This window comes from Salmo salar, chromosome ssa25, assembly GCF_905237065.1.
Source record: "Salmo salar chromosome ssa25, Ssal_v3.1, whole genome shotgun sequence".
Taxonomy (NCBI): domain Eukaryota; kingdom Metazoa; phylum Chordata; class Actinopteri; order Salmoniformes; family Salmonidae; genus Salmo; species Salmo salar.
The window spans coordinates 21,641,697-21,891,548 of record NC_059466.1 but is presented as its reverse complement, the minus strand read 5'-3'; the positions used below and the strand labels follow the sequence as shown (position 1 = coordinate 21,891,548).

General features: G+C 43.2%; 3 protein-coding genes across 13 annotated transcripts; all 3 read right to left on the bottom strand.

The window, feature by feature from the left end:
* Window positions 1-2,283: 2,283 nt before the first annotated feature.
* Window positions 2,284-14,612, bottom strand: rbm44 (RNA binding motif protein 44). 4 transcript variants are annotated; one of them, XM_014173612.2, is made up of 18 exons: window positions 13,778-13,933; window positions 13,268-13,430; window positions 11,741-11,789; window positions 11,352-11,458; window positions 11,054-11,128; window positions 9,369-9,432; window positions 9,112-9,239; window positions 7,505-8,847; window positions 7,355-7,416; window positions 7,039-7,218; window positions 5,208-5,373; window positions 5,083-5,117; window positions 4,752-5,005; window positions 4,401-4,586; window positions 4,169-4,236; window positions 3,856-3,929; window positions 3,401-3,662; window positions 2,285-3,238 (listed from the first exon to the last, which is right to left on the bottom strand). In XM_014173612.2, the coding sequence occupies exons 2-18, from the start codon at window positions 13,425-13,427 to the stop codon at window positions 2,981-2,983; spliced, it is 3,471 nt and encodes a 1,156-aa protein (XP_014029087.2). In that variant the 5' UTR covers window positions 13,428-13,430; window positions 13,778-13,933; the 3' UTR covers window positions 2,285-2,980. The 4 variants fall into 4 exon arrangements, with proteins under 4 accessions (XP_045563256.1, XP_045563257.1, XP_045563258.1 ...); XM_045707300.1 differs by having other exon boundaries at window positions 2,284-3,238; window positions 5,083-5,373; XM_045707301.1 differs by having other exon boundaries at window positions 2,284-3,238; window positions 5,083-5,373; window positions 7,505-8,778.
* Window positions 14,613-17,864: 3,252 nt separating this feature from the next.
* Window positions 17,865-34,280, bottom strand: etv5a (ETS variant transcription factor 5a). Of its 6 annotated transcripts, none has more exons than XM_014173607.2 (13): window positions 34,124-34,280; window positions 32,376-32,509; window positions 31,858-31,951; window positions 31,723-31,782; window positions 30,894-30,944; window positions 28,280-28,403; window positions 27,868-28,170; window positions 25,656-25,948; window positions 22,445-22,507; window positions 21,871-21,936; window positions 21,361-21,530; window positions 21,016-21,123; window positions 17,865-20,800 (listed from the first exon to the last, which is right to left on the bottom strand). In XM_014173607.2, exons 2-13 carry the CDS (start codon window positions 32,421-32,423, stop codon window positions 20,564-20,566), a joined length of 1,617 nt encoding a protein of 538 aa, XP_014029082.1. In that variant the 5' UTR covers window positions 32,424-32,509; window positions 34,124-34,280; the 3' UTR covers window positions 17,865-20,563. The 6 variants fall into 6 exon arrangements, with proteins under 6 accessions (XP_014029082.1, XP_045563322.1, XP_014029084.1 ...); XM_045707366.1 differs by having other exon boundaries at window positions 21,022-21,123; XM_014173609.2 differs by having other exon boundaries at window positions 31,735-31,782.
* Window positions 34,281-41,235: 6,955 nt separating this feature from the next.
* On the bottom strand, window positions 41,236-205,765 carry dgkg (diacylglycerol kinase, gamma). Of its 3 annotated transcripts, XM_014173603.2 has the most exons (27): window positions 205,104-205,765; window positions 172,829-173,282; window positions 154,752-154,828; window positions 144,706-144,726; window positions 143,434-143,584; window positions 139,831-139,893; window positions 139,079-139,342; window positions 137,390-137,530; window positions 135,966-136,015; window positions 130,803-130,877; window positions 130,505-130,624; window positions 129,962-130,079; window positions 129,521-129,609; window positions 128,546-128,662; window positions 126,962-127,060; window positions 126,465-126,572; window positions 126,257-126,330; window positions 117,445-117,519; window positions 101,767-101,852; window positions 101,581-101,670; window positions 99,319-99,479; window positions 92,098-92,162; window positions 68,025-68,115; window positions 64,562-64,763; window positions 48,451-48,571; window positions 47,622-47,682; window positions 41,236-46,899 (listed from the first exon to the last, which is right to left on the bottom strand). In XM_014173603.2, the coding sequence occupies exons 2-27, from the start codon at window positions 172,902-172,904 to the stop codon at window positions 46,795-46,797; spliced, it is 2,700 nt and encodes an 899-aa protein (XP_014029078.1). In that variant the 5' UTR covers window positions 172,905-173,282; window positions 205,104-205,765; the 3' UTR covers window positions 41,236-46,794. The 3 variants fall into 3 exon arrangements, with proteins under 3 accessions (XP_014029078.1, XP_014029080.1, XP_014029079.1); XM_014173605.2 differs by lacking the exon at window positions 139,831-139,893 and having other exon boundaries at window positions 41,237-46,899; XM_014173604.2 differs by lacking the exon at window positions 144,706-144,726 and having other exon boundaries at window positions 41,237-46,899.
* Between the last annotated feature and the right edge of the window lie 44,087 nt (window positions 205,766-249,852).

Genomic DNA, 249,852 nt, shown 5'->3' with positions numbered 1-249,852 from the left:
CGTTGGTAACCAGTTTATAATAGCAATAAGGAACCTCAGGGTTTGTGGTATACGGCCAATATACCACGGCTAAGGGCTGTGTCCAGGCACTCCGCGATGCGTCGTACGTAATAACAGCCCTCCGCCTGGTTGCCATAGCATAATAGGTCACAATTTAGGGTTTACTTGACTGCCATGAGAATAGGCTAATTGAGGATATTCAAAAAGGTTATTGGCCCTGTCTAAAAATGTATTATCCCAGCAAGTATACAGCTAATATATTGATGGAAATATGAGCAGAAAGCTAAACAGTATAGTTTCTTCCACAACAACTGTCTATGCTTTGTCAATGTAATCTAATCGCCTGTTGAGCACATTCACGTGTCTCTGTTAAATTATGTTACCACCCGTTAGATACAATGGAGCTTGTGTAGGGTCTAGGTGAGCGGAAAGGCACTGGAGCAACGAACTGCCCTTGGCTGTCTCTGCCTGGCCAGTTCCCCTCTCTCCACTGGGATTCTCTGCCTCAAACGCTATTACAGGGGCTGAGTCACTGGCTTACTGGTGCTCTTCCATGCCATCCCTAGGAGGGGTGCGTGACTTGAGTGGGTTGAGTCACTGACGTGATCTTCCTGTCCGGGTTGGCGCCCCCACTTAGGTTGTGCCTTGGGGGAGATCTTCGTGAGTTATACTCGGCCTTGTCTCAGGATGGTAAGTTGGTGGTTGGAGATATCCCTCTAGTGGTGTGGGGGCTGTGCCTTGGCAAAGTGGGTGGGGTTATATCCTGCCTGTTTGGCCCTGTCCGGGAGTATCGTCGGACGGGGCCACAGTGTCTCCCAACCCCTCCTGTCTCAGCCTCCAGTATTTATGCTGCAATAGTTTGTGTCAGGGGGCTAGAGTCAGTCTGTTATATCTGGAGTATTTCTCCTGTCTTACCCAGTGTCCTGTGTGAATTTAAGTATGCTCTCTCTAATTCTCTTTCTCAGAGGACCTGAGCCCTAGGACCATGCCTCAGGACTACCTGCCCTGAGGTCTCCTTGCTGTCTCCAGTCCACCTGGTTCTGCTGCTGCGCCAGTTTCAACTGTTCTGCCTGCGGCTATGAAATCCCTGACCTGTTCACCGAACGTGCTACCTGTCCCAGACCTGCTGTCTCGAGACAGGAGCGGTAAAGATACTCTGAATGATCGGCTATGAAAAGCCAACTGACATTTACTCCTGAGATGCTGACCGGTTGCACCCTTGACAACCACTGATTATTTGACCCTGCTGGTCATCTATGAACATCTTGGCCATGTTCTGCTATAATCTCCACCCGGCACAGCCAGAAGAGGACTGGCCACCCCTCACAGCCTGGTTCCTCTAGGTTTCTTCCTAGGTTCTGGCCTTTCTAGGGAGTTTTTCCCTAGCCACCGTGCTTCTATACCTGCATTGCTTGCCGTTTTAGGCTGAGTTTCTGTACAGCACTTTGTGACATCAGCTGATGTAAGGACTTTATCAATACATTTGATTCATTACTAATGATCGGGGAGCTCACGTAATCAGCACCGCTTTAACATGTGCAGTAATATCCTATGGTTTACACCACACTGGTCTGGCTCAGTAGATTATTCAGTCTAGTATTCAGCAATCAACAAAACCTGGAAGCTTGCACCACCTGCTGGCCATTAACAGAAACATGAGAATTTGCATAATAAAGAGAGATGTATGCCTATGCATGTTATACAAGCACATCAAGGCCAGCTGGGGCTGAGAGAGAAACTCAAAATTCACAACAACCCACACAACATCCCAAACTAAAGTATTTTATTAAAGCAACAATATTCAAACTGAAATTTTACATCCAACAGGCAGACACCAGCTAAGTACAGTGCCGGATGAGTCATGTTATGGGTATGCTTGTAATCGTAAAGGACTGGGGAGTATATAAAAAAAAAAAAAAAAAAAACAGAATGGCGTTAGGCACAGGCAAAATCCTAGAGGAAAACCTGGTTGTCTGCTTTCCACCAGACACGGAGATCAATTCACCTTTCAGCAGGACAATAACCTCAAACAAATCTACACTGGAATTCCTTACCAAGACAGTGAATGTTCCTGAGTGGCCGAGTTACAGCTTGAAAATCTATGGCAAAACCTGAAAAAGGTTGTAACAAAGATCAACAACCAATTTTGAAAATAATAAAATGGGCAAATGTTGTACAATCCAGGTGTGCAAAGCTCTTAGACTTACCCAGAAAGACTCACAGCTGTAATCACTGCCAAAGGAGCTTCTACAAATTATTGACTCAGGGGTGTGAACACTTATGTAAATGAGAGTTCTGCATTTCATTTTCAATACATTTGAAAAAAATAAAAAAAATCTAAAAACATACTTTGTCATTATGGGGTATTGTGTGTAGATCTATTTAATCCATTTTGAATTCAGTCTAACAAAATGTGGAATAAGTCAAGGGGTATGAATACTTTCTGAAGGCACTGTAGCTTTGTCAAATAACAGTATTCTAAAACTGAAAGGGTGGACAAAGGGGAAAATGGTAGAATCTGGAAGGATACGTGAACTACACTTCCAGACATAATTATGCAAATTGTCCTGTTGAGAACAAAACAAATGTATTTTTAAAAACAACCTCCCTGATATCCAAGAACAACATTTCAGGTTTTCAGATTTATTTAACTGAAACAGAACATAAAACATTCTTCAAAACTCCTTTGCAATTCTACCGTGATTTGAATTAACTTAACAAGGAAAATGTAATTTAACAGTTTGCAAACAAAAAAAAAAATATTACTATTTGCACTTTTCAGGTTCAAAAGTAGATAAAACAATTCACTAAGTATTGTAGCAAAAGAGTAGAGTAATAACATTCCCTATGTGAGGAACAAACAAAACAGTGGATAAGTTGTTTACTACATTCAAGTAAATCAAAAGCCTGGCTTTGGGCAAACCTGTAACCTGTGTTTCAACAAAGGCAAATATCAACAATAGAATAGGAAGTGGAGTCCTTATCGTGTCAGCAGATCAGAGGTCATGTTCACAATGGTCTTGAGAGGCAGGCCGCTGAGGAACCCCTGGTGTTTGGCCCTCAGCTCCAGTAGGGCGTCAACAATCCTTTGCCTCCCCACCTCTGGGTGGCGCACTGACAAACGGGCCATCAGTGTATCGAAGCTACCCATGGTGGCGTAGTGCTGGGGCACACAGGTACCCGACGCCGTGGGGGAGTCACACACGGTGGTCCTCTTCTGGAGGCTGAGCTGCAGGGGCTGGAGAGAGACACCAGACGAGAACAGAGACCAAAGACATGAGAAGCAATCATTATTGACCAATTAATTTGGGAGCAATCCACGCATTGCAACAGATTGAAAACAAATAATATTCCCATCTACAATCCCTGACTACAAAACAAAAACTGTAGAGAACCTAACCATCAGTGGGGTGGTGATATGGGTGTTTTTCCTCTTGGAGTCTTGGGGGCATGGGGTGTCTCCAGAGGGCCCTGCCTTGGTGCTGGCTGAGGGACCTTGCTGCTGCTGGGTTTGCCCCCCCTGACCCTGGCTCTGGCTACCAGTGTGGCTTGGGCTGCAGATGTGCACCACATGCACCATGTGTCCATGCATACTGCACCCGTCCATCTCATTCACTGCACTGTCAGCCATCTTTGGACCACTCAGTGTCACTATGGCAACTCTGCATGGAACAGAGAGAGAAGGTGTTAACATTGACATGTACTCCATTGCTTCATGTGAGGGGACAATATCTTTATTCAAAGGTCTGTTGATGTTATTATATTGAAATCTTGATGTAACAGTTAAGTTGCCTTGGAATGCTTATACATCCGTTAACTTAGTTTCATTCTACAGGGTCACTGGTTTTATTTTACCGGAGGTTGTTGCTGAAGGTGGAAATGCTCACTTCAGATGCCTGATACTTCTCAAACCAGAGCATAACTTCTCTCTACGAAGACAGACAGGAGACTTATTAGGGTCTGTTGCCCCCTGGTGGCCAAATCACTCCAACTTTCCCATTTTTATCCCAGATTCCTCACATCCAATCTCCTTGCATCCTTTCAAACAGCATTGGAGAAGAAGGTCCAAGGGAAGGGACCTTGGACCTTCTCCAAATCGTTTGACGCACCGGATGCAAGGAATTGAAGAAAAATGGAGTTAGAGACATTGTAACATGCTGAGGCTTACCTCGGTTACATCACTGGGTAGGTCTGTGACGCACAGGAAGGAGCGCTGATCCTTCTCCCCAACGACTCCTAAATAAATATGAATTAATGTTTATGAACACTGCTTATGAACTTGTTAGGTGTGGTTTATGAAATCCTTATGTACCGGTAGGTTGTGTTAACGAAATATCAAATTCAGCAAGATTCAATCAAATTATGAACAACGCACATTGAAACATTTGAAACTCAAATACCCGTGAACGAAAAATCTTTAGGGGTATGTCTGTCATGCGGATTTTTCCCCTCAACCCTATTCTTGCCAATTCCTTTCTCCACCAGGACCTCAGCCAGACCTCCTTCCTTCAGCTCTACACCATCAGGCTCAAGGTCCTCCTCTGCATCGAACCACGCGTCGCTGGAGTTGTGGTCTTTGGTTCCACCTGTTGAGTGTGAGAGTTCGGAAATCTAGGTGGATCGGAACCAGCTTTGAGAACACTGTAGTGCAACGCATTGTATGTTTATAGCTTCAAATGAGCCAATGTGTTTGTATCGATCCCTCCCTCATCAAATAAACCATTGACGAATGAATAAACAGGTCTCATTACCTGGCCTGGGCCTCCGGTTGACCTCAGGCTGTTGGGGGAGGAGGATGACCGCCTTCACAGACCTGCAGTCCTCAGCCTTGGGGTTACCAACGGGCCCTTCTGCCTTGATCCTGCCAACCATCCCATCATCCTGTCCAAGGACTGATAAAACAGACTGGGACACCAGTCTGTTTAACGCTCCATCACCACCTACACTGACATCCTCGACACAGGCATCCTCTACCTGCAACTGCTGGGAGCTCCTACCTGAGGCACTGAAGGATATTAAAAACTTAAAAACAGCCAACTTCATTCATTCACTCAATCATTATTCAATTCGTCAAATACATACTCAGACAGAGCATTTCCCAAAGACTCGTCAATTATCTGAAAAGGGGAAAAACAACCATGAGATCCACCCTGCATAATACAAACAAAATGTACTGAGAGGAAGGAAGGGCACCAGAGGGAATTTACATGTTGGGGGACGTAGCTGGTCCCTGAGATGATCTTCTGGGAGTCTACAGACAGGGGTCTGAGCTGGTCCAGGGGTATACCTGACAGGACCTGTCTCCTCATCTCTCTGTAGTCTACCTCCAGGACCTGCAGCACCTTCACCAGGCTCTCAGGAGGGCCCTCAGTCCTACAGGGCAGGGGGGAGGGGATATAAACTCAGCAAAAAAGAAACATCCTCTCACTGTCAACTGTGTTAATTTTCAGCAAACTTAACAGGGGTAAATATTTGTATGAACATAACAAGATTAAACAACTGAGACAAACTGAACAAGTTCCACAGACATGTGACTAACAGAAATGGAATAACGTGTCCCTGAACAAAGGGAGGGGTCAAAATTAAAAGTAACAGTCAGTATCTGGTGTGGCCACCAGCTGCATTAAGTAATGCAGTGCATCTCCTCCTCATGGACTGCACCAGATTTGCCAGTTCTTGCTGTGAGATGTTACCCCACTCTTCCACCAAGGCACCTGCAAGTTCCCAGACATTTCTGGGTGGAATGGCCCTAGCCCTCACCCTCCGATCCAACAGATCCCAGACGTGCTCAATGGGATTGAGATCCGGGCTCTTCGCTGGCCATGGCAGAACACTGACATTCCTGTCTTGCAGGAAATCACTCACAGAACGAGCAGTATGGCTGGTGCATTGTCATGCTGGAGGGTCATGTCAGGATGAGCCTGCAGGAAGTGTACCACGTGAGTGAGGAGGATGTCTTCCCTGTAACGCACAGCGTTGAGATTGCCTGCAATGACAACAAGCTCAGTCCGATGATGCTGCGACACACCGCCCCAGAACATGACGGACCCTCCACCTCCAAATCAATCCCGCTCCAGAGTACAGGCCTCGGTGTAACGCTCATTCCTTCGATGATAAACACGAATTCGACCATCACCCCTGGTGATACAAAACAGCGACTTTTTGCCAGTCCTGTCTGGTCCAGCGACGGTGGGTTTGTGCCCATAGGCGACGATGTTGCCGGTGATGTCTGGTGAGGACCTGCCTTACAACAGGCCTACAAGCCCTCAGCCCAGCCTCTCTCAGCCTATTGCAGACAGTCTGATTGCCCTGGCCACATCTGCAGTCCTCATGCCTCCTTGCAGCATGCCTAAGGCACATTCACGCAGATGAGCAGGGACCCTGGGCATAGTTCTTTTCTTCTTTTGGTGTTTTTCAGAGTCAGTAGAAAGACCTCTTTAGTGTCCTAAGTTTTCATAACTGTGACCTTAATTGCCTTCCATCTGTTAGTGTCTTAACGACCGTTCCACAGGTACATGTTCATTGTTTATGGTTCATTGAAGAAGCATGGGAAACAGTGTTTAAACCCTTTACAATGAAGATCTGTGAAGTAATTTGTATTTTTACAAATTATCTTTTAAAGACAGGGTGCTGAAAAAGGGACGTTTCTTTTTTGGCTGAGTTTACATACTGGAATGTCAACATAGGAATAATATAGTGTTGGTTTCCTGGATCCAGATGAAGCCTTTCCTGGACTAAAAACAAATTTTCAATTAAGAGGCTTTTTAGAGCTGCCATAACAGGGCAGGTGTATTCAACAGCTACAAGACCATTATAGTGGCTAAGTGAATGATAAGCAGGAGAGATGCACGATCAGATAGACATAATACTAACAGATACATGTCCAATGATCTTTTAAACTCATTGAATAAATCAATGAGTTTAATTGTGAGGTGCCCTGCTATCTCCTGTCCCTTACCCTGGACATAAATTATTTATGACAGTTCTGCACAACTTTGTAAGGTCCCAAGCTGTCATATCTCCTGTCCTGTCCCTTACCCCTGGACCAGACGGTCTCCCTCAGGTGAGGTGTAGTAGCATCTCCAGCAGTGCCGTTGGCACATCCCATACTGCAGGGCCAGCAGGCTCAGCTCTGCCCGCGTGGCACGCTGGCCACAGTCACATTCACCACGGTCCGCATTGTCGCAGCCTCTTCCATCTCTCATACCGCCTGCAGAGCTGATACAGGCAGCAACAGACATAGCCATGGTCAGCACCTCAGCAGATAGAAGAAAAGAACCATGGAGATTTTCACAATCTCAAAAAAACATCTGAAATGGAGGTATAACATAACAGAATAAAGTGTCTAAAATACCTTGCCATTTGCTCTTTCAGCTCTTTCAGTTCCTCTTGAGAAAATTTCAGCTTGATGAATTCCTTAGACATTTAGATATTCAAGAAACGCATTTCAGTAAAAAGGAAATCTGAATGACTATAAATATTACAGGAGGAGCGTTAACTGTACCTCAGTGAGATACTCCAGGTCTGCCATGTGGACTTCAGTGATGACAGACTTGTCAGTTGTGGCTGTGCCCTGAGTTTGTGTGTTCTGGTTGCAGCCTGTTAGACTGTGGTCAATACCAACCAACACATCATGTTTAGCGACGGCAGGCCAAGTATTTGTTGAATGGTCGGCTGTGCTCAGTCTGGCTTCTGTGACCCGTGAAGGCGAGAGATCAAAAGTCTGGTTCAGATTGACTAGAGAGAACGCAGATATACTGTTCTCATGCTGTGTGGTGGTCATGACGGCCGCCTCTGCCCCACCAGGGCTTATTGACACGAAGGATTCCTCATAGATGGACAGCTCCTCTTTCTTCAGGGTTTGGGGTGCACTGAGACTCTCTCTAGACCAACTGGACTGGTCCATCTTGGTTTGGCCTTGTGGGGGTGTCACGTTTAAGTCAGGTGTCCCCTCATTACTTGCTTTATACATGAGAATACTCCCATCCTCTTTCATGAGGCTCCGGTAGTCAACACCGTTATTCTCTAGCTCGCATCTTGAGGCCTCTTCCTCATTTGCTAGGTTGCCGTGGCAGTTGTCATAGGTCCAATCACAGTACTCACTGCGGTCTCCAGCGCAGGAAGACACCATACTGCCTTCAGGTGGCTCCACCTCCACTGCTCCGCTAGGCTGCTCAGTGCTCCCCATGGTGGCCATGAGTGATAGTGAGTCGTTGTGGTCCGGCTCCGCTAACTGGCTGGTGTTGATGCTGGTGTCATTCCACTCTGTGCAGTTGAAGCTGTAGTACTCTGGAGGAGTCTCCCGGTCCAACGTGGGGAAGTCTGCCATCTGGTCATGCATGGACATGGAGTTGGCCATGGACTCACCCTCCTGGCTTTCGATGGCAGACTGGCTCCTGTTAATTCCTCTCTGGCTTTGCATCTCCAGCTCCATATCCAGAGAGAAGCTAGTCTGGGCAGACGGATCCTTATATACCATCACACGACTGCAGTTGTTGCCATCCTGCCACCGCCCTTCCTCCCACAGCTGAGAGAGCAGCTGGACCTCGGAGAAGTGCGCCTCCTGTTGGCCTGGAGAATCCTCTGTGGCTCCAATATGGCTGCCACTGGTATCGCCACAGGCTGACTGGAAGCTATCCTGAAGGTTGACCAGACAGCCCACTGTTGTGGATGGGAAGGGAGTAGTAGTAAAGGACTGAGGCTGACATCCCCTGAACTGCTGCACTGCTCCTGCTTCCTCCTGGTGGTGGACTTGGACTGACTGGACTCCTCCATGCCCTGAACAGTTGAACAGATTTAGCTCCTCCTTCACGTTGTTGGGAAGAAGACCTAACTCTTTCTCCTCTTCTATGAGGAAGACAACAATATGGTTGTATCAAAATAAAGAAACAGAGCTAAAGCCAAACAACTTATGCTGTGGTGATGAAATCAATGTAACTTTGTGGGATTCATAAAGTACTATTAACTGCTAGCGTGGAATGAGAGACATTTAATATTACCCATTGACTGTGCACAACTGACTATGAATGGGCATGTTCCTTCCAAGATAACAAATCTGTCCACACAATGCAAATATAACAGTCTGTTTTGAATTATGATTTTAAACCACACCTGACTGGCATGCCGGGATCTCCTTCTGGATAGGTGTGCTACAGCGTCGGCATATCTTAGCTCCTGAAGAACAACTGGTTCCACAGTTGGGACACTGAATCACACCATAGAATGTGGGCCTTCTGGATCTGAGAACAGCAGAAAGCATGCTAAATTTATGACAATTGTTATTTTTCCTCTAGTCAACTAATGGTTGTAGAATCACACCTGGTGACCAACAAATGTAGTTATCTGAATTGACAGGAGAGAACACATACTTGTTTAGGTTTGACGACATTGTCTGCGTAACAGCAGGAGGTTTCCAGCAACCTCTCACCTGTTCTGTACACAAAAGAAAAATGTTACATTATCAAATATAAAAAGGCATAAAAGTATAATACATCTATTAATTGAGTAAAATATAGAGTAAAGACAGTTTACAGGTATATGTAATTATGATATGTAGGCTATTCTTTCTCTGGGACAATGGTGTCCCGCAGTTTCACAAGGCCCCCTGCAAGGTTTAACTTCTTATGGGTACCTGGGAAGGTAGCTTCCCACCTGGCCAACGTCCAGTGAAATTGCAGAGCACGAAATAAAAAAAAATACTAAATTCCAATATTTAACATTCTTGAAAATATATGTTATACATAAAAATAAAGCTTAACTTGTTGTTAATCCAGACACCGTGTCAGATTTCAAAAAGGCTTTACGGCGAAAGCAAACCATGCGTTTATCTGAGGACAGCGCCCCGCATACAAAAGCATGAAAATCATATTTCAACTAGGCAGGTGCGACAAGTCAGAAATAACGATAGAAAAATACCTTACCTTTGATGACCTTCGTATGGTTGCACTCACAAGACTCCCAGTTACACAATAAATGTTCATTTTGTTCGAAAAAGTCCCTCTTTATATCCAAAAACCTCAGTTTTGTTGGCGCGTTTTGTTCAGTAATCCAATGGCTCAAAGGCTGTCACAACAGGCAGACGAAAAATCCAAATAGTATCCGTAAAGTTCATAGAAACATGTCAAACGATGTTATTAATCAATCCTCAGGTTGTTTTTAACCTAAATAATCTATAATATTTCAACCGGACAATAGCATCGTCAATATAAAAGACAAACAAGAAAGGAGCGCTCTCGGTCGCGCCCAGGAAACAGGTCTGGCGACTTCCCAGGGTCCACTCAGTCAGTCATCTTACTCCCTTATTTTTCAGAATACAGGCCTGAAATAATTTCTAAAGACTGTTGGCTTCTAGTGGAAGCCATAGGAAGTGCAATTTGAGTACTAAGTCAATGGCTACTGTAATGGCATTCAATAGAAAACGACAAACATTCAAAAAATCCCACTTCCTGGACGGATTTCTCAGGTTTTCGCCTGCCATATCAGTTCTGTTATACTCACAGACATTATTTTAAGTTTTGGAAGCTTTTGAGTTTTCTATCCAAATCTACCAATTATATGCATGTCCAAGCTTCTGGGTCTGAGTAGCAGGCAGTTTACTTTGGGCACGCTTTTCATCCGGAGATGAAAATTGTGCCCCCTACCCTAGTGAGTTTAAGGGGCCATGTTCTCAGAAAAATTTATTGTAATTCTACATATTTTGCCATGAGACAGAAAGAAACAGTTGCCGTTTTAAAGCACATTTCCTGCAATTCTACACATTTTGCCATGGGGCAGAGAGGAAAAATTTACATTTTTGTAACTAATCTCATGATATTCTACACATCGTCATGAGGCTGAAAGAAAAGTTTGCTGTTTTAAAAGCAAATTTCCTGCTAATCTACACATTTTGCCATGAGGCTGAGAGAGAATTTTGCAGTTTTAAAGCTAATTTAAAGTAATTCTAAACATTTTGACATGGCTTATGATGTGTTTATATGCTATGAGCATTGCTACGCCAGATAATTCAACCAGGGTTACAACAGAAAACAGTTAGTCAAGCAGAGCCATAACTCACGTTTCACATAAACCAGTTGTCTGGCTACGTTCAGAGCCGGATGCCTCTGCAGAAACCGATGGAGTCCTCCTTCCTCTGCGGAACAGAAAGTTGAAAGGTTAAGACAATGAATCCGTGGCTCAGTTTTCACTGAGACTACAGAAAGTAGGCTGTCAATAGCATTAATATTTCACAGTCAATTGGTGGCCCTGAATAGGGATTCTATACAACTGTTTTCTAATTTGACAGCAAAACAATAAGGACACTATTGGGAGTTTTTGTTTGTCTATTATACAACCTTCCCTGGTCCCTACTGTACCTTGTATGAGCTTCCTGTCCTCCACAGGCAGAGATAAGTACCAACCCAGCAGCTTGGGATCTGTCAGCTCCAGGAAATGGGTGACTTTCACCAGGTCAAACACAGACCTGTAACATGCAGAGTTAGACCTAGGTTGCTTCCCGATACTCCAAACCTCTCCCAAAGTATGCACTTGCACACTCCTATTCTTGAATTTAAAAGCATTGGATTGGTGTAAGTGTTGGCTGGACAGAATGTCCACCATTATTAAATCCATGACAGGGCGTGTGTGCAAGTGCACACTTCAGCAGAAGGGTTGAGAAATGGGATGCACAATAGACTATTTCATGTTCATGAGTCGCTCATTACAGCATAAAGAATGCGCTGGGACTAATAGACATGATCTATACCTGTTGAGAAGGAATTTCCTGCAGTCCTCTATCGACAAAGACGGAGGGTCTGTATTGAGGTAAAGGCACATTATTAATGCATGTCATTTCCCAAGGCAATGAGAGAGAACACAAATGGTTTGGACATAATTATTTTGTAATGAATTTGGAAAGCTCAAGTTAAAAAGTGAAAGTGCATTCCATTGGTTATGAGTTTTGTGTTGCAAGAGGAAGCATCCCTCTTGTGCTTAATTTTTAAATAATTTAACAACATTTTCTCCCCAATTTCATGATATCCACTTGGTAGTTACGATCTTGTCTCATTGCTGCTACTCCCCAATGGGCTCGGGAGAGAAGGTCGAAACATGACCGGACAAGCCGCGCTGCTTTAAAAAGAAAACACTGCTCGCTTAACCCATAAGCCAGCCGCACCAATATGTCAAAGGAAACCGCTTTCAACTGACTACCGGAAGTCAGCTTGCAGGTGCCCGGCCCGCCACAAAGAGTCGTTAGAGTGTGATAAGCCAAGGAAAGCCCTCGGGCAAACCCTCCCTTAACCTCGATGGTGCTGAGCCAATTCTGCGCCACCCTATGGGGCTCCTGGTCACAGACAGCTGTGTGACAGCCTAGGATCGAACCCCAGGCTGTAGATAAAGTGCCATAAGGCGTCAGCATACTTCAGTTCAGCTGGCACCTAGCTGAACTAGGTTAGGCGAACCGAACGAGTGCACTTGCATACTCTCTTAAAAGACCTTCACTTAAAAAAAACAGCAATAGTACTGTTTGTCCATTTTGAGACACCATAGCCAGTATACATTTCCTCAAAATAGTCAACTAATCTAAGATGACTCAAGAAATCTAAGTCGCGCAATTTTACATCTAACTTAGATGTTTGATGCAGTATTTCTCAATGAAAACATTTGCATGAAAACAAGTCTCTCGTTGAATGACAAATACTTTGAAGAATACCTACTGTTGACCAACCACCAACTCGTTTCATGCAAATTTTTCCATTGAGAAATACTGCATCAAACATCTTAGTTGTAAAATTGTAAAAGTCCCAAACAAACAATAACATAAAATAATATATGCACAAACCCTTCCGAACTGTTCTGGCTGGGAAGCATGGAACAAACACCTTTAGACCGCTGCATCACTGGGATGGGGTTTTAAACAGTGGTTTTAAAGCTGCAATTTGTCATTTTTTGGTGACCTGACCAAACGCATATAGACATGTGAGTTATAAATGGAAGAAAGTCTACGTGAGAGATCTGTTCTATGTGCGCTATTTCTGTACTTCGCATTCTTAACTTTCATTTTTGCATATTTTATATTTTCGGTTTTGTACACCAGTTTCAAACAGCTGAAAATACAATCTTTTTGGTTTAATTAAAATATATTTCACAGCAGTTTAGAGGGTACAATGATTATCCAATACTTGTTTAGTCACAAACGAAGTTAAGCGAACTATTAGATTTTTTTGCAACCAGAAAATGGCGGCGCGATTTCTGCATACTGCATCTTTAAAAGCATTTCCCTCTGACTTACCAGCCAACCCGTTCATTGCATTTTGAAAGAAACGTTGGTCACAAGGTACCATATGCATCTGAATCATCCCTGATCCATAGGGCGTTTGAGAAATATCTGATGGACGCTGTGGCTCCGGCGACAGAGACAACGGCATGAGCATTGGGAAGGGATACCACATGTTCTGAAAAACATACAACCATATCAGATGGAGCTGATGGCCATAAATTAATAGATGCGGTTTGAATATATATGGACATGACTAGTCATTTAGCTATTAATAACTAGCATTTAACTGAGTAACTTATATTTATTTGAATATGAACCAATTAAACTAGATATCGAAGCCTATTTATAACATCCCCATGACATTACTAAATATAGCCTAACGCAGCTAAAAAATATTTTTACAGGTGTTTGCAATACATGAAAAGCTGCGACATTCTTTATAGCGCTAACTAACATCACTGGAACGAAGAATATCAACTAGTTTGTCGATAAATATTGACAAATTATGCTGTGTCAGTTTACCTTGGTCGAAGTGGGAATATGTTGTGAAGCGATGATTTAATACATTGCACGTGCACGCCACCTGTCGATTGATTTTGACAGCCAATCAGGTTCTTCGACGCCGAAACGTAATTAGAGGCTCAGGCTTTGGAACTGGTTTGCTACTTTTGTTGTACAACAACAAGTGAGGTGTGCTATGAATCAGAGACGGATGAGGAAGCAAGACACCTCACTAGCTGGGTCTGGTCTACTTAGTCAATTAACTAAGTAAACCAGACCCAGCTGCTATTACATTGGTGTCTATATGAGACACACTCAGTTAAGGAGACCGGAACTGACCCTTTTTTTCAATGGTAGACGGCCTGTGTGAACCATCTTAATTTATCCATCATCTTTGTTATGAATTTCATGAGCAAAAACATGTATGGAAATGGTAAGAACTGGAAAAAGGAAGCACATTCACTTTTTAAAGTGGCTAGCTAGCTGGAGGTTTCTTTGACAGACATATTAATTCATTTTTTACCACGATTTTTATGATCCTAGCTAATAACTAGCTAATCAAATGCAGCTAGTTGGCTGGTTTATGTTTGTCCTTACGGTTAAAATAATGAACTGGTAAACATTTAGCAAGCTAGCTAACGTTAGCTAGCTGTTAGCTAACACTGTCTGTTACTCACGTGATGGTGTTGATTTTAGCACTGAGATCTGCACAATGAAACAGCCACATTTCCAATTACAGTGCTGAGTATTAATTGTATAATACAGATTTGAATTACCTAAATTACCTAATAGATCATCATTCAATCACGATTTTCTTATTTGTCAGCTCGCACGTGTTGCTGCCCACAGCCCTGTTTGTAGATGTAGTAACATCGCTTTTCCACTGGAGGGCTGTCATGGTTCAAGGAAGCGGTAGTACAATATATTCTCCCTCGCAAGGTGTGTGTGTGTGTGTGTGTGTGTGTGTGTGTGTGTGTGTGTGTGTGTGTGTGTGTGTGTGTGTGTGTGTGTGTGTGTGTCCACTAGGTGAAGTCTGTGTAATACAGAGGATCAAGGGCAGTGTGACAGCCCCTTGAGAGAGATCAGGATTGGGTCTAATCGGGTGAACGTGAGGATGGACACCTTTCGCTATATCTTTTCCAGTATCCTACTCACTGGTATTTTAATTGACCTTAATAGACCACATTTCATCATTAGTTGTATTTCATGAAATAATAATCTGTAGATAACCCAAAGAAAATATCTGTGTTGTCCCAAATGCTTTTAAGTAATCTATTTTAATCTCAAAAAGAGAAATTGTCTGTTAGTGTTACATCATATTCATAACATTGTCTAAATGTTCCTATCAAACATTCCTCTTCTTCACAAACCAGGAACCACTGTGAGTTAGGGTGTCTCCTACCGCTCGTACTGCATGAAAGCAACAAACTACAGTGAGTCTTGTCCCTGTGGTGCTGGACTAAAACCTCTATATGCATTAGTTGTCTGTCTGCCACATCTTGTTTCTTAGAGAGGGGATCAATAAGTCTTTTTTGATGCAGTAATTAGCTGTCTGTATGGTCAAATGTATGTTGATGTTTTAAATTATTTCAAATACTATTTGAACCCAGGTCTGCTTTCTGGCCTGCACTATTATTTCCAGGGAGGATTGAAGTGGGCGGGCTGAAGGTTAAGTGGCTTTCTAAGACTGGACATTTCCACAGTGATGTGACATCTGATCAGCCTCAATCTGATCATTGCGTCCTTGGTAAGTGGCTCAAGCCCATCAAATAGGGATCAGTGCTAAAACCTGATTGAGCGACAGAGAGGGTGTGAGGGGGAGGGAAGATTATTAGAGACAGACAGAGAGAGAGAGATAGCTGGAAGGTACATTGATAAGACTTTGGTCTGACATTTCTGAAAATAAACTAGATTGTATTTATTTACTGTGTAGAATAAACAGAATTTGTGGTGTCATCTTTTGAGTAGGCCTACCACTGCACTGATTATAGTCAACTACCTTCACAAGCAGGTTTTCCAAGAAAGTTCCAAAACAATCCCCCCTACTCATCTATTTTACATACACAAGTGCAACTGTTCTTCTGATGTAGTTCACAAACAGAGAGTACTATAGTTTAGGACCATTTAGCAAACCTGTACATTTCATACATTAATACATTAAAACAAAAAGGTTTTTTATCTTGTATTGTTTTACCTCACACTGGAGAATTGTTTTTGTGAAGGAATTACAAGCTACATATGAAATAGGCCTGGTCTCCTTTTGCGAGTCCCTATAGTGGCTTAGAGATGTAGGCTAGTGTACCGGAATGTAGCGTATGTTATATAGATCGTCGGTACTCTCCTTCTCTCCTTTAAAACTGTGAAAATGAATAATTGAAACTCGACGGCTTGATAACCTAACATCTGTGCAGTGTCTAGATTTTGAATTCATTCAGAAACATACAGTGGGGCGAGCACCTACAGTGTAGCAGAGTTGATTAAATAAACATCAGTTAATGGCTAAGTGATGCTCCATACCATCAGGGCAGGCAGACTCTGTGCCATTTGGGATGCAGACACAATGGGCTCTTCAGCGAACCCCACTAGCTGTCTAGATGCAGTTGATCGAAGGGCCATGCGAGTCCCTCTGGGACCCCCAAAGGGCCTTTAACAGCAATGAGAAGCACTCTTCTCTCTTTTCTATGCTCTTCCAATCGATGGGGGGAGATAGATGGAGAGAGTGATGAGCCAGACAAGTAATGGAGGGCAAACCCCTCTCTGGCCCTGACACACTCTGAGCTTTTAAAGAGCCCTTGATTAACAAAGAATAAAGAGCTGGGCACAGTTTGTGCTTGGTCTCTGTTGGGAACATAGGATCTACGTTTCCCTGTTTTAGTATGAGTAAAATGACCACTATCTGTAAGTTGCTCCTCTGTCCTAAACAGGTTCCTGTAATCCTAGATTATGAATTATTTATTAATACACAGGTTGCTTTTTTTGTTGCATAATTTGTCAGGCTTATGTGTTTCCTGCGTCATGTTTCTTTGCGTACTTCCCTACGTAAAATGTACAAATATGATATGAATATGCTAGTACTGTACTTAAAAATATGGTATTTTCAAGACTACTGTATTGTAAACCAACTCATGAAAATGCATAATCGCTGAAAAGCAGCTATTGTTTGTCCTTGCACAGGCTAAGGGAATGTCTTCCTACGCAGAGTTAAAACTAGCCTGCTTGAGGAAAAAATAAAATGACCACTTCCAACTTTCAAGAATTCTTCTGACATGTCGTCATGCCAGCCTAAAAAAGGGCCAAACAAACTCACTGCCCTTATTCATTTTACTTATTTAACCAGTAACAATTGCCACTGCTTTCCACAGAGTCCTGGTATATTCTTTCTTCAGTGTTGCTCAACCAGTTGCAATGGGAGTCGAGGGTAATCTTTAACAAAGGAAATATCAAACAGAGAAAAGGCATGTGACTTGTCAGTAATTAGCAAAGCCGAGCACAGTGACCTTCAGTGCAGAACATCAGCTGACTGTGGCTTGAGTCCCAAATGGCCCCTTATTTCCTATATAGTTCACTACTTTTGACCGTGGTTCAGGAAAAAGTAGTGCACTATATAGGAAGTAGGGGGCCATTTTGGTATGCAGTCTGGCAGTGATGAGGGAACAGGCAGGGGCGTCATGCACCCCAAAAATCTGAGGGGGCACATTGTGTGTGTGTGGGGGGGGGACAACTACACCCCCTGTCCATCGAGAGGCATAATCATTATGCAAAACACATTTGCTGAACATTAAGCATCTCTTCAGCTGTCTATCCTCCTGACTGGTGGTTATTTTGAAGAAACAAAATATGCTTCTCTGCTAAAATCTGGATAAAAGATTGAAAGGAAGGTGTCTTATTCAGTACATTGTTATTGCTTGAGTTTCAAAAGTCTACCAACCTTGCCAGCAGGCATGGCAGCTAATATAGTAAGACAAGCTAGCAAATCTAACTAGATTGATAGTGTCCCCAAAAAAATATTTACAGGACAAATGAGGGGCCACATGCCCCTGTCCCCCGATAGACATGATGCCTCTGGGAACAGGAAAGGGAATGAGGACACAGACCAGACCACAGGAAGTGAAGCAGAAAGGACATTTTATTGTACCCAGTACAGATCATTATAAACTCAGTGTAAGGTACACGTTGTGAAGAGGGAGAGAAGGTGAAGCCTATACAAGTGCAGACAACCCTTGGTCAGGGAAAAGACTATAGGTAGATACACACATCTCTTCAACTGAAATGACACCCTTTTCATTATACACTGAATGTACAAAACATTATGAATACCTCATGACAGACTGACCAGGTGAAAGCTATGATCGCTTATTGATATCACTTGTTAAATCCACTTCAAATCAGTGTAGATTTTATTTTTAACCTTTAACTAAGCAAGTAAGTTAAGAACAATTTCTTATTTTCAATGACAGCCTAGGAACAGTGGGTTAACTGCCTTTTTCAGAGGCAGAACGACAGGTTTTTAACTTGTCAGCTCGGGGATTCGATCTTGCAACCTTCCGGTTACTAGTCCAACGCTTGAACCACTAGGCTACCTGCGGCCTCAGTGAAGGGGAGAGACGGCTTAAAAATCCTTCTTTAACCAATTGAGACATGGATTGTGTATGTGCCATTCAGTGGGTGAATGGGCAAGACAAAATATGCCTATAGCCCGTTCAAAGTGCCTTTGAACGGGGTATAGTAGGTGCCAGGCGCACCAGTTTGTGCAGCGTTAGTTATTTTTCACAATGAACAGTTTCCCGTGTGTATCAAGAATGGTTCACCACCCAAAGGACATCCAGACAACTTGATACAGCTGTGGGAAGCATTGGAGTCAACATGGGCCAGCATTCCTATGGAACACTTGACACCTTGTGTGGGGGGGTGTTAATATTAGGAAGGTGTTAATGTTTTGTAAACTCAATGTATATAGTAAACTACTTTTGACCAGGGCCAATAGGGCTCCGGTCAAAAAGTAGTTCACTATATAGGTAGTAGGGTGTCATTTGGGATGCAGACACTGTATGAACCCCAGCCATATTACCCCTTTATAACTAAGACAATATTCTTGTTCTTCACCCTTTCATTCACCAAAAACGGCCTCTAAAGCAAACTGTCTGCAGTAATAGTCGAGTCACAGGGATCCTGATTTTTTTTTAAAAGATGCATACGTTGTTATAGGCAGAACTATACAGGCTTATACAATAAAATCAAAACAGTTGCAGACTTAGCAAAAATATATATTTATATAAGTTTGTATTTTTCCCCATTTAAGAAACAAAACATGAACAAAATGCAGAGGAGTTTCACAATCTGCTTCTTTGTCCAGAGTAGAGTAAAGCGATATGTTAGTGGACAGTTTATTTGTTTGAATACACCGTCATGCAAAGAGAAGCAGAGGTCTCTTGTTGACAACCTGTGATTGGCAGAAAGGAGTCCAGGGAACGGTGTAGAATTTCACCCCTTCGCATGCAAAGTCCTGAACAATGCCATCCAAGTGCATCTGAGAAATATAGTACACTCACTGCTGAGGAAACGTCAAGCACCCAATAAAATAAAAAATAAATAAGATTTGTCCTTTTTTTAATAACTTTCGGCATGTATAAATTCAAAATCTCTAGGAAAAATATTGACTGAGGTGTCCCTTTTGGAAAAGAAAAAGGATTCCTGCAGGGCCTAGTTTTTTTTATTTTAAGGAGGAGGAGTGCTGATTAGTCAGTCAGTTACAACTGAGGCAATATAAGGAGTGAGTTTGAGGGGGAAAAAAATGGTGTGGAGTGTCACTATAAAGGAGAATGTCTGGTGGCCTAGAGTCCGCAAACAACATTCACCCCATTTCCTTTATACTGCTCTTCTTTTGACCATAGACTGGTGGGCTTTGTAAAGTAGTGCTCTATATATAGTGAATGGTGTTTCAGATGTAGCCACAGCTCTGAGAGCCTGGAGCTTTACGCTAGTAGGGCACTCACACGTAACCCAGCAGAACAGAACAAACAATTACACTGGATAAAAACACAGCCGGGCCGGCATTAAACAAACAAAACGTAGGCCTCTGGTTGGAGGAATCCATCCATCTAATATGAAACCATAGAATGCCCAAGTGGGTTAGAGCACTACTAGGTCAATCTTTAACCAACTGTAGAAAAGCCAGCATACTAACACATTTCTACACTAACGTTTAAGCCTACAGAAACAAATAGGTCTGTAGGTTTGGAGTTTTTGCAAATTAAAGTCCTTGCTTACACAGATCTTATTGTTCGTATGTGGCAGAAAATATAGAATTATGGGGGACGAAAAAGGCAACTATAGAATAGTGCTGCATTTATATATTTTGTCAGAATTTACTTTTAAGATGCTTATTATACTCTTTTAGAAAAAGCAGATTGTCAATCAGAATTGTTACAATTCTTGCAGTCTGCGCAGAGAGACCTATCTGACAGTCCTCCGGGCATGTTGTCATCATAACGCAGCCCCTGGCCCTCCATCACGTCCTCTTGGTCTCCATTGCAACAATGCCACCTCGCCTTAAGTCGGCGGAACCACTGGAGTCCATTCCGCACTTCCATGGCCCCCCTCTCTCGGTACAGTAGATGATGCCAGAGAAGGTGGTTGGTGCAGGTTTCTCCTCAGTCGTTTTCAGGGGGAGGGAGGGTTAAATTAATCTGTAAGATCGGAGGAGTAATTTAGCGGTAAGAGGAGAGGGAGGTTTTGGGTTTGATAGTTTCTTGCTCAGCCTCAGCCGTTTGATCTCTGGGTCGGGTTTAGTAGTAGGGGAAGTGCGTGTCAGTAGCCGTAGCCGTCAGGGAAGGGTAGGCCTCCTACACACTGCTCCCCAGAGTCCACCAGGTAAGGGGTGTTCTTGTCGTAGTGGGTGAGAGGCAGGGTGTCGTCGTCCACCTGACCGCAGGGCAGGCTGTCTGGGTCGGCCTTCAGGTTGGGCCTCTGGTTGTCAGGGAAGGCCATGGAGAACAGGGCCTCAGGGTCACACACAAACTTGTACACGTACCTCTCACCAGCAACCTGCAATAGACCAATCAGAGGAGAACAAGTTAGTTTGACCCACAGAATTAAATAGAACACAATAGTTAACATATTATACATAATTATGGTTAGACCTTGGACTGCAGCATCATCCCCCAAGGTTTATTCAAGTAAGCCAATAGCTAGCTTGCTCCGAAGGCAGCTTAATGCTGTTGCTAAGTAGAAATGGGGAAGGATAGAAAGGGTGAACCTGCCTTTACCTTCTGCATGATGCCCTTCTCGTAGTAGTAGCGCAGAGAACGACTCAGCTTGTCATAGTTCATGGCTGGTCTGTTCTTCTGGATGCCCCAGCGGCGAGCCACCTGAAGAGACGAGACAGAGAAAATACTGTCAGTCACAACGCCTGATTGAACATCTTAACAAAAAAAGTTTGAATGAGTACACTAGCTTTCAATAGTCTGAACTATTACTAGGACCAGGGCACAGACCTGACCTCTTAAGTGTTGTAGAAGATTAGCTCTCAAAATCCCCAAATCGGTCATGTTTAACGATGTAAAATTACAATAAAAACCGATTAACAAAACATCTTCCCAACGGACCTCTTCTGGCTCTATGAGTTTGAACTCCATGCCCCGGCCTGTCCAGGCGATGAAGTGACCGTTGGCCGGGTCGTCCAATAGGGTGACCAGGAACTGCCAGAGCTGCAGAGAGCCGCGACGCTGGTATGGAGGGCAGTCACGGTACACTGAGGGCTCCTGCTTGACCTTTCCTGTGAAGAGGGGAAGAGAACGAGAAATATGCATCTGTGAGAACTGTACTCCACCAGTCAGCTACAGGGTGGTGAGACAGTGACTGAAGTGGAGCAGGCTGCTCATTTTACAACCGCCTGCCATCTCGGCTGCTCAAAGGAGACTTTCTCCAGTTCTCTTTTAGTTAGTGATGCAACAGACATCCTAATAATCCCGTCCTTTCAAATGCTGCCAGGAGTGGAACAAAGAGTCCTCCATGTGCTGCTTGTAAAGCCCCCCCAGGGTGGAATGAAGCTCATGCTGCGCAAAAGGATCTCGCCCAAGGACAGGATCCAGGGATGTGAAAGTCTTTTTTCTTACCTTCAAGTCTGTCAGGAACCACACAGGTATCGTCGTAGTACAGGTGAAGCTCTCTGAAGGAGAAACCTGTAATATGAGAGGGCGACGTTAGCTAGGGCGTGGGAATACGGCCTCCATTTTGCTGCGGAGGCCAGCTACTAATGTTCTAGGGGGACTAAACTGCTCACAAAGCAATATAGCCGGGCAGCCTCCCAAGAGTGGAAAATTCTGTTGAGCTAATATCATGCAGTGCTGCGGAGCTGTGTTGAAATGCTCACATAGTGAAAACCTAAACAGGACTCGTTGATAGATGCAACATCCCAAGAGACGTCATTCTAATGTTGAGCTCTACCATCCGGCCTGCCCTATTACCCAACCATGCAGCACTTTTCAACAGGGAAATATGTCCCAACAGGGTCAATGGCTACCAAGGCTTTGAGAGTTTCCCTTGTTTTATTAGCTGCTATTCTCTCTCACACACACACACCTAGTAATGTTTTTATTGCAAGTGCTCTAATAAATAAGATTTCCAATGCTTTTATCACATGTCAAATAAACTTGAAACCCTCTGCTAAGACAGGAAAACAGTACTTACTTTCATGGTTGTTTTGGTAGAAGGTCCCTGCTCTTCCAAATGTAGACTGACAGATAGGCACTTCTGTAACAGAGGGGAGAAGACAGGTTACACTGACTGCCTCTTTCACACACACACGCACACAGCCCTAGTAAAGAGAGATTGTACATATTTACTAGTAAAGGGAGCTCTTATATACAAGCAGTATCCATTTACTGTATGTGTGTCGCTGGGATATGTTTGGTTTCTGTTCGAATTGCGTGGCGCAAACTATTCAAGTTGCATTTGTGGTCCCACCCATTCACGTGGTTGGTGACACGAGGATGAACAGTGTGGAACAAAAAGCTTTACTTTAGTACTGTTCTACCTGCTGCAGCACTTCCTCCTCTTACACAACTGCCTTTTACCTAGCAACCAAACAGCTGGGCTGTAACGTCCACTAGCTACCCCACCACATCTGTTGGAGCGGGCTAAGCCCTGATCAGAGCACACTACGCAGCGCGCAACAGGCCTCGCATGTCCACTGAGCCCCCAAATAGGATTACCCATCGGCATTAGGATGGGTTGGGCTTTCAGATATTAAATCACAACAATCAAGTTACGCCTCTATCGCCCATGGGATCAAGCCCCGCCCCCTTTAACTTCTGTGTCACTGTGGCGGAAGTGAAGTGTCCCCACCCACCCTAAATTTACTGTCCTCTGCTGAGGAGCAGATCTTTATTACACTTCAGGGCCATTTCTACAAAGCGTTTAATCTAGTACTGTCAACTCAAGTTTGAGCCTGTTACAGCATAATATGTGGAGAGTGTGCAAGGCAAGATGGGTTTTAACTAACTCTTCCATATATACATATATACATATATACACATACATATATACATATATATATATAATGCACCAATTTTGACCAGAACCCAAAAGTCATGCACTAAGTTGAGAATACGGTGCAATTTCAGACATGCATTATCTGGTGAGTTGTCCCAACCAGGAGAGCCCTATGATGGTGGCTATGCCCATATATTGAGAGCAATGAGATGGGTACATGTAGTTCCAGAAAATAGATTTATTTATCATTTACAAAATGACCAAGTAGGTGACCTGGAAGGCAACAAATCAAATGACATTCATGTAAGAAATATCTGCTATCTAACTCTTGGTTCAGACCTCTAGGAGACATGGTACACAGTGAATGCAATACAATTCTCTTCTCAATAATAGATTATCAGTATATTCCCCCCCCCCCCTCCCAGGAGTCTTAACATGTCCGATACCAATGTTGTGACGAGCTGATGTGACGAGCCTCCATGAAATACGCAGCCACAGGGTTCCTCAAGGTCATGACTCCTGATATTACTCCTGTGTTCTGCTATTCTAGTTTTCAAAGCTCGTTTCATTTTTCCTACAAAGCATAGACCACAGATACACCTGATCAGGTGTATCACATTTGTGGAACACGTAATGATGCCCTTAATCTTAATGGCCTTGCCCATAATAGGGTGATTGAACAATTGTTGGTAAAGTTCCACTGGGTACATCCACCACATCTATAGTTATCATCTGGCACATTGTCTAGAAAAGGTACTACGTAGTGCTGGTGGAAGATCAGCCCTCACCCCCATGTGACTGATGTTGGGGGCGCGTCTGAAGACTACCCACGGGGGCTCTTTAAATGTCTTTTCCAGTTGTGGATCAGTGCTCGAAGTCCTAGTGTATTTTAATGATGTGGTCGAACTGTTTACCAAGTGGGGTGTACTGAAGGGCGGGGAGGTTTGGGTGTGAGGCTGTCATCCTGGGTCATATTTTCATAATGTTCCCTTGCGTCATGCAGCCATTCCTCTGGGTAACCCCGCTGTCTGAAACGTTCATCCAGATAGTCGGCTTGTTTGCCATGGTCACTGTACTACAAATCTTCCGTATGCAACTTTTGGCTGATGGAGGCTTTTTTTTTGTAATTGGGAGGGGGGGGGCTCCACATAACTGTGAATTCCAGTTATCTACAAAAGCAGGACTATTTTCAGTCAATGGAGGCCACAATAGGTCTCCCTGGTGGCTTATCCATTTTTTTTCCCCACCCGCCATGTGTCAGGTCCGTAATGGGGTGAGGTGAAATGTGTATATTTTGGGATGTAGACACTGTTTTGACCTGACGAAGATCCGTTTTGGATCATTGTCAAAAGCAGTGAATTGGGAGCTTTAACAGTGTACGGGCCTTCTTGTTCTTTACTAGTATTCTTTATTAGCCCAGCACCTATGTTTAAGTACGTGCGTATGGGCTATGCCCATATAAACAAATCCATCCAGCGAGAGCGAGAGGGAGACCGAGGCTGGGCCAGTGAGCCTTTATGTTGATGTACGTATTTCTAGGCTGTAAGAAGCTTAGCATTACGTCACTGGCCTCTCAATCAAAGCTGAAAGGGAGAATGAGAGGGGGACAGTGCAAAGCTAGCCTGGGCAGAGGGAAGGAAGGAGAGGTGGGGGTTGGTGGCAGAAGAGGGACAACAGCTGGGGTTCTTGGGGGGGGGGGGTACACAGAATTGTTCTTATTTTGCCACCTTACCTATAGGTAAATAGTGTTGGATTGTGTAGCTAAGACTTTTGGGATGGGAGACAACTGCATCTGGCAAGTCAATCTGCATACGTCTATTGAGTTAATTTCAATGTAATGGTAGTAAAGTTCATACTTGCATACTAGCTCCCTCTGTAAACACAGCGTAGTGGCCCAAATCTATCCTAGGTAGCCCTATACTAGTGAAGTAGGTTTCCTTGAACCTGGCCGGGATGACGGCCCGATTTACCTTTTGGCAGAGCCTTAAGCCAGGCTCAGAGATTCATGTTTACTGGCCTGAGGGTCAGAGAGCAGAGTGATTTAAGAGCCACGTGGTCGTGAGTGTTGACACAGCACTGTGCAAGGCAAGAGGGGTTTTAACTAACCCTCCCAGGACAGCAACCATAAGAGAGCCCCAAGGTTGTGTCCGGCTTACCCATCCTCCTTTCCTAAATACGCACGTCCTTTAATGGAAGGAAAGGACTGGTGGAAGAAATAGGGTGGAAGCTTGTGCTTACACCAACCTAATACATTGAGAGGAGTGCACACTTGAGAAGGGTAGATAATTGGAAGTCAAGACTCACACGCTCAACCCAACGAGAACCCTGTGGGTCAGCTACAACTCATGACCCAAGCCGCCTTGGGTCAGACCAATCCAGAGCAGCCCGGAGGTAGCCAGCCACTCACCAGAGTCGAAGCAGAAGTCCCGGGGCTCCTGCTTGATGGCCATGGGGTGGAAGGCAGCCTGAGAGCCCATGGAGGGGACACCCTCCTCGGTGTAGCGGGGGTCCAGCAGCTCTTGCTTGAAGCCATGTAGACCAGGGACCAGGGGCTCAGACATCTGGCGGTGGTAGGGGGGCCTCCCATCCCTGGGCAGGGTGCTGTGGCTGGGGGCCTGCTGCTGGGCCAGGAACTGGGGGCGAGCCTGGCTCTCAGAGGGAGGGAAGGGAAGACACGGCTCCGACATCTGCCTCTGGAACCTGGGGTGGAGGAAGACATGGGAGAGGGTGGGTGGATGGCGATTATTAATGAAAGCCTTTTTTAAATGAACAGAGATTGAATCAAAGTTAAAATATTCTAATTAACTACTCATGGTTATTGATAAACCATTGCTTAAAACAGATTTAGAGTGAATGAAAACTGTTGGTGATAAACTGTTTAACACAGTGTAAGAGAGTGAGTCTCTTGAACTATCGATGAACTGTTGAGAATCTAGCTTTAGACCAAGACGCAGGACACACAAGCCTCTCAGGAGCCAAATTGGCTCACTTATTGCAATCAAGCCAGCGAATACACGCTGTAAATGAGATGTTGGGGGCAGGTGTCACTAGCTAGCAGATATAAAAAGATTCTCCAGTGACAGTAAGACTCCCTTTTCTAGACGGAGCTCACTGGTTTGGACACCACAGAGACAAGGCCAATGGCTTCTGGCTGCACATTACTGGCTGGTGATGACATGCCCTGCATTCCAACACATCCGACCTGGAGTCCTGTCACAGGTGGGGGGGTGTAAGGGGACGTGGGTCATTCTCACAGGGGTCTGGTTTAGACCATCTCCAAAAAGAGGAGTCTGTCACGCTACCAGTGACCTGCCACCCGTGGACCTTGCTCAACATCATAAGTGCACTTCTCCACCCCTAAAGTCAGCATTAGTGAAAGGTCACAAGGCCTGACACTCCACTGGGCTTGGTGTTTAAATGGCACGTTGTGTCTCACAGGGCAATGGAAACATGTGAGCTCATGTCTCCTTGAGATAAAGATGGGTGTGTACATTTAGAGCAGTCAACCTAGGGTCAGGAGATAGAGATACACACACACACGCTCATTAGTTTACATGTTAGTAAACACATGGATGGAGTCCTTCACCAGGTGGTCAATGCTGGATGTTTAATCTCCATATTCGGAATATTTACCAGTGGCAATAAATCACCTTTCTCCAGGGAACCCGGTATTTCCCAACAAAACCAGAAGTGTCATTCAAAAGCATATCAAATTTTGTGTCATGCGACAGGTGTAGACCTTACTGTGAAATGCTTACTTACAAGCCCTTAACCAATAATGCAGTTCAAGAAATAGATTTAAGAATATTTGCTAAATAAAAAGTAACAATAAGATTACATAATAACACGGCTATATACAGGCCCGGTTTGGGATGTGTTGGACCGCAGAGTGCAGGAAAAGCAGCCAACAAGTGCTCGGTATGTGGGAACGCCAAGGCTGTTGGAAAAGCATTCCAGGTGAAGCTGGTTGAGAGAATGCCAAGACTGTGCAAAGCTGTCATCACAGCAAAGGGTGGCTACTTTGAAGAATCTAAAATATTTATTTGTTTAACACTTTTGGTTACTGCATGATTCCATGTGTGTCATTTCATAGTTTTGATGTCTTCACTATTACAACGTAGAAAATAGTAAAAATAAAGAAAAACCATTGAATGAGGTGTCCAAACTTATGACTGGTACAGTACATCTTTACAATTAAAAAAGTGACCCAAAAGCCAGATGGGGATGTGTAAATTAGACGCGTAGTCAGTCTTTATATTACTGTAGCATAGAATATGCTGCAGCAAATGTAGGTCTACCCGTTACAAGAAAAACATTTACCATGAGATAAGTCTACATGCATTGAACTGCGCTCCATACTGAGATGGGCGGTCTGTCCCGACCCTGAACGTTGATGATTCATCATGCAGAGGCAGTAGAGAAGACAGATTTAGACATCATATAATTTAACAGTTCCGTTTCACACCATGATGTTCATATAAATCATTTATTATAATTTACTGGTTTCAGTCATTTATCCTGGGAAAAGGGAGTGGTTTTGGGCAGTGAAGCCCAGTAACCGGGTTCCTGCGACTCAACCCTAGTGAGTTGTTGCAGCGCAGCGAGACAGGACCACTCACCTGTGCTCAGGGCTGTAGGTGCCATCCTGACTGAGGTGTGAGGGTGGGCAGGGCACTGCGAAGGGCGGGCTCTGGCTGTGGAGGGAGAGCGGCCTCTGCTGGCTGTGGGCGGAGCTGACTGCTTGGTTGCCAGGCTGCAGTGGATGTGGCCCAAGCACCTGGTTCTGATTGGGTATTTGAGGGGGAGGAGTCTGCTCACTGAGTGGGTGTGTCCCTGGGGTGTTGGTAGAGCTGCACAGTGACACAGGTGTAGAGGGAGGGGTCAATGGCTTGTAGCCCAAACTGGGTTTCCTCTCATAGGCACTGTGGAGGGAAGGAGATACAGACAAATACAGAGGGCTTGGGTCAGCATGGTGATAATACTGGGCTCTTGTCTTGGTGTGGTGAAAGGCTATATATAAATGGTCCACACCTGTAGCTGTAAAGGCACTTCTCTCCGTACGGCATGAGACTCCTGTCCTGGCTACAAGGAGAAAGCTCTTTGGAAGGACTCAGTTCCCGTTTAATCTTGGTTTGTGGGGGGCCATGAAACATCACTGAGGAGAGAAAGAGGACGAGGGGCAACACGTCAAACACTGCTATAGCTAATTCAACCCATAAACAGTGAAGATAATCGTTGATCATTGTACAGCGTCTTGTCTTCTCCCCTCAACCAGCACTGTGAGCCACTTAACCATTTGTCACATGTTAATGACAGCTGAGCCCACATAAAAAACTACTATGGTACAAAAATGTGTATTCACTAGTGTTTTTGCAGACTGAGTGAACTGTAGTATTTACAGTTTACTATAGTATAAATACTGAACTATACACTATAGTAAGGAATGTAGTGTTTTTGTTTTATCATCTTTGACATGGAAGTGGAGAATTTCTCCTTCAGGAAACCTACTGAAGAAAGACTAAAAGAACACATTTTCCATAACCTGTAAGTAAGTAGGACTGGGGTCTGAATGGATAGTACAGCGCTTCTGCTCTTTCTATAACCTGTAGGGAACACAATATTTGGTTTATACTTGGCATGTAGGTTTCTCACTTATGGGTGGCACAAACTGATATGGAAGAGGGGAATGGGCAGGGTATATGTAAATTATATACTGTAGTATTTCCTTGCGGATAATACTGTAGTATTCTACAACATTCTATAGTAAGGACTACAAAGGGACACGTGTTGTATAGTATTCTACAGTTTACTACATACTTTTCTAGTAAGAACTGTAGTATTCAAAATAAACTAGTTTTTCATGTGGGTCAGCCAAATAAAACCTCCATCAGTATCATACTATCAGCACTGTCTGCACATGACATCTAAAATCTCCCCTTTGATTTCCATTAAGGACCTAGACTTTGTCCCAAATGGCACCCTATTCCCTATTTAGTGCACTACATTTGACCAGGGCCCATAGAGCCATTTGGGATGCAGTCCCAGTCAATACCCATGAATCAGTGTGGCCGTAACTCAATGATTTTCCTCCCCTCACTGTAACCATTAGCCCACTAGATCTCCAGTCTCACATCGGCTCCCATTTCCGGCGCCACATAATGGGGTAGTGAAACTGGATACCCGGGCGAGGGGAGTATCAGGAGCTGGGTATATCACCCTAAACCTGGGTCTGATGGACCAGGGAGGGACAGGAGCAAGGGAAACAATACGCACATGAGCCCAACTCCCTGCATATGTATGCTATAGAAGCCCAGAGCAGGGCAACATGCAGTAATGCTTCAGGAGAGAAAGACTGTATAATGGATGGAAAATGGGAGATTATTAGGGCACTCCCTCCCCCCCACTTCTAGACAGGGGTCGAGATGATGAGAGGGCAAGGCTCAGTACAGTACAATGCAGGAGGAATGTGTGCGTGTGTGCAGCGCATTGGCTGCCATGTGACGGCCGGATGATTGCAGGCACGGCAGGGGCCACATGGAGCTGGTGAATAGAGGGCCTGTGAGAGTCTGGCCCCCTGCCTGGCTAAAGGGGTTGCTGCCAATCACATACGCACACACATTATCCCGCACGCACACACATTATCCTGCACGCTTACAAACGCACAGCTATGTCAAGAACTATACTGCAGAAACCACAGCGAACAAACTGTCGTCCTACAGTCTACTACACACACCCTAGCATGGGCCTCACCATCTAAACACATGCGATGTGACGGCATCAACCTCAATAATATTGCAACATTTCAGCTTAGCGGTCATTACATTAGAACACGCTAGGCTACCATGCAGATCAGGATCCATACACTAACAAAGACTGAGCGACCACGTCCCGTCTCTGCTGCCACAGACAAAAACAAACTGTAAAATACACTCCATTGAACATAACTCAAATATTTCCCTTGGCTGCCATATAAAGGCTCTGTACACTGCAGACAAATGGGGGAAAGTGGAGCTGTACAGAAACTCTAGGAGAGGAGGTGGGAGAAAGACTGGACAGACTCTTTTGGATAGAGGTGGGTAGACCCATTCCAGAAGCTGAGTGAGTGCATGAAAGTGTGAAATCAGATGAGCTTGGCTCATGTGATGCCCCATGCCAATCGCCTGATAACACCCCCCAAAAAAATAGGAGGGGGGGGAGTCTATTCCCAGAGGAAAAGGGGTTGTTTGAGGGAAAGAATGAAGTCAGGACCTGGCAGAATGAAAGCAAGAAAGGAAAGGCAAGCAAGATCTTGTCAGGGGTTGTGAGCTTAAAGATGCACCCAGTCAATGGAGCAGAGTAAAGACTTCAAGAGCAAACTGAGTAAAATGTGAGGGCAAATGGCTCGTTCAGTGAAGCAGTTTAATCCTGCAGGCCTAGGTTGTCAAGCACAGCAATAGTCCCAAGATCAGATCTAGCTACATTGTGTGCTTGGGGGCACTTGACACGGTCTCTGACGTCTGCAGAATACTCAAAAACGTTTGACAAAGTTGGCTGGGATTCAAAACAGCATGGATACCTAGATCCAGAAGACACACACACGGCTCTGGCTGGATCCCACCGGTCCCACATCCCAGCCTGGTATAAATAATACATCTTAGGTACTCACAGCTATCCGACTGGAAATCTGGGACAAACTGTTCGTCATCAGGTACCTGGGCTGTGGAGGGAGAGAGAGGAGAGTTAAACAAGTGTATACTAACTGGGCCCCTGCTGGGTGAACAACATTGGAACTGTCAATCTCATCTTAGTGTCTTGATTCAAAAAGAGCCAAAGCTATTTTGTTCAACCCACCGGGGGGGGGGGGGACAACGACGACTAAGTTGGGCGTTACTTGAGCACTTTAAAAACAGGGACTATAGTTGTCGCAATCTCAAAACAATGGACTAGTCCCTAATGAATTCACCTTTGTATTACTGGTGTTGTGGACCAAAGAGGGAAACTGTCTAAGAAATTGAATAACGACAATTAAAAGGTGAGTTTAAAGAAGTGTTGTTATAAGTCTAGAACAATTATTGCTTTCTCTTAGTCAGCAAAGTTGCTCATTTATGGGACTTTGCTCTAATTGAGTGCACAGAAAGAAAACCGTAATATTTAAAGTGATCAGCTTAGGTTAATCGGTAATCTGCCCAATTGCTTGATGCATCTTAACCATCTGTTGGGAATATAATTAAACCACTCAAGACATTTGACCAATAATCTCACACTTAGCCATTTCTTCTAAATAGTAGCCTTATTATTCTGCATGCACAGAAGGCAGCTACTTCAAGGGGAATTGTAATACTTGTCCAAAGGCGTCAGATATGGATAGTTTTTCATTAACATAACCAATGTCTACCAGAGGGCAAATGTTAGGTGATGCTGAGAGCAACAGAATACATCAAAATAGATTCAGCAGAAAAGGGAAACATTCAGCATCAACTCTGTGGCATACGTACAAGATAACTCACCTTCTGCAATCCAAATCTCCTGTAACTGGCTGAGGTCTTGGAAGAGGTCTGAAACAGAGATAAAATAAAAAATGATGATATGCTGTGACAAGGTCACAAAGGGGAATTAACTTGTCCAATTACCTTCCGTGTCCTGGGCGAGTTCTGTGTCTACAAACTTCCTTTTCCTGTTGTCGATGACTGGTCTGCTGTATGGTTCCTCCACATGAGATTTCTGCTGCAATGATGAAAACACAACCAACATGTCAGTGCTGTCTGTGTCAGTGCTGTCTGTGTCAGTGCTGTCTGTGTCAGTCAGAGCCATTTATGTATGTAAATGGCTCTGGTGTGACTCATGATTGAGACTGAACGCCACGTCCCATCCAATCCACTTCTAGCTGGAAAGTTGACAAGCCTAAATCTATGGCTCTCTTCCAATATCCACATTAGAATACCATTTATAATACATGGCCCATACATTCTGCATTCCAAGTAGTATGGACGTGTAGATATTGAATTGGAGCGCATGATGATGTCCATGCTTAGGATTGATAAAGAGAACCATAGAAATAGAATAAGTAGAACCAGCATCACCATTCAAAATCAATGGTTCTAGTAATTCTATTTCTATGAAGATCACCAGACATGAGGAGCATTCTTACATTGGGTGGGACCATAAATGGGACTTGCTGGTCGTAGAATCGGTCCATGTTATCTGGGTCTCCAAAGGTTCCCAGAAAAAGGTATTCGCTTTAAAGCGATAGCGCGAGGGTCACTTTATGTACTAGCTGTTCAACTGTGGACGAAACATAGAAACATGTTTAGATCACAACTCTTGAGTTCTTTGGGAGTCACCTAGTTTATTGTTCACTCATATAGACAGACCTGTAAGCAAGCTGAAACCTTACTACCGAGCTTTCATCAGCACCCATACAATAACCTCCATTCCTCTTGCTTTTAAGTGTACATGCTGGTTAAGAGCATACACAATGTAAATACGCTGTAGTTGTGTGACTTATGTAACTCTTACATAAGGCAAAGCCAACCATCTGTGCAGGCGATTACGAGACTGCAATAATAATCATCTAAGACTGAGCTGGGAAAACTTTCAAGGATGGGTCTTAGCCCTATACTTATTTGAGGATACTGCACTGGGTGACCATGTGTTGTATGAAGCACAGATGAGTGTCACTGTACAGTATTTTACCCCAAAACCACTTCAGACAGTGGAGAACAGTATTAGACAAGACATAAAAACAGTCTATAAATAAAGTCCAATGGAAACAGCTCTTTACTATGTCACCATTCTGGGGCAAAATACTTGTAGTAGATACTGCCCTTTAAATATACAAATGTAGCACAGCTGTCGTGTCCCCTGGGTATTGTGCGCTAAAGCACGTTACAGTGAAAAAAGATAAAGTCTGGGAATAGAAAACAGTAACATTAGCGTACATGTCCTTCCATTCCACACGGATACTTCTCGCGCTCTAAACCTCCTCAAGAGTGATACGAGTCAGTCACTAGACTTTAACCCCCGTTGATTCGGACGAATAAAGGCATAGCTGGCCAATCTTTAAACACATAGTAGCAACCCATTGAAAAGATGCATTTACTAATGCATACAATGTGCCAGTCCAATAGTGTACACCATGGGGCACATTTTGACAAGTTGTGAAAACAGTGGCATTAGGTAATGGCCCATATCTATTCCAAAATAGGTGACCACAATTTAGAATAATAGCCTAATAAAATTACTATTTAAATGGTATTCACGCCTCCGATCATATAACTTCTGTAAAAGCGCTGGAGTGGGACATTGTCGCCGATCAAAAAAAGCAAGACAAATCACTTGATAATTATACTATAACCTAGAAAAACTAACGACATTAAAACGCTTTTGGTTTCAAATAGTTACTGAAAAAAAAACAATCCTACTAAAAATCTTAGCTATTTTATCAAAGCAGATTGCAGCTAATAGAAGATGAATAACATCCTACCCAACACCCCTAGCACCCCCTTCTCTCTTCACGGAACCCTTGTTTTTGTCAATGAAGTGAAACTCGATCCGTGTGGAACAGAGAAAAAAACCTGACCTCTCCATTCATAAAATCACAAACAGCCTATCGACCTCGGAGATAAGAAAACCAATATGCAGACTCAGATAAAGGTACACGCAAATACACGGCACAATTTAAAAACAGGAATATAGTGCATGGCACAACTTAATACAAAGCGAAAGAAAATGGTTGCTAAAGTAAACGCTTTCTTGGAGAAGATGGCGATCCGTTTAAGCCCATGGCAGAGATCTAAATTTGCTGTTGCATGCACTCGTAAACTTATGGATATAATAGATCGCTACAGAGGCCTATCCAGGCAAAATTAAAATAGAAAGCATTAATATATTACTCACCCTGTGCGTGTTTCAATTCCGTTACAGTATGGAAAGAATGCAATAAAAAAAGAAATCCACAAAAGACACTAACGTCGTCTCTCCGCTTAGTGATCAATTTATGCGGTCCGTCCGACTCCCAAAACTTGACTGAGCCTATAGTTAATGGACGGTTAGTTTTCCCTGGGGCTCGAGTAGGCTATACAGAGAGGCACACGCTTATTGGCTCATTGGCATTGTCCTTCAAGTAAGTAACCAATGGGCATCTTAAAGTCATTAATTATGCATGAAGTGCTCAAGGACCAAACGTAGCGCAGGTCCGTCCTATATTTGTGAATGGCTGGGTTTCATTCATTGTTGTTCAGTCAAAACCGCTGAGGGACAGCTATATAATAAAAAATATAAAATATGTTTTGGTCACGTACACATATTTAGCAGATGTTATTGCGGGTGTAGTGAAATGCTTGTGTTCCTAGCTCCAACAGTGCATTAGTATCTAACAGTGCAGTAGTATCTAAAAATGATTCACAATAATACACCCGAATCTAAAAGTAAAAGAATGGAATTAAGAAATATATAAATATTTGATGGAGCAATGTTGGATTGGCATTGACTAAAATACAGTAGAATATAATACAGTATATGCATATGAGATGAGTAAAGCAGATGTAAACATTATTTAAACATTATTAAAGTGTTCCATTATTAAAGTGGCCAGTGATTCCAAGTCTATGTATATCGGGCAGCAGCCTCTAAGGTGCAGGGTTGCGTAACCGGGTGGAAGCCGGGTAGTGATGGCTATTTACCAGTCTGATGGCTTTAAGATAGAAGCTGTTTTTCAGTCTCTCGGTCTGAGCTTTGATGTACCTGTACTGACCGCGCCTTCTGGATGATAGCGGGGTGAACAGGCCATGGCTCGGGCGGTTGATGTCAAGGACGATGATTTTTTGGGCCTTCCTGTGACATTGGGTGCTGTAGGTGTCATGGAGGGCAGGTAGTTTGCCCCCGTTGATGCGTTGAGCAGAACGCATCACCCTCTGGAGAGCCCTGCGGTTGCGGGCGGTGTAGTTGCCGTACCAGGCGGTAATACAGCCCGACAGAATGCTCTCAATTATGCACCTGTAAAAGTTTGTGAGGGTTTTAGGGCCAAGACACATTTCTTCAGCCTCCTGAGGTTGAAGAGGTGCTGTTGCGCCTTCTTCACCACACTGTCTGTGTGGGTGGGCCATTTCAGATTGTCAGTGATGTGTACGCTGAGGAACTTGAAGCTTTCCACCATCTCCACTGCGGTCCCGTCGATGTGGATAGGGGCGTACCCCCTCTGCTGTTTCCTGAAGTCCACGATCAGCTCCTTTGTGTTGTTGACATTGAGTGAGAGGTTATTTTCCTGGCACCACTCTCCCAGGGCCCTCACCTCCTCCCTGTAGGCTGTCTCGTCATTATTGGTAATCCGGCCTACTGCTGTTGTGTCGTCTTGATGATTGAGTTGGAGGCGTGTGTGGCCACGCAGTCATGGGTGAACAGGGAGTACAGGCGGGGGCTGAGAACGCACCCTTGTGGGGCCCCTGTGTTGAGGATCAGCGAAGTGGAGGTGTTGTTTCCTACCTTCACCACTTGGGGAGCGGCCCGTCAGGAAGTCCAGGACCGAGTTGCACAGGCCGGGATTCAGACCCAGGACCGCAAGCTTAATGGTGAGCTTGGAGGGTACTATGGTGTTGAATGCTGAGCTATGGTCAATGAACAGCATTCTTATATAGTTATTCCACTTGTCCAGAGGGATAGAGCGGTGTGCAGTGCGATGGCGACTGCATCAACTGTGGATCTATTGGGGCGGTAAGCAAATTGAAGTGGGTCTAGGGTGTCAGGTAAGGTAGCGGTGATATGATCCTTAACTAGCCTCTCAAAGCACTTCATGATGACAGAAGTGAGTGCTACAGGCGATAGTCATTTAGTTCAGTTACCTTTGCTTTCTTGGGAACAGGAACAATGGTGGACATCTTGAAGCAAGTGGGGACAGCAGACTGGGATAGGGAGAGATTCAATATGTCCGTAAACACTCTAGCCAGCTGGTCTGCGCATGCTCTGAGGACGCGGCAAGGGATGCCTTGTGAGGGTTAACACGCTTAAATGTCTTACTCATGTCTGCCACAGAGGAGAGCCCACAGTCCTTGGTAGAGGGCCACATCAGTGGCACTGTGCTATCCTTAAAGTGGGCGAAGAAGGTGTTTAGCTTGTCCGGAGCAAGACGTCGATGTCGTGGCTGGTTTTCTTTTTGTAGTCCTTGATTGTCTGTAGACCCTGCCACATACGTCTCGTGTCTGAGCCATTGAATTGCGTCTCCACTTTGTCTCTCTACTGACGTGTTGCCTGTTTGATTGCCTTATGGAGGGAATAACAACATTGTTTGTATTAACCTGGCAATGGACAGTGGAAATATACAAACCCATGGTTGCGGTTTCCCTTCAACAAAGTGTTTGTTTGTATGTTTTTGCCAATGACAGATAATCATTGGGATAGTTTAAACCAGGTAAAATGATCGAACATGGCGCAGTTTATGCACAGCTGCTATCCTACTCGATTTTTGCCTTCACAAAATTAAACAACACTGTTCTGTCAAGCCTTTATAAAATGACAAACGGAGAGTGGCCTGTGTATCTTGCCTGATTTCATTTAGGCCATATGGCACATTACGCACTGCAGCGGAGAAGTGCATTCCATGTCAGGACATACATTGCAACATTGAAACATTTGATCGTGTCACGACTTCCCCCGAAGTCGGTCCCTCTCCTTGTTTGGGCGGCGTTCTGCGGTCGACGTCACTGGCCTTCTAGCCATCGCCGTTCCACTTTTCATTTTCCATTTGTTTTGTCTTTGTTTTACACACCTGGTTTCAATTCCCCAATTACATGTTCATTATTTAACCCTCTGCTTTCCCCATGGTTTTTGTGCGTGATTGTTTTATGTATGTTCGGCCCGTTATTGTGGGCTCGGTATTACGACATGTTATTGGAATATTTGAGTAAAGTTACTTGTGTTACTCATCTCTACTGTCCTGACTCCTCTGCACCAGCTACACCCAGACCACTACAGATCGTGTGGCCCATTGTCTCATGGCAGCTTTGATGTCAGCAACTGGCAAAGTGAACAAAACTTTCAGTAGTTGGAAAAAGTAATGTGCAGTACATGCGAAGTGGAAGTTTTTATTGTGGCTTTCCCCAGTCTTAGTTTGCATGTTTGTTCCTAAAAGCAAGTCAATGTTTTTTAAATGTCAGCAAGTCCATATTTTTCAAATGCCACTTATGTTTAAGTTGTGCATGCTACTTGAAATAAGCCTATAACCTTAATCTAGCGAACATAAATCAGGCCTTGTGCTCCAGTTTGTCTGTACCGAAAACATAATCAACCACAAAACCACCCAGGTTTCAATTAATTAATTTGTCTTCAATCAATCTTATACAACCTTACCAAATGACTAGGCTACAATGTAAATGACAGAGGTACTATTATTACTGTAGATTGTATGTTACAATCTTATATAAATCCAGAAGGGATCCACATGTAGGCTACCCTGTGTGATGTCCAGGAACGAGTATGGCTGTCCGGACTGACTGTGGCAAAAAAATAATGTTGGTGACCAAATAGAAGCCTTCACATAAACTCAGCATAAATGAAAGTGTGAATTCTGATTTAAAATTCAGGTAAATAAAGGAAATCAATGGAGACAAACTTCCTTGACATCCTTTCACTAGAGCTCTCCACAGCTCGCTTGTGTAAGCGGAGCCAAGGAAACGAAATGAGATACATTCAATAGAGCAGTCGAAAAGTTCACAAGCTTATTATGAGTTAATGTAATGTAATCATGTTTCAATTTATCAATTGGATTTTGAATATCTGTATTGAATATCGATGTTTGCAGGCTGACTTTATTCATGTGTGCCTTTGTCCCACAAACAAAGGTACAAACATAAGTTGAGTTATTCATGATGTCTTGTTTTAGGAGGGGGAAGTAGGGGCTGGGAGTGGGGAGAGAGGTGGGTGGGGGGAGGTAGAGGGGAGATGGGACAGACAGGACAATTATTGACTTCTTATTTCATTAACTTATTTATTTTTGGTTTGTTTGGTGTTTTATCCTTTTTTTTTACTGTTTTTTAATTCTTTATCTATATACTTTTTGAATATTATTGCCTGTCTGTGATCTGAACCCAACACAGAAAAAAAAAGAAAGATTTAAAGGTTGGTCACAAAAAAAGTAGTAAACCATTCTCATTATCATCTGTATATAAACCTAAACCCTCTCTTTAAAAACGCCAATGAGAAATATATGGGGAAAATCCAACAGCTGTTATGTAAAACAGAATCCCTAAAAGCCAATAGCTGTGAGGTATGTAAAACAGAATCCCTAAAAGCCAATAGCTGTGATGTAGCACTTATAAGATTGGAGGATGGACATGAATAGTAGGAATAGATAAATATACTGGATGTATAGTGGAGTCTTTGTTGCCTGGCCCTAAGGTCTGGGGAGTAGAGGTTGACTTACAGTAGAGGATCTTTTTATTATTGGCCTGTATGTCCCTCTCTGTTGGGGCGGATGTGGTGTGTGTGTGTGTGTGGGGGGGAGCTAGCGGGGGCATTGTTCGAGAGCGAGCATAATGTATTTGTATTCCAATTCTTTCCTTAAATAAATGCGACACACACAGTGACACATGCCACATTGGCTGTGTTTACACAAGTAGACCAATTATAATATTTTTTTCACTAATTGGCCTTTTGTCCAATCCGATCAGCTCTGAAAAATAATTGGGCTGACTGTGTAAAAGCAGCCAAAGACTGCTGCGTGTGTACAAGTACAACCCTCTCCTGAAGGACCTCTGTGTCCGAGAGCGTCCATCTTGAGAAGGCCTACAGTGAGCAGCATTATTCCCTGTCCCAACCTTATTTGTGCCAGCAGGGACTGGGTCAGTGTGACACAGATCTCTGCTCCTTATGCTATGTGAGCTAATCCAGCTCTTCTTCTTCCCACACACACAGACACAAAGTGATGTCCCAGTAACTCCTGCTGGTATAACAGGGATCTGTCTGTTCGATTGATTGTTTATTAGGACCTCCTTTAGCCCACAATGGGACAAAATATAGGTACAGTAACATTCATAACATACAGTATTGAAAGTATGGAAGCTGCTCTTGAGCAATAGCCTTCATTAAAGCCTCAAATCTGGGACTCAGTTTTTCCTTCAGGGTCCCTTGTTAGGCCCATCTCTCATTCCTCACTTCAGCTAACTAGGTCCCCTCACAGCTGGATCATTGTACTGTAGTATTAAATAAGTGGATCACTCTCAAATCTTAATAATTGAATGTCTTCATGGCAGTTATACCAAAGGGAATGTCTGACTGTCAATGTGCTATTTCCAAGATAATAAAAAACGAGAAAAATCAGTGTCGAGGTCAAATGATGCTCTCCGCGACACCAGACAAGATGTGACTTGTCTTGCCTTGCTATTAATAGCTTCACAAAGTCTGCATCCCAAATGGCACCCTATTTGCGATGTAGTGAACTACCTTTGACCAGGGTCCATGACCGAGAGCCCTATAGTGCACTAAAGGGAATAGGGTGCCCTTTGGGACGCTTCACAGAGAGATAATTCCTGCCTTATTATCGCAGCTTGTGTGGCGAAGAGAAGACTCCCAGCCAGAGGCTCCTCTGTCTCTGTGGGGCTTACAGTTGTATAAGTACAGTATACATTTCAAATGGCACTCTATTCCCTATGTAGTGCACTACTTTTAACCAGGGCCCATATATAAGGAATAGGGTGCCATTTGGGACGTAACCAGAGAGAGATCTTCTCTCCTTGCTCTTGCTTTCTGCTCAAACGCCTATCTCTGTGTCTCTGCTGGAGAAGAGTAATTAAACAATTACACACCGGCGAGAGGAGAAAGCTCTCCATATGTTAATGCATACACTCCTCACAGTTAGAAGACCTTGAAAAAGGAGGCGAGAGGAAAAAGCACTCCACTTAGCACTCCAAATAGCCTAGCATTCTTTATGTTATATTCATTAGATAGTTTGGGGTTGTCAGTGCAAATGGCTGTATTTTAGATATTAAATGAATGTGAGGGCACAGTATGGGGTTACTTAAGAGGTTAAGAGTACACATTTAGGCTTCATAACTCCTTCGAAGACTGTAAGGGGAAGTAAACATTTTGGTAATTTTGGTTCTAGTCTTACTTGCTTTAAAATCATCAAAGTTGGAAACAATCACCTCAGTTATAGGAAAAACAAAGCTGCATTTTATGGTGGGCTAGGACGAGAACAACCTGTGTGTGTATGCATGGGCCCGAGGTCTTGAGAGGGGAAGGAGCATGGCTAGAGGGGGTGGGTGAAGGAGCAGTGTGTCATGGGTGTGGTGGGGGATATGGGTCTTCTGCAGTTTGGTCATTCAATCACATTAGTCATTGGCCGTGTTCGAGAGCATCAAAACGGTGATGTATCACGGGTAAATTGTGACTGACTGACTGATCTACAAATAAGATTGAGTAGTTATTTATGATGCAAGGTGATTTGTAGATCAGTCAATCTCGACTCACCTTTAAAGTTGGCTGCAATGTCGAACGCTCCCATTGTCTCTTCACTCTGTTTGACAGTGATATGGGTGTGTTCCTTAGTGTGCATTTCACTAATTCGGTATAGATATATCAATATAGATACAGTCATTTTAGCAGTATCTCTGCTTCACAACAGTCTAAAACAGAAGCAAGTTATAACAGTTTGACATTAATTTGTGCACCTCTGTTCACAATAAGGATACAGAATATGTCTCTATGATCATGTCATGATGAGTGCCCTGCGTTGAAATCTTAGCATTTCTCCTGCCACACTAAGTGGTCCTTATCATCAACATAACAGCTCTACAATATCTGATTACATTTAAATCCAATACATTTAAGTAGAAGACAGAGCCAGGTGTGTGTGTGTGTGTGTGTGTGTGTGTGTGTGTGTGTGTGTGTGTGTGTGTGTGTGTGTGTGTGTGTGTGTGTGTGTGTGTGTGTGTGTGTGTGTGTGTGTGTGTGTGTGTGTGTGTGTGTGTGTGTGTGTGTGTGTGTGTGTGTGGAAATGTTGTAGAGAATAGAACAAACATCTCATTGGACCATATCACCAAAACAAAACCCAACAGAGTGCATAGCATATTCAACCTCTGTTTATTTGATAAATCTTTTGTCCATCAAAATGGAGGATGCCAACATACAGCTAACAAACATACCAGCGAGGAAGAATGACAGACAGTAGACGCAGCTAGGGCACAAGATGAGAATATTGATTCACGGTCCTCTTTTTGTCCAATCACAGAGAGGGAGTGGGTGGGTGGGGGGGCTACTGTCACTGTCTGCCCTTGATCCTCATTGGGTGCTACAGGCGTATGGATAGCTACATACCACACTGACCCTGAGGGGGTAAACACCACAGAACTAGAAGAAGTAGAACGGGCCTCCCCATTCAAGTCAATGATGCAATAATGGGAGGACTGGCAGCCATTTTGAGTGTACCCATGAATTTAGCAGTCAAATTTCTATTATCAAATGTTCCAAGCCCTTTCTATTAATTATATTTCTATGGTAAACACAACAGGCCTATGGGTTTATACATACATGTAGAACATCACACTCAGGAATGAAATGGACTGTATGCATGGCTCTACTGCATGTGTCCTGGCCACTAGTGTCACTCAATACTGTTAGTTAATCTGCCCATGCCTAAGAATAGGATTGCACCAACGACAGTGACAGTACGATAAACCTCACTGCCTATGTGAGTCTCTGAAGGTGGAAATAAAACAAGGTCGGAAGCGGGAGTGACAGTGGAGACAAGGGGATAATAGTTACACATGGGGAGGATGGTGACGAAGACTGTCTTTGGCTCCATTCCAATAATCCCAACTGAAATACTACTTAAAATGCAGCAACGTATTGGCCATATTCTAAATGGTATGCTTGTGTGGATATGGGAGCCTTTTTTGTGCCCGGTTGTCTCAATTCAGTGGAAGAATGTAGATATTAGTGATTAATTAACTACACGATCCTAATTGTAATAGACTGTGTATACTATCATCATAATTGGTTTATTTGATACACCACAAACACCACCACAAACACCCCCTTTAACCACCACTCAAACTCCCTCCTCTAGGTCACCTCAGAGGCAGCCTCTGCCGAGTTCCCAACAACAGGATGTTCTGGTTTTCAGTGGAAATGAAAAAGAGAACCTGTGACGCGATTTCCGCTTTTGGACGTTAGCAAGGCGACACTCCGTCTTAACTCCTCCTCCACATTTACTGGATTGGTTGAACAGTGCAGAAGAGAACCTCCCCTGACAGTTTTTTTCTTCTTCTTGTCAAGACCAGTATGTACGGCATCTAGTTTCAGGCCTTTCTTTTACACCTCCTACATTAGGTTACCTCAGAGGCAGCGTGGTTTCAACAAGTCACATCACATCATGTACATCAACAAAGACAGTGGCCACGGCCACACGCTATGGCTATGTTTATAACAGTGGATGCGGTGCAGTACATAGAAATCCCTGCTGCATCACGGTGGACAACTTACTGGTGTTGTCCCAAACAGCAGCCTATTCCATATACTGTACATTACTTTTGACCAGGACCCGCCAAGGGACACTCTGTCAACAAGAAAACGGATGTCCTCACACCGGCCCTCCTACTTTTTAAAATGATGAGAGGCCACATTCTACAGACGTCGTTGACAACCTGGGCTAAACCAAATCCTCTTAGAAGTGGATGTAGTTGGAAGTGGAAGTGGACCAACACCATAGGCAGTGATGGTACAGACCAGGCGGGTAGTTGGTGATGGCAGTGAGTTATTGCAACACAGGGTAAGAGGAGATAGTCACCATCATTCTTTGACTTGTTTCTATATATTGTTTTACTCCTTCTAAGTCAGTGGCTTGTATTGCAATTGTGCTGTTGTTGTGTCCTGGCAGAGAAAGCACGAGAGAGCCGCTCCTTTTGTTTGTTAGTTAAGGCTATTGATCATTTCTGATGACCAGAATTGGAGATGAGTGGTGACTGGTGAATAACACAAACATTGAGGATTGATATAGCGTCTGATAGGATTAAGTTCTGTGGTTGTGATGTCATGTCGGCGTCTCTCTTCCATCTCCAGATGATGAATCACAAAATGGCCGCTTGGCAATGGTGTACATTTCTCCTGGAAAGTCTCTATATTTGACCAAGACAAGCCATCACTGTCCTTTTCTAGCACAGAAGTATCAACATGCTATGCTAGCTACCAACAGGGAAAGACAAAGTAAATACACAAGGTCATGGGTTTTTAAGCAAAGGATTGGTTGGGGGGTTGAATAGCTAATATGACCCGACAGCAGGACAGGTCCTAGCTTGAGGGAGGGGGTTGCAACAATCAGCGTGGTCTCTCCTCAAGCAGACAGACATTTCTTTCTGTCTCCTTTGTTTCAGCAGGCATGCGGTGGTGAGATAAAATATATAATCAAATATCTATTTACACATAATTATAACTGTTTAAATTTAAAATCATCCTTTCCCATTAATGAAAAGTAAACTGTAAACATGCACACTTTTTACTGAGTCGCCTCGATCCAGGCTCCGTAAGGACTACACACAAAAAATGTGTCCAATGACCGTCGACCAATGATGCTATGTTAGGATTGTAGAGGTGATGTGGTCATTGAAATGTTTCCCATACGTACTGGTTAGAGGTGTTGCAGGGTCAGAACCTGTGGTCCACAGAGATAAAGGCTTTGTCCCAAATGGCACCCTATTCCGTATATAGTGCACTACTTTTGATAGGGTTTTGGTCAAAAGCAGTACACTATATTAGGATTAGGGTGCCTTGGGACTAAACCACTGTTTTACCTCTACCCCATGGTCATTGGACATGTGTCTCTGTTTTAGTGGGGCCTGGACACGAGAGTCTCGGCTCAGTGTGGTTTTAAAGGGAACTCGGGGCGAAGACATCAAAGCCTCGCCCCGTGAGTGGTGCTCTGGTGAGTCCTAATGGCACCATATTCACTACCCAGTGCACTACATTTGACCTGGGCCCAAAGGGAATAGGGTGCCATTTGGGACAAAAACTCAGTGTACCATGGAAGCTTACTCTGCCCTCACCCCCCTGGGCCCTGCACCCTAACCCCTACATCCTAGGGTATGAGGGTGCTCGACACCAAAGGGAATGTGTTGTGAACCAGCCCCAGACACTGAAGAACACTGATCTGTATGTACTCTTCTATACTATCCCACTGGGCACAGATGTCAATTCAATGTCTATTCTACTTTGGTTCAACGTGGAATAGACGTGGAAACAACATTGATTCAATCAGTGTTTGCTCAGTGCGATGCCTCAAAGCTCTACACTAATAATATATTATTAAAAACACAAAAACTAAATCTGTCGTTCTGCCCCTGAACAAGGCAGTTAACCCACTGTTCCTAGGCCGTCATTGTAAATAAGAATTTGTTCTTAACTGACTTGCCTAGTTAAATAAAGGTTAAATAAAATAAAATAAAAATATATGTGTAATACACCATCTTCCAGAATATACAAATACTGTATCTGCACATATATAGTTGGCCACTATTGTTGGGACAGTAATATTTTCATACGGGTAGTGGTATATCGTAGTAGATGGATACCACATTCTGCCACACGGGTGTCTTGCCTGTTCAGCTTTTGCCGTTAGGTTTGACTCCTATGTGTGATTTTCAGTTCAGCCCATTTCAATTGATAACATATCTTCCTGTTGCTTCAATGGTCCCATCCAGCAACAAACATGATTGGAATAACACCCACCATTTTACAGCCAGCGAGCCCTCATCCCTGGCCTCCTAGTTTTGCACTCTTGGACACTTCACATTGCGAGCTGATGTTTTTACACTGTAATTAGGAATAGTGTTTCACAGGATAGATCCTCCCAAAATAGCAGGTTAAATTTAGTTCCTGTCCACGTTATGGTAAATCAGACCCCTAAGACCTGGGGCAGTCAGGGCAGGCTGTTATATACCAGCACGAGGTAGCTGAATCCATTTCAATCTCTCAAAGTCTTCTGGAATATCTGTAGCTGGATGAGGCTTGTTGATTCAACCTATGGATGAGGCTTGTTGATTCAACCTATAGATATCCTGCTAGGCAGCAGGCACTACTGCTTATTCAACCTAAAGCTATCCTAGTGGGCACTTCTGATCGGGACTTCTCTCATCTCTACGGTGATACATGTAACATTACAGTAAGGGCCTACCCAACCTCCTTCAGTCTCCTCTCCCTCTACACTGAACTCTGCTCTTATAGAGGTCCTACTGGGCTCTTCTGATTGGGCAATGGACTCATCTCACATTCTCTACAGTGATATATATCTAGTCCACTCCTCACCCCAAACTCCTTTGGTCTTCTCTACACTGGGTTTCTTTCTTCAACCTATAGCTGATCCTACTGGGCACTTCTGAGGGGGACATGGGACTCCTCTCTCATCTCACGTCGCTACAGTGATACATATAAGTAAGGTCCACGTCTCTCTCCAACCTCTTTTGGTCTCCCCTGTACACTGGGCTCTGTTCCACTGGTCTGGCTCGAAGGACCAATGGCCTTGCCATTTGGAGGAGAACAATAAAACCAGTCTAAGTTGATGGCCTGTGTGACTGAGTCTCAGAGGGGTTTATACACTTACTAAGATGGTGTGGTGACCTGTCTACAGTATGTGAATAAGCCACATGAAGATAGACAAACCTCCAGTCCCTGCCATCTGTTTGACCTGACACCAGATCAGCTATTGATATTCTACAAAACTAGGCTAAAGATGGTTGTTGTGAGCAAATATGCTGGGGGGCAAAAATCCCTGCATGTTAGTTTGAGTTTCCCATGCTTCCCAGGCCATTGTTACTGTGTGTTTTGCCCTGCTGCCACCGTCAAGCGTAAACGAAGCAGTCAATAATAGATGATCTCTTTCCGTTTCATCTCTCAGGCAGTGCAGTGTTCTGTGCCGTGGAGAGACACTGGAGTGAATACTCTACAAGCTCTGATCCATTATTCAACGGGCTCCTCAAAGAGAAAGGAGAACTTGCACGCACGCACGCACGCACGCACGCACGCACGCACGCACGCACGCACGCACGCACGCACACACACACACACACACACACACACACACACACACACACACTACTTTCATATGCTGTTTGTCAATCATCCCATTCCTTGCTCTCTCTCTTTTGCACTCTTTCTTTTCTTCCCATTTCCCCTTCGGCTGCTTCTCTCTTTGTCTCTCTCTCTCTTTATGTGTTTCCTTATCACTCCATCTATCTATCCCTCCATTTGAGAACCAAGGCAGTATCCTAGATGAACCTATATGCTGCTGGCACTGTGTTTTGCCAAGGCAGTGTGGCATTACTGATGGGTCTGGGCTGAAGCTGAGTCTGGAGCTGGGGTTGACTGAGCTAGTGTGCCAGTGACAGGGTCAGAGTTCAGAGTTCACAGGAAGTTCTAGAAGCTAGAACATGGATACACAGGAAGTGGTCATTACACTGAGAGGAAGTCAGTTCATTCTGAAGTGGTACTGTAGGTCCAAGGGGCAATGACTTGGTCTGTGGGACCTATTGAGTTGTCCCAAGAGGTTGGTGAATGTGTTTGTGAAGAGGGGGGAGTTTGAAGTGTCCTCCTCACTCATAGTCCCGACTTCTGTTGCGTCTCTTGAAGAACAAGAAGGGGGTCTTCTGAGGAGGGCCCAGTAGCATGGGAACCTGGTTCTTATGTGTGATCTTGATCTGTAAGGGGAGGAGGGACAAGATGAAACGATATTCAGCAACTCTTGTAGGACAATGGAAGTTTGCTTCATAAACCAATGTGCCTTCATCTGTAGGAGGGAGGGACAAGAGAACATTTGACCAGGAAGTGTCCAGAAGTCTGGTCCTTCTTTTCTACTTCTAAATCCTTCACATATAAGATACACAATGGTATTTTACCATAATTTCCTGCTAAAGAAATAGCCAGCTTTTCATGCTACCCCACAGATAGAAGATTCACTTTTCAGAGCAACTATCTGACCTTGAAATCCAAATAACCAAGGAAGTACAGAACACAGAACACTGTGCCTCAGCTCAGCCTGACATCCCCGCAGGTTCAACTGCATAAAGGAGGATGGGGTGCTGGGGTTTAGGGTGACACACTTCTTTTCTCAACACTATTTCAACTGAATTGTTCTATATATAGCAGAGGGCATTTTGCTGTTGCTACGTGATGTGTGAATGGATTCCAGCGAGCATTTCCTCCTCCTCTAATGACATAACCAGTCAGTGGTCCGCTGTGACAAAACACTGTTTCAATTAACACAGCTGTCACAGTGAAGGTGGGGAGTGTGATGGAGAGGGATGGAGGGAAGAGAGAAGGAGAGAAGGAAATTGAAAAGGCATAGGGAGCAGGAAGGGAGGCAGGTGGAGGTGTAGCGTGGGGGTAGGGTGTGTGTTAGTGTGTGTGGTGAGTCTCTGACCGTGCATGGGGGCTGCATCCAAGGCTCCCCATCGATCTGCATGGGCAGCAGCCGGGATGTCCTGTGAGTAGAGAGATAGGGGGTCAGAGTCAGATCACATGCACCTCTGAGGCACGATATTCCTATTCACACTGTCCATACCATGCCAGGACCAGAGTCAAACACTGCTGTCTTTGTTCCCACGAGTCCTTTTCCCAGACAGGCCCCCACTCTAAACTAACTCACAGCCCCCCCCCCCCACACACACACACACACACACACACACACACTCACACAAAGATCGTTTAAGCCTTTCATGCATGCCTCACCAGCTAGGGAAACTCAGTATGGGAGAATGACTGATGAATGTTATTTTAATTTCTTGTTTCGGAAAATATTAAGGGTAGGCTGAAACAGGTGAGGGGAAAGCTTTGACTGAGTCCGCTATAAACTGTACTTTAACTGGCCATACTGTGAATGTTTAATGGAGCGGGAACTGCTAGAGCAACAACAACATGTGAACTAATTCCACTTTTCTAAAACAGATTGGTTGGTTGGCATATCCAAAAGTGGCCTGAGTGCCCTCAGACGTGTGAGAAAGCTAATCTGTCAGGCCATGATGGCCAGCCTCTCTGTGGCTGTAATGAGTGAGTCAGCAGGTCAATGTTCTGTTTACTGGACACAGAGTGTGAAGTGAGGAAGAGAAGGGAGCAGGAGACACTTCTGTCTGCGGGACTCAGCTCTGGTTTTGGTGAAGGAGACACAACGGGATGGAAGTGGGGAGAAGAAGGGAGGAAGAGGGGTGGAGGGATGGAGGGACAGAGGGGATAGTAGCAGAAAGGGTCCTGACCTGATGGTGACGTTAGCACACTGGGCCAGTCTACGGCCAGCACTCTTCAGGCCTGAGTAGATCTTCCCCATCTCCATGGCCCCCTCCAGACCCACCACCTCTAGCAACTGGTCACTCAGGTCTGGGAGAGGGAGAGGGAGATCAGTTAATACTTTCTGAGCAAAGAAAGAACAAAGCAAATGGAGAATGGTAAAGTGCATTAATGAGTTTTGAAGAGTTTTAGTTGGGTCATAGAAGGGCACTAGAACAGCTAAAGACAGGCTGTAGTACTTTTTGATTGTGGCCCCTATTTTTTAAATAAATTAAATGTTATTGGTCACATACAGATATTTAGCAGATGTTATTGCGGGTGTAGCGAAATGCTTGTGTTCCTAGCTCCAACATTGCAGTAGTCACAACAATACACATAAATCTAAATTTAAAATAATGGAATTAAGAAATAAATAAATGCCAGATTGAGCAATGACAGAGTGGCATTGACTAAAATGCAGTAGAATAGAATACAGTATATGCATATGAGATGAGTAAAGCAGTATGTAAACATTATGTAAACATTATTAAAGTGACTAGTGTTCCATTATTAAAGTGACCAGTGATTCCAAGTCTATGTATATCAGGCAGCAGCCTCTAAGGTGCAGGGTTGCATAACCAGTGGAAGGTGGCTAGTGATGGCTATTTAACAATCTGATGGCCTTGAGATAGAAGCTGTTTTTCAGTCTCTCTGTCCCAGCTTTGATGCACCTGTTGAGGAACTTGAAGCTTTCCACCTTCTCCACTGCGGTCCCGTCGATGTGGATAGGGGCGTACCCCCTCTGCTGTTTCCTGAAGTGCACAATCAGCTCCTTTGTTTTGTTGACATTGAGTGAGAGGTTATTTTCCTGGCACCACTCACCCAGGGCCCTCACCTCCTCCCTGTAGGCTGTCTCGTCATTGTTGGTAATCAGGCCTACTGCTGTTGTGTCGTCTGCAAGCTTGACGATTGAGTTGGACGCGTGCGTGGCCACACAGTCATGGGTGAACAGGGAGTACAAGAGGGGCCTGAGCATGCACCCTTGTGGGGCCCCTGTGTTGAGGATCAGCAAAGTGGAGATGTTGTTTCCGATGTTCACCCCCTGGGGGTGGCCCGTCAGGAAGTCCAGGACCGAGTTGCACAGGGCGGGATTCAGACCCAGGGCCCCAAGCTTAATGATGAGCTTGGAGGGTGCTATGGTGTTGAATGCTGAGCTATAGTCAATGACCAGCATTCTTACATAGGTATTCCTCTTGTCCAGAGGGATAGGGCAATGTGCAGCGCGATGGTGATTGCATCACCTGTGGATCTATTGGGGCGGTAAGCAAATTGAAGCGGGTCTAGGGTGTCAAGTAAGGTAGATGTGACATGATCCTTAACTAGCCTCTCAAAGCACTTCATGATGACAGAAGTGAGTGCTACAGGGCGATAGTCATTTAGTTATTTTGCTTTCTTGGGTACAGGAAAAATGAGGACGCGGCTAGGGATGCCGTCTGGGCCGGCAGCCTTGTGAGGGTTAACACGCTTAAATGTCTTTCTCACGTCGGTCACGGAGAAGGAGAGCCCACAGTCCTTGGTAGTGGGTGCCGTCGGTGGCACTGTGTTATCCTCAAAGAGAGCAAAGAAGGTGTTTATCCTGTCTGGGAGCAAGACGTTGGTGTTCGCGACGTGGCTGGTTTTCCCTTTGTAGTCTGTGATTGTCTGTAGTCCCTGCCACATACGTCTCGTGTCTGAGCCGTTGAATTGCGACTCCATTGCGACTTTATCTCTCTACTGATGTATTTCTATTCATCCTCTCGTTAAGAATACACACATCCTCATATACTTATGGTTCAGGAACTTTAGATAGCTAAATAAGGTGCCTTCATAAAGCACCCAGGAAATAGATTTTCCACATACAATTTAAATAGATTCTTCAACTATTCAGGTCTGTTTTCTTCCTCTACTTTCTACCCACTACAATCTCAGTGTCTCTCATTTGCTCCCTCTCTCTCTCTCTCTCTCTCTCTCTCTCTCTCTCTCTCTCTCTCTCTCTCTCTCTGTCTAACTAAACCATATCCCCAGTTAATCAGCCATGTCAGTGTGAGCAGGTCTCAGGTGCTCCTGAGCTGATTAACAGTGCAGGGCCTGTGCTCTGCCAGCTGACCACCTAAAGATATCCTGCCTAGTTTATCCACAGAGAGAGAGCTGAGCCTGCCTGTCTGTCTGCGATAGTGAATCACTGGAGCCAACCTCAGCCCAGTGAGGGACATACACACGCGGAGACACGCACAAACACATACACACACAGCACTGATCGGACCATCTCAAAGGGTCCCGTGCCTAATTTCACTCCTGTCCCATACAAGCCCTAACATGCAGGGATGCCTGTTTTGACTGACTAGGTTATAGTCGAATTGTGACAGTGTGTGTGTGTGTGTGTGTGTGTGTGTGTGTGTGTGTGTGTGTGTGTGTGTGCAGTCATGCCTGTTTTGACTGACTAGGCTATAGGGGGACTGTGACTGTGTGTTTGTGTGTGTGTGTGTGTAGTCATGCCTGTTTTGATTGACTAGGGCTATAGGCGTGCTGTACGGCCGTTGGCAGTTTCACATCGCTGTCACCCGAACCGTTCTGCCTTTATGCAACAAACAGGAAACGGTCGCGTGGCTGCTTTATTCGAGAGGGAGGGAGGAGATGACTGGCTTGGCTTGCACAAGGAATCTGATGCAAGCTGAAGCTCGTGTGAGATGAACTGTCTGTACATTGTTGGTGAACACTTAGTAATGTACACAAAGGAAATTAGATTACTTCCACAAAAGTCTGTGAGAGGTCAAAGTGGCTATACATTGTTCTCACTAAAATGATCTATATCTCCAGCACAGCTGAGCAGACGAGATAAAATACACACACCATTGTGAAGTTTTGGATTTTGACTTCTTTGGAGTTTATGCTTCTTCTAAGTTAGATATTGATACTTAAAGTCTTTCTAAACATATTTTCTGTGCTGCATTCTGTGGGGTTACCACATAAAGTACAGGTCATGTGTGTTCCATTTAAAGAATTTAGCCATTTCGTGCTCCACGCTAGATGCTGTTAAAGTTCATATGGGAATAAGTAAGTCAGTGAGTCTCTCGCACTCTTAAATATTTTAGATGACAATTTTACAGCAAATGACAGATGAGGGATGGGGTGAACCATTCAAAATCACCAAAGGTAAAACACAAGTAAAGATGCTGGCTCCACAGCATGACACTTTACCTATGGGGTTAACGCAAATAAAACTGTAAAGTATCATTAATACACTGGGAACTACATACACACAGTGTAAGCCTACAGCGAAATCTGATGTTTAATGTACTTCTGCTTCGACTTTAGTTTTCAGAGTGAGTCATCCTAAATACATTTTGTGGTCTCAATTCTTTCTACACAACTGAAATGATGCTTGGGCTGAGAAAGCAGTATTTGACATGCACAGAAAATAACTGATTGCCGTGAGAATAGCTGGGTTTGAAGAGGGGACAAAACACCCTTGCCATGGGGACAAATGGGAACAAATAGCCCTGTAGCCTCTCCCCTTTACCCCTGTACCCCGGGTATATGCCCACTCATCAGTTATGGTCACACCGTCCTTAATCAACCAGCGGGGAAACCATCCTAAATCAGTCAGAGCAGGGGAAATCGTCCTAAATACAAACATCCCCCATCCCTCTGCCTGCCTGCCTGCTTGCCTGCCTGCCTGCCTGCCTGCCTGCTTGCCTGCCTGCCTGCATGCCTGCCTGCCTGCTTGCCTGCCTGCCTGCCTGGCTGGCTGGCCTATGGGGGCCATTTTGTGCTCCTGTGCCCTGAATGCCCACTGACTGATCAGACATGGGACACATCCTAAATACAAACACCCCCATCTTTCTGTTTCCCTGGTCCACTGGGGACATTTAACCCAGGGCGTCCCAGTGGTACAAACAAATATATAAATACCAATGTATAAATACAAACACCCCCATCTTTCTGTTTCCCTGGTCCACTGGGGACATTTAACCCAGGGCGTCCCAGTGGTGGTGGCTATTTTGTCAGCCAATGCCTCGTCCTTCCACAACCCAGGGGACTAGACCGGAGCACCAAGGACGCGTCCTAACTAAACCCTCGGCTTGTGTCCCACATGGCACCCTATGCCCTAGGGGTTTGGTCAAAAGTAGTGCACTATTTAGAGAATAGGGTGCCATTTGGGACGCACGCTCAGGCTCAGTCCCAGTAGTTTTTCCCAGAAAGAATAATAGGATTGCGATCCATTAAGAGCAAACTGGGCATGAATAGCCCTGGATTAGTGGCGGAGGGACTAGTGACACTATGGACGCTATGCAGGCACTAGTACATACGCAGGCTTCACATGACAGATGGGACTCTACGGGGACTGGACTCTTCAGAAACAGCAGAGCTCTTCTTGGTACATGAGATGATTTAATAAGAGCAGAGCTGAGTAAATAAACGCATACAGTATATTCAACCTAATAGAACATGTTCTATATCTAATAGCTGGATATATTCATTGCCTAATAAATATATATAGCAAAATGTTAGAAATGTTATACAAATGTTAAATATTTACATATTGTATTATGTTACTTTTGTTTATTACATTGATATATTCCTATAATTAGAATTCCTATAATACTTCCTCATACCAAACATGTGGCATGAGGGCATCATATCCACAGCTCACTATGTACCTGATAACCTTGAGAGAGAGAGAGAGAGAGAGAGAGAGAGAGAGAGAGAGAGAGAGCGAGAGAGAGAGAGAGAGAGAGAGAGAGACCTACTCATTCACGCAATTTCTGAGGCTGGTAACTCTCTCTCTCTGCAGCAGAGGTAGGGCTAGCTTCTGTTTACCACCCCTACCTTGTCACAACACAACTGATTGGCTCAAACGCATTAATGCCAAAAGATGGCGTCGAAGAACATGGCTGACGTTTTACATTCTCCCAACCATTGTACACAATGTTGCTACTACTGTCTCTTATGACCAAAAATTACTTCTGGACATCAGAAAAGCAATTACTCACTGTGGACTGGAAGAAACTTTTTCCTTCAACGAGTCCGACGAGAAGGATATCCTGCTTGCACTGGAACAGGCCCAGATCCACGCTTTTTGCGTGAAGAAAAGATGCCAGAAAGGGTCCGCAAATCGGGCATCCTTTTGAGAATCCGGAGGCGAGCGAGTAAACTCCCACTGCCTTCGATTCTTCTTGCTAACGTGCAATCATTGGAAAATACAATCGATGACCTACGATTAAGATTATTCTACCAACGGGACATTAAAAACTGTAACATCTTATGTTTCACAGAGACATGGCTGAACGAAGATACGGACAATATAGAGCTAGCGGGATTTTCCAAGCACCGACAGAACAGAGACACTACCTCTGGTAAGACAAGGGGTGGGGTGTGTGTCTTTTTGTCAATAACAGCTGGTGAGCGATGTCTAATATTAAAGAAGTCTCGAGGTATTGCTCGCCAGAGGTAGAGTACCTTATGATAAGCTGTAGACCACATTATCTACCAAGAGAGTTCTCATCTGTATTATTCGTAGCCGTCTATTTACCACCACAAAACGAAGCTGGCACTAAGATCGCTCTCAACCAACTCTATAAGGCCATAAGCAAAGAAGAAAATGCTCACCCAGAAGTGGCGCTCCTAGTGGCAGGGGACTTTAATGCAGGCAAACTTAAATCAGTTTCTCAACATTTTTACCAGCATGTAACATGTGCAACCAGGGGAGAAAAAATCCTATACCACCTTTATTCCACACACAGAGATGCATACAAAGCTCTCCCCCGCCCTCCATTTGGCAAATCTGACCATAATTCTATCCTCCTGATTCCTGCTTACAAGCAAAAACTAAAGCAGGAAGTACCAGTGACTCGCTCAATACGGAAGCGGTCAGATGACGTGGATGCTACACTACAGGACTGTTTTGCTAGCACAGACTGTAATATGTTCCGGGATTCATCCAATGTCATTGAGGAATACACCACCTCAGTCATCGGCTTCATCAATAAGTGCATCGATGACGTCGTCCCCACAGTGACTGTACGTACATATCCCAACCAGAAGCCATGGATTACTGGCAACATCCGCATCGAGCTAAAGGCTAGAGCTGCCGCTTTCAAGGAGCGGGAGACTCATCCGGATGCTTATGAGAAATCCTGCTATGCCATCAGACGAACCATCAAACAAGCAAAGCGTCAATACAGGATTAAGATTGAATCCTACTACACCGGCTCTGACGTTCGTCGGATGTGGCAGGGCTTGAAAACTATTACGGACTACAAAGGGACACTCAGATGCGAAACCCAGTGACACGAGCCTACCAAACGAGCAAAATGCCTTTTCATGCTCGCTTCGAGGCAAGCAACACTTAAGTGTGCACGAGAGCACCAGCTATTCTGGATGACTGTGTGATAATGCTCTCGGTAGCCGATGTGAACAAAACCTTTAAACAGGTCAACATTCACAAAGCCGCTGGGCCAGACGGATTACCAGGACGTGTACTCAAAGCATGCACGGACCAACTGTCAAGTGTCTTCACTGACATTTTCAACCTCTCCCTGACCGAGTCTGTAATACCTAAATGTTTCAAGCAGACCACCATAGTCCCTGTGCCCAACGGAAGCTAAGGTAACCTGCCTAAATGATTATCTCAATCGCACTCCACACTGCCCTTTCTCACCTGGACAAAATCAACACTTATATGAGAATGCTGTTCATTGACTACAGCTCAGCGTTCAACACCATAGTGCCCACGAAGCTCATCACTAAGCTAAGGATTCTGGGACTAAACACCTCTCTCTGCAACTTGATCCTGGACTTCCTGATGGGCCGCCCCCAGGTGGTAAAAGTAGGCAACAACACGTCTGCCATGCTGATCCTTATCACTGGGGCCTCTCAGGGGTGTGTACTTAGTCCCATCCTGTATTCCCTATTCACCCACGACTGCGTGGCCAGGCATGACTCCAACACCATCATTAAGTTTGCTGACGACACAACAATTGTAGGCCTGATCACAGACAACGATGAGACGGCCTATAGGGAGGAGGTCAGAGAACTGGCAGTGCTGTGCCAGGACAACAACCTCTCCCTCAATGTGAGCAAGACAAAGGAGCTGATCGTAGACTACAGGCGGGCCCAACAGGCCCCCATTAACATCGACGGGGCTTTAGTGGAGCGGGTCGAGAGTTTCAAGTTCCTTGGTGTCCACATCACCAACGAACTATCATGGTCCAAACATACCAAGACAGTCGTGAAGAGGGCACGACAAAAACTTTTCCCCCTCAGGAGACTGAAATGATTTGGCGAGGTCGAGAGCATCCTGACCGGTTGCATCACCGCCTGGTATGGCAACTGCTTGGCATTTGACCATAAGGCGCTACAGAGGGTAGTGCGAACGGCCTAGTACAACACTGGGGCCAAGCTTCCTGCCATCCAGGACCTATATAATAGGCGGTGTCAGAGGAAATCCCATAGAATTGTCAGAGACTCGAGTCACCCAAGTTAGACTGTTTTCTCTGCTACCACATGGCAAGCGGTACCGGAGCGCCAAGTCTAGGACCAAAAGGCTACTCAACAGCTTCTACCCCCAAGCCATAAGATTGCTGAACAATTCATAAAATGACCACCGGACAATTTCAATTGACCCCCCACCCTTTTGTACACTGCTGCTACTCGCTGTATGTTTGTTACCTATGCATAGTCACTTTGCCCCCACCTACATGTACAGATTACCTCAACTAGCCTGTACCCCCGCACACTGACTCTGTACCGGTGCCCCCTGTATATGGCGTCGTTATTTCATTCTTATTGTGTTACTTTTTATTTGAGTCTACTTGGTAAATATTTTCTTCTTCTTGAATTGCACTGTTGGTTAAGGGCTTGTAAGTAAGCATTTCACGGTAAAGTCTACACTTGTTGTATTCGGCACATGTGACAAATAAAGTTTGATTTGATTTGAATTAACTTTTAACACGGCACACCTGTTAAGTAAAATACATTCCAGGTGACTACCTCATGAAGCTGGTTCAGAGAATGCCAAGACTGTGCAAAGTTGTGATCAAGGCAAAGGGTGGCTACTTTGAAGAATCTCAAATAAAAAAATATATTTAGATTTGTTTAACACTTCATAGTTTTGATGTCTTCACTATTATTTTACAATGTAGAAAATAGTAAAAATAAAGAAAAACCCTGGAATGAGTAGCTGTGTCCAAACTTTTTACTGCTACTGTATATATCTCAATCAATTCACAACTTCTGTGCATTTACTAATGACACAAAACTGGGAATTGTTCTGGGTGAGGAAGAAATCACAAATGTTCCTGCCAGATATGTATATGATTGCCATAGCCTGAGGGACATCCCATGAACATTAATTCCCTGAAGTATTTACATTGTATATAACTTACAAGTGATACACAGTGTAACCATCATCCATGTACATTTTGTTTTAAATTGAAAAATTTTGTATTGAATTAAATTTGTATTGAATTAAATGTATCAACCAAATATTACACAATACAACAGCAGTAGTGTTGTACCTGTATACATGATTATTATAAACTGGATTTCATTATCCTCATTGCATTTACTGAAATGCTGTACCACTATATGGCTTTGGCAATATCTACAAATTGTATTTCAAGCCAATAAAGCAATGAGAGAGAGAGAGAGAGAGAGAGAGAGAGAAAATCACCATGATACTTTTTTCTCTCCTCTCCAATGTTTCCCGCTCCATCAGATCTGAGCTGCTGTACTGCAGCGCTTCGACACAATGAGGTAGAACTAATAATAGAGCAGAACAGAGCTCTTACATAACACAGAAACCCAGTGCATTGTGGGATGGATGGCGGGTAGCTGGCCAAATGACTTTTGCTCTTGCCGTGCCACAGGCAAACACACGCTGGGTATAGTACAGAGATGCTCAACAATTAGGTTAAGACTAATGTGATGCAGTGAAACATACTGTTCACAAAACAGTTGAAAGGACTACATTTTTGAATGGGATGTGTGTGTGAGAGAGAGGAGTTTGAGGATTGTGATCAGTCCTTGGCAACCAGTCCTGCTATTCTCCACACCAGTTCAATAGTTTTCATAATGAACCACTTTGGGTACAATTTCTTTGATGATACTATATGTAGATGTGAACCCCCTGAGAACAGCCAGAACAGCCCCTAAGTACAGTACTTGTTCCAATAATTGCTCTGGTATTTATTTATAAACTAGTGTGTGTTGTTGTTTCCTTCCTCTGTCCCCTAGCTCCTGGCTCAGTCCGGCTGTCATTGTCTCAGGGTGGCCGCAGTGGAGGCCGGAGTGAGGACAGATGGTCAAGAGGAACTAGACCCCACCGTGAAACTGTTTCTCCGGTAAAGTAAAGGTGCGTGGGCAGTAAAGGTGTGTGGGCAGGTGTGGCCCGCTTGGCCCGCTGACAGTATACAGGAATGCTACACATACCCATTATTAGTTCCTCTCCTCCGGCTAACCTAACCTTTCCTACGTCTTCCTTTCTCACATGCTGTATATTTATACACGTTCTGTTCACATAACACATGCTATCTAATATAATAATAATATTCACATACTCTTTAGCTGTCTATGCAGCTCTTGTTAAGCTGCTCCAAACTATGTTCTAATGCCATTCATAAACGACACTGATCATTTATGACACAGTTCTCATGGGAAAAACACGGATTGACCGTCAAACTCTTCAGATATGAGGGACACTTCTGAAAAGGTTCCTATTATCCCATAAGAAAGCCTGGCTCATTGAACCAGAAGTTCTAGACTGTTGTAAGTATGTGCCAGGAAGCAATAGCTCTTCCCACAATCCTCTCTGGCTGGGTAGTTTTATTATAGTTGTATCTATTTCTGTCATGGCAAACAACACAGGAGGGAAATGAAAAATGAACCCTTCTGTTTTAGCTGTGTGAGAGAGAGCAACAACAATAATCTGTATGGCAGAGCCCTGAAATAGCCCACTCTACGGCCATGGCCTGACTCAAACTAGGAGCTGTTCAGGGGGAGGGTGGGTGGAGATGACTCCTGCAGGGGAGAGGTTGTGGGAATCTGGCCAGGCTTTAACCTGCAATGGCATACCTTTTACGACACACACAGAGAGAGAGAGAGAGAGAGAGAGAGAGAGAGAGAGAGAGAGAGAGAGAGAGAGAGACTGAAGAGATAGAGTTGAAGAGGAGGAGGAGGAGGGTGGTAACAAGGGTGCTTCCTGCCCCTGTCCCGGTCACTAAAGGACCCGTCAGCACCTCCTCTCAAGTGTTCCCCTCCTCTGACCATTATCCATTTCCTCCCCATCAACAGCAGTAAATAACCCCTGAGTTAATCTATAGACAGACAGTATTTTACACTCACCACTTTCCTTCCTTGCTCTGTAACTCGAGCTGGCTTGACTCTAGCTATCTCCTGTTCCCAGTTGTGTGACACTTCCATAGGGTGAACCTTCTAGTTGTAGGAGATTTGTAGGAGGAGAATCAGAAATTTGAGGTGTCAGTCTGGAGAATCAGGCCAGCAGGGTTTTCACTCTGTGGTAAACTGACTGATTGTATTATCTGTAGAGCACAGCTTAAAAAAGCATGATCTTATTGCTGCAGAGTAAACAAGTGTCGTCAACAATTAGTCATAAGCTGTACACACACACGTACATGCACACAGCTGTGTTTTCGGGAAATTTCAGGACTTTTTGGATTGTAAAATGCTATCACCATTAAAAATCCTATTTTCCCTAACCCCTAAACCTAAACCTAACCCTTAACCTAAACCAAACCTTTAAGCTTAAAATAGAATTTGAACAAATTCAGGACCTGACAAAACCCCTCTTTTCCAAAAAGGTTTTTGTTTTCCAACCTTTTCAGGACATTAAGGTGAAATGTTAGGACATTGGGGTCCTGATAATGTAGGAAAACAAGTACGCACACATACACACACACACACACACACACACACACACACACACACACACACACACACACACACACACACACACACACACACACACACACTCCTTTCCCTCTGCCTCTCGAAGAGACGTCCTTCTCCACCCTTCTCTGCATTCTGTTTCCCTGAAGTTAATTTAATAAAGGTTCAACTCTGTGGGATGAAGCTAGACTAAAGCACAACATTCCCTCACATGCACATGCACACACAAACACGCACACGCACACACACGCACTTGTGTGCACACACACGTAAACAAGAAAGACACACAAACACAGTGCTGCGGAGTAAATCACAATAACCATTCAATTGCATATGCCTAGAAAACATTCAAAATGCAAAAACTCGCCACCCACTCACACACATACTGACACAGACACTCACACACATACTGACACACAGACACTCACACACATACTGACACACAGACACTCGCACACATACTGACACACAGACACTCGCACACATACTGACACACAGACACTCATACACATACTGACACACAGACACTCACACACATACTGACACACAGACACTCACACACATACTGACACACAGACACTCACACACATACTGACACACATACTGACACACAGACACTCACACACATACTGACACACAGACACTCACACACATACTGACACACACACATACTGACACACAGACACTCGCACACATACTGACACACAGACACTCATACACATACTGACACACAGACACTCACACACATACTGACACACAGACACTCACACACATACTGACACACAGACACTCACACACATACTGACACACAGACACTCACACACATACTGACACACAGACACTCATACACATACTGACACACAGACACTCATACACATACTGACACACAGACACTCACACACAGACACTCACACACATACTGACACACAGACACTCACACACATACTGACACACAGACACTCACACACATACTGACACACAGACACTCACACACATACTGACACACATACTGACACACAGACACTCACACAGACACTCACACACATACTGACACACACACATACTGACACACAGACACTCACACACATACTGACACACAGACACTCACACACATACTGACACACAGACACTCACACACATACTGACACACAGACACTCACACACATACTGACACACAGACACACACATACTGACACACAGACACTCACACACATACTGACACACAGACACTCACACACATACTGACACACAGACACTCACACACATACTGACACACAGACACTCACACACATACTGACACACAGACACTCACACACATACTGACACACAGACACTCACACACATACTGACACACAGACACTCACACACATACTGACACACAGACACTCACACACATACTGACACACAGACACTCACACACATACTGACACACAGACACTCACACACATACTGACACACAGACACTCACACACATACTGACACACAGACACTCACACACAGACACTCACACACATACTGACACACAGACACTCACACACATACTGACACACAGACACTCACACACATACTGATACACAGACACTCACACACATACTGACACACAGACACTCATGCAAAACAAAGAGTCACAAAACCCACAGTGCTGTGAGCGTAGTGCAAATAGCAAGCAAGGCAGATGGTTTAAAGGTAAGTCATGAGCTGACAGATTAAAAGCACTGTTAATCAGTGTGCCTGAGGCAAACAAACATTGCTTGACATTTGATGATATCGATTTTTCATTGACCTGAAAAGGGCCTGGAATGCCAGACTGTAATTAGGCTAGCAGTAGGAGCCATGACAGTTCACTGCTGCGGTGTTCAGGAGTCAGAAATGCAGATGGGGCAACACCAATGATAAGATGGCGTCACATTGAGTGTGTGAACTGGAGTGGTTAGCATCCCCGCCTTTTGTTTCATATGGATTGATTTGAGACTGGTTCAGAGACTTAGCTAGATCATTTTCACATTTCGAATTTCATAAATACTGACTCTACAACCGCAAAACACCTTAGCTAAATGTAGAGTTAGGTAATGAATACTTTCTCATTAAAAACCGTTAATATTAGCTACAGGTTTATAGTTTTTTGGTGACATTGACTCTTTTTTGACTGAGGATGAAAGAGGGTTCAGTGGACGATGGCACCTTTGTGACATTTTTTTATGTTAGGACAGGATATTGTAGCCAGACTTATTTTTATCTATCCCATGAGTGTTTGCGAGTTATCAGGCAGATCAGTGTAGACGGCTACCTGACGTGAGACAATGATGTTATGGAACTTCACAAGTCACAAAACAGACTATTTGAGAATGAAATGAAAGAATGAAATGTCTTCATGTCACAGTTAATTGGTCAATTACCAAAGTTATTGGCAAAACACTTTGACACCATAGTCCACAAGACAACAACAAAAGCTACTGTGCTCACAGCCAATATGACATTGCGTGAGATGCATTCATATATACTCTGTTTGTGTGTATGCATCTGAGAGGGGACAGCAGGGGACAGGGTTGTCACTCAGTAATCTCTTGAGAGAGAGAGAGAGAGAGAGAGAGAGAGGCTGGGGCGTTGGCGTTGGAGGGAGCGTGTTTAGGTGGTCAGGTGAGAGGGCCCGGGGGGGGAGGGTGACAACGTGAGGGCGTACTGTACAGTGTGTTACAGTACGGTAGTGCTGAAGGGCAGGTCATAGAGGATCAACTGTTGCTAAGGCAGCAAGCAGAGCCCAGTGAAGGCTGCCTGGAGGGCAGTTAAAGATTAATGATATGAGTCACACAGCTGGCAGCAGCCTCCTTGTTTGCTCCCTCTCGCTCTCTCTTTCTCTCTCCTATTCACTTACTCTTTCTCCCTTCTCTCTAGCTTCCTCTCTCTTCCTCTCTCTAGCTTTCTGTCTTTCCCACTCTCCACCCCTTTCTCATTTCTCTCTCTCTTTCTGCCTCTCTCTCTAGTTCAGTGGAGCCGGAGGGTCTCCATGGAAACAGGATTCAAACTAGTTCAGTCAGGAACGAGAAGCACAGATGCGGGGTGGTTAAGGAAGAGAGAGAAAGAGGATGGATGAAAGAGGAAGAGCGAGGAGGAAGAGTGAGAGTGTCACAGACAGGAAGTGATGTAACAAATAGAGGACAAAGAATCTGCCTTTTCACTGCAAGGAATCTGCCATCATCATCATCATCCTCACTGCCATCGTCGTCATCATCATCATCATCATCACTGCCATCGTCATCATCATCCTCACTGCCATTATTATCATCATCATCATCCTCATTGCCATCATCATCATCATCCTCACTGCCATCATCATCATCATCATCATCATCATCATCCTTAATACCGTCATCATCATCATCCTCTGCCATCGTCATCATCATCATCATAATCACTACCATCATCATCATCCTCACTGCCATCATCGTCATCATCATCACTGCCACTATCATCATCATCATCATCATCACTGCCATTATCATCATCATCATCCTTAATACCATCATCATCATCATCATCATCCTCTCTGCCATCGTCATCATCATCATAATCACTAACATCATCATCATCCTCACTACCATCATCGTCATCATCATCACTGCCACTATCATCATCATCATCATCACTGCCATTATCATCATCATCATCCTTAATACCATCATCATCATCATCATCATCCTCTCTGCCATCGTCATCATCATCATAATCACTAACATCATCATCATCCTCACTACCATCGTCCTCACTACCATATGTCTGTCTGCTTACACACAGAGCATGTTTTGGGACAGTAATAACGAGGCCAGAGAAGACTGTAGGCACAAGAGAAAGAGAGATGGACAGATAGAGGGGGTGCGGGGCAGTTAAATAGGGGGAGAGGGAGCTTCTGTTTCCCTCTCTCCTTCCCTCCTCTCCTCCCCCCTTTCCTCCCCTCTTTCCTTTCCTCTTCTCACCTCCTCTCCTCTTTCCTCCTCTCCCCTTCTCGCCTCTCTCTCCTCTTTCCTCCCCTCCTCTCTTTCCCTCCCCTCCCCTCCTCTCCTCTCCCCTTCCCTCCTTTCCCCTTCCCTCCTTTCCCCTCTTATCCTCTCAGCAGAGTGAAACAGAGCCGCTAGCCCAGCATCCAGCAGCCCAGCCTCTGAGGCAGTGTTCAGTGTTCTAGGTTAATTCATGGCATCCGAAAACAGCTGCTTGTCACCGACCTTGGCCAGTGGGCGCCAGGTCCTGCAAGCACAGCTTGTCCCCAATGTGTGTGTGTGTGTGTGTGTGTGTGTGTCAGCGGCTCAGCGCAGCTCGTCCCCAATGTCCTCTGGGACAGATGCTCATGGGGGTCACAACATCACATGGGTGGCGCAGCAGTCTAAGGCACTGCATCTCAGTGCAAGAGGCGTCACTACAGTCCCTGGTTCAAATCCAGGCTGTATTACATCCGGCCGTGATTGGGAGTTCCATAGGGCGGCACACAATTGGCCCAGCGTCGTCCAGGTTTGACCGGGGTAGGCCGTCATTGTATTTGTACATATCATTTGTTCTTAACTGACTTGCCTAGTTAAATAAAGGTTAAAAAGTAAATTAAAAAAGAGCTGACATTCTACTGGCTGGTGGGTGAAATTGTGACAGTATGAAACACTTACAAAATGACACTAGAACTGTTTAGTGATCCCTCCTAGTCTCTCACAAACAAGCTTCAACAGAAAGTGCAGGCTAACTCGTTCCATATGGCAAGCCTGGGCTACGGAGCAGAGGGAAGGGAATACAAGACTTCCTTAAGTGTGGAAATGACATAGTGTTTGGCATACAACTACGAGGCTTATGTGGTCAAGAAATGGCAGACCAATCAGACACAATGGATCCTTTGACACCCATTGAACCACATTACACTAAATCCTAATGGCTGAAATCAAGAACATTATATAGTGGTATATTGAAGAGGCAAGAACTGGTCCCACTTCCCACCTTAGGCCTTTTCCCACTACTGAGCCGAGCCAAGCCAAGCTGAACCAAACTGTACTGAGCTGGCCTAGTTATGCATCCACATTAGTTCCTGGAACTGTTCTGAAAAGGACACGGGAAAGATCAGGATAGTGTGAAAAGGGCACATCACACTGGTGTTGCTGAGGGCGAGTTTAGTTGACTCACCCTGAACACAGAATTTGAGCTCCTTTATATCAGTGACGGTACTGGCGGGCATCCTGTCCGGAACCTTCTTGCTCATGCGGCTGTAGTTCCTCCTCTTCTTGGTCTCGCCCCACAGGTTGGAGCCGCCATGCATGCTGGGTATGTTGAGGACGGCGATGCCTTCCAACGACGTGCTGCTGAGGTCCAGGATGATACCATCACACTGAGGGAGAAAGAGAGAGGGGAAGTGATGGAGGAGGGTAGAGTGAGGAAGAGAGGGGGAGGGAAGGAGAGAGAGAAAGAGAGGGAGAGATAGAGAGGTAGAAAGAGTGAAAGAGACAGAGGGGAGGGGAGATGAGAGAGAGAGATCATGAACAAATACTTGAGACAATGGCTGAGACAGAACTGTGGACCCTAGTAGATAGCCTTGAGTATCTTCAAGGAGGCTTCGCAGCGCTGCTACTTGCTAATTACAGGCGCAGCGGTCTAAGGCACTGCATCTCAGTGCTAGAGGCATCACTACAGACAACCAGGTTCGAATCCAGGCTGTATCACAACCGGCCGTGAATGGGAGTCCCATAGGGCGGCGCACAATTGGCCCAGCGTTGTTCGGGTTTGGCCGGTGTAGGCCTTCATTGTAAATAAGAATTTGATCTTAATTGACTTGCCTAGTTAAATTTTAAAAAACAGTGTCAAAAAGGGCTCCTCTTCAAAAGGTACTTAGAGATAATTGTCTTTTCTGCACATCCATTCAAGGCAAGAACTATAGAGATTACATCCTTGTGTTTTCATTGAAGCTATGCTAATGAATGGTGTCATGTGACAGTATGTTTCATGTGAACCACATACAGTATAAGGCTATCTGATACAGATTGAAAATCAAAGGGGCCTTCCATTGTGATGGAGAATAATAGAATATTGTTTATAACAGTATCCATGTGTGGATATTGGGAGGAGCAATGGTATACAATGAATCATTTTTACAGTAGCATCACAGTGCAAGTTTGTATCAATACATTACATAATGTTGCCTTTGAGCGTTCTACCAGACTGTGTCGAAATTCTAGAAGAAAACAACTTCTGATGTCACAGCTAGTGAATAACTAGAAAATGTACACATTCTGCACCATCAAAGGGATGTTGTTTGTCTCAGTTTATCCAAATGGTTGTACCAAAATAACTTGGTTACTTTGACATTGTCGGTCCAAGTATGCACTTTTCCATAAATTCCCTATCAACAAATGTGTTCAAATAAGCTAATGTAGAAACAGAAAAAGAAAACACATTCACAATATTCAGCGACCACCCTCGTTGAAGCAAATGATGTTTGAATGTACCTCAACCCACAAGTGCTGTCAGAGCAAAGAAATATTTAGGTTTGAGTGCCCATGAAAAACAGTTTCAGGAACACACACAGAATATGACTCACACATACTCTCACGCGTACGCACGCGCACGCGCACACACACACACACACACACACACACACACACACACACACACACACACACACACACACACACACACACAAAAACACTGTCTAGTGCTTTCATTGTCAGTCTACTCTGTGAAGCTTTTAATAGCCCAGTTTAATTACATCTTGCAGGGCGATATAACTTCAGTGGTGAATCCTGCTACACCACATTTCACCACCCATCACTCTCTGCTTCAAGGCATTAAACCGGGGATTTGACTGCTTGGCAGACTGTCTGTCTGTCGGGTCTGTCTGTGTGTGTGTTACACTCTGAAAATAGTGGAGGCTCCTCAGTGAATTTCATAAAAATAAAAAGTGAAACATTAATAAAGGTATCCTTTTAGGATGCAACTATACTAAATATATTCACGTCACCAAATAATTGATTAAAACACACTGTTTTGGAATGAAGGTCTACAGTAGCCTCACAGCACTCTGTAGGGTAGCACCATGGTGTAGCCGGAGGACAGCTAGCTTCCGTCCTCCTCTGGGTACATTAACTTCAATACAAAACCTAGGAGGCTCATGGTTTTCACCCCCTTCCATAGACTTACGCAGTAATTATGACAACTTCCGGAGTATGTCCTCCAACCTATCAGAGCTCTTGCAGCATGAACTGACATGTTGCCCACCCAATCAAAAGATCAGAGAATGAATCTAATACTAAAAGTGTAAGCTACAGCTAGTTAGCACTGCAGTGCATAAAATGTGGTGAGTAGTTGACTCAAAGAGAGAGAAAGACAATAGTTGAACAGTTTTGAACAAATTAATTTATTCCAAAATTAAGGAGAAGCGAGAGAGAGAGAGGGAGCTAGCTATATTTGGTTGTATTGTTTTTGCCTACTCAAACACCTGGCTCAAACAGAGAGGGATGCTATGTTAGCTAGCAGGCTATCCAACACCGGAACTCTTCCAATTCAAGGTAGTCTTTTGATTTGTATTAATTTATTGCAACTGGGGCCCGCTGGTGTAATTGCTAAACTACTTTCTGACTGTACACTGTACTTGTGTTAGTTCTAGTAGATACAGTATGTCGACTATGACGAGACAACGATGTAGGCTGTGTGTAGTGGTTAGCGGTCATTATATGAACCTTTTTTCACCTGGTCACAGACAGCTAATGTGTTGTGCACTGAAGTCCACAAGCGAAGGAAAAAAGTGAGAGGAGAGCGTGTAGATAGTTGCGAGAAGGAATTCTATATATAATGAGCAAAGTGATCATGCTGTTTGTATGTGGCTGCTATGAAAGTGAACTGTGTTTGGGTGTGATCAGGGGTGTATAGATGCAGTGTGTAAGGCGGTATTGAATGTGTCACTGTCTGTCACCTTGATTACAAAACATTATATCGACCTGTATCTCGACCTACGTTGTAGCAACCTCCTGATGGGTACAGGGAAACTTTAGTATCATGTAGTAGCCTAAACCTATATGTTACATTGAGCTGGGTGAATGGAATATGAATGACAGTCATCCAATATGCTGCAATAGAAATAAGGCCATACTCACAAAAACAGTATCATCCTCCCTAATCTTAAACAGCACTGACCGCCACTGTTGTGTGTGTGTGTGCCTCATGCAATACAGAGTCAGTTACCTGACAGACTGGCTTAATGAAGCCTTCGCTGAGAGATAAGAATAGCTAACTACCTTCCCCATGGGATTAAAATAATTTGTTTTAATTTCACTTTGATGTCTTTTAAGATGTATTTTTCTGGTTTGCAGGTTAAAGTCTGTCATTTAAAAGAAAATTAAAACAACAGCGATGAACTGTTTAAACTTTGTCATCCCAAGATGTCCATAAGATGTGTTGATAAACAATTTAAATCACCAACTGATCTCCAGCCAAAGTGAAACTCTTGAGAGAGAGAGAGCGAGACAGAGACAGAGAGACAGAGAGACAGAGAGAGCGAGAGAGAGAGAGAGAGAGAGATAGAGAGAGAGAGAGAGAGAATATAACATTTTGGTGCTGTCAAAAAAAACTCCAGCTAAAGGGAATACCGGTGACTCACCTCCACTTCGATACACTCGTTGAGTTTCTTGCACGTGGCAGAGATGGTCTCTGTGGTGCCAAACTCAAAGTACCACAACTTGTTCTTCATTCTGTCAATCAAACAGGAAGGAACAGGAAGAGAAAGAGAGGAAGTGTCATCAGGGGTACTACAGTTGCACTGGTTTTACTTTATTTCCATTATTCATTGATTCTTTGGCAGAATATGTCAACGCATAGGAAGCCTACGGTACATGGAATAAACTGTGTTTATTTTAAGCAAACTTAACATGTGTAAATATTTGTATGAACATAACAAGATTCAACAACTGAGACATAAACTTAACAAGTTCCACAAGTTCTGACTAACAGAAATGGAATAATGTGTCCCTGAAAATTTTTACATTTACATTTTAGTCATTTAGCAGACGCTCTTATCCAGAGCGACTTACAGTAGTGAATGCATACATTTCAATTCATTTCATACATTTTTTTTTCTTTTTTCGTACTGAACAAAGGGGGGGGGGGGTCAAAATCAAAAGTAACAGTCAGTATCTGGTGTGGCGACCAGCTGCATTAAGTACTGCAGTGCATCTCCTCCTCATGGACTGCACCAGATTTGCCAGTTCTTGCTGTGAGATGTTACCCCACTCTTCCACCAAGGCAACTGCAAGTTCCTGGACATTTCTGGGGGGGAATGGCACTAGCCCTCACCCTTCGATCCAACAGGTCCCAGACGTGCTCAATGGGATTGAGATCTGGGCTCTTCGCTGGCCATGGCAGAACACTGACATTCCTGTCTTGCAGGAAATCACGCACAGAACGAGCAGTATGGCTGGTGGCATTGTCATGCTGGAGGGTCATGTCAGGATGAGCCTGCAGGAAGGGTACCACATGAGGGAGGAGGATGTCTTCCCTGTAATGTACAGCATTGAGATTGCCTGCAATGACAACAAGCTCAGTCCGATGATGCTGGATAAGAGCGTCTGCTAAATGACTAAAATGTAAATGTAAAATGTATTAGGATATTGAATTTAATATTTGTAATTTGTAATGCACAAATTGTTGTTGCCATCCTGTACCTGTCCCGTAGGTGTGATGTTCGGATGTACCAATCCTGTGCAGATGTTGTTACACGTGGTCTGTCACTGCTAGGACAATCAGCTGTCCGTCCTGTCTCACTGTAGCACTGTTTTAGGCGTCTCACAGTACGGACATTGCAATTTATTGCCCTGGCCACATCTGCAGCCTCCTTGCAGCATGCCTAAGGCACATTTACGCAGATGTGCAGGGACCCTGGGTATCTTTCTTTTGGTGTTTTTCAGAGTCAGTAGAAAGGCCTCTTTAGTGTCCTAAGTTTTCATAATGGTGACCTTAATTGCCTACCGTCTGTAAGCTGTAAGTGTCTTAACGCCTGTTCCACGGGTGCATGTTCATTCATTGTTTATGGTTCATTGAACAAGCAAGGGAAACAGTGTTTAAACCCTTTACAATGAAGATCTGTGAAGTTATTTAGATTTTTACGAATTATCTTTGAAAGACAGGGTCCTGAAAAAGCGACGTTTCTTTTTTTGCTGAGTTTAGTTGTCCTCTACTATCCGAGTCCTGTCAGGGTAGGGAAATGAAACACAACAACTTTTGACAGTTTTCTGTCATGTTTGCACACAGGACACCTCCACACGGTCATTTTCGCTTCAGCCAAGGCTGGCATGACAACAATGACTTTGTCTGTGGAACAGCGACCAAGCCTACCATAAGATCATGTTTAATGACCCCACCACCACCCAAATTCAAAAACATACAACAACCTTTAACCCTACAAAGTTGAAGTTTATGTTTAGTTCTGCCCTGGAGTTTGGCTTGCCAGAGGTGACCTGTGTGGCATTTTTATTAATGTAGATGTATCACTTTTTCTGTGATTTACACTAGTAACAAAGATGCATACAGAGGTGATTTGCACATCCTAAACTTCAGAAAACCTGTACTGGGCAAAACACAGTGTAGATTAAGAAAGGGAAGCCCTGCACACTGTCCAATGCTTCTCCCTAGTGCTTTAGTCCTGCATCATGATACAACAAAGAGTCATGTAACAAAAGACAAAGGATTAATGCTTCTGACTGTCAACACAGCCTGGATTCGAGAGAGAGAGAGAGAGAGAGAGAGAGAGAGAGAGAGAGAGAGAGAGAGAGAGAGAGAGAGAGAGAGAGAGAGAAACTGAACAGAGAGGTAAGGAAATTAACTTAACTGCAATTACATTTAACTATAATGAATCATTTTGATTTCCTCCATTTTATGATCAAATTACAACATCCTAGTCCCCAGGGGAAAGAATTGCCTATCTAAATGGATCTGGATTGTAAAGACTTGGACTCTACTGTCCTACTGAGCCCTGCTATTTCATCTCTTCTACTGTACCTCCCCAGTCCTGGTGAAAGGTTGATGGGCTACACAAACAAACCTCAGTGAGACAGCTGTTAGGTGTGGGGAAGGAACATCACTGGCTGTGAAGAGAGATTCAAATCCCCAAGGGCAACATGAGCCAGTAGTGGGCGTGTGTGTGCTGTGTGTGTCTGTGTGTGCGCGTGCGAGACAGACAGACAGACAGACAGACAGACAGACAGACAGACAGACAGACAGACAGACAGACAGACAGTGTCTCGATACTGATCAATCAGACAGACAAAGCTGTACATCTCAGACTGCCAGAATCAGCCTTCAGTCGTTCACTGCATGGTCTTACACAAAACTTCCGTCTGCACCTCCTCCTGTACCAGGCCTCAGAACATTTACTGCTTCCCTGAGGACGTGTTCTACTCAACGACTACAGTGAAAGGCACAATTATTTCACGGTCAGTCTGGTCAAAACAAAAAGTAATGTGTTTGTACTTCTATGCTAACTAGAAATCAGGTCCATTTTACAGTGTGCTCCAGAAACATGGCAAACACAGGTCTAGCTGTCTTGCTGATATTGACAACATGGTTATTGGTAAAGCAAGCTCTGTTGCCATGTGGGCAAAGCCGGTACCATGTTACTGTTACACAGTGGTGCAGCAGGGCTCTCTAGACTAGACATCAGTGTATTTCAGTGCAGTGGGAATAAACCAAACAAACACAATGTGTCAATCTAAGCTTTAGAGGGAGATATACACTACCAGTCCAAAATTTTCGAACACCTAATCATTCAAAGGTTTTTCTTTATTTTTACTATTTTCTACGTTGTAGAATAATAGGGAAGACATCAAAACTATGAAATAACACATGAAATCATGTAGTAACCAAAAAAGTGTTAAACAAATCAAAATATACTGCTCAAAAAAATAAAGGGAACACTTAAACAACGCATCCTAGATCTGAATGAAATAAATAATCTTATTAAATACTTTTTTCTTTACATAGTTGAATGTGCTGACAACAAAATCACACAAAAATAATCAATGGAAATCCAATTTATCAACCCATGGAGGTCTGGATTTGGAGTCACACTCAAAACTAAAGTGGAAAACCACACTACAGGCTGATCCAACTTTGATGTAATGTCCTTAAAACAAGTCAAAATGAGGCTCAGTAGTGTGTGTGGCCTCCACGTGTCTGTATGACCTCCCTACAATGCCTGGGAATGCTCCTGATGAGGTGGTGGATGGTCTCCTGAGGGATCTCCTCCCAGACCTGGACTAAAGCATCCGCCAACTCCTGGACAGTCTATGGTGCAACGTGGCGTTGGTGGATGGAGCGAGACATGATGTCCCAGATGTGCTCAATTGGATTCAGGTCTGGGGAACGGGCGAGCCAGTCCATAGCATCAATGCCTTCCTCTTGCAGGAACTGCTGACACACTCCAGCCACATGAGGTCTAGCATTGTCTTGCATTAGGAGGAACCCAGGGCCAACCGCACCAGCATATGGTCTCACAAGGGGTCTGAGGATCTCATCTCAGTCCCTAATGGCAGTCAGGCTACCTCTGGCGAGCACATGGAGGGCTGTGCGGCCCCCCAAAGAAATGCCACCCCACACCATGACTGACCCACCGCCAAACCGGTCATGCTGGAGGATGTTGCAGGCAGCAGAACGTTCTCCACAGCGTCTCCAGACTCTGTCACGTGCTCAGTGTGAACCTGCTTTCATCTGTGAAGAGCACAGGGCGCCAGTGGCGAATTTGCCAATCTTGGTGTTCTCTGGCAAATGCCAAACGTCCTGCACGGTGTTGGGCTGTAAGCACAACCCCCACCTGTGGACGTCGGGCCCTCATACCACCCTCATGGAGTCTGTTTCTGACCGTTTGAGCAGACACATGCACATTTGTGACCTGCTGGAGGTCATTTTGCAGGGCTCTGGCAGTGCTTCTCCTGCTCCTCCTTGCACAAAGGCGGAGGTAGCGGTCCTACTGCTGGGTTGTTGCCCTCTTACGGCCTCCTCCACGTCCCCTGATGTACTGGCCTGTCTCCTGGTAGCGCCTCCATGCTCTGGACACTACGATGACAGACACAGCAAACCTTCTTGCCACAGCTCGTATTGATGTGCCATCCTCGATGACCTGCACTACCTGAGCCACTTGTGTGGGGTGTAGACTCCGTCTCATGCTACCACTAGAGTGAAAGCACCGCCAGCATTCAAAAGTGACCAAAACATCAGCCAGGAAGCATAGGAACTGAGAAGTGGTCTGTGGTCCCCACCTGCAGAATCACTCCTTTATTGGGGGTGTCTTGCTAATTGCCTATAATTTCCACCTGTTGTCTATTCCATTTGCACAACAGCATGTGAAATATATTGTCAATCAGTGTTGCTTCCTAAGTGGACAGTTTGATTTCACAGAAGTGTGATTGACTTGGAGTTACATTGTGTTGTTTAAGTGTTCCCTTTATTTTTTTGAGCAGTGTATATTTTATATTTGAGATTCTTCAAAGTAGCCACCCTTTGCCTTGATGACAGCTTTGCACACACTTGGCATTCTCTCAACCAGCTTCATGAGGTAGTCACCTGGAATGCTTTTCAATTAAGAGTGTGCCTTGTTAAAAGTTAATTTGTGGAATTTCTTTCCTTCTTAGTGCGTTTGAGCCAATCAGTTGTGTTGTGACAAGGTAGGGGTGGTTTACAGAAGACAGCCCTATTTAGTTAAAGACCAAGTCCATATTATGAGAAGAACAGCTCAAATAAACAAAGAGAAACAACAGTCCGTCATTACTTTAAGATACGAAGGTCAGTCAATATGGAGCATTTCAAGAACTTTGAAAGTTTCTTCAAGTACAGTCGCAAAAACCATCAAGCGCTATGATGAAACTGGCTCTCATGAGGACCGCCACAGGAATGGAAGACCCAGAGTTACCTCGGAGGATAAGTTAATTAGAGTTACCAGCCTCAGAAATTGCAGCCCAAAAAATGCTTCACAGAGTTCAAGTAACATACACATCTCAACATCAACTGTTCTGAGGAGACTGTGTGAATCATGCCTTCATGGTCTTCTTTCTGCAAAGAAACCACTACTAAAGGACACCAATAAGAGGAAGAGACTTGCTTGGGCCAAGAAACACGAGCAATGGACCTTAGACCAGACATTAGAATTCAAGGCACACTTATCGAGCATGGCTGGCTACCACAGCATTCTGCATCCCATCTGGTTTGGACTTAGTGGGACTTTCATTTTTTTTCAACACCTCCAGGCTGTGTACGGGCTATTTTACCAAGAAGGAGAGTGATGAAGTGCTGCATCAGATGACCTGGCCTCCACAATCCCCCGACCTCAACCAAATTGAGATGGTTTGGGATGAGTCGACTGCAGAGTGAAGGAAAAGCAGTCAACAAGTGCTCAGCATATGTGGGAACTCCTTCAAGACTGTTGGAAAAGCATTCCAGGTGAAGCTGGTTGAGAGAATGGCAAGAGTGTACAAAGCTGTCATCAAAGCAAAGGGTGCTATTTGAAGAATCTCAAATATAAAAAAAATACACTATTATTCTGCAATGTAGAAAATAGTAAAAATAAAGAAAAACCATTGAATGAGTAGGTGTTCTAAAACCTTTGACCGGTAGTGTGTGCTTTTTACTACATTAGCTAGGTACTTGTAATATATATCCCTCCAGAGTCTCAAACTGTAAACATAGTTCAAAGCAACTTGCCACCTCAATAACTACCCCATAATCATCCAGTGTTACTTGAAGACATAGTTCAATGTTCAGTCTTCCTCACACTCACCTCACGGTTCACTAGAAACCTCTGCTCTGTCAATTATAGGATTATGAGCATATTTGAGATCACAATTAGGCACGGTTTCAATTCTCAATGAGCCGAACTGCCTAACCTCATTAGCTAGCTTCCACTTGAGAAGCCCTGTAAAAATGCAATTAACTGAACATTTTTTTCTCTCTCTCTTTTGGACAGAGGAGAGCGTCAGGGAGAGAAAGGTACCTCCACAAGCCCTGCTTGTATCCCCCTGAGTGCAGAGAAAAACCTTAAGAAAATGTACTGAATAAAAGCTGCATTTGGCCTAGGCTCACAGCCTTCTGGCACTAGTGTTTCAGACTCAGAGACCATTTTGTATACTGATGAGAAAAGTGTTTTTCATTCATATGCTTTGAGAGTTTCAGCTCAACATGCAAGGCTGTGCCTGTCTGTATGTAGGGCTGATGAATGGAAGGGAATGGGTTCACAGGTTCAAACTGTGCTAACTGTGGCCTCAGGAGGCAAAGACTGATCAGTCTTCCTGATTGGAGCCCAGCCAAAACACACTAGAGAGAGAACCAACGTTGATGGATGGATTGATATTTAATTACAGGAGGGAGGACATTGTGGCTAGCAGCATCGTAAGGATGGGAAAGGGAGGGGGATACAAACGTAGACCTAGATACAGGTGGTATGAAATGACAGTGTTGTGGTTAAAGCAGTGGCTTTAGATTCACAAAAGTCCTTGGGGCACTAAACCCCTACGCCCACTCATCCTTCAAACCCCCCACCCCCATCAGAGTGATAACCATCTCTCCTAATCCCCAGTGAGAGCGGTGACCAACTGACCTCCCCTCTGCTTCCTCCTCCATCCCTCCCTCCCTCCCTTCCTGTATCTCTGGTACAGATCAGTCAAAGCTTACCTCGCCTTGCATGGGCAGCAACAGTAGGGTCGTTCCACGAAAATAGGAAATTGTGTACCAATATTTCATTTTCAAATCCTGTTTTATTAAATGAAGTGCCCTTTAATATAGACCACATGGAAAATGAATAAAGACATCCGCATTTTGACATTCCTCTGTGTACCCTCTGTTTACTTCTAGCAAGATATTAACCTCAACATTTCTCCAAGTTTTCGCCATCATTGTAAAGCCCTGGTTATTTTTTTGCTTTGACAGTCATTTCTGAAGATGATTATTTATTTAATGTGATTAGTGATTAATCTAATCATACGAAATGTCTATCCCTCATTTTAAGGTCAACCCTGTTACGTGAACTGAAGTTTCATATAAATGGTGAAACTATTCCTTTTGAAAAAAAATATATCAAAAGAAACATTGAACATCTAATAGTCAAATCGTAGTGGAAAAGCAGGTGACCTGGTTCTGCTCTTATTGGCCATTTTTGGGCCTCATTTATCAACCGTGCTACATTTCTTACTAAATTCTGGCGTACAATGAGATTCTAGGTCTAGGATTTGTGTGCCCCACAAATGATTGGGATTTATCAAACTGTCGCGCGCAACATATACACATATTTTCATTGATAAACCAGAGCCATATTATATTTTTGCGGTGGTGAACAAGTGCTACAACACCGCCTGGAAAACGCACTCCATTCACATTTTATGGTAACAAAAACGTCCTCATTTGCTGTATTATTTTGAGATGTTGGAACTGGGCCATGATAGTTCCTAAAAGAAAGTGCAATGACAAATTTGATCACATTTCTGTAGAGGTGTGGGCAGAATGTTACAGTGACTTTTCCAAACAACAAAATGCACGCTGCCTAGCGAATGACAAAGCACTGGCCGTGCATTCTGCAAGATTGATTGTCCTTTCAAGAAATGTAAAAGTAAATGCTACAGTCCACACTTACATGCAAATTATGAATTGTTGTTCAATATTTTGTTTAGAAACACAATCATGTATTGATATCTCCTGCCTTGGTATAGGCTCTGAAATGAAATAGGTTAGGCTATGATTTCACGCTCCTAATCCTATTGCACAGCAATACTGGAGCCTACCCATACTGTCACATAGGACTAGGTCTACTGTCAAGGCTACCGGTCTATTTACTTTCCAGCATGCTTGGCTATTGAATGAGCAATTGATAAATGGTAGCCTACTATTTGTTGTGTCTTGGGAATAATTTAAACTAGTTATGTCAGAAAAGGAGAGAGACGTCCTGCAATATGATTATGATTTAAGCCTATATAATACAAGTAAAATACACTTATTAGAGGACATGCAGCTATGCGATCTCCTTACCAATGGAAAATGCATCTGTTTTATCATTAGGCCTACGTTTTAATGTTCTTATTAGCCTACCATTATTATGGGAGGTGCATCAAATGGGAGGTGCATCAAACACCTCCCATTTCCCCCAAACTAACAATAAGCCTATTTGCTTGCAATACAGTTGATCAACCTTCTAGAAGTTGTGTTCACACAGGGTTTGAGATTTGCGCGGAGATATGCTCACTTTCTCGTCAAGTTCAACATTTAAAAATACCAACCATTGCGGGAAAAAATGATGCATGCAAGGTTACTATATTTTGTACTTAATAGGCACTTACTATAGTATGTTTTTATTTAACCTCTTGAGATGGGATTTTTTTATTTATTAAGTTGAACACTTTATGACAGAAAGTTAAAATGAGGTGAAATAAAACTTTTTGGACTGAGGTACACAACCCAAAAGGTACTTATTTGATGGAACGACCCAGCAGACTTTATCTGGCTGATCCTGACTGAGATACAGGGTCTGACTGAAAGACAGACAGAGGGAGGCTGTGTGTGTATGGCTGTGCCATGGCTTGCACTGTTACACCCAGAGATAGGAGGGGGTGGGAGGCAGAAGAGAGGGAGGTGCTGATGATAAAATGGGCATGGGGTGTTTGGTTTGGAAGTGGGAGATGAGGCGAGATTAGGGAGTGGCTGTGCGTGTGTGAATGCCGGGGAATACTAATCCAAGTAACTAACCCTGTTCTGGGATCTCAGTTAATCCAATCAGATGACCAGTTTCCATCAACCTAAAGACCTGCAGTTGATAAAGGTGCTTATTAAGTAAGAGTGATACAATGGTTATCCCAGTTCCAGATCAACTATACTGATTGGTTGGGAGGAGATTAAGTTATAACTCAGGGAATCCATGAATGAATAACCATTTAAAATGTTGTGTTGACACAACCCCGCCCATGGTTTTATAACCTCTGACCCTGGCTCCTGGCCGTAGACAAGCCGTGATGACCCTCTCCTTTCCCCACTATACTGACAGGTTCTGCCAATGACTGACGAGGTAGCTTGCAGCAGCAGACAGAGAGTCTGTGGGGTGAGGAGAGGAGCCACATGGTTCATACAGATCTCAGAATAGAAAAGACAGATACAGTAAGTGACTTGGCTCACCTATTGTATAAAGCCCTCAAACTCAACTCTGTACCTTGAAGCCAGTTCCACTGTATTTTTTTATTGTTCCTCTCTAATCAAAGACTGAGTTATACCTGGGACACCAGGGGTGTGCAATTAATTATCAGGTAGAACAATAAACCAGCAGGCTCTGGACCTTGTAGGGTAACAGTTGATATGAAGGGACACACACACATATACCAAGAAATCTGACACAGATCCACTAGTTATAAAGGCACATGGTGTATGATCCTTCTCAGAGTCCTAAAAATAAAAACACCATATGAAACATGCCATATGATCTGAGCAAGCATGTCAGAGGAGAGCTACTGTCTGGCAGCGAGTCAGACAGACAGGCAACAGAGAGGACTTTGGGCATATTTATTCTTTACACCACAGGAACACAACAGCACGACATGACCGGTTTAAATGGTTAAAATAAACACTAACACACAGTTTGCTGTACTTATCTGGACATTCAAAACCATACTGTAGGCCAACACATGACCACACACTACATAAACAGAGAGCTGGAGCGCTACCATGGGAGGCAGACAGTAGCAACACGCATGCCCTGCCCACGTGAGGATCTGTCTTTTGCAGCCATTTATTTATTTCCTGTGTTTGAGGCATGACAAATCCACTTGTCACTTAAATCTTGCTGGATTGATTGCTTTCATTTTAACCTGTTAATGTTACGACCACGGAAAAATTTGAAATGACCTGTCAAACACATCCCGGTAATGGCTGAAATGGGCTCAGTGCAATACAGTACATTGTCATTCGGAAAGTATCCAGACCCCTTGACTTTTTCCACATTTTGTTAGGTTACAGCGTTATTCTAAAAATGATTAAATAGTTTTTTCCCCTCATCAATCTACACACAATACCCCATAATGACAAAGCAAAAACACGTTTTTAGAAACGTTAGCAACTTTGAAAAAAACTGAAATATCACATTTACATACAGTTGAAGTCGGAAGTTTACATACACCTTGCCAAATACATTTAAACTCCGTTTTTCACAATTCCTGACATTTAATCCTAGGAAAAATTCCCTGTCTTAGGTCAGTTAGGATCACCACTTTATTTTAAGAATGTGAAATGTCAGAATAATAGTGGAGAGAATGATTTATTTCAGCTTTTATTTCTTTTATCACATTCCCAGAGGGTCAGAAGTTTACATACACTCAGTTAGTATTTGGTAGCATTGCCTTTAAATTGTTTAACTTGGGTCAAATGTTTAGGGTAGCCTTCCACAACCTTCCCACAATAAGTTTGATGAATTTTGGCCCATTCCTCCTGAGGTCTGTAGGCATCCTTGCTCACACACGTTTTTTCAGTTCTGCCCACAATTATTATTTTTTTCTTTCTAGGATTGAGGTCAGGGCTTTGTGATGGCCACCCCAATACCTTTACTTTGTTGTCCTTAAGCCATTTTTCCACAACTTTGGAAGTATGCTTGGGGTCATTGTCCATTTGGAAGACCCATTTGCAACCAAGCTTCAACTTCCTGACTGATGTCTTGAGATGTTGCTTCAATATATCCACATAATTTTCTTCCTCGTGATGCCATCTATTTTCTGAAGTGCACCAGTCCCGCCTGCAGCAAAGCACCCCCACAACATGATGCTGCCACCCCCGTGCTTCATGGTTGGGATGGTGTTCTTTGGCTTGCAAGCCTCCCCCTTTTTCCTCCAAACATAATGATGGTCATTATGGCCAAACAGTTCAATTTTTGTTTCATCAGCCCAGAGAACATTTCTCCAAAAAGTACAATCTTTGTCCCCATGTGCAGTTGCAAACCGTAGTCTGGCTTTTTTATGGTGGTTTTGGAGCAGTGGCTTCTTCCTTGCTGAGCGGCCTTTCAGGTTACGTCAATATAGGACTCGTTCTACTGTGGATATAGATACTTTTGGACCTGTTTCCTCCAGCATCTTCACAAGGTCCTTTGCTGTTGTTCTGGGATTGATTTGCACTTTTCGCACCAAAGTACGTTCATCTCTAGGAGACAGAACGCGTCTCCTTCCTGAGTGGTATGACGGCTGCGTGGTCCCATGGTGTTTATACTTGCATACTATTGTTTGTACAGATTAACGTGGTACCTTCAGGCATTTGGAAATTGCTCACAAGGATGAACCAAACTTGTGGAGGTCTACATTTGTTTTCCTGAGGACTTGATTGATTTCTTTTGATTTCCAATGATGTCAAGCAAAGAGGCACTGAGTTTGAAGGTAGGCCTTGAAATACATCCACAGGTACACCTCCAATTGACTCAAATGATGCCAATTAGCCCTACAGAAAGAAGCTTCTAAAGCCATGACATCATTTTCTGGAATTTTACAAGCTGTTTAAAGGCACAGTCAACTTAGTGTATGTAAACGTCTGACCCACTGGAATTGTGATACAATGAATTATAAGTGAAATAATCTGTCTGTAAACAATTGTTGGAAAAATTACTTGTGTCATGCACAAAGTAGATGTCCTAACTGACTTGCCAAAACTATGGCTTGTTAACAAGAAATTTGTGGAGTGGTTGAAAAACGAGTTTAATGACTCCAATCTAAGTGTATGTAAACTTTTGACTTCAACTGTAAGTATTCAGACCCTTTACTTAGTTCTTTGTTGAATCACCCTTGGCAGCGATTACAGCCTCAAGTCTTCTTGGGTATGAAGCTACAAGCTTGGCACACCTGTATTTGGGGAGTTTCTCCCATTCTTCTCTGCAGATTCTCTCAAGCTCTGTCAGGTTGGATGTGGAGCGTCACTACACAGCTATTTTCAAGTCTCCCCTGAGATGTTTAACTGGGTTCAAGTCTGGGCTCTGGCTGGGCTAGTCAAGGACATTCAGAGACTTGTCCAAAGCCACTCCTGCATTGTCTTGGCTGTATGCTTAGCGTCATTGGCGCAGTGGTCAAAGACACTGCATCTCAGTGCTAGAGGCTTCACTGCAGTACCTGGTTCGAATCCAGGCTGCATCACATCCGGCTGTGATTGGGAGTCCCATAGGGCGGTGCACAATTGGCCCAGCGTTGTCCGGGTTTGGCCGTCATTGTAAATACGATTTTTTTCTTAACTGACTTGCCTAGTTAAATAAAGGTTAAATAAAACATTTTTCAAAAATTGTTCTGTTAGAAGGTGAACCTTTGCTCCAGTCTGAGGTCCTGAAGGATTTGGAGCAGGTTTTCATCATGGATCTCTCTGTACTTTGCCCCTTTCATCTTTCACACAATCCTGACTAGTCTCCCAGTTCCTGCCGCTGAAAAACATCCCCACAGCATGATACTGCCACCACCACGCTTCACCGTAGGGATGGTGCCAGGTTTCCTTCAGACGTGACGCTTGGCATTCAGGCCAAATAATTCAATCTTGGTTTCAACAGACCAGAGAATGTTGTTTCTCATGGTCTGAGAGTCCATTATGTGCCTTTTGGCTTTTACTGAGGAGTGGTTTCCGTCTGGCCACTCTACCATAAAGGCCTGATTGGTGGAGTGCTGCAGAGATGGTTGTCCTTCTGGAAGATTCTCCCATCTCCACAAAGGAACTCTGGAGCTCTGTCAGAGTGACCATCGGGTTCTTGGTCACCTACCTGACCAAGGCCCTTCTCCCCCGATTGCTCAGTTTGGCCGGGTGGCCAGCTCTAGGAAGAGTCTTGGGGGTTTCAAATGTCTTCGATTTAAGAACGATGGAGGCCACTGTGTTCTTGGGGACCTTCAATGCTGCAGACATTTTTTGGTACACTGCCACAGATCTGTCCCTCGACACAATCCTGTCTCCGAGCTCTATGGACAATCCCTTCGACCTCATAGCTTGGTTTTTGCTCTGACATGCACAGTCAACTGTGGACCCTTATATAGACTGGTGTGTGCATTTCCAAATCAATTGAATTTACCACAGGTGGACTGCAATCAAGTTGTAGAAACATCTCAAGGATGATCAATGGAAACAGGATGCACCTGAGATTAATTTTGAGTGTCATTGCGAAGGGTCTGAATACTTAATTAAATAAGGTATTTCTGTTTTTATTTTTAAATACATTTGCAAAAATGTATTAATGTGTGTTTGCTTTGACATTATATGGTATTGTGTGTAGATTGATGAGGAAAATGTTTTATTTAATCCATTTTAGAATAAGGCTATAACGTAACAAAATGTGGAAAAAGGGAAGGGGTCTCAATACTTTCTGAATGCACTGAATGAGTGCCTTCTAAGAAATGTTACAATAAATTTAATACATTAATTCTCACAAAAATCCCTGAACTCCATTAATTATTTGTCTGTGCCAGTAAAAAAATGTATGTGCTATAATTCAGTCAATATCTGATGGATTTTAAACATTCTAAACATTTGGAGTATCTTCATATATTGTCCAACTGTTGCATTAATTATATATATATAACCTATATGTTGTAAACGTAACAATTTTGATGACCGTTGCTATAGAGTCTTTTTCTGCTCATCACACACAAAGCAAAGCAGATTGCATTGATTGAACTTGATTCATCAATGTGAAAATAATGAAGCAATGCCCCGATTAGCTTGAGAATAATTCATATTGACAGCAGCTGGCACAGCAGCACAGATCCAGGTCAGTGCTCTGTGCTCAGACTGTGAATGCTCTTGGTAGTGCCCAACAAAAGTCTATTGTAGTGTACTACATATTGACTGTAAAGGGATGAATAAAGGAATAAAGATCTTCTCCCCTAGAGGAGGAGCCCCATTAGCCCATTCTGGCCAGGAGTGTTCCATTCTCACCCCTGGGTGGGTGTCACTCACGATTCTTGCCAAAGCCCATGCCCCCTCCTCTTTCTATGGTGGCTGAATTGTAAGAGTGAAATATAATATATCATAATGTCAAAGGTGAGGCTCAGTCTTTTGTTACATTCTTTGACTAAATGCAGCCTAGACGCCCTGCCTCTCTTCTAATCTGCATTGTTACCGCTGGGAAACCATTGGGAAACCGATTGTCCATTGGACTTAACCAAGACCCTACAGTGTCATTGTAATGAGACCAACAAAAGCATCAAGAGATTTTTTACTTTTTTCTCACAGGGCAATCTGACACTAATCTAAAACTTCCTCTCCACCCCTTCCCCCTGGGGCCCGACACACACACACACACACACACACACACACACACACACACACACACACACACACACACACACACACACACACACACACACACACACACACACACACACACACACACACACACACACACACACACACACACACACACACGTGCGCGCACACACACACCATTGCATTGTGCTATGTCTCTGTGGTCATTAGCACCAAGGTTCCATGCTCCTTGTGGTCTGACTATTGGTGCTACTGGTGTTACTGGTGCTACTGGTGCTACTGGTGTTACTTGTGCTACTGGTGCTACTGGTGTTACTTGTGCTACTGGTGTTACTTGTGCTACTGGTGTTACTTGTGCTACTGGTGCTACTGGTGTTACTGGTGCTACTGGTGTTACTGGTGCTACTGGTGCTACTGGTGCTACTGGTGTTACTGGGGATACTGGTGTTCCTGGGGATACTGGTGTTACTGGGGATACTGGTGTTACTGGGGCTACTGGGGCTACTGGGGCTACTGGTGTTACTGGGGCTACTGGGGCTACTGGTGTTACTGGTGTTACTGGTGCTACTGGTGTTACTGGGGCTACTGGTGTTACTGGTGCTACTGGGGTTACTGGGGTTACTGGGGCTACTGGTGTTACTGGGGCTACTGGTGCTACTGGGGTTACTGGTGCTACTGGTGCTACTGGGGTTACTGGTGTTACTGGGGCTACTGGTGTTACTGGGGCTACTGGTGTTACTGGGGCTACTGGTGTTACTGGGGCTACTGGTGTTACTGGTGTTACTGGTGCTACTGGTGCTACCGGTGTTCCTGGGGCTACCGGTGCTACTGGGGCTACTGGTGCTCCTGGTGCTACTGGGGCTACTGGTGTTACTGGGGCTACTGGGGCTACTGGTGTTACTTGGGCTACTGGTGCTACTGGTGTTACTGGTGCTACTGGGGCTACTGGTGCTACTGGTGTTACAGGGGCTACTGGTGTTACTGGGGCTACTGGTGTTACTGGGGCTACTGGTGTTACTGGGGCTACTGGTGTTACTGGGGCTACTGGTACTACTGGGGTTACTGGAGTTACTGGTGCTACTGGTGTTACTGGTGCTACTTGTGTTACTGGTGTTACTGGGGCTACTGGTGCTACTGGTGTTACTGGTGTTACTGGTGTTACTGGTGCTACTGGGGTTACTGGGGTTACTGGGGCTACTGGGGCTACTGGTGTTACAGGGGCTACTGGGGCTACTGGGGCTACTGGGGCTACTGGTATTACTGGGGCTACTGGTGTTACTGGGGCTACTGGTGTTACTGGGGCTACTGGGGTTACTGGTGCTACTGGGGTTACTGGTGTTACTGGGGCTACTGGTGTTACTGGTGCTACTGGGGTTACTGGTGTTACTGGGGCTACTGGTGTTACTGGGGCTACTGGTGTTACTGGGGCTACTGGTGCTACTGGTGCTACTGGGGTTACTGGTGTTACTGGGGCTACTGGTGTTACTGGTGCTACTGGTGCTACTGGTGTTACTTGTGCTACTGGTGCTACTGGTGTTACTGGTGCTACTGGTGCTACTGGTGTTACTGGTGCTACTGGTGCTACTGGTGTTACTTGTGCTACTGGTGCTACTGGTGTTACTTGTGCTACTGGTGCTACTGGTGTTACTGGTGCTACTGGTGTTACTGGTGCTACTGGTGTTACTGGTGCTACTGGTGTTACTGGGGATACTGGTGTTCCTGGGGATACTGGTGTTCCTGGGGATACTGGTGTTACTGGGGATACTGGTGTTACTGGTGTTACTGGGGCTACTGGTGTTACTGGGGCTACTGGTGTTACTGGTGTTACTGGGGCTACTGGTGTTACTGGTGTTACTGGTGCTACTGGGGTTACTGGTGCTACTGGTGTTACTGGTGCTACTGGTGCTACTGGGGTTACTGGTGCTACTGGTGCTACTGGTGTTACTGGGGCTACTGGTGTTACTGGGGCTACTGGTGTTACTGGGGCTACTGGTGTTACTGGGGCTACTGGTGTTACTGGTGTTACTGGTGCTACTGGGGCTACCGGTGCTACTGGTGCTACCGGTGTTCCTGGGGCTACCGGTGCTACTGGGGCTACCGGTGCTCCTGGTGCTACTGGGGCTACTGGTGTTACTGGGGCTACTGGGGCAACTGGTGTTACTTGGGCTACTGGTGCTACTGGTGTTACTGGGGCTACTGGTGTTACAGGGGCTACTGGGGCTACTGGTGTTACTGGGGCTACTGGTGTTACTGGGGCTACTGGTGCTACTGGTGTTACTGGTGCTACTGGGGTTACTGGTGTTACTGGTGCTACTGGTGTTACTGGTGCTACTGGGGCTACTGGTGCTACTGGTGTTACTGGTGCTACTGGGGTTACTGGTGTTACTGGGGCTACTGGTGTTACTGGGGCTACTGGGGCTACTGGTGTTACAGGGGCTACTGGGGCTACTGGGGCTACTGGTGTTACTGGGGCTACTGGTGTTACTGGGGCTACTGGTGTTACTGGTGCTACTGGGGTTACTGGTGTTACTGGGGCTACTGGTGTTACTGGGGCTACTGGTGCTACTGGTGCTACTGGGGTTACTGGTGTTACTGGTGCTACTGGTGTTACTGGTGCTACTGGTGCTACTGGTGCTACTGGGGTTACTGGTGTTACTGGGGCTACTTGTGTTACTGGGGCTACTGGGGCTACTGGTGCTACTGGGGCTACTGGTGTTACTGGGGCTACTGGTGTTACTGGGGCTACTGGTGTTACTGGGGCTACTGGTGCTACTGGTGCTACTGGTGCTACTGGGGCTACTGGTGTTACTGGTGCTACTGGGGCTACTGGTGTTACTGGGGCTACTGGTGTTACTGGGCCTACTGTTGTTACTGGGTCTACTGGTGTTACTGGGGCTACTGGTGTTACTGGGGCTACTGGGGCTACTGGGGCTACTAGGGCTACTAGGGCTACTGGTGCTACTGGGGCTACTGGTGTTACTGGTGCTACTGGTGTTACTGGGGCTACTGGTGCTACTGGGGCTACTGGTGTTACTGGTGCTACTGGTGTTACTAGGGCTACTGGGGCTACTGGTGTTACTGGGGCTACTGGTGTTACTGGGGCTACTGGGGCTTAAACATGCTGATGGCTCCTCCACTGGCTAAGGTGTCAGATTTCACACAGTGGGGAGAGGGGTCGTGTGTGTGTGTGAGTGTGTGTGTGTTTGTGTGTGACATAGAGAACAACAAAGCACTCAGGCATATAGTCCATTAGGCAACTCACTCTCTGAATTCAGCCAAGTCAAAGGTCACTCATTGAGTGATATTTTCTCACCAGTCCCTCTCTCTCTCTCTGGCTCTCACAGTAATGGGAGACCAAAGTGCCTGGTAGTCTAATCATCTCTAGACATAGAGCCACTGTCCTGCACCAAAAAAAAGCCCTAGATTGATTAAGTTTTACAAACCAAAGTTGATGTGTTACAGCCTTGTTGCAAACATCCTTGGCCAGCAGTGCTACCATTGTCTCTGTGTCCGGAACGCCAGCCAAATGGCACAGACAGAAAGTCCGTCAGTCACAGAGTCAACAGCATCACAGTGTTGATATTCTGGGGAATACTTTCAGAACCCTATGGGCCCGGGTCACAAGTAGTGCACTAGAATAGGGTGCCAATTGGGTTGCCCAGACAGTGTCTATGTTCTGTTAAATCGTTTTACAATGTGACAAAATAACGATCATGATAACCAGCCATTCTGTCAGCAGGTTAACTCCATGGCAACCACTCTCCTTTTCTTAGGTCCAGTGGCATTTGGGAACAGCATAAATATAATGTTTGACTTGTTAACCCACTGACTGGAATTGTAGCAATTTGTAGCCAAATTAAATAAAACACAACTCCCCATGCAGAAGTAGATTTTATTTTATTTCTAAAATTAGAATAGAACTGAAATAAAGACTAGAATGTGTGCTCAACATATCTCTTTATCTACTGCTCGTCTCTGGCTCTTGGTCTCAATCTGTTAGGCACCTAAGTGCCAAGCCAGCACAAACAGATCTGGGTCCAGGCTATCAATCTGTGGCAGATCACAACAGTTTTAAGACAATATTCTGATTAACCTGAGGTATGCTGTAGTATCTCTGCCTGTCTTTTTCAACCATCGTTCTACCTCCTGTTGTTCTGCCACGTGTCTTTGGATGAATGGGGAAAGGAAATCTAGGTCTGAGACTTAAGTCTTGTCTTGCGCATTAATTATTAAGTTTCAAACTGGTGACAAGTTTCCCCCCTCCTTCTTTAGAACTTCCATACATGGACTAGCCTACATATGGCTAATTAGCTACAGTGGTAAACAACAACAGAAGCACCCATGTGTGTGTGTGTGTGTGTGTGTGTGTGTGTGTGTGTGTGTGTGTGTGTGTGTGTGTGTGTGTGTGTGTGTGTGTGTGTGTGTGTGTGTGTGTGTGTGTGTGTGTGTGTGTGTGTGTGTGTGTGTGTGTGTGTGTGTGTGTTTGTGTGTGTGTGTGTGTGTCATAGATAGAACATGAAGAGCTGCAACAGGGAGATAGGACTCTAAATCAGTCACTGTCCCTCTGTCACAGACCACCTGCTGACACATACTTCACTGAACACCACAACAAAGACAAAGTAAAAGAACATTCCCTAGTCGCCAAGGTAACGGTTCAGCGTTGGTCTAGTTTATATGTCCCACATACCTACCAACTCACCGACAGACACATGCACGTAGGTACACACACACACACACACACACACACACACAGGTACACATTCCCACGCACCCACACACACACACTTTCACTTCCGGTTGTGTAAAGCACCCCACCAAGTGCCTTGTAGATCAGTTCCAAACAGTCTGCCACGCTCACTGGCAGCAGCAGCAGTAGCAGCTATACAGGCATTAGTTCTCCACTCACCTCTCCTGAACCAGCCACTACACACAGCCCTCTTTGAACCAGCCACTGCACGCACGCACACACACACACACACACACACACACACACACACACACACACACACACACACACACACACACACACACACACACACACACACACACACACACACACACACACACACACACACACACACACACACACACACACACACACACAGTGTGACTGCCATCAAAGAGGAAAGACAGGCAGGCCATACTCTTCCAACTGCATTCTCAAAAGCCCATCCAGCTTTGGGCTATGTTATCTGTGCTTTTTACTGTGCATCTCAATGGAAGACATCAGTGAGTAGAGGAGGCATGGGGGGGGTTAAAAACAAGCAAAGACTGGAAATGAAAGAGATGAACATCAAAGGAGTTACGATGCACTGTAAAAGTCCACTGGGAGTGTGTGTGTGTGACGGGGTGGGGGACAATCCAGTTCTGAGAAACGTCTTTATAAAAAAAAATCCACAAGGTATTTAGTACATACAGTACCGTTCAGTCACACAACGAGACATCATGACATCACTGTTGCTGCCCATTAAGCCCGTCAACCTCCCAAAATGTTCCTCTTTCCATCAATTGCTGTAATTTGAAGACACAATGGGACATAATTGAGTTGAGAACTGTGATTTGGTTCTTACACTTTGTTCCCTTTCAGTATATAGAGATGACAGCTTCAACCTCAGTCAGTCAGGGAGTCTCTCTCTCTAAGGGGCTTTATTGGCATGGAAAACATGTTTACATTGCCTTTTCTTCCAATAGATATGGGAGTTTATAAAAATTGGATTTGTTTTCGAATTCTTTGTGGGTCTGTGTAATCTGAGGGAAATATGTGTCTCTAATATGGTCATACACTTGGCAGGAGGTTAGGAAGTGCAGCTCAGTTTCCATCTCATTTTGTGGGCAGTGTGCACATAGCCTGTCTTCTCCTGAGAGCCAGGTCTGCCTACGGCGACCTTTCTCAATAGCAAAGCTATGGTCACTGAGTCTGTACATAGTCAAAGCTTTCCTTAATTTTGGGTCAGTCACAGTGGTCTATCTCTATCTCTCTCTCTGACGGTTTGGTGCCAGATAAACAACCTCTCCCTCAAAGTTAGCAAAACAAAGGAGCTGATTATGGACTTCAGGAGGAACCAGGCTGGACACACCGCCATCCTCATCAACGGGGCCGCCGTGGGAGATGACCAATCACTTCAAATTCCTCTGCGTACCCATCTCAGAGAGGCTGAAATGATCTAACCACACGGACACCGTAGTGATAGTCAACTACATTCTTTCTTCTGCTGCTCCACCCCCCCCCCCCCCATTCATCACTGTTGCAGTTGTTAATATGTATATCATTACTTTTTTATTACAATTTTTATTGTTTTTATTTCACTCAATGGTCATGCTGCTCCCCCTATGGTCATTCCCCCCACCTCCTCAACAGTCTTTACTCTGCCTCCACCAAATGGACATTTATTTATTCATCACTGCCACAGTTGTTATTTAAGTGATAATGCCCGAGAAGCCGGTGTTTGGAGGATATATCGGCACGGGTGATGTTAGGCAAACCGTGACAATATATCCTCCAAACACCGGCTTCAAGGGTATTATCACTTTTAGACAACGGGTTACCAACATATTCAAATAATGATTGACGTGTTTTCATTAAAAATGTTATTTTTCGGAATTTATTCATACTATTTCATCCTTACAAAATATATAGTCCCGACCCAAATCTAGGGTTGCTACCCAAGCCGACTGGTTGTTCGTTCTATCGGTTCAGTTGCCAGAGACGCGACTCGTTCAGTCTTTTTGTTCTGTATCTATGGACATGACTCAGTCGTTCAGTCTTTTTGTTCTGTATCTATGGACATGACTCAGTCGTTCAGTCTTTTTGTTCTGTATCTATGGACATGACTCAGTCGTTCAGTCTTTTTGTTCTGTATCTATGGACATGACTCAGTCGTTCAGTCTTTTTGTTCTGTATCTACGGACGTGTCCCAGTCGTTCATTCTAAATGTTCCATTGCCATACTGGCTGGCAACATTCTTATCCCTTGCTTGCTAGCTAGCCAACTAAGGCTAACTTACAGTCACATCAAAAATTGCAGCCAGAATAACAGCAAAGTAGCAGCATTTGCATTTGTTTCAGCTGTTTTCTAGTGACATGTATTTGGATACATCCATAACAATGAGCTAATGTGGCGCAATTTCACCTGGCATCGAAAATGTGCTCTCTCGTCAGGACACTGTTGCTCAGAGGAGCTAGCTGCACTTCGTTTCGTTTGACCTTTTTTCAATTTTCATTTCTTTGTATATATCCATAAAAATGATGCCAGCTGATTCATGATTTAACTGGCTGATTTCTCAAGGATGATCAATGGAAACAGGATGCACCTGAGCTCAATTTCGAGTCTCCTAGCAAAGGGTCTGAATACTTATGTAAATAAGGTTTTTATGTTTTTTTATTTTTAATACATTTGAAAACAAATCTAAAAACCTGTTTCCACTTTGTCCTTAAGGGGTATTGTGTGTAGATTGATGAGGAATAACATTTATTTAATACATTTTAGAATAAAGCTGTAACATAACAAAATGTGGAAAAAGTGAAGGGGTCTGAATACTTTCCAAATGCATTGTATATAGTACTATTTCTATTGTTGTTTTTTATGACCATTTTCATTATTTTATTTCACTTAGTCCTGCATATTGGAGCTCGAAGCCTAAGATGTTCACTGTACCCTGCAATCACACCTGCAACCCTGTACATGTGACTATTAAACACTCTGAACCTGAATCTACCTCCGTCATGTGAAGCAAGCCTCCATTGTGTGAACTGACATTGACAGGCAGCATTTAGTCATAATGTCTGTCTGTCGTAAGGAAAATAATCCTTTGATGAAATATACTATAATGTGATGTAATCATAAAAAAAAATTAAAAAAAACATTATGCAAGGAAAGTTGAAGGCCAGAGCTGGAGCTGGTGTTCTAAATGATTCATGTCATTCATTTGACTGGTAGGAAGAGTTGTGTGGATTCCGGCTGCTTCTAATATGAGCATTTGTATTACACAAGGACTGACTGGCAAGGAATTCAATGGACAATATTCAGTCCCTTCAGGATTTTGTGATTCTGTGAAGACTTGTACATTTGACCAATCACTGCACTATAACTGCATAAAACAGTTAAATCAGCAACAAGCTCTCATAGTCTCACTGCAGAATTAGACATTTATCCACGTTCCTCCAAATATCAAATTTCGAAGTTGCTCCAAATGTCAAACTTCGAAGTGTTTTTGACACCCTGGGTTGACTTCTCCTACTCAGTATTATTCCGTTTCTCCAAAAGTCACATTTCTAAGTTGCTTCAAACGTCAAATTTAGAAGGTTAAGGGTTAAGGTTTTGGATAGGGTTAAAACATTAAGTTTAGGCACTCATTCCAAACGGTTAAGGTAAGGGTTAAGGTTTGGGTTAGGGTTAAAACAAATAACAACAATTATCTTCTGATCCACATCGCCCTAGCAAAACCCAAGCCTACTTGATGGTAATAGCGATCACTGTTGCCCGCAGTATCCGGTTTTGAAGGCATTTCCCGCTGAAGTCACTCTTGAGCGATCTGCCTGCAATATTATTGCATAAAACTGACCGATCACTACAGTACAAAAAAAGGGCTTGCAATTTCAACCTATCATCACACATTTAATAAACAAACATTTTTAACTAGGCAAGTCAGTTAAGAACAAATTATTATTTAGAATGATGGCCTACCGGGGAACAGTGGGTTAACTGCCAAGTTCAGGGGCAGAAGGCCAGATATCTTTTACCTTGTCAGCTCGGGGATTCGATCCAGCAACCTTTCGGGTACTGGCTCAATGCTCTAACCACTAGGCTACCTGCCGCCCCACATTTACTGCATAATATTGTTCAATCAAGCCACAAGTTAACAAATGTTTTCCTTCGTCAGCGAATTTGTGACAAATTGGACAAAATCATTGCATATTATCATGCAAAATATCAGAATTGCCTCAGTAAAATCAAATATTTTTATTTTTTACAAATTGTGTACAAACCGGTGAGTATAACTACTTCCATAAATGCTTGACCCATGTCCAAAATTTCACAGCCATTGCATCAGAACAGGACTCAAAATGGTAGTAAGGACCAGCCAGCCAGCCAGCCAGCCAGCCAGCCAGCCAGCCAGCTGGTCAGTTAGCATAGACACTGTACTTTGGCTGCATGGATCCCTTCTTTACGTCACAAATCAGTTAGCTAGTTTCCATTACCATCATAGACAGAAGCCAGGCAATGCCAATCTATTGATGTCACTAAGCAGGCAGGGTTTTTCCTGACCATTGATTATTGATTTCTTCGAATATGCTATAGGTTTTCACAGCACGGAGGGACTTTTTCTGGTTGATGGAAGTTGAGAGCAGCTAATGAGTAGTGACCATTCACTGTGTCAGTAGCAGCTTGAGACAACACAGGGACACCAATACACCTTAAGTTAAGTGAAACAAAGTCTATATCAATCTCTCACCTGCTGTTGAATTTCTCTGGGTGCTTCTCTCTCATCAAGTGGAAGCGATGAGCGATGGACGCATCCTATAGTGGGAGACATAGAACAGTTTTAGGCTACTACTGGGGCATCACCTTTCTGCTTGTGATCCTGTGCCTATGTGATCCTAGGACTGCACTAGGGATGATAACAGGGTCAAAAAGTCACCACCTATCCCCCTGCCCTGCCTACCCCCTGTGTTGTGTGTTTGACCCCAGCCCTGGATGACCTCTGGGGGTAGGGGGCCAACGTAATCAGTTAAATGGCTCCAACACTAGGAATGACCCCACTTATAAATATGGGATATGTCTGTGTGTGTTCTCCAGAGCACATCTTAGCTCTGCCATGATCTGAGGCCTGAGGGCAGGGTGATCTCACTCATATTAGTTTTGTGTGGTGGACAGAGCACAGAGTGAGAGATGGTGACTTTGTACTGTAGGATAAAAAGCATCACGCTGGATGAATAAGTGATTTTACTAGATGGGGAGGAGAGGTTTTCCGGTAATGGACAGGCAGAGAAGATGGGGTTTGGAGGAAATGGTTAATGCGGCGATGGACGTCATGTCCTGAAAGATAGACAGCTGGCTTCCTACCAGTTGTGGTGATGGTGATGATGGTGGCTATGAGAATGGTTACTAGACTGCAATGAAGATGGCAATTATTTTTGGCATTTTGATCTGCTCATAGAAATAAATGGACAACGAACCTTTGGAAAGGCCATCAGGTCAAACCTATTCTCAACAATGGAAAAAAGTCCCTGTCATCAGTCACTGATGTTGTCTTGGCGACATTGCTGAAATTGAAACTAGAGCACATTCTGCTAACACAAAGAATGATTAAAGCAAAGACAGAATGTCAAAAGAGAGAGAGAGAAGTGGAAGAAGAGAGAGGTAGAGAGACAGAGAGAGAGAAAGAGATATTGCCAGAGAAAAGACGAGGGAGAGATCCAGAGAGCAATAGAGAGAGAGAGCAAGAGAGAGAGAGAGAGAGCGAGAGAGAGAGAAAGCCATAGAGAATGAAGGAGGGAATAATTGACAAATCAGACCTGTCATTGTAACAGATCTGCTCCTATATTTAGACTGGAGGCAGGCATGCAGTCGAATGCTGACTGGCAGGCAGCTCAACACTACCACATCCTGCAGTCAGCAGGTCTCGCTCTCTCTCACTCTCCCCTCTCTCCCTCCTTCCCTTTCCTTTCCCACCACTCGGGACAGAAGGAGGAAGTGGGACCAGACCCCTGTGTGCCAGCCACTGCCCGAGGGACCAGAGTTCAGGTCGCCATTCAGCCTGGCACAGGTCATGGCACTAATAGGAAACGGACCTGGAGCCCTACAGAGAGACCAACAATCGGTTGTTGGGGCATTGGTTGGATTCCTGCCCGCCTGTGCAGGTGTTTCAGCGGTCGCCAGAGAGGAGACCGGAAAAGATTGGAAGGTTGTGGGTAAGGCACGCCGCATCCCCCTCACCCCGTCACCCTCCTCCCACTATCCTTTGGAGCCTGTGTCATCTCTAGGGCTCTCCCTCCATCAAACTTAACACGTCCCACAACATCATCAACTAGTGGGTCCCAAAATAGCTCTGCACCTGCCCACTTGGTCTGGCTCTTTGGCTGTGAATATGGGATGCATTTAAACTGGAACCTGGGGGGACAGGTGTTATTGGAGGTCTGGATGAAAACCACACACCATATGCCAAATACTAGGCATAGTGATTAGAACATAGGTGGATGCAGGGAGTTGGATTGTTGTTAACCTCTGGGCCTTGAGCCATGTTTAAAAAAGGGAGGGAGAGAGGTGGGAAAGAAATCATGACATTTGTTTTATTGAAGGACTGCATGTCCTGCATCTAGGGCAAGACTTTAATGTGACTCGCAGTGTCAAAGTATCACAACAGCCTCCGAAAACACAACAAATAGAAACTATATGTGACACTGGATTGTGTCCAGTGCTCCTAGAGCAAGCACCGGCCAGTAGCCTATACTGTCCCCAAATACTGTCACTGTAAATATGTGACATTTGCTATCCACCACAGTTGACTGTGTGACGAAGGTTGTTTTGATCTTGCCATTTGATTTTTGGCACATGGTGGGGGCGTGAGGGAGGAGGGGGAGTGGGTAAACAAACAAATCACTCGCTGGAAAATAAATGTCACCTCAGAACCATTTCTATCACAGTCCCCAGATAGAGGGAGAAATAGGTTGCTTTTTCAGCCCATTTTGGTTGGTGCCCTTTCGGGAACATCAAAGTGTGATCTGGGGAAAAGTGGGTGTCACCCCTATCTCCCCCCTCTCAACCCTCACCTCTATCTCCCCCCTCTCAACCCTCACCCCTACCTTCCCCCTGTCAACCCTCACCCCATTCTGCAGCACTGGGACATACTTCAAAGCCATCCATCCAGTCCAGTCACCCATTGGTTTAGGGGCATCCCACTCTGCAATTTGACAAATACAGCTCTACAAAACTGTTATAGGTTGGTTTCCTGGACACAGATTAAGCCAAGGCCTGGACTAAATTCTAAATTGAGAATTTCCATTGAAATTGCTTTTGAATAAGATAAATTAGGATGGTCAAACGGAACCGGAGCTCTAGATCTGAATGCCCATATAGGGTCATAGTGAGCTTATTGTAGCAAGCTGCTGTGCCACTGTGCCTGTGTGGAGTCCATCTGTGCCCCTGTCATCATAGCTGTAGGTAGCAGGTGCTAACGCGACTCGCTGGGGACCCGTTCCTGAGAGAATTGTGTTTTTATGTAAGCAATGCATGCTGCTTATATACAGTATCTTTGTGTGTTTGTGTGTTTGTGTGTGTGTGCGTGTGTGTGTGTCTGCGCGAAAGGGAGACAAATAGTATGTGTGAATATGTGGGTTCATTTTGTAAAAGGGTTTATACTGTATCTTTGTGTATGATGTGTACAGTACCTATGATGTGTATCTGTGTGAGTGCATGTGTGTTCCGACAGACAGAGAGAAGAGTACGGGGTGGGGGGGTTGTTTCCCTCCCTATCTTTAAGACCCAGCCAGGTGTCACTCAGCACTGTCATTCATTACCGCGGTAACCTGGTCTGAACCTGGCAGACGCTAACTTCCTGTCACTGATACTTCCCCTGACCTTTGGTGTTGCCAGCACTACTCCTCCCCCCGCACCGCTCTCTCTCCCATCTTCATTCCCTCAGTCTAACCTTCACTTCCCTCTACCCTCCCTAGAGGCCTGGCCTGGCTGTCCCCTGAGCAAGCACTACACACCCTGCTGTCGACACACAGGACAGGTCACTGTGGATTGGATCCACAGACCACAGAGTAACACGGTGGGTAAGTAGCTATAGAGCCAGAGAGCTTTACATGGTAGAAGGGTCAGAGCCAGTCCCAGGCAATCTCCACTTCTCATAGCTAGGCATAGAGCCATGCTTGGAGAGCAGATAGCTTGTTGATGGCAGGACCCGTTTCATCGTTCTCTCGCACCCTGGAGAGATCGGCTTCCTCAAGCTAAGGGGCTGGGGTGAGGAAGGGGTGAGGTGGCTTCTTTAATGGCTGCTGACATGGTGTGATTTCCCTCTCACTAATTCCTCACGCAGATTATTTTCAGGGTTAGGGTTGGGAACGGGATCACTCAGGGTGCAGGGATGTAATACATTATAGGAGTATATGGAGTGCCTAATGCATACTGTAAAGGCAAGGCAGGGAGGGACGTCTTGGGGATTTCCGTGGGGATGTGAGACTGAAGTGGGGCTGAATTGTTTGAATTACAGGGGTTCTAAGAGGGCAAGGTAGGGAAGGAAGGAAGTCTTAGAATGCTATATGGGGATGTGGGATTGAAGTGAGGCTCAGGATTTGGGGTTGAAACCCAAGGCGCCTGCTATATGTACATGTAGACTCCTCTCCCATCTGATCAGTGTGTTAGGGTTAAAGTTACAGTAATGACTGAGGGTTAATGTTAATGTAGTGTCTGTATGGTGAAATAGATCCAGAATGGCTGACATGAAGCCGTCTTGTCAAAGAGTTGGTTTCCTGTAGACAAGCTTCAGTCAGTGTCATTGTATCCAGACTAAAGTTTGACAGTGACCAGAGAAGGATTTTATATGAAGCTCTTCTCAATATGGATTTATGGTTGACTCTTCTTAGGATGTATGTTGTATGATTTTGTTAGATTTTATTTGTTATTTAATATGATCAAGTTTAAGTGTGTACTTAGTGCAGAGCACTGATGCCCAAAAGCAATACAAAGTAATCTGAGGCAGAGAACAAATTAGCAATACTACAAAACACATCTTTATCTCTAGCCTAGAGCATTCTCTTAGTGACAGTCAATATGGCTACCACGTCATCCACAATTAACTCACTGCAACAAGAAACAGATGACAGTTGAGATTCGAAAATTGGCCTTGAGAGCGCCAACGCCATGGCAACCCAATCCCTGTCCCGGGAGGGGAAGGTCTGTGACTGTGATGGCAGGAAGTGATGCCCCAATATGGATATGGACATTGAACCTCGTGGCTGCTAATGATTACATCATGATATGGCGTGAGTCATCGTGCTAGCGCTCGTTTGCTCAGGTGTCATTGGTGCACAGATATGCAGCCATCTGTCCCTGGCAACTGAAGTCATGGAGATGAGATCTGTTGCCCTGTTACAGGGCCATGCCATGCCGCATTAGATCAGGGCAGAGAGCTAGGACTAGCCTACAGCAGACCAAAAGAGCCATCAACATCATGGGAATGGCATTGGTCATAGTGGATTACATAAACACAGAATCCTTCGAAGGGATCAGTTTGAACTTAAAAGGTCCTCTCAGGAACACAGAATTTAGATATATTTGAATGTAAATGGACTGTAAATCACTGTTATATCATCAATAACAGTTTTAAATGTAGCCAACACTTCTTTAGAAATGGTGTACAGCCAGGGTAGATGCTAGACAGTGGCTGCAACTAAAGTTTGGATCATCCTGGCACTGGCACTACCACCCACCCGGCCCACATCTGAATCCCACAGAGAGGGCATTGTCCCCTGGCCACCCCCTAGCCTGCATCCTCTGGCCCTTCTGACACAGGCATCACACAGTGGAGAAAGACCCATTGTCTAGATAGAAAGGTCAGAGGGTTGGTCGTTTGCTAATAACATCCACATTCTAATTAAACCATTTTGTCTTTCCATTCGATCAGCAATATGCTGAACATTATGAGACAAAGTACTGATCCCAGTCAACTGCTTTCAATATTGCCATTGTTGGCAATACAGGACAAACAGATATGGGTCCAGCAGGCTAGGGTGTACTCATAGCACAGCAGTAACAGGATGGTAGATTCATGTGTTTGGCAGAAACCTGCTGAATATGTGGCAGGCCTGGGACCAGTGGGAGGCTGGGTTGCATAACATCACAATAGTGCCTCGTATCCCTGCCAAGTTCGCCCCTCCCTCCCTCATCCTTGTCCTACCTGTGATTGGTCCAGACATATTATGTACCAATCACACTTCGGCTAAGACTCACTGTCTACTCCTGGCTGTTTGTGTATTTTTAGGCTTCCCTGCAAAGGAAAATAAAGAGAGGAAAGACCATAAAAGGGATTGTTAAGCAACCGTAGATTTGATAACAGAGATATGAAACATCCATCTGAAGTGTCAGGGGTTGATTGAGAGCGACATCAAGACAACAACTGAGACAGCACCCATTTGACCTCGTCCTTCTGGTCCCTCTAGTCTAATACGTTTGAGGCATGCCCATGGTAATTTGTTTGGAACACTGGGACCGTGAGGAGAGCGATAAATGGTTGCTAAGCAACAGGGACCAGGGCAATGCTGGTTGCTTCCCATTAAAAGGGGAAATACAGTAATTAACCTGCCTGAGAGGCTTAAAAACCTCCGGGGATTCTGCAAATTGTTTAACTCCTGCTGGGATAGGCAATCCCATACTGTGGGATAGTACTGTGCCTATGTCCCATAAGCGAAATTGCCACGGGGGTTGGGGGACATGTGGACTGAGCATAAGGTAGTCGAAGTCCGACTATAATACAACTCAGTCTTCATCTTTTGTGTATTCTTAATATCTGCCTTGAAATACCTTCATAAAAGATGGTGAAGACTTGTCCTTCCACTTATACTGTGTTTTCAAAATACCCATGTAAATAAAATACCCACCCCCCTCCCAATATCTACACCACAATTTGACCATTGCTATGTCCTGCTTATTGTTTGAACCGAATATGGTGAGCCAGGCTGGTTGGATTGTGTGTGTGTTTTAAGGATAAGAATTTGAGGATGAAAATTGGTTCTGCATGTCAACGAACATTTCCTGGTGAAACTAATAACTAGAGTGTGTGTGTGTGTGTGTGTGTGTGTGTGTGTGTGTGTGTGTGTGTGTGTGTGTGTGTGTGTGTGTGTGTGTGTGTGTGTGTGTGTGTGTGTGTGTGTGTGTGTGCGTGCATGGACATGTGTTTGCGTGTTTAGTGTGTCTATGTGTAGAGGTGTGGGCTGTTCTCTCACCACTCCGATGGGGAAGTAGTTGTTGTGTGTGTTTGTGTGTGTGTGTGTGCGTGTGCGTGCATGGACATGTGTTTGCGTGTTTAGTGTGTCTATGTGTAGAGGTGTGGGCTGTTCTCTCACCACTCCGATGGAGAAGTAGTTGTTGTGTGTGTTTGTGTGTGTGTGTGTGCGTGTGCGTGCATGGACATGTGTTTGCGTGTTTAGTGTGTCTATGTGTAGAGGTGTGGGCTGTTCTCTCACCACTCCGATGGAGAAGTAGTTGTTGTGTGTGTGTGTGTGTGTGTGTGTGTGTGTGTGTGTGTGTGTGTGTGTGTGTGTGTGTGTGTGTGTGTGTGGACGTCTGTTTGCGTGTTTAGTGTGTCTATGTGTAGAGGTGTGGGCTGTTCTCTCACCACTCCGATGGAGAAGTAGTTGTTGTGTGTGTGTGTGTGTGCGTGTGCATGCATGGACGTGTGTTTGCGTGTTTAGTGTGTCTATGTGTAGAGGTGTGGGCTGTTCTCTCACCACTCCGATGGAGAAGTAGTTGTTGTGTGTGTGTGTGTGTGCGTGTGCATGCATGGACGTGTGTTTGCGTGTTTAGTGTGTCTATGTGTAGAGGTGTGGGCTGTTCTCTCACCACTCCGATGGAGAAGTAGTTGTTGTGTGTGTGTGTGTGTGCGTGTGCATGCATGGACGTGTGTTTGCGTGTTTAGTGTGTCTATGTGTAGAGGTGTGGGCTGTTCTCTCACCACTCCGATGGAGAAGTAGTTGTTGACGATGCTGTTGGGGACAGGGTCTCCCTTCTCCTCCTTGTCTACAGGGACGATGTCGATGTTCCATCGGTCCAGAACCATCTCTGTGCTGTGCTCTATGTCCCGCAGGAACTTCAGAAGACTGCCTCCTTCATAACCTACAAGAAAGGAGAGAGAGAGACAGGTGAGAAGTCAGACATAATACACAATGAGATACAGCCATCACACACACACTAAGGTCACCCACACTCTCAGACCCGGACTCTCAGACCAACTTTTATAAATGCAAGTAGGTCTAGTATTCATCAAGTTGCATAGTGCTTTCGGTATTTAATTTAATGTGAGGTCAGAGGCCTTCGATTCCTAGAAGCAAGCAAGAAGAAAAAGGAAATGGTTTCAAGGGAGTACATCTGAAAAGACCCACAGCCCTCTCCTCCTGCGTGTCTCCAGAGGTCTAAGAAGTCGTCACACAGTGAAGGACAAAACAGCCTAATGGTATAAGTGTACACAGTAAAGTCCTCATTGTGGCCTTATGTCCCAGAGGGGATGAAGAGGAGTAAGTAAGTAAGTCCAATGCCACGAAATAGAACTCCAACCAACTGACGGGCCTCTCTGAGAGAGTGTTGGTAAACACTATGAGCCTACACAATAGAGCCATCATTACACTGTGCCATGGGATAGAACCTCATCTCGGGCTCCGGTAACCAGGTCCTCTGTGTCTGAGACCCAGTGGGTCTGAACCACAATGACTCTGATGATGACTGTGCTCAGTGCTGCTGAGAGGTGGGCCGTTGTTAGTGTTATATCACTGGCTGTCATGGGGGTGTGAGCGTATAATGAGGACCCATCACACTGAGAGCACCAGGGGACTCTGCCACTTACGTCCCGAGAGCCAGGGCCAATGTGTGGTGACACATGTTCCCCCCTCCTGTGCTACTAACACATAATGACTGAAGGGAAAGGAAAACTATTGTTACCTCCCTCTCTAAACAAGGCGCATGGGGAGCTCCAGGGTTTTGAAGAGGGCATCCGCTGAAACACGTTCGTTGTAATAATAAAGAAACATCTGAAATCTACTTCTATCATTTGTCCTCCAGGAGAGGCTGAATATTCTCCTCTCTCCAATTTACTCACATGGTGACTTCCCCTGAGAGCCAGGGGCCATGTGTGATGACACTTGTTCCCCCTCATGTGATCTCCAACAGTCTGAGCTCACACTTATACCAAATCACAGAGGGAGAAAGCAATGATGATGTAATGTAAGAAGTCAACTAGCATACTTCATACCCTGAATATTAAACAAACAATTCACAGACTACTTATACTCATTAATGTTTGCAAAAGCATACAAGTATATCCCAATACCCATGACACACACAGGCTAACATACAGCCCAATCCTGCCTCATATAGTTACAACAGGCCTATACCATCTGTCATACAACATCTACCACTTAATAGGAGATCAATAGGAAATTGTGTCACCAAACACAATTTAGATGATTGGTTTACTGTGCTAGGAATGAAAAAGCATGAGCAATTGTTTCCACAAAGACCGCTCTCACACAGTAAGTCACTCACAGCTACTGTCTGATACTGTACAGCTACTGTCTGATACTGTACAGCTACTGTCTGATACTGTACAGCTGTACATCTGGTCTGAAAAATTCAAAGAATCCAGCTGCTTTTTAAATGATTTTTCAGAGAACATAATGTATTCAACTTGTGCTTGGTCAAAAAGCCCCTGGGAACTATCTGTCTATTTAGTTTAAAAGCATCATAACATCATATGCCTGCCGCCTGGCTAAAGTGCTCTGCTGGCCTCTACAAGCCAGGGTCAGGTCAAGCAGTCAGTCATAATCAGGGTCACAACTATTGGCCCAAAAACAGGCCCAGCCAATAAGCACACAGGGATTATATAAGAACTCTGCTTTGCATTATATAGCGCTTTCATATAAGGTCTATAAGGATGGGTTAGGGACCACAAGGACACAACCGGAGCATTGTGAGGATATTGGGGAAAACAATGCTGATTGAAGCTTCAGTGAGCAGGAAAAAGTAAAACAAGACTCTCACTGCGTTCGATGCACGCACACACACACACACACACACACACACAAACACACACACACACACACACACACACACACACACACACACACACACACACACACACACACACACACACACACACACACACACACACACACACACACACACACACACACACACACACACACACACACACACAGCTCCTCACCTCCACCCCAGCGTAGGCATCTTGCCAGGTCGTTCCCTGTGCCCAGAGGGAGGATGGCCACAGGGGGATCTCTGGTGAAGTTGGCCTTGTCTGCAGATGGACAGATAACAGTAAGATAATGATTACAATTCTGATGAATTGCATCACATGAGTATATGAGTTTAATCCAATAGAATTGAGACACACCAATACAGTCTAAGATCCATCCCACTGTCCCATCCCCTCCACACGCCAGCACCCGGAAATCAGGGACATCATGGAAGAAGTTGAGCCTGGAAGACATAAATACATAAGTATGTAAATACACTCACACGCACACACACGCACACACACACACACACACACACACACACACACACACACACACACACACACACACACACACACACACACACACACACACACACACACACACACACACACACACACACACACACACACACACACACACACACACACACACACAGTCACAGAGAGAGAGAGAGAAAGTGAGATAGAAAGAAAGTGAGAAAGCGAGAGACAGATGCATTAATGTGCATACAGAGTGTCTGGGTCACCTTCAAAGCAACCTTTAATCTGGGCCAGGACAAAGGTGTCAACAGGGGCTTTCATGTGCCCCCAAAAAACAGCTGCAGTGCAAACATCACAAACACCCTGTGTGTGTGTGTGTGTGTGTGTGTGTGTGTGTGTGTGTGTGTGTGTGTGTGTGTGTGTGTGTGTGTGTGTGTGCATAAGTGTGCGGGTGAGTCCACAATCATGTGCGGCTGTAGTCCACAATCATCTCCAAGACAAAGGAGATGATTGTGGACTACAGGATAAAGAGGACCAAGCACGCCCCCATTCTCATCGACAGGGCTGTAGTGGAACAGGTTGAGAGCTCTACATCACCAACAAACTAACTTGGTCCAAGCACACCAAGACAGTTGTGAAGAGGGTACAACAAAACCTATTCCCCCTCAGAAGACTGAAAAGATTTGGCATGGGTCCTCAGATCCTCAAAATGTTCTACAGCTGCACCATCGAGAGCATCCTGACTGGTTGCATCAAATCAAATCACTGTCTGCTATGGCAACTACTCGGCCTCCGACCGCAAGGCACTACAGAGGGTGGGTGTACGGCCCAGTATATCACTGGGGCCAAGCTTCCTGCCATCAAGGACCTCTACACCAGGTGGTCAGAGGAAGGCCCTAAAAATTGTCAAAGACTCCAGCCACCCTAGTCATAGACTGTTCTCTCTGCTACCGCACGGCAAGCGGTACCGGAGCGCCAAATCTAGGTCTAAGAAGCTTCTAAACAGCTTCTTCCCCCAAGCCATAAGACTCCTGAACATCTAATCAAATGACTACCCAGACTATTTACATTGCCCCCCCTTTACACCGCTGCTTCTCTCTGTAGCTATCATCTATGTATAGACACTTTAATAACTCTACCTACACGTACATATTGCCTCAACTAACCGGTGCTCCCACACACTGACTCTGTACCGGTACCCCCTGTTTATAGTCTCGCTATTGTTATTTTACTGCTGCTCTTTAATTACTTGTTACTTTCATTTCTTATTCTTACTCATATATTTTTTAAACTGCATTGTTGGTTAGGGGCTCATAAGTAAGCATTTCACTGTAAGGTCTACACCTGTTGTATTCGGCACCTGTGACTATTAACATTTGATTTGATTTGTGTGTATCACTGACATGGTGGTTGACAACAGTGCGACAGACTGCCCTCTCTCCTGGTCGTTGAAGTGAACTGCACTCTCCCTTAGTGACGCACAACACAAGCATGCCAGCACTCCAGGGAAATCTGTAGGTACAGCACCGAGCTGCGTATGTATCACATTTAACAAAACATTTGCACATCAACATTAAACATTAATATCCTTTAACCTCAACGCACGAGGCTTGACAAATCGTGACAATGTTTTATGCATGTGGGCTTAGTTGGAGAAAGCGCATCAACAACGGGGCCAAACGACCATCTGCATTAGGATGGAGACATCACTCTTAATCAACACAAAACAACTAATTGTATTCTCTAAACAAATCACTCAGCTTCAATCTGCCACTCGAAAAGCCTGGTGGTGACTGAGGCTGTTGCCATGGAGCCCATGGTAACGGCGCTGGAGAATTTGTCTGGGTCTATATTAACCCTGTGTCTGCTATGCTATATAGCCAGACAACATTAGGCCTGTCTTTGGCTGTAAGCATTAAGATATGTATCCATAATGTCCTGACAAATATACATTTGGACAGTGTACAAATGAGGTCAGCTTGGGCTGGTTTACAACTCTACATACAGTATTGAGATATGTATCTATCCACACTGTCTTGACAAATATGCCTTTGTAAGTGATGCAAGGATGACCAACAATGGAGGAGTTATACAAGAGACGAGGAGAGAATGAAGATAGCAACTTATTTGTCATGACATCAGATTGATCCACCACACTGGCATGTATTGATGACATTAAAAGAAAAGGAAAAGCCTCAAACTCTGGTAGCTCAGATGCAATCATTTATTCAACAGCAAGCTGTCTTCATCAGGGTTTATTGATGACATGACATGTGCTGAGGCCCAGCAGGTAATTACAATAAACCATGGCTAAACTTCACCCACGACTCCTGTGTGTTCCCTAACAAACCCACGCATAACATTAGCTAACAACAAAATAGGTTAATACATATGATGAGTAAAGCTATCAAGAGCCAGACTAATGGCTAATCCAAATAAAACTCCTACATAACTATCACACAACAGCAGTCTCACACTATAATATGTTTTCCATGTAAGGATACCCCGTAACCACCCAGACTGTTATGTGAATAGTGGATTATCTTCTTTATAACCTCCAAACATCATCAATATTAAACTCTCAAAGATTGTTGACATTCATTGGACTGCGCCTTACACTCGAATGACAATAAAACAGCATATGATGAAACAGCATTTAAAGTTATTGATATTTATAGTTTTAGAATCCTATAGGACCTATCCTATAGAACTTTATCCTATGAGATTTTATAGAATTCCATAGGACTCCAATAAGACTGGTTCCAATATATGATATGATTGAATCAGCAGCGCAACATAAATTGAACTTTCAAAATACATTTCCAATATTCTACTGACTTCTATGTGTGCTATTTCTATGCTTCCCAGTCTTAAGTTTTGTTTTTGCGTCCTTTACTTTCAGTTTTGTACAATATTTTTGATTATGGAAAATATATTTCACAGCGGCTTAGATTACTCTCTACACTATGCTCATTTATTTTGTCACAAACTGAAATTAGGCAAACTGTTATTCGAGTTTTAGCAACCAGGAAATGGCAGAGCTATTTCTGCATAGTGCAACTTTAATATAGTAGGCCTAGCCTATAGAAAACTGATGGTTCCTCCTCTTTTTAATAGAGGCCATCAAAACTTTGTTTTCTCACACAATTGCATAGCTTAGCCTATAGAAATGTAGCGCAACATGGGCTTATAGGAACACTTATTTAATTCCATGCATTTCCATGATTCTATTCCACTTGAACTATGAATGCCAGGGCTCTCATGAAGTGTTTGCATTTGTATTGATGTCAGAGTTATTAGAGGGACAATAGAGCACTGAGTATTGGCCATTAGCGACTGGTGGGTTACTAATGACTATCAGCGGCATCAGAGCACAGTTTTGGAGAAGCCTACTTACCAAGATGGAATTTGACTGCGGTCATGACTCCTGACTGCTGGTGTAGCGGTAATAGGGCCACTGTAACAGCCCTACACCCAAGTGATAAAACCTCACAAAGATGGGGAACTCCAACTCGCTGCAGCACAGATATCACCAATCTTCATGCCCCTGAACAATGCCCAAGAAGCCTCCACATCCCTAGTGGAGTGAGCACCCACACCGCTAGGCAACCTTTGTCCTTTGCTGTCATATGCCTCCACAATCCAATGAGAAAGACGCCGTTTAGAAAATGCCCTGGATTAGAGAAACAGACAAAAAGTTGTCACAAACGCGGATATCCTTGGTCATATCCATATACGTGCGTAATGCGCGCACCGGACACAGGCCATGCAACCTCTGTTGTTCACTGGAAGCAAACCGAGGATGTGAGAAAGGAAACAGCTTGAAAGCCATGGGACCTGTAAGACATAGGCATAACCTTGGAAGCAAAAGCTGCATTAAGACGTAACGTCACTTTGGAGTTGCCAGGCGCAAACTCCAAACAGGAAGGGTGTACTGATGCGTGGAGATCCCCAACGCGCTTGGGTGATGCCAAAGCCATGAGCAGGGCAGTCTTGTAGGAAAATACCTTCAGGTCCACAGAGTCCAAAGGTTCAAACGGGGCGTCCAGGACCAACGCCAGGTCCCAGGTCGTGCCATAGGCTTAGACACTGGTCTGAGCCGACGCATGCCTTTAGGAAACATCACCACCAGAAAATGAGACCCTGGGGTAGAGCTGTCAATCCCTACATGACACGTCAAGATGGCTGCCATATAAACCTTCAATGTGGAAAAAGAAAGGCCCTGTTCAAAAAGCTCTTGTAAGAACATAACAATGTCCACCAAAGAGCTCTGAAAAGGACAAACTCCTTTAACCTGACATCAACCCTCAAACGCACCACTTATATGTATACAACCCTCTCATATAGGGGGCACATGCCGTCAAAATTCAACCTTTCAGGGACCAAACCCACAGATTCCATATCTGCGTTTGTGGGTGCCAAACTCAATACATCCCAACGACACGGAATCCTCCATGAGTCCGGGAACCAGGGTTGTCGGAGCCAACAGGGAGCCACCAGAATACAAAGACCCTGCTGTTGGACCCTCTCCACGGTAGCCTGAATCAGGTCCATCGGAGGAAACTCATAGAGCAGGGTCCACAGACACTGATACGCCAAAGCATTTATTCCCAACCAGACCAAGAAACTGAATGCATTGAGCCGGAGTCAAGCAACTTTTCTTGTTATTCACTATGAACCCCAGAGACTGAATATGGGAAACCAGCATGGCAGTGTGGAGCTCCACCTGTTCTCTCGACTCCGCTATTACCAGCCAATCATCCAGATAGGCCAATACTCTGATCCCCTGGCACAGTGCCAAAGCCGCCTCCACCACCGTAGAAAAGGTGCGGCGGGCGATATGGAGAGCCCGAAAGGCAGGACCAGAAACTTGTAGGCCACATTCTCAAAATGAAATCTCAGAAACTTTCTGTGGGGAGGATGTACAGTATAGCCACATGAAAATATGCATCCTTCAGATCTATGGACGTGAACCAACCACTGGGACGCACCGACTGCAATAGCTGGCGAAGTGTCAGCATTTTGAACATGCAAACCTTGAGGTGGTTGTTTAAAACACACAAGTCCAGGATGGGATGCAACGTTCCATCACTCTTGGGAAGTAAGAAGTACCAGCTGCACCAACTGCTCTGTACTTCTGACACGGGCACCACCTGAATAGCCTGTTGTTGTAGGAGAGAGGAAATCTCCTCTCTATAGACAGGCGCTAGGACCTCGGAGACCATTGACGTAATGACACCACGAAAAGGAGGACGAACTGCAGACCGTACCCCCTCGTCACCGTCCTCCTTACCCATGGTGAAACTGCGCATGCCCGCTACTGGACGGAGCACACTGCCAGTCTCCCATACATTATCTCCTGAATGGGCAGAGTGCCACCCTGAGGATTGGGGTAATTCGTTTTTTATGCCATCCTTGTTTTCATATCTACCACTCTTGACAACCATGTCTGAATGTGAGAAAGGAATTGTGTTTATTTTGATGTGAAAAGGAGAGCTGATTCCTATTTTTGTTTCTCCTTGAAACGGGCCTGTAAGGATTACATAACCGAGCCAAATAACCTTATCCAAATACACTGCCTTTGGAAAGTATTCAGACCACTTGATTTGTCCCCACATTTTGTTACATTACAGCCTTATTCTAAAATGTATGATTCCCCCCCCATCAATCTACACACAATACCCCATAATGACAACGCAAAAACAGATGTTTAGACATTTTTTCGAATAAAAAAACCCCGGAAATATAACATTTACATAAGTATTCAAGCTCTGTCAGGTTGGATGGTGAGCGTCTTTGCACAACTATTTTCAGGTCTCTCCAGAGATGTTTCGATTGGGTTCAAGTACGAGCTCTGGCTGGGTCACTCAAGGACATTCATAGACTTGTCCCGAAGCCACTCCTGCATTGTCTTGGCTGTGTGCTTAGGGTCATTGTCCTGTTGGAAAGTGAACCAACCCCCAATCTGAGGTCCAGAGCGCTCTAGAGCAGGTTTTCATCAAGGATCTCTCTGTACTTTGTTCTGTTCATCTTTCCCTCGATCCTTACTAGTCTCCCAGTCCCTGCCTCTGAAAAACATCCCCACAGCATGATGCTGCCACCACCATGCTTCACCATAGGGATGGTTCCAGGTTTCCTCCAGATGTGACGCATGGCATTCAGGCCAAATAGTTCAATCTTGGTTTCATCAGACCAGACAATCTTGTTTCTCATGGTCTGAGAGTCCTTTGGGTGCCTTTTGGCAAACTCCAAGCGGGCTGCCATATGCCTTTTACTGAAGAATGGCTTCTGTCTGGAAACTCTACCATAAAGGCCTGATTGGTGGAGTGCTGCTGAGATGGTTGTCCTTCTGGAAGTTTCTCCCATCTCCACAGAGGAACTCTAGAGCTCTGTCAGAGTGACCATCGGGTTCTTGGTCACCTCCCTGACCAAAGCCCTTCTCCCCCAATTGCTCAATTTTAGGAAGAGTCTTGGTGGTTCCATAACGTCTTCCATTTAAGAATGATGGAGGTTCACTGTGTTCTTAGGGACCTTCAATGCTGCACCTTTAGAAAGTTTTCACACCCCTTGACTTTTTCCACATTTTGTTGTGTTACAGGCTAAATTTAAAACTGATTAAATGTAGATTTTGTGTCACTGGCCTACACACAATACCCCATAGTGTCATAGTGAAATTCTTTTTTTTGACATTCTTACAAATTAATTGAATATTAAAAGCTGAAATGTCTTGAGTCAATAAGTATTCAACTCTTTGTTTTGACAAATCTAAATAAATTAATATGTAAAAATGTGCTTAACAAGTCACCTAATAAATTGCATGGACTCAATCTGTGTGCAATCATAGTATTTTCAATGACTATCTCATCTCTGTACCCACGCATACAATTATTTGTAAGGTTCCTCAGTCGAGCAATGAATTTTAAACACAGATTCAACCACAAAGACCAGGAAGGTTTTCCAATGCCTCTCAAAGAAGGGCACCTATTGGAAGATGGGTATGTTTTTTAAGCAGTCATTGGATATCCCTTTGAGCATGGTGAAGTTATTAATTACACTTTGGATAGTGTATCAATACACCCAGTCACTACAAAGATACAGGCGTCCTTCCTAACTCTGTTGCCGGAGAGGAAGGAAACCGCTCAGGGATTTCCCTTTGAGGCCAATGGTGTCTTTAAAACACTTACAGAGTTTAATGGCTGTGACAGGAGAAAACTTCAGATGGATCAATAACACTGTAGTTATTCCAAAATACTAACCTAAAGGAAAGAGTAAAAAGAAGGAAGCTTGTACTGAATTAAAACAAATCCAAAACATGCATCCTGTTTGCAATAAAGCACTAAAGTAAAACTGCAAAAACAATGTGGAAAATAAATTATCTTCATGTCCTGAATACAAAGCGTTATGTTTGGCACAAATCCAACAAGACATCACTGAATACCACTCTTCATATTTTCAAGCATGATGGTGGCTGCATCATGTAAAGGGTATGTTTGTCCTCGGCAAGTACGGGAGAGTTGTTTTAGGATGAAAAGAAACGGAATAGAGCTAAATCGGATTGAAAATATATGGCAAGACTTGAAAATGTCTGTCTAGCAATGATCAACAACCAACTTGACAGAGCTTAAAGAATAATACAAAAAATTGTAATATTGTACAATCTAGGTGTGCAAAGCTCTTAGAGACTTACCCAAACAGATTCACAGCTGTAATCACTTCCAAAGGCGATTCTAACATGAATTGTCTCAGGGGGTTGAATACTTATGTAGTCAATTAGTTTTATTTTTCATAATTTTTTTCTTCCTCTTTATTCCACTTTGACATTAGAGTATTTTGTATAGATCATTGACAAAAAATTACAATGAAATCCATTTCAATCCCACCTTGTAAGAAAACTAAATTAAAACTTTCTGAAGGCATTGTATATAGCAAGACACTGTAAAGTCCATTATTCTTCTGAAGAGTACAAATTAGGCTGTTTGAGAAGGTTTGAATTCCAAGCAACCTGCATACACATTGTACAGTAGACCGACATAGCTACTGTAGTAGATCAAAGTTGTGTACTGGAAAATCTTGGTAGAGCATGGGTGTAGGCATTGTGGTGCTCATGTGGATTTCCTTTCTTTTTCGGCCAATCCCTACTTCTCACTTAAAACATATTTGTTTGTTTTTAATTTCCATGGTTTTTACACCGGAAGGAGATTATACAAAATTATACAACATTTCCACATGCAAAAGGTGTCTTCGAAAATTTAAGTTGAGCTTCAAATTATGTAAAAAAAAAAAAGACGTGTTTAGTCTCACATAATTTAATGTCCAATGCCCGGTTTCCCAAAAACATCTTAAGGCTAAGTTCATCGTTAGAACCTTTGTTAAATCTTCAGCTGTTTCCTAAAACCATCGTGACTAAAGCTACGAAACCACATAGCATATCATTACAGCAGTATGTACCGGTATGTTAGCTAGCTACCTAATGTTAGTTGGCTACTAATACATCGAACTTGCCAGTATATTAACTGTATTGTATCAAACTAACTACCCAACGTTTATTGACTTGATTATTCCTGTCATTCATAGTTTAGCTAAGTGGTATAGTCGTGCGTTTTTAATGGACATTTGGGTACCTTCGTAAATTCGCTCTGGCTATCTACTCCGATTTCAGAGCACTCTCGTCTGAGTGTACTTGTGCAAGAACGCAGAATAACTGATGAATTTACGAATACTCAACAACAGTTGAATATGGCCAGTGTCAGTAAACGTTGGCAAAAAAACATAATTTAATTGTTGCCAGCAGCACAGTTACAGTCACTAACGCTCTGGATAATATGAAAACTGCCTAACCAGCTCTGCTAGGGCGGGTAAAATGGTCAGAGTGAGGTCTTCTCTCATTTGTATCTGGAAGTAGCTAGCAAGTTAGCTTGGGTGCTTGACTGCTGTTGTGAGACCAGAACGCTCAGATCAACCCTACTCCTCGGCCAGAGCGTCCAGTGACACTGCCTGGCAGTGTGCACTATAAATGCCCCAAGCAAAACGATCTGAATTTACAACAGACAATCTGACAATGCTCTGAATTTACGAATGCCCAGAGTGCACTCTGGCACTCCAGATTGAATTTAATAACACACCCATAGTCATAAAAAATCTAGCTAGTAATTTCTTATGCTAACAAACTAGCAAGAGGTTGCATAGCAACAGCATCAACTTCTGGCAGACAGGTGAAACACTAGTACGCTCAACTGAAAGGATATCGTTCGTTTACAGTATACTAAAATGAACTAATAGTATATAGTATATACTCATTAAGTATGTAGTGTACACTATGTTAGTATGGGTATTCGAACACAGCTAAGTTCTAATGACGCACTTATTGAAGGTTCTCCCTACGTGGTGTTTTGGGAAACGGATGTGAGTTCTTCGGCCGTTATAGAAATTATGTATCGTTAAAACACTCTTAAGTTTAAAGTTCCATCGCTATCGGGAAACCGGGCACTGGCTATTCCTTCATAGACATAGCTATTTGCATTTATGCAAAACATGTTTTTTCAACGTCCGGAAAATACATATATTTTAAACTTCCTGAAAAGACGTCTTTTCACCTTTCATTTATAACCTAAAAGGAACCGAACTTCAAAGTCTGGAAAATACATATTTGAAACGTAATTTTGCTTACAAGGTTCAGATTTTTGAGAACACACTGAAAAGTAACTTGCCACTGTTGTTCAGTCAGCTCAAATTTAGATTAAAATGTCATGAATAAAATTGTATTAAGAATTAATGCATCATAAGGTAAGGGCTGGACTTGTTCTGGATGCTCCAAGAGTGTCGTGTCTGTCTCGTATGTTGATCTAGCTAATAAGCTAGCTACGTAGCATGTGTACACTCACTGCAATGCACAGCAGATGTGCTACTTACATGTGCATTGGCCAGGTTTAGATTCAACATAGTTAGCAAAACCATTTGTTTTATAATCTACAGTTTGTGTTGTGAGAGGCTGGTCTTAGTTGAGGGAATGTAGGCTAGGTAGCAGTTGTTTGTGCTGAAACAGACATCTGGTTGCTGTTTCCCAAAGTTGACTATGAACTTTACTTAGCTAGCTATGCTTTATGGAAGAATGTAGCTAGCTAGGATATATTGTCAATGTTGAGTTGTGGTCTACGATCTATACAGCTATGCAACAGTCTCGTTGGCTAGTAGCTAACTGGCTAGCTATAATAGCAACCAAGGACATAGCTATATTTGTGCTCTGGTTTAGTTTACACCAATGACTTCAGTCATATAAAAACCTTCTATAGCAAAATATAGCTACCTCCTTTGCTTCTAGCTTGCTTCTCATCCGACTGGTGTTAGCTAGCTAGCTACAGCTGTTAGGCTGCTACATGCTGGTTCATTCCTACAATGCAGTGCCTTTTTCTGTCCCCAGGAAATATCAGATCTTATTTAGTGTAAAATTTGAATTCCAAAAGGCTTTAAATATAAGGTCAGGTGTCCTTTACCTTAAAAACACCAAAAATATGGATCCTGAAAGGGAATTCTATGCATTTTAAACACTTTTGACAGTGGATGTAAGCGTTTTTGCCATGTCCCCAGTTATTAATTATCAAATTCCACAAGAAATATTAGCCATAAAATGATTAAAAGCTTTCTCCATTATTTTATAGTCCTAGTTAAAGTCTATTTCATCTCATGATTATTGTATTTATTATTATTATATATTTTATGTGTGTCCCTGATATCACTTTCCACACTTAGTTTGTTGTTATTCTCCATTTAAGCACTAGCGGTTCTGGGTAATGGTCACTCTGACCATTTTACCCGCCCCCCTTGTGGCCCCCCTAAATGTGGTGTATGAAATAATTTTTACATACATTTTTGCTATCGTTCTTTTTTTACATCCGTTATTAGACAGTGGCAACGATGATGATTATGAACATGGTCTTTTGCCTGCTAATGCCTGCAATGCAGTGAAGAAAACGATATGACAACAATAACGTCTAATGTAACTGGCCCCTCTAACAGTACAACTGGCCCCAGTTGAAATGGTCTAGAACCGCCACTGCATTTAAGAAAACAACCCTTTCCTACAATGACACCACATTCAGGAAGTGCCATAATTTATTTGGTGGGAAAACTATGGTGTAAAGCTAAAAAAATATAAACACTCAGTTGTATCGATTTGTTTCATGTTTTTAGTCTGTATGTCCCACTCATTTCCACCCTCATTTCCACACACTACTGTTCAAAAGTTTGGGGTCACTTAGAAATGTCCTTGTTTTTTAAAGAACAGCACATTTATTGTCGATTAGAATAACATCCGATTGATCAGAAAGACAGTGTAGACAATGTTAATATTGTAAATTACTATTGTAGCTGGAAACGGCTGATTGATTTTTAATGGAATATCTACATAGGCGTACAGAGGCCCATTATCAGCATCCATCACTCCTGTGTTCCAATGGCACATTGTGTTAGCTAATCCAAGTTAATAATTTTAAAAGGCTAATAGATCATTAGAAAACCCTTTTGCAATTATGTTAGCACAGCTGAAAATAGTAGTGCTGATTAAAGAAGCAATAAAACTGGCCTTCTTTAGACTAGTTGAGTATCTGGAGCGTAAGCATTTGTGGGTTCGATTACAGGCTCGAAATGGCTAGAAACAAAGTACTTTCTTCTGAGACTTGTCAGTCTATTCTTGTTCTGAGAAATGAAGGTTATTCCATGCGAGAAATTGCCAAGAAACTGAAGATCTCATACAACACTGTGTACTACTCCCTTCACAGAACAGCTCAAACTGGCTTCAACCAGAATAGAAAAGAGGAGTGGGAGGCCCCAGTGCACAACTAAGCAAGAGGACAAGTACATTAGAGTGTCTAGTTTGAGAAACAGACGCCTCACAAGTCCTCAACTGGCAGCTTCATTAAATGTACTGCTCAAAAAATAAAGGGAACACTAAAACAACACATCCTAGATCTGAATCAAAGAAATAATCTTATTAAATACTTTTTTCTTTACATAGTTGAATGTGCTGACAACAGAATCACACAAAAATAATCAATGGAAATCCAATTTATCAACCCATGGAGGTCTGGATTTGGAGTCACACTCAAAATTAAAGTGGAAAACCACACTACAGGCTGATCCAGCTTTGATGTAATGTCCTTAAAACAAGTCAAAATGAGGCTCAGTAGTGTGTGTGGCCTCCACGTGCCTGTATGACCTCCCTACAATGCCTGGGCATGCTCCTGATGAGGTGGCGGATGGTCTCCTGAGGGATCTCCTCCCAGACCTGGACTAAAGCATCCGCCAACTCCTGGACAGTCTGTGGTGCAACGTGGCATTGGTGGATGGAGCGAGACATGATGTCCCAGATGTGCTCAATTGGATTCAGGTCTGGGGAACGGGCGGGCCAGTCCATAGCATCAATGCCTTCCTCTTGCAGGAACTGCTGACACACTCCAGCCACATGAGGTCTAGCATTGTCTTGTATTAGGAGGAACCCAGGGCCAACCGCACCAGTATATGGACTCACAAGGGGTCTGAGGATCTCATCTCGGTACCTAATGGCAGTCAGGCTACCTCTGGCGAGCACATGGAGGGCTGTGCAGCCCCCAAAGAAATGCCACACCATGACTGACCCACCGCCAAACCGGTCATGCTGGAGGATGTTGCAGGCAGCAGAACGTTCTCCACGGCGTCTCCAGACTCTGTCACGTCTGTCACATGTGCTCAGTGTGAACCTGCTTTCATCTGTGAAGAGCACAGGGCGCCAGTGGCGAATTTTCCAATCTTGGTGTTCTCTGGCAAATGCCAAACGTCCTGCACGGTGTTGGGCTGTAAGCACAACCCCCACCTGTGGACGTCGGGCCCTCATACCACCCTCATGGAGTCTGTTTCTGACCGTTTGAGCAGACACATGCACATTTGTGACCTGCTGGAGGTCATTTTGCAGGGCTCTGGCAGTGCTTCTCCTGCTCCTCCTAGCACAAAGGCGGAGGTAGCGGTCCTGCTGCTGGGTTGTTGCCCTCCTACGGCCTCCTCCACGTCTCCTGATGTACTGGCCTGTCTCCTGGTAGCGCCTCCATGCTCTGGACACTACGCTGACAGACACAGCAAACCTTCTTGCCACAGCTCGCATTGATGTGCCATTCTGGATGAGCTGCACTACCTGAGCCACTTGTGTGGGTTGTAGACTCCGTCTCATGCTACCACTAGAGTGAAAGCACCACCAGCATTCAAAAGTGACTAAAACATAAGCCAGGAAGCATAGGAACTGAGAAGTGGTCTGTGGTCCCCACCTGCAGAACCACTCCTTTATTGGGGGTGTCTTGCTAATTGCCTATAATTTCCACCTGTTGTCTATTCCATTTGCACAACAGCATGTGAAATTTATTGTCAATCAGTGTTGCTTCCGAAGTGGACAGTTTGATTTCACAGAAGTGTGATTGACTTGGAGTTACATTGTGTTGTTTAAGTGTTCCCACCAGTCTCATCGTCAACAGTGAAGATGCGACTCCGGGATGCTAGCCTTCTAGGCAGAGTTGCAAAGAAAAAGCCATATCTCAGACTGGCCAATAAAAAGAAAAGATTAAGAAAGGCAAAATAACACAGACACTGACAGAGGAACTCTGCCTAGAAGGCCAGCATTCCGGAGTCGCCTTTTCATTGTTGACGTTGATACTGGTGTTTTGCGTTACGACAATTGGGTACTTTTTCCACCACTGACTTTTTCTGATAGAATACTAAAACAATTATTTTTTCCAAAAAAGTTTAAGGTCCAAATGGCATTGCATAGTAGGAATAACCCAGCTAGCTCCTGTTGTGCAGCAGTCGAGTTGCTGGTAAAGATTCAGCTGAAAAGATATTAGCATATTCAGAAATGCTACAAAAAAGTAGCACATCATTGGTTCTCTATTGGCACATGAGAGCAGTAAATTATACATGTAATCAAAGCTGTTGCCCTTACAAACGTTTTCAGTCTGAAAGGTGGCAAGTCTAATGGTCTGTCACGCTTGTCGTTGGAAATGGAGGACCAAAACGCAGCAGGTATGTGCAGGCTCATCTTGACTTTTATTAACTATCAAAATGAACACCCAAAATAACAAACATAATTATGATCGACAAAAACAGTCTGGTAAGGCCCAAGGCTACACACAGAACAATCACCCACAAATCACACACACAAACACACCCTAATATATGGGACTCTCAATCAAAGGCAGATAGACAACACCTGCCTTCAACTGAGAGTCCCAACCCCAATTAACCAAATATAGAAACACACACACCAGACTAACCATAGAATACAAACACATAGACCATCAACCAAAAACCCGGAAATACTAAATCAAACACCCTTTACACAAACACACCACCCCGAACCACATAAAACAAATACCCTCTGCCACGTCCTGACCAAACTACAAAAACAATTAACCTTATACTGGCCAGGACGTGACATGGTCACTTTATGGATGCTGTAATCTTGTTCTTATCTAACACCTAGATATTGAGCTAGGTCGGGACAAGAAATTGTATTTTTTCTTAATGCTAAAGACCCTGTTAAAAATATGGTATTTGGTTCTCGGCAATACAAATCAAGTTGATTTTGCGAGGTTTTGTCGACATTGGTGTCATATTGGCTTAAATATGATAGTAGGGAGATTTGAATTTAACATTGAGCTTCAATGAATCCCTACTATATAATGTTACACAGAGTGACCGACTGCAAGGGAACCACTGTTCCCTGGTGTTTTACTACCCCATACATACAACATCATCAGTTTCATCACTGCTCTCATTGTGACAGGCAGTGCAACTTATCACAAATAATTATACAACTACCACAATAATGGCATTACATCATGTTCATTTAACCTGGACTGTCCTGATGCCCTGTCTATTATCTACTAGTGGTCATCTTCGGGAGAGAAGTGCGTCACTGTAGTCTGTCTCTCCTCCTACAATGGGCTCTTGAGAGAGAGAGCAGCCCTAGTCGTGACAGCAGAGGGAGGAGTGGGGGAGGCAGGGATAGAATAGGTTGGCCGCTCTCAGAAGAAAGCATTCATGTCTATTGTTGTTGTGTAGGGCATTTCCCTTGAATGAACTGTTCAATATTGCACAACTCAGGTACAAGGTGTCCTTCTGGCTAGGATGATATGCACATCAGGTGTGTGTTTGTGTGTCAAGTGGGTGAAGTATGCGTATGCGTGTGTGTGTGTCTGTGTCTGTGTGTTTGTGTGGAGAGGATAGAGGATAGGGTTGTGTTCAGTAGGGAGAATACACTTTGAAGTCTAGTAAACCCTGGCCTATGTTCTGTTGCACAACCAAGTTCCATCTGGGACAGAACAAAATTAGAAAAATAATAACTTTGCATGGATCCAAGATTTCAACAATTTCAGTATTTCAATCCGAAATGTTTTTTTTTACATGGCACACTTCATTACTTTGCATGTTATAACAATTTTTTGTTGTTGTTGTATAAATCCAATCATAGAGCAAGTGTTGCCTTGAGAAGTGGCACCATCCATTTTCTGAGCTGTGTCTATAGGTGGGACTGTGAGTGATGAGGATGAGACTTACCCCACCATGGGTCCCTCTCGGTCTAGACTGTACACCTGTCTGGGGTTCAGTAGGTACTGGAACTTTCTCAATACCCTGCAGGAGACATAACAGCAGTGTTAGAGTTACTGCACACACACACAAACTGACAAACTCACAAACTGTCTGTGTACAAATGGAGCCAGAGAGAGAGGGAGAGAGAGATAAAGGTAATACTTCATGCATACAAAGACAGACATACAGTGAGGGAAAAAAGTATTTGATCCCCTGCTGATTTTGTACGTTTGCCCACTGACAAAGAAATGATCAGTCTATAATTTTAATGGTAGGTTTATTTGAACAGTGAGAGACAGAATAACAACACCAAAAAAATCTAGAAAAACGCATGTCAAAAATGTTATAAAAGGATTTGCATTTTAATGAGGGAAATAAGTATTTGACCCCTCTGCAAAACATGACTTGGTACTTGGTGGCAAAACCCTTGTTGGCAATCACAGAGGTCAGACGTTTCTTGTAGTTGGCCACCAGGTTTGCACACATCTCAGGAGGGATTTTGTCCCACTCCTCTTTGCAGATCTTCTCCAAGTCATTAAGGTTAAGGCTGACGTTTGGCAACTCGAACCTTCAGCTCCCTCCACAGATTTTCTATGGGATTAAGGTCTGGAGACTGGCTAGGCCACTCCAGGACCTTAATGTGCTTCTTCTTGAGCCACTCCTTTGTTGCCTTGGCCGTGTGTTTTGGGTCATTTTCATGCTGGAATACCCATCCATGACCCATTTTCAATGCCCTGGCTGAGGGAAGGAGGTTCTCACCCAAGATTTGACAGTACATGGCCCCGTCCATCTTTCCTTTTGATGCGGTGAAGTTGTCCTGTCCCCTTAGCAGAAAAACACCCCCAAAGCATAATGTTTCCACCTCCATGTTTGACGTGGGGATGGTGTTCTTGGGGTCATAGGCAGCATTCCTCCTCCTCCAAACACGGCGAGTTGAGTTGATGCCAAAGAGCTCCATTTTGGTCTCATCTGACCACAACACTTTCACCCAGTTGTCCTCTGAATCATTCAGATGTTCATTGGCAAACTTCAGACGGACATGTATATGTGCTTTCTTAAGCAGGGGGACCTTGCGGGCGCTGCAGGATTTCAGTCCTTCATGGCGTAGTGTGTTACCAATTGTTTTCTTAGTGACTATGGTCCCAGCTGCCTTGAGATCATTGACAAGATCCTCCCGTGTAGTTCTGGGCTGATTCCTCACCGTTCTCATGATCATTGCAACTCCACGAGGTGAGATCTTGCATGGAGCCCCAGGCCGAGGGATATTGACAGTTCTTTTGTGTTTCTTCCATTTGCGAATAATCGCACCAACTGTTGTCACCTTCTCACCAAGCTGCTTGGCGATGGTCTTGTAGCCCATTCCAGCCTTGTGTAGGTCTACAATCTTGTCCCTGAAATCCTTGGAGAGCTCTTTGGTCTTGGCCATGGTGGAGAGTTTGGAATCTGATTGATTGATTGCTTCTGTGGACAGGTGTCTTTTATACAGGCAACAAACTGAGATTAGGAGCACTCCCTTTAAGAGTGTGCTCCTAATCTCAGCTCATTACCTGTATAAAAGACACCTGGGAGCCAGAAATCTTTCTGATTGAGAGGGGATCAAATACTTATTTCCCTCATTAAAATGCAAATCAATTTAAAACATTTTTGACATGCATTTTTCTGGATTTTTTTGTTGTTATTCTGTCTCTCACTGTTCAAATAAACATACCATTAAAATTATAGACTGATCATTTCTTTGTCAGTGGGCAAACGTACAAAATCAGCAGGGTATCAAATAGTTTTTTCCCCTTACTGTATAACATGTAAAGAAGCACCATCCAAATAGTACAAGTTTTACTTAAAAGCACCATCTACAGTAAATGTTCTGCTCCACAAATTGTCAATATCTCTATAGCATACTGTGCCCAATGACACAGTAGTTTCCTGTAACCTTGACAAGTGGGAGATGCATCAGAGGGCTATTCTATTGAAGCCTCCACAGTGCTCTTCATGGAGCCTTGCACTGGTAATTGTGTTAGCTTCCGATACCCACACAGCACTTTGGTCAGAGTGAGGACAGAGGATGAAGAGGAGTGGGTAGAGGAGACAACGGAAAACCGACAGCTAGGTTAGAATGCGTCATGATGAACTAACCATTTGTCCTAGAATGCAACTCATACTATGTACAGTAGTGTGGCAGATTACTTGGGCAGTAAAAGTGTTAGGATACTGTTATGAATATGTCATAAAGAACACTTCAATTTAAGTGTTACCAAGTTCACACAAAAAGAGAAAATAGTAGATATACTACTTAATTTAAGAGAACTGTATGTCATTTAAAATGCTCATTTACAAAAACAAGACCAATCAGTGACACCAACATTTCCTTATTTACATCAAAGGGAGAAATAAATAGGCTTGCTTTTTGTACTCAGAGAGTAAATGCATATTTTTGTTACGAGAACACATCTATTAATAGAGAATAATTCTACCTTTAAGTGGTATTTAAGACTATGTTGCTATGGTGATGGTGTTTCTGAAGCCAAAATAGTGTCCTCATAGTGCTATGAAATGCATGGTGGGAGGACAGAGGAGAGGGAACTGAAACAGTGAACACATTCATTTACAGCCAGAATGGCACTTGGGACTTTAGGACTGTGTCGGAACAGCGAAATGACCATAATTATTTACCAAATTAAAAATCCTCTGTAATTACAAAGCCTTAAAATTCTTGAATGTAGTCATTGTTGTTAGCTATGTTAGCTTCACATTATTTAGATTATATGATGAGTAGCCAGCCAAACACTTTGACAGTAGCATTACAGGACTGTATAAAACACATATTGCAGGAGTGTTTCAATCAGAATGAATAATCTGCGACTTTCTATGTCAGCCATTCTCAACTGGCGGACCACGGTCAGGATCCGGACCCAGAATGGGCTCAATACGGACCACGGGTCGTGACCAAAAATAATAAATATTATACAGGGCCTTCAGAAAGTATTTAGACCCCTTCCCTTTTTCCAAATTTTGTTACGTTATAGCCTTATTATTAAATGGATTATATAAAAAAATCCTCATCAATCTACACACAATACCCCATAATGACTAAGCGAAAACAGGTTTTAAGATATTTTAGCAAATGTATAAAAAACAAAAACAGAAAAACCTTATTTACATAGCTAATCAGACCCTTTGCTATGGGACTCAAAATTGAGCTCAGGTCCATCCTGTTTCCATTGATCATCCTTGAGATGTTTATACAACTTGATTGGAGTCCACCTGTGGTAAATTCAATTGATTGGATATGATTTGGAAAGGCACACACCTGTCTATATAAGGTCCTACAGTTGACAGTGCATGTCAGAGCAAAAACCAAGCCATGAGGTCGAAGGAATTGTCCGTAGAGCTCCGAGACAGGATTGTGTCGCGGCACAGATCTGGGGAAGTGTACCAAACAAGCATTGAAGCTTCCCAAGAACACAGTGGCCTCCATCATTTTTCAATGGAAGAAGTTTGGAACCACCAAGACTCTTCCTAGAGCTGGCCACTTGGCCAAACTGAGCAAAGGGGGGAGAAGGGCCTTGGTCAGGGAGGTGACCAAGAACCCAATGGTCACTCTGACAGAACACCAGAGTTCCTCTGTGGAGATGGGAGAACCTTCCAGAAGGACAACCATCTCTGCAGCACTCCACCAATCAAGCCTTTATGGTGGAGTGGCCAGACAGAAGCCACTATTCAGTAAAAGGCACATGACAGCCCGCTTGGAGTTTGCCAAAAGGCACTCAGAATATGAGAAACAAGATCCTCTGGTCTGATGAAAGCATGGTGGTGGCAGCATCATGCTGTGGGGATGTTTTTTAGCGGCAGGGACTGGGAGCAAAGTACAGAGAGATCCTTGATGAAAACCTGCTTCAGAGCGCTCAGGACCTCAGACTGTGGTGAAGATTCACCTTCCAACAGGACAACGACCCTAAGCAAACAGCCAAGACAACGCAGGAGTGGCTTCGGGACCATTCTCTGAATGTCCTTGAGTGGCCCAGCCTGAGCCCGGACTTGAACCCAATCCAACATCTCTGGAGAGACCTGAAAATAGTTGTGCTGCAACACTCCCCATCCAACCTAACAGAGCTAGAGAATCTGCAGAGAAAAATAGGAGAAAATCCCCAAATATAGGTGTGCCAAGCTTGTCATGTCATACCCAAGAAGACTCTAGGCTGTAATTGCTGTCAAAGGTGCTTCAACAAAGTACTAAGAAAAATGTGATATTACCTTTTTTTTTCTTTTTTCTTTTTACAAAGTCTCATAAATGTCTTAAAACCTGTTTTTTCTTTGTCATTTTGGGGTATTGTGTGTAGATTTATGAGGGGGGAAAACAATTTAAGCAATTTTAGAATAAGGCTGTAACATAAAAATGTTTGGGAAAAAGTCAAGGGGTCTGAATGCTTTGCAAATGCACTGTATATACAGTACCTGTCAAAAAATGTGGACACACCTACTTATTCATGGGTTTTTCTTTATTTTTACAATTTTCTATATTGTTGAATAATAGTGAAGACATCAAAACTATGAAATAACACATATGGAATCATGTAGTAACCAAAAACGTGATACAAATCTAAATATATTTTATATTTGAGATTCTTCAAAGTAGCCACTCTTTGCCTTGATGACATCTTTGCACACTCTTGGAATTCTCTCAACCAGCTTCATCTGGAATGCTTTTCCAACAGTCTGCAGTCCAACTCTTCTCAAACTATCTCAATTGGGTTGAGGTCGTGTGATTGTCTTGTTGAAAAACGCAACACAAAAAAGTTTGGACACACCTACTCATTCCAAGGTTTTTCTTTATTTGTAAAATGTTGTACATCGTAAAATAATAGTGAAGAAATCAAAACTATGAAATAACACATATGGAATCATGTAATATATATTTGCACACTCTTGGCATTCTCTCAGGGCCCTCACCTCCTCCATGTAGGCTGTCTCGTCATTGTTTGTAATCAGGCTGACTAGTGTTGTCTGCAAACTTGATGATTGAGTTGGAAGCGAGCATGACCATGCAGTCATGGCTGAACAGGGAGTACAGGAGGGGGCTGAACACACACCCTTGTGGGGCCCCTGTGTTGAGATCAGCGAAGTGGAGGTGTTGTTAACTACCTTCACCACCTGGGGGTAGCCCGTCAGGAAGTCCAGGGCACAGTTGCACAGAGCGAGGTTCAGACCCAGGGCCCGAGCTGAATAACGAGCTTGGAGGGTACTATGTTGTTGAATGCTGAGCTATAGTCAATGAACAGCATTCTTACATAGGTATTCCTCGTGTCCAGATGGGATAAGGCGGTGTGCAGTGCGATGGCGACTGCATCAACTGTGGATCTATTGGGGCGGTAAGCAAATTGAAGTGGGTCTAGGGTGTCAGGTAAGGTAGCGGTGATATGATCCTTAACTAGCCTCTCAAAGCACTTCATGATGACAGAAGTGAGTGCTACAGGCGATAGTCATTTAGTTCAGTTACCTTTGCTTTCTTGGGTACAGGAACAATGGAGGACATCTTGAAGCAAGTAGGGACAACAGACTGGGATAGGGAGAGATTGAATTTGTCCGTAAACACTCCAGCCAGCTGGTCTGTGCATGCTCTGAGGACGCGGCAAGGGATGCTGTCTGGGCTCGCAGCCTTGCGAGGGTTAACACACTTAAATGTTTTACTCACGTCGGCCACGGAGAACGAGAGCCCACAGTCCTTGGTAGTGGGCTGTGTCGGTGTTACTGTGTTATCCTTAAAGCGGGCAAAGAAGGTGTTTAGCTTGTCCGGAAGCAAGACGTCTGTGATTTTCCCTTTGTAGTCCGTGACTATGTGTAGACCCTGCCACACGTGTCACGTGTCTGAGCCGTTGAATTGCAATTCCACTTAGTCTCTGTACTGACGCTTTGCCTGTTTGATTGCCTTATAGAGGGAATATCTGCACTGTTTGTATTCGTCCACATTCCCAGTCACCTTGACATGGTTAAATGCGGTGGTTCGTGCTTTCAGTTTTGTGGGAATGCCGTCATCTATCCACGGTTTCTGGTTTGGGTAGGTTTTAATAATCACAGAGGGTACAACATCTCCCATACACTTCCTGAAGAAACCCAGTCACCGTATCTGGCAATGTTATTCTCAGAGGCTACCTGGAACATATCCCAGTTCGCGTGATCAAAACAATCTTGAAGCATGGATTCCGATTGGTCAGACCAGCTTTGAATAGACCTCATCACGAGTACTTCGGAAGACGTGGATGTCGATTAAGGAAGCCCCCCGCACCTCTCTGATTCAGAGGAGTTGGATTAAATGTGGAATACACATTTCAGTTGAAGGCATTCAGTTGTACAACTGACGAGGGGGGCTTCCCTTTCCCTTTCCTGTTTGAGTTTCTGCCTATAGGAAGGGAGGAGCAAAATGGAGTCGTGATCAGATTCGCCAATGGGAGGGTGGGGGAGGGCCTTGTAGGCATTTAAAAAAATTGAGTAGTGGTGGTTCAATGTTTTTCCAGCGTGAGTACTACAGTCAATGTGTTGGTAGAACTTTGATAGCGTTTTCCTCAGATTTGCTTTGTTAAAATCCCCAGCTACAATAAATGCGGCCTCAGGATATGTGGTTTACAGTTTGCATAAAGTCCAGTGTAGTTCTTTGAGGGCTGTCATGGTATCGGTTTGAGGGGGAATATACATGGCTGTGACTATAACCAAAAATAATTATCTTGGTAGGTAATACTGTTGGCATTTAATTGTGAGGTATTCTATGTTGGGTGAACAAAAGGACTTGAGTTTCTGTATGTTATCACAATCACATCATGAGTAGTTAATCATGAAACATACACCCCCGCCTTTCTTCTTCCCGGAGAGTTCTTTATTCCTGTCTGCGCAATGTACTGAGAACCCAGCTGACTGTATGGACGTGGACAGTATATCCCAAGATAACTATGTTTCTATGAAACAGAGTATGTTACAGTCCCTGATGTCTCTCTGGAATGAGATCCTCGCCCTGAGCTCTTCTACTTTATTATCCAGAGACTGAACATTAGCGAGTAATATACTCAGAAGATGTGGATGGTGTGCATGCCTCCTGAATCAGACTAGAAGTCCACTCCAATTACCTCTTCTCCATTGGCGGTGTTTTGGAGCAGCCTCTGGAATAAATTAAATTGCCCTGGGGGGTACGAACAAAGGATCCAATTCGGGAAAGTCATATTACTGGTCGTAATACTGGTGAGTTACTGCCGCTCTGATATCGAAAAGTTCTTTCCAACTGTATGTAATAACACAAAAAAAATGACTGGGCTAATAATGTAAGAAATAACACACAAAAAACAAAATACTGCAAATTTTCTTAGGAGCTAGAAGCAGAGCTGCCATATCTGTCAGCACCATCTTACTCTTTTCCACATTTTGTTGTTACAGCCTGAATTCAAAATGGATTAAATATATTTATTTTCTCACCCATCTACACACAATACCCCATAATGACAAAGTGGAAACATGTTTTTAGGAATGTTAGCAAATTTATTGAATTTGAAATAAAGAAATATCTAATTTACATAAGTATTCATACCCCTGAGTCAATACATGTTAGAATCACCTTTGGCAGTGATTACAGCTGGGAGTCTTTCTGGGTAAGTCTCTAAAAGCTTCGCACACCTGGATTATAAAATATTCACACATTAATCTTAAAAAAATTATTCAAGCCCTGTCAAGTTGGTTGTTGATCATTGCTAGACAGCTCTTTTCAAGTCTTGCCATATTTAAGCCGATTTAAGTCAAAACTGTAACTAGGCCACTCATGAACATTCAATGTCGTCTTGGTAAGCAACTCCAGTGTATATTTGCCCTTGTTTTTTAGGTTATTGTCCTGCTGAAAGGTAAATTTGTCTCCCAGTGTCTGTAGGAAAGCACACTGAACCAAGTTTTACTCTTTTTGCCTGTGCTTAGCTCTATTCTGTTTCTTTGTATCCTAAAAAACTCCTTAGTCCTTGTTGATGACACATACCCATAACATGATGCAGCCACCACCATGCTTGAAAATATGAAGAGTGGTACTCAGTGATGTCTTGCGTTGGATTTGCCCCAATCAGAACACTTTGTATTCAGGACATAAAGTATTTTTCTTCTCCACATTTTCTGCAGTTTTACTTTAATGCCTTGTTGCAAGGATGCATGTTTTGGAATATTTTGTTTCTGTACAGGCACCCTTTTTTTCACTCTGTCATTTAGGTTGGTATTGTGGAGTAACTACAATGTTGTTGATCCATCCTCAGTTTTCTCCTATCACAAACATTAAACTCTGTAATAGTTTTAAAGTCACCATTGGCCTCATGGTGAAATCCCTAAGCGGTTTCCTTCCTTTCCAGCAACTGAATTAGGAAGGACTCCTGTATCTTTGTAGTGACTGGGTGTATTGATACGCCATCCAAAGTGTAATTAATAACTTCACCATGTCTGCTTTTTTATATTTTTACCCATCCAATAAAAGATGCCAATTTGTCTCACTCAGGTATCATATGAACACACATAAGACATGGCAAAATATGTAGAATTGCAAGAAATTAGCTTTAAAACTGCAATAAAAAATGATCTGCTCTATGTGAAAATTGTAGAATTGCAGGAAATTAGCTTTAGAATGGCAATATTGTCTTTGTGCCAACAAGAGGGGAGTGAACAGTTTGGGGTCACATGGGTCACGAGATGGGGGGTTTGTTACTATGCCGATAGACAATATCCCTCCGGACCTTTATCACCTAGGAAATTTGTGCTCTATGTCACTTACCGTTCCCCTTGTCTCCCGCCACTCTTTGGGTTGACCAGGACCAGGAGGGGATGTGTGCCTGGGAGAGGAGTGATCTGGACAGGAGAGCAGAGACAGTCTAATGAGATATATTGTATATCCATAGATACACAATCAACATTTTAGCCTGCCTTGAGCTAACACAACAGACTCCAAGGCTCTGAAGATGCTCTGGGCTCGATTCACTCACCTGCAGTGCTTGTCCGTCTCCTGTGAATTTGAAGCTTTGACTCGGGTCGTCAGGGCTGGTGCTGGGCGGGGAGTCCCCTTCACCCCGCTTCATGACAGAATGACGGTCCTATAGACAGATAGATAGGCCAGCAGGCATAGAGACACATAAATAGACAGAAATATAAATGTGTTAATGCGTATATGAATTGTGACAGAGAAATTGGACAAAATGTGTATATCACAGATGGCCGGTGGCACCTTAATTGGGGAGGATGGGCGCATAGTAATGGCTGGAAGGGAATAAATGGAATGGTATGAAACACCTCAGATACATGGTTTCCATGTGTTTGATATCATTCCATTCACTCCATTCCAGCCATTATTATGAGCCGTCCTCCCCTCAGTATACTTTTGAGGGTCTATAATTATATATTTCAAAGGTTTTTTTCAGCATTGAAAGTATTGGAGATAAAACATTTCGAGATTCAGAGTGTGATTTACGGCGTGTGATCTCACCAGGACTACAGGGCAGATGTAGGATGGGAGTAGAGTGTGGTCTCTAAGGGCTCCTCCATCACACTCCGGTTTCATGTTGGACGCACACTTATTATGGAGCTGATCAGGAAGGAGGATGAGGAGGATGGAGGGAGGAAAGGAGCAGAGAAGGATTAGAAGGAGAAGAGTGGAAAAGAAAAACAAAAATAGGCATTTGACACAGTGCCAGATATTGCATAACAGTGCCAGATATAATGTAAAGTACAGTAGCTACTTCTAAGACTGAGGATGAATGAATGCCTGCTGTCATGCTACAGGAATGAGCACATTACTAAACTATATATATAAATTGACAACCCTAGCAAGCTCTTTGACCTCCCCTTACTGGTGGTTTGAGGTACCACAGTTTGAATTTTCATCTGAACATTTACCTAATGGTGACATCTAGTGGACATATAAGGTAAAGTTGAAACAAGAAAATAGGAAGATTACAAACTATTGCTGTGAACGTCCTCAGGTTGATTGTTATCAACAGAAGCTCTCTGAGGCATTTCAGGCACTATGAACGGAAACTTTGCCCCAATTCTAGGAGTTCTCCAGTAGAGGGGAGTGAATGATCGGCTATGAAAATCCAAATGACATTTACTCCTGAGGTGCTGACCTGTTGCGCCCTTGACAACCACTGTGATTATTATTATTTGACCCTTCTGGTCATCTATGAACATTTGAACGTCTTGGCTCCACCCGGCACAGCCAGAAGAGGACTGGCCACCCCTCATAGCCTGGTTCCTCTCTAGGTTTCTTCCTAGGTTCTGGCCTTTCTAGGGAGTTTTTCCTAGCCACCGTGCTTCTACACCTGCATTGCTTGCTGTTTGGGGTTTTATGCTGGGTTTCTGTACAGCACTTTGTTACGTCAGCTGATGTAAGAAGGGCTTTATAAATACATTTGATTGATTGATTGATTGATTGATTGATGGTCAAGAAGCAGTGTGGCTTGGCAGGGTCGTGTTTCGGTGGATGCATGGCTCTCGACCTTCACCTCTCCCGAGTCAGTAAGGGAGTTGTAGCGATGGGACAAGACTGTAACTACCAATTGGATATCACGAAATGAGGTAAAAAGTACCAATTTAAAAAAAAAATAATACTACCCAGAGCAATTCAACATTACTGCAACAGAAGTCTCTGCCTTTTGTCTGGCATCTGGCAAACACACTGTCAGCAGCTTGCTTACTTGAGCCGACACCGAGCTGGGGTAGTTCGTTTCACGTCTCAGGCCCTCGGCCTGTGCCATGAGAGAGTGGAGTTAGCCACCTGAGAGAGTGGTGATTGTGCTGCTAAAAATGCAAATCTGCGAGGCAAATCCAGGGGACGCAGCCGAACATAAGGAAAAAAAACACTGTTCATGATTCCACTAGTTCGCAAAGAGGCAGGCGCGATTAGAACTTAGTCAGATCAAGAATGTAAGTGTTCTGAGCTTTGATCAATGCTGGGAGCAATATTTTCATGTTGACTCGTAATTGATTTTCTTTATTGTGTGCAAAATATATATTTGTATTATCTCAGTGTCCTCATATGTAGTTATGGCCCTGAGTGTGTACTACTTACAGTGATCTGACACCACACACAGTGTAGGCCCGTTAAGCCCTGGTAGCACTTGATACTTCTGTGACAGCGGTCGCACTTAGTGGGAGAGTTTCCCTCCATCCACACGTGCTGCATAGCCTGGAGGGAGGGGGAAAAAGGAGAGAGGGAGAGAAAGAACGAGAAAGATGGAGACAGTAACAATCATGATTACAAGGTCACAACATAAATCCAGTGCTAAACGTGCTATATTTAGTGCCAGATATCTACAAAAATAAAAGGCCATCTGAAAGGCATCATCTGCTAGTGAACCAGACTTGAGAAAGTGAAGTGGAGCTGAAACGGAGTAGACCTCCATCTGGAGAGAGAAAAGTGGGCCTTAGAGGGACAATTTCAAGGTCTGTGACTTCATTCCAGAAGAGGTCTAATTAAATCAGAGGTTATATATAGAGGCCAGTTAACAACATAAGTAGCTCTGCATGATCTCCCTGCCGCCATGATCCTATGCGTAGGGGTGTGTGTGTGGGTGTGTGTTGTGTGTGTGTGTGTGTGTGTGTGTGTGTGTGTGTGTGTGTGTATGTGTGTGTGAGTCCCTGCTCCCATGATCCTCCTGCTCCTCTCCAGTCCTTAGCACTCGGCCAACTGCCAAAACAGGCAGGGCATCCTATTCACACAACGTTAGTCAGATGGTGGTTAGGCTTAGCTGTGAGTTAGCTCTCAGCTTAAGACATCACACTAAAGAGTCACATAAGGTAGGATATTGTAGGCCTGCGTCACGGTCAAGCTCACTGGTTGAGAGGATTACACTAGCATGAGTAATGTACGCAAGAGAATTGTGCGTCGTTTAGTAAAGGGTAGACCTACATTTCTCAATATTTGTCACAATCTTTCTAAAACATAGGCAAATAATAGATACTGTAATGACACACATGACAATATCATTACTGTGTCTGTGTCTGTGTGTTTGTGTGTGTGTTTAGTTGTCTGTATAGTACTCACATTAGTGTGTCTGCGGGACTTGGCGTAGGTGCTGATGCAGGCAGCGATGTCTTTGGATACACAGCGTTCATGGACTGTGTACTTGCATACTGAAACACAGAGGTACAGAGAGAGACAGTTAACCAGTGGATGAACACTGAGCAGTAAGACCAACCCTTTCATTGAAACATGTAATAAAATGACCCAGCGATAACATAAAATTTGCCTTGATAATAGATCATTAATTAGTCACGCAATCATGTTTGTTATTCACAGAATGGAGGATGGGATAACAGAGTCAGAGAGAAATAGACAAGCATCTGGTTGAAAGACAGAGAGAGGAACTGAAAGGCACCCAGGAAGCGACAGAACAGAGAGAGTAGAGTAGTGAATGCCAACGAGGGACAGAAATAGGGACTGAAGGAGAGAGAGAGTGGAACTGAGGGCCACACACAGACTCACTAGAGCAGCAGAGACCCTGCTTGCGGACTCCCAGCAGCATGGTGTGGCAGAAATTACAGTAGGCTGGCTTGTTGAAGTGCTTTAGTTTCCACACATGCTGCCCATCCTCCTGCACATTCTACACACAGAGAGAAAGAGAGAGAGTGAGAGAGCAAGAGAGAGCAAGAGAGAGCGAGAGATCAGTGGAGATAATGGCATAATAGACCAAAGTGCTTAAAAGAGGGATAATAAATTTTTTTTTAAGTAATCCATCACCACAAAAAGATCTTTCTGAATTGATTTTTTGGAACTGCCGCCCCAAACGCACTCACAGAGACACACACACAAACACTTTCTCTCTCTTCCCACAGGGATCATACACTTACTAAAATGTATGCACTCATGTATGCACTCACTGTAGTGCAAGTTGCTTTAGATAAAAGCATCTGCTAAATGGCATCCATTATCATATTATATCACACACACACACACACACACACACACACACACACACACACACACACACACACACACACACACACACACACACACAAAGTGCCTTACCGTCTCCATACCCAGCAGGACCAGCAGAGGGATGGTGGTGAGGCCTCCTCTGATCCACTCCTCCAGAGTGACTGTTCCGTCTCGGTCATAGTCTATCTCTTCCATCATCTCCTTCAGGATCTGGAGCACAAGGAGACGGGGAGGAAAGTCCAGTAAAGTCTTGCCAAATTATAGTACTGTAACGTTCCATTATTTCCTTGTCACTAGTTAAGCTAGCCTGTTCAGGTCGACCTACTCCAACGCCCCAATATGTTGGGATCAGGGAAAACAAGACACATAAGGCTGTGTGCATTCTTACTGGTCGCAGCTCTGTAGAGTCCCATTCCAGGTACTCTGCCACGTGGACCATCTGATTGATGATGCGGTCCAGTTCCTACACACACAGGAAGAGAGCAAAACATTAGACCACAACAACAACAACAACACTGTGGCAGTCTTCTTGATAATAAATGAACTCATCCACACACATAAGGCAAAGGGTGGCTACTTTGAAGAATCTCAAATATAAAATATATTTTGATTTGTTTAACACTTTTTTGGTTACTACATGATTCCATGTGTGTTATTTCGTAGTTTTGATGTCTTCACTATTATTCTACAACGTATAAAATAGTAAAAATAAAGAAAAACCCTTGAATGAGTAGGTGTGTCCAAACTTTTGAATTTGTACGTTTAAAACAACGTCACATGATATCCACTATAAGAAGAAGAAAAAAACAAGGGCAGCACCTCCTACTGGTAATTCGATCTATCTACAGCTATTAATTCAGTCTCCCATCCAGGGTTTTAACCAAACCCAGCCCTGCTAAGCTATGACATTTTTTTTCAATTCAACCTAGGATTAACCTAAAATAGACAATACAGTGCCTTCAGAAAGTATTCATGCCCCTTGACTTATTCCGCATTTTGTGGTGTTACAGCCTTAATTCAAAAAGGATTAAATAGATATTTCCCCACACACATCTACACATAATACCCGATAATAACAAAGTGAAAACATGTTTTTAGCACTTTTATTGAAAATTAAATACAGAAATATCTCATTTATATGTTAGAATCACCTTTGGCAGCGATTACAGCTGTGTCTTTCTTGGTATGTCTCTAAGAGCGTTGCACGCTTGGATTGTACAATATCTGAAAATGATTCTTTAAAACATTCTTCAAGCTCTGTCAAGTTGGTTATTGATCATTGCTAGACAGCCATTTTCAAGTCTTGCCATAGATTTTCAAGCCGATTTAAGTCAAAACTGTAACTAGGCCACTCAGGAACATTCAATGTCGTCTTGGTAAGCAACTCCAGTGCATATTTGGCCTTGTGTTTTAGGTTACTGTCCTGCTGAACGGGGAATTTATCTTCCATTGTCTGTAGGAAAGTAGACTGAACCAGATTTTCCTCTAGGATCTTGCCTGTGCTTAACTCTATTCTGCTCTTTCTTATCCTAAAAAAACTCCATAGTTCTTGCTGATGACAAGCATACCCATAACATCATGCAGCCACCACCATGCTTGAAAAAATGAAGACTGGTACTCAGTGATGTGTGGTGTTGGATTTGCCCCAAACAAAACACTTCATATTTAGGACATAAAGTTACTTTACAGTTTTACTTTAATGTCTTATTCGAAACAGGATGCATGCTTTGGAATATTTGTATTCTGAACAGGCTTCCTTCTTTTCACTCCATCATTTAGGTTAGTATTGTGGAGTAACTACAATGTTGTTGATACATCCTCAGTTTTCTCCTATCACAGCCATTGGTGAAATCCCTGAGCGGTTTCCTTTCTCTCTGGCAACTGAGTTAGGAAGGACGCCTGTATCTTTGTTGTGACTCTGTGTATTGATACACCATACAGTGTATTTAATAACTTCAATGTCAGATTTGTACCCATCTACTAATAGGTGCCCTTCTTTGCAAGGCACTAGAACACCTCCCTGGTCTTTGTGGTTGAATCTGTGTTTGAAATTCAATGCTCAACTGAGGGACCTTACAGATAATTGTATATGTGGGGTACAAAGATGGGGTCATTCAAAAATAATATTAAATACTATTATTGCACACAGAGTGAGTCCATGCAACATATGTGACTTGTTAAGCAATATTTTTTATCCTGAACTTATTTAGGCTTGTCCTAACAAAGGGGTATAATACTTATTGACTGAAGACATTTCAGCTTTGAATTTTGTATTAATTTGTAAAACTTCCTCAAACATAATTCCACTTCGACATTATGGGGCATTGTGTGTAGGCCAGTGAAACAAAATCTAAATGTAATCGATTTTTTATTCAGGCTGTTACAGAACAAAATGTTAAAAAAAGTCAAGATGTGTGACTATTTTCTTGAAAGGCCTAGGGTTTCAAGCTCTGGTTGATTTCAAATGTAATGATATTTAGTTATATTTCATTGTGTTTGGTTGTCAAAGCAACAAAATATCAACATTTGAAGAAGATGTATATTCTGCTTGGATAGTTCCATCTGTGCGGCTTTAATTCCAGTTTGTTTTACATTTTTGTAAAATGTTTTTTATTGAATATTAAAACATACAATGTACTCGCAGTGAAGCCACTCAGCATTTACATTACATTCAATCATCTAACAGACTAACATCCAGGGCGACCCACAGAAGCAACCAGGGTGAACGCCCTGCTCAAGGGCACGTCGACAGATCTCAGCGAACTATGAGCCACTGGCCCAAGCCAGATACCACCCCCCCCCCAGTTCTCAGAGAGCTGCCCCTCAACCATCCGAGACCCACCCCCCCACAGTCGTCGTCCCCACAACCCCAACAAGCCCTCAAAAAATAATTCATAATAAAATAAACCAATTCCACATCCCAACCCTCTGCTTCCCTCAGCCCATCCCACCTATCTCTGCTGGCCACCCTCTTTGGATTTCTATGCATCATATATCTTTCAACTATGCTGTGATGTTTAACATACAATTTGAATCTAATCGAATGGAATCCACAGATTGCAAGTTGAAGATTTATAATATAAGCTAAAAAGCATGAATTCTTGAATCTTGCATCATTTTATATATAAACTCATACTCATATATAAACCCTGTACCATAGAATTGGTACATCAAAAATCTCTTCCCAAGTATTTTGCAATCTGTATGGCACAGCTGTCAACATCCTGGTCCTCAAATGAAACTGGTATACTTTCCTATTTATGCTATTTTTATTCCTCCTTATTCCTGCCACCTGCCTCCTCCATTTTTGAGGTAATGCTGTAATCAATTGGTTGTAATCTTGGATTGAGCAGACCTTTCCAACAATTAAGATAACTGCATGAATTACATAACTCTACCATTCCAATGTACAATATATATTTTTTTGGTTTGTTATTCCCTTTTCAAATATCTTTTCCATAAATACAGGTATTTTATCAACCAGCACATTTGAGTTTAGACATAACATTTGTTGTAACATTTGTTCTATTTTTCAGGGAGATGAAATTGAAATTGCAACCAGCTCTGCAATGCTGGTTTGAAAAAGAGAGATACTTCGAAAAAGGTTTCATTTTCATATTAATCGAAAATGAGACATGGGAATCTGCACAAAGGCAATAAAGCCATTTTTAAACAATGGATGAGATTTTCTCAATAATCTACTCGAGAACCATTTAGGGTTCAATTAAAACTTTTGTATAAGTGAAACTTTTAGAGAGAGGTTTAGTGTTTTAATATTTAATCATCTCAACCCACCCAGTTCATATTCATTATATAGATAGGCACGTTTTATCTTGTCTGGTTTAGCATCCCAGATAAAGCAAAATCTTTTTGGCTCATATGATTTGAAAAATGAATAATCAGGAGTAGGCAGCGCCATAAGTAAGTGAGTAAACTGAGATATGACTAAGGAGTTAATCAGTGTAATTTCTTCATAAATAGACAGGTATTTACCTCTCCATGGTTGCAGGATCTTGTCAAGTTTTACTCGTTTTCTATTGAAATTCATTGTGGAGAGCTCATTTATGTCTTTTGTGATATGAATACCAAGTATGTCTACTTCACCGTCAGCCAATTTTATAGGTAAACTGCAAAGTCATGTAAAATGTGTATTTTTTTAAGATCCAATACGCAATATTTTACACTTATCATAATTAGGATTTAGTCCAGAGAGTCCAGAAAAGTTATCTAGATCTTCAATGAGACATTTCAGGGATCTAGCTTTCAGACTTAATATAAAACTTGAGTCATCAGCATACATGGACACCTTTGTTTTTAAGCCTTGGATTTCTAATCCTCTAATGTTGTCATTTGATCTGATTTTAATAGCTAGCATTTCGATGGCCATAATGAATAGATATGGTGACAGCGGACACCCTTGTTTAACTCCTCTTGACAAATCAAAACTCTGAGAAGTAGCTGCTATTTACTATTTTACACCTGGGGTTGCTATACATAACTTTTTCCTATTTTATAAGAGACTCATCGGAATTGAAAAAAATCCAGGTATTTATAAATAGAATCCAGTCTTATTTTATCAAAATCTGCTATAAATACCAGGCATGGCTTCTTAGATGTTTCATGTTGTTCTATTATTTCTAGTAGTTGTCGTATATTATCTCTAATGTATCGTCCACGTAAAAAAAACCTGTCTGATCAGGATGAACAATACCTGGTAAAACCTTTTTAATTCTGAGTGCTATGCATTTCGATAGTATTTTTGCATCACAACAGGCCTCCAGTTTTTTAGATAAACTCGTTCTTTCAAATTAATAATTGATATGTTGGATTCACATCTCCATCTAAACCACAAATCTAAGCTAAAGAATAGACCAAATCAAACTAAACTTGATTTAAAGTGCATTTAAAGTTTGATTTGATAGATTTCTGGTTGAAATGGAGAGGTTACTGTAACTATAAATGTATTTTTATGTATGCATATAAAGCGTGCATGTTCAAGATAGCATACTTAGGTTGTTGCAGGTCTGTGGAGATCTTCACAATTGCTATAATAATCTGTGCAGAATCTTGAACGGCATTGATCACTTGCACCATGTACTTTTAATGTAATCTCAACTACAATCCAGGTCATTTGATTCTGCTATTAGATGAAGCACATTGATCAGTAACACATTAATATGTTGTATAAATAAACAAGATATCTGACATTGTATTCCCACTTGAAATTTGCTGCGATTTCAAATGGTTGAAAGTGCAGTGATAGACATTTGGGTGACAACTAAAAAAAACATCTGATATAGTTTTTTCTTTGAAATTTGGTTGTGCTTTTAGATGGTTGAAAGCCTAGTGATAACACATTGGAAATTCAACTAACTTCTGGCTGTCTTTTTCACTGGGTGAATAAAGGTTGTAATCTCATTGATCAACATCTCAACCAAATATTACCCACGTTGAAATTACGTGGTGTGCCTAGTGGGAAGGTTGGTATGTAATTGGACTAGAAAGGGGAGTGAAGAGGAGAGGAGAAAAGAGGAGAGTGGGCCAGACTTACCGAGCTGTCCAGTACTCCATTGCCATCTGTGTCGTACAGCCGGAACATGACTAGAGGGGAAAGAGAGAAAAGAGACCCCATGATTCAGCTATAATGAGTTCTTGTTAGCACCGCTAACATTCCCAGTCAGACCCCCCTCTGGAGAGTAGGGGAAATATTAGAGCGCTACACGACACCACTCCTGTGTTGAAGCAGGGGGACGTAATAGAGCGTGACATGTACTTCTGTGTTGTTGAGATGTCGGAATCGGTTAGCTGAGATTAGCTGTGTCAGGGTGTGCGGATATAGCTCCTGATGCCAAAGAAGTCTATTAGACACACCACGGCTTAGGATGTCAAGGGGCTAACAAGGACAGGTGCTGAGCTAATCCCCGGGGGAGCCCGGCTCCTGATTTACTGCTAACAACCAGTCACTCACTCACACTGTACTGCTGAGTGTTGAGGCCACAGCAGGAAGGTGTGTAGGCAGGTGTGTGTTTGTGTGTGTGACAGCTCGACTGTATTTAGCCACAGAAATATGGCTGTAAACATTATTTGCTTAAATAATTAAATGTACAATCTAGAAATGGTGGGTTGTTTGGATAACCCAACTGCTGGTTTGCAGGCAATGGGTCACTTAGTTGGGTTGTTTTCTTTAAAAAGAGCGAGGTTGGGTTGTTGATGCTGGGTTATTGAGATATGACCCAATGGGTCAGATCAGAAGACTGGAGGTGTGGCTTAGTAGGGCGTAGCTTTCAGATAGTTATTTTTGGTCACCCGCAAGAGTAAATGTCATTCTGGTTTATCTGTTCTGTTGTATTGTTATCACATGATAAAGTTGAACACTGACACTTTTGTAGCTTTAATGAGGCTTACACGTATGAGTTCCTCAAGAGCGTATGCATATCCCAATGTTGTAATTTTATTATAAAATATGTAATGTGCAAAAATATTCATTTGCAGTGTACAAACAACCTGAGCAGGAATTACATTTACTCTCACATGTGACCCCATAAAACTATGTGAAGGCCACGCCCTTAATAGGCCACGCCTCCTGAAAATAACCTATTCCATTAAAAAAAGGCCCAGCTGATGGGTCAACCCAGTATGAAAGTGTATAAAAACCCAACTGAAAAACCCAACTGAAAACCCAACATGTTGTGGTATTCACGCAACATAACTGTCTGGGTAGAAATCACCCAGCACGTGTTCTGTCCAATATTTACCCAGCGCTGGGTTACCAAATAACCCAAATTGGGTTGTTTTTAACCCAGGATTTTTTTTGAGTGTATTACCTGAATGAATCAATTTGACTAATCCTCGCAAATTATGGTAAGATGTCTTTCTGAGTGGTTTAGGGACACACCTTTTGACTCCACATGACCCTCTTGGTCTTTCAACCACAAATCATTACAAACTTGCCTCCAACCAACCCCTATAACTCACATTCCAGCTTGTCCTCTGGTGTGCCCCTCTCCAGCAGGGACAGGTAACACACAATGTCCTTCAGAAACACCACCTGGGGGGAGGGTAAGGGGGAGCCCTTCTGGGGTGACGGACTCCTCCTCTTCTCCGTTCTGATCCTCTCTATGGATGCAATGTAACAAGAGATCAATGGGTGATGGGGATGTCATTCAGCAATGACCATGAGCATGACTAAGCAACATGGCAGATTGAAATGTGATATGGCATGGTGATATGGATATGGTGATATGATGTGATAGACACATAAATCAAATCCAATAAATATCATAGCCTGTGTAAAGCTGGTAAAGCTTAGGTAGCTACCAATACACATGCCCTACATTGCCATGCAAAGTATTGAGCTAACAGAAACCAATGGCCACAGCACACTTTATCAAACTGCTAGCTAAAATGCCTTGCTGTGAGTGATAATCAGTACAAAAGTATGTGGACAACCCTTCAAATTAGTGGATTCGGCTATATCATCCACACCCGTTGCTGACAGGTGTATAAAATGTAGCACACAGCCATGCGATCTCCATAGACAAACATTGGCAGTAGAATGTCCTTACTGAAGAGCTCAGTGACATTCATCGTCATCGGATGCCACCTTTCCAATAATTCCGTTTGTCAAATTGCTGCCCTGCTTGTGTTGCCCCGGTCAACTGTAAGTGCTGTTTTTGTGAAGTAGAAATGTTTAGGTGCAACAACTCCTCAGCCGCAAAGTGGTTGTCCACACAAGCTCACAGAATGGGACCGCCGGGTGCTGAACGGGAATGTCGAGAGCTTCATGAAATGTGTTTCCATGGCTGAGCAGCCGCACACAAGCCTAAGATCACTATGCACAATGCCAAGCGTTGGCTTGAGTGGTGTAAAGCTTGTTGCCATTGGACTCAGGAGCAGTGGAAACGCGTTCTCTGGAGTGATGAATCACACTTCACCATCTGGCAGTCCGACAGACGAATCTGGCGGATGCCAGGAGAACTCTACCTGCCTGAATGCATAGCGCCAATTGTAAAGTTTGGTGGAGGAGGTATAATGGTCTGGGGCTGTTTTTATGGTTCGTGCTCGGCTCCTTAGTTCCAGTGAAGATACATCTAGACGATTCTGTGCTTCCAACTTGCAACAATTTGAGGAAAGCTCTTTCCTGTTTCAGCATGACAATGCCCCCGTGCACAAAGTGAGGTCAATACAGAAATGGTTTGTTGAGATTGGTGTCAAAGAACTTGACTGGCCTGCACAGAGCCCTGACCTCAACCCCATCGAACACCTTTGGGAATAATTGGAACTCTGACTGCGAGCCAGGCCTAATCCCCCAACATCAGTGCCTGACCTCCCTAACGCTTTTACGGCTGTGTTCCCGGCTGTGTTCCAACATCTAGTGGAAAGCCTAAACAGAAGAGTGGAGGCTGTTATGGCAGCATAGGGGGTACCAACTCCATATTAATGATTTTGGAATGAGATATTCGAGGAGCAGGTGTCCACATACTTTTGGTCATGTTGTGTATTTTAGTGCTGTGGCATTGGTCATGTTCCAGGCGCAACATTTCTCTAACATTGATGTCATTGGAATTCATTGTTTACGGCAATACCATAGTCTAATACAGCATGCGTCACAACTTTTCCAGGAAAACAGTGTAATTGCCTACAGCACCTGAACAAGGTATTTACCTGGGGAGAGGCGAGGGGAGGCTGGGGACTTGGCTGGGGTGGGGGTCAGAGCATTACTACTGCTACCTGTGGAGAGTTTGGCTTGGGTGCAGGCAGGTGAGTGGTAGGAACCCCTGGGTGTGTGGGCCCCTGTCCCAGAGCGCTGTGAGGAGGAACGGGAGGAGCAGGGAGAGGTAGACACGGCACCTGAACATGTGGCCATCACAATGGAATGCTCTGGCGTGTGCCGGCCCATTGCTGTCAGGATGCTCTTCCCATTCATTCCTAGAAGACAGAGAAGGGGAGAGATAAGGGGGAAAGATGATTTCAGGAAAGACAAAGCAAGATAGGTAGGCAGTTGCCTCATTACTTTGCAAACAGTTGTGTTTACAGAAGCAGACATTTAGCATTGAGGATTAAACCTTCACAACAAAATACACAAAGTAAAGACCTCTCACTTTCCAACCATGAAGAGAGATTCAAAATGACAAACAGAAAAAGTTTCAGCATTTCACAACAACCAAAAATGGTACTTTAAAAAAAAAGCAAGGATGGTACAGATGAAACAAGAAAGGTCAGGTGAGATATACTCCACACACAAAACAACAGTTTACAACAAACGCAATTCCACTGAGCCATGGTACAGACTACTATCATGTCACCTGCTCCAAAACACAGATCACAAGTCACTTTATAACAGTTGACAGACAGTAGCTGGACCATGAGTCTTAGTAGGGTTATCTAAACATTGTCCTGTTGTCCTGCAGTGGTACCTGTTATGGGGGCACAGGCCACTTCAGTCTGTATAGAGATGCCTGCATCAATGGAACGTGGCTCTGCAGACACATCAGGGCAAGAAAAGCAAGACAGAGAAAGTGAGAGGATGTGAAATAGAGGAAGGTAAAGAAATGCACCAGAAGGAGTGTGATATAGGCTGTGTTAAAGGGGAAGCAGAAGGAGTGTGATATAGGCTGTGTTAAAGGGGAAGGAGAAGGAGTGTGATATAGGCTGTGTTAAAGGGGAAGCCAAAGGAGTGTGATATAGGCTGTGTTAAAGGGGAAGCAGAAGGAGTGTGATATAGGCTGTGTTAAAGGGGAAAAAGAAGGAGTGTGATATAGGCTGTGTTAAAGGGGAAGCAGAAGGAGTGTGATATAGGCTGTGTTAAAGGGGATACAGAAGGAGTGTGATATAGGCTGTGTTAAAACCTCTTATGGCTGGGGGGCAGTGTTCGGAAGTTCAGATAAATGACGTGGCCAAAATAAACTGCCTGTTACTCAGGCCCAGAAGCTGGGATATCCATATAATTGGTAGCATTGGATAGAAAACAACCTGACGTTTCTAAAATGGTTAAAATAATGTCTGTGAGTATAACAGAACTGATATTGCAGGTGAAAACCAGAGGAAAATCCATCCAGATGTTTTTTTTGAGCTCACTGTCCATTACAATGCTTGTCTATGGGATATACAAGCTAATAGTTCCCAGATTGCAGTTCCTATGGCTACCACTAGATGTCAACAGTCTTTAGAAAGGGTTTCAGGCTTGTTTTTTGAAAAATGTATTAATTGTTGTAGTTTTTCAAGGTGGCTCTCATTCTGACTGTAGTCTTGTGGCGCGCGTGGATGAGGGTGCGCACCTCGTTATTTATCTCTGGTATTGAACATACTACATTCCGTCTTAAATTGTATCGTTTATTTACATATTAGGGTACCTGAGGATTGATTAGAAATGTTGTTTGACTTGTTTGGACGAAGTTTTTTGGTAACTTTTGGGATTCCTTTGTATGCATGTTGAACTAGTGGAACGGGTGGATTACTGAATCAAACGCGCCAACTAAACTGACTTTTTTAGGATATAAAGAAGGACTTTATCTAACAAAACGACCAGTTGTTGTGTAGCTGGGACCCTTGGGATTGCAAACAGAAGAAGACCTTCAAAGGTAAGTGATTTATTTTATTGCTGTTTCTGACTTTTGTGACGCCTCTGCTGGTTTGGAAAATGTTTTTAATGCTTTTGTATGCGGGGCGCTGTCCTCAGATAATCGCATGGTATGCTTTCTCCGTAAAGCCTTTTTGAAATCTGATAACGTAATTGGATTAACAAGAAGTTAAGCTTTTAAATGATGTAGGACACTTGTATGTTCATGAATGTTTAATATTACAATTTTGTAATTTGAATTTGGTGTCCTCCAGCTTCACCGGATGTTGTCGATTTTGATCCCATTAACGGGATCTGTGCGCTAAGAGGTTTTTAAAGGGGAAGGAGAAGGAGAAGGAGTGTGATATAGTCTGTGTTAAAGGGGAAGGAGAAGGAGTCAGAAATATATAGAACTGTCTGGCAATATGAGGGTAGATTCTATTTATAGCCAAGGCTAAATTCAATACATTTCCAATTCAATAAAACGCTATAATACAATACAGTAAAAATATATCTGGTGACATTTTAAAGAGAAGAGAAAGCAATATAAAAAGGCAAAGCAGATTCGAGGTTGCAGTAGTCTAAAGGAGCAGACTAGTGCTTCAATGACTAATGTCAAATTATGGGACCTTGTCTATAGTCAAACAACAACACATTCTTCTAACCAGTGCATTGCTAGGGTTATTGCTAGGGTCATGAAGATCATTAATGAAGCAGGTTCCTATTGGCCCATATAGTAAAATCCTCTACTGGTGCTGTAGGCAAGGAAGGACAGGAAGTTATGAAAGTCATAAAAGAAAGACAGATCGTCTGTTTGGCCCTGAGAGGAAAGCAGAATATCAACCTATTAGAGAACTGTGGCCCCTGCCTGTCCAACACACAACAAAAGAGACCTTCTATCAAGACAGAGGAGTGAAGAATAGTGTCAACAACACACTAGAAATACTTATTTCTCCCTGTCTCTTTTTGTTGGGGACTGGGAGATTGATTCAGGCAAGGAAACGCAAGCCTCTCTGGTCCTGAATGATAAAACCATGATGGGACTCTGACAGAGGGAGAGCGAGAGCGAGAGAGAGAGAGGAAAGGAGCGAGAGAGAGAGGAAAGGAGAGAGAGAGAGAGAGAGAGAGAGAGAGAGAGAGAGAGAGAGAGAGAGAGAGAGAATGAGAAATAGAGGGGGAGATAGATAAACAACACTTGCTTTGGCAATGTTAACATATGTTTCCCATGCCAATAAAGCCCCTTGAATTGAATTGAATTGAGAGAGAGAGAGAGAGAGCGAGAGACAGACAGACAGACAGACAGACAGACAGACAGACAGACAGACAGACAGACAGACAGACAGACAGACAGACAGACAGACAGACAGACAGACAGACAGACAGACAGACAGACAGACAGACAGACAGACAGATTAGGAAAACAAGTCTCCAGGGAAAGACAGACACTAGCTAGGTAAATGTGTATCTATCTATCTGAGCCTCTCATTTCTGCACACCCACAGAGGTTAGTAGAGAGATCAAACACCAGATGGCAGTGCAGGCTGTGTCCTTTTTCTTCTTCTCCACATCTGATCAAATGAAGAGGCTCAGGAGTAACACCACCTCTCCCCCCCCCCTCTCGCTCCATCTCTCCATCTCAGATGGTTGGGTGGGCTCGCATGCAAATCCCTCCATCTTTCCATTTGGAGAGGGGTTAAATTCCTCCCGTCTGTCCCCTAGTGGTCAGCTGTTCAGCAGTGAGGGACAGCCAGGCAGACTGATAGAGCCCACATTTAACCCCATATGGTGGAGGAGGACACAGTTTACAAGCTGTCCAGGTGGAGTGGAAGTAAAGAACCTGAACCACTCCATAGCTGTCGTTGTTTGTGGCCACTCCAGCACCACTTTACGCTTAATCAGTTCAATCAAATGGTACATGAACATGTGTGTGTGTGTGTGTGTGTGTGTGTGTGTGTGTGTGTGTGTGTGTGTGTGTGTGTGTGTGTGTGTGTGTGTGTGTGTGTGTGTGTATTCCTGAAGGATCTGCCATGGCAAGTAAAGCAGCAGTGTTTGCATTGTGTGTGTTTTTTGGAAAGTGTTTTGAGGAATTTGTGAGTGCAGACTACAACTAACTCCCTTGACTACAATCTGTAGCAGAGGGACACTCTCCCTGAGACAAGCGTTAACCTGCGAGGGAATCTAATTTGGGAGATGCATACAATAGTACACCAACGATTTAGCCTAACTCCATCCCAAAAACTTTTGAGGGCCAGGAAAGACACTGTTGACATCTACCAGGGTCATGTTCAGTAGGGAGAAAACATTGAGAAACAATTTGGAACGGGAAGGTATTACCTGAACCTCTTCAATAAGAACACAAAAAATAAAAAATAAACCCTACTGCCCTACTGAACACGACCCAGGTTCTCACCAGTCCCAGCCAGAGTAAATCACCACCAGGGTGAGGGAGGCCACTACTCACCCAGCAGTCCTGCACCAGCACGGGGCACCTCAGGAGAGCAGCCCCCTGTCTTGCTCTTGAAGGAGGTGAACAGGTGCTGACACAGTTCCTCAGGGATGTCGTTCTCCAGGTATGTGGTCATGAAGAGCTGGAAACCCTCATAGTCTATGGGCTGCTCACACACGGATGGATGGAGAGATAGAGAGATAGAGAAAAAGAAGAGTCAGATTTAAAATTTTGTAAACAACAGAGTCTGGGCAGCAAAAAAGTAGACAAAGGTGACATTGACTAAAAGTCTATCACCATACTTTTTTGCCTCCTGGTCCCTAATTTCTTTATGTGGGAAGGCAACACCTGTGAAGTGTTGTAAACCACATACTTTTGCAGTAGAAATAATCTGTTTCAGTATATAAAAGGAATGAAACCTTTAGAAAAGTTGTTTGCCTGTATGCTGGAAGTTTTATTGATGGTCTGCAGTAGTGTGTTTTAGATAAGCATGTTGTATTCAATCATCTCTCTACAACACAGACAGAGCATGATGATAACACATCGCTTTGGGCCTTTTTTGAAAAAAGCTTTACGGTTGAGAGGAGACTGGAAATGGCCAATTTGGAGAAAACATAAATCAGTTGATTTCATGGATTTCAGACAGGATGGTGCGCTGGCTGTGGTTTTAGCCTTTAAAAGTGTAATATTAGTATAAACCTTCAAACGTAAAAGGCATACAGACAGTACACAGAAACAATCCTGAGTCACTTTATCAGCAAGCAGACAGAGTAAAATAATTGACAGAGATTACTCAGGGCAGATACCTTTACAGAAACAGCATGAGGTTGTCTGAACTGGCATTCACACAGTGATCAGTGCCATTAGCCTTGCGGTTGAAAAACAAATGAAAAAGAAAGAGAAAAAAACGGCACATCAACATTCCTCTGTTATGGAAACACTGTTGATACATGTTGGCAAGTTGAGCGTCACAAAGACACATAGCCGGCAAACTGAAGCACTTCACCTGACCCCTTTGACCTCTGACGGTGTGAGAGAGCATTATGAGTACTGTAGTACATCATGCTATAGGTGTCTGATGGGATAGGGTTATGTGCTGTATACTACATGCATTCTGTAGTGTTAGACACTGAAACCACAGGTTTCTGACCCCTAACCTTTGACCTTTGCCTTGGTGACTCTGATGATATAGGGTTAAGTATGTTACATGTTACATGCAGTCTGTAGTGTACATGTATACACAGAAACCACAGATCATGCAGACCCCCAGCAGTGGGTGTGGCTTACTTGGTTGAGAACGTCTTGCTTCTGTTTGACAGAGGGAACAGGGAGAGGTAAGAAGGAGACATAGGGGTTACTTTATAGTGGTCTGGCAGCAGTAGTAAAGGGTGTGGAAGCAGTTAGAGTTAGAGTTAGGGTTAGCCAGGGGTGAGGCCACACCCTCTTTTGGAAGCTAGTCCTCATTCCCTTACACACACACACACACACACATGCATGCAAGCATCCAATCTCTGGACTTTTTACAGACAATATCCACCATAGTTAACCCCAAAAATGTATCAAATTAATTAACCTGCGCTATGCATTAATCATTCAAGACAAAAACGGCGAACAAGCTATGCTGTGCCTATGGCAAGTTTGTGGGACATAATGCATCTATTCAGGTTACCTATCAACCCTTTGTATCAGTGTACTACCTACAGTATGCCAGTACCAGTGTACTACCTTGGACTATGTACACATCCACAAAACACTGTATATGCACTGTATATATTCGCCACAGCAGCATCCCTCCCTCTGCTTATATAGTGGCTGCCCACGACTCCAACACCATCATTAAGTTTGCTGATGACATGCCGGTGGCAGGCCTGATCACCGACGACGATGAGACCGAGAACAGCTTCTAACCCCTAAGTCATAAGTACAGGACTCAAATTTCCCGGTAGCATCGACGGCCATGCCCCCTTGTGTGGCCATAATGACTGCTAAAAAAATGCATGACTTATGGGCACTTTGGCCATTGTGCCCTTGGGCTGAATATAATAATTATAATTCCCTTCTCCCGGCTGCAATACGCCGTGATCCAAAGCACCTCTCACTCACATTTGATTTCCTTCTTATTGAATTCCGAGGGCCATGTTGAAGATGTTAGAAGAACTGTCCACATTTACTTTCGTCAACCAACAAAAGATGTGTAACGAACAGAGAAAGCAGTAGCCAATCCACTATGTTAATCTACTATCCCAAATAGTACAAAAGTTGACTTATTCTATGAAATTAAATATTCCAAACATACTCTGGGACAGTTGTGGAACGCGATAGATCCCAAATTAATACAATCCCTGTACATAAAACAAATATTTTAAAACCAAGTAGGGTGATGATGCAACAGATAAGAACGTTTAGCTTAAAATGTTGATAAACTATTAGGCTGTTTCTTCACATTAAAAGTGCAGCAATGCGCACATGGCAGTAGGATATAATGTCCCAAAATGCAATTAGCCGGAAAACACTGTTGTCAAAAGTGCACCGCAAATGTGAGTGTTTTTTAATGACAGCGATGAAAATATACTTCAGAAATGTAGAAAGAGGGAAGATCTAAAGATGCAACAACAAGCGTGGATTGGTAATAGGACTAGGAGTGTGTCTTTGGCTGCTGGACATCAAAAGAAAGTTCAGAACATAAGATAAATACTGGTTTCAATGGCATATGAGGAAATCTTTATAAAACAATCCCCTTAACATTCCTATGGTTGGAACAAGGTAAAACCTCATAAAATGACAAAAAGTTGTCCAGGTTTTAAACAATTAAGTTTATGTTTAAATAGTTTCAAAATGTTGTCTGCCTCCGCTCAGATTGTAAGGTGGGTGATGTTGCAGTGCGAAACAGGCACTGGCCTTTCCCTCCTATCCGAACAAACAATGCCTCAAGTACAGTATGTCTGCAGAATCAAGCCTTTTAGATACACTACATGACCAACAGTATGTGGACACCTACTCTTCAACATCTCATTCCAAAATCATGGGCATTAATATGGAGTTGGTCCCCCCTTTGATGCTATAACAGCCTCCACTCTTCTGGGAAGGCTTTCCACTAGATGTTGGAACGGGCACTTGCTACCATTCAGCCAGCCACAAGAGCACTAGTGAGGTCGGGTACTAATGTTTGGCGATTAAGTCTGGCTCGCAGTCGGCGTTCCAATTCATCCCAAAGGTGTTCGATGGGTTTGAGGTCAGGGCTCTCTCAGTTTGTGCATGGGGGCATTGTCATGCTGAAACAAGAAAGGGCCTTCCCCAAACTATTGGAAGCACAGAATCATCTAGAATGTGATTGTATGCTGTAGCATTAAGATTTCCCTTCACTGGAACTAAGGGGCCTAGCCCAAACCATGAAAAACAGCCCCAGACCATTATTCCTCTTCCACTAAACTTTAAAGCTGGCACTATGTATTCGGGCAGGTAGCGTGCTCCTGGCATCCGCCAAACCCAGATTCGTCCGTCAAACTGCCAGATAGTGAAGTGTGACTCATCACTCCAGAGAATGCGTTTCCACTGCTCCACAGTCCAATGGCGGCGAGCTTTACACAACTCCAGACGACGCTTGGAATTGCGCATGGTGATCTTAGGCTTGTATGCGGCTGCTCAGCCATGGAAACACATTTCATGAAACACCCGATGAACAGTTCTTGTGCTGACGTTGCTTCCAGAGGCAGTTTGGAACTCGGAAGTGAGTGTTGCAACCGAGGACAGAGTGAAGCTACACGTTTCAGCACTCTGCGGTCCCGTTCTGTGAGCTTGTGTGGCCTACCACTTCACGGCTGAGCCGTTGTTGCTCCTAGATGTTTCCACTTCACAATAACAGCACTTACAGTTTACCGGGGCAGCTCTAGCAGGGCAGAAATTTGATGAACTGACTTGTTGCAAAGATGGCATCCTATGATGGTGCCAAGTTGAAAGTTACTGAGCTCTTCAGTAAGGCCATTCTACGGCCAATGTTTGTCTATGGAGATTGCATGGCTGTGTGCTCGATTTTAAACACCTGTCAGCAACAGGTGTGGCTGAAATAGCAGAATCCACTGATTTGAAGGGGTGTCCACATACCTTTGTGTATATATATATATATATATATAAAATGTATATCCCCTCAGTAAATTGTATATTACCACTGTAATCAGCCTATACTCCAGAGTTGTATGTTTTATGTTTACTGTTCCAATATTGTATATTCTTTATGATGTCTATGTGTCTTTATTGTGTTTGTATATTGTTTATTGCTGGCAGCACTTTCTCACTAAGGCAAATTCTACATATGTGTAAATGTACTTGGTGAATAAAGGTGATTCTGAATCTGATTATATCTTAATAGCAGCTCTGTGTTGTATGATTGACGGACCTCACAGCAGTGCAGCGTAGTACTGTACCTCCCTTGGTTCTGTGCTGTTGATCTAACCCAAACAGAGATACAGAGTGCACTGGGCTGGCAGGCCAGACCCGCTGAACCATCATTCATATCACTCTCCTCTCCTCTCCTCCCTCTTATTTGGTGAAGTTTTACTTTGCATCATGTAACAGCAGATTTTGAGAAAAATGCACGCACAAACATGCACACACATTCCAAAAACGTATCCAAAAAAATGAAAAAGATGGAGGCATAAGGTCACATATTGTAAGACAGACAAGCTTGTCTGCAATAAGAACACCCAGAGTGATTTGATAGGCATTTCTGGAAGGTCTCCATCAAGCTGTCTCCATCTCCCTGTTAGCATTGATGGCCTCGAGAAATCAATCAAATCCATTCTGGAAGCCATGCCAACACAACAACAGGGTAAAAAAGAATGTCCATACGCTAGGTGTGTCATCATGCTTGCCCTTCGGATATATTTATGATTAAAATTGGAGGGCACAGGCAGTCTTGACAGAGAGATGTTATGATGGGGTTAAAGGGTAAGGATAAGGAGGAGACGCCATGCTATCTGAGCCAAGAAAGCCATGAGAAGTAAAAACTGCAGAATGTTGCACAAAAAACTCAAGTATAGACCTATCACCAGAGCACAAGTCAAACCACCACACTATGGCAGCACAGCAAACCCTGTCTCTCCACCCTGCCTGTGCTCTCAATACATATTAACGGAACACTTGTTCTTGTCACTCCTCGGGTCCTCATCACTAAAGTGACATACAGTGGCAAGAAAAAGTATGTGCACCCTTTGGAATTACCTGGATTTCTGCATAAATTGGTCATTAAATTTGATCTGATCTTCATCTAAGTCACAACAATAGACATAGTGTGCTTAAACTAATAACACACAAATTATTGTATTTTTCTTGTCTTTATTGAATACATAATTTAAACATTCACAGTGTAGGTTGGAAAAAGTATGTGAACCCCTATGCTAATGACTTCTCCAAAAGCTAATTGGAGTCAGGAGTCAACTAACCTGGAGTCCAATCAGTGAGACGAGATTGGAGATGTTGGTTAGAGCTGCCTTGCCCTATAAAAAACACTCACAATATTTGAGTTTGCTATTCACAAGAAGCATTGCCTGATGTGAACCATGCCTCGAACAAAAATGTAAAAAATGTAACAAAAGAGAGCTCAGAAGACATAAGATTAAGAATTGTTGACTTGCATAAAGCTGGAAAGGGTTACAAAAGTATCTCTAAAAGCCTTGATGTTCATCAGTCCACCACGGTAAGACAAATTGTCTATAAATGGAGACAGTTCAGCACTGTTGCTACTCTCCTTAGGAGTGGCCGTCCTGCAAAGATGCAAGAGCACAGTGCAGAATCCTCAATGAGGTTAAGAAGAATCCTAGTGTCAGCTAAAGACTTACAGAAATCTCTGGAACATGCAATCATCTCTGTTGACGAGTCTACGATGCGTAAAACGCTGAACAAGAATGGTGTTCGTGGGAGGACACCACAGAAGAAGCCACTGCTGTCCAAAATAAAACATTGCTGCATGTCTGAAGTTTGCAAAAGTGCACCTGGATGTTACACAGCGCTACTGGCAAAATATTCTGTGGACAGATGAAACTACAGTTGAGTTGTTTGGAAGGAACACAACACTATGTGTGGAGAAAAAAAGGCACAGCACACCAACATCAAAACCTTATCCCAACTGTAGAGTATGGTGGAGGGAGCATCATGGTTTGGGGCTACTTTGCTGCCTCAGAGCCTGGACAGCTTGCTATCATCGACAGAAAAATGATTTCCCAAATTTATCAAGACATTTTGCAGGAGAATGTAAGGCTATCTGTCCGCCAACTGAAGCTCAACAGAAGTTAGGTGATGCAACAGGACAACGACACAAAACACAGAAGGAAATCAATAACAGAATGCCTTCAACAGAAGAAAATACGCCTTCTGGAGTGGCCTAGTCAGAGTCCTGACCTCAACCCGATTGAGATGCTGTGGCATGATGTCAAGAGAGCAGTTCACACCAGACATCCCAAGAATATTGCTGAATTGAAACAGTTTAGCAAAGAGGAATGGTCCAAAATTCCTTCTGACCGTTGTGCAGGTCTGGTCCACAACTACAGAAAACGTTTGGTTGAGGTTATTGCTGCTAAAGGAGGGTCAACCAGTTATTAAATTAAAGGGTTCACATACTTTTTCCACCCTGCACTGTGAATGTTCACATGGTGTGTTCAATAAAGACATGAAAACGTATCATTGTTTGTGTGTTATTAGTTTAAGCAGTTTAAGCTCTATTGTTGTGACCTAGATGAAGATCAGATCAAATTATATGACAAATTTATGCAGAAATCCAGATATTTCCAAAGGGTTCGCATACTTTTTCTTGCCACTTTACGTCCTCAGGGACGACAGTCTCACAGCCAGATGAGCTCAACTGAATGGCCCAGTCATGAATTAGACTACCTGATTGACATTCCGCCCTTCAACGCCTGCTGTGAAGTGTGTGTGTGTGTGTGTGGAAACCCCTCCACCCTTTAATTTACAGTCCCCTGTCTGCCTTATTGCTCATCCATCACGGAGAAATACAGTCTGAGGCAGTCGGAGATGGGGAGGCGAGGCCATTGATGGTGTGTCACTGGCGTTTAGGGCAGCTTCCAGGACAGGACAGGATTGGTGAGTCACCAAGAGCACGACTAATCGATGACACGAGTACAACCCACTGGGCACACCATGTCATTTCAATGTGGAGAACTGGGTAATATTTGGTAGATATGTTGATCAATGAGATTCCAATCTATTTTCACCCACTCAAAAAGACAGCCACAAGTTTATTGAATTCCCAAGATGTTATCACTATGCTTTCAACTATCTAAAAGTACAACAAAGTTCAAATGGGAACACGATGTCAGATCTTTTGTTTATTTACACAGCAACTTAATGTGTTATCACTGTGCTTGATCTAATAGCACAACCTGGATTGCAGTTAGTTGAGATTACATTAAAGTACATGGTGCAAGTGATCAATGCCGTTTGAGATTCTGTGCAGATTATTATAGCAATTGTGAAGATCTCCACAGACCTGTGACCCTGAACATGCACGCTTTCATAAGATATTTATTGTTACGGTAAACTCAAAATGTGGCCATGGATTTGTTACTCATTTTAAGGTTGAGTAAATACTGTTACATTAGTTTGTAAAAGATAGCCTTAACATTAGGCTATTTACTGTCTTACAAAAGTAGTATTGAATTGTGTTTGGTTGACCAAATATCATCATTTACAGTGCATTCAGAAAGTAATCAGACCCCACTTTTCCACATTTTGTTACGTTACAGCCTTATTTTAAAAGTGATATAATTATTTTTTCCCTCATCAATCTACACACAATAATCCATAATGACAAAGTGAAAACAGGTTTTAAACAGAAATACCCTATTTACATACACAACCGTTCAAAAGTTTGGGGTCACTTAGAAATGTCCTTGTTTTGGAAAGAAAAGCAAATTTTTTGTCCATTAAAATAACATCAAATTGATCAGAAATACAGTGTAGACATTGTTAATGTTGTAAATGACTATTGTAGCTGGAAACAGCAGATTTTTTAGGGAATATCTACATAGGCGTACAGAGGCCCATTATCAGCAACCATCACTTCCGTGTTCCAATGGCACATTGTGTTAGCTAATCCAAGTTTATAATTTAAAAGGCTAATTGATCATTAGAAAACTCTTTTGCAATCATGTTTGCACAGCTGAAAACTGTTGTCCTGATTAAAGAAGCAATAAAACTGGTCTTCTTTAGGCTAGTTGAGTATCTGGAGCATCAGCATTTGTGGGTTCGATTACAGGCTCAAAATGGCCAGAAACAAAGAACTTTCTTCTGAAACTCGTCAGTCTATTCTTGTTCTGATAAATGAAGAAAATTCCATGCCAGAAATTGATTTGGAAAGACACACACCTGTCTATATAAGATCCCACAGTTGACAGTGCATGTCAGAGCAAAAAACCAAGCCATGAGGTCGAAGGGATTGTCCGTAGAGCACTGAGACAGGATTGTGTCGAGGCTGAGAACTGGGGAAGGGTACCAAAAAATGTCTGCAGCATTGAAGGTCCCCAAGAACACAGTGGCCTCCATCAACCTTAAATGGAAGAAGTTTGGAACCACCAAGAGCTGGCTGCCTGGCCAAACTGAGCACTCGAGGGAGAACGGCCTTGGTCAGGGGGGTGTCCAAGAACCTGATGGTTACTCTGAGACAGAGCTCCAAAGTTCCTCTGTGGAGATGGGAGAACCTTCCAGAAGGACAACTATCACTGCAGCACTCCACCAATCAGGCCTTTATGATAGAGTGGCCAGACGGAAGCCACTCCTCAGTAAAAGGCACATGAAAGCCCACTTGAAATTTGCCAAAAGGCTATTAAAGGACTCTCAGACCATGAGAAACAAGATTCTCTGGTCTGATGAAACCAAGATTGAACTCTGTGGCCTGAATGCCAAGTGTCACATCTGGAGGAAACCTGGCACCATCCCTACGGTGAACTGTGGTGGTGGCAGCATCATGCTGTTTTCAGCAGCAGGGACTGGGAGACTAGTCAGGATTGAGGGAAAGATGAACGGAGCAAAGTACAGAGAGATCCTTGATGAAAACCTGCTCTAGAGCGCCCAGGATCACAGACTGGGGGAAGGTTCACCTTCCAACAGGACAACGACCCTAAGCACACAGCCAAGACAATGCAGGAGTGGCTTCGGGACAAGTCTCTGAATGTCCTTGAGTGGCCCAGCCAGAGCCTGGAATTGAACCCGATCTAACATCTCTGAAGAGACCTGAAAGTAGCTGTGCAGTGATGCTCCCCATCCAACCTGACAGAGCTTGAGAGGATCTGCAGAGAAGAATGGGAGAACATCCCCAAGTACAGGTGTGCCAAGCTTGTAGCGTCATACCCAAGAAGACTTGAGGCTGTAATCGCTGCCAAAGGTGCTTCAACAAAGTACTAAGTAAATGGTGTGAATACTTATGTAAATGTGATATTTCAGTGTTTTGTTTTTTAATAGATTTGCTAAAATTCCAGGGGTCTGAATACTTTCTGAATGCACTGTATCTACTGCTTGGATAGTTCCATCTGAGCCACTGTCTTAATCCGATTCTTTAACTTTTAGTTGTGGTTGAGATGGAGACCTGAGTCCAACATATCATTTGTTAACTTGTGGAAAAGTTAATAGGCTATTCAACGTATTGCAAAAGTGATATTGAATTGTGTTTGGTTGTCAATGCAACCAAATATCAACTTTTGAAGGAGATGTATCTTCTGCTTGGATAGTTCCATCTGTGCCACTGAGTCTGCCTTTATTTCCAGTTGGTCTAGAAATTAATAATGTATATGTTGGATTCACTTATCCATTTGAACCAAAAAGCTAAGGTAAAGAATAGGACTAAATATAGTCAAACTTTAAACGCACTTTAAATACAGTTTGATTGGATTTAATCCTCTTTTTCAACTTTTGTTTTTGGTTGAGATGGAGACGTGAATCCAACATATTTATTATTAATTTGTAGATTCCATTTGAAATCAACCAAAACTTGAAACCCTAGGGCTATATGTATTGTCTATTTAGTTGAATCCTGGGCTGAATTTAAACAATAGCTGTTGATGACTTCCCAAATGCTATATAGGCCTAAATAGCATCATTGATGATATAGGATTGCTATAGTATGGTTACATTTCATTGCTTTGTTGAACCTACTTCAATAGCAACAGTGAATCTATTAAGTGGAGATTTCTAAGCAATCATTCTCACGATAGCACATTGGTAGTAGTGAGTGACAGATAGAAAAACTAAGCAGGGCTGGGTTTGGTTAAAACCCTGGATGGTTGACTGAATTAATAGCTGTAGGTAGATCAACTCTCCAGGAGGAGGTGCTGCCCTGCCTATTGTTTTTTTTCTTATAGTGGATATTATGTTGAAGATCTGACGTTGTTTCAAAGGTATAAATTCAACATATTTCATACAAGGTTTGTCTATGTTAAAATGTGGTTACCATGATGACATAATCCTGTGGTTGAAATCTTACCCTCAAAACAACAGTATGTTGATTACTTTTTTCAAATCCAATGTATTTTCTACGTAGATTCCATGTCACAATACTTTGACAAATTATGATGAAACAATGTTGATTCAACCAGTTTGTTCCCAGTGGGAAGAGTCACCTCGCTCCTTCCCACACAGTGCAGAAAATACCACCGGCCTGGCGCCTGCACTTGCTGGCTTTGGTGATCACACCACAGGCCACATGATGTCTGAATCAAACAGGGCTCTGATGGCGCCAACCAGCCTCTATGAGGCTGTTATTCATATCACAATGCTGGAGTTATAACGAGGAAGAAGGGATGCACCCTGGCTGGGAGAGGAGTAGGGTGGGGTGGGGGAAGGAGGTTAGGACTGAGTAGGGTTGTGGATAGGGGGAGTGGGGCGGTGACCCATTCAGACAGACCATAATAAAAATGTCAGCGCCACCTGTCCTCCATAACTCGTCGGCCCTCTGTCGTCACTTTGAAGTTAAAGGGCGTCAGTCGGACGTTGATGGTGAGGGCGAGCGAGGGAGGAAGTGTTGCTCACCTTACTACTGTCTAAACACAGCGGATGACTAAGCGTATCAGTGATGGAGCAGGGACTGAGTCAGAGGATTGCCAGGGTCTTAACAACATAAATAATGATGATCTCACTCAGGAAGGGGAGGAAAAGAGAGGAGGGGAGGTGAGGAAAAGAGGGTAGAGAGGAGAAGAGAGGAAAGGATACGAATGACAGTGAGGAGAGGAAGGGAAAGGAGAGGAAGGAAATGAAGGGAAAAAGGAGAAGAGAAGTGGAGAAGAGAGGATAGGTGGGAGGGAGGGAAGGGTTGAGGCAGTGACGTACTGTACCTGCTCAGGATTGTACTTGGAGAGGACTCCTTCACCGTGAAACTCCTCCAGAACATCCTTCAGCTTCTTGGTGGAATCTGAGAAAGAGACAGGGATGAGAGAGGCTTTATAAACCTCATAATTTAGTCATTTTGGCACCAGGCGTGTCATTTAGGCGGAAAGTGCTGCTGGATGTGATGATTGTCATTTGGGCGCTAGCTGTATCTGAGAGGAACATCCTGGTAGATCATGAGGCAAACATTTCACAGAGGTGAAAATAAGTTTAGCTAATTAATTAAACAAATAGACCAATTATGCCAGGAAATTTCTTTGGAATACAAAAAAACCCTCAGAGCAAACATTATCTGAATGTATTATCTCTGTGGAGTTAGACTGGACACCCCACTCTCTCTTCTCTTTCTAATACAAGAAATAGCACATTAAATAATCTCAGATTCAAGAAATATAGACCACAGAAATATAATAGGTTGGATAATCACTCCACTCTCGCTCTATTCTCTCTAGTACAAAATACCTTAAAATATACGGAATAATCTCTGGAGTTGGTGTCACGCCCTGGCCATAGAGAGGGTTTTGGTTCTCTATTTTGGTTAGGCCAGGGTGTGACTGGGGTGGGCGTTCTATGTTCCTTTTTCTATGTTTTGTATTTCTTTGTTTTGGGCCGAGTATGGTTCCTAATCAGAGGCAGCTGTCTATCGTTGTCTCTGATTAGGAATCATACTTAGGCAGCCTTTTCCCACCTGTGCTTTGTGGGATCTTGTGTTTATGTAGCTGCCTGTGAGCAGCACAGAATGTCACGCTTGTTTTTTTGTCTGTATTGTTTTGGTGAGTTTCATACAGTATTTATTAAACATGTGGAACTCTAAGCACGATGCGCCTTGGTCTACTCCTTTAGACGAACATGACAGTTGGGTATAGAATTAGATCTATGGTTTGCATGCCTCACACTTTCTCTCTAATATGCAGCAGTCCAGTTCGTGTTAGTTGAGCTGAGTAGTTTACATTTAGATAAAGTATGCTATGTTTTTTCCAAGTAAATCATCTTTGTGGAGTGAGGCGGGACCCGCTCTCTCTTCTCTCTAAAACAAAGGCCAACGAGGTGTTGGGTGATCTGAGACTGACTGACTGACCAGGCAGGGTGTGAGTCACAGGGACCAGGGTAGGGTGTGTTCCTACCGGCCATGGGTAATAGTGATTTACACCCAGAGATGCTAATCTCTCTCAGGGCTGAAAGACGCTACAGGAGGCTTCCCCCAACAGACCCAGAGATGACCTGTCCTCCTCCCAACGCCAGTTACGTCATACTGAGGCAAGGCAGGGATGCAGGGAATGCAGTGTTAAACCATTATCTAACCAGGTGAGTTGACTTAACGGCGTCCACATGCTTCCCATCCAAAAATGTTCGGAACAGGTCATGTGTATGTTATGATGACATTTTATGAAGATTTTCTCGAGGCAAGCTGAAGTCTACACCCCTTCATCGGTGATTGGCCAACAGTAGGGATCATTTACATGCACATTTTTTGACTTGAGGAATACTGCACCAAACATCTTACGTCAAAATTAATGCCAAATTTCTTGAGTTATCTTGGATTAATTCTGACTATTTTGAGGTGCATACTGGTTACGGCGTCTCAAGATGGACAAATGGTACTATTGCTGCTTTTTTTCTTGTTTTCCAAGGCCTGTTAAGGGAGTATGCGAGCACACTCGTTTGGTTCGCAATACATGCCTCCCGCTTTTGCTGACACGCCCCTCCCATCTGGCAACTACCAACCTGGAGAGTGGAGGAGGGTTGTGGCAGGGGACAACAATCTCCAAGAGCCAGGGAGACTCTCATTCCAGGGTGACACGGCTTGCAAGTCAAACAAGAAACAAGCTAAGGGGCTTCTTCCTCTCCCCATCTGGACATGTGCCATGGCAGGAAGACATGGTTCGGAAAGGACAACTCATCCTAAGGCCAGCCAATCATGCAGAATAGGCCTTTGTTTGGACTGCTCACACACACACACATTGATGGATGCACAGACTCACACAGTTCTTATTTCTTTAAATTTGAGCGAAAAGGTAACGTTTAAATCTTGTTAATACAATTTAACTTAATTCTATCATGTCTGTGTCCATTCATATAGATTGAACCGGGTCACACAAGTAGAACAAAGCCTGTAAAGTCTGTGGTACACAGCTCTTCTCAACGTTCTCAGCACTGGATGTTCAAATAGAATGCATTGAAACATCTTGTATTTAGATGAAGAAACACAGCTATTTCTGCACACAAAATTAAACCTTTATTATGCATATCGTCTCAAAGTAAACCACAATTCAAAAGTCTCTGCTAAATAATGTGTCAATGAAAAATAATTAGTGTCTGAGTATAGATACAAATATTTCTGAACAATAGTACAAATGTGTCTGAAACAGATGTAAACAACAAAAGTTGTGTAGAATAAAATGAAAGTGTCTAGTGTCTGACTCCTGAGATGTCTGAACAACATGTTGTTCCATGTCCTCTTCTTGAAGGTCATGCCCAAACTCATGCAGCTGGTGATAGCTGATTTCATGGATGAACTATATGTGCCAGGGCCCTGTGGAGAGGATGAGAAGAGGGGGGAATGAGAGGAGTGTCTGGAGAGGAATGTGCATGGTGAGGAGAGGAGGAAAGAGGACAATAGAAGAGAGAAAAGGGGATTAGAGTAAAGGAGAGTGGTGGCTCAGTGCATGACGTTCTCCAGACCTTGAGATCTGTCTTCAATCATTTTCAATGCCTTTGCGAGAGATGTGTCAAGGGCTGAGTCTGCAGCTCTTTTCTCCCTTCTTCTCACACCCCTGCTACTTCTCCTGCTGATCTGTGGCATTGGTGAGGAGCAAGCCAGTGGAGTAGGTCTTGGAGGTGGGCTCAGGATAGAGCTTCCCAGGTCCTGTATGAAGATGGTTTCCCATTCTGCAGCTCAGTGCAGGAGATGGGCTGGGGGCCGGTGAACAGGCAGTGCTTGGGCGCAGAGAACAAAACCTGGTGCGGTCTCCATTCCCTGGTGTTTGTACCTTGAAGAATGTAAAAGCAGAGGGCTATTTAGTACACATATCCAAAACGATCAATGAAAAACATATCATTAACCGAGACAGACTATGTTGCAAACGTTTGAGCAGGGTTGAATAGGACTTTGACTTCGGTGCTAGCAATGTGGGAAGCTTATGCTTTTATTTCTATGTTTGATCAAAAAATTAAAGACCTTTAGTTTAGCTGGTTGGCTTGCTTTCTCTGCACGAGTATGCGGCTAGGATATCGAACCGGACAAGTAGCTAGCCCAGCTGGCTAGCTATTGTTAGCAAACATTGCTACTCTTTTCCTCGACTACAATAGAAAATACTACAACATACCTCTTCCTCTGGTGAACACGGCATGTTGCTTTCCATCTTGCTCACTTCTCTATCTCCTCAGCCAAGCGATGCTCGAAGTTGTCATCGTTTGCCATGTTGAATCCACACCGAGTTTTCGGGAGTAGAAGAAACTCGCATCACCCCTACAGTTGACCAATCACTGACGAAGGGGCGTAGTGTCACGGTTAGGCCAGGGTGTGACTAGGGTGGGCATTCTATGTCCTTTTTTCTATGTTTTGTATTTTTTTGTTTTGGCATGGTTCTCAATCAGGGACAGCTGTATATCGTTGTCTCTGATTGGGAGCCATACTTAGGCAGCCTGTTTTCCTTTGGGTTTTGTGGGTGGTTAATTTCTGTTTAGTGTTGCTAACCTGACAGAACTGATTGGCTGTCGGTTTCTTGTGTCTTTGTTTATGTGTTCTCAGTACAATAAATTCATGATGAGCACTCAACACTCTGCACCTTGGTCTACTCCCTGCAACAGCCGTTACACGTAGACTTGGTCTACCGAACTTCAGCTTGTCTCGAGAATTGTTTTGGGGTGCACGAACAACCCCAAAAAAACTTGAAGACCAAAATGAACAAAAGCGTCACAAAATGTCATCATAATGTGCACAAACTGGGAAGCATGCTGAGAAGACCAGAGCCAGCCCTAGCCTTTTGTGAGCCTTAAGGGACATTTTTGGAGTTAATTTCCTGGAATTCTTCACATTTTGCCATGGGGTGGAGAGAAAAATGTGCAGTTTTATAGATAATTTCCTGCAATTCTACACTTTGTCATACAGTTGAGACATTGTTGCAGCTTTCTAGCTAATTTCCTGCAATTCTAGACATTTTGCCATAACTTCTACACTGGCGTCATGTTAAGGCTAGGGCTAATTTCAAGGTTTTACTGCTAACCTACAAAGCATTACACGGGCTTGCTCTTATCTATCTTTCTGATTTGGTCCTGCCGTACATACCTACACGTACACTACGGTCACAAGACGCAGGCCTCCTTACTGTCCCTAGAATTTCTAAACAAACAGCTGGATGCAGGGCTTTCTATTGAACTCCATTTTTATGGGATGGTCTGCCTACCCATGTGAGAGATGCAGACTCGGTCTCAACCTTTAAGTCTTTATTGAAGACTCATCTCTTCAGTAGGTCCTATGATTGAGTGTAGTCTGGCCCAGGAGTGTGAAGGTGAACGGAAAGGCACTGGAGCAACGAACCGCTCTTGCTGTCTCTGCCTGGCCGGTTCCCCTCTCTCCACTGGGATTCTCTGCCTCTAACCCTGTTACAGGGGCTGAGTCACTGGCTTACTGGTGCTCTTCCATGCCATCCCTGGGAGGGGTGCGTCACTTGAGTGGGTTGAGTCATTGACGTGGTCTTCCTGTCTGGGTTGGCACCCCCCCCCCCTTGGGTTGTGCCGTGTCGGAGATCTTTGTGGGCTATACTCGGCCTTGTCTCAGGATGGTAAGTTGGTGGTTGAAGATATCCCTGTAGTGGTGTGGAGCTGTGTTTTGGCAATGTGGGTGGGGTTATATCCTGCCTGTTTGGCCCTGTCCGGGGGTATCGTCGGATGGGGCCACAGTGTCTCCCGACCACTCCTGTCTCAGCCTCCAGTATTTATGCTGCAGTAGTTTGTGTCGGGGGGCTAGGGCCAGTCTGTTATATCTGGAGTATTTCTCCTGTCTTATCCGGTGTCCTGTGTGAATTTAAGTATGCTCGCTCTCTCTCTCTCTCTGAGGACCTGAGCCCTAGGACCATGCCTCAGGACTATCTGGCCTGATGACTCCTTGCTGTCCCCAGTCCACCTGGCCGTGCTGCTGCTCCAGTTTCAACTGTGGCTATGGAATCCTGACCTGTTCACCGGACGTGCTTCCTGTCCCAGACCTGCTGTTTTCAACTCTCTAGAGACAGCAGGAGCGGTAGAGATACTCTGAGTGATCGGCTATAAAAAGCCAACTGACATTTACTCCTGAGGTGCTGACCTGTTGCACCCTCGACATCCACTGTGGTTATTATTATTTGACCCTGCTGGTCCCCTATGAACACTTGAACATCTTGGCCATGTTCTGTTATAATCTCCACCCGGCACAGCCAGAAGAGGACTGGCCACCCCTCATAGCCTGGTTCCTCTCTAGGTTTCTTCCTGGGTTCTTGCCTTTCTAGGGAGTTTTTCCTAGCCACCGTGCTTCTACACCTGCATTGTTTGCTGTTTGGGGTTTTAGGTTGGGTTTCTGTACAGCACTTTGAGATATCAGCTGATGTAAGAAGGGCTTTATAAATACATTTGATTTGATATATGCCATGTTAATATGATATGAGTGAGAGTGACAAACAAAATCAATGGGGGCCCTGGGCACGTGCCCTGCGTACCCGGTCGGTAATTCGACCATGATAACTCCAAGTTTAGATACCTAGGTCCACAGAATGAGTGCCTTTTGGGTCCTTCTGATATTTTAAATAATGAAGAATTGTGCATCAAATATTGAATTTTAAAAGCCTGCCAATTTAATATAGTGACCTTTAATATAGACCACATGGAGAATTCAATAAATCCGATTTGTAATATGGTAAAGACTTCCTAAAGTGCAAAAATTCAGCATTTTGACATGTTCCTCTCTGCATCCTCTGAGACTTCCAGTAATATTTCAACCCCATTAACCCCAACATTTCACCATCATTGTAGAGCCCTAGTTATTTTGTTGCTTTCACAGTCATTTCTGAAAATGATTATTTATTCTGTAAGGTCATTAAGGTCAACCCTGTTATGTGAACTGAACTCTCATTTTAATGAGGTGAAACTTTTCATTAACTATTATTAAAATAAAACAAAAACTTTGAACATCTAATAGTCAAATCATAGTATGGTTCTACTCTTTTTTGGCAATTTTCTGGTGTTGTTGTGGGAAACTGAGTGAGTGGAGCATAACACATTCAACCCTATTACCCATAGATAGACAGGCTAGAAATGTTAACAATAAAAAATAAACAAATTAGGCTTGCATTCAATTGCCCCTCCCTGTTGCACAAAACAAGCTTCCATTTCCCATTTCACAAGGGAATTTATGGCTGATTTAAGATTAAATCCTCAACCCTGTTAAGGTCATACCTGTTATTTTATTTGGAATTAAAAATGGGAAAACATGTTTTTTTATTAAGTTGACAGAATGTTAAAATCAGATGAAATCAAACGTTCTTTATCCACGAAGTTACACATCTCAAAAGGCACAGAAGTTTTTGGAATGACCCAGCTGACTAGACTAACTTACCAATCAAAATGTTTTTAGCTGACATTGGCAAATTGAGTGACTGTCCGTTTTCTTTTATTTAACCAGGTAAGCCAGTTGAGAGCAAGTTCTCATTTACAACTGCGAACTGGCCAAGATAAAGGAAAGCAGTGTGACAAAAACAACACAGTTACAAACAAACGTTCAGTCAATAACACAATAGAAAAAAAATCTATGTACAGTGTGTGCAAATTTAGAAGATTAGGGAGATAAGGCAATAAATAGGCCATAGAGGTGAAATAATTACAATTTAGCATTAACACTGGAGTGAGATGTGCAGATGATGATGTGCACGTAGAGATACTGGGGTGCAAAAGAGCAAAAAAATAATATGGGGATAAGGTAGTTGGGTGTGCTATTTACAGATTGGCTGTGTACAGGAACAGTGATCAGTAAGCTGCTCTGACAGTTGATGCTTAAAGTTAGAGAGGGAGATATAAGTCTCCAGCTTCAGTGATTTTTGCAATTCGTTCCAGTCATTGGCAGCAGAGAACTGGAAGGAAAGGCGGCCAAATGAGGTGTTGGTTTTGGGGATGACCAGTGAAATATACCTGCTGGAGCGCGTGCTACGGGTGGGTGTTGCTATGGTGACCAGTGAGCTGAGTTAAGGTGGGGCTTTACCTAGCAAAGTCTTACAGATGACCTGGAGCCAGTGGGTTTGGCGGCGAATATGTAGCGAGGGCCAGCCAACGAGAGCATACAGGTTGCAGTGGTGGGTAGTATATGGGGCTTTGGTGACAAAACGGATGGCACTGTGATAGACTACATAAGGTTTGCTGAGTAGAGTGTTGGAGGCGATTTTGTAAATGACATCGCCGAAGTCAAGGATCGGTAGGATAGTCAGTTTTACGAGGGTATGTTTGGCAGCATGAGTGAAGGAGGCGTTGTTGCGAAATAGGAAGCCGATTATAGATTTCATTTTGGATTGGAGATGCTTAATATGAATCTGGAAGGAGAGTTTACAGTCAGACGCCTAGGTATTTGTAGTTGTCCACGTATTCTAAGTCAGAGCCGTCTAGAGTAGTGATGCTAGTCGGGTGGGAGGATGCGGGCAGCAATCGGTTGAAGAGCATGCATTTAGTTTTACTAGCATTTAAGAGCAGTTGGAGGCCACGGAAGGAGTGTTGTATGGCATTGAAGCTCGCTTGGAGATTTGTTTACACAGTGTCCAAAGAAGGGCCAGATGTATACAGAATGGTGTTGTCTACATAGAGGTGGATCAGAGAATTACCAGCAGCAAGAGCGACATCATTGATATACTGTATACAGAGAAACGAGTCGGCCCGAGAATTGAACCCTGTGGCACCCCCATAGAGACTGTCAAAGGTCCGGACAACAGGCCCTCCGATTTGACACACTGAACTCTGAGAAGCAGTTGGTGAACCAGGCGAGGCAGTCATTTGAGAAACCAAGGCTATTGAGTCTGCCGATAAGAATGCAATGATTGGCCAGGTCGATGAAGACGGCTGCACAGTACTGTCTTTTATCGGTGGCAGTTATGATATCGTTTAGGACCTTGAGCGTGGCTGAGGTGCACCCATGACCAGCTCGGAAACCAGATTGCATAGTGGAGAAGGTGCGGTGGGATTTGAAAGGGTCGATGATCTGATCTGTTAATTTGGCTTTTGAATATTTTAGAAAGGCAGGGCAGGATGGATATAGGTCTGTAACAGTTTGGGTCTAGAGTGTCTCCCCCTTTGAAGAGGGGGATGACAGCGGCAGCTTTCCATTCTTTGGGGATCTCAGACGATACAAAAGAGGTTGAACAGGCTAGTAATAGGGGCAACAATTTCGGCGGATAATTTTAGAAAGAGAGGGTCCAGATTGTCTAGCCCAGCTGATTTGTAGGGATCAGATTTTGCAGCTCTTTCAGAACATCAGCTGTCTGGATTTGGGTGAAGGAGAAGCGGGGGGGGGGCTTGGGCATGTTGCTGCAGGGGGTGCAGAGCTGTTGGCCAGGGTAGGGGTAGCCAACCATAGAAAAATGCTAATTGAAATTATCGATTATCGTAGATTTATCGGTGGTGACAGTGTTTCTTAGCCTCAGGGCAGTGGGCAGCTGGGAGGAGGTGCTTTTATTCTCCATGGACTTTAGTGTCCCAGAACTTTTTGGAGTTTGTGCTACAGGATGCAAATTTCTGTTTGAAAAAGCTAGCCTTAGCTTTCCTGACTGACTGTGTATATTGGTTCCTGACTTCCCTGAAAAGTTGCATATCACGGGGCTATTCGATGCAAATGCAGAACGCCACAGGATGTTTTCGTGCTGGTCAAGGGCAGTCAAGTCTGGGGTGAACCAAGGGCTATATCTGTTCTTAGTTCTACATTTTTTGAATGGGGCATGCTTATTTAAGATGGTGAGGAAAGCACTTTTAAAGAGCAACCAGGCATCCTCTACTGATGGGATGAGGTCAATATCCTTTCAGGATACCGGACCAGGTCGATTAGAAAGGCCTGCTCGCTGAAGTGTTTTAGGGAGCGTTTGACAGTGATGAGGGGTGGTCGTTTGACCACGGACCCATTACGGACGCAGGCAATGATCGCAGAGATCCTGGTTGAAAACAGCAGAGGTGTATTTAGAGGGCAAGTTGGTCTGGATGATATCTAAGAGGGTGCCCATGGTTACGGATTTGGGGTTGTACCTGGTAGGTTCCTTGATAATTTGTGTGAGATTGAGGGCATCTAACTTAGATTGTAGGATGGCTGGGGTGTTAAGCATATCCCAGTTTAAGTCCCCTAGCAGTACGAACTCTGAAGATAGATGGTGTACAGTGCACAGCTGGGGGCTGAGGGGGGTCTATAACAAGTGGCAACGGTGAAAGACTTGTTTCTGCAAAGGTGGATCTTTAAAAGTAGAAGCTCGAATTGTTTGGGCACAGACCTGGATAGTATGACAGACCTCTGCAGGCTATCTCTCCAGTAGATTTCAATTCCGCCCCCTTAGGCAGTTCTATCTTGTCAGAAAATATTGTAGTTGGGGATGGAAATGTAAGAATTTTTGGTGGCCTTCCTAAACCAGGATTCCAACACGGCTAGGACATCAGGGTTGGTGGAGTGTGCTAAAGCAGTGAATAAAGCAAACTTAGGGAGGAGGCTTCTGATGTTAACATGCATGAAACCAAGGCTTTTACGGTTACAGACGTCAACAAATGAGAGCACCTGGGGAATGGGAGTGGTGCTGGGGGCTGCAGGGCCTGGGTTAACCTCTACATCACCAGAGGACCAGAGGAGGGTTAGGATAAGGGTACGGCTAAAGGCTATAAGAACTGGTCGTCTAGTGCGTTTGGAACAGAGAGTAAAATGAGCAGATTTCTTTGCATGGAAGAATAGATTCAAGGCATAATATACAGACAAGGGTATGGTAGGATGTGAGTACATGTCACGCCCTGACCACAGAGAGCCTTTTATTCTCTGTTGGTTAGGTCGGGGTGTGACTAGGGTGGGTAATCTAGGTTGTTCTATTTCTATGTTGACCTGGTATGGTTCCCAATCAGAGGCAGCTGTTTATCATTGTCTCTAATTGGGGATCATATTTAGGCAGCCATTTCCCCACTGTGTTTTGTGGGATCTTTTTTTTTTGTAGTCACCTGTGAGCGCTACATACGCTGCGCCTTGGTCCAGTTCTTACGACGATCGTGACAGAAGATCCCACCACACCAGGACCAAGCAACGTGCCCTGGAGGAGAGAGTATCCTGGACTTTGGAGGAGATGTTGGATGGGAAGTGATCCTGGACTTGGGAGGAAATCATGGAGGGACACGAAAGCCTTCCTTGGGAGCAGACGCAAGGTGATAAGGGAGGACAGCGACGACGCCGGGGTTCGCAGCCACAAGAAAGCCCAAAGGACAGCCCCCTCAAAAATAATTTTGGGGGCACACGGGGTGGTCGGTGGAGCCGAGGAGTGAACCAGAACCAATCTGGGAGAAGAGGGAGAAAATGGAGGAGAGTGAACGGAGAGAGTTGTTGTGTTGGTGTATGATGCACGACATTTGCCCTAAGGAGCGTGTTATCTGTTTGATGCCACCTGAGTCAGCTCTCCGTACTCGTCCTGAGGAGTGTGCTAGCAGGTTGGTAAAAACTGTGCCAACTCCACGCACCAGGACTCCAGTACACCTCCACAGCCCTGTACGTCCTGTGCCAGCTCTCCACACTCGCCTTGAGGAGCGTATCATTTGTCCGGTACCATGTGTGCCGGCTCTACGCAACAAGTCTCCAGTACACCTCCACAGCCCTGTACGTCCTATGCCAGCTCTCCACACTCGCCTTGAGGAGCGTATCATTTGTCCGGTACCATGTGTGCCGGCTCTACGCACCAAGTCTCCAGTACACCTTCACAGCCCAGTACGTCCTGTGCCAGCTCCCCGCACTCGCCGTGCGAAGTGTGTCATCGTTCCGGGAACGATTTGTGCCGGCCCTACGCACCAGGTCTCCAGTGCGCCTCCACAGCCCAGTACATCCTGTGCCAGCTCCTCGCACTCGCCTTGAAGAGCGAGTCACCAGTCCAGTGCAACCTGTGCCGGACCCACGCATCAGGCCTCCAGTGCACCCCCCCCAGTCCGGCATGTCCTGTGCCTGCTCCTCACACTCGGCCTGAAGAGCGTGTCACCAGAAGAGCGTGTCACCAGTCCGGTGCCACCTGTACCGGCTCCACGCACTAGGCCTCCAGTGCGCATCAACAGTCCAGAGCTTCCGGCGACGGTCCCCAGTCCGGAGCTTCCGGCGACGGTCCACAGTCCGGAGCCCTCTTTTGCACTGGTGACCAGTTCAGGCACGGCGTCCAGTCCAGCTCCAAGGCCGGAGCCTTCCTCTGCGCCGGTGCCCAGTCCAGGCACGGCGACCAGCTCCAAGGCCGGAGCCTTCCTCTGCGCCGGTGCCCAGTCCAGGCACGACGTTCAGCCCGGCGACATGGCCGGATCCGGGGTCTGTGCGGGGGTTACGACCTGCACCGGAGCCGCCACCAACGCTAGATGCCCACCTGAACCCTCCCCTATTGAGTCAGGTTTTGCGGCCGGAGTCCACACCTTTGGGGGGGGGGGGGGGGGTTGGGGGGTACTGTCACACCCTGACCATAGAGAGCCTTTTATTCTCTATGTTGGTTAGGTCGGGGTGTGACTAGGGTGGGTAATCTAGGTTGTTCTATTTCTATGTTGGCCTGGTATGGTTCCCAATCAGAGGCAGCTGTTTATTGTTGTCTCTGATTGGGGATCATATTTAGGCAGCCATTTCCCTATTGTGTTTTGTGGGATCTTGTTTTTTTTTTGTAGTCGCCTAGGGGCACTCCAGAACGTCACGTTTGTCGTTTATTGTTTTGTATTTGCTTAAGTTTCACTTTATAATAAAGATGTGGAACGCTACGTACGTTGCGCCTTGGTCCAGTTTTTACGACGATCGTGACAGTACAGAGGAGGTAAACCTAGGCATTTAGTGACGATGAGAGAGGTTTTGTCTCTAGAGGCACCAGTTAAGCCAGGTGAGGTCACTGCATGTGTGGTGGGTGGTACAAAAGGGCTATCTAAGGCATGTCGGGCAGGGCTGGGGGCTCTATGGGGAAATAAGACAATAATAACTAACCAAAACAGCAATAGACAAGGCATATTGACATTAGGGAGAGGCATGTGTAGCCGAATGATCATAGGGTCCAAATGAGCAGCAATAGGTGAGTCAGTAAGCCGTTCAGTAGTCGCTACTACGCTAGGCGAGCTGGAGACAACAGTTCAGACAGCTAGCGGGCCGGGGCTAGCAGATGGGCCTTCGGCGACGTCGCAACTGAAGAGCCTGTTGAAACCACCTCGGACGATTATGGTCGGCAGACCAGTCATGATGGATCGGCGGGGCTCCGTGTTATCAATAAAGGGTCCAGGCCAATTGGCAAAAGAGGTATTCTAACTCAAGAATTAGCTGGCAGACCTTTTCGGCTAGCCAGGAGATGGGCCTAGGTCTAGGCTAGCTCAAGGCTAACTGTTGCTTGCTTCGGGACAGAGGTGTTAGCCAGCAGTAGCCACTCGAATGCAGCTAGCTAGCTGCAATGATCCGGTGTAATGGACCAAGGCTTGCGGCAGGAATCCGGTGATGAGGTAGAGAAAAAGCAGTCCTTTATGCTCTGGGTTGATATCGCGCTGTGCAGACTGGCAGGTATTGACCGAGCTGAAGCTGGCTGGTGTCAGAGTTAACAGTGAAGACTGCTAGCAGTGGCTAACTGACTACTAGCTAGTAGCTAGTTAGCTGGCTAGCTTCTGATGGGGGTTCCGATTGTAAAGTATAAAAATAGCAGATCCAAACCACATTGGGTGAGGAGGGTGGCAGGAAAGTATATTCAGTTTGTAGATGGAAAGTGAGATTAAAAAATATGCGAAGTATATACGAAAAAAAAGAGGAAACGAGTATGTACACGGGACAAGATAAACACACATCCGACTGCTACGCCATCTTGGGGGGAAAAAAGTGACAGACGTAACAGGAGATTAACTTGTTGTACAACCAAATTTAGAAATTGCACTTAAAAACTAAATTCTGTTTAGTTTTTTGCCCTAGCACTAGACAGCTGATTCAGACAATCAAAGCTTGATGATGAGTTGGTTATTTGAATCAGCTGTGTAGTCCTTGGGTAAAAACAAAACGTGGACCCGGGGGTGCAGGACCAAGTTTGGTAAACCCTGCCCTAAGTGGTTGCTTATGTCGCCTCGTGGCAAGGGCCGGCCCTGGAGAAGGCATTCTCATTCACTAAATTGCTCAAACACGTCTCTGCTCATATGCACACACTCACACTCATGCAGGTATGAATGTATGCTAAGCACAGGTACACGCACCGAGGCAAATCTCTGATCTGAGCAATCATAAAGTATTTGCCTGCTGAATCAGCTAACAATAGAGCATGAACTGAGACAACATATGCTACAGTATGTTCAGTCCATTTATCATAACAGCATCGATTAACCAGATCAGACAGCTAACTAGACTGTAGCTGTAGCTAGTTTAATCTGTTTTGTTTGTTGTCACTACACCTCTGGATATGAGCATCTACTGAATGACCAACATTTTGATGTAAATGTAAGGCAGACTCTCACTGAATCACAGCAGAACAGAAGCCAGTAGGCTAAATGCAGTGGGGACTGAAGAATCACAGCCAATAGCTAGAAGGTTAACAGTACATCAGCATCATACGTCATCAGCATTCCTTTGCCTTCGACTTCATTTCCTTTATTAATTATTTATAGAAGAGAAAACAGCACTGAGCCAATTAGTATGTAACGCAAGGGGAAGATAAGACCAGACCACCGAGTAAAAGAGCAGTTGCATCTCAAATGGCACCCTATTCTCAATATAGTGCAGTACTTTATGCTAGACTACTGTGGGGGAATAGGGTGCCATTTGGGACGAAGAAAGCTTTTCAGTGTAGTGCAGTTGGGCTCATTGAACTGACATGTGGCTTTGTAATGGACACTAACCTTTCACCTCACACATTATATCTCTCCTTTATTAACCCATGTTGGAAACAGACACACCAGACACATGTCATGTATATAGTAATACGAACACAGACATGGTCATCCGTCCAACACACCAGACCTGGGTTGAAATAGTATTCACATTCTTTCAAATGCTTCATATGCACTTGACTGAGCTTGTCTCGCACAATGGAACAAATGGAATAGTCCCAAAAGTGCAAACCCCACCTACCGGGTCACTCAAGGCAGGCTCAATCAAACACTAAAAGTATTTGAAAGAAAAACTGAGTAATTATTAACTCCAATCTGCTGTACAGTATAACAGACACAGCCATCCACCCACCCACCCACTCACCCAGCCACCACCAGCATTGTGGTCCCTGACAGCAGGTCCCAGACACATCTCCATCACCAGGGGTCTAGGTGCTACAGTACATGTGACTGAGGGCCCATTAGCAACCCAGCGTAAATAGATGTCAAATATCCTCCTCTCATTAGCACAGCAGCATCAAAATAAACAAGCCCTTTAGCACTCTGCTCTGCAAAGAGGGGATGTTCAGCCCCCCCCCCCCCACACACACACACAAATACACAGAGACAAACACCCCGATTACAATGAACAACACTTGCTATGTCGCTTGCTATCTCACTTCTGCTATTCACAGTCATAGACTTAATATAATAGTACACACTGCTATTGACTGGCTGCCTCCATCAGGGACAGAAAACAGGCCTTAGGATGTGAATGGAAGAGCAGGGATCTTTTTTACCTCAGAGGGGAGCTCAGGATAAATAATATATATACAGTGCATTTGGAAAGTATTCAGACCCCTTGACTTTTTCCACATTTTCTTACGTTACAGCCTTAATCTAAAATGGATTAAATAGATTGATGAGGATTTTTAATCTATACATAATACCTTGTAATGACAGAGCAAAAACAGGTTTTTAGAATTTGATAGAAATGTAGAAAACAAAAAAACAGAAATACCTTATTTATATAAGGATTCAGACCCTTTGCTGTGAGACTCGAAATTGAGCTCAGGTGCATCCTGTTTCCATTCATCATCCTTGAGATGTTTCTACAACTTGATTGGAGTCCACCTGTGGTAAATTCAATTGATTGGACATGTGTGCAAGAGCGCAGAATAACTGATCAATTTACGAGCGCTCAACACCTGTTGAATATGGCCGGTGTCAGTAAACATCAGCAAAAAAGCTTAATTCAATTGTTGCGGTCACCAATGCTCTGGATAACATGAAAACAGCCTAACCAGCAATGTTAAGGCAAGTAAAATGGTCAGAGTAAGGTGCTCTCTCATTTATGTTTGGAAGTAGCTTGCTCAAAGAGCAAAACACTCTGAATTTACAAACAGACAATCTAACAACGCTGACATTTACTCTTGAGGTGCTGACTTGTTGCACCCTTGATAACTGTGATTATTATTATTTGACCATGCTGGTAATTTATGAACATTTGAACATCTTGGCCATGTTCTGTTATAATCTCCACCCGGCACAGCCAGAAGAGGACTGGCCACCCCTCATAGCCTGGTTCCTCTCTAGGTTTCTTCCTAGGTTTTGGCCTTTCTAGGGAGTTTTTCCTAGCCACCGTGCTTCTACACCTGCATTGCTTGCTGTTTGGGGTTTTAGGCTGGGTTTCTGTACAGCACTTTGAGATATCAGCTGATGTAAGAAGAGCTATATAAATACATTTAATTTGATTTGATCCGATGAAAACCTGTTCCAAAGCGCTCAGTACCTCAGACATGAAAATTACCCTAAGCACACAGCCAAGACAACATATGAGTGGCTTCTGAACATGTCTCTGAATGTCCTTGAGTGGCCCAATGATACGCCAGTGAATGAATGCTGGGTGATATTTAGCATCCACACAAACGCACCTACTGAGTGTGTACCTTTCACCTGTTTCAACGCAGGAGTGTACAGTACCACTTAAGTGGTTTAGTTGGCTGTAGAGATTGACTCTTCGCCATGGACACATATGGAGTCGCATACAGTACCACTTGCTTCCAGCTCATCTGGACCGCCATATAGGCCTATGTTATTGAGCCAAATTAAATAAAATACACCAAAAACAAACAAGCGTTTCTGGATAGAGAGAATGAAAAGGAAAGAGCCAGGAGTAGTATTGTTAGCTGTGGCTGTCACAGCTTAACAAGGGAAAGATATGCAATAGCAATTTGTCCTTACTAGAGGTGATGTAATCTAACACATAACCGTTTATTTGTTAGACTTTGTGTTTAATCAATTTCTGTTTCAATGACAAGCTCACTCAACACTTGAGTATATCCCTAGACAACAGATGTACTGTGTATGTCCAGGGAATGGAAGCATTGTGTTCTTAGGTACAGTAGGTCTATGCATATAGGAATCCTCAGATAGAAAAACTAGGTTTCTCTCAGACACCACAATCTATTTAGTTGTTGTGTGGCTTTGTATTGTCTCAATAGGTTGTAAGGAAGTGAAAAATGAAACCTAATCTATTACAGGGAAAGCCAGACTAGTGATGGGTTCTCTTTTGACTAGCAAATGTCTGTGGTGGGAAGGCTACTGATACAGATGAGTCACCTCAATAGAGGAAAAAACAAGCAAAATAGTGTAATGCTAGAAATAGTCAATTGGGAGGGGAAAAAATACTAGTCTGCATGAATCACTTAAATTCAAGCACAAAGAAAAACAGCCTATGTTATACCACCTAGGCAAATTATGGGTAGGAAGTTAGGCTTCAAAGGAGGAGGTGCATTGCTTTGGCCTCTCCTTACTCAGAATGGCCATGGTTATTCGAATATTCAAATACCCGAACGGATGTTAGTATTTGATTACTTGCGAGAGTATAATTTGTCTAAATTCAATAAAATGATCCATGTGACATTGCTACACAATGATATAACATGACATTTCAAATTCTTAATTTGATGAAACAACACTTTGAATGTAGTTTTTATGACGTTCGCCCCATAAAAAGCGTGCAGCCCACACAGGTTTCACTCGTGTAAGTTGTTGTTATTGTCAGCCAATCAAAGTGGCACTGCAGTCAGAGACTGTAGCAAGCAACGTGAAGTGGGAGATTTCTAATCAATGCAAATTGGAATTAAAATTACAGAATGAAGTTAGCTAAATGTTCCTGTTTATTTTACCTTTATTTAACTTGGCAAGTCAGTTAATAAGAACAAATTCTTAATGATGGCGTAGGAACAGTGGGTTAACTGCCTTGTTCAGGAGCAGAACGATAGATTTTTACCTTGTCAGATCAGGGATTTGATTTTGCAACCTTCCGGTTACGAGTCCAACGCTCTAACCACTAGGCTACCTGCCGCCCCTGTTCCAAGGCCATCATTGAAAATAAGAATTTGTTCTTAACTGACTTGTCCAGTTAAATAAAGGTAAAAAATAAAAATAAAATGAGAAAGAGTAGGCTACCACGAGCAACTGACAGGTAGGCTGATGTTTAGTCTGAATGGATTTGCTGTAGACAAGAACGGGGAGTGCAACAAAATAGCCTAAACCTCTGCCTCCCCCTCCCCAGCCCCGCTGCAACAGCAGCAAGCCACTCTCCCCCGAGTCATGCAGCCTCAGCAGCATGCAAGTATCGCAGTATAAACTTTTCTTTTTTAAACACATGTATTTTGACTATCCGGATATCCCCCCCCCAAAAAAATCTGAATATTATTAGAATAGTGAAATTTCAAATTTCCATCCCTACTCCTTGCACAACCTGGCAATTGACTCTCATGCTGACTACCTAAGGGTATCACAGGTATCCGCCTGGGTCAAATGCATGAGCTTGATTTAGTTTGCACATTTGGGACTATTCCATTGATTCTATTGTGCAGCAAAAATTAAATCAAGATCAGTGTTTGAATGTGCCGTATTTGACCCAGGTCTGACAAAGGTATTGGCAGGTTAATTTTAGCTCAATTTACCTATGGGTATAACAGGTATTGCTAGTACTCACACTCGCTGTACTGCTGCAGCTGACCAAACTCAGACGGACTCAGACACTCCCAGTTCCCAACTCCATCTCCCATCATGATGCCAGCTGGGGGGAGGTGAGGGAGGGTGGTAGTGTGCCTCTCAGGGTACAGAGGTTCTAGTGCTGGTTATCCCTGGGTGGTGAGGAGGAGTGAGATAGAGCTGAGGAGGTTAACTGTCATCCCAAATCCTTCCCAGTGAGTGGAGGTGGTGGTAGAAACAGATGCCAGTGATGGTGGTGTGGGGGAAGGGGGATAATGACGGCAGTATGTGATATGGAGGTCCAGCTAGAGACAGGTCTCTAGGTCTTTCCCGCTCTCTGACGTCAGACTCAAGCTGTTCCCCTCATCTCTGGTAGGAAGTGATATGTCCACAGCCCACAGTCAATCCACACAGGGTCCCTTAGCAGGTCTACTGCACCAATGACCTATATTGACCTAGATAGATAGGGGAGGGAGATGGGGGGGGGGGGGGAGAGAATGAGAGAATGTGCAGCTTAGCTTTTATCAAACCATCTTTCACCATTTAAGAACACAGAGTGCATACATAGAATACAAACAGAAAAGGTTATACCCCTGTTGTTTATCCCGTCCTGCCACAGCACAAAAACCACATACAGTACGTAGAGTTAAAAAGTGGCGCTCCTAAATGGAGCCAGCTCTGCTCTGTGGAGGAGAAATCAATACATCTCTCTGGGTGTACATCCTCACAGGGATGCAGCCAGGTGGAAAATGCACAGCAGTTTACCAGTTCATAGACACACATGCACACACACAATTGCGCACACACACACAAAAGTTACCCGTTCATGGACAGGGACGAGGATGGGGAGAAAGATTCAAGCATCAAACATCTGTAAGGTGTAAATCAGGGGTGTAAAACTCATTCCACGGAGGGCAGAGTGTCTGCAGGTTTTTGGCTTTTCCTTTTAATTAAGACCTCGACAACCAGGTGAGGGGAGTTCCTAACTAATCAATAAAGACCTCGACAACCAGGTGAGGGGAGTTCCTAACTAATCAATAAAGACCTAGACAACCAGGTGAGGGAGTTCCTAACTAATCAATAAAGACCGACAACCAGGTGAGGGGAGTTCCTAACTAATCAATAAAGACCTCGACAACCAGGTGAGGGGAGTTCCTAACTAATCAATAAAGACCTCGACAACCAGGTGAGGGGAGTTCCTAACTAATCAATAAAGACCTCGACAACCAGGTGAGGGGAGTTCCTAACTAATCAATAAAGACCTCGACAACCAGGTGAGGGGAGCTCCTTACCAAGTTGTGACCTTAATTTATCAATCAAATGTATCAATCAAGAGGGGAAAGAAAACCCACAGGCACTCAGCCCACCTTGGAATGAGTTTGACACTTGGTGTAAATGCAACAGAAGGAGAAACAGCAACACAGGGGAAGGATCTGGGAGAGGACCTATAACTGAGGCCAAGCTTGTGTGATGATAGCTGCCCTACCCTCAGTGAGAGTTAGGTGATGATGTTAGCCATGGGAGCTCATCACAGAGGTGTAGATTGGACTCCTGGGGTTGGTGTGGAGAGATCAAAGTTGAATCTCGCCAACCACATAAGTACTAACACAAACTCTCACACACACACACACAAACGCAGACACACACACACATTCACATTCGCATACACACATGTGCATGCAACATGTGCAAGAATACTGAATAGACACACACTGTGATTTGCAACTGATCCAATTCTATGAGAGCTTTTCTGATGCCTTCTCTTCCTAGAAGTTGTAAAGATGAAATGACTTCTAGGTAAAACTACAATATTTCACAGTACTGTGGCATGGGATGACTTGATTGGCAGAAAGAGGAGAGGGAAATTACAAGAGAGATTTAGTACACTAGTTAGGTAGACCTCTAGTGTAGACTTACAGAACAATAATGAGAGAGAATACAGTGTAAATTCGGAGAGAATCAGAATAGTAAAAATTAAATTACTTCTAGGTATTGTAAAGCATAGGCTGATTTAAAAGGCCCAGAGAGGAGGGAGGACTAGAGAGACCTAGTTTGATATAGGCAGACCACAACTGCTTGGCATCCGACCACAAGGCGCTACAGAGGGTAGTGCGTACGGCCTAGTACATCACTGGGACTGAGCTCCCTGCCATCCAGGAAGTTTATACCAGGTGGTGCCAGAGGAAGGCCCTACAAATTTTCAAAGACTCCAGCCACCCAAGTCATAGACTGTTCTCTCTGCTACCGCATGGCAAGTGATACCGATGAACCAAGCAATAAGACTGCTAAATAGTTAGTCCGAGTAGCTATTTGGTTAACTATTTAACTATCTGCCATGACCCTTGTTGCACAAACGTATAATGTTTTTTACTTATCACATACGCTGCTGCTACTGTTTATTATCTGTCCTGTTGCCTAGTCACTTTATTGCTTCTTATATGTATACAGTATTTACATCAATTGCCTCATACCCCTGCACATCAACTCGGTACTGATAACCATGTATATAGCTACCAGTATAGCCTAGTTATCAATACACATTGTGTATTTATTATTACTTTTATTTTTACATGTTATTACTTTTATATTATTTCTCTATTTTCTTTATCTCTGCATTGTTGGGAAGGCCCGTAAGTAAGCATTTTACTGTCAGTCTACAGCTGTTGTTTACGAAGAATGTGACAAATACAATTTTCTTTGACATTCTAGTGTGAGAGAGAGAATACAGTGTCTCTAAATATGGTGGGGAAAAATGTAAATTTGGCAAGCCCTGGGTGGCACTTATAGTATACTATAGGGGAGAGTGGGGTAAGTTGAGCCAAAGGTTTAGTGGAGCCTGCCCTTCCCACTGGGCACACACTAGTTCAATCATCATTGTTTCCACTTCATTTCAATGAAATTATGTTGAACCAATGTGGAAAAGACATTGAATATACGTCTATGCCCAGTGGGTTGTTTCTAGGAAACCAGACACAAAATGAGTTATGTGACAAATAATTAGGAAGAGGTCATCATTTCATGGAGTAGATGAAGGAAGAAACCACATGGAAAAAGTGGTAAGCAAGTTAGATTGAAAAAAAGGACTTTCCAACCTGGTCTCATGGACTAGATGCAACATAGTAAATGAAAATCCAGGACACACAAATTACCATGATATGTTACATTTGGTATGGGTACATAAGACAGAAAGTTACTTCACAAAAACAGAAGGAGGGTGGTTTGTCGGGATGTATGGGTAGGCGTATAAAGCGAACAACTAGCAACCCAAAGGTTGCGTGTTCGAATCTTATCATGGACAAGTTTAGCATTTTAGAAACTTTGCAACTAATTACTACTGTTTGGTTATTTTGCAACTACTTAGCATATTAGCTAACCCTTCCCCTAACCATAATCTTAACCCTTTAACTTAATTCTTAACCCTAACCCCTAGCCAAGCTAATCTTAGCCACCTAGCTAACATTAGCATCCGTCAACTATCCACCTAATTAACATCAGCCACAACAAATTGTCATTCATACAAAATGGATGATGGAGATCCACAAATTAATACATACCATAAAACGTTACATATCAGACTACATTGAGTTTCCCCGGATTTTATTTTCCTATGTTATGTCTACCTCTGAGTCCAGGTTAGATTTTCACAAAGTCAAATTCATATTTTGTGTTATAGGTTTCATGATGCTTGTATCTAAACCAAAGTTGAACGTTTTAAGATTGTTTTATACAGCATTTGAGGTTCTAAACCTATGGCCAACATACCCCATACAAATGATTAGAACATGTTGCCAGTTTAATGCACAATATTTTTGCAATGTGTCATGCATATGAACTCAAGATAGTGCATTTTTATTGTTATAGAGCAGATATCATCATTCCCTGTGTACACAAACGTAAAACAAGCAGGGGTCTAGCCCCCTTGAGGTTCTTGAGCGAGCAGACAAGGAAGTGAGAGAAGGGAAGAAGTCCATTGGAGCAGCAGCAAGGATGAAAAAATAGACTGAATGACACTGAAGAGGTAGAGTACATTAACAAAAAAGAAAACAAACATGTACCTGTGTGAAAGAGAGGCAATGATACAGTAGCAGAGGCACACAAGGTCTCATCTGATGACATGGAGTCTGAGCCTGCTAATTATATTAAGAATCTCGTGGACCAGTTTCATGGGCTTAGTAGCCTCAAATGCACATTGAAACAACATCCCTGTCCCAGGCAACTGGTTAAGAAATGGAAGGGTATTTGATATTGAACAGAGATCTATATCTAAATGTAGGCATACATTTAAGATATGCATTATACCACATCCCCATGAATTAAACCTTGACCTACCAGCACCATCACCCACTGTCACAGGACACCACCACCCACTTACCCCAAGGCGGCTCAACGTACCCTGTCCCTATGCCAAGAGACCACTTTTTTTTGGAAAAGCTATGTTTTCAAAACTGTGGTGTTTGCATGAATTCCAAGAATACACAACATCCTGAAATATACACTGTGTACAAAATATTGCACCCTCTTTTGCCCTCAGAACAGCCTCAATTCGTTGGGGCATGGACTCTACAAGGTGTTGAAAGCGTTCCACAGTGATGCTTACCCATGTTGGCTCCGATGCTTCCAACAGTTGTGCCAAGTTGGCTGGATGTCCTTTGGGTGGTGGAACATTCTTGATACACATGGGAAACTGTTGAGCGTGAAATACCCAGTAGCATTGCAGTTCTTGACACACTCAAACCGGTGCGCCTGGCAGCTACTACCATACCCCGTTCAAAGGCACTTAAATATTTTGTCTGGCCCATTCACCCTCTGAATGGCACACACACACACAATCCAATGTCTCAAGGCTAAAAAATCCTTCTTTAACCTGTCTCCTCCCCTTCATCCACATTGATTGAAGTGGATTTAACAGGTGACATCAATAAGGGATCAAAGCTTTCACCTGGATTCACCTGGTCAGTCTATGTCATGGAAAGAGCAGGTGTTCTTAATGTTTTGTACACTCAGTGCATGTACATATCTTTGTTAGAAAGAATATTATATTTCCCTTAAAGTAGTGATGCTGAATGTAAAAAATGGCTCAGCATACCCCATTCTCTCCCACTTTACTGAAGAGGTGGTCAGACAATATGGAGGATCCACTACTCTAATGGCATTAGAAAACATAGAGAGACCTTTGTCTGTACATAGACTATGGGGCAGCATCTAGGCCTATTTTCAGTACCTATTCTCAATACAACCAAACACAGATGGTCTGATCTCTATGAGTATGGTCTGTATTTGTCCATGTTCCTGTCAAATCATCCAGTTCCTGGAAAGTCATTTGAGAGCAGATTGTCTCAGCTTGTGTGTGTGCTCATCCAATATTTTCTTACTATTTGAGGGAGCCTGGCGGGGAGCCAGGTGGGTGTTAGTGTCCCGATATAATTAAAGTGCCCAGTTGGTGTTTGATTTGGGCAGTACTGTGACAGCACTGGGCCAGGTTACATATGTCAAGCTAGCCTGGCACAGCTTTATCAAACCTGAGGTACAATATCTTCTTTCCTGTTCATTTTGATCGTTAGTGTGATCCAGAGTTTCATAACATCATTTTTCAGTTTGTCCATTAATCATGGCTGGTGTTATTTCTGTTACTCTCCCATAACAGCAATAAATATGAATATGTTTCCCCACAGGAACAGTTTACTTCCAACTTAGAGTCCCAAAAAATAGAATATTATCGTATTCCTTTGAGAGTACCAAGCTAGCGGAATATATGGAATTCTTCATATTTGGAGCTAGCGAGGTCACGTCTCAGTTTTCCTGCCTTTCAGTTCTTAACAAATGACTCGATGAATCAGTCAATATCCATTGCTCAAGTTCTATAAGTATGACTTTTGCTCAGGTCGACACCTGGTTATGCCATTACTTTACAAATTGCTGAGTGGACTATCCTGGCTAAATCTAGATGAATTGAATTGAATACACTTAGACTAATGAAAATGTTAGTTTGTGTAGGCCTATCTCAAGGGTGAATGGATGTAAAAACTGTGAAGCACCACAGTGTCACATTCAGACAGTGACATTTCTTGGCATTTTCCCAGACACGGCCATACTGTTTCTGTAAACAGATGAGTTGAATAAAGGTGCTATGGGTTTGAGAATGTACGTGGAAGGCAAAAAAAAGAAAGAAAAAGAAAGTAAGAAAGTATGAATCCCAATTATTGGATAATAAAGCCTGGAAGGAAGTCTAAAAACAGAGATGTATTCAAAACTGGTCAGCCTGCGGTCATGTACTTTGTAAATATACTAAAATAGACCAAACAAACATTCTCCATGTGTAGCCTAACAGCCTGTCCTTTCTCTCCTCTGTCTGACAGCCAGTCACAGGCAGACAGGGAGAAAAAGGTGTTGTTCCAAAATGAGAGTCCTGTCGTACCTGATAACTTTCCTCGTCCAAACAACGTGCAAGGGTGGCATGTGATAATGGGGCAGCAGCAGAGCATGCATGCTTGGATATTGGAGGACAGAGAGAGGAGTGGAGCTGGTTGTCTGTGTGTGTGTGTGTGTGTGTGTGTGTGTGTGTGTGTGTGTGTGTGTGTGTGTGTGTGTGTGTGTGTGTGTGTGTGTGTGTGTGTGTGTGTGTGTGTGTGTGTGTGTGTGTTTGTGCATGAATCCGGGGGAAGGAGAGAGGGTAGATGAAATGAGGGGAGGGGCCGAGGGGGAGACAGAGACACTTTCCTACGGGATGGGACTTCCCCTCTGTGCAGAGGGATTCTGTTTGCTCACAAGGTTGCCTAGCAACTCTGACGTCATACAGTAAGTGTGCACACAACAAGCACAATAGGAGGAGGGGGAGGTAGGGGGAGGTTCAGCAGCAGAGTGGCACCTTATGGATCAGTAGTCTCGACAGTTTATATGGTCTAGAAAGGTACAGTACCAGGCCAGTCTGGCTGTATTTTTACTTCTGATACTGAGATGCTCTGTCTGTTGCAGATCATCATTCTCCCAAGTCGTCCTATAATAACCTGGCAGGCCCAGTTTTTCAGGAAAGCTTAGGGTACACTCTGGCTCCTCTCCAATCCAGGCAGCTTTTCCTCACACACCTAGGACCTAATGCTTAAATATAGCCAAAATATTTGTCGTTTAACTTTTAAAATGTGTTACATTCTATATTTAGTATAAACACAACCAGTCAGAACGTTTTAATCTGATTAGGCTACTTCAAAAGTCTGCTGTAAGCATGCGCACGTTCATCTAAAATATATTTACAGCATCCTCAACATGGCCTGACAGTAACCTGGTTTCCATCCAACCTTTTTATCTGAGTAAAGTACATGTCGGATAAAAAGGTCACAACATCATGGGAAAGCGTGCAATATATTAGGCTAGATTAAACAAATGATTATGAACTTCACAGGGTGGTGAAAGTGCACAGTGATGAGCTTGATGCTCCTTTCCAATAAATATTGAGGATCTTATTCTGGTGACATGATGATCGATGCTTGGCTGCCGTTTGACAAAACATACGCACAAAAAAACACCTTTGTCCATAATTATCTCATCATGTAGTAGGCTATACGTGCATTGTATCTGCGAGCTGTTCGCTGGAACACATGTGTAATGCCAGAGTGGGCACATTTGCTGTACCATTCGCTGTACCATTCGCTGTACCATTCGCTGTACCATTCGCTGTACCATTCGCTGCAACATTTTTTGTGACAAAACCATCAGCAGGCCTAGAGATTAAAATGCAATGGAACCCCATTTAACTTGTATTTTTTATTTAGTACCTGGGAATTTATGCGATAAAGTTATTTTTATGTGCACTACGTATTTACTCACAGAGTTTTATCCAGAAGTTAATTTGATGGAAACAACTCTGATTGGAAAATGCGCATATTGTTTTTATGCAGATTTTAGAATATTCGCATGGAAATTTGTCACCAATTGGACGGAAACATATAGACAAGCTAAAGACTCTGGCAAGTGCCCTAGTCCAGTTTCACTGTGATTATGTCTGTACATCATGGTTCACCAGCAGCCCTAAACATCTAAAGAACAAGCTACAGACCAGCCAAAACAAGAATTGTAAACTCCCCTCTCATACTCATCTGGAGTTCGAGCTGTCTATCTGTAGGAAAAAAAGTAGTATTAATTCAACTTTTTGTTGTATTTCTTGTTGTTGTATTTATTAGGCTCCCCAATTGATTCAACTTGGTCTGGTCCACAGACCCCAGGTACTTATCCAACTATTTTTCATTTGTTAGAGATATTCACTGTTTTAAATATACCAGTGCGGTTGAGTGGAACAAAGCAACTCAAAACCATACCAACCATAACCACTTTTAAAAAGAATGTCAAAAGCTGGCTAATGTGTGAACACTATCACTTTTTTTTGTCTGTATCTCTGGAATGTTTCTGTATCTATGTAATTGCATTTACTGATGTAAAAAAAAAAAAATAGGGACCCCGATGGAAATAAGTCCCTGACTTTATTGTGCAATCCCGGTCACTTGTTGTTTTTTTTACTCTTTGTATTTATGCATTTTTTTTCACTGACAAATAAAACCAATCAATCAATCTAAACTGTGCAGCGGGAATTTGATGAATGGAAAGAGACATCTGTTACAAAACACCCAAAATATGAATGACATTCAGAGATTGTCAAGCCAGGCCTTCAATACTGGGTAGGCCGACAAGGCAAGGAGGGATCTATTTTCTGTTTGTCGAGATTGAACTAGTCTATTTATTGTGGTGTTGAAAATGCAAACCATGATATTGAAGCATCCAAAGTCAGTGTGCTTTGTTTATTGCATTGTCACAAAAACCTGTTGGTGGAACATTTGTTGCATGTATTTTATATAATTATAAATATGCCATCAACATTTTGAAATCAGATTTCCCACTAGCTGATCATTGTCTGCTGCCGGCGTTGGTCATAGTGTAAGCCTAATGAAACAGGCAGGGAGAGGGTGTTTGTCCGTGGTTGTCGGCAAACCCTCAACCTTCTGTCCCGTAGCCCTGCGTGACATCGACTGTGCCACAAAAGCATGCTGAAGTGGCAAAGTTGATACCACGTTTATAAACACAGGGTCGCTACAGTTATTGTTATGTGTGGTCGTAAACATTATTTTTAGTTAATTCTATGAGGGGAGGGTGTTCAAAAAACATTTCAGTACAAAAGGAGGGCTGTCCTTAATGAGCTGCAGTGAGTCATTCAGCCACTCAGACTGTTGATGTGGGAAGGAAAAGAGAGCGGATATTACCACCTCTAAGTTCATACTCGGCCTCCCATCTCTCAGCACTGCAGAGCACTACAACTACTATACTGTGATAATGAGGCTGCAGAAGTAGAGACGTAGAGCATGCATGCTTGGAGATTGGAGACCTACAGTGGAGGAGGAGGACAAAGAGAGGAGTGGAGCTGGTTGTCTCTGTGTGTGTGTGTGTGTGTGTGTGTGTGTGTGTGTGTGTGTGTGTGTGTGTGTGTGTGTGTGTGTGTGTGTGTGTGTGTGTGTGTGTGTGTGTGTGTGTGTGTGTGTGTGTGTGTGTGTGTGTGTGTGTGTACATCCGGGGGAAGGAGAAAGGGTTGGGTAGGGGAAGTGGAGGGGCTGAGAGGGAGACAGAAGCACTTGCCAATCAATAGGATAGGGCCTCACCTCTGTGCAGAGAGGGCTTCTGGCTTGCTCACAAGGTTGCCTAGCAACTCTGACATCATACAGTAAGTGTGCACACAACAAGGAGATGCACAATAGGAGGAGGGGGAGGTAGGGGGAGGTTCAGCAGCAGAGTGGCACCTTATGGATCAGTTTCTGTCTTAGTGTGGAGTATGTGTGCATGGGCACGTGAATACTTCACAACCATGTGACGTCCACACACCATGTGGAAGGACCAATCCACTATCACAAATGATTGTGAAATAGAAAAAAAATACTTTTACTAAATTCGTGATAGAAAAACGAAAATAAAAAATGGTGTCCACCACACTTATTTTTATACAGTGCATTTCAATCACAGATGAAGGCAGTAAGTTATTAAGGCAGAAACAATAGGAGGGAGGTTGGTTGGGGAGGATGGGTGGGTGTATACGCGAAAGTCTAGCAGCCAAAATGTTGTGTGTTTTGAATCACATGATAGACAAATTTAGCATTTTAACTAATTAGAAACTTTGCAACTACTTACTAGTTTTTAACTACTTAGCTAGCATGTTAGCTAACCCTAACCTCTACCCCTAACACTCATACCTAACCATAACCCCTAATTCTAACCTTAACCCCTAACCTAGCTAATGTTCGACACAACAAGAAAATCGTGAATTGGGCTCGAATGCTTTATGAAGAAAATTGTGTGGTGGACCCAAAAAACTTTGTATGCCTGTCACAAATTTCAAACAAGTAATTTGTGTTTATTTAATGATAATCTGTGATAGTGGGTTGGAAGGACAGAGTATACTGAATTAACTTAATTACAGTGCATTCGGAAAGTATTCAGACCCCTTTACTTTTTTCACATTTTGTTACGTTACAGCCTTATTCTAAAATGTATGAAAATGTTGTTTTCCCTCATCAATCAATACCCCATAATGACAAAGCAAAAACCAGTTTATAGACATTTTTGCTAGTTAAAGAAAAAAAATGGAAATATCACATTTACAGTACTTTGTTGAAGCAACGTTGGCAGCGATTACAGCTTAGAATCTTCTTGGTTATGACGCTACAAGCTTGGCACACCTGTATTTGGGGAGTTTCGCCCATTCCTCTCTGCAGATCCTCTCAAGATCTGTCACGTTAGATGGGGAGCGTCGCATCCACAGCTATTTCCAGGTCTCTACAGAGATGTTCAATCAGGTTCAAGTCCGGGCTCTGGCTGGGCCACTCAATCACATTCAGAGACTTGTCCTGAAGCCACTCCTGCGTTGTCTTGGCTTAGGGTCGTTGTCCTGCTGGAGCAAGTTTTCATCAATGGATCTCTCTGTACTTTGCTCTATTCATCTTTACCTCGATACTGACTAGTCTCCCATTCTCTGCCGCTGAAAAACCTCCCCACAGCATGATGCTGCCACCACCATGCTTCACCGTAGGGATGGTGCCAGGTTTCCTCCAGATGTGACGTTTGGCATTCAGGCCAAAGAGTAAAATTTTGGTTTCATCAGACCAAAGAATATTGTTTCTCATGCTCTGAGAGTCCTTTAGGTGCCTTTTGGCAAACTCCAAGAGGGCTGTCATGTACGTTTTACTGAGGAGTTACTTCCGTCTGGCCACTCTACCATAAAGGCCTGATTGGTGAAGTGCTACAGAGATGGTTGTCCTTATGGAAGGTTCTCCCAACTCCACAGAGGAACTCTGGAGCTCTGTCATAGTCTTTTGGTGGTTCCAAACTTCTTCCATTTAAAAATGATGGAAGTCACTGTGTTCTTGGGGACCTTCAATGCTACAGACATTTTTTGGTACCCTTCCCCAGATCCTGTCTCAGAGCTCTACGTACAGTTCCTTCGACCTCGTGGCTTGGTTTTTGCTCTGACATGCACTGTCAACTGTGGGACCTTATATAGACAGGTGTGTGCCTTTCCAAATCATGTCCAATCAATTGAATTTACCACAGGTGGACTCCAATCAAGTTGTAGAAACATCTCAAGGATGATCAACTGAAACAGGATGCACCTGAGCTCAATTTCGAGTCTCATAGCAAAGGATCTGAATACTTATATATTATGTGTAGATTGATTTGGGGGAAAAATATTTAATCCATTTTAGAATAAGGCTGTAACGTAACAAAATGTGAAAAAAGTAAAGGGGTCTGAATACTTTCCGAATGCACGGTATACAAAATGTTAAACGTGGAATCCTGCACTCTAATCTTCTTCCTGACAAAACAAGGTCTATGAGTGGTGTAAAACTTCTATATTTCAGTAATTTCACAAGAAAAGGAGATATCGTTAATTGGAGTTCCCCAAAAAATTCTGGATTTAATATGATGCATGTGTATATTCGAAATGCACAACATGGTGCCTTCACTGTCATCAGAGTATGTGGGAAGGCAGAGCATTCTTTATGAGCTCAATTATACAGAATACGAATCGGGGAATCCTTGCATACACACCTCCCCCAGTCTGCATGACAAATTACAAAACAGGACCTGTGAGTGGTATGAGTAAGGCTTCTATTTTTAAGTCGTTGCACAGGAAGAAGAGTCATGGAATGAGCAACGTGGAAGCCTTTTATTTATGAATCAGAAACTTGCCAAAATTAAATGAGAAAAAAGCTCACACAGACAGACAGAGAGTCAATCTAACCATTATTTTGCCAGACTTCCTTTCTCTGTTTAGTGTTCTAATGGACTGCAGTGAGTTTTTCAACCATTCAGACTGTTGATTTTGTGAAGAAAAGAGAGAGCAAAGGAGAGTGGATATCGACGACTTTGTGTTCATACTCAGCCTCTTGTCTTTTTTTGTCTCCCCGCTCTGCAGAGCACTTCTACTACTACACAGATGGGTCAAGGTTTTCTCTATCTCCACTCAACATGCTCTACCTGTTCCCTGGTAATAGTCGGCTTTTGGTCGATAAAAAAAACATAACATAACATAAATGCACAACTTGCACTGGAGTGAGCCGTTTATCTCGCCTGAATGGCTGGAGCATAAAAAAAAATGAAAAGCCGCTAAATAAAACTGCTGCCCGTCAACTGTCTGTGAGAATTTTTATAATTTTTTTTGCCTATTCATTGATGTAAATACCAGTTGATGTAAATACATTTCACCAGTCATGTTCATCGGTCCATAGGTTAATTTGCACAATTTTGTGGAATTTAGAGGTTCATTTGCATAATTTTGTGGAATTAAATTGCCGCGTGTCTATTTTCGTTAGTCGTTATCTTTATCAAACAAGCACAGCATACAGATACAGAGCATATGAGCAGAAAATCTCAGACAGTACGAGAGCTGCTGCTACAGCTTCTCCAACAGCTTCTTCAAACATGCTTTTATAAGACCAATAATTGCATAACAATTCTAAATGCAATCCCGTGTTAAAAAACCTTTAAAAAGAGCTACTATTTTTATTTCTCAACTAGTAATTGAAGAGCGCTTCCCATTCGCCATTCAAGTGTATATAGGCAACGGTAGGCAGGCTTCAGCGCGTCACAAACCACTTTGCAATGAGCTGGAAGCACTAGGCATTTTGAAAACATATACTTAAAGGGTAGGAAGCATTTGTTTTTACTTACCAATGTAACAACACAGTGTGGTCAAAAACTTAGTAACTTAGTTATAGTCACAATCTGGTTACCTATAAGTGCAAACATAGTTGTTTAGAGTTATTACATATTTATTCACTTATTTCCGGATAACTTCTAAACTACCCACAATGCACTATTTCTCAACATTATGAGGACGATCTACTTTGTGCTACCGAGTTCATATGCTAGCTCGGTAGCTAGCTCAAGCTGGCTTACGTTAGCCACACCTAATACTATTCACATTTGTGGCTGTGTTATTTAGTGGGAACCCATTAGTGCTTTCTTGCTGTGGGTTCAAAAATAAGAGAAAATCATACCTGCTACCTCTTTGTGTAGTACTTCGTCTGTTCTCCTTTTTGTTTTGTCAACTTTTCGGCATGTTCTCTGTGAAGTAGGCTACAGACGTTTTGTAACTTTTTCCACCTTGGCTTAGTAGCTCTCTAGCTGACTGACATCTGGAATCTAGCTATTTTGGCCAGGTGAAGCACACTCCTCCCCTTCGCTTTGGTAGCTAACTCAGCCTGCACTCATTGGATGGGCCCCAACCATCAATCTGTAAGTCTCTGCTCTCTGTCTTTGCTTCAAATATGCGGTTATGTTTCAGTAACCGTGGTGGTTTGCTAGGGTGGCTAGGCTAATAGCTAGTTGGCTAAATAGCTAACTTTAGCTGGCTGGCTAGCTTTCTGGCTAAGATAACTGCATATAGCTAACATTCTTTGATAACTGGTTAGATGGCGTTATGTATTTCCAAAACGTTATTTTATTTTAATGTAGCTGTAAGCTAGCTATTAATAGCAACTGGCTGACTCATTCAGTTTTAAAGTTAGCTGGCTGGTAGGGCTATCGTTAGCAGGCTAGTTGGCTAGCAACATTGCCAGTTGATTTGTAACAATAATTTCATTAAGTATTTGCTTGTAAGTTGGCTGACAATTAAATTGAAACCAGTAGTTGTGCAAACGATTTGGTTTAATTTGAAGTTATACATTACACACATGAAACCGCTGACATCCCACTGGGCACACACTGGTTGAATCAAGTTGTTTCTATGTCATTTCAATGAAATGACATTGATCCAATGTGGATAGATGTTGAATTGATGTCTGTGCCCAGTGGGATGTGCGTGACACTTTTGACAAAGGTGTTTTCCAGCTAATTGCATTATGCAACGAACATTTGCGCGTTGCCTACTGCCTTGTGTGCATTGCTGCGCTTATAATGTGGGCTCCCGAGTGGTGCAGCAGTCTAAGGCATTGCATATCAGTGCTAGAGGCGTCACTACAGACCCTAGTTCGATTCCAGGCTGTATCACAACTGGCCGTGATTGGGAGTCCCATAGGGCGGCGCACAATTGGCCCAGCGTCGTCTGGGTTAGGGTTTGGCTGGGCTAGGCCGTCATTGTAAATAAGAATTTGTGCTTAACCCACTTGCCTAATTAAATAAAGGTTAAATAAAATGTTTTAAATAAATAATAGTTTATCAACATTTTAAGCTAAACGTTGCAATCTGTTGCATCAGCCTCATTGCTTTAAAAAAAAATACAATAATTGTCACATCTTCTCCTGCTCCTCCCCTCCGGCGTACGACGTCGCCGGTAACCACCGTTCCTGGGATTCATCATTATGCACACCTGGCACTCATCATTACGCGTGCCTGTTAATCATTATGATTCAAACCTGGACTTCATTACCTTCATCATTTCCTCCCCTTTATATGTCACTCTTATGTTCCCTCACTAGTTGGTATTATTATTGTGTACCGGCGTGTAGCCACATGGAATTGTCTCGTTCCTGGTTTTGTTTTATTAAACGTTTCACCTGCTTCCCGACTCACAGCTCCATTATTACAATAATGTAATAATATAGCCTAGGTCTAGTGGTTGTATGAATTTGGGATCTATTGTCCTACAACTGTCCCAAAGTCTGTTTGGAATAGACTATTTCTTTCTCACACAGAAGACAAGCTGACCAATATAGTAAGTTAACTTTTCTACTATGGGAGATATTAGATTGACATAGGCTAGTGATTTTTCTGTTCCTTACTCGTCTTGTTGGCTGATGAAAAGTAAATGTGGCAGTTTTTAGAACATCTTTAAAGTGCCCATCGGAAATAGGTAAGAAGGATGCACGCTGATTCCTTGAGTTGCATGTTCTGTTAAGTTGAATAACCATAATCAAAATGTGATTTCTGTCATTCTGAGCACCGTGGGTGGTTACGCACCCAATGCATATGGGTCTGATAAACTCCTCAAATGTCCGTTAAATTAAAATGATGCCAGTCAACCCCTGACCTGTCTAGTACTGTAGAGACAATGGTGACTCAGAGGTTTTCTGTGTCCTCAAGCCATATGCAGTGTCATCAGACAGTACACCGAGTACTACTCTCTCCAGACTCACTGACCACTGTTTCTTCCTCTACTGTAAGCTTTAATATTCGGCTGAGGTTTTTGAAAGCTCTGTATCTTGCAATAATGTGTTGATGTGATTTAAAAACAAAATTGGAAGGAACAGATTTACAGTTATATAAGTTGATACTACCTCTCTCTCTTACACACACTCACCTACAGTCTTTCTTTTGAACACAACACTCAAAATAACACTCACACTTTCCTCTTCCACCTGTTTTTGTCCAAATTCTGAGCGCACAATCAGCCAGCTACTGATCAGCATCTGAATGTATTCCTCTCCAAGGGTAGCCTGGTCCCAGATCTGTTTGTGCTGTCCTGCCAGTATTCAGGGTCAAGACAGCGCAGCCTGATCCCAGATCTGTTTATCTTTACACTGCCAAGGGAAACAAACTTTACCGTCCCTCTCTAGTTCTATTACGACCAGGGCAAATGTTTACCGGTTCGCTCCTATTTCAGGAAACAGACATGCAAAATGTCTTAAGAACGACCTGCAGAACGTTTAAAGAAAAATCAAGGTATGACTAAAGGGAGTGAGCGTGTACTCCACCTCGAGTGTACTCTACCTCGCTAGTACCTACTGAAACATAAATGCACAACTTGCACTGGAGTGAGCCGTTTATCTCGCCTGAATGGCTGGAGCATGTTAGAGAGACAGCACTGCCAAATTAGGACACTGATCACCACAACGATAAAAGAGGAATGGAGGTGCAAGACATCACCTTCCCTAGAGGGAGAAGGGAAGAGAGGGGAGGAGGAAGAAAGGAGGGAGGCAGAGAAAGAGGGGGAGAGAGAGAGGTGGGAGAGAGAGATAAGGAAATACATGGAGTGAGGGGTAGTTTGAAAGAGCATAATCAGTCAAAGGTAATGAAAAGACAGCCAATGCCAGACAGGCACAGCTAGGACTCATATCCACAAGCATCTTGGTACTGATCTAGTATCAATTTAGCCTTTTAGATCATAGTGAATAAGATTATACCCAGTATTCAGTTTATCTTCCATTCAGATAACACGGGCTAGCCTAAACCAGCTCAACATGGGCTAGCCTAAACCAGCCCAACATGGGCTAGCCTACACTAGCCCAGCACAGGCTAGCCCACATCAGCCCGAACATGGTGCTAGCCCATATTAAGCCCACCACAGGCTAACCCACACGAAGTTCACACCAGTCCAACACAGGCTAAAGGACACCAGCCCAACATGGGCTAGCCCACACCAAGCCCAGCACGGGCTAGCCCATACCAAGCCCAGTTACTTCATAATGTAGATTTGGGTGCTCATTAAAATATTTGAGGACATGGTTTGCAAATTACCCAATTCATGATGTTTATTAAAAATTGCTGACATCATTCAAACCAATGAGTGTTCTGAACTTTAAAACCAATTATCTTGGAAACATATTTTTCTGATAAAACCTTAGAACTATAAGGTCACTAGTTATTTTTGTGCAACCATTACTGAGAGTGCCATTCCAGTTTAAACGTTCCTTGGTGTAAAGTCCTCAAAAAATGAAACTTGTACACTGCCAATGATAAAGTACATGTGACATATGAGAAACATCTTAAGTATATAAATATATTCAATAGCAACACATTGTGACAATATGGACATGCTTGCTGGCAGGAAGCAACAATGGGACACAGGATCCCCTCTTCAGGAAGTGACTGTGGTAGTCATGATAAAAGCATCACAATGTCTCCTCATCAGTCAGTATAGGCCCTGACCCTCTTTCTGCTGTCAGCTTGAAGTGACTTGTTTGTATGAGTGTGGGGATGTGGCTAGGCTTGCAAACTGTCACGAATTATAAAGGGAAACCCAGCCGGGAGATGCCCAGTGATGCGAGCCTACCAGACTAGCTAAATTCCTTCTATATTTGCTTCAAGGCAAGCAACATGGAACCATGTCTGAGAACACCTCACATCAACACCATCATCCCAGACACCCTGGACCCACTCCAATTTGCATACCACATCAACAGATCCACAGATGATGCAATCTCTATTGCACTCCACACTGCCCTCTCCCACCTGGACAAAAGGAAAACCTATGTGAGAATGCTGTTCATTGACTATAGCTCAGTGTTCAACACCATAGTGCATTCCAAGCTCATCACTAAGCTCAGGATCCTGAGACTGAACATTTCCCTCTGCAACTGTATCCTGGACTTCCTGATGGGCTGCCCCCAGGTGGTGAGGGTAGGCAACAATACATCCTCCACGCTGACTGTCAATACGGGGGCCCCTCAGGGGTGTGTGCTTAGTCCCCTCCTGTATTCGCTGTTCACCCATGACTGTGTGGCAGCCCACGACTCCAGCACCATTATTAAGTTTTCTGACAACACAACGGTGGTTGGCTTGATCACCGACGACGATGAGACAGCATATAGGGAGGAAGTCAGTGACCTGGTAGTCCCACAACCTCAGCAAAGGAGCTGATTGTGGACTACAGGAAACGGAGTGCCAAGCACATCCCCATCCACATAGGCTGTAGTGGAGCGGGTTGAGATTTTCAAGTTCCTAGGTGTCCACATCACTAAGGAATTATCATGGTCCACACACACCAACTCAGTCATGAAGAATGCACGACAACACCTCTTTCCGAATTAGGAGCCTGAAAAGAATTGGCATGGGCCCTCAGATCGTCAAAAAGTTCTACAGCTGCACCAATGAGAGCATCTTGACTGGCTGAATCACCATTTGGTATCGCAACTGCTTGGCATTCGACCACAAAGCGCTACAGGCTGTAGTGCGCATGACCCAGTACATCATTGGGGCCGAGCTGACATCCATGACTTCTATACAAGGTGGTGTCAGAGGAAGGCCCTAAAAATTGTCAAAGACTCCAGCCACCCAAGTCATAGACTGTTCTCTCTGCTACCGCACGGCAAGCGGTACCGATGTACCAAGTCTGAAACTTAACAGCTTCTACCCCAAGCCACAAAACTGCTAAATACTAAATGCTACTGTTTATTATCTATTCTATTGCCTAGTCACTTTATCCCTACCAAAAAATATATGAATAAAATGTTTTATTGTCATATACACTTAGTGTACAAAACATTAGGAACACATTCCTAATATTGAGTTGCACCACCTTTTGCCCTTAGAACATCCTCAATTAATTCGGGCCATGGGTCTACAAGGTGTTGAAAGTGTTCCACAGGGATGCTGGCCCGTGTTGACTCCAATGCTTTCCACAGATGTGTCAAGTTGTCTGGATGTCTTTTGGGTGACGGACCATTCTTGATACATACAGGAAACTGTTGAGAGTGAAAAACCCAGCAGTGTTGCATTTATTGACACACTCAAACCGGTGTGCCTGGCACCTTCTATCGTTCAAAGGCACTTAAGCCTTTTGTCTTGCCCGTTCACCCTCTGAATGGCACACATACAAGATCCATCTCAATTGTCTCAAGGCTTAAAAATCCTTCTTTAATCTGTCTCCTCCCCTTCATCTACACTGATTGACGTGATTTTAACAGGTGACATCAATAAGGGGTCATAGCGTTCACCTGGTCAGTCAATGTCATGTAAAGAGCAGGTGTTCCTAATATTTTGTACACCAGATAGGTGCAGTGAAATGTGCTATTTTACAGCTTCAGCCATAGTAGTATGGTGCCACTGGAGCAAATTAGGGTTAAGTGCCTTGCTCAAGGGCACATCGACAGGTTTTCACCTTGTCGGCTGGGGTATTTGAACCATCGACCCTTCGGTTACTGGCCAATGCTCTAATCATTAGTCAATGACCTCGTATCCCTGCCAGTTGACTCGGCACTGGTACCCTGTGTATACTGTATTGCCAAGTTATCGTCACTCACTGTCTATTTATTCCACTTGGTATTATGTGCCTGTGTGTGTGTAGGGAAGAGAGCTGAGGACAGGGGCTACAGATATTAAACAGGTCCATATATCAACAGAAATATGAATAACTGCTGGTCTGGAAAAAACAACCCATTTACTGGGTAACAAAAGAAAACCATGTCAACAGTGGGGCACTCAGGAAAGAGGACAAGCAAATGTTGAATCGAAGTGTCACTGTGTCGAAGGCTTCCGACTGTAACCAGGGTAAGGGTCAAATTAATTTAAATTCAGCCAATTCAATAAATACACTGAATGAGGAAAATTCTTCCTGACTTGACTGAATGGAATTGACATTAACCCTTTCCATGACCCTAATGGTCTCAGTGTGTGAGAGGGCAATTGAAGAAAGAAAATTACAGATGGTTGAGGAAGGAATTTCGACTGGCAGTTGTCATGGCAGTTGCACCTAAAATCTAAAGACAGTTTCTGTTTACTGACAAGCTGGAGGTCCAGATGACTTTCTGAGCAAAACATTCTTAATAAAAAAACAGTTCAGCTTGAACTACCACACAACACAACAGACTGTCTGCCAGGCCTGCACGTTGCAGCATCACAGCCCAAACTCCAAACAACTGAATACTAAATACTAAACTGCAATTTTGTAGTCCACTTAGTGTTTAAAGCAATGCAAAGGAATAAAAAACCTTTTTTTTGATCATAGAACAGTTTCTCTGTAGTCTTCTGCTGCACGTTGCTTACGGTCTACAAGACTAAAATGCTGAGCCTCAAACAGCTACCGTAAATTCCGGACTATAAGCCTCAACTTATTTCCCAGGCTTTGAACCTCGCGGCTTAAACAATGACGCGGCTAATATATGGATGTTTCCCGCTTTCAATGTTTTTTTCTTCCAAAAAAACACATTCTGTGACGTGCTCAGTTTTTTGGCGGCATGAAGCTTTCATTAGACCAATGAAATTGCCGAACGGGTTAAGGTCAAACAACTTTTTTGTTTACTGTTTAGATTAAATCGAGCACTCTCAAACTTCCCATCATTCTGATTACGGTAGTCATTTTGTCACCCTCATCATGGCAAAGACACGGAGAAATGCATATGATGCAGCTTTCAAGTTGAAGGCGATTGATCTGGCTGTTGGAAAAGGAAATAGAGCTGCTGCACGGGAGCTTGGTTTTAATGAGTCGATGATAAGACGTTGGAAACAGCAGCGTGAGGAATTGACTCTGCAAAAAGACAACTAAAGCTTACTGCAAATTTTTTATTTTTTGTTACAAGCCGTGTTTCGTTAAAGCCTATTTATTTTTGTTACAAGCCGTGTTTCATTAAAGCCTATTTATTTTTGTTACAAGCCGTGTTTCGTTAAAGCCTGTGTAAAGTTAATTTGTTTCAATGTACCGGTAGGCACATGCGGCTTATAGACATGTGCGGCTTATTTATGTTCAAAATAATATATATTTTTTTAAATTCAGTGGGTGCGGCTTATATTCAGGTGTGCTTAATAGTCCGTCAATTATGGTACTCACCAAAAAAAATCAATGCTCTAAAGAAAAATGTCGGTGATTCTTTCATAGCTTGCAAAATACATTTTCATGTATCATAGCTAAAGAACACTAGCAAGCAATTATCTCTGATATGCACTGACCCTGAACCTATAAGGTCACTATGAACATCCATCCGTAAGGAATGAGTCTGACCTGCGCACACCTGCAATCCCCTACTGTTTATTTGGGTGCCACCTGCTTGCATGTGTGTTCATCATTGTGAAGACCACATAGGCAACACCTTAAAATATGTAACATCTTAGCTTATTCTCAAACGTTCACAGTCATCGATCTAGGATCAGTTCTATGAAGCTCTATGAACTGCCTTGCCATAACTCAATTTGAATGGGACTAATAGTACATTTGAATGACACACACCCGGATCGAAACACAGAGGAAAAAGCATCATGCCTTATTAATTGAGCATCCAGCAGCCCACTGAAGTGTAGTTGGGTATACAGGTCAGTCTAATAGGGATAGAACCACTTGAGCCCTGCTCTTTGATCGTCCTTCCTGACTCAGCGAGGCTCATTATCAGCTACAGTATAGCAGCTCTTCACTTTTGTGCCCATAACTGTGGATTGGAAGTTTGACTGAATTTCATTAGATGTTCTGACAAGACATGAGAAACGGGGTACAGACCAAAGGCAAAGTTCAAGTCAAATCTTTCATCTCCTGTTAGTTTAGTAAGAGAACTGGAGCATGGTCAACCTTAGGGCCCTGGATTGAGGGAGCTTGGACTTTGCCCATAAATGGTATTTGTCCATGATTTGCTCTGTCGGTACGTCAGACAGGATGCAGAAACAGTCAAACACACACATGCACGCATGCACGCATGCACACACACACACACACACACACACACACACACACACACACACACACGGCATGCATGCAGAAATGCACGCTAACGCTCACACGCGTGCGCACACACACACACAATCCTTCTTCTTGATCCGAGACAAACACACAATTAGCACCTCTCATCCATGTAATCACAACTCATCTCCGTCATCTTTCTAAATAGGATCTTGTACTTAGTGCCTCTCCTAACTACTCATCACACAAAATGTAGCTTGACTGTTATTATTCCGCTTTCTCCCCCCTGTGCACCTCAGCTGAGAAAGCCTCAGAGCTCCGCAGCCCGGCCGTTAGGGCTCTCTATTCTCTTGAGGGCGGGGGGAGGCTAAAAAATACCACAAGTATTTATGGAGGGGCTGCTGGGTGTCATGGCAACAGGGGGATTGGTATGAAATTGTGGAACTGTGCCTGTCGTGGTGGTGGTGAAGCCAAGCTACAGTATTAGATACGAAAGGCCATGCATGGGCAAGCAAGACCAGGCCCGTTCACATCCCCAGACTCGGGTTGTTCCTTATCCCTTCTGGGAGGGCTAGTTCTGAAAAGGCCTGGGGCTGGGAGACAACCAGACTGAGAGGCAAACATTTATATGATGAAAATGAACACCTGTACATCAGAGGTAAGAGGGTTTTTATTGAACATGAAAACATCATTTAGATTTAGTCATGTAGAGTATCTTACTATGGGCTCTGAATATAAAAATTCACAGGATGGGTTATTCATTACAAAAGCAAAAACTAACTCGATAATTCAGCACGACTCCACATTAGATTGAGTACCCAAGAGAAACATGTATAAACCACGAGTTATGACTATTGTGTCAAATTACACTTGACTTTTTTGACAAATCAAATCAAATTAAAATGTTATTTGTCACATGCGCCGAATACAACAGGTGTAGACCTTACAGTGAAATGCTTACTTACAAGTCCTTAAAACCAACAATGCAGTTTTAAGAAAATATATATTTTCAAAGTAAGACATAAGAATAACAAATAATTAAAGAGCAGCAGTAAATAACAATAGCGGGGCTATATACAGGGGGTACCGGTACAGAGTCAATGTGCGGGAGCACCGGTGTCGAAGTAATTGAGGTAATATTTACATGTACAGTGGGGGAAAAAAGTATTTGATCCCCTGCTGATTTTGTACGTATGCCCACTTACAAAGAAATGATCAGTCTATAATTTTAATGGTAGGTTTATTTGAACAGTGAGAGACAGAATAACAACAACAAAATCCATAAAAACGCATGTCAAAAATGTTATAAATTGATTTGCATTTTAATGAGGGAAATAAGTATTTGACCCCTCTGCAAAACATTACTTAGTACTTGGTGGCAAAACCCTTGTTGGCAATCACAGAGGATCAGACGTTTCTTGTAGTTGGTCATCAGGTTTGCATACATCTGAGGATGGATTTTGTCCCACTCCTCTTTGCAGATCTTCTCCAAGTCATTAAGGTTTCGAGGCTGACGTTTGGCAACTCGAACCTTCAGCTCCCTCCACAGATTTTCTATGGGATTAAGGTCTGGAGACTGGCTAGGCCACTCCAGGACCTTAATGTGCTTCTTCTTGAGCCACTCCTTTGTTGCCTTGGCCGTGTGTTTTGGGTCATTGTCATGCTGGAATACCCATCCACGATCCATTTTCAATGCCCTGGCTGAGGGAAGGAGGTTCTCACCCAAGATTTGACGATACATGGCCCCATCCATCGTCCCTTTGATGCGGTGAAGTTGTCCTGTCCCCTTAGCAGAAAAACACCCCCAAAGCATAATGTTTCCACCTCCATGTTTGACGGTGGAGATGGTGTTCTTGGGGTCATAGGCAGCATTCCTCCTCCTCCAAACACGGCGAGTTGAGTTGATGCCAAAGAGCTCCATTTTGGTCTCATCTGACCACAACACTTTCACCAGTTGTCCTCTGAGTCATTCAGATGTTCATTGGCAAACTTCAGACGGGCATGTATATGTATTCTTGAGCAGGGGGACCTTGCGGGCGCTGCAGGATTTCAGTCCTTCACGGCGTAGTGTGTTACCAATTGTTTTCTTGGTGACTATGGTCCCAGCTGCCATGAGATCATTGACAAGATCCTCCCGTGTAGTTCTGGGCTGATTCCTCACCGTTCTCATGAGCATTGCAACCCCACGAGGTGAGATCTTGCATGGAGCCCCAGGCCGAGGGAGATTGACAGTTCTTTTGTGTTTCTTCCATTTGCGAATAATCGCACCAAATGTTGTCACCTTCTCACCAAGCTGCTTGGCGATTGTCTTGTAGCCCATTCCAGCCTTGTGTAGGTCTACAATCTTGTCCCTGACATCCTTGGAGAGCTCTTTGGTCTTGGCCATGGTGGAGAGTTTGGAATCTGATTGATTGATTGATCCAATTTTTAAGTCGCTCTGGATAAGAGCGTCTGCTAAAAAACGTAAATGTAAATTATTAATTCTGTGGACAGGTGTCTTTTTTACAGGTAACAAGCTGCGGTTAGGAGCACTCCCTTTAAGAGTGTGCTCCTAATCTCAGCTCGTTACCTGTATTCTGTCTCTCACTGTTCAAATAAACGTACCATTAAAATTATAGACTGAACCTTTCTTTATCAGTGGGCAAACGTACAAAATCAGCAGGGGATCAAATACTTTCCCCCCCCACTGTAGGTAGAGTTAAAGGGACAATGCATAGATAATACCAGAGAGTAGAAGCAGCGGGGGGGGTATGCAAATAGTCTGGTTAGCCATTTGATTAGATGTTCAGGAGTCTTATGGCTTGGAGGTAGAAGCTGTTTAGAAGCCTCGTGGACCTAGACTTGGCGCACCGGTACCGCTTGCCATGCGGTAGTAGAGAGAACAGTCTATGACTAGGGTGGCTGGAGTCTTTGACAATTTTTAGGGCCTTCCTCTGACACTGCCTGGTATAGAGGTCCTGGATGGCAGGAAGCTTGGCCATGGTGATGTACTGGGCCATACGCACTACCCTCTGCAGTGCCTTGCGGTCGGAGGCCGAGCAGTTACCATCCCAGGCAGTGATGCAACCCGTCAGTATGCTCTTGATGGTGCAGCTGTAAAACCTTTTGACAATCTGAGGACCCATGCCAAATCTTTTCATTATCCTGAAGGGGAATGGGTTTTGTCGTGCCCTCTTCACGACTGTCTTGGTGTGCTTGACCATGTTAGTTTGTTGGTGATGTGGACACCAAGGAACTTGAAGCTCTCAACCTGCTCCATTACAGCCCCGTCGATGAGAATGGGGGCATGTTCGGTCCTATTTTTCCTGTAGTCCACAATCATCTCCTTTGTCTTGATCACGTTGAGGGAGAGGTTGTTGTCTTTGCACCACACGGTCAGGTCTATGACCTCCTCCCTATAGGCTGTCTCATCATTGTCAGTGATCAGGCCTACCACTGTTGTGTCATCAGCAAACTTAATGATGGTGTTGGAATCGTGCCTGGCCGTGCAGTCATGAGTGAACAGGGAGTACAGGAGGGGACTGAGCACACACCCCTGAGGGGCCCCCGTGTTGAGGATCAGGGTGGTGGATGTGTTGTTACCTACCCTTACCACCTGGGGGTGGCCGGTCAGGAAGTCCAGGATCCAGTTGCAGAGGGAGCTGTTAAGTCCCAGGGTCCTTAGCTTAGTGATGGGCTTTAAGGGCATTATAGTGTTGAACGCTGAGCTCTAGTCAATGAACAACATTCTCACTTAGGTGTTCCTTTTGTCCAGGTGTGAAAGGGCAGTGTGGAGTGCAATAGAGATTGCATCATCTGTGGATCTGTTGGTGCAGTATGCAAATTGGAGTGGGTCTAGGGTTTCAGGGATAATGGGTTTGATGTGAGCCATGACCAGCCTTTCAAAGCATTTCATGGCTACAGACGTGAGTGCTACGGGTCGGTAGTCATTTAGGCAGGTTACCTTAGTGTTCTTGGGCACAGGGACTATGGTGATCTGCTTGAAACATGTTGTTATTACAGACTTAGACAGGAAGAGGTTGAAAATGTCAGTGAAGACACTTGCCAGTTGGTCAGCGCATGCTCGGAGTACACGTCCTGGTAATTCGTCTGGCCCTGCGGCCTTGTGAATGTTGACCTGTTTAAAGGTCTTACTCACATCGTCTGCAGAGAGCGTGATCACACGGTCGTCTGGAACAGCTGATGCTCTCATGCATGTTTCAGTGTTACTTGCCTCGAAGCGAGCATAGAAGTTATTTAGCTCCTCTGGTAGGCTCGTGTCACTGGGCAGCTCTCGGCTGTGCTTCCCTTTGTAGTCTGTAATAGTTTGAAATTAAATCACTATTATCTACCATTGTAATGAAATCCCTATTATCAGACATTGCGTTAACTTAATTTGACCTAGGACTATTGATAAACTTCCCAAGAGAGAAAGCAACAACATGTTACCCAACATTAGTTACAGCCATAGAATTAGAACGAGTAGAACAAGATTCCCCATTCAAAGGCAAAAACGATAAGCTGTAACCACACAATTAGAAATGACTAGAATGGACATAGAACCTCTCATTCTAATAATATGGTTACAGATGGGCATCTTTTCCTTTTCTGATAATTGGGCTTAACAGATGCCTTTGGTTGAATCCCAAATGGCACCCTATTTACTACGCAGTGGACTAAGCAAATATAGTGCACTACATAAGAAGTAGCCATTTGGGATGCAATTTTCTGTTATTAATCAAGCACCTGGAGACATCCTATGAGATTGGTCATGTTAATAACATGGAACCACTGGAGGAATATTCTTATTCGCTTATTGATCCTTTCTCACTTCATGTCACGAAACAGGAGCTGTCCACAACGGCTACAGTGGGACGTCACTGTCAATGTCCCCCATCTTTTCACTTCCTTAACCACTACCTGCTATTACAAACCTAACCTAACCCTGACAACCTCCTTTTATCGTGGATGATGTAAACATGAATCTAAGTGGCACCACAGACCCTCCTATAGTATACACACACATAAAAAACACACTTACGCACACCTCCGCAGGCACACACACTACACACGCACACACAGGCATGTGCACCCTCTGATTTCCCAGCGGTCTCTATCTCTCTGAACTGATTCCAGAGGCCAACCCAAAACAAAGCCGTCGGAGAAGAGGGTGCTGGAGCAGTCTTTTATTGAGGCTTCAGATGCGTGCACACCACCCACCGCTTCCGAGTATATTACTCGCTAATGTCCAGTCCCTAGGTAACAAAGTCAGCAAAATTAAGGCAAGAGTTGTTTTCTACAGAGATATCCGGGATTGTAACATACTCTGTTTCATGGAGACATGGTTAGCTGGGGACATGCTGTTGGAGTCCGTACAGCCAACGGGATTTTCAGTGCATCGCGCTGACAGGAACAAACATCTCTCTGGTAAGAAGAAGGGCGGGGGTGTATGTTTCATGATTAACAACTCATGGCGTAATTGTAACAACATACAAGAACTCAAGTCCTTTTGTTCACCTGACCTAGAATTCCTCACAATCAAATAGGCAGAAACTAAAACAGAAAGGGTAGCTTCAGACAATAACATTGATGTATACGCCGACTCGGTGAGCGAGTTTATAAGGAAGTGTATAAGAGATGTTGTACCCACTGTGACTATTAAAACCTTCCCTAACCAGAAACCGTGGATTGATGGCAGCATTTGCGCAAAACTGAAAGCACGTACCACCGCATTTAATCATGACAAGGCAACTGGAAACATGGCCGAATACAAACAGTGTAGTTATTCCCTCCGTAAGGCAATCAAACAAGCAAAGCGTCAATATAGAGACAAAGTGGAGTCGCAATTCAGCGGCTCAAACGCGGGACGTATGTCTCAGGGTCTACAGACAATCACGGATTACAAAAAGAAAACCAGCCCCGTCGCGGACATCGACGTCTTGCTCCCAGACAAATTAAACAACTTCTTTGTGCGCTTTGAGGACAATACAGTGCCACCGACAATTCCCGCTACCAAAGACTATGGGTTCTCCTTTTCCATGGTCGATGTGAGTAAAACATTTAAACGTGTTAACCCTAGCAAGGCTGCCGGCCCAGATGGCATCCCTAGCCACGTCCTCAGAGTATGTGCAGACCAGCTGGCTGGTGTGTTCACGGACATATTCAATCAATCCCTATCTCAGTCTGCTGTCCCCACATAATTCACGATGGCCACCATTTGTTCCTGTTCCCAAGAAAGCTAAGGTAACTGAACTAAATGACTATCGTCCCATAGCACTCACTTCTGTCATCATGTAGTCCTTTGAGAGACTAGTCAAGGATCATATCACCTCCACCCTACCTGTCACCCTAGACCCACTCCAATTTGCTTACCACCCCAATAGGTCCACAGACGATGCAATCGCCATCACAATGCACACTGCCCTATCCCACCTGGGCAAGAGGAATACCTATGTAAGAATGCTTTTCGTTGACTACAGCTCAGCATTCAACACCATAGTACCCTCCAAACTCATCATTAAGCTTGAGACCCTGGGTCTCAACCCCGCCCTGTGCAACTGGGTCCTGTACTTCCTGATGGGCCGCCCCCAGGTGGTGAAGGAAGGAAAAAACATCTCCACTCCACTGATCCTCAACACTGGGGCCCCACAGGGGTGCATTCTCAGCCCCCTCCTGTACTCCCTGTTCACCCACGACTGCGTGGCCATGCACGCCTCCAACTCAATCATCAAGGTTGCAGACAACACTACAGTGGTAGGCTGATTACTAACAATGACAAGACAGCCTACAGGGAGGAGGTGAGGGCCCTCGGAGTGTGGTGTGAGGAAAATAACCTCTCACTCAATGTCAGCAAAACAACAGAGATGATCGTGGACTTCAGGAAACAGCAAAGGGAGCACCCCCCTATCCGCATCGATGGGACATCAGTGGAGAAGGTAGAACGTTTTTTAAGTTTTTCGGTGTACATATCACCGACAAACTGAAATGGTTCACGTACACAGACAGTGTGGTGAAGAAGGCGCAACAGTGCCTCTTCAACCTCAGGAGCCTGGAAAATTGTGGCGTGTCCCCGAAAACCCTCCTTAACTTTTACAGCTGCACAATTGAGAGCATCCTGTCGGGCTGTATCACCACCTGGTATGGCAACTGCACCGCCCACAACCGCAGGGTTCTCCAGAGGGTGGTGCGGTCTGCACAACGCATCACCGGGGCAAACTACCTGCCCTCCAGGGCACCTACAACACCCGATGTCACAGGAAGGCAAAAAAGATCATCAAGTACAAACAGCTTCTATCTCAAGACCATCAGATTGTTAAACTGCCACCACTAGCACAGAGAGGCGACTCCCTACCTACAGACATTCGCAGGATGAGTTATTCATTACAAAAGCACTAACTAACTTGATAATTCAGCACGACTCCACATTAGATCGAATACCCAAGAGAAACGTGTATAAACCACGGGTTACGACTTTTTTGTCCAATTACATTTGCTTTGTTTGACATATGAAATCACAATATCTACCATTGTAATGAAATCACTATTATCAGACATTGCATTATCTTAATTTGACCTAGGACTATTGATAAACTTCCCAAGAGAGAAAGCAACAACATGTTACCCAATGTTAGTTACAGCCATAGAATGAGTAGAACAGTATTCTCCATTCAAAGGCAAAGATGATAAGCTATAACCACACAATTAGAAATGAGTAGAATGGACATAGAACCTCTCATTCTAATAATATGGTTACAGATGGGCATCTTTTCCTTTTCTGATAATTGGGCTTAACAGACGTCTTTGGTTGAATCCCAGATGGCAGTGCAATACTTTTGCATGGCTCCAAGCAAATATAGTGCACCACATAGAAAATAGCCATTTGTGATGCAATATTTTGTTGGCCACTTTAATAAATGGAACACTAGCCACTTCATTAATGCCACTTTAAGAATGTTTACATATCTCGCATTACTCATCTCATATGTATATACTGTATACTGTATCCTTCTATACACTATCTATTCTTTACTATCTATTGCATCTTAGCCGATCTGTCACTGCTCATCCATATATTTTATACTTATATAGTCTTATCCTATTCCTTTACTAGATTGTGTGTATTAGGTTCTGTTGTGGAATCGTTAGATATTACCTGTTAGATATTGCTGCACTGTCAGATCTAGAAGCATAAGCATTTTGCTACACTCGCAATAACATCTGCTAACCATGTGTATGTGACCAATACAATTTGATTGGAGCTCGGAGAACGTGAGCAGCATAGTCAATTAGCTAGTGGTGAATGAGACTCTCATTCCTCCTCAGTCTCTGTAGGCAGGCAGGTCTTCACTCGGTGTATCGTGCAAGAACAGAAGCATCCTACATTGTCTATTATCCAGCCTGCGAATCAGGCATCCGGTCCGGGCGTGAATAACCATTGCTTTCGGTAATTGGATGATGAGGCGTAATTAAGAGTGCTGATTCGATTTGATCAAAGTCTGGCACCTGAATCACATGGTACACACACACAGAGAGAGAGAGAGAGAGAGAGAGAGAGAGAGAGAGAGAGAGAGAGAGAGAGAGAGAGAGAGAGAGAGAGAGAGAGAGAGAGAGAGAGAGAGAGAGAGAGAGAGACTTGACAAACAGAGGGGAGGACTGGAAATCTGTGACAGCTATCACTCGACCCGTCTCACAGCAGCACAATCAAGAATGTGCTGCATTTTTTTAATGTGTGAAAATGCGCTAAATTAGAATCTATTTATGAGAATGCAACTCTTCAGACAACACAAGCTCTTGTGAGACATAAACCATGACAAAAAGGGGATAAGTTGAGCCACCCTTGTTTCTATCAAACCATACACAAAATGGATCATTTGACAAAATATTTAGGAAGAGGTCATCATTTCATGGAGTCTGTAAAGGAAGAAACCACTTGGAAAAAGTGATAAATAAGTTAAGTCCAAAAAACGGATTTTCACCAAGTCAAATTAATGTATCGTATCAGAGGTTTCCTGATGTCCGTATCTAAACCAAAGTAGATCATTTTAAGATTGTTCTAAACATCAGTTAGGTGGATGCAATATAAGCTTCAATATGAAGTCCTTAACCTAACATGAAAATGCATCCTTGTAGCTGTGTGGGCTAATATAGTCAAAGTGTTTGCCTTTGGGTAAGTTGAGCCAATGGCCATGAGGTAGGTTGAGCCAATAGTTGAACCAATGGCAAGTTGAGCAGGTGGTTTCTTCCTAGGCGTAATGCAAGGCATTATCGCTGGAATATGAGGTAACAATAGAACCTGTGTTAAAAGTGTTTAAAAAAAATAACAAAGATGTTTTAGGTGTTAAGCCTGTGTTCAAATATGCTTAAAATGATTAAAGAGACAAAAAAGTGATTGTGATTGTCTTGAACTGTGTTTGGGAAATAAAGATCTAGAGGCGAAAGAAACACACCTATTTAGGCGAGGTGCTGGCTAGCGGAGTGGAACACTTACAAAGATAAAGGAGAGCCACACACTCTAGGAGCTCAGATGCAAAAATATTTATATCCAACGTTTCGACAGACAAGCTGTCTTCATCAGGGTATAAAGATAAAATAAATAAAGATTGACATGGTTTTAATATTTAAATCAGTACAGAAATTTGTAGACGGCTTAACTTACTCTGTGCTGCGGCTCAATTTACCCATACCAGGGGTAAATTCTGCCAAGAGACCACTTATTTTGGACAAGCAATTTTTTCAAAACTCTAATGTTTACAATAATTCTGATTATTTCCAGGGATACACAACATCCTGAAATACATGTAGATATATTTGATAGAAAGAATACTATATTTCCCTTGACGGAGTGATGCTGAATGTAAAAAATAGCTCAACTTACCCCACTCTCCCCTACTGTTCATCCACATTTTTGTGTATGTAGACATTCTACAAATATGTCCAAAACATGACTATCCGTCTTAGAAATCATCCAACATGGCTAAATATAAGATATATATAATAAATAAATCCAGCTTGATGTGTCTGAGAGAAAGGACAGTAGGGTGAGTTCAGTGGAATGACAGATTAACTGTGTTTCTTTATGGCCCCACCATATTACCCATACATCCATCATATCCACAATCAGCACAAGCACACACACTGGCCCCCATTAGACCGAAACAAGTTTTAGTGTCATTTTCACTAACAGACTGACCACAACAACCAAGATATCAAGCCACACTGTTACTTAGGACCAAGCAGAATGAGTGAAAGTCAAAGACACTTGGCAAGATGGAAGGACAAATAAACGCACACACACACACACACACTCCAGCGAAACAGGGACAGATGGCGAGAGCGAGAAAGCGGTCAAGGGCTGGTCAGAAAGTAATAATCAATGGACAATGATTGTCTGTGAAAAGAGAGAGAGAAACATGGAGATAAACAGAGAATGAGAGAAACATTGAGATAAACAAAGAGAGAAACACAGTGACAGAGATAGAGATACAGAGAATCATAGCTTGTCCCATACCTTTGCCCATCCCAGTAGTTTTGCTGTCTGTGTGCGTGTTCCTTCCTTCAGTATGGGTTGATAGGCAGTCCGTTCCAAGCTGCCCGGGGCATAGGTTGCTCTCCCTTCCCCCGTGAGCAGAGCAGCGAGCCCCTCACAACACAAACAGGCAGCTATAGCTACAAAGAGCAGAGCCACAGCTACACAACACAGCTCCAGCTACACAGCTCCAGCTACACAGAGAGGCACAGCAAAGGCACTGGAGCCCCGGCAGAGGCAGCAACATCCCTCCCTCCCATTCAGCCTGAATTAATTAAGCTTTTTTTCCTCTCTCTCCCTTTTGCTTAGTTCCTCTCCTTCGCTCTGTTGCTATATAGCTTCCTCTCTCTCTGTCTCTCTCTTTCACTCTCTGTCTCTTTCACTGTCACCGACTCTCTCTGTTCAGTTTCCTCCCTGTCTCTCTCTTCTCTCCGTTTCTCTCTCTGCCCTAGTGAGTGTTGCTTTGCAGATCGTATGTGATTATTTTCCCAGCCTTAGCAGGCTGAAAACGTCCCTGCACTTTCTTTTCTGACACCCTGTTTACATAGAGCTGTTCACTCTCCCGCTCTCTCCATCAATCTCTCTTTATCTCTCTCTCTCTTATCGACACTGCTTTGCCACAGCGCCTCCAGCACCCCTACCCTGTAAACCACTAAAGCTCGTGCCTCTCTCTCTCCCTCTTCCCCTCCCCTTCTTCCTCTCCCTCCCCATCTCCCTCCCTCCCTCACTCACAGTGCATCCTGTGTGTTGTTAGTATATCTCAGAGAATTCCAAATATATAATTTCAATGTATTGGCCTATTGTGCAGGCCATGTCTTAGAAAAGACAATTCATGGGAAAATTCAAGTGGGTCTTCCACTCAAAAACAACCATCATCACACACATGCACAGCAACACACACACACACACACACACACACAAGTTGATGTTAATTTTACAGAAATCCTGCATTATTTCCTGGCAAATGTGAGCTAAAAAGGGATAATGTATAGTCAGAGAAACCGGAGAGAGCATGCTCTTTCTCTCTTTCTCTGTCTTTTCTATCTCTTCTGTTGTCTTCTCACTACCTCACCTCTGTTTGTTTGCCAATTTATCTTACACTGAACTTATTTCAACTTCATTAAAGTAGCTGTCAATAGAAAATCTTTCTTTTAAAAGTTAATATTCTGTTAACTCATACCCAGATAATGTTGTTGACTCGTCTTCTACTTGTATTTGTGGCCAAACCATACATTGGAGGAAAAACACTTTTTAAAAAACACCTCAAATTTGCTATTTCCTCATAGAGAATTTTGTCATTCTGCCTCATTGGCTGAGCTTGCCAATCAGCAGTCTACTCGTGTGAATATTTTTTATGACCGATATACACCCACTCATACTTAGAAAAGTACGTATTTCACTCATATTGTAATTAATTATAGGTCATATTTCATAGAAATCTGGAACCACTGGACAGTTACTTTAAATAAATAAACTCAATGCATTTGTAATTATTAAAAGAATTATGGCTATTTCTCTTACACAACTAAAAGGACATCAGCCAAACAAAACAAGAACTAAAGTGATACAAGTAGCCATGCACACTTAGAAAAAAGGGTTCCAAAGGCTTTTTTGGCTGTCCCCATAGGATAACCATTTTTGGTTTCAGGTACAACCCTTTTTTGGTTCCAGGTAGAACCATTTTGGGTTCCATGTAGAACCCTATGTTCTACATGGAACCCAAAATGATTCTACTTGGAACCAAAAGGGTTCTACCCGGAACCAACAAGGTTTCTTCAAAGGGTTCTCCTATGGGAACAGCCGAAGAACCCTTTCAGGTTCTAGATAGCGCCTTCTTTCTAATAGCGTGGGTAGGCAGAGGGCATAATGCCAAGCACCTAGAAGGGTGGTAGTATACAGAGAGAACAGCCCTATGCCATGAATGCTCTATAGAAGGACATACACAATGGCCTAAGAAAGCCTTGTCCCAACCAGAACGAGCCCCTGGACAGGCAACAGTCACAATGCCCTAGGGGGGTGAATACATACTCATAGGAACATTGGCTTTGTTGATTTCCTCCACAGTGCCAGTAAAATGCTTTAGCGTCAGAAAAAAACTACTTTTATCTAAAGTCTTTACCACTTTTTAGAATGTTTTGATATTCAGTGAGACTTTCAGAAGAGTCTAGGCTGTTAAAATGTCATGAGTGATGATGCAACTTAACTTAAAGGTCAGATTGGGAGGATAAAAATAAGGGTTTTCTTTCCCTCCTGGATATCAGCCAAATAATGTTCTTATCAGCTCAAATATTAGCTATGTTCTTACCACTCTGAATATCAGACAAAGCTATATGTTCTTGTCACCCGAATCTCAGCCAGCCTAAAGTTTATCAAAGTGCAAGGGGCTTTAGTAATACCAACAGTCCATTGCTTTATTTGAGAGGCATACAAAGGGATAAAAATAGCTCCAGAGTGCTCCGCCCCTCCTGCCTGATCAAAAGCAGACTGTTTTCATCTGGCTTGTTCTTTCTTTCTTTCTTTGGCAAAGCTGCAATTACAGTACAGCTCTACTCTTAGAGAACTTTATTTAGCTCAAGTCCTTCATGTTGGTAGACAACCTGTAGGCAAAGCTCCATGATGCAACAACTGTCAAGGAAAGTTGAAGAAAGGTTACTGCTTCAGTTACAACCTCAAATCTTCTTCTTGTTCTGTGGAACAGTTTACCAAGCTACCAGGAAACTGACATGAGTATAACTGTAATGCGTCGATGAGAAATAACATGGTGATTTGATTAGGGGTATTCTTTTACGAGGTGACTCCTAAATGGACTTTGAGCTGTTGATATTGTTGTAAATTGTAAATATTTTTAATTGGTGCTACTGTTGTTGTTTTTGATTGAATTGAGTGTAAAGTGTCCATCTTGCCCACCTGCCACCTTGCTGCCAAAGAGGACAATGGAAATACGCTTCCAGTCTTTATTGTGTTTTTATCCTCGTTAATTTTGTATGTAATGGTGTCTCCGGTTGGAGCTGCCTACTACTTTTATTTATCTAATCAATTCAAATCAATCAATTCTGATTCACTGCAGTGCTGTTCACGACTCTCTCACTACTCCACTTGCACCCTATCCTCCCTCAGTCTCACACATGAAGTTCAAGTTGGCTAATAAGGGTGGGGGCACTGGGCATGTGTGTGGACTCCGTCGTTGATGACCTTTGAGTGTCTAACCGTCTTGGGAAGGTTTGGGAGGTGTGCCTGACCGGGTGGTTTTCTCTGAATGTTACAGAAGTGTCACCGCACTAAGTAGAGACCGCCTGCCTCCCACGCAACACCCACTAAACATCACAACAATACAGTTCCTCTGGAGAGCTTACAGTGCCTTCAGAAGGTATTCATTCCCCTTGAATTATTCCACATTTCATTGTGTTACAACCTGAATTCAAAATTGATTATTTTTGTATTTGTTTGCCCATTTACACACTATATCCATAATGACCATTTCCAGGTCTTGCCATAGATTTTCAAATAGATTTAGGTCAAAACTGTAACCTGGCCACTCAGGAACATTCACTGTCTACTTGGTAAGCAACTCCAGTGTAGATTTGGCCTTGTGGTTAAGGATATTGTCCTGCTGAAAGGTGAATTCATCTCCCAGTATCTGGTGGAAAGCAGACCGAACAAGGTTTTCCTGTAGGATTAGCTCCATTCCGTTTATTTTTTATCCTGAAAAACCTCCAGGTCCTTAACAATTACAAGCATACCCATAACATGATGCAGCCACCACTATGCTTGAAAATATGGAGTGTGGTACTCAGTAATGTGTTATATTAGATTGGGCCCAAACATAACACTTTGTATTCAAGAAAAAAAGCTCTGTCAATTAAGTTGGCATTATGGAACAACCACAGTGTTGTTGATCCAGCCTTAGTTTTCTCCTATAACAGCCATTCAAATCTGTTACTGTTTTAAAGTCACCATTGGCCTCATGGGGAAATCCCTGAGTTAGGAAGGACGCCTGTATCTTTGTAGTGACTGGGTGTATTGATACACCATCCAAAGTGTAATTAATAACTTCACCATGCTCAAAGGGATATTTAATGCCTGCTTTTTTAATTTTACCCATCTACCAATAGGTGCCCTTCTTTGTGAGGCATTGGAAAAACTCCCTGGTCTTTGTGGTTGAATCTATGTTTGAAATTCACTGCTCGGCTGAAGGACCTTCCAGATAATTTTATGTGTGGGGTACAGAGATGAGATAGTCATTCAAAAAGCATTATTGCACACAAAGTGAGTACATGCAACTTATTACGTGACTTGTTAGGCACATTTTTACTCCTGAAGTTATTTAGGCTTGCCATAACACAGTGGTTGAATACTTATTGACTCAAGACATTTCAGCTTTTCATTTTTTATTAATTAAAAAACTTTGACATGGGCTATTGTGTGTAGGCCAGTGACCCCAAAAAATCTGAATTTAATCCCCTTTTAAATTCAGGCTGTAACACATGAAAATGTGGAAGAAGTCAAGGGGTGTGAATACTTTTTGAAGGCACTGTATGTAGGATGTGTCCTAAATGGCACCCTATTCTGTACTAAGTCACTATATAGGGAATAGGGTGACAAAACCAACTACTGTATGGGTTTCGGAGATAAACAACTGTATATAACATATGACAAATTGAATATACTGTAAAAAAAAATATATATATATATACAACAATGTAAATGACAATAGACAATAGACAATCATAAAACGTAAATACTGTACATAATAGTGACATTGGATGTACAACTTTATACATAATACTGTCTACATAATACAATAGAAACATTGAGTTATAAACTTCAAGAGTGAATGACAGCACTTATCGCACACTGTCAACAAATGCTCTAAAGCGCATGTCAAGGTGTGTGTGTGTCATTGTGTATGGGAGGTGTGTGTGTAATATTGTGGTGTGCTGTTTTGCTTCCTGCCGTGTTCCTATTCTCACGTGTCTGTTCTTTTTCAAGTGAGTATCACCGATAACATCACAAGCCAGAAAACAAACACAGTTTGAGTTTACAATCAGTATTGTTTCACATACACATGCATTTCCACATACTAACACACAGGGGCTGAGGGGGGCAGAGAGATGACTGAGGTGAGGGGTTGAATGTCATGGGGAGAACCTGCTGCTGTTGTAACAGAGATTGTGTGTCTCTACGTTCTCTATACATCCCTATGTACGTTGATCTACGGCCTCTTACTTCCTCCTACTTCTTGCGTGGTGGCTGTAATATCCTGTGTGTGGGTGTGCATGTGTTATCATATGTGCATGCATACAGTATGGGCGTGCATGGTACATACGTACATGTGCATGCGTGTGCGTGTGCATCCCTGCAGTGCAGGGGGGTTTGACTGTGACTGAAACCTCTAGTAATCCCAGTAACACATGGTAGAGCAGCGTGGTTCACTGGCACCTCAGACTGGACCACAGAGCTCACAGAGAGAGCAGACCTGGAAGAAAATGGTTCAATCAGAGAGTCAAGGGTAGGTGATGTGAACTGAACCCCCATGGATTGGTAGGTGTGAGAATACACCATCTCGTGAAAAGTGGCCACAATAGAATAGCTACAGCAAGTGTGCACAGGGAGAAATTGGATGCTTTTGTTTGTTTGTGGGTTTGTTGAGAGGAAAAACAAAAGAACAATGTATTTGTTTACTATAAGACATTGGACTGTAAATATTTGACCTGCTGAGTAGTGTGTTGGATGCCTTTGAGATCTTCGGTTTAGTTTCACAGGATTAGTTTCACAGGATTATTATGTCTAAACCTCACTAAAGCCATTATATTCATCAATGTAGGCAAGGAACAAAAATGTAAGAACACACCATCTCAATAATGCTTACCAGTAATATAGGTGGGAGAAGGTACTATAATGACTACTGGCTTTCTAATGCCAAACTACAACTTACTGGGTGACAGATTAGATAGAATATAGATTTGATATTTTAAAAATACAATTACACAATCCAGTACATAATACAACCACTTAGTCCCAATACACCCATCCCTCACCAGAGTAGGACCATGGCTCTACCAGTGATAATGTATGAGTCTCCCAGCTGGGTGATAGCCAGTCTGAGCCCAGCCATGCAGATACATTACACTGCAGCCAATAATCAGATCCATATCCGGCACATCTAGCAGCCAGTGGCCCGGGACGCCCCACGGGAACAGGGCAGGGGGAGAGACAGGAAGCTAGGTCATCAAACTGTTTGTACATCTGTGTGTTTGTGTGTGGACCACCCACACAGACAGTGTGGCGAAGAAGGAGCAACAGAGCCTCTTCAACCTCAGGAGGCTTGTCACCTAAAACCCTCACAAACTTTTACAGCTGCACAATTGAAAGCATCCTGTCGGGCTGTACGGCAACTGCACCGCCCGAAACCGCAAGGCTCTCCAGAGGGTGGTGCGGTCTGCCCAACGCATCACCGTGGGCAAACTACCCGCCCTCCAGGGCACCTACAGCACCCGACGTCACAGGAAGGCCAAAAATATCATCAAGGAAATCAACAACCCGAGCCACTGCCTATTCACCCCGTTGTCATCCAGAAGACGAGGTCAGTACAGGTGCATCAAAGCGGGGACCGAGAGACTGAAAAACAGCTTCTACCTCAAGGCCATCAGACTGTTAAACAGCCATCACTAGAACATTAGAGGCTGCTGCCTATAGGCATACACTAGAAATCACTGGCCACTTTAAGGAATGGAACACTAGTCACTTTAATCATGTTTACACATCTCATCTCATATGTATATATTGTTTTCTATACTATTCTACTGTATCTTAGTCCGTTCCGCTCTGACATCGTCCGTCCATATGTATATAGTCTTAATTCATTCCTACTTAGATGTGTGTGTATTGGGTATGTGTTGTGTTATTTGTTAGATATTACTGCACTGTCGGAGCTAGAAGCACAAGCATTTCGCTACACCAACAATAACATCTGCAAATCACATCTATGTGACCAATAACATTTGATTTGATTTGTGTGTGTGTGCAAACTAGAAACAACCTAGACAGCAAAGGAGGAACTGAACTCACAATTCACATTCATGACAATCGATTGGATTTCAAGTGTCACATTAAGTGAAATTAGATAGAGTTACTCGGCACTGTCATATCCTCACATGGTCTCTCCTATCATTGCTATACGGAAAAATAATGTGGGCATTGAGAGGCACAAGTGATCTTTCAGCGCGCGGAGTTGCTTGCAATCACATACGCACATTTGTTGATATTCCTTGCTAGTTACTGAGTTATTTGCCCATGTATAGCAATGTTTTTGTCAGCAAACAGGTTACGTATGCTCATGAAACGAGCAGGCCGTGGCTTGAAGAGAGAGAGAGAGAGAGACACTGCAACAGCAGGTAGAGTATCCTATAAAATAAAAAATGATAGATATGCAACATACTAACTAGATAGCCAATTCAACTCAGTAGTTAACTATTTAGCTACTAGCATGTATTAATGTCATTGTCATGTACCATGTTCTGTATCTGCCCTGCCCCTGTTTCGCTGCCAGCTCTCACTCCCTCTCCTCGCTTTGCGCATGCATTCTGATAAGCACAAGCAAACAAAGGTTGAGCAAGATTTCACTATGTACTTGAGGAAAAAGCCAGTTTTTTAAAACATCTACTGTTACTGTTGTACTGTAAGCTTTATGTGAGTATAACAATTATTTCACAACACTCAGTATTGAGGAAATACCACCACTTTACAAACAGAGCATGTCATTGAGATTATGCGCACCATTTGCTGTGAATATGCCTACATCAAGTAGCCTATATAAACCGACCAATAGCCAGGGCAAACCCATTTAGGTTGATTTCTGGTACAGTATATCATCAAAATAAATACATTTGTACCTGATTAATTACAATCCCATTGGAAGTGAATGTTGAAAGTTCTATTCATATTCCTAAAAATGGTGCTGTCGCTGCTTCCTGTTGGCAACACATATTAATAAATCGCCCAAAGTCATAACATAGTTTTAAAGTGTCTAAATCAATAACCAATATGCAGAAACAGTTTGTGATATATTGAAAACCTAAACCTAAAATCTATTATCTACACATACATGTGCAACAATCACAATCATTTTTTAATTTTTATTAGCACCTTACAAACGGCACCCGCACCAAAAACCCTGTTGTCTTGACAAGTGGCAATAAATCACTCAACGACTAAGGGGAGGGGGGGGTGAATATGTGCCATTGAAACTACCACAACTCAAAAAACACATGGAAACATCACTGGTTAGAGGACAACCTGCAGAAAACAGTCAGCTACATTTTGGAATGTTGTATATTGACATGTGGGTCACCAAAACAGAAAGTGAAAAGCAACACTGTTTTGTCAATCACTCATTGATTATCACGTTGAAATCAATTGTGCGAGAGGAGGAAGATGAGGTTGCACATCCTATTAAAACTCAAAAACCACACAGGATCTGGGAATAATGTGAACATCGCTGGTTAGAGGACAATTTGTAGAAGACAGCTAGCTACATTTTGAAGTCTTGCATTTTGATTCAAGTGGGTCGCAAACACGCAAAACTTTTTATATGAATCACTTCCATCGATATCATGCTGAAATCAATAGAACAGGGGGAAAATGTTTGGTGTGTAGTTCTGTTTAAAGGCCACACGGAAACTTGGAATTACCTACACATGGTTGGTTAGATGAAAACTTGCAGAAGGCTTATATCTATATTTTTGAATGGCGGATGTTGATTTTGGGAAGCTGCCATCACGGAAAAGGGAACAAAACACTTTTTCTGTTAGTTAACTTCAAGGAATCACGACCCGCCATAGGATATCAACAGTGACAACTGTTGGCTGCTATTTAAGCGATAGTTTGACTGTAAAATCTGTGTATTTTTTGTTGCGCTCGCCCTGAATTATCAGTGCCATTTGAGAATTATACAAATCTGCGTTCTAAATCCTGCGACCACCAGTGCGTACAACAAAATCAACAGTACAAAACTAAAGATATTAATCTGTTTTAAGCAATTGATCTTGTGTCATCATGTTGACGATAAACTCTTATACTAGCATCACCAATCTGAGGAAAAATGGATGCGTAATTCCTGCCAATTCGATGTGGTCAAAACGTCAGCTTGTTTAATGTAGTAACACATACTGTCCACATCATGGAAAGTAGCGTAATATACGTTAATAGATATGGCTAAATATAATAATAGGATGATAGTAAATTAAGCTAAATATATTTTTGCTCACTAGTTTAACCATTTAAAGATAAAAAAAAAAAGAATGATCCTAAGCACAATTTTACCAGACGCTCTAGAATAGAGCTTCCATTGTAGGGTTGAATGGCTGGAACCCGGTTACTAAGATTTACCGGGATTTACAGCCCAAAACCACTCCCTTTTCCCAGGATAAATAACTGCGAGAAACCGGTAAATTATAATAAATTATTTATATGCACAGCATGGTGTGAAATGGAACTGTTAAATTATATGCTATGTCTAAATCTGGGTTCTCTGTGGCCTCAGCATGAGGAATCAACGCTCAGGATGGGGACAGACAGCCCATCTCATTATGGAGCACAGTTCAAAATGCATATAGACCTATTATCTCATCATGGTAAATGTTTTTCTTGTGACAGGTAGACCTACATTTGCTGCAGCATAGCCTATGCTACAGCAATATAAAGACTGACTGCGCATCTAATTTACACATCCCCATCTGGCTTTCACCTTGGTTTTTAATTGTAAAGTTTTTGTTTTATTGCAGCTGCAGAGTTTTAAAACAGCCTATCACTCGAATGAATATTGTTGCTTTAAATCCGTGCACGCTCGAGCACTCTCACGGTCTGTCTTTCTCTCCATCAACTCCATTCAAATTGCATCCAAAATAGATAATCCTGTTCTAGATTGATATATAGCCCTATATATAGATGTCCTAGCATACCTCTTTTAGGTAATAAATTCAATGCAGTATTAGCCTTATATTTAGCTAATTAATGATGGATTATGCATAATAAGCTTCTAACTTATAGCCTCTGTCTCTCGCTAGCCTCTGTAAAAAACACTCCTTAGCTCTTGGAGTCCCATGCAGGAAAAGCTAGACTGGAATAGCTTGCTGGACATTATTTTTTACCAATAGACTATTCGAAGAGGGACGCAAGCTCTTTTTTGCTGAATGTTAAATACAGTAGCCAATAGAACTCGCTGGTAGTTTGAAACAAGAGGGAACGCATGATGGCGGTAGGCTATAGCAGTTATTTATTCAGACCCACTCAATCTTCGTGAAGAGATGTGAACGCCTTTTATAATTCTTGTCCTATATTATTAAGGACAACAAAACTTATTTCATTTAATTGTTGAAAGCGAAGAAAGAATGAAGTAACAATAGAGCAAGAAAAAGGAGGTAGGCTAATAACATTAGGGGAAATATTATGAAAGGTATGTATATATGCATCAGCCTACTAATTATACAAATAGGCCCTATTATATTCAAAATTAAAATCTAATTCGCTAGCCTATACTAATTCGCTAGCCGCATGTCCTGCACCATAATCACATGTTCTCATCTGCTTTATCATGGTTTGAACGTGCATAATTCCACTCCATATAATACAGTATAATACAATACAGTAATACAGTTCACACTCAAAAAGATTAGCCTACTGTAGCTAGTTTCATTTATTTAACCAGGAGAGTATGTAGCTAGGTACATCTATGGGTGTTTATGTTTTTCTGTTGTGCGTAATGTGCAGTAGACTATATCATATATTTATTGGATAATGGCACAACCATTTGGGCTTTTTTGGGCTTGGGTTCATTATATTTTGTTAATGAAGGGCTCATAAAATGTATTTAATATATGACTCATCAGGCTCAGGTAGCATCAGATTTGAATTTTCATTCTTATCAAAGGTCTAATCAAATCTAGACATACTGTATTAATATGCTTTATAATGTTTTTGAATGTTTTAGCGGGAAAATACTGGGTTACCCAGGAAAAAAGTGATTTATTCTTGGGATGGAACATTCGTAAAATACTGGGAAAATATACAACCCTAGTCCAAAGGGACGTTTGACGTCCCTACTACCAATGGGAAGTTTGTGTTGGACATAGCCATGTTATTGATCTACAGTGGCTTGTGAAAGTATTCCTCCCCTTGGCATTTTTCCTATTTTGTTGCCTTACAACCTGTAATTAAAATGTTTTTTTGGGGGAGGGGGGGTTGTATCATTTGATTTACACAACATGCCTACCACTTTGAAGATGCAAAATATTTTTTCTTGTGAATCAAAAAAGAAATAAGACAAAAAAACGGAAAACTTCATCATGCATAACTATTCACCTCCCAAAGTCAAAACTTTGTATAGCAACCTTTTGCAGCAATTCCAGCTGCAAGTCTCTTGGGGCATCTCTATAAGCTTGGCACATCTAGCCACTGGGATTTTTGCCCATTCTTCAAGGCAAAACTGCTTCAGCTCCTTCAAGTTGGATGGGTTCTGCTAGTGTACAGCAATCTTTAAGTGATACCACAGATTCTCAATTGGATTGAGGTCAGGGCTTTGACTAGGCCATTTCAAGACATTTAAATGTTTCCCCCTAAACACTTGAGTGTTGCTTTAGCAGTATGCTTAGGGTTATTGTACTGCTGGAAGGTGAACCTCCATCCCAGGCTTACATTTCTGGAAGCGCCATATTTAGCGCCATCCATCATTCCTTCAATTCTGACCAGTTTCCGAGTCCCTGCCTACGAAAAATATCCCCACAGCATGATGCTGCCACCACCATGCTTCACTGTGGGGATGGTATTCTCAGGGTGATGAGAGGTGTTGGGTTTGCGCCAGACATCGTGTTTTCCTTGATGGCCAAAAAGCTCAATTTTAGTCTCATCTGACCAGAGTACCTTCTTTCATATGTTTGGGGAGTCTCTCACATGCCTTTTGTGTTTGCTTATTTTTCCTTTAAGCAATGGCTTTTTTTCTGGCCACTCTTCCGTAAATCCCAGCTCTGTGGAGTGTATGGCTTAAAGTGGTCCTATGGACAGATACTCCAATCTCCGCTGTGGAGCTTTGCAGCTCCTTCAGGGTTATCTTTGGTGTCTTTGTTGCCTCTCTGATTAATGCCCTCCATGCCTGGTCCATGAGTTTTGGTGCGCAGCCCTCTCTTGGCAGGTTTGTTGTGGTGCCATATTCTTTCAATTTTTTATAATGAATTTAATGGTGCTCCGTGGGATGTTTAAAGTTTTGGATCTTTTTTTATAACCCAACCCTGATCTGTACTTCTCCACAGCTTTGTCCCTGACCTGTTTGGAGAGCTCCTTGGTCTTCATGGTGTCGCTTGCTTGGTGGTGCCCCTTGCTTAGTGGTGTTCCAGACTCTGGGGCCTTTCAGAACAGGTGTGTATATACTGAGATCATGTGACAGATCATGTGGCACTTAAATAAAGTCCACCTGTGTGCAATCTAACTAATTATGTGACTTCTGAAGGTAATTGGTTGCACCAGATCTTATTTAGGAGCTTCATAGCAAAGGGGTTGAGTACATATGCACGTTTTTTTTATTTTTTGAAACATGTAATTTTTTTACATTTCACTTCAACAATTTGGACTATTTTGTGTATGTCCATTACATCAAATGCAAATAAAAATCTATTTAAATTACAGGTTGTAATGCAACAAAATAGGAAAAACAGGGATGGGGGGGGGGGGGGGGGATGAATACTTTTACAAGGCACTGTAACAGTAATTTCTATCTATTAACAATATCATATATTCTAGCAGTGGTGGAAAAAGTACCCAATTGTCATACTTGAGTAAAATTAAAGATACCTTATTAATAGAAAAAGTGAAACTCACACAGTAAAATACTACTTGAGTAAAATTCGAAAAGTATTTGGTTTTAAATATACACTACCGTTCAAAAGTTTGGGGTCACTTAGAAGTGTCCTTGTTTTTTAAAGAAAATCTATTTTTTTTGTCCATTGAAATAACATCAAATTGATCTTACAGTGTAGACATTGTTAATGTTGTAAATGACTATTGTATCTGGAAAAGGCAGATTTTTTTAATGGAATATCTACATAGGCATACAGAGGCCCATTATCAGCAACCATCACTCCTGTGTTCCAATGGCACACTGTGTTAGCTAATCCAAGTTTATAATTTTAAAAGGCTAATTGATCATCAGAAAACCATTTTGCAATTATGTTAAGTAAATGTAATTGCTAAAATATACTTAATTATCGAAAGTAAAAGTAAAATAACAAATCATTTCCAATTCCTTATATTAAGCAAACCAGATGGCAAAATGTTCTTGTTTTTTATTTATTTATGGGACGCCAGGGGCACACTGTAAAGCACATGACCTCATTTGCATATGAAACATGTGTGTTTAGTGAGTCAGCCAGATCAGAGGCAGTAGGGATGAGGAGGGATGTTCTCTTGATAAGTGCATGAATTGGACCATTTTCCTGTCCTGCTAAGCATTCAAAATGTAACAAGTACTTTGGGTGTGAGGAAAAATGTATGGAGTGAATGTAGTGAATTAAAAGTAAAAGTTGTCCAAAATGTAAAGAGTAAAGTAAAGTACAGATACCCCTAAAACTACTTAAGTAGTACTTTAAAGTATTTTTACTTAAGTGCTTTACACGACTGTATTTAAGGTTAGCAATCTAGCTAATATGTTTTGCGTTCCCACTTTCTGAAATACAGTATGAAGCATGGGGCCTATAGCCTAGGCAAACATTCACCAAAAATATTAAAGAAAAGGTATCTCTTCAGACCCCAAAATAAATCTGATCATTCTGGATCCTATTTTGACAAAATATCCATCCTGCATTCCCTGAACATGTTAGTTAAATAGATAACTTCTTTCATGTCCTACTTGGCACTGGATAAAGTACTGTATGTCTACTTTACTGCCACTAATGGAAAGTAGCTCAATGGGTAAATTTATCATGATATGACTTTTTGGCCCTATTGCCCAGCTCTAGGCAGAGGGCAGCCTACATGCTGTCTGATTCTCGGTACGGTAATAATAATTATAATAATGAACTTTATTTTGTAAAGTGGCTCCTTGCATCATACAACACAATTTTCAGTCACATTATTGGCCCATGGTGTTACAGACCAGTCTATGTTTAGTGACGTGAGCTTTCAAACAAGAAAAACATCAGTCCTACTTGTCCGAAAGATAAGTGGCTAAAAACGTTAATGTCAAGCCCTGTTAATGTATTCAGACCTATATAACTAGCCATAAATGGTAGTGCTCAATCTCTTTACATACAACTACACCTCTGACAGGAAACCCATCTGTACATCTAAATATAGGCTGCACCCAGGCGATCAATAAAGCCAAGGCAGCATATGAATTATGTTTTCCATCCACTATTCTTTAATATTGTCCAACCCAAAGGCTTTTTTGGCAAACCTTGACCCCTGCCTCTGGAGGTGAGGAGGTGTGTGTGTGAGTGAGGGATCTAGTTGACGTCTGTGACACTAAGTTTAGAGGCTATAGGGAATCCCGTGTCCCTGGAGAGGACGTACACACACAAGAACAACACGCGTGTGCACACACACACAATCTACATTAATGAGAGACTTTTCCAAGTATAAGTCACATGCAGGACTCTCCAGGAAGAACAGGCATAGTTAGTCAAGCCTTGTCTCCTTTCCCATAACAACTCCTATTGAGAATATATTCCTTCTAATTTATTTTACCTTCATTTAATTAGGCAAGTCAGTTAAGAAAAAAATCTTACTTTCAATGACGGCTTAGGGTTAACTGCCTTGTTCAGGGGCAGAACGACAGATTTTTACCTTGTCAGCTCAGGGATTCAATCTTGTAACCTTTCGGTTACTAGTCCAACGCTCTAACCACTAGGCTACCTGCCACCCAGGTGCTGCCAGTGTCCTTATTATGGATCGCTGGCCCTATCCTTCCAACCTTGGCTTCCTGAACACCTCTTAATAATTAAACACCCAAGTTTCAATTATTCAATCTTTAATAAAAAAAATGCAGAAATTGCATAAAAACATTCAAGTGCGTTAGACCCCTCAAGCAAAGGTTGTCAAGACTCAAGATAAAGCACGTGGGGAGCAACTCTAAAGTTTTATCATCAGTTGAATTGGTGCTTCTGACTCTTGGTTGACAACTTCATAACTTGCATAACAAAACATCACACGTAATAAACTGTCAAGTAACACCCACATTTGCGCAAGGCACTCCGTATCCGTTTGGTGATATCGCCCATTCTGCTTAAGATTTTATCACTGTGTGTGTGGGTAGTCCAATGGAAAAATAACCCAATGAGGTTTTTCCATTTACAGTTCCATAGATAACCATTGTTTAGCTGGTAATGTAATAAAACATAGTGTTGGGCCATGATTAGTTACAGTGGGCTATATCATTTAACTGCTTTTTCCACAGTTCCTCATATTGTTTTTACTATCACCTTGGCTGCAACAGCAGCTGAGAGTCAATCCAGCCCACTGAGTGTGTTTGCTACTCTCGTAATCATATCTTTTGGGGGTTTGTGTGTATTTACATGGAACGACTGAACTGAAGATGCTGCTGTTTATTGAGAGGCCGCTGTGGTTGCGGTGGAAAGATAAACAGTGTTGAGTGTAACAGGGAGAGGGGGTAGGGAGAGGACAGAGGGAAGGCAGAGGGAGAGGCAGGGGAGGGGAAGGAGAGAACAGAGGGAGGGGTGTGTGGAGGCGAGGGGAGGGGTAGGAAGAGGACAGAGGGAGAGGCAGGGGAGGAGATGGGAGGGGGAGGGAGAGGACAAAGGGAGAGGTAGGGGAGGCGAGGGGAGGGAGAGGACAGAGGGAGAGGCAGGGGAGGAGATGGGAGGGGGAGGGAGAGGACAAAGGGAGAGGTAGGGGAGGCGAGGGGAGGGAGAGGACAGAGGGAGACGTTGGGGAGGCAAGGAGAGGGAGAGGACAGAGGGACAGGCAGGAGTAGGGAGAGGTAGGGAGAGGACAGAGGGAGAGGTAGGAGTAGGGAGAGGTAGGGAGAGGACAGAGGGAGAGGTAGGGTAGGCGAGAGGAGAGGACAGAGGGACAGGCAGGAGTAGGGAGAGGACAGAGGGAGAGGTAGGGTAGGCGAGAGGAGAGGACAGAGGGAGAGGTAGGGAGAGGACAGAGGGAGAGGTAGGGTAGGCGAGAGGAGAGGAGGGGAGGTAGAGGACAGAGGGAGAGGTAGGGGAGGCGAGAGGAGAGAAGGGGGAGGGAGAGGACAGAGGGAGAGGTAGGGGAGGCGAGGGAGGGGAGGGGTAAGAGAGAATAGAGGGGGGAGGGAGAGGAGGGGACAGGGGAGATGCAGTTCTACGGCTGCAACCTCACAAGTGAAGAGATTTAGTCTAAAAAGATTTAGTCTAAAAAGTCTAAAAGCAAGTCTAAAAGCATATTCTAGGTAAACACAGACCCCACACAACCGCAATACCTCTAACATGCGCTGCTACCCTTCTGCAACAATTCTACTACACAGCATTTCGTTTTTGCCCATTTTTGCCCCTATCGTATCATGCATTCTTTATGCAGTCTTGTAGTATTTAATAAACAGTTTTTTCTGCTCCCCTGAAACGCACTTTCAAGGCCATTCAAAGTAGTCTACATGATGAATTATTGAGTTAGGCTACACCTGGCTATTCAAGAACAGAACTTAACAGGGCAGTCCTGCAACAGGGCAGTCCTGCACCAGGGCTTGAGTGGGAGTCCCTTCACATTCACAGGGACAATGCCCCCATGTGGCACAGATAGCCTACCGCTATTCAAACATTGAAATGTCATGACGATGGGTACTTCCTCAAATTTGCCATTCAAATCAGACCAATGGCATTTTCAAATCAGGTACATGCACACAACACAATGCAGAATGCACCAGTTCATCAGGGCAACCTGCATCATAGATATAGACAACTCTTTGATTAATTTATGGTCGATCCTTATCACACCCACTATCTTCGTTGACCATTTCCTGGACATGAGAGAGAGACAGATACATTACTGTACTTGGTCCATTGAGTTTACTCTGTAATGACTAAAGTGGGGCCTACCCAATAAATTAAGTCACAGTGACTCATATTTTAGTTTGCTGCCTCTCTCTGTCTTATTACAGTGTGTAGCCTGTCAATGGCAACAACACTGCCATCATAAGACACACCAGGACTGGCGTTGCAGGGGAAAAAAAATACATTAAGCCCTAATGGACAATTAGCTGCCCGGTTTAATGTCCAAATTAATGGGAACCAAATACACTTGGTTAGAAAGACATCCTAGGAACATTTCCTTGCATTTCCGCTCACGATTATTGATGTGTTCCAGCTGCTCCCTAGTAAATATACACCCTGTCTGTCCAGCCTGACCCTCCCATGCCAGTAAATATGGCTATAATGTGATTACCATGCTTCTAACCATCGTTATGGAGGGGGCTTGATTACAAATTTGAGGGGGGGTAGAGGGAAATGTACCCAAAAGAACCACCTTGTTTTGTTTTTCCAATTCTTCACTTCTAAAATGAGTCATGTGAAAAGAGAGATTTAGAGAACGATCTCATTTTAATCACCTTACTACTCATCAATGATGTTGTAACCAACCCATCAATGATGTTTTGGTTTCCTCAATTTCCTTACTGGAGAAGGGGGGGAAAGGAGAGAGGGAGGGAGGGAGGGAGGGAGGGAGGGAGGGAGGGAGGGAGGGAGGGAGGGAGGGGGAGAGAGGGGGAAGCACACTGCCCACCTTTGTCCAACCTGACGAACTGGCCGAATTACATCAGCTGCTTGCTGTAACCATAACAACAGTAATCTCCTTGGATTTGGCCGCGCCTAGATGGAGGAGGCCAACGCGCTGGAAAACATCTCAATGGACACGTGCATAACGATGCAATGTGTTGCACGGCTATAAAACCAGGGATATATTGGAAAACCATGATGAACACAAATCAAACAGCACAGTAGATGAATGGATGGACATATTAACATCATAGAGGTACTATGCACACAACATACTATAATAACCACAATATACACAAAAATGACAGGTTTATAGAGGAATAACATCTTCATGATAAAAAAGAACGCTTCATAATATTAGAGGTTGGGCCACATGCTCCGACTTCTCTAAAAGGCAACATGGCTGTGGATGGCCTGTGTGACAGAAGAAGCACATGCAGTCAAGTTACAGTGTAATTTCTCTGTCCTTTTATGAGCCATCTGGTCAGCCTGGTAAACAACAGTCATTCACCCATTCAAGCAGTTTACCAAATTACATCAACACCCTTTTAACATGAACGGGTTACCTTGCCAGCCAATCAACCCAAATTTGACATTTGGATAATCACTTCCAGAGGAAGGGGATATACACATTCAGTGGCTGTTTTTTGTATACATTTTGATTCTAATCATTCATTTATGAAACCATTGGTAATCCCAGCAGTGGAGTAAAGTACAGCATTTTGCGCCAACATTAAATGGCTGTAAAATGTTGATTTCATGACAACAATATTTTACAACCATATAAAAACTAAATGGGCAAAAATCACTCTACTTGTGATTTGAACCAATCATCATGTCAACCATGTCATCTTGTTAATTTCTCTGCCTATGTTATCCCCAGCAGTGACAATCATGATTAAATAAGAGTGACCAGAATGGAAGACATATACAAAAGTTTAGACTGTAGAATTCCTCTATGGGCCCATAGAAATAATATAGTTTCTGTTATTAATTTTCCTTTAATGAATCACAGCGAGGCAAGTGACAGATGCGTTGTGTAGTAAGATTGGTCTGTATCCAGATTTACATGCAGTTATACCATTTCTGTACCAGTGTATACGGTACTACCGGACGTGCACACTTTTTTTTGGTTGCTTGATTTTTTTACGCAGATAAATGATTTAGTTAACGGTATATTGATCCAGGAGGGGATTGAATGTCTCTGCTGTCACCAAGAAGCTTTATCTTGACATCTAGCCACTTAGCTAGCAAGTTCGCAAACCAAATGCACAGCTGGAGCCCAGAGCTGGATATAATTTATTAGACACTTAGATTTCTTATAGTAGCATGCACTCCCGCAGCCCTGTGAGTTGAGGGTGGCCCCTCCCCCCAGAATATACACTAAACATATATAAAATATAAGCGCAACATGTAAAGTGTTGGTCCCATGTTTCATGAGCTGAAATAAAAGATCACAGAAATGTTCTAAATGCACAAAAGGCATATTTCTCATTTTGTGCACAAATTTGTTTACATCCCTGTTAGTGAGCATTTCTCTTTTGCCAAAATAATCCATCCACCTGACAGGTTAGACGTAGTTAGCTGGCTAGCTAGCAAGCAAGATATAAAATTGTTACCAGCAAGCATGGCAATGGAACATAAAGAACGAACGATTGGGTTATGACCATAAATATCGAATTAATCGAACAAACGACTGGGTCGCGTCTTTTGCAACCAAAAGATGAGAAAGTGTGAAGGTGCTTATAAAAATGAAAATATCTACAAAACATAATTTTTACTGCTAAATGTGTGCTCAGTGTTGTTTTCTTTGGCACCTGTGGTATAAGCGGAATAAACAGCCTAAACAAACAACAGAATAAACTTTGCTGTTATTCTGGCTGCAGAGGTTGTGACTGTGTTAGCCGTAGCTAGTTGGCTAGCAAGCAAGCGATAAGAACATTGCCACTGAACATACAGTTGAAGTTGGGATTTACATACACCTTAGCCAAATACATTTAAACTCAGTTTTTTACAATTCCTGACATTTAATCCAAGTAAAAATTCCTTGCCTTAGGTCAGTTAGGATCACCATTTATTTTAAGAATGTGAAATATCAGAATAGTAGAGACAATTATTTATTTCAGCTTTTATTTCTTTCATCACATTCCCAGTGGATCAGAAGTTTACGTACACTTAATTCTATAAGATTGAGGTCAGGGCTTTGTGATGGCAACTCAAATACTGTGACTGTGTTGTCCTTAAGCCATTTTGCCACAACTTTGGAAGTATGCTTGGGTTCATTGTCCATTTTGAAGACTTGTAAACTTCCGACTTATAAAAGCAAGGGATAAGAACATTTCCATAAGAACATTGTTTTTTATATATATATATATATATATATATATATATATATATATATATATATATACACACTGCTTGCACAATTATTAGGCAAGTGAGTATTCTGATCTTATCATTGTTTCTATTCACATTTTCGAACTCCAAACCATATAAACTTGAATGCTTATTGGATTTAATCATTTCAGGTGATATGTATTTGTGTAATGAGGGAGGGTGTGGTGAAAGTGAATAACACCTTATATCAAGGTGTGCATAATTATTAGGCAGCCTCATTACCTCAGGTAAAATGGGCCAAAAAACTAATTTAACTGACACTGAAAAGCCAAAAATGTAAAATGCCTTTCAGACGGATGCGACACTCTTTAAATAGCTAAACTATTGAGGTGTGACCACCGGACATTCAAACGTTTTGTTGCGAATAGTCAGCTGGGGCGCAAAAAAAGGCATGGGGAAGAAAAGTCGGAGATTAACTGCAAAAGACTTGAGAAGAATTAAACATCAAACTACCAGGAACCCATTATCCTCCAGTGCCACCGTATTCCAGAACTGCAACCTACCTTGAGTGTTCAGAAGTACAAGGTGTCAAGTGCTCAGAGACATGGCCAAGGTCAAGAAGACTGAAACAAGACCACCACTGTGTCACGGGTGTCGTTAGAAATGGAGGACCAAAACGCAGCAGGTATGTGTATACTCATGCTCTTTATTTACGGGAAAAGAAGGGAAAAAAACCAAACAAACACGTATACAAAAATAACAAAACGATGAACAACAAAATAACAGTCTTGAAGGCAACACATCAATCCAAGAACAATCTCCCACAAATACAAGACAAACACACCCAACTAATATAGGACTTCCAATCAAAGGCAACACCAAACAGCTGCCTTCAATTGGAAGTCCACCCCAATTAACTCAACATAGAAACACACTCACTAGACTACACATAGAAATACATAAACATAGACCATAACTCAAAACCCGGAAATAATAAATCAAACGCCCTCCTAACTAACACACCACCCTGAACCACATAAAACAAATACCCTCTGCCACGTCCTGACCAAACTACAATAACAATTAACCCTTATACTGGCCAGGACGTGACACACTGAATAAGATTCACAAGTTGAAGCGTCAAGATTGGGCAAAGAAATACCTGAAGACAGATTTTTCAAAGGTTTTATGGACAGATGAAATTAAAGTGACTCTTGATGGACCAAATAGATGGGCCCGTAGCTGGATCAGTAATGGACATAGGGCACCACTTTGAGTCAGGTGCCAGCAAGGTGAAGGAGGCCTACTGGTATGGGCTGCTATCACTGAGGATGAGGTAGTTGGACCTTTTCGGGTTGAAGATGGACTGAAACTCAACTCCCAAACCTACTGCCAGTTTCTGGAAGATTCTTTCGTCAAACAGTGGTACAGGAAGAAGTCCTCAGCATTCTAGAAGGCCATGATCTTTATGCAGGACAATGCTCCATCACATGCATCCAAGTACTCCATTGCTTGGCTAGCCAGCAAGGGCCTCAAAGATGCCTGAATAATGACCTGGCCCCCTTCCTCACCTGACTTAAATCCTATTGAGAACTTGTGGGCCCTTCTCAAACGTGAGATTTACAGTGATGGAAGACAATACACCTTTTTGAACAGCATTTGGGACGCTGTGGTTGCTGCTTCAGCGAAAATTGATTGTGAACAGATCGAGAAACTGACAGACTCCATGGATGGAAGGCTCATGGCAGTTATTGAAAATAAGGGTGGCTATATTGGTCACTGAATATTTTTCAAAGGCCAAAAATGTTATATAATTGTCATTTTATGTTACTTATCTGTTACACTTAATCTAAAAATTGAGAATAAACAAGTGAGTTGAGAGAAATTATTTTTGTAATTTAGTTGCCTAATAATTCTGCACACTAATAGTTGCCTAATAATTGTGCACACTTATATACTTCCCTGAGAAAGACAAAACTCACTTTTCCTTTGTTAAACATTCAGGTTTGAGGTTCAATAACATGTTGGATTGACTGAGAGCATTGTGTTTGTTCAACAATAAAATTAATCCCGAGGAATACAATTTGCCTAATAATTGTGCACGCAGTGTATAAGTCGGTTAAGACATCTACTTTGTTGGAAGAATGACTTGTGTCATGCACAATTGTTTACAGACAGATTATTTCACTTATAATTCACTGTATCACAATTCCAGTGGGTCAGAAGTTTACATACACTAAGTTGACTGTGCTTTTAAACAGCTTGGAACATTCCAGAAAATAATGTCAAGGCTATAGAAGCTTCTGATAGGCTAATTGACATCATTTGAGTCAATTGGAGGTGTACCTGTGAACGTATTTCAAGGCCTACCTTCAAACTCAGTGCCTCTTTGCTTGACATCATGGGAAAATGAAAAGAAATCAGCCAAGACCTCCCAACAAAGGTTTTAGACCTCCACAAGTCTGGTTCATCATTGGGAGCAATTTCCAAACGCCTGAAGGTACCACGATCATCAGTACAAACAATAGTATGCAAGTATAAACACCATGGGACCACGCAGCCTTCATACCGCTAAGGAAGGAGATGTGTTCTGTCTCCTAGAGATGAACGTACTTTGGTGTGAAAAGTGCAAATCAATCCCGGAACAACAGCAAAGGACCTTGTGAAGATGCTGGAGGAAACAGGTACAAAAGTATCTATATCCACAGTAAAACGAGTCCTATATCGACATAATCTGAAAGGCCGCTCAGCAAGAAAGAAGCCACTGCTCCAAAACCGCTATAAAAAAGCCAGACTACGGTTTTCAACTGCACATGGGGACAAAGATCGTACTTTTTGGAGAAATGTCCTCTGGTCTGATGAAACAAAAATAGAACTGTTTGGCCATAATGACCATCATTATGTTTGGAGGAAAAAGGGGGAGGCTTGCAAGCCAAAGAACACGATCCCAACCGTGAAGTACGGGGGTGACAGCATCATTTTGTGGGTGTGCTTTGCTGCAGGAGGGACTGGTGCACTTCACAAAATAGATGGCTTAATGAGGAAGGAAAATTATGTGGATATATTTAATCAACATCTCAAGACATCAGTCAGGAAGTTAAAGCTTGGTCGCAAATGGTCTTCCAAATTGACATTGACCCCAAGCATACTTCCAAAGTTGTGGCAAAATGGCCTAACGACAACAAAGTCAAGGTATTGGAGTTTCCATCACAAAGCCCTGACCTCAATCCTATAGAAAATTTGTGGGCAGAACTGAAAAAGCGTGTGCGATCAAGGAGGCCTACAAACCTGACTCAGTTACAGGAATGGGCCAAAATTCACCCAACTTATTGTGGGAAGCTTGTGGAAGACTACCCAAAACGTTTCACCCAAGTTAATCAATTTAAAGGCAATGCTACCAAATACTAATTGAGAGTATGTCAACTTCTGACCCACTGGGAATGTGATGAAAGAAATAAAAGCTGAAATAAATAATTCTCTCGACTATTATTCAGACATTTCACATTCTTAAAATAAAGTGGTGGTCCTAACTGACCTAAGACATGGAATTTTTACTCGGATTAAATGTCAGGATTTATGAAAAACTGAGTTTAAATGTATTTGGCTAAGGTGTATGTTAACTTCCATATATATATATTTTTTAAATTATTATTGTTATTTTGTTACAGTATTGAAAATCATAGCATTGGTATTTGGAAAAAACCTGAATACGGTATAAACTGTATATCACCAAAGCCTAGTGTGTAGGCTTGGCTATGTGTGGGAAACCTTCACACTGCTCTGCCAGCTTGTCTACATCCTGGTTCACTGTGTCTCAGCAGTTTTTTATTAAAACGCTCCATTTGTACCAACTACCCACGCTTGGCAGGGAGAATACACCAGAATATATTAGTGTATTCATCTCTAGACAGCTGACTTTGTCCTGTGGTTTCACCACAGTGCATTAGAAACAATACCCTCCCGGTCCTTTAAATACCTTGTGGGTTTGTTATACCGTTATTGACTGGAACTAAGACTGATTGTCCATTTAAGAATAAGGAGGAAATAAGCGATTTAAATTTTGACTTACTGGCCCATTCTCAAAATGTACTGAAGATATATAGTATGAATACAAAAGAACAGAACTCTCTTAAAACACTGAAGAAAAGCACAAAGTAGAAAGCACCCATTGCATGGATGCAATGCAATGGGTGCATCAATTTTAAATGTCAGATTTGCAAATCGTTACGCATTACCAAATCATGATGAACATTCCCCTGAAATATGAATCAATCTACTAAAGAAGCAGGCTCTTCACAACGTAATCCCTCAGCCCTTCCAAAACACACACGCACGCATGCACATGCACACACACTTAAACACACGTGTGATCCATACTTACTGAGTAGATTCATTTGCTGATTAAATCCTGCGCTGGCCTGATAAGAATCTCCTCTACTGGGATCTTGTCACGACCAATCATTTTTCTCTCTGTGATTAGAGTGCTCACTTCTCACATGGTCATTTTCCTCTCCCTCGGGTTGGCAGAGGATGTTCTATACGTCAAACACATTGTTACACTTTTTGTCTGATCTGATAGACCACAACATTGCCATCAGAGTATTATCGCCTGGAAATAGATTAAGGTTGCCTACATTTCTTTCCAATTTCCAGTTGAACCTAATGACCATACAATTCTATAATGAGGGGAGTGGATACCGGTTGGATGCATTTCCAAAAACAAGTTATCATATTTCCTAGATGATCATTCCAACCCCTAATCAGATTTGCCCCAATGCAATCTCCCAGCGAATGCTCCATTCGTACCCAAATAAATCATAAAGCCAAGAGAGAATGCACACGGGAGATGGATAAGATACACAGGGATGAGATAGTACACTAACTCCCCTCCTCCCAAACTCCAGTCTGCATCAGCAACCACAACTTCATAACAAGCCCTCTGTTGTTCCAACAAGCCAGAGACCGAACAGGAGACAACCACTATTTTCTTGTCAGAAAATACCATAAAACTTAATGTAGTAGTATGATGGTCCTGATAAGTCAGTGTCCGGTGTCTCTGAACTGTGTTTGAACTGTTAGTTAATGTGTACTGAACAAGAATATAAACGCAACATGTAAAGTGTTGGTCCCATGTTTCATGAGCTGAAATAAAGATCCGAAATGTTCATGCACACAAAAAGCTTATTTCTCAGATTTTGTGCACAAAAATGTTTACGTCCCTATTAGTGAGTATTTCTCATTTGCCAAGATAATCCATCCACCTGAAACATGTGGCATATCAAGAAGCTGATTTAACGGCATGATCATTACCAGGGGCGTAACTTTGGTTTTAGAAGTGGAGGGGGACTTAAATACACTACCGTTCAAAAGTCTGGGGTCACTTAGAAATGTCCTTGTTTTTGAAAGAAAAGCACATTTTTTTACCATTAAAATAACATCAAATTGATCAGAAATACAGTGTCGATATTGTTAATGTTGTAAATGACTATTGTAGCTGGAAACGGCAGATTTTAAATGGAATATCTACATAGACATACAGTGGCCCATTATCAGCAACCATCACTCCTGTGTTCCAATGGCACATTGTGTTAGCTAATCAGAGTGTGTCATTTTAAAAGGCTAATTGATCATTAGAAAACCCTTTTGCAATTATGTTAGGACAGCTGAAAACTATTGGCCTGATTAAAGAAGCAATAAAACTGGCCTTCTTTAGACTAGTTGAGTATCTGGAGCATCAGCATTTGTGGGATCGATTACAGGCTCAAAATGGCCAGAAACAAAGACCTTTCTTCTGAAACCCGTCAGTCTATTCTTGTTCTGATAAATTAAGGCTTTTCCATACAAAAAAATTGGCAAGAAACTGAAGATCTCGTATAACGCTGTGTACTACTCCCTTCACAGAACAGCGCAAACTGGCTCTAACCAGAATAGAAAGAGTGGGATGCCCCGGTGCACAACTGAGAAAGAGGACAAGTACATTAGAGTGTCTCGTTTGAGAAACAGTGTCTAGAGTCCTCAACTGGCAGCTTCATTAAATTGTACCCGCAAAACACCAGTCTCAACGTCAACAGTGTGTGACGATTGTCATAAGGAGTAGGCCAAGGTGCAGCGTGTTGAGTGCTCATGATAAATATTTTCCTCAGAACACTATACAAAACAATAAACAAAGAAACACGAATGCCACGTTTTGCAGGCTTCACTGAGCAATACAAAAACAAGATCCCACAAACCCAGGTGGAAAAAAACCCTACTTAAGTATGATCTCCAATTAGAGACAACGAGGCCTCTAATTGGAGATCATCCCAAACAAACCCAACATAGAAATAGAAAACTAGAACCTAAACATAGAAATACAAAACATAGAAAAACACCCCCTGTCACGCCCTGACCAGTCTACCATAGAAAATAACAGCTTACCATGGTCAGGATGTGACACAGTGAAGAGGCGACTCCGGGATGCTGGCCTTCTAGGCAGTTCCTCTGTCCAGGGTCTGTGTTCTTTTGCCCATCTTAATCATTTATTTTATTGGCCAGTCTGAGATATGGCTTTTTCTTTGCAACTCGGCCTAGAAGGCCAGCATGGTGGCAGTGGGGTTATGGTATGGGCAGGCATAAGTTAGACTATGAACACAATTGCATTATTATCAATGGCAATTATCAATGGCACAGAGACACCGTGACGAGATCCTGGCCCAATGTCATTCCATTTATCCTCCGCCATCTCCTAATGTTTCAGCATGATAATTCATGGCCCCATGTCGCAAGGATCTGTACACAATTCTTGGAAGCTGAAAATGTCCCAGTTCTTCAATAGCCTGCATACCCAGACATGTCACCCATTGAGCATATTTGGGAAGCTCTGGATTGACGTGTACAACAGCGTGTTCCAGTTCTCGCCAATATCCAGCAACTTTGCACAGCCATTGAAGAGGATTGGGACAACATTCCACAGGCCGCAATCAGCAGCCCAATCAACTCTATGCAAAGGAGATATGTTTGAGGCTAATGGTGGTCACACCAGATACTAACTGGTTTTCTGATCCACGCCCCTACCATTTTTTATGGTATCTGTGACCAACAGATGCATATCTGTATTCCCAGTCATTTGAAATCCATAGATTAGGGCCTAATTTATTTATTTCAGTTGACTGATTTCCTTATATGAACTGTAACTCAGTAAATCTTTGAAATTGATGCGTTAATATTCAGTGCATTTTACATTCCTCATTTCACTTTTTCATTTCACTTTTGTCACTAAAAGCAGCCTCCCACGCACGCACGCATGCTCACGCACGCACGCTCACGCACGCTCACACACGCACGCACACACACACACACACACGCGCTCACACGCTCACAGAAATAAAGAAAAAACACATACACACATACACAGAAGTAAAGACAAACACACACACCTACATACCCTGTCCAGAAATACTTTATCTCTCCCACCTCTCCCTACTTTATCTCTCCCTCCTCTCCCTACTTTATCTCTCCCTCCTCTCCCTACTTTATCTCACCCTCCTCTCCCTACTTTATCTCTCCCTCCTCTCCCTACTTTATTTCTCCCTCCTCTCCCTACTTTATCTCTCCCTCCTCTCCCTACTTTATCTCTCCCAGGCCATTATAACAATAATGCTGCTAAGACTGTTCTAAAATGATCCTCTTCTGTACCAGCCTCATTGCCTGCTGTACCTGGGGAGCCAACTTCTGTCATTATCTTTGTCCCAAATGGCAACCCATTACCTAGTGTATGCAGTGTACTACTTTTGACCAGAGCTCATAGGGCTCATCAGAAGTCGTGCCCTATATAGGGAGCCATTGGGACGCACATATTATCTCCTGTCGGAAAAAGGTAATTGTTTCCCTGCATCTCCTTGTTATTTTCCCTGCAGACAAACATCACTACACAGGAGCCATATCCGCCTGCGCTCAGCCCCACCCGCTCCGGCGACCCTCACCTTGTCAGCGTTGTCAGAGTAACTGCAGCTACTTAAGAGAGAGACGCTCTGTAGTGTCCCATACGATTACCCCTGTCTCCAATCTCTTTAGAACACACCATCAATCGTCCTCTGTGTCTAGTGTGTGTGTGTGTGTGTGTGTGTGTGTGTGTGTGTGTGTGTGTGTGTGTGTGTGTGTGTGTGTGTGTGTGTGTGTGTGTGTGTGTGTGTGTGTGTGTGTGTGTGTGTGTGTGCTTCCATGCATGCTTTTGTGTCTGTGTGGAGTGCAGGTTGTTTCACATAGCATTTCTATTTTAGCCACCAATGTACAGTTTAATGAATGTATATGAGAGTTGTTTTGGCTAGTAAGGCTGATTAACATTGTTTAGATAGATAACAAGCCTTATTATGTGGATGAGCAATTTAACCAGCTGTACTGTACACTTTAATATAGGCTTTATGCTTATTTTCGACCATAGAGGCAGGGACTATTGAGTCCAGAGAAGCCAGGCACTGGCAAGGGAATATACTGTGAAATCCCACTTTTTTTTATCTTCTTTTCTTTTTTTTGTGGGTAATCTCACTATTTGTCTTCCTGGATAAATTGAATAAACAGTAGTGGGCTCCTTCTATTTGGTGAAGCTGACTCATCTGCCCTAACCTGCTCTGTTATTCCACGTTGTAAATCAAATTCATACACATTCAAACAAGACGAGCGCAGCTGTATTTAGAAGGACGATGACCTTAACCAGGCTCTTCTTTTCTCTGTCTTCTCATCACAGCTATATGTACTAATAAAGGAGAACAATTGGACTTTAAATGATCGCCTGACTGTTATTGGCTGAGTGAATCCTAGTCACATTTACAAAGACTAAAACAACACTTTCCTTTGAAATCACTAACCAGTGTGGTGGCTAATTTCTGCATTACCAAATGAAGAGAGAGACAAACTTCACACACCAGTCAGAGTTATACTTAAACTACATCTTTAATAATAAGAGCTTTTGCAAAAACCCTTGACTTTCAATGATGCGTTATCTCTAATGAACCATTGAAAAGTGACTACACAAAAGTACAAAGATCTTTTATAGCCAAGATACACCCCTCTCAACGTACATGACGAACCACAGATACATGGAATGGGTCACAAGGTTAAGTTTTGTATGAAAGATATCTATAAAACGTAGCAGACAGCAACTGCTGTGTCAACAGTTTTCATTGTATAGACCAGTGTCTGGTCCTCCTACTCCAAACTGGAACCGTCTCTCCCTGGTACGGTATAGAACAGAATCATTAGCTCATGTTCTCTGGAATGCTCTTTAGGCTTTATTACCCAAAGACATCGTAAATCTCCTCTGTCAGTGCTATCTCATAGAGGCCCATCCTCAGTAGAACACACACACAATAGTTAACAGAATACTCTATTCTGTCTAATATTACAACCATTATAATACAATACAAGCATTATAACATAATCTTGCAATTTTCCACGACACCAGGTTTCCATCCAACCTTTTTTATGCAAGTAAAGTGCAAGTCGGATAAAACATTTCACGACAGGCCTGATGGATACAGCAAATTGTTTCAGTAAACTTTCCAAATGTCGACAAAACAAAGTATGCTAGACAACATGTGACCTTTTCGTGTTTGAAACGCCTTTATGTGCAAATATTGATATAATAACAATCATATCAAAGTAAACTTGGAGTCACACGATGATATGCTGTGTGGTCCTCCCACTACGACTTGGGAATGACTCAGGAAAGCTTGCAGTTTATTAGGCTACAGATGAAATATGTTATGATGAACTTCACAGGGTGGTGAAAGTGCACGGTGAAGAGCTTGATGCTGCTTTCCAATAAATAAATCAAACTTATTCTGGTGACATGATGATCGATGCTTGTCTGCCGTTTGTGACAAATAATCTAGCTATTTTGCCCAAAATAATCCCATCATGTAGGCTATAACCACAATGTATCTACGAGTTGTTGGCCAGAGCACACGTGCCAAGACCAGGCCAGAGTGGGCACTTTCACTATATATCAAGCAACATTTTCTGTGACAAAACCATCAGTAGAGTTGAAAATGAGATGGAAACCCATTTAACTCGTGTGTTTTATTCGGTACATGGGAATTTATCCGCACAAGGCATTTTTTATGTGCAGTCTGTCATCAGGCACAGCCTTTTATCTGCAACAAGTCAATTTGATGGAAACACAATTCTGGTGAGAAAACGCACCTATTGTTTTTATTTCTATTTTAGAATATTTGCATGAAAATATGTCACCAATTGGATGGAAACCTAGTTACTGAGTGTTTGGGATATAATGAGACAAAGAAAAATAAGGTGTTGAAAGAGAGATGAGGTTGGTGGTGGGGGAGAGGAGGTGAGAAAAATAAAGATAAAAATATATCAACTTTCTTTTAACCTGCCCGTGGTTTCACCCAAAGAGCCACATAACATCCAGCAGGATATTCTTCAGTCAAGAGCCTTGGCAAGATTGCCCAGCGACCTCAGCACTCTCATCACACGATGGAAAATCTCAGTGTGTGCCTCCCAAATGGCAGCGTATTCCATATATAGTGCGCTATGGGTCCTGGTCAAAGGTAGTGCACTATATAGGGAATAGGGTGCCATCTGGGATGCAGACAAGGTGTTTTGAAGGTGTAATGTGTCTATTTAGCTTTCACTGCAGGGACTGTCTATCATCCATCTAGCCTAGTCCTCATGAGGACATTTTTTTCACAGAGAGTGTCAGCTATGTTATAACTGTCCCTGCTTTCTACCCTGTGATGCAAGGAGCCACAGTCAAGCAGACAAATACGTGCTGCTGACTCCTGAGGCATTTCGGGAGGTCGGACTTGTCTGCAAACTCAATTTGGGTTACTGAGAATAGTTCTGCTTGGTAACGTTTCTTGTTATAAATCCTTCCAGTTTAAATTAAGACTTCAGATAGAACAAAAGCCTCCAGTTACAAGACCTGGACAAACAGAACAGAGGGCAATAATGACAGGAGCAGAGGTTCAAAACACACCACTCTTAATTATCAAATAGATATCTGTTCTCTTTCCCTCAGACCAGAGGTCTAACAATAGTCCTCCACTGAGGGAACCTTGTTTCCATTATTTGCTTGTTATGCCATTTATCTCCATGGTGATTCCTTCAGGACATGTTATAGCTTCACTTTAAATACATCCAAAAATACACACACAGAGGATGGACTGACTGGCAAGGCCAGGGAGGTATTGGTTAGATTCTCATTTCCTGAGTATTCTCTCCTAGAGGTCTCATGCTCCCATGGCCCTCCATAAGGGGTTGAGGTGTGTGTGTGTGTGTTTAATGCTGAGGACATGTTTCTAATTACAGCCAAGGGCCTCAACCAGCATACATCTATATACCAGAGCTGAGGGATATAGTACAAAGCAAGATCAATAAGTTAGCCAGCTAACTTTGACAAACAACCAGAAATAACTATTGATTTTCAGGTTAATTAAGAAAGCTACACTTAGATATGTGTTTTTGGTTATTGAGTAGACCATGCCCATTTCAAAAGTATCTTTCAAAAAATACAAAGTTATTTCATAATATTTAGGCATGTTAGCTGGCTAACTAATTTATCCTGCTTTGTATCCTACCCATCTGGTCACAACCTCAGAAAGGGAAGATTAGCCTACTCTTTGTTTTGTTTTGTTTTCATTTGTATGCCAATAACGTTTGTTATGAAGTCTATTGTTTAAAAATGATATATGAAGGGGCTATTACGTCATTTTAAAAATCAGAAAGAGCAGAAAGAACACTCTCTGTTGTGGCAACCTGAGGAGAAACACTGGCTGGGCAGCGAGAGTGTCACTGAATGCATTACACAAGACTGTACTACATAAAGCTGTCTGCCATCCTTCACAATAAACCCTAACACTGCTTGGGGTTCCAATGTGTCGCTCTACAAGACACACAATAAACATAGCTTGTTCTACTGTAGTAGTCGTTCAACGGATACAATTCCAACACCATTACATCATCCTGATTGTGTGATGCACTTTCACTCTCAAAGCAGCATAAACAAACAGTGAGGAAACAACATGCAAAAAATAACAAGAGAAAGGAAATGAAAGGGACCAAAGAATGGTTCTTAATTCCCATCCCATCCCCTCCTCAGCTAGCTCATTCCATGGATTTACAACCACCATCAACGTTGCTATAGAGAGAGAAGGGGGCCCCCTTTGCAGATGGAGTTGTTTCACAGCCGACACACACACACACACACAACACACATGCAACCTTACAGAAAGAGTTGTTTTATAGCCGCCATCTAGATTCAGCTGTCATATTCATTAGAATGCAGCCCGGGGCTCCCTCCCACCATCCCTTCCTTCCATGCTGCGCAGAGCAGAGAGGAATGATGAAAGCAGAGCTAAAAATAGCAGCCTCCTAGGAGTCCCCCCCTCACACTATAAACACTCTGAGCCAGCCCAGCGACAGCAGGCAGCATCACTGCACAGGCAGACACTCTGCAGCCCTACAGCCTGGGCTGCTCTGCTCCTCATCCCATTTAAACCAATGTTTAGATTGGCAGGCAATGTATAATCAAGCGGGAAAGCGAGGATGAGGTAGGATACAATGAAAGCCATCTGTGGTGTTACTTAAAAAGGCTGTGAGGCATTTACTGTACAATCAATGTTACTACAATCACTAGAAAAACATATGTCTAACCTGTATAAATAAAGGTTCAATAAGATGATCCAAGACCTGTAATGCTGATACTTATCATCATCTCAATTGAATTAAAGAAAAAATACAAAATCAAAGTGAAAAGCAAGATTGCCAGTCATCGGTTGACTATCGTAGGAGGATCTCAGATGAATTTACGAGGATCATATAAAAGATTATATCAAGCCTTGTAATGACTGGAGCTGGATAAGCCCTGTTATCTTATTTATGTAGTCTTTATGGCTCAGTTCAGGTGGTTTGAAAAACAACAATATTCGTCTACCCTAAAATCTGGGACACCTTGGCTCTGATACAGCACATCACAGTAATTTCAAAGGACAGTTGAGCAAAGGTTATCTCCTTCATGTAGGCTAGGCTGTGTGTTGAATGGGAGTAAATTAATTTTATACAAAACTTGCAGATGTTGGATTCACTGCCAAGCATTGATGAAGAAAACTGGTCTCATGTTCTTCTTGATGTTTTGAAACCCCTATGGACAAGATATTTACATGTAATCATTTCATATTTGTTCGTACTGGTCCCCCGTGGGAATCGAACCCACAACACTGGCATTGCGAGGTCCATGCTCCACCAACAGAACAAAACATATAAGATCTCCTAAGCATGTGTTAACCTACCTCAGACCTTATTTTCGGCGTTTATCCCATAGAGCTCGCCAACTTGTAGTCCTAAAAAATGGAAATGAGTTACATCTGGTTCGTTTAGCCATGCCTACAGGGAAAATTAATGGGGAAAGAATAGGGTTTTGGGATAAACGCCGAAAATAAGCTCTGAGGTAGGTTTTACCATGGACATTGTCATTGAGGGCTTCCACCATTTTAAAGTAGTCAATGTAGTCAACTGGGTGTGGATTCCTATGGGTTGTAGCCTCAATGGCGCTGCCCATGCTGCCACAGATGCTTAAAGGCACATTAAGGCACAGTCTTCTATCTATCTCTATGTACCACGTTTCAGGTAATACCCAAATGCAGACTGTGTTGAAGTAACAATGTTTATTACAGCAACAGGGGCAGGCTAACGACAGGTCAAGGCAGGCAGGGGTCGATAATCCAGAGTAGTGGGGGCAAAGGTACAGGACGGCAGACAGGCTCAGGTTAGGCAGAGAGGTCAGGCAGAGTGGTCAGGCACGCGGGCTCAGGGTAACGGTCAAAACCAGTAGGGCAGAAAAGAGAGACTGGGAAAAAGCAGGAACAGAGACAAACCACTGGTTGACTTGCACAAACAAGATGAACTGGCAACAGACAAACAGGAAACACAGGTATAAGTACCCAGGGGATAATGGGGAAGATGGGAGACACCTGGAGGGAGGTGGAGACAAGCACAAGGACTGGTGAAACAGATCAGGGCGTGACACTATGGTGCCTACAAAAAGACTCCATTACTATCGTTCTCTATAGATGGGCTGTCTGACAACTTCATGGAAATGATGCGCATGCATTCATGTGGCCGGAAGGCGTGAGTTGTTATGATTCTGAACATTCAGATAGCTAGAAACAATGACAAGATGCTGCCATGTGGGGAATCGCAGGTGGCTAATTTCATGGTGCTTTCAAGACAACTGGGAAATCTGAAAAAAACTAGGTCAAATCATGATGACTGTGATCTTCAGATTGGCAAGTCGGTGCTCTAGAAAGAGGCTAGAGTTCCCATCTTGGAATTCTGAGTTGGAAGACCGTTCCAAAAAAAAATTCACATTTAGAGCTTATTTTTTTGTGAGTTCCCAGTTGTCTAGAACGTGGCATTCATCCTTCAGGTAACAAACGCAAAACATTTGAAGAAATTCAACCCATTCGTTGACTGTTTGAAATGTCCTGCTGTGTCTGGTTGACTATCTGTGAAGAGTTAGTCTCGATCATTTTCCCGCAAAGTGAGTCCCAGGTATGGAGATATTTCAGTGCCAACAGAAATTGTACTTGAATTTCATAATTTTTAATTTGTATTAGGATATTGAATTTAATATTTTTGAATTTGTAATGCACAAATTGTATCATTGAATGCGTATTTCATGATTTTAAATTGAATTACCGTAAATTCCGGACTATAAGCCTCAACTTTTTTCCCACGCTTTGAACCTCGCGGCTTAAACAATGACGCGGCTAATATATGGGTTTTTCCCGCTTTCAATTTTTTTTTCTCCAAAAAAACACATTCTGTGACGTGCTCAGTTTTTTGGCAGCATGAAGCTTTCATTAGACCAATGAGATTGCCGAACGGGTTAAGGTCAAACAACTTTTTTGTTTACTGTTTAGATTAAATCGAGCGCTCTCAAACTTCCCATCATTCTGATTACGGTAGTCATTTTGTCACACTCATCATGGCAAAGACACGGAGAAATGCATATGATGCAGCTTTCAAGTTGAAGGTGATTGATCTGGCTGTTGGAAAAGGAAATAGAGCTGCTGCACGGGAGCTTGGTCTTAATGAGTCGATGATAAGATGTTGCAAACAGCAGTGTGAGGAATTGACTCAGTGCAAAAAGACAACTAAAGCTTACTGCTAATTTTTTATTTTTTGTTACAAGCCGTGTTTCGGTAAAGCCTATTTATTTTTGTTACAAGCCGTGTTTCGTTAAAGCCTATTTATTTTTGTTACAAGCCGTGTTTCGTTAAAGCCTGTGTAAAGTTAATTTGTTTCAATGTACCGGTAGGCACCTGCCGCTTATTTATGTTCAAAATATATATATTTTTTTAATTCAGTGGGTGCGGCTTATATTCAGGTGCGCTTAATAGTCTGGAAATTACGGTAATAATGCATTCAGTTTTCAAATAAATGTTCTATCAAATTGAATATTCAAATTCAATATTTACATATTCAGTTTCAATATGGTAGATATTAACAAACTATAATTTCAAGTTGAATAGTTTCATATATTCAACTTCTCAGATGCATTCAGATTCAGTTTTCAAATTCAGTAATTTAAATTCATATTCAAAACCAGAGACAAAATCCTGGTACTTTGCCAACCAGAAAAGGTAGAGTAGCACAGATAAACAGAAGCTTCTGGCAGTTTCTGAAGCCAATGTGGCATGTTGAATTTAGTTTCTTCCTATGAATTTGGCTCTAGCGTTTGGACCGTTTTGGCTATAAGCTGTTATGACCCCATTCCTGAAAGCTTAGACTCTCTGGAACATGATTAACTTGTCTGAGACCTGAAACGTTTGGCTCACAGGATACCTGGGTTAGGACCCCATCAGTCAAACTAACATGTCTATCAGGGCTCAGGCAAGGTTGCTCATCACATGCATGGATAACCAAACCACCTCTGTTGCACTCTCATTAAATGGGGCACACAAATCTGTCTGCTTCGGTTTGCCACAAAAAGTGTTGCTGTTCTGCCGTATGCCAAATTTCAAGCCCAGTTTGTTATATTGGTGCTGTTATTTCTGAGTATGAGGTCAAGGAATGGTGTGGTGGGGGGACTTGAAAGCTAAAGCCTATAGGTATGAGTTCAGGAAGCTAAGTGGGCTAACAGAATCTGGTGACATGCAGGAGACGTGTTTTGAACCCAGTCTGTCGCAACATTAAATAGGGAGTGGAAAGGCTGTCCCCAGAAGGGCTATGACAGTGCTATTTAACTAAATTCTTATTGGGGCCAAATTGCATTTGGTGACACTTCTTATAGGTTGGAGATCAGAGACCTCGCAGAGTGGTGCCAGGACAACAACCTTTCCCTCAATGTGAGCAAGACAAAGAAGCTGATTGTGAACTACAGGAAAAGGAGGGCCGAACACGCCCCCATTCACATCAAGGGGGCTGTAGTGGAGCGGGTCGAGAGCTTCATCACTGGGGTCAAGCTTCCTGCCATCTATGACCGCCATGCTTGGCGGTGTCAGAAGAAGGCAAAGAAAATTGTCAAAGACTCCAGCCACCCAAATCATATCCTTTTTTGTCTGCTACCACATGGCAAGCGGTACCAGAGAACCAAGTCTAGGTCCAAAAGGCTCCTTAACAGCTCCCACTCCCAAGCCATAAGACTGCTGAACAATTAAGCAAATGCCAACCCGGACTATTTGCATTGACTATGCATAGTCACCCCCTGTGTATATACAGCCTTGTTGTTATTTTATTGTTACTTTTATTCTACTTTAGTTTATTTAGTAAATATTTTCTTAACTCTCATTTTCTTAAAACTGCATTGTTGGTTAATGGCTTGTAAGTAAGCATTTCACGGTAACCTGTTGTATTCGGTGCATGTGACAAATACAATTCTATTGCTTTGATTGTAACATGTCCTGCAGGGCCTGTGATGGGAACAAAAGGCGGGCCCATGTTCCAGAAAGTCTAAGCTTTCAGGAATGGGGTCATAATAGCTTATAAACTCAGCAAAAAAGATACGTCCTCTCACTGTCAACTGTTTATTTTAAGCAAACTTAACATGTGTGAATATTTGTATGAACATAACAAGATTCAACAACTGAGACATAAACTGAACAAGTTCCATAGACATGTGACTAACATAAATGGAATAATGTGTCCCTTAACAAAGGGGGTGTCAAAATCAAAAGTAACAGTCAGTATCTGGTGTGGCCACCAGCTGCATTAAGTACTGTAGTGCATCTCCTCCATCTCCTCCTCATGGACTGCACCAGATTTGCCAGTTCTTGCTGTGAGATGTTACCCCACTCTTCCACCAGGGCACCTGTAAGTTCCCAGACATTTCTGGTGGGAATGGCCCTAGCCCTCACCCTCCGATCCAAGAGGTCCCCGACGTGCTCAATGGGATTGAGATCCGGGCGCTTCGCTGGCCATGGCAGAACACTGACATTCCTGTCTTGCAGGAAATCACCCACAGAATGAGCAGTATGGCTGGTGGCATGCTGGAGGGTCATGTCAAGATAAGCCTGCAGGAAGGGTACCACTTGAGGGAGGAGGATGTCTTCCCTGTAACGCACAGCGTTGAGATTGCTTGCAATGACAACAAGCTCAGTCCGATGATGCTGTGACACACCGCCCCAGACCATGACGGACCCTCCACCTCCAAATCGATCCCGCTCCAGAGTACAGGCGTCGGTGTAACGCTCATTCCTTCAACGATAAACCCGAATCCGACCATCACCCCTGGTGAGACAAAACCGCGACTCGTCAGAGAAGAGCACTTTTTGCCAGTCCTGTCTGGTCCAGCGACGGTGGGTTTGTGCCCATAGGCGACGTTGTTGCCGGTGATGTCTGGTGAGGACTTGCCTTACAACAGGCCTAAAAGCCCTCAGTCCAGCCTCTCTCAGCCTATTGCGGACAGTCTGAGCACTGATGGCTGGATAGTGCATTCCTGGTGTAACTCGGGCAGTTGTTGTTGCCATCCTGTACCTGTCCCAAGTCGGTACTCTAGAAAGAGGCCGGAGTTTCCATCTTGGAATTCCGAATTGGATAAATCAAATCAAATCAAATGTATTTATAAAGCCCTTCTTACATCAGCTGATATCTGAAAGTGCTGTACAGAAACCCAGCCTAAAACCCCAAACAGCAAGCAATGCAGGTGTAGAAGCACGGTGGCTAGAAAAAACTCCCTAGAAAGGCCAGAACCTAGGAAGAAACCTAGAGAGGAACCAGGCTATGAGGGGTGGCCAGTCCTCTTCTGACTGTGCTGGAGATTATAACAGAACATGGCCAAGATGTTCATAGATGACCAGCAGGGTCAAATAATAATAATCACAGTGGTTGTCGAGGGTGCAACAGGTCAGCACCTCAGGAGTAAATGTCAGTTGGCTTTTCATAGCCGACCATTCAGAGTATCTCTACCACTCCTGCTGTCTCTAGAGAGTTGAAAACAAATCAAATCAAATCACACTTTATTTGTCACACATACACATGGTTAGCAGATGTTAATGCGAGTGTAGCGAAATGCTTGTGCTTCTAGTTCCGACAATGCAGTAATAACCAACGAGTAATCTAACCTAACAATTCCACAACAATTACCTTATACACACAAGTGTAAAGGAATGAAGAATATGTACATAAAAATATATGAACGAGTGAAGGTTACAGAACGGCATAGGCAAGATGCAGTAGATGGTATCGAGTACAGTATATACATATGAGATGAGTAATGTAGGCTATGTAAACATATAAAAGTGGCATTGTTTAAAGTGGCTAGTGATACTTGTATTACATCAAGAAGGAAAGATGCAGTAGATGGTATAGAGTACAGTATATACACATGAGACGAGTAATGTAGGGTATGTAAACATTATATGAAGTGGCATTGTTTAAAGTGGCTAGTGATACATTTTTCATAAATTTTTACATTATTAAAGTGGCTAGAGTTGAGTCAGTGTGTTGGCAGCAGCCACTCAATGTTAGTGGTGGCTGTTTAACAGTCTGATGGCCTTGAGATAGAAGCTGTTTTTCAGTCTCGGTCCCTGCTTTGATGCACCTGTTCTGACCTCGCCTTCTGGATGATAGCGGGGTGAACAGGCAGTGGCTCGGGGGGTTGATGTCCTTGATGATCTTTATGGCCTTCCTGTGACATCGGGTGGTGTAGGTGTACTGGAGGGCAGGTAGTTTGCCCCCAGTGATGCGTTGTGCAGACCTCACTACCCTCTGGAGAGCCTTGCGGTTGTGGGCTGAGCAGTTGCGGTGATACAGGCCGACAGGATGCTCTCGATTGTGCATCTGTAAAAGTTTCTGAGTGCTTTTGGTGACAAGCCAAATTTCTTCAGCCTCCTGAGGTTGAAGAGGCACTGCTGCGTGCTCTTCACCACACTGACTGTGTCGGTGGACCAATTCAGTTTGTCCGTGATGTGTACGCCGAGGAACTTAAAACTTACTACCCTCTCCACTACTGTCCCATCGATGTGGATAGGGGGTGCTCCCTCTGCTGTTTCCTGAAGTCCACAATCATCTCCTTTGTTCTGTTGACGTTGAGTGTGAGGTTATTTTCCTGACACCACACTCCGAGGGCCCTCACCTCCTCCCTGTAGGCCGTCTCGTCGTTGTTGGTAATCAAGCCTACCACTGTAGTGTCATCTGCAAACTTGATGATTGAGTTGGAGGCGTGCATGGCCATGCAGTCTTGGGTGAACAGGGAGTACAGGAGTGGGCTCAGAAAGCACCCTTGTGGGGCCCCAGTGTTGAGGATCAGCGGGGTGGAGATGTTGTTACCTACCCTCACCACCTGGGGGCGTCCCATCAGGAAGTCCAGTACCCAGTTGCACAGGGCGGGGTCGAGACCCAGGGTCTCGAGCTTGATGACGAGTTTGGAGGGTACTATGGTGTTAAATGCTGGTATGCTGGTATTCCTCTTGTCCAGATGGGTTAGGGCAGTGTGCAGTGTGGTTGCGATTGCGTCGTCTGTGGACCTATTGGGGCGGTAAGCAAATTGGAGTGGGTCTAGGGTGTCAGCTAGGGTGGAGGTGATATGGTCCTTGACTAGTCTCTCAAAGCACTTCATGATGACGGAAATGAGTGCTACGGGGCGGTAGTCATTTAGCTCAGTTACCTTAGCTTTCTTGGGAACAGGAACAATGGTGGCCCTCTTGAAGCATGTGGGAACAGCAGACTGGGATAAGGATTGATTGAATATGTCCGTAAACACACCAGCCAGCTTGTCTGCACATGTTCTGAGGACGTGGCTGGGGATGCCGTCTGGGCCTGCAGCCTTGCGAGGGTTAACTCGTTTAAATGTTTTACTCACGTCGGCTGCAGTGAAGGAGAGTCCACAGGTTTTGGTAGCGGGCCGTGTCAGTGGCACTGTATTGTCCTCAAAGCGGGCAAAGAAGTTGTTTAGTCTGTCTGGGAGCAAGACATCCTGGTCCGCAACGGGGCTGGTTTTCTTTTTGTAATCCGTGATTGACTGTAGACCCTGAGCCGTTGAATTGTGACTCTACTTTGTCTCTTTACTGACGCTTGGCTTGTTTGATTGCCTTGCAGAGGGAATAGCTACACTGTTTGTATTTGGTCATGTTTCCGGTCACCTTGCCCTGATTAAAAGCAGTGGTTCGCGCTTTCAGTTTTGCACGAATGCTGCCATCAATCCACGGTTTCTGGTTTGGGAATGTTTTAATAGTTGCTGTTGGTACGACATCAGCGATGTCCTTGCTAATAAACTCGCTCACCGAATCAGCGTATTCGTCAATGTTGTTGTTTGACATATCCCAGTCCACGTGATCGAAGCAATCTTGAAGCGTGGAATCAGATTGGTCGGACCAGCGTTGAACAGACCTGAGCACGAGAGCTTCCTGTTTTAGTTTCTGTCTATAGGCTGGGAGCAACAAAATGGAGTCGTGGTCAGCTTTTCCGAAAGGAGGGCGGGGGAGGGCCTTATATATATATATATATATATATATATTTTTTTTTTAAATGTTTACAATTTTATTTCACCTTTATTTAACCAGGTAGGCAAGTTGAGAACAAGTTCTCATTTACAACAGCGACCTGGCCAAGATAAAGCAAAGCAGTTCGACACATATAACAACACAGAGTTAAACATAGATTAAAACAAACATACAGTCAATAATAAAGTAGAAAAATAAGTCTATATATAATGTGAGCAAATGAGGTGAGATAAGGGAGGTAAAGGCAATAAATAGGCCATGGTGGCGAAGTAAATACAATATAGCAATTAAAACACTGGAATGGTATGGAATGGTAGATTTGACAGTAGATGAGTGTATAATGTAGTAGATATGCGTCACGGAAGTTAGAATAACAATGATCCAGGGTTTTACCAGCCCTGGTTGCACAATCGATATGCTGATAGAATTTAGGGAGTCTTGTTTTCAGATTAGCCTTGTTAAAATCCCCAGCTACAATGAATGCAGCCTCAGGATATGTGGTTTCCAGTTTACATAGAGTCAAATGAAGTTCGTTCAGGGCCATCGATGTGTCTGCTTGGGGGGGATTATATGCGGCTGTGATTATAATCGAATAGAATTCTCTTGGTAGATAATGCGGTCGACATTTGATTGTGAGGAATTCTAAGTCAGGTGAACAGAAGGACTTGAGTTCCTGTATGTTGTTATGATCACACCATGTCTCGTTAATCATAAGGCCCCCCCCGCCCTTCTTCTTACCAGAAAGATGCTTGTTTCTGTCGGCGCAATGCGTGAAGAAACCAGCTGGCTGTACCGACTCCAATAGCGTGTCTCGAGTGAGCCACGTTTCCGTGAAGCAAAGAACGTTACAGTCTCTTATGTCTCTCTGGAATGCTACCCTTGCTCGGATTTCATCTACCTTGTTGTCAAGAGACTGGACATTGGCGAGTAGTATGCTCGGGAGCGGTGCGCGATATGCCCGTCTCCGGAGCCTGACCAGAAGACCGCTTCGTCTGCCCCTTTTACGGCGTCGTTGTTTTGGTTCGCCGGCTGGGATCCGATCCATTTTCCTGGGTGGTGAGCAAAACAGAGGATCCGCTTCAGGAAAGTCGTATTCCTGGTCGTAATGTTGGTGAGTTGACGTTGCTCTTATATCCAATAGTTCCTACCGACTGTATGTAATAAAACCTAAGATTACCTGGGGTACCAATGTAAGAAATAACACATAAAATACTGCATAGTTTCCTAGGAACGCGAAGCGAGGTGGCCATCTCTGTCGGCACCGGAAGTACTTGTAGGTCTGGGACAGCAGGTCTGGGACAGGTAGCACGTCCGGATAACCGTTCAAAACAAATTTTCACATTTGGAACTTGTTTTTTTGCGAGTTCCTAGCTGTCTAGAACGTGGCATTCATCCTTCAGGTAACAAATGCAAAACATTTGAAGAAATTCAACCCCTTCGTTGACTGTTTGAAATGTCCTGCTGTGTCTGGTTGACTATCTGTGTAGAGTTAGTCTCGATCATTTTCCCGCAAAGTGAGTCCCAGGTTTGGAGATATTTCAGTGCCAACAGAAATTGTACTTTAATTCCATAATTTTGAATTTGTATTAGGATATTGAATTTAATATTTGTAATGCACAAATTGTTGTCGCCAACCTGTACCTGTCCCGTAGGTGTGATGTTCAGATGTACCGATCCTGTGCAGGTGTTGTTACATGTGGTCTGCCACTGCGAGGACAATCAACTGTCCGTCCTGTCTCCCTGTAGTGCTGTCTTAGGCGTCTCACAGTACAGACATCGCAATATATTGCCCTGGCCACATCTGCAGTCCTCATGCCTCCTTGCAGCATGCCTAAGGCACATTCACACAGATGAGCAGGGGACCCTGGGCATCTTTCTTTTGGTGTTTTCAGAGTCAGTAGAAAGGCCTCTTTAGTGTCCTAAGTTTTCAGAACTGTGACCTTAATTGCCTACCGTCTGTAAGCTGTTAGTGTCTTATCGACCGTTCCACAGGTGCATGTTCACTAATTGTTTATGGTTCATCGAACAAGCATGGGAAACAGTGTTTAAACCCTTTACAATGAAGATATGTGAAGTTCTTTGTATTTTTACAAATTATCTTTGAAAGACAGGGTCCTGAAAAAGCGACATTTCTTTTTTTGCTGAGTTTAGTTAAAATGGTCCAAACTCTAGAGACAAATTCATAGGAAGACAATAAATTCAACATGCCACATTGTCTTCAGAAACTGCCAGAAGTTACTTTTACTACAGAGAGAGCATTTGATTATATCTGTTCTCCTCTACCTTTCCTGGCTGGCAAAATACCAGGATGTTGTCTCTGGTTTTTCATCTGAATTTAGAGAGCTGAATTGGAAAAATGAATCTGAGGAAATTGAATATGAAACTTAGATCAACTTGAAATTACAGTTTCTAAACTTAATACTCAGAAAATGAATGCAATATCTATTCAAATCTAATACAGTGCCTTCAGAAAGTTTTCACACCCCTTGACTTTTTCCACATTTTGATGTGTTACAGGTTGAATTAAAAATCTATTAAATTGAGATTTTGAGTCACTGGCCTTCACACAATACCCCATAAGTGGAATTATGTTTTAAAAATGAAAAGCTGAAATGTCTTGAGTCAATAAGTATTCAACCCCTTTGTTATGGCAAGCCTAAATAACTTCAGCACTAAAAATGTGCTTAACAAGTCTCATGTTGCATGGACTCACTGTGTGCAGTAATAGTGTTTAACATGATTTTTGAATGACTACCTCATCTCTGTACCCACACATACAATTATGTCTAAGGTCCTTCAGTCGAGCAGTGAATTTCAAACATAGATTCAACCACAAAGACCAGGGAGGTTTTTCAATGCCTCACAAAGAAGGGCACTGATTGGTAGGTAAATATAAAAATGCAGACATTGAATATCCCTGTGAGCATGGTGAAGTTATTAATTACACTTTGGATGGTGTATCAATACATCCAGTCACTACAAAGATACAGGAGTTAGTCCTAACTCAGTTGCCGGAGAGGAAGGGAAGCGCTCAGGGATTTCACCATGAGGCCAATGGTGAATTTAAAACAGTTACAGAGTTTAATGAGTATGATAGGAGAAAACTGGCAAAGCAAACTTTTTGTTTTGAATACAAAGTAATATGTTTGGGGCAAATCCAATACAACACCTTACTGAGTACTACTCTCTATATTTTTAAGCGTAGTGTTGGCTGCATCATGCTATGGGTATGCTTGTAATTAAGGACTGGGGAGTTTTTCAGGATAAAAATTAATGGAATGGAGCTATAAGCACAAGAAAAATCCTAGAGGAAACCCTGGTTCAGTCTGCGTTCCACAAGATACTGGTAGATGAATTCACCTTTCAGCAGGACAATAACCTAAAAGACAAGGCCAAATATACACTGGAGTTGCTTACCAAGAAGTCAGTGAATGTTCCTTAGTGGCCTGGTTACAGGTGTGACTTAAATTGGCTTGAAAATCTATGGAAAGAATTGAAAATGGCTGTCTAGAAATGCTCAACAACCATCAGAGCTTGACGAATTTTAAAAAGAATCATGTGCAAGTATTGCACAATCCAGGTGTGCAAAGCTCTTAGAGATTTACCTAGAAAGACTCACAACTGTAATCGCTTCGAAAGTTGATTCTAACATGTATTGACTTAGGGGAGTGAATACTTACAGTATGTAAATGAGATTTCTGTATTTCATTT

Bases quoted from the DNA above. Each gene is read 5' to 3' on its own strand.
- dgkg (XM_014173603.2), bottom strand. From the start codon at position 172,904: ATGATGGGAGATGGAGTTGGGAACTGGGAGTGTCTGAGTCCGTCTGAG. The intron at 139,343-139,830 runs GTACCACTGCAG...TCTGTCTTCTAG, and splicing joins GGCCTGTGCCCCCATAACAG to GAATGAATGGGAAGAGCATC. The intron at 92,163-99,318 runs GTGAGAGAACAG...CTCCCACTATAG, and splicing joins ACTACTTCTCCATCGGAGTG to GATGCGTCCATCGCTCATCG.
- etv5a (XM_014173607.2), bottom strand. From the start codon at position 32,423: ATGGACCGATTCTACGACCAGCAAGTCCCATTTATGGTCCCACCCAAT. The intron at 30,945-31,722 runs GTACGTATGCCA...CTCCCTCCACAG, and splicing joins TGCAGAAGGTGAGTTATCTT to CCCAGGTACCTGATGACGAA. The intron at 28,171-28,279 runs GTGTGGACCATT...TTCCCTCCACAG, and splicing joins AAGTGCCTTTACAGCTACAG to TGCCTATGAGAGGAAACCCA.
- rbm44 (XM_045707300.1), bottom strand. From the start codon at position 13,427: ATGTGGTATCCCTTCCCAATGCTCATGCCGTTGTCTCTGTCGCCGGAG. The intron at 8,848-9,111 runs GTGTGGTTTAAA...TCTTCCTCATAG, and splicing joins GATCCCGGCATGCCAGTCAG to AAGAGGAGAAAGAGTTAGGT. The intron at 7,219-7,354 runs GTATTTTAGACA...TGCCTGTATCAG, and splicing joins CTGAAAGAGCAAATGGCAAG to CTCTGCAGGCGGTATGAGAG.